At 44.1% G+C, this 288,358-nt stretch overlaps 3 protein-coding genes, 1 long non-coding RNA gene, 1 other non-coding gene and 2 pseudogenes across 8 annotated transcripts; 3 read left to right on the plus strand and 4 right to left on the minus strand.

The window, feature by feature from the left end:
* Nucleotides 1–665: 665 nt before the first annotated feature.
* On the minus strand, nt 666–8,011 carry LOC119088153. 2 transcript variants are annotated; one of them, XR_005091745.1, is made up of 2 exons: nt 7,646–8,011; nt 666–3,665 (listed from the first exon to the last, which is right to left on the minus strand). It is a non-coding gene; the product is annotated as an uncharacterized LOC119088153 (long non-coding RNA). The 2 variants fall into 2 exon arrangements; XR_005091744.1 differs by having other exon boundaries at nt 7,630–8,011.
* Nucleotides 8,012–9,356: 1,345 nt separating this feature from the next.
* On the minus strand, nt 9,357–9,705 carry LOC114702425 (annotated as a pseudogene).
* A 9,921-nt stretch (nt 9,706–19,626) lies between these two features.
* On the minus strand, nt 19,627–116,924 carry Ide (insulin degrading enzyme). 3 transcript variants are annotated; one of them, XM_028882892.2, is made up of 25 exons: nt 116,735–116,924; nt 86,320–86,504; nt 85,096–85,303; nt 81,605–81,774; nt 73,106–73,228; nt 69,919–70,031; nt 69,324–69,486; nt 66,793–66,885; nt 66,348–66,439; nt 64,809–64,889; nt 63,692–63,795; nt 56,157–56,259; nt 53,605–53,727; nt 50,964–51,046; nt 46,701–46,845; nt 44,646–44,756; nt 43,749–43,869; nt 41,833–41,924; nt 40,850–40,961; nt 32,586–32,753; nt 29,755–30,027; nt 28,330–28,391; nt 22,975–23,047; nt 22,454–22,521; nt 19,627–21,802 (listed from the first exon to the last, which is right to left on the minus strand). In XM_028882892.2, exons 1-25 carry the CDS (start codon nt 116,830–116,832, stop codon nt 21,707–21,709), a joined length of 3,060 nt encoding a protein of 1,019 aa, XP_028738725.1. In that variant the 5' UTR covers nt 116,833–116,924; the 3' UTR covers nt 19,627–21,706. The 3 variants fall into 3 exon arrangements, with proteins under 3 accessions (XP_028738725.1, XP_028738724.1, XP_037062447.1); XM_028882891.2 differs by lacking the exon at nt 46,701–46,845 and adding an exon at nt 47,327–47,471; XM_037206552.1 differs by lacking the exons at nt 46,701–46,845; nt 116,735–116,924 and adding exons at nt 47,327–47,471; nt 92,060–92,250.
* On the minus strand, nt 94,927–95,030 carry LOC114702479. The gene has a single exon (XR_003735997.1). It is a non-coding gene; the product is annotated as a U6 spliceosomal RNA (small nuclear RNA).
* Nucleotides 116,925–150,873: 33,949 nt separating the features above from the next.
* Kif11 (kinesin family member 11) lies at nt 150,874–199,047 on the plus strand. The gene is made up of 22 exons (XM_028882893.2): nt 150,874–151,188; nt 159,632–159,764; nt 159,933–160,030; nt 160,121–160,199; nt 162,774–162,959; nt 163,068–163,192; nt 165,788–165,878; nt 166,123–166,365; nt 168,209–168,304; nt 172,123–172,211; nt 178,785–178,872; nt 179,905–180,093; nt 180,523–180,730; nt 184,144–184,316; nt 188,574–188,699; nt 188,944–189,102; nt 190,133–190,239; nt 191,455–191,734; nt 193,203–193,425; nt 195,108–195,256; nt 196,369–196,485; nt 198,640–199,047. Exons 1-22 carry the CDS (start codon nt 151,112–151,114, stop codon nt 198,769–198,771), a joined length of 3,168 nt encoding a protein of 1,055 aa, XP_028738726.1. The 5' UTR covers nt 150,874–151,111; the 3' UTR covers nt 198,772–199,047.
* Nucleotides 199,048–215,004: 15,957 nt separating this feature from the next.
* Nucleotides 215,005–220,547, plus strand: Hhex (hematopoietically expressed homeobox). The gene is given in 5 exon segments (XM_028882894.2): nt 215,005–215,115; nt 215,118–215,439; nt 217,460–217,638; nt 217,829–217,879; nt 219,577–220,547. Coding segments are annotated over 5 exon segments (813 nt in total). The 5' UTR covers nt 215,005–215,076; the 3' UTR covers nt 219,799–220,547.
* A 17,873-nt stretch (nt 220,548–238,420) lies between these two features.
* LOC114702472 lies at nt 238,421–243,063 on the plus strand (annotated as a pseudogene).
* Nucleotides 243,064–288,358: the final 45,295 nt, after the last annotated feature.

The following is a 288,358-nucleotide window of genomic DNA, read 5'->3' on the forward strand; positions in this document are numbered from 1 at the left end:
CTGCCTGGGCTATAAAGAATTCTCATTTCATCCGAGAAGAATACGGCTAAACCGTACTAAACACTCCTTGGCTCATCTGAAGAGAAGAACTCAGGCTGCGGGTAGCCTTGTGTCTCCTGTCCATGATACAACCTATAGAAAGGATAAAGTAGAAATCAAGCTGAAAAAATGAAAGTCACGTGACTGAGGAATGAGTGCCAGATAAGAACTGGTGCTTCTCCAAAGAGGGAATGGCCGACCGAGTCGAGAAGCTCTTCTTCATGACCACTAGGCATCAGAGACATGCAAACCAGAGCAACACAGCACTCTGACACTAGAACAAAGGAAAGGCTCTAAATGCAGGCGACACTCACCATCAGAGCGGACCCAAGATGCAGGCGGCCTTGACAATCAGCAGGAACCACTTTCGTGTGGATTGAAACTAAAGTATCCATACCTCACACACACACCAGCAATTTCTTCCTAAATTTACACATTCAAGCAGGACGCATTTGTAGGTTTGCACCCCCACCCCCCAAATCTGCATAAGAATGTTTAACATTCACACACTGAGAAAGACTCAAATGGCCAAGAAATAGACTGACTTAGGGTCACACAGTTGGTGCTTAGAATACTAAACAATCTGTAGACCTCACAAAATATTGAACAAATGAAAAGACACAAGATTCAATTTGTGATTCTACATGTCTAATGATGAAAACAAGCTAAACTAACCAATGTTGTGAGAAGAGAGAACCCACTGACTGGAAAAGGAGATCTCGGGACGCCATATTGTAGTGTCACACTTGACCCAAACGCTGGTTAAATAGGTGTGTCCCATTTATGAATAGTCATAGAACTTTGTACTGACAGTTGGCACTTATCTGTGTCAGTATTATGCTTCAATAAAAATGTTTGTGAAAGTAGCCAAGGTGATGAGTCCAGTGCTTGGATGCACCATCCCACGCTGAGCTGGGTGAGAGACTCTTGGAACAAAACACATTGTTGAGTCAAAAAAAGAAAAAGGCGATGTGTTTTCTCAATTCACAGATGCAGTTTCTACTGACTGTTTTCTCAGACACAGAGTCTTACGATGTTGCCCAGACTAGCCATGGGCTCCGGGGCTCAAGGGATCCTCCTGCCTCAGCCTCTGAGTAGCTGGGGCTGCGGGCCTTCTCCTTTGTACCTAGCTTCATTTCAAGATGCTGAGACTGAACGAGGAGCTTCTAAAGTTCTGGGAAAGAAAGAGTCTACTCTAAAGGAACCGGGCAGACTGCGATCACCCCCTCAGTGCTTAGTCTGATACTAAAGTAACTTCACTGTGTCACTTTGTCGCAGGGCTAGTTAAACCATGGGGTGGCTTTGAAACCCAGTGTTTTAAGTGCGGCTGCTCTGAGGTTGTTACTTCTAATAAGATAAACATTGGTAGTCAGAACCCACATAAAAAACAAAAGCTCTTTGGGACCCTGACAATTTTCTTAGGAGAAAGGGGCTATTTGAGAACTCCACTATTGATTAGGGTCCCTCTTCCTGTGACCTTGGATGAAGCTATCATTTTACAGTCCCAAGCACTTGTGAGTCTCTGGCTGGGACTAGTTTATTGGCTCTCTTAGTGCTCTTCCTAGTTTTATTCTTTTAAATTTTTCTCTTAATCAATTTTTCCTTTGAAAACTATTTTGTAATTTATGTTTCATCCAGCATTGTATTTTATTCCCACTGTAAAGGTAAATTCACCGGGTGAAATTTGGGTTTTCCCCTGAGGTGACTTGAAACAAATGCATACTTTTCTCAAATTTAAGCTGATGCTGGGGGGCCTTGACTCTGAGCCTCGCAGGAAGTCTGACAAGCTGCAAGGCCCCTCAGCCATATCTGCTGAAGAGAGATCCACACAGGCAGCCATGCTTCTGAAGATCCTTGACAAAGATAACCCAGCTGAGGTAAAGTCAACACGGCGCCTCCTCATGGCCAGGAACACGTCCAGAGAACACTCTGTGGTGTAAGGCTGCACGAAGGCTCCAATAATCCCAACAGAATGGAATATTTGAAGTGACAGACACTAGAAAGGCCTTGTTATGAAGCCTGCTGATGGGTGAGCGGTATTTGGTTACCTAGTGCCTCGTGGCAGTGGGAGAGAAAACAGAAGCCGGTTGAAAATTCCAACACTAGTGTCTAGTGTGCATGCTGCGGCCACCAGAGGCTCATTGTCCTTACAGACAAACCCTCGGATGCTGGCGTGAACATCAAGATTGCAAACTGTGGCTTCAACAGCAAACGTGGCTTCTACAACAAGCTGGATGCTTTCTGAGATGGCCTGGCATTCTCCTAAAGCAGCTGTGCAGAGCCTGTGACTTGCATGCACTGGTAAGTGGGGTTCCCACCTTCTGACCTCCAGAGGTTCAGGGAGTTGCCAGAGAGGTGCTACGCAGGAGACATGGCATCCGTCCTATGTAGCTCTGGTGAGAAGAATACATTCAAAGACCAACTCATTCATTCTCAGTCTCAGTGAGAACACTGCGATGGACCCATTGATAAATGTGGGTCACCAAGGTGAGGAACTGAAGCAGTATGTCAGGGGCATACCCTGTCTTCAAGGTTACACACAGGACTTCGTAATGGGCTGGAAATTCGATGAGATAATGGCTTCCTATGTCTTCTCCTGAGCTGGACAGCTACCCTGGCACCTGAAGACGCAGCCCAGGTGATGGGACCAACAACAGCGCACCTCCCCCAGCCCATCAGGTACAACTCCGACTGCCTGCTAACCTCATGGGGTATGGTTTTAGCAGCCAGCCAGCCATCTCTTATTGCTCCTCTTAGAATCTTCAGAGGAACAACACAGATCCCGAGGACGAGGAGATGGAGTGGAGGACAGCAGCCTGACTCTGCCCACCAGCTCCAAGCCAGTCTGACAGAAATAAGACATCCCTGCCCTCCCATCCATCATCTCCCACCATCTCCTCTAGGAACAGTGGCCTTTCCACCAGCACACGTTACAACAGGAATCCCCCACTTGTGGGACAGCCAGCCTTGATGAAACATCCATTCAGGTTAGCAGGGCCTAGGATGCTCCATGGTCAACAGCTGTGAGTTCTCCCTGCCCGGCACAGCTACAGCCCTCCCTGTGGTCTCTCCCTCCACCCAGATGGTAGCACAAGTGTCAGCGCTCCAGACAAACCAGCTTCCATGAGGTATGTCCAAAAGGAAATCCATCCCCACTGGGCAGCGCAGACCTGTGCTGGCTAGTGATTCTGCCCAAAGGACCTGGCTACAGCCTGATCGTCTAAGAACTGGCCAGGACCACCAGGGGCCCAATCTTAGCTTCTTTAGGAAGTTCAGGTTCAACTGCACAGGAAGAAATCGCTGCTTCAAGGTTTCCAAAAGCAATCTGCACGACTTTGAAGACAAACACGAGGCGGCGATTCACACTCCTGGAGAAGTCAAGCACTCACTGTATTTTAGGTAGAGAGGACATAGAGCTCCAGGGTCCAGGTGGGTTCTTTGTTGGCAATGGCAGCTGGCTAGTTCTTGCAGCCCCCTGCATGGCAAGCTCTACGTGGCCTAATTTAGGGGTCTCTGGAATCTTTCCTTCCGAATCTCCATAGCCGGGAGGAGTGAACATCTCCTGGCCACGCCCCCTGCCATGCTGGAGCCTTCCCTTGCCTGCCGGGCTCAGTTTCCATCCGCCTCTGTGGGAAAGAAAGGAGATGCTGTAAACGAAGATCCTAGCAGGAGAGAGCAAGGCAGGAGCAAGATGGGGACTTGGGTCTTGCCAGGAGCCCCAGCACCATCTGCCTGGCAGGGGCTGAGGTGGGCAGGGAGCAGGAAGAGAACCCTTCTGGGTGCTCTGAGCAGCTGAAAGCCAATGCCATCTTTCTTCCCATGTGCTCTTTTGGGGAGTGGAGACAGCATGTCTCTCTCTTGGGCCAGGGTTGCTCACTTTCTGTATTCTAGGAGAGCCAGCATCTGAAGCACTGGCTGCCTGTCCCTTTTCTGTACTGGTTATCATTTAGCCAGGCCCTAGCAAGTCCACAGAATGTCTTGTCCCCACACTCCTGCCCCCATCTCAGCATCCCTTCTCTTCCTGTCACTCTCAAGCCTCCAGGGCCTGGGGGACCAGTGGGCAAAGCCAGCCCAGTCTGCTAATCTCAAAGCTGGCGTGGGAATTGGTCAACGTATTTCTTTGCTCTGGATGTTACCTTGAAACCTTAGCGGTCAGGCCAAGGGCTCCTCCGGTCAGTGACCTCTCAGAGGAGTCTGGGAGGAAAAGGCTGAGTTCCTGAAGCTGCTAAGGATGGCCTAGCATCCATCCAGCAGGCAGATTCTTTTGGGGATCAAATGCATAATATTTGGGAGGGTAGCAAACACATGGATTTCTCCCTTTGAAAATGAGGCCAGTGAATTCCTATGATTATAAAATTATCGAATAGATTTACTTCTGTAGCTCTCATTTACACTATCAGAGAGACATTCCAAGTAAAAGAATGATCTTCCTGAGAGAATTACCTTAAATAACATTAATTTGGATTTTTGGCTAAATATTATTGTCAACTAATGTTTTGTTGTTGCCGTTTTTTGAGACAGAATCTTTTATAGTCTTGGCTGTCCTGGAACTCACTGTGAAGACTAGGCTGGCTTTGAATTCATGGAAATCTACCTGCCTCTGCCTCTGAGTGCTGGGATTAATGGTGAGACCCAGCCAAATCATTTATTTCTTGAGACAGGGTCTTGTGTAATCTAGTCTGGCCCGACACTCACTATGTACTGGAAGCCAACCTTGAACTCCTGACCCTCCTCCTTCTACTTTTCAAGTATGCATGTGGCTGTAATTTTTGTGAGTCAATGTTTGCAATAGAGAGAGGTGAGTAGGTAGGTGTGGGAGGGGTGTGAAGAAGAGAAGAGCATTCAAATCATAACAACATATTCAGGTAACCTTTTTGACCTAGCGATAACCAGAGCATTGGCGTTGAGTGAACATGGACATTTCCAGGGAGTCAAACATACAAACCACCATCAGGTGTCTAAGCTTGACAAGAGTTTCTGTCGCTGGCACCTAAGCGAGTCTGGAATAAGCAATAATTTGGACTTTATAGAGTTTTTATTTGTTGCATTAAGGTACTGAGGAGCAAACCAATATTTGAATATAACTACACCAAGCAGGACACCACAGCACACACCTCTAATGCCAGCTAGTCCCAGCTACTCCAGATGATCACTTGAGCCTAGTAGTCCAAGGCCTACCTGACCATAGCATCTCACAATGCTGACTGAAGAAAATAAATTTAAGAGATGGGCATGGTACTCCACACCTTTAATCCCAATACTCTGGAGGCAGAGGCAGGAAGAGCTCTGAGTTCAAGGTCTACAGGGTGAGTTTTAGGACAGCCAGGGCTACACAGAGAAACCCTGTCTCAAACAAAACAAAACAAAACAAAAAAATTTAATTGAAAAAATTTAATTGAAAAAAAAAAGGGAGACTAAAGCTATCACTTAAAGAGGCAGGAGAATCATAACATTAAGGGCCGTCTTTATGGCTACATACTGAGGAGTCACAGGCCAACCTGGGCTACATACCAAGACCTTGTCTCAGAAACAAATTCAAAGGCTGGGTACGAGGAGAGCTGGAGATGGCTATCAGTAAAATGCTTGTTTCAGTAGCATGAGGACCTGAGTTTGGATCCCTGACACCCATGAAAAAAGCCAGGTGTGTCTGTAATTCCAGCACTGAGGAGGCTGAGGCAGGAGGATCCCAGTCTAGCCAGATTGCTAACTCCAGTGAGATAGCCCAGTCTTCAAAGTTAAGGTGGAAGGGAGTTAGAGAAGATACCATTTACGAGCTTCAGACCTTCCCATACATGCACATGCCCACATGAACCACATACAGCAGGATATTGGGGTGGGACTTTTGTTGACTGTACATGTTGGGGCTAGAAATAGAAACTATATGAGAATGATATGTGGAACGAGAGTAGAAAAGGCTGTCTGTAGATTTATCTTCATAAGCCTTCATTTGTGAGTACTCCAATAAGTTACACATTTTCTGCTTTCTTCTTAGCTTTTAAGGTTTGGTTTTCCATAATATGTGTAAAATACAAATATATCTAACAGAAACATGAGAGAGAGAGAGAGAGAGAGAGAGAGAGAGAGAGAGAGAGAGAGAGAGAGAGAGAAAGGTCCTACTCAAGTTGACACAGATTTAATGCTATTGTGTGAAAGATCAGACTTGACTTAACCTACTTATAAAATGTAAGAGAGAGGTTGAATTTGTGATACATGGGGCTGGAGAGATGGCTCAACTCAGAGGTTAAGAGCACTGGCTGTTCTTCCAGAGGTCCTGAGTTCAATTCCCAGCAACCACATGGTTGCTCACAACCATCAATAATGAGATCTGGTGCCTTTTTCTGGCCCACAGGCAGAACATTGTATACATAATAAATAAATATTAAAAAGAAAGAATTTGGGATACACATAGTAGCAGCATACAATTACGGACTACCTGAGCATGTGAGCCCAGGGCTGGGGCCCTCTTCCCTTCAGTCACAAGCAACAGAACTGAACTGAATGTTGACCTAAGGGCATCAGGACAGCAGACCAAGCAGTGAATTAGATGTGCATGAGAGGTTTGAGGATGTTTCCCCATCAGCCCTCAAAGAATGAATGTGGACATTTACTTCCGCTCCCCAACTAAAACCTCCCTGACATAACAGTACAGAGATGGAGTCTAAAGGTCAGACTCTGAATCAGTGGGCCCTGCAAGGAGAAATCGCCGTGCAATTTTGGAAGCAAGAGCCTGATGTGTTAGCTTTCCAGCAAACATGAGAAAACCCAAATAAGTGAGCAGGCTTGGTGCCTCATCCTGTAACCCTACCACTGGGGAGGCTGAGGCAGGAGGATCCCCTTGAGTTCAAGATCAGTCTGGACTACATAGCAAGACCCTGCAGAGAAGGGCAGTGACATGACTCAGGCTTAAGAAAGCGTGTTGCTTTTCTAGAACACAGTCTGATTCCTAGCAGCCACATTGAGAAGCCCATAACTGCCTTAACTACAGCTCCAGGGAATCTTAACATCCTCTTCTAGCCTCCAAGGGCACTGAAGCACATACACTCACATACACACTCCCACACACATTCATACACAGACACTCACTCATACACACATTCACGCATACACATACTTACATCTACATTATACATACTCACTCATATACTCACACTCACTCATAGACACACAATTATTTATGAACTTGAAAGAGAGAGAGACAGAGACAGAGAGTGACTAAGTCAGCAAGATGTAAGGGCATCTTGTTCTTCTGCTGAGTTCTTAAAAACTCTGAACAGCAGGATGGGGAGAGAGTTCAGTCAGCAAATTGAGGACTCAAGTGACCCCCAGAATGCACATAAAAAGTTAGGCTTGGTGGCACACACTTGTAACCCAGTGCTGGGGAGGAGGCAGGACAGTTCCCAGCGTTTGGTGACCTGCCTGCCTATCTTTATTGGTGAGTTCCAGGTCCTTATGGAAGACCGTCTCAAGAACAAGATAGACAGCTCCCGAGAAACAACACCCGAGAATGACCCCTGGCCTCCACACACGTGTGCACAGGCACACGCAAGGACACACAAACCTTGGGGTGAACGCTTCAGGGGAAGGACTTACTGCAAGTGTGACTCACAGTGCACGGGTAGACCATTGGAGGTTTACTCTCCGTGGCGACTCAGCAAAGCTCTGGACTTCAGTCACCCCTGCAGGCAGGGAGGCCAGCCTGAAAATAAGGGTGAGTTCTAGGTGGGAGGAGCCAGACTCTGACTCTTGTCAGCTTGGCATCCTGGATGGTAGCAGGTAATTTGAGTATGGCTTTCAGGCTGCCTTTACCTTTTTGTGATTTCTGGTAGGAGTTCAAATTGCAATTCCTTTCTGGGTGGCGGTTTGGTAACGTATCAGAATCCTTAACCGTGGTGGTTGGGGCGCGAGGACCCTGGCTTCGTGGCTGTCCCGGGCTTCTCTGACCTCAGCTCCAGCTCCGGGGAGGAGGATGGGAGGACCCAGAGTTGGCCAGAGCTGCAGGAGGTGTTGGATCAGAGAAAATGTTTGTACAAAGAAAAAGTCTACTGAAAATAGGAAAAAAGATATTAGACGCTAGGGCCAAAGTGCAAAGGGTGTTGCCAAGTTTGAAGTTTAGCGGAACAGCAAACGACGGTTTTGCGAGGTTCATGACTAAACTGTGAAGAAGAGCTAAAGTGGTGGAGGGCACGGTTTCTGACTGGACACGTGACCCTTCGTTGCTAGTTCCCGACTGCTGTTCTGTGGATCCAGCACCTCTTGTAAACCAGCCTCAGAGGCCGAAGATATCCATCAGCCTCCCAGAGGACCGGAGACTTCAGGGATAGATAGGGCTTGAAGGGAGCAAGCTCCCAGCTTCCAGCGGCAGAGTCAGTTGGTGTGAGGAAAACCATCAGCGGCAAAGAGGAGCATGCCACAAAACAACTGTAGTCGATTAACCGAAAAGACCTAATAGTCATTAATATGATCAAGCTGAACAGCAGGGAGTCAAAATATCTGAGAGAACAGAAAATCCACTTAACCCAAACACGGAAAGGATGAGTCCATTAGAGCTGGATAGATATTCTAGTGCCGCCTAACAGTGATTGACTGATCAAACAGAAAATGCACAATGCCGAGTGCAACCCAGCCGGCATCATTACTCATCCGGATCTGCTGACATTTGCAGAGCATCCGTCAAGTGCGGGGGGGGGGGGGGGGGCACGATATTATTCTCAAACTCAGAACCTTCACTAAAGTCACATTTTAGACCGAAAAACACCCTTTAGCAGGTTTAAAAACAAAAATCCTACAAAATAGGCCTCAGCACCTGGCGGTGGCGTAGACCTCTCATCCCAGCACTCAGGAGGCAGAGATACCGGAACTGTGAGCTGGAAGCCAGCTTGGGCTATTAGCAAGACCCTGTCTGAAAGCAAACAGACATAGCCTCTCAGACTATAGCGAACTTAAACCAGAAACAACAGAAACAGAGCGGGGAAACCTCCAAATAGTTGACAATCACACACTATACTTCTAAGCTGGTGGTACACGCCTTTGGATCCAGCTTCTTGCAAGCTTAGAGACAGGAGGATTTGTTTGAGTCCACAAAGTCCAAGATCATCTTAGGCTTACCACTGCAAAAAAAAAAAAAACCCGCAAAAACAAAAACAAACAAACAAACACACAAAAAAAAAACCAAAGAAACAACAACAACAAAAATCCCAATATATTTCTAAATAGCACATGGGTCAAAGAAGTCTCAAGAGAAAACTGAATGATGTGGCATTGAATTCTAATTTTTTTAAGAGCCCTGGCAAAGTTTTATTAAAGGAAAATTTCCTGGTTTACTTTTTACCAGTTTGTTCTGGCATGCTTCTGATATATCAGAATCACCTGGGTCAATGCTAGCCAGTGTGCATACTCTGTAGTATTTTCCACATGCTGTGCCCAATTCAATATTATTGCCACTGAAGTGATGGACATCAGTTCTGGCCAACATGGCATAGTGTCCTATTTCAGATTTCCTCAAAGCTGGGCAGTTGTTGGTGAGGATAGTCAACTTCGCTCGGCCCTGTCTGTTCATCTTCAAAGTCTGTTTCTATCCCAGCGCCTACTCTCTACTAGTTGATCTACTAGTTGGAGCCTAGAGTTGATCGTCTCCTGGGACTCTTTTGTTATCTTTGCGGCCACCATCTTCCTGGCTTAGGTGCAGGACAGCCCCCAACCAAGACCAGCCACCAAGATGGCCGGGGATCGAGAAAGGGTCTAATTGGTCTTGATAATTAAAAACCCGGAGTCAGATATCAGGGTGAAAGCTGAAAGAGCAGCAAAGCAGAGCAGCCGGCCCCTAGAGTTCTTGTCTCTCCTGAGAATCCTCAGCCTGAAAGAGCCAGCTCCTGTCTCCACCCTGCCTTTGTTATGCCCAGATCGTGACTCCCAGAGGGACCACCAAAGACGAGCATGCCAGAATGCAAAGGCAAGGTTTAATTCTGGATACCCAAAAGCAATACAAGCCTAGGCAGGGACTTTGTCCAATACATCCAACGCAGTGGAGGCTGGAGGAAGCGCCCGACTGTCTGCAAGCTCAGCTTTTAAAGGGAAAAATCACAAGATTACATCATTTGGGGGTTCTAGTATGGGTACAATTCTGATTGGCTCGCTTCTAGAAATCATGGCTTAATCTTACTTCTAAGGGAGTGGTTGCCCGCCACCATTGCTCATTTGCTGCTCTCAGGTGGGGGCATTTCTGTGGTCAGTTACCCTGGAAACCAGGGAGAGGACATTCCATAGTCCAGCAGGCATTACCTCGTGACTACCTTGTGACTCTGTACTTTTACACTTCCTGGTTTCTGGAATCTGAACTGACTGGTTTCAGTAACTAATGGCCTATTCCCAGAAGGAGAAATCTTAGGCCTTAATTTTAGGGTGGAAGCATTTTGGTCTTATTTCTAAGATGGCTCATTTTGGTCTCACACCTGATCATTTCCACTCTCTGCCCCACCATGTCACTTCCTGTTTCCTCCTCCCAAGTGCTGAGATTAAAGGTGTGTGCCACCACTGCCTGGCCTCTCGTGGCTAGTTCCGTACTCTGATCTTAAAGCAAGATTTATTTGTTAAAGCGCAAACAAAACATTACCACAGACTATTTTAAACTGAATGAAAATACGGTTTATTGCAATTTGTTTGGTATACCAGAAACAGAGGCAGGGAGGAATCTGCACCACTGAACAGCACATGCGAGGAAACAGAAGCCTGACCATACAGGGGCCTGCAGTCCCAGCATGCACTTGGGAAGGGGGGAGGAGAGGGGGAGGAGTATAGGGGAGAAGGCTAAGGATGTAAGCCTTGCTTAGTATGCCCAGAGCCACCAGGGGTTCGATCCCCACTGTGACACTGACTGGACATGGGAGCATTATCTCAGCATTCGGGAGTTCATACCTCGTCTACACAGCAAGTTTGAGACCCGCCAGGGCTCCATAAAACCCTGTCTACAAACGAGCAAAAACAGCCAAACCAACCAATCGGAATGTAAGCCAGTCCAAAGCCAGCAAAAGAAGAAAAAAAAAAAGTGAAAGGCGATGATACGGGAAACGGGAAAGTGATAGAGAAATCCAGGCTCTCTGAAAAGACAAAGCAGCCCTCTCTTCCTGGTTAACCAAGAAAAAAAGATGCAAGTCATTAATACCAGAAAGGGAAGAGAGTTCATCAGTTCTGACCACAGTAGGATGTTCTTGTGTGTGTGTGTGTGTGTGTGTGTGTGTGTGTGTGTGTGTTATATGCGTACCATGGCCTACATATGTAGGAACCAATTCTTTCCTTCTACCATGCGGGTCCTGGGGATCAAACTCAGGTCACCGGGTGCTGAGATATATATGAGGAATGTCACAAACAGTTCTACACTTTCAACCTCAGTGTAGAAGAAATGGGCCTTGGCCACGAGTGGTACCTCACATCAGTCACCCCAGCTCTCGAGAGAGCGAGGAAGGATTATAGTGAGTTCAGAGTCAGCCTGGGACAAAGAATGAGTTCCAGGCCAGCCTAGGCTATAGAGTAGGACCCTATCACAGACAAAGAAAACAAGAAAAGGAGAGGATGAAGGGAGCAACCAGTTCCTTGGAAGATACCATCTACCAAACCTCATTGAAAGACAAATCAATGGGTAGTCACATGACTATTTTGAAAATTGCAGGACCAATAGCCATCCAAAAAAGAAGACATCAAACGCAAGTAGTTTTATTGGTAAAGTCTAACAAATAGGCCAGGACGAAATAGTTCCATTTCTCTTCTCAAAAGCTGGAGGAATCTACTTCATCTGTGAGCTGGCATTGTTGGTGAAGTCTAACGCTGGGATGTTCGTGTTAATCCCCAATCTTAACGCTATCGCAGAGTTGGTTAGGATGTAAGGGATCCTCCCTTTTGGCTGGAATTGGGCCTTTAAAAATGGGCTGGGAACGTGGCTGCATTGGTAGAGTGCTTGCCTAGCATGCATGAAGCCATGTGTTCAACCCCCAGCACCACGTAAACCAGACAAGATAGCAAGTACTTGAAACTCCACCAGGAAGGTCAGAAGCTCAAGGTCATCTCCTTGACTACAAAGTGAGTTCTAGGTCAGCTACTCTGCAGGCAACCCTGCCTCAAAAAGGGATTTCACACCATTGTGGAAATTAATATGGAAGTTTTTTCAAAAACTAGAATGACCCAGATATGTATAGTTCCTGGGCATATACATGATGAAGGAGTCTCTATTCTGCCACAGAGACACTTGGACACTCGTGGTCATTGCTGCTCTACTCACAACAGCAAGTAAATGGAATCAGCCTCGATGTCCATCAACAGACTAGTGGATAATGAAAATTTGGCAGGTACACACAAGGGAATTTTATTCAACTATAAAGAAAAACGAAGCTATGAAATTTGCAAGGAAATAGATGGAACTGGAAAATATTTATTTATATTTATTTACTCATTCCGGGAGGTGAATGTGTGGAGGTCGGAGGACAACTTTTGAGGGTCAGTTCTCTCCTTCCACCATGTGGGTCTTGGACATCAAACTCGGGGATCAAACTTGGCTGTCAGGCTTGTCACCCAGGCCTGAAAACTACACTAAGGGAGGTAACCCGGGGCAGACCGACAAATAGTACATGTCTCTTTCACACGTGTATCCTTTTTTTTAGTTTTTAGAGACAGGGTTTCTATGTGACCCTGGCTCTCCTGGAACTCACTCTGTAGACCTGGCTGGCCTCAAACTCAGAGATCCTCCTGGCTCTGCCTCTGAGTGCTGGGATTAAGGGCATGCGCCGCCGCCGCAGCCGCAGCCGCCGCCGCCACCACCACCACCGCCCAGCTCATACGAGTATCCTAACTTCTAATTTGTGTGTTTGTGTATTTATATGGAAGTGAGTGTGAGTAGAAACTAGAAAGAGGCCCATGAAAGGAGAACAAAGGCTTTAAAGGGGGGAGTGAGAAGGGTAATAGAATACATGTGATATGAAAGTAAAGGTGGGAATACAAGGGATGGAAGAAGAAAAAAAGGAGAACGCCAGTGCTGGAGGCGGGCTGTAGCTCAGCGGAAAGTGAAGTGTTTACCACACGAGTCCTTGTGTTCAATGCCAAGCACCAAATGAATAATGGAGGGAGCACGCCAATACAGAGAGCGGAGAACTTTGGAGCTGTCCTTCACAATGCAGGGGGATGGAGTCTTTGGGGCTCTCCTTCACAATGGAGGGGGATGGAGTCTTTGGGGCTCTCCTTCACAATGCAGGGGGATGGAGTCTTTGGGGCTCTCCTTCACAATGGAGGGGGATGGAGAACTTTGGGGCTGTCCTTCACAATGGAGGGGAATGGAGAACTTTGGAGAATTTCTCCTTGTGGCTCAGTTTTGCCCTAAACCTAAAGTTGTCCTCTCCAAATGCAATTTATTAGTTTTTTTTTTTTTTTTTTTTTTTTTTTTTTTTTTTTTTTTTTTTTTTTTGTTTTTCGAGACAGGGTTTCTCTGTGTAGCTTTGCACCTTTCCTGGAACTCGCTTGGTAGCTCAGGCTGGCCTCGAACTCACAACAATTTATTAGTTTTTTTAAAAATGGGGTTAAACCTGGAGAGACGGCTCAACTGTTAGGAGTACCTACTGCTCTTGCAGAGGACCTGGGTTTGGTTTCCAGCATCTAAATGGTGTCTCACAACCATCTATAATTCCAGTCCCAGGGATCTGCCACCACAACATGCATGGGCACACATACATTCATGCAGGCAAATGCTTGCACACATAAATCTTTAAAAATTTTAAATAGGGTTGACTCATTAACATAAAATGAAAAACCTCTAGAAAATCTCTAGGCAAAAAAGCCACATGGTGAGTCAGGCATGGTGTCGAAGTGGGTGAGAGGCGGACGCAGGAGGATCAATAGTTAAGACTAGCCTCAGCCGCAGGGTGGATTCCAGGTAGCTTCAGCTACATGAGACCGTAGTGGTGTGGGGGGCCTCACGGTCAGGTGGAGGTTTTAGATAAAGTTGTCTGGTGGCTGCATGGAGCGGGCAGAGTCAGGGATATGTACAAAGCTTGGCATCAGAGAGTCATGCAGGGCCAAGCAGAAGATGCTGGCAGCCTGCAGGAGAGGAAGGAGGAGGAGAAGGAGGAGGAGGAGGAGGAGAAGGAGGAGGAGGAGGAGGAGGAGGAGGAGGAGGAGGAGGAAAGGTTGAAAGACCCTGAGGGTACCAAGTAGGTAAGATGGGAAATCGTGGCCTGATGAGCCTCAGTTTTGCAGCGTTAGTGTCTGGGAGGACACTGTGTGCTGGGCTGACATGCGTCTCACTGCCCCCAGTGTAGGCTGCTCTTGAGGAAGATGCCTCCCCGTCCTCAGCGGTCTGCATTTGGTCACAGCAACTGTCAGTGGAACTTGACCTGCTTCCTACCTGGAAGAAATCACAGGCTGTGATAAGGTAGAATAAGGGAACGGCTTAGGGTTACTTGTTTTCTTTGAATAGTTCTGCTTGAAAGAAATTCACTCTATAATCAATGGGATTCATCAAACTATGTTTCTGCCCTGGGACCCACATGGTAGGAGAACCAATTCCCACAAGCTGCCCTCCGAACTCCACTCACGATTGTTCCCTCCCCAAATATAGTTTAAAAAATAAATAGTCAAAAAATAATAATAAAAAATAGCCAGATGTGGAGGCGCACACCTTTAATCCCAGCACCTGGGCGGCAAAGGCAGGCAGATTTCTGTGTGTTCAAGGCCAGCCTGGTCTACATACAGAGTCCCGGGCCAGCCAGGGCTTCACAACGAGACCCTATCTCAAAATAGTTAAGATATTCTTGCAACACAAATTTCTATTTTAAAGCTCATCCGCCAGTTGTGGCGTTAATATCTGACAACACACTTAATTGGAAATCAAAGTCCAAAGGTCAGAAACTCAGCTTTCACCCCCAGAGAGAACAAAAGCAGCCACCTGAGGGCGGCAGCAGCTGTTTAGGTGCAGAGTTCCCGGACATTTGCTGCGCTGGTGGAGGTCGACACAGTGTAGTTGGCGTCACAAAAACCTGCGCACGTGCCTGGAGACACCAGAGTCCTCAGCGGCAGACACAGGATCAAAAAGAGCCAGGTGAGAAGGCCATCTGTCATCCCAGGTTTTGAAGTTCCATGTGGTTCACGGTTGGGCAATACTGGGTGGCTGTGTGTGTGTATAATTATGTGTGTGGTGTATATGATGTGTGTGTGTCCCACCCTCTGGGCCACACCTCCCCAGTCCTGGTCACCTCCTGTTGGCTTACCATAAACTTAAAGGTTTCCACCAGGGGTTGAAATATGTAGTTTCTTTCCATCTGTTAGCTTGGGGGGGTGGGCGTCGGGGAGATGGACCATGCAGGACTGGCTGCTTCTGGAAGGCACGCCCCGAGGGCGCCACCTGTGCTGACGCATGAGCAGCCTAGACCCTCGATGGCTCTGCCTCCTGTTTGCTGTGATCCCAGGCAGGCGCTCTGCAACACATTCCTCACTCGGCACGCGCGCCCGCCCTGCACGGAGGCAACCCAACGTGTTAACATCAGTGATGGATTGCGTAGGAATAATTTTATCCGCCAACGGAAGCCTGCCCAGCAGTGGCTCTCCTACCTCAAAACCAAGTCCACACCTCCATAATCCCCACAGAAACAGTCACTGCTCAGAGCGGTGACCGAGAAGGGACCCCTGAGCCTCTCTGCCTTCCTTGGTGGTCTTCGTCCTTACACTTGTCATCTCAGGGACAGCGACAGCTGCTGCACCTCGGGAGGATGGGGCAGAGGACAGGAGGGAGGGGTACGGGAGCAAAAGTTCTTTTTTTTTTTTTTTTTTTTTTTTTTTTTTTTTTCGAGACAGGGTTTCTCTGTGTAGCTTTGCGCCTTTCTGGAACTCACTTGGTAGCCAGGCTGGCTCGAATCACAGAGATCCGCTGGCTCTGCCTCCCGAGTGCTGGGATTAAAGGCGTGCGCCACCACCGGCCGGCGAGCAAAAGTTCTTGAGCAGAGGCTTTGGAGTGGCTTTCACCTACATCTCTTTGGCCATCTCCACTTACCTACAAGGGGACAAAGGGACAGAAAGATCAAGTTACCAAAGAGCCTGGAGAGGGAGTGGGGATGGGCACCTTAAAAAAGCATGGAGGTTAAAACGTGAGCACGTGCTTAGCCTACATGAGCAAGACCGTGGGTTCAGGAGAAAGAGGGCGGCGGGGGGTGGGGGGCGAGGAAGCCACACATAGGGTCCCGTTTGTTTTTTATTCATTTTACACACAGGGTCCCATTTTAAAGTGGGTTTTTCTGGTCTGTTTTTTGACAGCCTAACAAGAAAAATGATACCTGTAGACAAAACTTCACCTAAGTAGATGAATTAAGATACAACTGTAGCCACGAGTTATTTTTTTTTTTTAAGATTTGTTTATTTATTATGTATACAGAAGAGGGTGTTAGATCTCATTACAGATGGTTGTGAGCCATCACGTGGTTGCTGGGAATTGAACTCAGGACCTCTTGAAAAGCAGTAGGTGCTCTTAACCTCTGAGCCATCTCTCCAGCCCGCCACGAGTTATTTTTAAGCCAGTTCCCGGCTTGATGATAAGAATTTCTAATGGAGGGCAAGCAACAGGGTCAAGAATAATTTCACCTACTTTTTCTTTTCCTTTTTTTTTTTTTTTTTTTTTTTTTTGGACAGAGTCTTGCTGTGTAGTCCCGGCTAGACTAAAACTTGCAATCCTTCTGCCTCAACCTCCTAAATTCTGGGATTACAGGTGTGCATGCCTGGCTCTTGCTACATTTTTGTGCTGATTGGTCTATTACATAAGTTGGGAGTTGGCGTTGAAATCAGGGTTTGTGTGGAGTACTTTTCACTGAAGTGTTTTGTCTCCATCTGGTGGACAGTGCTGGCTTTGCAAGTCAGCAGCGCTCTTCCCCAGAGCAGTTCAATCAGAAGGGCGACGACAACAGGATCCAAGATCTAAGAAACAAAAAAGGCAGGCACGGTGGCACACGCCTTCAATCCCAGCACTTGGGAGGAGGTAGAGACAGGCAAATCTCTGGGAGTTCGAGGCCAGCCTGGTATAAACAGTAAGACCTTGTCTCAAAAAAAAAAAAAAAAAAAAAGAGAAAAAGCAAGGCGGCAAGATGGCTCCACCAGTAATGTGCTTGCTGACAAGCCCAAGGACCTGGGTTCATTCCCCGGGACCCACATGGGGGGGGGTATCTCTGACCTCCACATTGGTGGTGTAGCCCCTCGTACACACAATTCAAAAAAAAAAATTCTTTTTTAAAGCTATGGGGCTTGCTGGCCAGACAGCATGACCTAACCTGGGAACCCCAGGTCAATAAAAAATGCTTTTAAAAACGAGGTGGAAAGCACTGGAATGACAGACACACGTGCACTCACATGAACACACCCCATTACTTTAGAATATTAAAAATAATTAACATTTCATAATTGATCTCAGAGTCCCAAGAGATGAACAAGAGAGGAAGACAGATGAATTCCCTAGTGGGAAAGACGCCCAAGTCGTCCTCCAGCCTCCCTGAGTGAAGCGGTGTGTACATGTCCATATGCGCCACAAAACTACAGGGGAGATTCCTTGAGGTTTTGTTTGCTTTCTTAAACACGGATTCTTCCTCCATAGCCATCGCTGCCCTTGGCTCTCATGACTCACATCCCAGTTGCCAGGATGACAAGCATGCACGGCCAGACCCAGTCGGGGACAAACTCCAGGGTTTGTGTTTCTCACCTCAAACGTGTACCAATATCTCAAGACACATCCATGTGAACTTTAGAGAAACTGATGATGCTCGTCTTTGTATATGCCAACCATTAAAGAACCCTAAATAAACGAACCCTCAACTGCTCTTTTAGAATATACTTCTTAGCCACATGGTAGCACAGGCCTGTAACCTGAGCACTCGGAAGGTGGAGGCAGGAGGTCAAGGGATTGAGGCCAGCCTGAATTCCGGGTCAGCCCTCATAGAAAAGTATCTCAGTTTGGCCACACCTCCACCCTCTTAGAAACAGGATCTCAATGTTATGGTCCGGGCTAGTTGGGAATTCACTACATAGACCAGGCTGGCCTCAAACTCAGAGACTTGCCTGCCTCTACTTCTGCTGGGCACAAGCCACCACACCAACTCCATTTGCCTTTATTATTTTTGAGACAGGGTCTTGCTGTGAGGTCTAAGAATAAAATCTCCACGATCCCCTTGTTTGAAGGCTTCTCATAACGTCCACACTCTCCCTGCCTGAGAGTCATGACCTGGTTGGGAACTCGCTGCATCTGGTTACAATCGTAGTATGTCAGTTTCCACGTTCTTAGAACTTTACCCTTAGAGTCTTCAGACTTGGAGTTACCGAAACATGGAGATCCCGTTGCCTGGACGCGCACAGTTGGTTTGTTGATGTTGCCCTGTCTTTACCATCTTTTCTTCTTATCCCGTTATCTTGTTCATAGAACTCAAGATTCCTAATGATTTTCTGTGTTTGTGACTGTGTTGCCCGAGAATCAGTTTGACATTTTCCAGTGCCTTGCTGCACTGCCCAGGCCCTCAGACACAAGTCTGACTAGAGGTGTGCAGTCGGAAGAGTTCCTGTGTCTTGGCCTGCTGGCTGTCGGGACAAATCTCTCCCACTCGCGTCCCCCAAGTAAACACAGAGGCTTGTCTTCATTATAACTGCAAGGCCATGGCTCAAGCCTTTAGCTAGCTAGCTCTTACATCTTAAATTAGCCCATAACTATTCATCTATGTATCGCCACATGTTCCGTGGCTTTACCTGAGTCCCATTGCATGTTGCTCCTTCAGCGGCTAGCTGGCGTCTCTCCCTGCCTTCTTCCTGTCTCTCTTTGAATTTCCTGCCTGCCTCTAAGCTGCCTTGCCATAGGCCAAACAGCTTTATTATCAATCAATCAGAGCAACACATATTTGCAGCATCCAGAAAGACATTCCCTCATCAGAGGTGTTCTCATGAGGGCCTTAGGAGAAGTGTCTGAACTCCTTCATTAAATGCTGGCTGTATCTATTTCATATTATCCCTTAGTGGGGCGAAGGTGGGCTCTTCGCTTGCTGATACTTTCGTCATAAGCTCCCTAAAATGCTCTTATTAATCTACTGGAATGATCACATGCTGTTTGACTCTGCATTTTGTTACTATGATAAATAATAATACTAATTGAACAGAGAAGGTTCCCTTCTGTATCTCCTAGAATATTCATGTAAAATTGCTATAGTTTCCTGCTCTAATGAGTGTGTCCACTGGAAAGAAGAGTTTTAACTATGAACTCACCCTGTGATAACAGATAATCAAACCTTCAATTTCTTTTCATTGGTCTGGGTGACTTGGTTTTGTGTCAACGACACTGCTCAACAAGAGTTTGGTCTCCAACACTGAGCTCCCATTTTACAGAAGCTATGGATTTGTAAGGGTTTGAAACTGAGCTGCTGTAGCAAACAAGATACCCACATATGCACATGTATGTGTATGGACACAAACATACATGAATCCACTGCTTTCTGCAACAATAGCAGAAGCGAGAGATCCTGTCAGACCCGAACCCTGAGGGGAGGCTGAGGGTGGGCACCATTGCACACAAACTACAAAATCATCCAGCACACAGAGTTTGGGTTCAGGAGATTTATTGTAAACAGGACAACCCTGGGACCCCACCATCCTGGCAGTATCACATGCTCTTACACATCAACTGTAAAAAGACTCTTCTAAGTCTCTGGTAACATGACTTTTTCACAAATCTCACTTGCTAAGCGTGAGTAGATGGCAGTCTCTGGGCAGTCTGTTCTAGTTCATGGACCACAACCTGGACCCGCTGCGATGAGCCTGTCAGGATGCCAAGTGACATACAGGAACTCTGGAGCACACTCAACACCACGTGCAGGTTCATGGAGGATGACATGGGATTGTTTTCCAATCGCTTCAAGGGCCTTTTCTTATATCAAAGGCATGCTTTTAACTGTACCCATCTTTTTAAAAAGAGCTAAGTTACTCGACGGCATGTAATCATTTACAGAAAAGGTAGCAGACTGTTATTTGCTTTTACAATGATGGATTCAAACACTCAGGACTAGTGTTGGATTTGTCTTGTACATGTTCTGCAGTTCGATGAAAAGCTGCATAGTCAAGTTGGGCGGGGTGGCGCACGCCTAATCCCGGCCCTTGAGAGGTGGAGGCAGGAGGATCAGCAGTTCAAAGTCAGCCTTGGCTACTTGGCCAATTGCTCAGACGAGAAGGAAATGGTGACTCAGACCTTCTGATGGGACGGACAAGGACGGGATTTTCACCGGGAGACTCTGAAGACGCAGGGACAAGAGACGTCGCAGCACCACGGGGAGAGCGGCCTCCACAGCCGCCCAAGTCCACAAGTTACGTGGAAAATGGCAAATAGGAAAACTTAAGCTGTGAACAGCCAAGACTCTAGAGCAGAAAATCCTGGCAAATCAAGTCATAGGGGGCAGTAAAACGTCACTTGGAAACGCCATTCCGTACCTTGCCTGAGTCAGCGGACAAACAGGAGTACTTTCTATCACTATTGCCGGGGTGTGGAAACAGCCGCGCCTGCTCATTGAAGCAAGTCTTAATAATAGCAAATATTTTAAAACAGCTGTCAAATCTACAGTAACATTTTCACTTAAAATAGTATCTTGTGAAAAAAATATGTTTTAAAAGTCCACTCCAGTCATCATCTGTATGTTTATATTCATATATTCAAAAAAATAACACTTAAGGCAAGATGAGACCGGAAGCAGCAAGGGCGTTTAGAGTCTGAAGGAGACTGGCTATTTAAGGACGTAACCGTTTTGTATCTCCAAAGAGGTGGCTTTGTATTTGCTGCCTTTTGAGACCCTAAGGGGCAAATGATTTAGTTCACACACTGATCGCAATTTCACCCTAGCAATTACGGGGAGTTACAAGAGCTGATGTTAGCCCAGCATGTCTCACACGCTATACAGCAGCAAGCATCTGCTGACGGAACACCGCAAACCAACTACAGAAAAACAGAGATGTCAACAGAATTCAATGAGAGAGAACCCACAGGAATCCTGAGAAATTCCCAACTTGATGTAAGGTTAATCTGTGTTTCTAGCATTGTAAATCGGGTGTTCTAGGGCTTTCCAGCATTTGGCTAAGAAGATTAAAAAACATACCCAAATTTTATAAAAACATTAAAACCATGCCTTAGATAATCAGCACGTTCACTAATAAAAGAAAATGGCATTGCTTTGTGCGTTATCTGCCAAATGTAATGTTTTCGGTTGATTTATAGGAAACTATCAAATAGAAAGCAGATTTGAAGATCGGTTCTTTAAAAGGTAACCCTTTCTAAATGTTTTTGAAACCTTTTAGAAAAAAAACTCTTATTATCTTCGGACAAGTGACTATTTTACAGAATAAGGAAGAAAGATTCTATTGGGATATCTTTCTTCAGGTTAAACAGTTAATATAAGGGAATTTCTCTGAGGACTAAAAAGGAAAAAAAATTAGGATATTTAAGAGGCATGTGTTTTAAAAATATTCTACATCTATAAGATTTTATAATTTTATTACTTTGGGTTTTTAACATTTCTACATAATAACGTCTGGTAACTCTTTTCTGTTTGTCTGTCTAATAGCAAGCCAGGAACTACTCAAGTGGTTAAGATTGCTTTCCCAGGCCTAGGAAGACACAGGAACGTATCCATTCTCTTCAGAGTTTTGCAGCCATGAAGTTAATATGTGGTTTCACAAGGGGAAACAGTGGCAGGCCACGCTTGAACTCTGTCATGTTATGAACCACTTCGGGCTGAAAAGAAAAAGAAAAGTTTTCTTTAGTGTGTTTAATTTAAAAATTAGACTGAATAGCCTATCAGCTGTTGGGGGAGGAGGCTAAGGTGGCGGGTAGGGGGTGGTGTTTATAATAATGAAATACCCATCTACCGCAATCGCGCCAGAGGGTCATGGATGAGTGGGCCAGAAGATTCCTGGCTTTCACAGGGCATACGTGTGCTGACTCGACCACCCAGCAAAGGCCTGATGACATCGCCCATTTTCTCACCCTTTAAGTAAATGCTGGTATGGAAAGGGGCATGCACACACTGTCACTCCAGAAGTCAACTCTGGGAAAGGGGTGGCGCAGAGTGACGCAGTCCAGGCCAGAGACACAGACAGGAGAGCAAGAGCACTGAGCACCCCTGCATTCCTAGTACTTGTGAGACTGGGGCGGGAGGTTAGGAGTTCAAGGCAGCTTCGGCTACACAGTGAGTTCCAGGCCAGCCTGAGCTGCATGACCCCAAAAAACAAACAGAGGCCAAGGCAGACCAGGGCTGAGGCCGAGAGATGGGACCTTCGAGAAGACCTGAAGTAGTTCCGACACTAGTGACTGGACCTCCAGGTTTTCATGCGTTCTGGTGAACAAGCGCCTTCAAGTCCTCAGACAATGCCTAAAGTTTCTTACTTGCGGCAAGGCTGGTGCTTCTGACAAGTTTATATCATTCTGAGAGGGGAATTCTCCAACAACAGGGCCTGTAAGGAGACCAAAGCGTTACTATCTACTCACACTGGCAACAAGAGCAATTGAAAAAAAAACTAAGCTAGACTTTGTTCATTTAAAAAACAAACCACACCAGGCCTGTCCCAGCACCCGCCCATGATGATGTCACTGAGGCCGTCAGCCTTGGCCTCGGCAGCTCTAGTGCTCAGGTCTGACGTAGACGACCTCCTGAGGAAGCGAGAGGAGACTGTGCAGATGCCCCACCTGCAGGCCTTCCCTACAGCCACTTTGGAACGGTGCCCAGATTGCACCGTCACCTGGTACGGGCTTTCTCCTCCACCACTCCACACACTCCCACCCCCCCCACCCCCCCCACCCCCCACTCCCCACCCCGCCAAGGCGAGTGACTCGGTGAGGGACAGCCATCACACAGTTCAATAGCAGACTAAAAATGGAATTTTTAAAGGTCAGTATCCAATACTTACAAGAATCCATTTCCCTGGCAAGAACATGGACGGACACTTTATGTCTTCTCGGTGCATCCACGGCCAACATTTCCTAAGCACAAAGAAAACCAAGGTCACCCTCATACCCTATTAAGAAACTCAGAACAAAGTTCTCTCTGGGGCTCTGAAGAATCAGCCACCATGTTCAATACAAAAAGAGGCTTTCTCTTTCTTTTCTTTCACATGATTTTCCTGTAAAAGATTCAAGGAGGCAAGCAAGCACTACTTTTCTCTTTTTGTGGTGCTTGGAATCGAACCCAGAAACTCATATATTCCAGGCAGATGTTCTACCACTGGGCTATACCCACTCCTAGCACTGCCAAGAGTTATTCCCATTTTACAGACGAAGAAACCAAGCCCAAGGGAATTAAGTGATTTGCTCAAACTCCTAGTTAATAGACGTCTGGGCTTTACACAGCTACTTCAGTATTTACTAGTGGTCTTTTGTTCAGATAGAGTCTCACTATGTAGTCCTGACTGGCCTCAAACTCACTATGTGGATCAGCGTGGCCTGGAGAACTCACAGGAATCTGCCTACTTATGCTTCCCAATTCTGGAATTAAAGGCATGTGCCACCATGCCTGGCTGACCTCCTTCCTCACATTTATTATTTGTGGGGGATGGGCACACTTGTGGAACTAAGAGGACAGCTATACAAAGTCCATCCTCTCCGTCTACCGCATGGGGCCAGGCTGAGCCACCTAGTGATCACAATTCTTTTTCTGTAGCCCAGGGTGGCCTTGAACTTACAGTCCTCCTGCCTCAGCCTACCCAGTACTAAGATCACATGCCTGTGCCATGATGCTGGCTCCTCTGGTGATTCAGGAGTCTGTGGTAAGCTGTGGCTTCTCCTCGATCTCAGGGATAGGAAACTAATACTTGGTGAGTCTTGCCATGTGCATGGCCGTCTCCTGCACACGCTCCCATCATCCTCTGTAAGCTGTCATGACGCTGCTCAGCTTAGTGACGTGGACTCGTGGACAGAATGCTGTGCTTGAGCCAACAGCTTGTAAGCAAGCGCTCTTAGTGTTCAGGTTCTTCTGAGGGATTCCCTTTGCTTGCAACCCCAATGCCAGCAGAGCTGGGAGAAAGTTCCTCCTGCCCCTTCCCTAACGCTGGACCTTTATTGCTACTGCCAAAGAGATAATCACTGTGACGAAGCTTCCTTCCACTGATGCCTTAGCTCATGGAACGTACCATCTTCTCAGAGGGCACAGATTACAGGACAAACCAAATCCACTCACCAGTTGTGAGTGGACAATTATCATAAAGCTGGCTCTGGGTATCTAACAGGAAACCTTGCTGCTGAAGTGTAGCAAGTCGGACCCCCGGCTCCCCCAGTTCCTGACAGAGCCTGGACTAGACTCCCAAGGCTGCTCTAATCTTTCTTTTTAGATGCTTACAGGCCTGCATCCAGTACCAGGGAATACCTCCTCTGAGAACTTCTTACTCTAGTAAAAAGTTTGCTTCCAAAGATCATTTAAAAAAAATAAAACAAACAAACAAAACATCAGCAACCACAACCATAGGGTCTCAACCCTGTGTAGTGGCGCACACCTTTAATCCCAGCACTCAGGAGGCAGAGGCAGGAGGATCTCTGTGAGTTAGAGGCCAGCCTGGTCTACATAGTAGTTCCAGAACTACACAGTGAGACCTTCCTTCTAAGCTCCTCCTTCATCCCCAACCAAAAAAAAAAGATAGGGTCTCACTGTGTAGCCTTGGCTGGTCTAGAACTTGCTATGTAGACAAGGCTAGCCTTGAACTCAGATTCATTCATATGCCCCCCCCCCTTTTAAAGACTCATTTATTTTGTATACAGTATTCTGTCTGCATATTTGCCTGCAGGCCAGAAGAGGGCGCCAGATCTCACTATAGATGGTTGGGAGCCACCATGTGGTTGCTGGGAATTGAACTCAGGACCTCTGGAAGAGCAGTCAGTGCTCTTAACCTCTGAGCCATCTCTCCAGCCCATCCATATGCCCCTTTTACTAAAGGCATCTGCCACCACACCTGACATCAACAATCTATTCTTGATGGATCCTTCTTCACTGTGTATTGTCCCCTGAGACAGCAGATAGAACACTCCTTAGTTTCACAGTTTTCCATTTCCTTACTAAGCCCCCCCCCACTTTTTAAAGAAACAAACTGCTCCAACTTTTTGTAAACCAGAACTCCAGAGACACACTTTACAAATTCCTTGCAAAAAAAGGCTCCATAGTGAGAAGTGTTTAGGAATCCTTTATTAATTGTGATAAAGCAAACACCGGCTACTTTAAATGCTAATGCACATGAAGCCTTTTCTCCCAGATGTGGCTTATTAGTACCTTGCAGAATGCCCGCTGGGGGGCAGTTAGAGGAAGACTCTTCTGCGTTTAGTCAAGCTGGTATACTCTCTTAAATCCAAGAGTGAGTCAGAGCTATAATCACTGTTTTCAAACTCAATAAGCATGTATTGTAATTTTAAATAAGCAACAGCATATTGTAGAGAAAAGCAATACTCCATTCCTCCTGGAGGCATGATAGGTTATACTGGGATGCCGCCTTTTGTGAACAAGTGTGATTAGTAATACTTTAGGATGATGATCTCAGAACCCAGACAGAACTGAACGTGATTGTCCACATCTGTAAGCGACTGAGAACAAATACTTGTCCTCACAAAGTGAAACAGCCAGAACTTAATCCATAACATTGAGAAGGAAAACACACTGATTTAAAGTATCAAAAGCCCAAGACAATTTAATAAATGTCGCCAAGTGGCAATCACACACCTCATCCAAATGAAACTCTATATTGTGGATCAGGAAACCGAGGCTTCAAAGCTTAGGTGACTTGGTTGAACAGATCCACCAGTTTGGGGTGGGGGTGGGCATCTGAGTCCTGGTCTGCAAAGACCCTAGAAGCTCCTGCTGCTGCCCTGTGGATACTGAACTAACGACTGAGTGCGCAGCCTCAGTGAACACACACCCTACACCCAACTCTGCACTCACCCCACAAAGGCCACTTGGGGTTACTGTCAGGCCAGAATTTTGCTTTTCTACATGCACTATTCGAGGCTGTTATTGAAAAGGAACAAGAGTAGTTTAGGGGTAATGAGAGACTTTCCTCCACACAAGGCAACAGAAGTGACTAGCCATCCATTTCTACCCCCCAAATGGCTCAAATATCATCACTCAAAAACACAGATTCAAAACAGGTATGGTACACACAGCTATTATCCCACAGCACTGAAGAGGCAGAGGCAGAAGAATTATGAGTTCAAGGCCAGCCTGGGCTATAGAATGAGTCCTACCTTAAAAAACAAAACAAGGGCTTGAGTGATGGCTCAGTGCTTCAAATGAAGTCAGAGGATCTGAGTCCTGTTCTCAGTACCAACATCAGGCTGCTCACAACTGCCTGTAGCCCCAGTTCCAGAGGATTCAATGATCCCTTCTGGCCTCCATGAGCAACTTCATTCACAAGCAAATACTCCCTCAACATAATAAAGAATAACCCTTTTTGTTTTGGGACAGTTTCCTTGTGTGTGTGTGTGTGTGTGTGGTGGCGGGGGGTTAAGGCACGCACTGCCACACCCAGCTTACTACACAGGTGCTGAGGCCTGAGTTCAGGCCCTCTTGCTTGTACAGTAATCATTTAACCGGTAAGTTCCCTTCCCAGCTCCAACGGCCCCCTTCTGTATTGTAAAGGTGATGTGAACTCACTAATACCTTTTGCACACAGGAAACAGCAGCTTGTTGATTTTACAGATGAGGGTGACAGTGACTGTGGACAGTATAAACTAATTCGTTTCCTCTGTGAAACTTCCAAGTCAGGGCTGTCTTCCTCTCTTGACTCTCCTCCTGCACAGTGCCACTGTGATGGACTAAAGGGGTGAGGACAGACTGTAATTAGGATGTCCTCACTGTCCACACCCCATTCTAAAGAGAATGGCAAGAGCTGACTTCTGTGCCGGCCTCCACAACAAAGCACGGGAAAACGGCACCGTAGACAGTACGTCTCCCATAAAAGACCGAGCGTGGGAAGAGCATAGTTCCTGATCGGACAGCTCATAATCACAAACACGGTCCAGGCTCTGTGGCTAGATCATGGACGGCAGTTCCATGGTGCTGAGGTAATCACAGAGTATCACTTTTTCTTTATCCTAAATCAAGCACAAAGTGCTTTTAAATTAGAGGTCCCAACAAATTGCAAAGAATATGTAACACTTCAAATAAGTACAACTCTATTGTGGCATAAATTTGAAATTTTTGAAATTTTTAGTTGACATGTTGTGCTGACTTGTTTGATGTCAACTTGACACAAGCTATAGCCATCTTGAGAGGAGGAAACCTCGACTGAGAAAATGCCTCATAAGATCAAACAGTAGGCAAGCCTGTAGAGCATCTTCTCAATTAGTGATTGATGGGTGAAGGCCAAGCCCACTGTGGGTGGTGCCATCCCTGGGTTGGTGGTCCTGGGTTCTATAAGAAAGCAGGCTGAGCACACCATGGGGAGCAAGCCAGTAAGCAACACCCTTCCATGGCCTCTGCATCAGCTCCTGCCTCCAGGTTCCTGCCCTGCTTGAGTTCCTGTCCTGACTTCTTTCAATGATGAACTGTGATATGGAAGTGTAAGCTGAAAAAACCCTGTCCTCCTCAGGTTGCTTTGCTCATGGTGTTTCATCACAGCAATGACAACCCTAAGTAGGACATGTACTTGTTTTATACACTACTCTATGTCACTACGGAGGGAGAGACTTGGATGCAGCAAGGATTCTCTTAAAGCTGTGCTGGAAGACCCTAATTGCGGTGCCTCTCCTTCCTCTGGAGCCTTCGTAGGAAGCACAGACACTGGAACCCCTGAAGCACACTGGTCACAGTCGGTCTGGAAAACAAACTGACCAGCGTGTTGTTTCCTTGGCTCTCTCCTGCCCACTGGAAAGCTCGGCAATGTTGTTTAAACAGCATGGCAGAAGCAGAGACAGAAAAGGAGCCTGGGAAGGGGGACTGGACACCAGAAGAACCACGGCGGCCTCCAAGGTGCAGAGGGGACTGTATCTAATAGTAACAGGTCAAAGCGTCAAATCCTTAACTCTACAAAAGCACCTTCAGCCTGAACGAGTTCGAATACACAGTACAGCAAGTAGTTCACTACGAACCAAAACTCAGGAGCCAATGAGACGGCCCGACTGGGAAAAGGTGCTTGCTGCCAAGCCTGGCAACCTGGGACCCACACGGTAGAAGAGAACCTACTTCTGCACGCTGCTTGACCTCACTCGACATGCATGCACCCACACACATTAAACACAAAAATACTAATTAGAAAATCAAATCAAATCTAGATAACAAGTCCACTGACCTTATAGAATTTGATGATATCATCCTTGGTAAGTGTCTTTAAATATGCAACTTCTATGTTATCTGAAAGGGTAACCAAGCAATAATTTATTAATATCTTACATTAAACAGTCTAAAACATTGCATGGAAAGACAATGCATTTAACTCTAAGCCTGCTGAGTACCCACGATCTGAAAGACTTTTCCTTTCATTTGTGTCTGTGTAAAGGTCACAGCACAGCTTCTGGCTGGGTCTCTCCTTCCACCTGTGGCTTGCAGAGATCAAGCTCAGGCTAAGACACCTGCCGCTCTTCCCTCCAGCCCAGGTATCCACATTCGAAAGCCACCATCTAAGTAGGCAGGGGATAGATTCCAAGTAAAGTAATTGCTTGTGCTATAGTAGTTAAGACTTGGCTTGGGAACCAGGTTCGATTCACCCACAGTGGGATGCTGGATCTGAGACCAGTCACTTTGAGTTTTCTAAACCTGTTTCCTTATCTGGAGATTGAAGGAAACAACCACTTAGTAAAGTTACAATGATACCCAAGAGGATGCCATATGACAAATGATGTCAGGCATATGGTAAATGTTCAAACACCACAGCCACCATCGCTATCCTTAGGAGTAGATCGAACTGCTAGAAAAACCACAGGTAAAGGTCAGGCAAGATGGTGCATGCCCTTTAATCCCAGCACTTGAAATGCCAAGGCAGGCAGAATTCAGATCTCTGTGAGTCTGAGGCCAGCCCCGTCTTCATAGCCAGCTCCAGACCAGCCAGGGCTATGCGGCGAGACCTTGTCTCCGTAAGACAAAACCAAGACAAAAACCCCAGGTAAGGAAAGCGAGGCAGCAGCCGAGACTGGTGGGGACCGGCAGCTTGGTGGTGCCAAGAATAAAACAGCTGAGACTGGTGGGACCGGCAGCTTGGTGGTGCCAGGAATAAAACCTGCCTCCTGACGTCCAGTGTGCTTCGGCGTCATTGCTCGACCTCTTCTGTATGAACCGGGGACGGAATGGGACACAGGACACTAACTCATCGCTCTTTTACATCTGGAGAGTGGAGGTCTTTGGAGATTCCTCAACTGTGCAGCCGCAGCATGCCTTATGAATGTTTAATTTGCGTTTTTACCCCCAGTCACAGACAGGAAAGAGATACTCATGTATCAGTGCTCAGAGTCTCAGGCTACACTCAGAGTAGTCTCAGAAACAGTGAAATTAATGTGAAACATAGAGACCAGCTTTGGTGTTGGAGAAGATAGTCTCTAGCAGGAAATGGTTGTTACATTAAATAAATAATAATTTTAAAAAAGAACACTTTTTTTAAGAAGCACTGTTCTACCCTGCTGCCAAATGAAAACTGAAACACTTACAAAATGAACACTGCCCAAAGGGGCTGTGATGATCTCAATGCACACCCCCACACCACAGTGGAGCTCCTTTACGTTACCTCTGTCATAATTGTACTGCTGCGAGATGATCTCCCCCCAGTATTTAGCACACTCTGCAGAGAGCTTCTTTGGTTTGTCGAGTCGACGGATCGCTAACGCTTGAATGTGTTTCTGGAAGGCCTCCTCTGTCATGTCCTCTATGGCCTTTTCCATGGTGAGTAAGAAGGCTTCTACCCTGCTCTCCAGGTAATGAGGTGGTTTTTCTGACTGGATGATGAAGCGTAAGCCCTGGATGCCATTGGCTCGGCGAGGTCCACTGAAGACAATATAGCCTGAAGGACACACACACAGCCAGTCAGGACCTTGGCACTGGACCGCTTTCAGTCTTTCAAAGCAAATAAAATCTATTTTAGCTCACTCACATCTGAGGAAACATGGCCATTTACGACACTGTCCTCTTCCTCAGGATGGAGCTGAACCTCTGACTAAAGAATAGAAACTGGAGGCTGACCATGTTCATCCTTCAAATTCGCCTTCTGTGACTTTGCCGGTGTCTGCCGTCTAAGCTTGTTACCCCCTTCCTACAAACTGCTGAGCCCATTTTCACGCCCTAGCCAAGCCCTAACTCCTGTGCTTTACCAAGTGCCTCACATGACCCTGGCTCTACAATGCATTTACTTGATAATCTATTCCTGGACCAGCTCTGGGTAACCCGACTCTCTAGGACAGGGCTAACTGAAGGTCACAGCTCTATCAACATCTTGTGTGCTTACAGACGCCCCTCCCCCGACACAGTTTCTACCTCTCATCCCCCATCTTTTGCACCCACATTTTTATTTTGTTTTGTTTTGTTTTTCTAGTCCAAAGCCACTCTAGCTACGTCTTCCTACTCAAATAGTGAAGCCTACAACACCAAAATCACTATGGGAAAGTTTTAGATGTAGACAAGGCTCTGATAGCCAGAAGAAGGAAAGTCCATGTGGATGGGCGCTGTCTTAAGGGGAACCACACTGGGGTCCCGAACACCTGTAGATGGCAGGGTCTGGAGGGGCTGCCCACCTGAAGCAAGCCGTGTTATCACTCACTCTCGGAGCAAGGCGGGGGTCACGATCTGGGCACAAACCTTCAGTTACAGTGGCTGGTGTCCCAGGCACCTGTGACTTTGTGGCAGCCAACAGCACCGTATTTGTAATGGAACACAAAGACGGGACGGGACTACCGCTCAGGTTTGTGGGGAAGAGGACTCCATCTCTAAGAGGGACAGTCAGCCGCCCAGTCACCTCGGCAGTCACAGACCTCCCACTGGACAGTCATCACATGCTGCCAAAGCAGCATCAGGCCTCCTTGGTGCCTAGCAAACTGCACACCCCTGGTGGCTTTCAGCATCCAACACTTGCCACTGTGCATGCAGAAGGCGCACTGAAAGTGTCTTGGTCAGTCTCAGTCTCTTCATTATGAGTAGTCAACTGTTCCATGTTCTGGCACAGGGATATGCTCCTCTAGCTGGGTACAGCTGTTTCCAGACACAGATCTTGTCCCTGGCCAGCCTGGAGGTCTTTCCTGTCTCATGTACGTCACTGGGTCTAGATGACGCCAGATAATAGCCTTTGCAGTCACAGAAAGCTGCCTTGTCAGAATGGAATCCAGTGTCTAACCAGTGGCAGGTTCACCATGTGCCATGAGGCACCCACCGGCCCCGGAGCAACAAACACAGTCCGTGGCTGTGACACCAGGCCAGGAGGAAGTGAGTCAGCGCTTCAGAGCGTGCCCAGGTCTCAGGCGTTCTCATCTGTCAACCATGTGGGCACAGCGCTCTGAGGAAGCAGCAGTCATCCCAGGGTGCCAGACACCTTGCCCTCACAGTTAACACCCCCAAGCCTCTTCTCCATTCAGCTTCGGGCTTTGTCCTTCAGCAGCTCTGCACGGATCTACCACTAAGGACAGCCCGGGACCTGGGGCCTCTGGGGAAGTTGCTATCTTCAGGAGCTCTGCTGTCTGAACGCTGTTACAGGAACAATTACCACACCAAAACATACATAATTACCCCTTTATAGGTCAGCCATTGTGAGCCACTTAAAGGAAAGGACTATCCATAACATGTCCATTTCCATGTTCAGCACCTAGCATGGGGTTACTCTAAATGACAGGATATGTGGAGAGACACATCCATATCCTTTCAAAATGTTTATTCCAAACTGTTATGGGGGTTCCTTTGAACTTCTTTTTGTTCTTGTTGTGTGGTTTTCTGAGATGGGTCTCACGTTGCCCAGAATGGCCTAGAATAGTCTAAGCAATGAAGAATGACGCTTCACCTTCTAGGTGTGAACTTTCCTCATCCATCAAACCTGCCAGCATCTCCAAGACTTTTAACCAAGTCTAAAACTGCAAGCACTTAGCTCCTCCTGTGCCTGGGACACAGGATGAGTAAGAGATAATATTTCCTCTGTACGACTTGCTTCCCGCCTCCCTACCTATAAGCCCATTCTTTGCATTCTTTCTTCCCTCCCTAAAACGTAAGGTGTCCTCTGCACAGCATCCAGTGGAAACCCAGCGTCATCTCATCAAAATCACTTCAACACTAGGGCTAAGGATACAGTTCAGCGGCAGAGGACTTGCCTAACACCTACAAAGAGGAGACTGGGTTCAATCTCCTCACCACACAAAAAAAGGAGGAACTAGAGGAGGAAGGGGAGGAGGAAAAAGAACAGCCAAGATACTAGCTGTGCATCTTTTAGAAGCAGTCCCTGTAAACAAGGTTTCCACAAGTCCCTCTAAATATAGCAGGCTTGACCCACAACGCCATGTGACTGTACGAGTGGGAAATGCTTGCTGGGAATAAAAGCTGTTCATTTCGGTCTCCAGGACTCCGCAATCCCCATGGCCTTCTCACCCAGCTGCTCCTTGGTGCGCAGGGTGTTGAAGCAAGGCTCAGAGATAATCTGACAGAAAAGCTCCAAGAACATGTTCTCCGAAGTGCTCTGCATGTCTGTCTGATAGTAGATCTCGATGCCACAGTTGTTGTGAACTTCATTCCTCTGCTGATAAACAAACCATCCTCCTAAGAAGATTCAAAAAGAAAAAAAAAAAATCTGTGATTTAATAAAGTCAATGGTTTATCTGCTTACTTTATTTCTCTATCTATCTATCTATCTACCTACCTATCTATCTATCTATCTATCTATCTATCTATCTATCTATCTATCTACCTACCTACCTACCTACCTACCTACCTACCTACCTATTTATGTCTTAGTGTTTTTTGAGACAAAGGATCACCATGTAGCTGAGTCTGGCCTTGAACTTTCTATTATCATGCTGGCTAGTTTTCATCAATTTAATGCAAATCTAAACATATCTGGGAAGAGGGGATCTCAATTAAGGAAAGGCCTCCATCAGACTGTCCTGTGGACATGTCTGTGGGGCATTTTCTTAATAGGTACTTTGTACAGAAGGGTAGAGCCTATCCTGGCCCACTGTAGCCCACTGTGGGTAGTGCCATGCCTGGGTAGGTAAGCCTCGGCTATATAAGAAAAGTAGCCAAGCTGGGTGTGGTGGCCTAAATCTGAGGCCAGTTTGGTTTACTTAGTGAGACCAGCCAAGGCTCATTGTGAGACCTTGCCTTAAAAAACAAAACAAAACAAAACAAACCAGCCAGGCAGTGGTGGCGCTCACCTTTAATCCCAGCACTCGGGAGGCAGAGGCAGGTGGATTTCTGTGAGTTCAAGGCCAGCCTGGTCTACAGAGTGAGATCCAGGACAGGCACCAAATCTACACAGAGAAACCCTGTCTCAAAAAACCAAACCAAACCAAAAAACAAAAACAAAACAAAAAACTCCTAGAAAGTAGCCAAGTAAGCCACAAGAAGTAAGCCAGGAAGCAGTATCCTTCCCCCACGGTTTCTGCTTCAAGCACCTGCACTGAGCTCCTGCCCTGGCTTCCCTGGATGATGGATTGTAACCTGTAAGCAGAAATAAACCCTTTCCTCCCCAGGTTGGTTTTGGTCAGTGTTTATTACAGAGACAGAAAGCAAATAAATTAACACAGCCAGGCTGGCCTTGGAATCCTTCTGCTCACAGTGCTGAGATTCTATGTGTGCTCCACCACACCCTCTTTAGGTTTGCCCACTGGACAATTTTCCTTTCCTTTAAATAATATTGTTTTTTATTTTTTGAGACAGGGTTTCACGCAGCCCAGCCTGGTCTTGAAGCTGCTTTGGCCTCCTGCTTCTTGTGTCTCTGCCCACCGGGTGCTAGGAGTCCAGGCATGTGCCAGGTGCCTGCTTTATAAACCACTTCCTGATGTACACTGCCAACGCTATTTCTCCTCAGAAGAGAGACATGTTCGTGGGCTCTGAGACTCATTTATCCCTCTTTCAGTTTCTCACACATATCTCAAAATATTTCCGTTCTCACAGTGCATAAGATTCTGCTTTCCAGCTGCTGACGCCTCCCAATACAGCATCAGGTGAAAGGTTACTTAAGGTCTTCACATCTGACCAGTCAGCTACATCGGAGTAGTTTTCTAACACCTTCATTTTGAGAATGGGATGTAAACTGTGCTATTTCTGAGCTTGAGGGAATTTGATGGAGCAATCTGGGGGCAAAAGACAGGGTCCTAAGAGAGGAAAGTTAGGAAGAGGCATGAAACACTCCACTTTGAAATTCTGTTTCTAGACTGATCACTTTGAATGAAGGTAAACGCTACAGTTTCTTCTTCCTTCTTGTTTGAACCTGGAACCACCCCGCTATTAAATATGTGCTCAACCTCAGAGCGCCATGCTCAGCCCAATGGGACGGCTCCTGCTCAGCAGATGCCAATCCTTCCTCTCTGCCATCCATGCCCTGACTGAGGAACACACTAGCAGCAGCACATGAGGACTGGCCACGCACAGCAGAAGAACTAGCTGAGTTCAACAGAAGTGCATGAAGGAACGACATATTTGAGTTGCTTTAGTAGCTACTCAAAGCAGAAACCCTGGCTTTACAGGAATGTGTAATCTCATAAAATGGTGGTGTCCTTTAATTAACATGAAAGAGTAAAAGTGCTGAGAGCTTCAAGTATTCAGAAAAACTCACAGGTAGTTATTCCAGCTGAGTAAGTCAGAGAAAGTCTAGTGGATGTTAGAGTTTGGGCCAAGTCTCGGGGATTAAAGCAGGGCCATGCACATGCTGGGCAAATGCTCTACCACTGAGTTGCATCCCTAGCCCAGAGTGTGGTCCCCAGCCTTAGACACTATTGGGGGGATGTGATGATATATTGTGTACCCTAATAAAATTCGCCTGAAAATCAGAGAACAGAACAGGGCCAGGCAGTAGTGGCACACACCTTTAATCAAAGCACTGGGAGGCAGAGAGCTACATTTTACACTGATGCAAACCAAAAAGGAAAGGCAGGTTACAAACCAGAAAATTTAAGTAAAGTGGTTCAAAGTCCTTACAATTCTGCCCCCAAATAGGAATTATATGCCATTCTGATGATATTGCTCGATTTTTTGGAAACTCTCAACAGTTACTGACTCTCAGTACTCAGAAAGAGTGGTCTTATACATTGAAACTACTGAATTTATCCATGATGAGTCAGAATTAACTTTGTTATTTATTCAGTTACAAGATATAATCAGGAATAGGAAGCATCCTTTATACATAACTCACATTTGATCCTATACTGGTCTGCCAGGCCTTCTAGCACAAGGTAATGATGAGATCGATAAACTATTGATAGGAAATGTGCTGGAGACCTCAGAATTTCATAAAAAACATCATGTCAATAGTAAAGGTTTCAAAAAGGATTTTTCCATAACCTGGCAACAAGCCAAGGAAATTATAGAGAAATGTCCTACTTGTTCTTTTTACAATCAGATTCCACTACCAGCAGGATGTAACCCAAAGGGTACTCAGAGGAATGAAATCTGGCAGATGGATGTGCTTCATTTTATAGAATTTGAAAAATTGAAACACGTACACCATACCATTGATACTTATTCAGGATTTCAATGGGCAACTGCTGAGTTCTGAAAAGGCAGATTCTGTAATCATACATTTGCTAGAAGTTACGGCCATCATGGGTATACTTGTATAAATTAAAAATGACAATGCTCCAGCATATGTCTCTGGTAAAATGAAACAGTTTTTTGCTTATTACAATATAAAGCATATTACAGGTATACCACATAATCCTACAGGCCAAGCAGTCATAGAAAGATCAAATTGAATTCTAAAGGATATGCTAAATAAACAGAAAGGGGTAACAAAAAAAAATCAGAAATAGACTGCATAATGCTCTATTAACTTTGTATTTTCTCAGTGATAATGAGAAAGGAACAACAGCTGCAGAGACACTGGATAATAGAAAAAAACTACAGAATTAAATCAGCCTGTATAATTTACAGATATGCTGACCTCAGAATGAAAGCCAGGATATGTATGTATAACATTGGGGATGAGGTTTTGCTTTTGTTTCCACAGGAGAAGATAAGCTATGGGTACCATCAAAATTGATAAAGGTTCGATTTGAACAAGAGACCTCTTAATTAGAAGAGATTCAACAACCAGCAAGACCATTCAATTTAAACTAACTTATACCACTAACAAATCCTTCTCATTTAATCAGCTATAACTTGCTAAAAGGGAACCTCCCCAAAGTCAGGGTTGGGGAAGGGTTTTATTTTTGTCTTTCAGGAGAATGAAGGCATCCAGCTAAGGAATCTGAAGAACACTGGACAAATGAGACATCTGAAGAAAAAGGACAAATCATCCAGAAAAAATGTCCCAAGAAAAAGAGTATATTGGCCTATTGGTATATCACATATAAAATTTCATTAAGTCTTCCTAAATGTTTGTTTCTGCTCTTCTCTACAGACACTTATCACAAATGGTCTTTTGTAGTCCCAATTCAATTAAAAATTAAAGCTGGCTTTGGAGTTGGAGCATGGCTCTCTCCTTCTCTAAACCCAAGCATGCTTGTTAAAGGAAAATCCAAAATCTCTGTATCATGTCAGAAGAGCCACCGGATATGGAACAGAAGAAAAACCAAAATTAAGAGACTATTCTATTGCTATTAATCTCATGACCCTTTGGTTTTATTTTGACTCTTTAAAACATTTTTTAAGGTATGAATTTTATATCAAAATTTATAAGATTAATATATATATTTTAAACTTTCTGTCATGATATTAATGGTCATATAGAGTACTAACTAACTCTAGAAAAAAGGCTTCCTATACATGATTTTGGGTTTGAGGCTCTATTAGTTTTCTGCAGTGAACCATGACCACACCTAACAGTGACTTTGAAGTCTCCAAAAAGACGATGGGACCCCACAATGATGATTCCTAATAACACCACCAAGCTGACAACATCACCCAAAGATCAGCTTTGGGGCTCAGAACAATATCAAGATGGCTAGCTGAGATGATCCAGCCTCACAGACTACTCAAACAAGGACTTGACACAAGCCCGATTATTTTGCATTATACAGAGACTGGACAACAAATAATACAGCTATCTTTCCCAGGACTTGACAATAACCCAAAAAATTTCTTTTCAGAATCCCCTAAAAATGCCTTCACCCCCAGACAGCAGGAAGTAATTTGAAGACCATGATGCCCACATTCCCAAGAGGTGGGGTGGGTGCCTTTTGGCCTTTCAGTGGGTTGTGGATAATTGTCATTGTTTAGGATCGTTGGTTACAAGTTATTAATTGATAATGGTCAGGAAAAAAAACTAAACAAAGGAGATTAGATTCAGGGTTCTTGTTTGAAAAAAAAAAGTATACAGATATGATAAGATAAAAGGGAAGATTATTGAATTTATTCTGAAAAGAAAAAAGGGAGGATATGCATATGATAAGATAAAAAAGGTAGATTATTGAATCTACATTTAAAAAGCAACTACTAGTTTTAAATATTGTATGTTGGATTGAATTTTTGTATATTATATACAAATTATGTATATTGATACAGATTTGAGATTGATTTTGTTAGAAAATACTGTACATATATTTCTCATCCTGTTCAAGGTATTGTACCTACACAGTTCACTTAACAATATAATGTAAATTTCTAGTCCTTGAAAGTTATTACCAACTAATATAAATAGAACATAAAGAAATGCAAGCTAATAGTCACCTATTACATTTGAACTTGTAGTCATGTTAGGTATGTTTTCAAGGTCAAACAGAAATACATTTTAGATAGACAGGTCATCTTCAAACACTTCAGAGATCTACAGGATATAGCACTTAAGATGTTTTAATAATATAGATTCTATTTTTATGACAATGAGACGCTCCTGGCACCACCAATCTACTTCAGAGAAGATGATGGGCATCAAAGAAAACTCCTTATGGAGTTTATTTTCTTTGTGGCAAAAGTTAGCCACTGGGCAAGAAAGTACCCTTGCCTCAACTGCTGACAGTATGCTATCCAAAATAGACAAGCAGGACACAAAATGACTGCAGAACTTTGCCAAAACAAAGGAGGACAGCCCTTCAGGAAATCCTGCTTCACAGGTGAGTGTGTCAGGTACGCTAGGCCTGTAGGCCGAAGATGGATGCCCCAATGTTGCAGAGGAACCTTGGGTGACTATACAGGCAGCCAGCTGTTTCTGTCATTTCCCACATTTTTTGGAAGTCCTTTGTTTGCACCTCATGCTTACTTAGTTAATATTATTTCCTTCTTGGGTCTCTGAGGCAGATGAAGATTAGATAACTATAGTTATAGTTTTCCTTGTTAAGAAATTCAGAAAAGAAACTCACTAAAGAGGTGTAAAATGTGTAAGTTTGAAAGACATCAAAAGATAGTTTTGGGTTGGTAATACAAGTTAGGATAGAAAGTGAATTAGGTACAACATTTTGGACTGACCAAAATAAGATAGATAATGGAATATATTCTCTGAATTTGTCAAATGTTTATGGCCTGGACATTGTTAATGTAACTCTTAACTGTATACATTGTATATACTTATTGTATATAGTTTTTCTTAAATTAGTTATAACCTTTTATTATTTTAGACAAAAAAGGGGAAATGTGGTGATATACTGTGTACCCTAATAAAATTTGCCACTAGATTAAACATAGAGGCCAGGCAGCAGTGGCACACACCTTTAATCCTAGCACTCTCGAGGCAGAGATCCATCTGGATCTCTGTGAGTTCAAAACCATCCTGGACTACATGAGAGTGACTCAGTCTAGGAGAGAATCAAAGCCAGGCAGTGGTGGCGCACACCTTTAATCCCAGTACTGGGAAGCACACATGCCTTTAATCCCAGAAAGTGATGGCTGGGCGGAGAAAGGTCTATAAGGTGTGAGGAGACAGGAACGAAAGGCTTTTCAGCAGAAGTGTCTCTTTCAGCTAGAGGCTTTTTCAGGCTGAGGAGTTGTGAGGTAAGAAGCGGTGGCTGTGGCTTGTTCTTTTTTTTTTTCTCTGATCTTTCAGCATTTACCCCAATATTCCGGGTTTTTATTAAAAGACCTATTAGAAACTCGAGCAACAGGGGGACCTAGTGGAAGGAAGTCACATCTTTGAAAACGTGCTTAAAAGTGAAACTGGGACCCTGGCCTTCCCCTTCTCTTCATCTTCTGGCAGCCATGAGGTGAGGACTCCTTCACCATGTGCTCCTACCACGATATTCTGCTTTGTTGTAAGTACAAAAGCAAATGGCCAACTACCCATTACCTGAAACTTTTGAAAATGTGAGTCAAAATGAACTATTCTCCATATTTTATATTGGGTATTTTGTCAGTTATGCAAAACTGACTAAAATAGAGGAGTATGATAGGCCATGGGAGAGGAACAGAATACAGACAAAGGTCCCTGAGAACTGGGGAAAGGGAACACCATTTCAGGAGGTAAAAGAGCTGTGAGCAGGGCACACAGATAATGTATGCCCAGGGAACACAACAATGAAGCATGGCCAAAACGTATCAGTGCCCTCATTCTTGGTCTAGTATGCTCTCTATTATAGTTTTCCACACTGAAACGATGTTCATCAGGTTTTTGTATCAAAAGAAGCCACTGTTAATGTAACTATAATCAGATACTGTAAAGCCTAGCATATAAGTAAAAGTGTTTCCCAATGTTATCCCCTTAGAAAAATATACATGTAAGGAATATGTTGTTATCTGCACTTGTGACTATTCTAAAACTATTCCTGCCAATGATTCCAATGCTTGCAATGAGTGCCATGATCTCAGCTGCTGCTTAGCAGAGTCTCATTTATCCCAGGCTGGTCTCTAACTTACAGTCTTGACTTCTCATTCTCCTGCTTTCACTTCCCAAGATTACAGACGCACTACCACGCCCACTTTTATTCTATGCTAGAATCAAATCAAAGGCTTTGTGCATACTGGGCAAGCACTCTAAACCACATCCAGCCCAGCTTTCTTTTTTTCTTTTAGACAAGATTCTCACTATGTAGCCCTGGCTAGCCTGAATGTCACTAAGTTGTTCACCCTGGTCTTGAACTCACAGACCCAATTGCCTCTGTTTCCCAAGTCACCACCAGACCCGGCAAGGTGTGTGTGTGTGTGTGTGTGTGTGTGTGTGTGTGTGTGTGTGTACCTGTGGAGGCCAGAGGCATCAGATGCCCTGGATCTGGAGTTACAGATAGTTTTAAGCCCTCAACTTGAGTGCTGGGAACCAAAGTCAGGTCCTTTGTAGGAGCAGCACATGACCTTACCTGATCAGCCACTTCTTCAGCCCTCAGTTCATATCTCATTAGCTGTGTGATAGGTCTTTTTGTTTTTCCTTTTCTTTTCTTCTTTCTTTTTCTTTTTTTCTTTTTTGAGGCAGGGTTTCTCCGTGTAACAGTCCTAGCTGTCTTGGAACTCTCTCTGAGTGCTGGGATTAAAGGTGTGTGCCACCACTGCCCAGCAGATAGTTAGTTTTATTCTCTAACTCTTCTATATTCAAGTACTAGTGAATTACAATATCAATCTCCTCAAAATTACTGCCTACCTTCAATTTCATGAACATGGCTCACCAACCAGAGAATCCTTGGGCAAAATTACCTACTTGTAATCATAAATAACAGAGGCTTCCTGTAGATCTTTGACATGAAACCATATATTATTTCCCATGTGTCTTCAACTCATTGTAACAAACCACATTACTCTGTAAGGGCAGTCCAGTTTCAAAGTTATAACATCTCACTTACTGTCAGGGAGCTGGACTTCTCTGTACCGAACTAGCTGACTTGGAAGGAGAGGCTTGGTGTGAGCATGCTCAATAAGGGTGTCCTCAACCATCTGCATAATTCCTAATGCAGCCTGAAAGAGACAAAATATCACAGCATATTATAAAAAAATACAAGTATATCTTGTCTGTAAAAATCAAAACAGCATAATGGATAGCCCATTACAATGATGAAAACATACTTAAATAGCTTAATGATTATAAAAATAGATTTTTAAGTATTAATTTAATTCTACGCAATGGATAAAAACTGTTTGTCAATCAATATGGTAGTAGTGAAAAGAAACAGAAATCCAAGCAATTACCTACATAGTACTGACATAGAGAATAAAGGCATTTCTGAAGATGGAGGGACTGGTCAGGAAAAGTTAGTTCCAGTCAGTCATCTTCAGCACAGAAGTCAAACAGCAGAGATAAACCTAGGAGTGGACTGTGAGCTAACCAAGGCTGAGCAGGCGATCTGGTCTGGCTTGCATGCTGTTCTGGAGGCCATATAGAGTGTTAGGCAGGAAGGGCTCTTGAAGACAACTGCCACAGGGATTTTGCAGTGTTTCCCTTGTGCTGCTTAATCCTGTAACCCATGGTGCAGGTGTTGCCACCACTCTGGCTTGCAGAGCAGAGGTGAGACATTTTCCTAAGACTACAGATCTAGTGCGTGGCAGTGTCGGGGCTTGAATGCAGGCTGCCTATTTCTGCATTATGCGAGTCTGCACAGAGTAGGGATAATTGGTCCCATTCCTTCATGACTGCATGGGCCCGGCAACAGCAGCAGACACTTATGAGCCTCAGCTAACTATCACAATTCGATTTCTTGCATGTCCTTTCTACTCTTCCAGAGAAAACTGGTTAATCCTAATGTGCTCAGCATTGTGCTGCTTAAGTCTTGAGACGGAATAGAGGAAATAACCTCTTACAGTGATCCACAAAAGCCTGCTAAAGCTTCACCTGCTTTGTTATGTTGCCATGGAGAAGGGCTTCGATGTGCAGCCGAGACAGTAGCTGAGGTATGAAGGCCTTGAGTCGGGGGAGGGTAACATCTGCAAATGAGTAAGAAATAGTAAGATCTGCACATAAATTTTAAAACAAACAAAACTTTTGTATTTGAAATAATTCCAGATTTATATAAGACTTGCAAACATACTAGAATTCCTTGAGACCCTTCATCCAGTTTTGTCTAATGTCATCTTTCATTAACTATAACATGATTATCAAAACCTAAGCAATCAATACTGATATGTTCTATGTTTTTTTTCAAGGTCCTATAGATCAAACCCAAGGCTTTGTATGCTAGGCAAGCACTCTACCACCCAGCTAATACAATACTGTTCACCTAAGTACAGGCTTTATTTGGATTTCAGTCTTAGTTTTTGTTGTTGTTTGAGACATGGTCTTGCTGTGTAGCACTGGCTGATCTAGAACTTGCTATGTAGACCAGGGTGGCCTTGAACTCATCAGGATCTACTTGTCCCTGCACCAGAGTGCTGGGGTTAAGGTATGTCCCATCAATCCTGGTCTTGGATTTCAGTTTTCACACTTATGTCCTTTCTCTCTCCAGGATCTAATCTATAATCTTACTTTACAATTAGCTGCCACGCATCCTCACTGTCCTCTCACTGGGGACAGTTCCCCAGAACTCCTTTATTCATCCCGTGTCTTCTCAAGACCAAACCTCGTCTATGCACCAGCAGGAAGAAGCACTACAGAGGCAGAGTGCATAAAGTGCATGAGGTGGGTGTGCCACGGCACCAGATATGACATCACAAATCACTGATTAAAGTGGTGTCTGCCAGGCGTTTTCACTGTAAATGTACTATTTTACTCCTTAGGTAATAAAATGTACCATTTTACTCTTTAGGGAGTGAGTGACTTGGGTACGTTCAACAAGCGATTTGGAAGTGCCCACTACCAAAGCCTAATAAAGCCAAAGTTTCCCATTAGAATGAATCTGTTTGGGGGAACTTTGAGACTGTATAAATATAGCTTTCCCTCAAATTTTTAAATTAAAATTTTATTACTTTACCTATCTGTTTACCTGTCTGTCTGTCTATCTATCTATCTATCTATCTATCTATCTATCTATCTATCTATCTATCTATGATGTATGTGGTAGTGGTGAAGTGGGGTCCGTTCTCTCCTCCCACCACATGGGTACTGGGGATCCACGTCAGGTCATCAGGCACAGTGGCAAGCACCTTTACCATTGAGCAATCTCACTAGCTGGATTTCCCTCAAATGTTTACTAATTTTAGCATCTGTAAGTGGACACTGCCTGTGGCAATTGTTATACAGTGTCCCAGTAGTAGTTTTCCTACTTCTCACATTCCTTTATACGTTCTGGTCCTTCTTTAGGAACTAATTTACATTAATTAAATACCTATGATGGGTCAGACATTTTTATAGATGTTATCTTAAAAAGATGTTATCATACAAAAGCATGAGCTACTATCTTAATTTTCAAGGTTTTTACACACACACACACACACACACACACACACACACACACACAGGCACATGGGGAAACTGTTTCTTTTCTAAAGTCACTGAGCTATAAGTCGCTGCAGAACTGGAACATGGTCCACCTCCCACTGCACTGCCTAGGGAACCCCTTCTCTAGCTTCCTGGCATAACACTCACCCATCCCATCTTTATTAAAATGATCTTTCTATTTATGCTTCCCAACTCTAGTCCCTCATCCAGAAACCCTTCTAGTCGATCCCTGTTTAGCCTTCAGGCAGGGCTGGGTGTGGAGGCAGTTGGTAAATGTCACTTGACCGTACTGAGTTCTGAGGTTCTTGCTACCCAGCCTGTAAAAAGCAGAATGACTAGAATCAGGGAGGAAAATTAAGCAGAAGGAGTCTCACCGTCCAGGGCTTCTTTCAACTCATCTTTAGTCCAGGCCACTTCGGTCATCAGCAAGCGGAGGTAGTACATGGCATGCTGGTGGGGCTGCTCGGCCCGGAAATTGTTAAGCGATCGCATATACTAGGGAAGGGAAGCATGGGTTCGTTAATTTTCAAAGTCAATTTAAAAAATCAGCCACAACCCAATTTCTTTTACATGAATTGTGTGTAACTGGAACGAAAGGACATTTACTTCCTTCACTTCTATATCATTAGGCACAGTAGCTACCCTTCTCAGACTCTTAAACTAAAGGACATGCATTTCCATCATCCAGCCGCAGCTTTACCTCTGGCATCTCATGTGTATCTAAACGCCTTCCCTATGGGACATCTTGCAGGCCTCAGAAAGTAATTCCCAGGGATCCCTGGATACCGCACAGCTCCAAGGTCTCCATAAGCAAGTAACCTGGTAGTAGCTAGCTATCCGATGCTCAACTGAAAACTGACAGTTTATTACGGCATATAAATGAAGGTCTTCGTTGGAAGTAGCTATCCATTCTGCACTTCCATTATTGGGCCAAACATGACATGGATTTCAGAGGAAGACACGTCAACCGGAAAGGGTGCACTATACAGTAAGAACGCTCTCTGGCAGGCAGCCCCCGTCTACCCAAGCATGCATTTGCCTGAAATGAAGCCACTGGAGCCCCCCAGGGTTAGGCCAGCAACTCTCGTAGGACTGAGCTGACAGTCGGGGCACACGAGTGGGCTCAGCTTTCTAAGCAGAATGCAGCAAAGGCGATGACTCGGGACTACAGACGCCTTTCCCACCAATCCTCTCTCCATTAATAGCAACTTTTAGAATATGACAAAACAACTGTATTAATAAAAGTTACGGAAACATGTTGTAAGACTTACCGCCTCTTTGATAATTTCAAATCTTTTTTTATCAATCTCAAAAGTAGCCATTTTTTCGGTAATCTTCTTTAGCAAAATTGGCTGTTTGTCATTATAACCTTTCACTGAGAGCTACGGAGAGAGTTGAAGGTATTAATATGAGAAGCTTAATGTAACACTAGTCATCTTCACATTAAACAATGCCCTTCCCCAAACGTCAACAGAAGGTAAACTCACCTGATGCCAAACTACAGCGGCACCTACCACACCATAACATTCATGTTCTCACTGCATCAAATTTAATTACAGAATGTGTTTTAAATTTTATCTTCTTTTTGGTGTTGGAGACTGAACTCCAGGTCCATGCTAAATTTACACTCCACCATGGAGCCACACCCAAAGCTCCTAAATTTTATCTAAGAAAGACTCTCTGATGAACAGTAGAATTAATACTTAAAAAAAAAAAAAAGATTTATTTGTTTTGTATACAGTGTTCTGCCTGCATGTATGCCTGCAAACCAGAAGAGGGCACCAGATTTCACTATACAGATGGTTGTGAGCCACCATGTGGTTGCTAGGAACTCAGGACCTCTGGAAGAACAGCCAGTGCTCTTAACCTCTGAGCTATTTCTCCAGCCCCAGAATTAATACTTTTGTGAATGTAGTAAGAAGGCAAAAATCACAGGGGACTGTTACCTAGGTCTTGGACACATTCCAAACCTGTTTAGAAATAGTTAAATAATCAGGTCTGGCTGGGTGTAATTAGGAGGCCAGGGAGTCCCATGCCCCAGTTTGGTTTCCTCAGCCCGTTCCAGGCCTGTCAGGAACACACAGCAAGACCTTGACTCAACTACCTGCCTCTTCTAAGGAAAAAAAAACACCTTTGGAAAAATCAAGCAATCCTAAGTTTCTATTTCATAGCCTGACACTGCTCATTCAGTGTTATTCAATAAGGAACCACAATCTTAATTAGCTGCTTATTTTATAAGTTCTGCTGATGTTCTAAATGCCAATGGCAAACTAACTTTAGGGAAAATGTAGTATACATACTATGAGGATTTCGCCTTAAAATCATTTACTTTCCCAGCCTCTGAAAGCCTCACATTCAGAAAGCACGGCACAGGGAGGCTGTGATTACATTTCTGTGTGCAGGGCCTGGAGGGACACAGGGTACCCGGCAGGAGGAATGTCGGGCAAGAGCCACGGCTGGAGCTACAGAAAGCACGTTGTGCACCCCATGAACTACAACTATCAGGAAGTCTCCTTTATCACAAATAAATGCTAATACGCTGCTGAAAGCCACTAGTGAGAAGCAAAGTAGACTATTATTTTTTACTTGTGGTTAATTTTAACCTTTGAGTCTCAATCTGTAGAACTGAAAATGGTTAGACGATATGTATTCTTATACATTAAACAACAGCTACCCGAAAAAATAATGTTGGTAAAAAGAAAAAGAACACTACTGCAAAATACATGAAATTTTAAAACCTTTTGTTTAAGATTTGGAACATGTGCTCATCTCAGTTTTTACCAAAGATGTACTTTCAAGATCAGTGAGAATGAATGTGCACCATTAAATGGATGTTAGTTCGAACCTGAGATATCATCAAGGGGAGGATGCAGGAATAACACATGTAAAACAGTTAATAAGACGTGCCACACAATAAACTGCCAGGTAGATCTGAACACAGGAACTTTCTACTGCTGTCTATAGAAATAAAAGACGCTTATGTAACTCAAGCACCACAACAATAACAAACAGCTTTTGCTTATAAGTAGAAAAGGACTCAAATACACTGGGAGAAAAACATGCTTTTAGGATTAATATGTTAAACATCTCAAACAGAACATGCACAGACATGTAGCACACATACATGTTCACAAGATGCACTGAGTTTTCCCAGTTGTTTATTAGTAGGCTAATACTAGTTCGAATCTTTCAGTTATTTGAGAAGTGCACGAAGAAAACCATCAACCTTCCTGTTTAAAGGTGCAGACGTTAATAGTTTTCCCAAGCTCAACAGAAAGCTTTCCCGGTGTGGCTGGCGCCTTTTCTTCGGTTTGCATTTTACTTACAAGTATTGCATTCATCCCTGATGCAATGGCATAGCTCAAACCTGACAGGCGTGCTGCATATGTATACTCTTTTAAATCATCCTTCAATAACCTGATAAACAGGTATGTCATGTTGCAATGGAGAGGATCAGCATAAATGTAGCGACTAACAAAAAGAAAAACAAAAGAGATGCTTTGATACCTCAAGTGGTGGCATGGTAATGAAGAAACATGACCGAAGAGTATGGATATGCAGCCTCATGGTCTGGCTCTTAAGGAAACAGGATAGGCCAACCTCACATTTTACAGACAGATGATTTCATTCTGCTTTTCTGAAGCTCAAGATTTCAGATACAGAATGGGTGAGAGCTAAACCTAGATTTGGGCACAATTTTGTTTGAGGAGGAAAAATGATATTCTGATGAAAGATGTTAAAAAAAAAATCAAGGAGACTCTGCATACTATGAATGGTACACAGTGGAATGTTAGAATAAAAGCTAACTTAAAAATTAAATGAAGAGAAAATATGGTTAAGCCATAAAGATTTTTTAAAAGAAATTAAACTCATACCCACAATTCAAAATGCTTCCATCAAATCAATATAAAAACCGTTGATGAGTGGAAGGCTCTGAGACATGGGTACTTACATACATCCCATAGATGGTATTTTGGAGGTCATAGCTCAGGCCTGCTAGCTCTGCTGCATATGCATACTCGTTGAGAGAGTCTTTGAGGAGCTCAAGGTACAAATAGGCCATGTTACAGTGCAAGGGGTCCACATAAGCAAATGGGCTGGAAGAAAATGTTGACAGTAAAAGAGCTGGTTTATTACTTCCCAACGTGCTGTGGCCTTTTGAGACAGGTGAGGAAATTGAGTATTAGTTCATATACTTTCCTGAGGACACGGCTGAATTCTTGAATCTGTTTCTCTTTGTCATGAGGAAGAAAAGGTCTGAGAAAGATGTCAGAAATACGCTACCTGTGTGCCCGGATGGCAATGAAGAACTGCTTATCCCAGATGGTGTAGGACAACGGTCCTCAACCTTCCCAACACTGTGGCCCTTTAATACAGTCCCCAGGTTGTGGTGACCCCCAACCATAAAATTATACTTGTTGCTACTTCATAACTGTGCTTTTGCTACTGTCATGAATCGTGATGTCAATATGTGATATGCAGGCGATCTGATATGTGACCCCTGTGATGGGTCACGACCCACACATTGAGAACCGCTGGCACAGGAGACCTATCCAACTAGAAAGGAAAGGCAGGTGAGAAAATGAAAAGGTCAAAGGGCACGGCTGTCCTTCAGCTGCTGGGAGGCATGACCGGGTGAGCTGATCCAGTGCCGGCGTGTCTTCTCTCTCCACAAGCTACACTCTTAAAGTACAGAAATGCGAGACTGGGAAACCTGTGTGCTCTAACTGGCCTTAAAGAGAAAGACTGAAAAGAACTGAGAAGATGTGAGCTTATCCCCAATCAACAGAACTAGAGCACTATCAGAACATTAATAAAGTTTGACACGTAACTAACTGCAGCTAGGACTAGAAAAGAATTACAGGATAAAAATATTTATGTGGGAGTGTGAAAGGAGAAGAAACAATGGTTAAATAGACCAGACGTCGACTTTCACCTCTCAGACAGGAAGCTATTTTCCCCAGGGCACCTGGGTTGGCGGCACTGGAGTCTGGGATTCAACCAAAGTTAGACAACCTGCTTAGTTGACTATACACCACTGCTTACCTTTATCAGCACAAGGAAAGAGCCCTGCATTCAACAGCGTGTGCCACCACACACTTACTACAGTGCTCTCTTGGCACTGAGAGCAGATAAGGAGCAATCGGGCAAAACTTCCTGAGTGCTCAGAGCTCAGAGGAAGAGACAAGCGATGTGCTCAAGCCTGATATACCAGGCGGTGTGCGGGTTAAGGGAAATGGGGAAGGAAAACTACTCCATGAGGTGAGACAGTTCATTAGGCCAGGGCGATCACGGGGCCCCCTGGGCCTGCACCCAAAGCAGGCAGGGGAGCAAGCCTTGGGGAGATATGGCAGGGGACAGGAGAACTTTCCTGACCACTGCTCCAGACCCAAGGAATGTGTTTCTGCCTCAGCTGGGAGCAGAGGAAAGGTTCTCTTCTACTTGTAGCACAGTAACCACACTGCACCGCACTACACTGCACTACACTGCACCACACTGTACCTCACTGCACTGTACCACACTACACCTCACCACACCACACTACACCACACTTGGATGCACTGAGAGCAATGCCAACTATTTTATCCAAGTTAATGATAAGGCAAAAACAGAAAAAATGCTTAGGCACTTGGGAAATTAAAATCAAAGAGAAAAATCTAAATGGGCGTTGCCATTTAATTCTCTCTTTTAAAAAACATATTCGTCTATCTGTGTGCACATCTATTATCTATTATATGGCACTTATAAAATTCAGAAGTCAACTTGTGGTACCTGGTTCTCTCCTGCCATATGAGTTCCAGGACTGAATTGAGTTGTCAGGTTTGGTGGGAACACCTTTACCTGTCGAGTTAATTTTCTTACAGTATTGCATATATAAATGTTCTTTAGACAGTGAGCAGCTTTGAACTTAAGGACACACACACGCACGCACGCACGCACGCACGCACGCACACACACACGCACCACAGGAGGTTGTTGGGTGAGTGACAGTGCCAGCCCATCAAAACCCAAGTAATGCCATGACAAAGTCACAGCAATATCTTTGGCAACTGGAGTGCCATCAGGTGGGGCTGAAAGTCAGTAGTGCCAAGATTGGTGGTTCAGTGCCATCTGACTCAAGCTTAGAAAAGAATTACAATGTCCTAAAATACCGAGTCACACAACTATGTGTGCAGGGCAGTGAGTAGACAACAGGATCCCACTGGAATATGTGAATTCTGGCAATCAGATACTACACATGTACATATGGGTCACTAGGTATACATAATTTCATCTTATTTCTCAAAAGGTGAAAGGACACACACAACATACACATACAATTTCTTTCTTTTCTTGTCTTTTTTTAGTTATTCAAGACAAGGTTTCTCTTGTCTTGCCCTGGCTGCCCTGGAACTTGCTCTGTATGTAGATCAGGCTGGCCTCAAACTCACAGAGATCCACCTGCGTCTGCCTCCCAAGTGCTGGGATTAAAGGTGTCTGCCACTACCACCACTAGCCAGTGATAAATTTGTTTTTAAGAGAACAATTATTTTAGAAATATAAAATTGTAGTATGATTCAGGTGTGGTAGTATACAACTGTAATCCCAACACTAAGGCTAATAAGACAGGTGAATAGCTAGTCTGTGTATTAGTTTACATTATTCTGAAGCATTCTAGGATTCGTCAGTTTAAAGCCAGTAAAACTTAACTATGAAATGCACACATCTGAGGATCAGGAAGGTGAAAACTGCAGTTTGCTGACCCCGGTTCAATGTCTGTAATGAGTTAGGTGTTCTGTGGGCTTTGCCCCTCTGAAGGATAAACTAGAGCCTGAAGAGCAACTCTGTATTTGTTAGAAAGCTTCATGCACAGACCTGTCTAAAAGGCAAACATCGTTACATGAAGTGTGTTTTTGAGTGTTATTTCAAAAAACCAAAAACCCACCTCTCTCCTCTTTGTGTGTGTATATATAAACACATTCATGTGTACATTTACACACACAAACGTGTATTTGTTTATTCACACCTGTACACATCCCTCGGTGAACACACACACACACACAATGCACAAACACACACACATGCATACATCCCCGAACAAGTTTTAGAAATTGAAAAAAAAGAAGAACCAAGAAAAACATTCTAATTATTAATTCTTTCCTCAATGAACCTTCGGATAAATTTATAACTTCTCCAGATTCCCCAAATCGTGAAGGCTAAGACGCCCCTCCTAATAAGAGCTACCATAAATCAATTCAGCTAAAGGGAATACTCATTGATGCAAGGAAGAATTAACTCTGGTTCTCAGCACTTCTTTTTTTTTTTTCCTTCGAGACAGGGTTTCTCTGTGTAGCTTTGCGCCTTTCCTGGATCTCGCTCTGTAGACCAGGCTGGCCTCAAACTCACAAAGATCCACCTGCTTCTGCCTCCTGAATGCTGGGATTAAAGGCATGCGCCACCACCACCTGGCCGTTTCTCAACACTTCTTAGCAACCTTTTCTTGTCTAGGAAAAAATCTAATCCTTATTATGTCAAGACTGGATGCTCAAGAAGAGAAAACTCAACAAAAACATAATTGTTGATTTCCTAAGTCAGATTCAACTACATACCTGAAAAACTCAAAGTTGAGACAAGCTTTCGGCAAGAAAAATTTATCATCTTGCTTGAACCACAGCTTACTCATGGCTGTATCCTGTGACAGAGAAACAGCTTGGTTAGGGAAACAGAGGCACACTCCATAAAAGTATCTGCTCAAAGCACTCTTCAAGTTGAGGGGCAACGGACACTATTCTGAAGCACCCAAGTTAGCAAGCAGAACAGACAGACTGCCAGCCCCTGTGGCAGACAGAAGCCACCCCTCTATGTCCCTTGGATGGGGAGATGTGAACATGGTGGAGGAGACAGATGGCAGACATTGGTACCAACTGTTCTGGCACCTTCTTTCTGGACACTGGGAGCCCGAGAGACACAGGACGCCTGTAGGACAGGTGTGTCAGCCAGCCTCTAGGGTGATCCATAACCCCGTTGGCTAGGATTCACACCCCTGTATAGTCCTGCTCTACTTAGAATTCACCTGCCTAAATGACAGAAAATGCCAGACTCAATGGTACTCCACCCCCAAGACTCAACTGTGAGACTGGCGGTCACCTTGCTCACTGACATGTCCCTTTCAGTCAGTCATCTGGGGAAAGCTGGGTGTCATGTCAAATAACTCTACAGAGCTGGCAAGTTCGAATGCTGAAGACCTAAGGCCTGTTAACAACCACAAAACTGAACCCGGGAGAGAATTCTCCAGCCCTGGCTTAGTCTTCCAGGAGTAAAGCTGCAGGCAAGACTTCAACCATAACCTCATTACAGAACTTGAAACGGAACTACTGACTCATGTCATTTCCAGATCCCTGGCCCTCAGAAAGTGGATCTTGTGGTTTTATCTGGCTTTTAAAAAGATGCTTGTGGGTTTTTTGTTTTGTTTTGTTTTGTTTTGTTTTTCGAGACAGGGTTTCTCTGTGTAGCTTTGCGCCTTTCCTGGAACTCACTTTGGAGACCAGGCTGGCCTCGAACTCACAGAGATCCGCCTGCCTCTGCCTCCCGGGTGCTGGGATTAAAAAAGCGTGTGCCACCACCGCCCGGCTGCTTGTGGTTTTTAAGCTGATAAGTTTTAGAATAATTTATTGCAGTAAAATGCTGCAGTAAACACACACACACAGAGATGAACACTCTAATAATAACTTATTTCACTTATTCTATACCAAGCATGCTCTCAAATGTTCATTTTAAACCTTGAAATCCTCTTAAGAGATATAAACAATTTCGTGTGCTCACTGCTTTACCCTGAGAAAACATGGGGGCAGGACTGCAATGCCAGAATTCGGAAGGCTAGAGAGGACTGATGAGGCCAGTTAGCTACGTCAGGTGCAAGGGGAGCCTGAGCTACTGACAGAGGCCCTGTCTAAAAACACAAGGCCTAAGGACATAGCTGAGTGGTAGAGTTTTTACCTAGCATGTGCAATGCCCTGGGCTCAAGCCCCAGAGCTGTACAAACAAATAAATCGATGAAGAGTGAGAGGAACATAGTGCAACAGCAAATGTGTGCTTAGCACAGCGCAGCCCTGTGTCCAGTCACTAACACCTCCACCCCAAAGCGAAAATTAATAAAAACAGTTCTCCTTTGCTTAACCATAATTCATTAAAGTCATCTTCAAAGAAAACCAGATGTCTCATTAATAACCTATTAAGATAAATAAATTTCATATTCTAAACAATGATTCTTGTCTTATCAACTTCATCTATTAGGTCATTTAAAGATTTTAAAAAAAAAAAAGGAAGGTAGTGTCTACAGTCCTGAGTTTTTTAAGTTTAGAAACAAGAATATGCTGCAACTTTTTTACACACATTATCCAAGGTGTGAAATAATGACTCGAAAAGAACATTCTGGAAAAGGAGGGGAGGCCTGTCAGTCACCCTTCCCCAACTTGCAACTCCAGGAGCTCCATGCAGCAACTATCCTACTCAGAACCTTTGTATTTGGGGCAGCAAACCTAACAGCTTCCCTCAGGCAGACTCTTCCAAGCGCCTGACCTGACCTTTCGAGAAGTGGCTCACACCCACTTCTTCATCAGATCTTCAGTGGGCATGAGGTGGCTCACACCCACTTCTTCATCAGATCTTCAGTGGGCATGAGGTGGCTCACACCCACTTCTTTCATCAGCTCTTCAGTGGGCATGAGGTGGCTCACACCCACTTCTTCATCAGATCTTCAGTGGGCATGAGGTGGCTCACACCCACTTCTTCATCAGATCTTCAGTGGGCATGAGGTGGCTCACACCCACTTCTTCATCAGATCTTCAGTGGGCATGAGGTGGCTCACACCCACTTCTTCATCAGATCTTCAGTGGGCATGAGGAAGAGGGACTGTTCAACAGACTTACAACCAACTAGAGCTGCTGCATCTTTAACTTCATAGTATTTCTTTGTTCTTTTATAGCATTTCTGTTACCGCATAGGATGTGATAAATCCTAAACTGACAAAGTACCAGATGTAAGAGACTGCCTCTTTCTATTTCTCCATGTAGTAGGTCTGACCTTTAAACTTAAAACCACTGATCTGTGGTATGGTAGCATATGCCTACAGCACAAGAAATTCAGGGGCTAAGGCAAGAGCATCACTTGACCCCCCCCCCAAGAGTTGGGTAACATAAGAAGAAACACCCATCACAAACAAACAAACAAACTACAGAGTCAACATATTACCTTAATAAGAGCAGGGTATGGTGTTGCATCTTTTTCTAATGACAAAATCTCAAAATTTGTAGGAATAAATTCATTCTTTGTTGGAAGTTTAAATTTCCCATTCAGTTCAGCATTTTGCCATTTCTAGATGAATAATAAAACACATACACACAAAAGCAATTATGAATATAACTCGAGTTAAAAATACTGTCTTTGGGCTGAGGCTGTGCCCTGGTTTGATTTTCAGCATCACACTGCAAAGCTGTAAGTGCTATCTGAGCCCACGGTTCATTCACTCTGCTATCCTAGTACTCAGGAAGCAGAAGCAGCCAGCCAGGGCTAGATAATGAGACCCCAACTACAAACAACGAAAAAAGGTGTCTTCGCTCAATGTAAACAAACAGGAAGGAGCCCTGTCATATATGAAGGGGCTACAAGCAGAATCAGTAGATGCTGAGGGATTTTCATGCAACTTGAGTGTATCTTTCTGGTACTAAGAGAGATTTTACATTCATCTATACTTTTTTTTTCCTTTCTGCAGCTTCTAATCAGCTGGTTAAAGAAAAATCTGAGTCTGTGGAACATTGAGAAGCTGATGGGATCATATTTGCTCTAGCTCTTTAAAAAATAATCATCTACACAGGGATATTTAAATCCACACTTTCAATTTGTTGTTGCCTCCATTTATGGCCTGAAGGCCAGGCTAACTGGGGGCTTCTTCCACTTTGGTACTTCTTATTTTTTCCACTGATTTATTTTGTATGCAGCCGCAGGCACACCACAGCACCATTGTGGAGGTCAGAGGACAACCTGTAGGAATCAGTTATCTCCTCCTTCCACGCACCAGGCGGATTCTGGGACTGAAGTTGGCAGCAAGTGCCTTTACCCACTGAGCACCCCCACAACTCATCACTTCAGTCTCAAGGCCTGGCCGGTATTTTTTCCAGAAAACATGCAAACTATCAGGTAAGCCAATAATTCGAGACAAGGTTAAAACAAAGACAAGATTTAAGTTGAGATTGACACGTGATCTGCTTCCAACAGCTAAGCAGGACAGACCACAGGTCAATGACTGTCGAACCCTAATTTACACACTGTATTGGCTGGGGAGATGGCTCACTGTTAAAGGCTCAGGCTCACAACTAAAAGGCTTTTTATGATTGAAAACCTAGAGGGGCAAACAAGATGCAGTCACTTGTCACCAACTGCTACAGTTCAAATTTGGGGTCCACACACATGGTATCTGGCACAGGCAAAGTAGAGATGTTGACCAGAGTTTTGAAGCTGCAACCTGTCTCCAGAAAGGCTGAGCTGAGGCTAATAAACACACAACAGGCCATCTCACTGCTGAACTGCCAGATGAACTTAAAAAAATTCTCCAGGGCCAGATTGCTCACACACCTTTAATCCCAGCATTTGGGATCTCATGCCTTTGATCCCAGTACTTGGGAGGCACACCAGGGAAAAGAAAACAGGAAGTGATATGGCTGGGTGGAGACAGGAGCTCAGTCCCTTTTTGGCTGAGGAATTGGCGAGGTTAAGAGGTGGCTGTGGCTTGCTCCTTTGTTTCTCTGATCTTTCAGCATTTACCCAGATATTTGGCTCCAGGTTTTTATATTAAGACCAATTAGAATTCATGCTACACAGCATTGACTGAAAAAAGCTGAGTTTTCTTCAGTTTAGGAACATGGACTTAATTGCATGTCAGAGCTCCATAAAGCATCAGTGATAATTTTTTTTCTTACATTCTTGCTTTTTTTTTAGACCAGAGAGATGGCTCATCAGGTACAGGCGCTGGCCACACCAGCCAGGACACCTGAGCTCCATCCCTGGAACCCATGTGGAGCTAGAAGGAGAGAACTGACCATACTAAGCTGTCCTGACCTCCACACACATATCATGCACACACAATAAATAAAAATTTAAATATTTCTTTTCCTGGATTGTTGCTAAAAAAAAAAAAAGTTCATTACTTATAAGGTTTTCTGGTACTTTTGAGTAATAGACCCAAATTCAACGGTCCACAGCCAACAAGGCAAGAAAGAAAAAGATTCTACATGGCTAAGTAAAGCCTCGGAAAAACTGATAAATGTGGAAGAACACAGTCTAAGCACACTGGAAATAAATCACAGTTCTCTTATATTGACAAAAACGAGTAATCAGACAATGAGGGTAAAACATGACGCTACCAAAAAGTCAAGACTGTGAGTCCCAGGCAGGACCACAGCACCAGCTCTCCCCAGCTGACGCCTGTCTTCCAGGTCTCCTACTCCCTCGCCTCTTCTTGCCTTCCTGGTACTGTGCAACTGTGGTCGCCACACTTCAGTGCTTAGAAGCATGAAGCTGGGAGTCTGTTTCACAGCCCTGCGGTTTGATAAACACATGGGAAGGTGCCAGAGCACATTACTTCATGTAAAACCCCACCCTCCAGCTCTCGGTTCCCCTTCCACTCTTCCCAGGACAGTAAGGACAGCGCTGGGCCACCACTCTCCGTACTCTGTTGAAGGTTTGAGGGAATCCGTGTTCTCCTGGTTCCCCACACCTCAGGCTCATTCACAGGTGACTTAGCCTACCTGAATGACTTCCTCTGGGATAGCTTCTTGCTTGTACTGGGTTCCATACCATTGCTCCGTGCGGTCAGTTTTCCCTTCAAATGATTTGGAAACTATTGCCACCCTTGAGACAGAGGGAAGACAAACAAAAGCATGTAAACTTATGACACGTATATGGAGAGACTCTGACTCATGAAAATGTAAATGATGTCCAAGGACGTGCTGGGCCTTAGCCTGCTGCTGTGGTAAATACCAGGCCCCAAAGCATGCTGGGAAGAAAGGGTTGATGTCATCTTGCAGGTCACAGTCCTCCACTGAGGGATGTCAGGGCAGGAACCTGGCAGGCAGGAACGGAAACAGAACCACTGCTCCTCGTGGCTATCTCAGCTTGCTTTTGAAACAGAATTCAGAACCACTGCCCAGGGCTGGACACTCCCTCACCCACATCAGCATTAGTCAGGAAAATGGCCGATCAACTCGACTATAAGCCAATCTGACGGAGGCATTTTCTCAACTGAGGTTCTTTTCTCACACGACCCTAGCTTGTGTCAACTTAACAAAAAATAACCACCTCTTAAAAACCCAATAAATAGGCAACACATGCACAGGCTTCTGATACAGTCCACTATCCTGTGGTTACAGCTCATTGTTTTTTGTGTGGAAGGGTGCTACAGGAGAGATTCTTCTAGGCATGCTATTGACTAATTTAAAAAAGAACAAAGGGGGGGGGGCACCTCTTTGTAATCCCAGCTGAGCTGGGAGCATCATGAGTTGGAGGCCAGCCTGAGCTACACAGTTAGACTCTGTCTCAAGAGGGTCCATCTAGTGATCACACAGGCTTCAAATGTGGGCTGGAGGTGCGGAACACGTGGACCAGGTGTGAGGCCGTGGACTCAATCCTTAGCACAGAAGTAAAACATCAAGACCCTCCCTTTCCCCACAAACCCAAAGAAACCTTTACTAACTTGTTATTTTCTGCTCTGTGTTCTTTCCCTAGCAGAAACTAATACCAAATTTCTCTACTCCATGCACACTGGTCTGCCTGCCACTAGAGGAGAGAACAAGAAGAAACACCCACCACCTGGACTTTTAAAAAAATCTATCTTTACTGGGCGGTGGTGGCACACGACTATAATCCTAGCACTCGGGAGGCAGAGCCAGGCAGATCTCTGTGAGTTCAAGGCCAGCCTGGTCTACAGAGCCAGATCCAGGACAGGCCCAAAACTACACAGAGAAACCCTGTCTCAAAAAACCAAAAACCAAAACAAACAAACAAACAAATCTATCTTTGATGAGACACCAGAAACTAGCTAAAAGATAACTCAAATGGGAATGGTCAAGAAATGTAATGTTTTGAATGAGAAATGTCCACTATAGTTGGAGCATTTGGATGCTTGGTCCCTAGTTGGTAGCCCTGTTGGGTAGATGTAGGAAGCGTGGCCTTCCTGGAGGAAGCATTTCACTGGGGACAGTTTTGGAATACTCAAAGATTCCTGCCATTCCTGGTTCGCCCCCTCTGCTCCACAGTTGCAGCTCAAGAGGCGAATCCTCAGCTTCCTGCCTCCGGTGCCATGCCTGCTGGATGTCGCCAGTCCCCTGCCATGCTGCTCTCTCACGCTTCTGGAACCAAAAGCCAAATCAAATCTTCTTCTGTAAACTGCCTTGGCCATGGCGTTTTAGCACAGCCACAGAAAAGTAACTAATACACGGAGGGAAGGTAGAGGTGAAATGTCCAAAGGCAAAGACTATTCTAAGAACCACTGGGCTGCGGATGTACGTCAACGGCAGAGCACTAGCATATCATATCATATCATATCATATCATATCATATCATATCATATCATACCACACCATGAGATATACTGTAAGCTTGACCTCAAGCACCATGAGGAACAGGGACAGGAAAATGGAAGCTTTTTATCAGCAAAATCCATAAGCTTTTCCTGGGGAGCAACATCAGAGACGCTTCTGTCTTACCCATCTATGCTGAAATCCACCAGCACAACTCTCCTGGGACAAAGCCTGTTTTGAACCTTTTGGATCGAGGAACTCTAGTCAATTAGCTTGTCTGGGGTGGCATGCAGTCAGCTGGTTCTGCTTCTCCCTTATGGTCCAACTCAAATAACCAGGTCTATGTCAGCACTTATTTGCTTCCATCTGTCCTGAGGCATTTGGTTGCAGCCTCTGCATGCTGCCCTCACAGCTGAAAGCCTATCAAAACACCCTCTGCTCAAACCATTCACTTTCAGAATCTCCTTTCTTTTCCCATTTTCATGTATCATGAATGTGTTGTGCGTATGGGGTGTGTGCTGGTAATTGGTTTTACTCTAGGTCTTAAAATAATGATGATGATGATGATGATGATGATGATGATGATGATGATGATACGCTGCTATACCCATAGATCTATGCCTTATTCAGCCATCATCAGAGAGGCCTCCTCCTGCAGCAGATGGGAACAAATACAGAGAACAAATACAGAGAACCATAGCTAGACTCCTAAACGTGGAAATGAGTGGGTCTCTGATTCTAGTGCCTTCTCATTGGGGCTCTTTTATTTTCTGTTGACTTGTCTTATACAACGTCAATACAATGGTTTTCATTTTATCTTATTATATTTTATTTTGTTATGTGTTGTCTAGAAGCCTGTTCTTCTCTAATGAGAGACAGAAAGGGAGTGCATCTGGATGGGAGAGGAGGTGGGGAGGAACTAGGAGGAGTAGACGGAGGGGAAACTGTATTTAAATCATATTGTATGAGAAAGAATCTATGTTTCATAAAAGGGGGGAGAAGAAAAGAAAAAGCAGTTAGAATGCAGGCTGACTTCAAGTTGGCAAAAACATGTTCAGGAATGCAGGCACTGGATAGGATCCATCTGGAAACAGGTTTCCTGAGTACAGATATTAAAAGACAGTATGGTTTCCAGGGAATGACTTCTCATGAGACTTTTGCAAACAATGTCTGAAAGAAAAAGAAGACAACAGCTGGAGAATGGGAAGAGGTCTCCCAGGATTCAGTTACTGGAAAAGCACAGGCTGACAAGTAGAAACCTGGATGAGGTAGATACTCTGACTCAAGTTCTTTGAGATCTTGCCAAAATCTCAGTGAAGATCTAAATTAGCCAGTCTCTTGGCCTTTCCAGGCATCCGTTTCATCAGTTTTTTTCCCAAAGGAGATTCAAACTAGATTAGCTTTATTCTTTCACTAGTAGAATCCTACAATTTCAGAACAAATTAGATTTCTGTTTGTTTCTGATGCTAGGATTAAACCCAGCACCTTGCACATGGGAAGTACAAGTACTACCACTAAGTTACACCCTCAACCCTTCAAATTAGATTTTTAAAAGATATACACAGAAGAAAAAAGTGCAAAACAAACAAACCAAAGTTCAATTGATAAAACAAAATCAAAGAATAACAGCAAAAGACAAGTGCTGAGGAAATTCAGACTTGTGAAAAAACGCTGAATCGTGCGTGCGTGGGGGGGTGGGTGTGTGTGCACGTGCGTGCGTGCGTGCGTGTGTGTGTGTGTGTGTGTGTGTGTATGTATGTGTGTGTATGTGTGTGTGTGTGTGTGTCTTCTTAACCACTGAGGCCCCACTCCAGCCCTTATATGTGCTTCTGAAACTAAAGAAGATTTACTTAAACTAAGTAAGGAAGAGGACAAATGAGGCTAGAAGTGTGAGGAACATTCAGTCAACTCTTCTTGACCCCCACACCAGTTTGGATTCTGAAAAGAAACACAGTTCTTACCTAGAGGAAACTCATACTCAAGAGAACACATGGCTTAAAGCATTCATATCCATAAAATAGAAATAAAATTTTTTAAAAAAGGAAATTGTGTCAAGCTAATCTCATGTTAAAAGAGATGATGCTTGTCTTACTACATTATCTTTGTTTTTTGTTGTGTTTTGGGTTTTTTTTTTTTTTTTTTTTTTTTTTTTTGGTTTTTCGAGACAGGGCTTCTCTGCGTAGCTTTGCACCTTTCCTGGAGCTCACTTGGTAGCCCAGGCTGGCCTCGAACTCACAGAGATCCGCCTGCCTCTGCCTCCCGAGTGCTGGGATTAAAGGCGTGTACCACCACCACCCGGCTTCTACATTATCTTTGGAAAAATACCATGGATCTTTAAACTGTGTCAGTGAACCCAAAAAAAAAAAAAAAGTGGCGGCTCAGGATAGGTGATCCAAGTGAGTCAGATGAAATCCCAGCTCCAAGCCCAGATGCTCACGTTCTGTGACATACAAGGAAGTAACAAACTCTAACGGGACCACTGCTCATCTTCCTTTGGAAAGGCTGGAGGATATGAAAAGAGGCAGAACAGTAGAGATGGGCAAACACTTGTGTTCTTAAAAAGAGAAAGGAGTAGAACCTGAGCTCCATAAGCCAAGCACAGAATACTGACAGAATTCTACAGCCAATCGTTAAGACTGAAACAGACCAGAAGCCAGGCCCTGAGTGGATTCACCCTGAATAACAACTCCCAAATGAATAGAATCACTCTGACTTAAGTGAGGCACATAGAAAAGATAGTCTTGCTGCACCGAGGTGGAATATGATAAACACACCAAAGGCATACAGAGGAGAGTTATGATACTGAAGTAGAAACAGGTAATATCCATGGACCAGTGAACAGTACCAACACTGAAGAGAAATTTCTCTACCTCTGCACTAAACGAGTTCCCATCATTAGAGGAATTCAGACCGAGGACGGTCATTGCTTAAGTGATACAGCATAAGCAGAGCAGACTGGTGGGCTGCTTCCAATAACCCCTCACATTCTTTTCATTCTGAGGACTCCTTTCCTGGTTGCAATGGTAAACTTGTCTCGGTGGGATTTAAAAAGTAATTGTACATTAGAGCAATACAGTTCTCGCCTGGCAGCGGGCAAGATGTCCCAGGCTGTTCTGCACATCCTTAGTGACCGACCTGTCGCAGTAACGATGACAGCAACCACAGAGTCTAATCTAAGCCTCTACAGAAAAACACTGCTCTTTAAGGCGATGGTGAGAGGAAAAGGAGATTCTTAAAGTCTAATTGCACAAGATATCAAATTGAGAAACATGTAATTTAATCAAAAGTAAAGCACAGGCTCAAGCAGGTTCACTTCTAAAAATGTTGGTACTGACAAGCAAATATTACTTTTTAAATCACGATTTTTCAAGTGTGTGTGTGTTTGCAGGCACCCGTGAGCGCATGTCGTGTATGTGGGTACACATGCTACGTTGTGCATGCATGGTCAGAAAACAACTTTGTGGAGTCAGTTTTTTCTTTCACCTTGGGATCAAATTCAGGTCGTCGGGCTTGCATGCTAAGCATGTTCACTTGATAATACATTTTGGGATCCTGTATACCCTTTGTGTGTGTGTGTGTGTGTGTGTGTGTGTGTGTGTGTGTGTGACAGGGTCTTGCTATATAGCCTAGGCTGGCCTCAAACTCAAACTTGCCACACCCACAGATGTTTTGTACTTTCTTTCTTTTCTTTTCTTTTTTTTTAAAAAGATTTATTTATTTATTTATTTATTTATTTATTTATTTATTTATTTATTATGTATACAGCATGTATGACTGTGGTTGCAGGGAATTGAACTCAGGACCTCTGGAAGAGCAGTCAGTGCTCTTAACCTCTGAGCCATCTCTCCAGCCCGTTTTGTAGTTTCTGTGTGAAGGCCTTGTTTACTTCTGGTTGAACTCCCAAGTATTTTACAGGTTGGTTTGTTTGGGATTTTTTGTTTTGTTTTGTTTTCCAGTTTCTCTGTGCAGTCCTGTCTGTCCTGGAACTTGCTCTGTAGCTCTGCCTGCCTTTGGGATTAACATGTTGGGATTAAGGCATGCACCACCACTGCCCAGCTGGCTTTATTGTTTTTATAACTATTTTAACTTCTTCATTTTCTGTCTAAACATAGGAATGAGTTCAGGAGACAGGCTTACAGCCTCACTTGTGCTGGGTCACTTTCTAGCATCTGAATCATGCAGACTCTACCACATCCCCACCTAGGGATGAGCAACTCTCTTTACATTAGAATCGACTGTCAACTTTCTCTATTATTACTCACTGACAAAAAGGACCGGTCTGGACTTTTCCATTCTTCAGTATTTAAGTAAATTATCTTACGCTGAAGGCGCTGCTGTCAGAGGGCAGTGACAGCCCGCAGATCTTAGCTTCTGTTAGCATCTCGTTTTTGAGTAAGACTGTCCATATTATGATCAGATATGGAGTAAAAGGGATTAGACAAGTACGGCAATAAGACTGACTGGGCGCCAGGCGTGGTGGGGCACACCTGTGATCTCACACCCGGGAGCTGACGGCAGGAGGCTTAGGAGGAGTTCAGGCTTACCCACAGCCACACAGTGAGCGGGAGGCCAGCCTGGACCACGGGAGACGGTGTGGCTGTGCACGCCTGGAATCCCAGCTCCGAAGAAGAGGGGGAGAACTGAGGCAGCTTTGAAGCCAGCCAGGGCTAAAACGTGAGGCCTCCTCTTTAGAAAAACAAAACCTGGTCTGGAGAGATGGTCCAGCGGTCTTCCAGCACCTAAATTCAGTTCCTGACACACACACTGGGTGACTCACAACTGCCTGTAACTCCAGCTCCAGAGGATCCAATGCCCTGACTTCTAAGGGCACCCTTACACATGTGGTACACACTACACAAAAGACATGTAGAAATTAAATCAAAATAAATCTTAAAAACAAACAAAAACTGAACATAAGACATACTGTAATTTGTTATGATTGGATACATGAAAACAGAGATTTAATCTCTCAGTGATCGCATAACTTATTTTCAATGGGACAGATTTCTAAACTTTGACTCTTAATGTATTTTTTTTTAACTAAAAACTAAGGCATTGTATTAGCCTTTAACAAAGTTTGATAATAATCTGTACTAATCCAAACACTTTCTCCATTTCTTCACTAAATAAGATACTCGGCTAAATCCAAGCTCCAGATGGACAGGTCAGAGCTGTGCTGCTGGTGAGAGGCCACCTGCTGGGAAGACCCTTCCATCCCCCGGTATGAGAAGTTAGAGTACAGGAAAAACTGAGTTTGAATTTGTTTTCCTTTTATATCAGTTCTATCACTGGACTTGGAGAACAAATGAAGAGAGACGGGTTGGCATTGGCTCATTAGACTGTCATCTACTTTTGCAGTCAATTTTAGGTTGTATGTTGAGACAAGGTTTCATGTAACACAAATTGGTCTCAAACTCACTATATAACTAGGGCTGGTCTTAAATGCTTCCTTCCCAAGTGCTGGAATTATGGGTGAGCACCATCGTGACAGGCTGGTAATCAGACCTGACTGAAAAAGTTCAAAGGCTCGGCGGGGCACACCACCATCAGACCGCAGCACTCTGAAAACAGGCAGGCATATTTCTGTGAGTGTGAGGCCAGCCTGATCTTCATAGTAGGCTCCAGGTCACCCAAGGCTACATAATGAGAGTTTGTCTCAAAAGTAAATAAGTAAAAATAAAAGCGTTTTGTTCACATCATGAATTTTTAGATTCTAATCATGAGAAAAGTTTAGTATGTAAGAGTAAAATCTGTAGATAACTCACCGGACATTTTCTGGTCTGAGCTTATCAAGAACCATGTCTATCAAGTCGGGTCTAAATTCTTCCAGTAAATATTCAGCTGTGAGCACTCCATTTAGGGGATAATACTTTGAAAAAAGGAAAATATAAATAGTTAATATTTGAAGGCTACCCCAGTTTATTAATGTAAGCAGATTTCTAATAAATTAAGTTTGTTATTTTATATGTCCCTTTCCCTCAATTCATTTTATTCTATTAGCAAACACTCTGTGACCCAGCATGTTACTTGGCTCTCTCTACCACATCTTTATCTTCTACAGTGCCAGAGACTAAACCAGGACCTGTGCAAACACAGCAGATCCGTCCTCAGCCATTCCTGGCCCGACCTGCCACAACCTCAAGTCTCATAATAATGTTATCATTCTGCCAAGTACACTGTCAATCTTATATAGACTTGAATTACTCAGACTAAAAATCTTTTTGGTGGTGGGGGGAGGGAGAGTAGGATCTTATTCTGTAGCCCAGGCTAGCCTGGAACTCAACATCCTACCTCAGCCTTCTAAAAGCATGAGCCACCACACCTGGCTCTCATGTTTCTTTTGAGGAAAAGTACAGTATTTCTGGTTAAAAATTGGTGTTTGCGAATGAAGAAAATTTGAGAATGAAATACTGGCACCTACAGGATTGTTAATATACAGTGCACATGTATCTTTATAAATAATTTTCTCTCAAATGTCTATGAATGAAATCAAACAGTTACAAAATGGTCTTACTAGAAAAGTAAGTTATCGTGGAGAACCTAGGTCGAGAGCATGCGGTGATAAACCACGGTGGTTCAGACTGAAGTGGTGACGGAATGGGGAAAGCTGACGATATGAAATGTTCAGAGGCAGCGCTCAACAGACGCTGTAGAACTGAAAGATGCCGCCAATCAGCCAAACGCCCGTGTAATGAAAATAGCAGAGAGGGTATTTTTTAGGATAAGGAGCTGTAATATTCCAAACATTCCTGTCCTCAGAGGTTGCCCAGTGCTAAAAGGTCCGGCTGTCTGAGTCCCAACTGTATCATTTGTGTAGCACTGTAGTAGCACACAAAGACCTAAAAGATCCACACATCGCTGCAGACAGGAAAACCAACTTACATGCAATTTTCCTGCAAGCTTGGATGTGTAGCCTCGTGGTCTCTCTTTGTCTTTAAACCTAAAGGCAACAGCATTCAAGTCCTAAAACAGAAATTAGACGTAAGCCAATTATTCAGAAATACATTTTCAGTGTTTTGTTTGAACTCTTTGTACTCTAATTTTATCACCATTACACTTAAGAAAAACTGGCAGTACTTGATTTAGGAATGTATAAGACATGGAAAAAAGTAACTTAAAACTTATCAACATAGGCTTAAAATAAAAATAAGTAAACAATTCTAAATGAAGGTAAACTAAGAGGAGCCACACCCAGGCATGACAGCACAGATTTGGAATCCTAACATGTTTAGGAGGCTGAGACAGGAGGATCAGAAGTTCAAGGCTGGCCAGAAGGGCACAGCAGTAAGATTATGCTTAAGGAAAAAAAAAAAAGGTTCCACTGCCTAAATCACTGCAAGATCTAGTCCAGGCATCAGAGAACTGTGGACAACCTGCAGAATACAAATAGTCCACAGATGATGATCTGGAGACTTGTCCAAAGAAATGCTGCACATTAGAAATTGTCATCATGATTTATTTCCACAAGCAATAATCACAAGTTTAACAGGATGTTCTTCAGGCTGGGGATATAACTCAGTGATGGAGTGCTTGACTAACACGCACAAGGTATAACATTTGATCCCCAGCTCCAGTGGGAAAAGTTACCCAATCCAAAATATGTGTCAGAATTTTAATAGGTCTTTATATATAAGTATGTTTTTAATCCCCTTTCAAAGAAGCCTTTGAAAATCTAAAAAACAGCTGGGCGGTAGCAGCGCACACCCTTAGTCCCTGCACTTAGTAGGCAGAGGCAGGTGGATCTCTGAGTTCAAGGCTAGCCTGGTCTAATGAGCGAGTTCCAGGACAGCCAGGGCTATGCAGAGAAACGCAGTCTCAGATAAATAAATGAATGAATGAATGAATAAATAATAGATAAGTAAAAATTGAAAGACAAACACTTTCTCTTTTATATATTTAAAAAAAAAAAGAGGCCAGATATGATAGTGCACTCCCAGCACTCGGGAGGAAGAGGCATGGGTAGAGAGCTCTGTGGGTTCAAGGCCAGCCTGGTTTACACAGTGAGATACTGTCTCAGAAGAGGGGTAGAAGGAAAATGGAGCCTTTTCTAACCCATATAACACAATTATTATACGTGAAACAATTTATTGTTTCTTTTAGAGTTCATGGAAGAGTTTTATCACCAGATCTAAGACCAAGAGACTTTATGCAGCTTCGGGTAAGAAATAACACAAATCCTGAAAAATGCTAGCTCTCCTCCTAAAGAGGCTACGTGATACTTCAACCCCTAGATAGTGCCCCATCTAACAAATCAGACTGCTACACCTACGCCTTAACTAACACAACTATGCACTGCAACATCTTAGACTTTAATTAGGGAAAAAACAAAAGTTTAACTGGGCCTTAAAGTTAAATTAGTTCACATATATTTGTTTTTGAAAAATAGATTCCTTAAGGAAAATTTTGGTGAAACAAAAGTACCTTGCACTCTTGGAAAACCCATTCTTGAGGTCCTTCTGCACGTAGCTTCTGAATGTATTGAAACATGTGCAAAATTATATCTTCAACATGTACTGGAAAAAAGGGGCACACTTAAAAACCATTCAGTCCTTGAATCCTTCAAGCATGGATCACTCCTAAGGGAAGTCAGGCAAGTGGAGGTGGTCCCTTTCAGAAAATGGAGTCCTCAGCTCCGAGTCTGGGTTTAGATGTCCCCCACACAGCCCTCTGGACTCACGGGTATGTGACAGCACAGACAAGTACACACTTTACCAACATAACATAAAGTCAATTGTCAGGGGGTAAGGATTATCACAAGGTGAAGTAATACAACGGAGAAAGCATATGAACTAAAGTGTTTACAGCTATTCAACATGAAACAGACCTACGGCCTGAGAAATGAACACATAAATCAATCAATACTTACATAGCCCTTCTTCAGTTAAGTCCACATTAATGATGAAAAACATAAAACCCCGGGCTCCTTCCTTCTGTCCACCAACCAGGGTATTTACCCAGCCTGCAACATTCAAGGAAAAAGACAGTAAAGTTAAGTGTGTGGCTTTTCTTTTTAAAAAATCCTATTTATCATTATGTGTGAAGGAGTGTGTGTGTGTGTGTGTGTGTGTGTGTGTGTATGTGTGTGTGTGTGTGTGACACACGTGCCAGAATGTAACGTGGAGGACAGGACCCAACCTTGTAGAGGCAGTTCTCTGCTTCCACCTCCACATGGGATGCAGGGTCAAACTCAGCTCATCTGGCTTGTGCAGCAAGTGCCTCCCTCCCGTGATGGGACACTATGCCAATCCTGGCTTCTTCCATGACAAGGGATTTCTGAAATGTTCGTACTAGAGCTAGGGATATAGCTCAGTGGCAGACTGCTTACTTCACCTATATGGAACCTTGGTTTCAACCCTGAACATCATACACGCACACACAGACTTCCTTTTTTTTTTTTTTCTGGAGCTGAGGACCGAACCCAGGGCCTTGCACTTGGTAGACAAGCACTCTACCACTGAGTTAAATCCCCAGCCCCGACTTCCTATTTTTTTTTATTTAACATTTAAAAAATATTTTTTATTTACACATGTGCATGTGCACACGTGTGAAGTGAGCTGGTGCTCTGATAAAGCCATAAGCACTCTTAACCTCTAAGGTTCTCACCCTTCCTAATGCTGCAGGCCACCCTTTAATACAGCCCCTCGTGCTGTGGTGACCCCAAACCATGAAACTATCTTTGTTGCTACATCACAACTGTAACTTTGCTACTGCTATGAATTATAATATAAATATCTGTGTTTTCTGATGGTCTTAGGCTGCCCCTGAGAAAGGGTTATTCGACTCCCGGAGGGTCGTGACCCACGGGTGGAGAATCACTGCTCTAAGCCATCTGTTCAGCCCCAACATTAAAAGAATTTAATTTTATTTGTGTATATGTGGGCACACACATGTGCCACAGTGTATAAGCAGAGGTCAGAGGACAACTTTTGTAAGCTGATTCTCTCATCCCACCACGTGGGTTCCGAGGTGTGGCGTTAGGTCATCAGGCTTGGTAGCAAACACCTTTACTGGCTGAACCATCTTACTGGGCCTGGAGACGGATAGACAGGCGTGTTGGTTTTCCCGTCATTACTTTTTCTTTCCTTTTTCTATTTTCATGTGTGCATGTACATGTAGGGGCCAAGGTAGAAGTGCAATCGCTCTAGATCACTCTTGCACCGTATTTATTGAGGTAGCGTGTTGCAATCAAACCTAGGGCTCACGGGTAGAACTAGTCTCCCTAGCAGTTGTTCTGGGGATCCCCGACTCCGTCTTCTGAAGCTGGAATTACAAACTGACGTGTAGGTTCTTGGGAATCTGAAGCCCACTCCTCAGGCTTGCATGGCAAGAGCTTTAACCACTGAGTGACACTCCCCCGCCCCCAGTTTTTTAACTGCATCTTATTTTTCTCTCTCTGTATACGTGTGTGTGTGTGTGTGTGTGTGTGTGTGTGTGTGTGTGTGTGTGTGATGCTATTTGATCTCAGTGTGCTTGTGGAGACCAAAAGGGGGCCTGAGAGAATCGGTTTTCTCCTCCTACCTTGTGGGTCTTGGGGACTGAACTTACATTGTCAGGCTTGGCAGCAAGCCATCTCACCAGCCCTGTTTTTTGATATTTCTGAGACAGAGTCGAGGTATGTAGTTTAGACTATTCTAGAACTCTCTGTGTAGCTTAGAATGGCCTTGGACTTGCTGGAATTCAGGTGTACACCACTACTACATCCAAGGAATAGCCATACTATATAGTTGAAGAAATAAAAAGAACCCTGCAGGGAAAAAAATTAGCTCAGAAAACAAATCAACCCCCAATAGCAATTAGACATGTGCTTAAATGTATACAGTAGTAAGGACTTTGGAAACCATTTCCTTTCTAGGTCCTACACCTTTCTGATCTGATGGATCAAAGCAGGTAAATAAGCAATATGTACAGATACTGTTGTGGGGGAAAATCCATCACAGGCTTTTCTTTTGTTTTGAGACAGACTGGTCAGGAACTATGTGGCCCAAGCTGGCCTTGAACCGGTGATCTTCCTGCCTTGTCCTCCTGACAGGTGGGATTACAGGGATGTGCCACTACACTCAGCTGGGCTTGGACTTTCTTAATCTCTCCATCATTTAAAGCAGAGCCGATTACATGGCTCAGGGATAGACCGTTTGCCTAGCAGGTACAAAGGTCCGGGTTCAACTCCAACGTGCATGATGGTACCTTTCAAATAGCTCACCTTCACTGATCAACACATACTCAAGGGTAAAACAGCTTTGTGAAAAGGAGCTCCAAACAAAAAGCAAGAGCACACTAACAATGACCACTTTACTGAAAACCACAAACAGTGTCATCTAAACCCCTTCCTAGGTGACAATGAGGGACCGAGTAAAGATGGGGGGTGCTACCTTCACAGCGCTGCCCACAGACACTTACCCTTTGACTTGAGTTCTGACAGCAGGCTTCCAGGACCTTCATGCCCAATTAGATGACCAAGATAATGGCCAGGATTAGATTTGTAGTACTGCTGAAGGTCTGGTATGGGAAATGTCACATACAGATTCCTAATATCCTTAATGGGTACTATTTTATAAAGTTGCTGGAGAGGAAGAAAAAAAAAAAAGGACAAATCACAAAATATTTGCTACATACAACTTCTACAGAGTGAAATACTTACTAATAACGAAGAATACTGATTTTGGTTAATTAGCTGCCTGACTGCAAAGAGGTGACCACAAAGAAATAAATGAATAGGGTGGTTCTCTTTCAGTGCAATTTTATTATATGGGCTAAGTGATCCGGGCTTGGTGCCCTAGATCCTGAGACAGCTCTGGATACTTGCCTTCTGGCACTGACAATATTTTTAATAGCCTGCCAAGGTCACAGCTACACAAAATACTCTTAGCGTACAAAGATCAAAACATATTGGTGCATTTTTTATTGATACATGTTCCTAACACACATAAAATTGATTTGATTGCCATGACAATTACACTCACAAATGAACAATAACGGAATTGTGAGCACATACTTTAAGATGTTCTTCTTGGAAAGGGTGCTCAGGAAATTCAGGCAAAGGGACGTTTTTATTCTCGACTTCAGAAAATAGTTTCACCACCAGATTAGTTAGGTCATCTAAAGATTCTACAAGAAACAGAGAGAAAACAGAATTTAATCAATCAGAACTTGAAGCACAGACAGGATTTCAGGCCTTAGCACCTCTGAAATGTCTCCTAGTTTAAAAGAAAATCCTGGAAAAATAAAATAGAAAGCCCTGTATCTCATAAAGACGAAGCAGTCAGAGCCTCCACTGCATCGAAAGTTTCTGTATAACACGGAGAGCTATGACTCACTCACAGCCACTTCCGCTGTGTAGACTGCAAATATCCAGACATTCTTCGCAATAATTATCTTGCACATATATTATTCATATATATTACCTTGCAACAAATTCAAAACAAATATCAAAGACAACAGAACACTTAGTTGTGTTCCTGGCTGGCTTGGAATTTACTTTGTAGTCCAGGCTGGCCTGGAATTCACAGAGATCCACCTGCCTATGCCTCCCAAGTATGGGGACTAAAGGTATACACCACTACAACCAACTACTTAGCTGTATTTAGGAAAATGTGCCCAGGCAGACAAAAGTCAGACAAGGGATTGATCGAGAATGGATGGAATCTATTTAATGCAAGAGCTGTCAGATGGTCAGGCATGGAGGCACACACCTATCACCCCGAATGGAGACCAACTTTGGAGGTTTCTGAGTTCTAGACCAGTCTGGGCTACTTATTTTAAGTGCTGGAAGGAAAAAAAAAGTCAGAGGACATTTTTATGCACTGATGGAACATAAAATTTGAGGCATGATGCTGCCAAGGGTTTTGTCAACATCAAGTAATAATGTCAGTGAAGTTCTTCAAACAAGGTTCTAGCAGATACGCTACAACTCTCTCTCTGTATTTCTACCCTTAAAGCACAAAACCACAATGTTTTTTAAACATTTACTTATTTTATGAGTGTTTTGCCTTCATGTATGTATGTGCACCATATGCAGGCCTGAGGCCTGTAGAAGTCAGTGGAGTGTGTCAAGACCCCTGGAACTGGAGCTTTAGATGACTGTGAGCCATCTACGTGATTGCTAGGAACTGAACTCAGGTTCCCTGCAAGAGAAGCCAGTACCCAGCCATCTCCCCAGCACCACAATGCAACTTTTGAAAGGTAAGGCATCTGAATAATACTGAACGGTCTGGCTTTCTCACTAAGCTGAGAGCACAGAGCCCAGGGAACCGAGCCTCCTAAGTCTGTGACATCAGGGCTTGGTAACTTGAGCATCTATCCTTGATCAGCACATATTTGCCAAATGTTTGGACAGTTGGTGTTGCTACGATTAGAACAATGTTTTTGTCCTCTTGTAACAGAGACCCTTCCACATGGCTAATCTTCCTCTCATCCCCAAAGAAAAAGTGAATCATCTAATAATCCAGTAAAAGATGGTATGTCTTCCTCACGCCTCCCTCAGAACCCTCAGCTCTATAGAGATCAGGCTGGAAGTGACGTGTACTGACCAAGAAGATGAAACATCTGATTTTTTTTTTTTTTTTAGATCCTTACTCTATCACTTCCGTTATATCAAAAACACTGAGGGCAGAGTTCAAGTTTAATCAACTAGTGCCATTAGCTGTTGGGGGATATTCAATCACACTATGAACCCAGAGTTTGCATTTACATTAATAAAATAAAATTAATCTTGGGTCAGGAGGCTGAGTTAGCAACTAGTTGACAAAAAATAATCATAGAGCCTCAGAGGGCATCCAGGAGAGACAGACACAGGAAGTAGCAGGGTGGGGTTTGGAGTGGTGCAGCTTTTTCTGGTTTAGCTAGGAAACATGGGCCTTTCGGAGATGCCAGTGAGGAGAGAAGGTTAGCTAATTGTGTCCCAGCCTCTCTGCGCTAGCAGGTTTTCACCCCAGCCTTTGAATCTTGAGTCTTATTCATAAATAGAATGATAGAGATTTTTAAAGCTCCCTTTAGAGGCAGCGGCAGAGCCAGTGCCTGCGGGAATAGAATTCCCATCAGGCTTCAGCTAGAGAAGCAGGCAGGTAAGTGCAGAGTCCAAATTGCTGGCTGAGATAACAGCAGATTAAGGCGCAGCCACTGTGCTGCTGAAGTTAAAACAATGATTAGTATTTATCCAACAAATACTGACAGAAATCATACATTTTTACCTGCGATACAACATAGTTTTTAGGTACTCATTTTCCAGGCCTGGGTTCTACATATCCAGTAATACTGAATATTCTAGGCCTATATCTTTAGTTATGTATGATAAAAGTTTTTTTTTTTTTTTTTTTTTTATTTTATTTAAAGTTACATTTATTTACCTGTGTGCACACACACAGAGGTCTGAAGACAACCTCTCAGGCCCTATTTCACAAATGTGAAGTCAGATGTTTAGAAAAGTTTTCACAGCCACAGAGCTAAGTCGGCAGTGGTATATTTGGCCTTCAAAGTCAGGCTATTGAACTCTACAGAGTGTGCATTCTAACTGCTACACCACATTCATACATTTTTAGTATTCTGTTTTTCCATTTTTGTCTGATATCCAACCCAGATGTAACTATTTCAGCTCTGGGCCAGGATTATAATCCCAATGCTTGGGAGGCAGGAATAGGAGGACTACCACAAGTTCAAAGCCAGCCTGGTCTATACAGTGAGACCCTGTCTCAAAGAACCATAAAAGTAAATTGCCCTTCAGAAAGACTAGGGTGGCTGAAAGTCCCATTTACCACCAGCAATTCAGAACAGCAGCCACATCCAAATCCAGCACTACTTAAAGCAAAGCAAAAACAGAACACAACAGTCTGACAGAGAAACAACATATTATCACTAATTTCCACTTTAAAAATAAACTTTTGCTTACAGATACTTCCTCCCATCTACTGTCCTCTACATTTACCTTTCATTTGCAGATTTTTTAACTACTGTAAGTTCAAATCCGTCACTCTTCCACCATGTATCCCTTCCTTGTTATAGTTAGAGAACCTACCAGTAATCCACATGTTCTTCAGGTCTTCATTCTCTTCGGAAGACAGTGAGCTTAAGTAAACTTCTCCTATACCTCACACCCTTCTAATACTTTGTAAAGTCAAAATGGACAAAAAAAACAAAAAAACAAAAACCACTCCACTAATTGTCTGAATTTTGTTAAGAGTTCTTACCTCGACCTAAAACACAAATAGCCATCAAATTGGACGAATAATACGTAGAATGGAATTTCAGGAGTTCTTGCCTTACATCGATGCCTTCTTGGTTGGGTCGAGTCTCTAGAGTGTATTTGTTTCCTAAAAATAGATGAAAGGTATTTCTTAGAAAGGACAAAATTTGGGCACGTTATAGTTTCATTATTACTGACACTTGAGAAACTATAAGATGAATGTAAGAAACTAACACACACTATGTTTGAACATATAGTGAATAAACAGGGCAGAGCAATACAATAAAAATAGAGCATTAATTTTATTGGCTTGTTTGTTTGAGGCAGGGTCTCTTATATCCCAGGCTCAATTGATACATATAGACCAAGCTGGCTTTGCACTCAGAGGTCTGCCTACCTTTGCCTGAGTGCTGGGGTCAAAACCACATCTGGCTAACTAGTCATATTTTCAACTGGAGTTTTCCATAAGGAACTGGAAATGCTTATGAAAGCTGTGCTTCTTTGGCTCAGCAGAAGGACTGCAGCCCCAGGTCAGCCTGAGTTAAACATTTGTCTCAAACGACAGCAAACAAATGAAAAACTTGTTCAAACCTTCAGGAGACAGGCACTGTGACATTTTTAGATAAAACGAGACCCATTGGCTTCCACTCTCACTTGCTTTGGTTTTTCAATTCCCCATGCATCCTACAATTAATTGGACAGACTCACTGGGGGATCTTTTCGGAACTTACCAAGTTACTTGTGGAAAGAAAAGAACAAGTTTACTATTTTGGGAAGAAGCATTAAATTTGTGGTGTGGATTCTCATGGGTTTCATCTAAATTGGGAAAAATAGGATGCAGTGTTGTTTTTACAGCTCTCAAGTGATGGACATGGCATGCTGGTGTGAGCTCTCTTACGAGAATTAGGGTGAAAGTGCATGTCAAAATCAGTGGTGTTCTGTGATAAAGACCTTGTATATTAGGGACCTGTGTGTAGTGAAGTGTGGGAAGGAATCCTGGCTTATGCATATATCACACAAAAAGATGCATGTATTCCAAATGGGAAAACATAAACACTATAGCTAGAAAAGTAGAGAAGAAAGCTCAATAAATGTCCTGATGACCGTTTACTACCCAAAACCCCACAGGTAGAGAACAATGTGAATATAGCTGAGATAACAATCAACAGTTCACTCTGCAGACACACACTGCCCTAAATTAGTGCTAATTCAGCTGGGTCATTTGTACCAAATTAAAATGCTGCTACTCGGATCATGAATCCGACCTGGCTCTGTCAATATTAAAGCAAGCCCTAGCTCTGGACCAAGGACGTCAGGATGCTGACTGTGACCCTTTCACCCTAGGTCTGCTGGACGAAATCCTGCCTTGGCTAGCATTTGGGACATTCAGGAATTCTTGTCCTGACGCCATCAAGTGAAAATTAAGTAACTTTGAAAAGGCCTCCAAACATCTCAAAGGGGTCATGGATTTTATCTGTAAACTGGGTGACATGGAGACAAGCCCGGTGGTCAAGGGCGGGACCCCTTCACTCCCCGCTGTGAGACAGGCAGCTTAAGAAACAGGATAAGGAGGCTGGGGAGGCAGCTCAGCAGTGAAAATGCTTGTCTAGCATGTGCACGGCACATCCTCAACACCACAAGGAAAAGACTGTGCGATATGTATGTGAAGAGGGTTGTGAAAATTATAAAGTCCATTAAATGCACTTGTATTTTCATTATAACAACCATTTTAAGTTTTATTTAATACAAAAAAGTGTACAAACTTAGTGCTAATGTACTGTATATTTTCATTGTAACAACTATTTGAAATTGTATTTAAGACAAAAAAGCTTATAAACAGTATTAGTAATCCAAATTCTAATTTTTCAAGAAACTAAAATTGACTTCCCCATATATTTTGAGGCCAGTGATGCATTTCTTCTACTGTGAGAAGGAGTCAGTATGATGTTTTAGATATCTCTTAGAAGCTATAGGTATCTCGGGGCTGGAGAGATGGCTTAGCGGTTAAGAGCACTGACTGCTCTTCCAGAGGACCTGGGTTCAATCCCCAGCACCCACATGGCAGCTCACAACTGTCTGTAACTCCAGTCCTAGAAAATGTGACACTGGCCTCTGTGGGCACCAACCATACATGTGGTGCACAGATATACATGCAAGTAAAATACCTATACACATAAAGATAAGTAAATAAAAATCAATAATTAAAAAAAACTATAGGTATCTCCACCTATGTGTGTAATAGTAAAGGTGCTCAGGCAAAGACCAAACCGACCGACAGCACAGCCATGTCCTCCGTGCTCTGAAGACCCAGGGTTTAGAACATTATGCTCATGCTAACATCAGCTGCAGTTAGCTGGAACAGTATATACTTTTTTTTTTCGAACAGTTTCTTGTGTTTTTTTGAACTCACTTGTACCAGCTGCCTCGAACTCACAAAGATCCGCCTGCCTCTGCCTCCCGAGTGCTGGGATTAAAGGCGTGCGCCACCGCCGCCCGGCTTCAGTATATACTTTTTTTAAAGCCCTTTCTTGGGGGCTGGAGAGATGGTTCAGAGGACCTGGGTTCAGTTCCAGACCCAAACTCCAGTTTCATGGGATCTCACACCCTTTTCTGATCTCTGCGTCTGGCACACATGTGGTGTACGTACACACATGCAGATAAAACACTTATACACATTAAATAATAAAGGGAAAAAATTTATAAATCTTTTCTTCTTGGTATTCTAAAAATCCTGGAAGATACTACAGTTGTTTTTTTTTTATGCATATGAATTTTTCTAGAAAATATAACCAAGTATAAGATATGTGTTCTAAAAAGCAGACCTCAGGAGACCCTCCTAAGCACTATCACAAAATACCTCTACACTTGATTGATTTGGTTCTTGTTTTAGCAAACTTTCTAGCTTTCCATAGCTATACAGCCCCAAAAGAAACGTGGGAGTAAAGAGTGTAACTCAATGGTGGATGACTCATTGAGCAGGCATGGGCTGAGTTCTATACCAGCATCGCAAAAACAAAGGAATAATAAATAAATAAGAATGCTTTTCTAAAGCCGGGCGGTGGTGGCACACACCTTTAATCCCAGCACTCAGGAGGCAAAGGCAGGGGATCTCTGAGTTCAAGGCCAACCTAGTCTATACAGCAAGTTCCAGGACAGCCAGGACTACATACAGAAACGCTTTCTCGAAGGGCCCCCACCCCTACCCCTACCCACTCCCACCCCCCCACCCCCCCACTCCCTGCAAAAGAAGGAAGAATGATTTTTTTTTTTTACAGAAATAAATGCCCTTGAGTAGTTTAGGTCTGATGGCCCCACTGTTCCCTCCCAGTGTAGCAAACCGTAATTTTACTTTGCTTCTGAATAAAATGTTCAACTACTTTGGGGGAAAAAAAGGAAGGAGGCAAAGGGGCCCAAGAACACAAGGCCCATGGAAAAGCTCAGAGAGTAGAAACAATTAAGTCAGTTAAAATATAGCCAGTATTTCTACATCCACAAATGGACTGTGATACTCAAAAATAAATGAGTCATCTCCGAAGGACGGCAGGGAACCGACACGCCATTTTGAAAACTGGTAAATGGACAGAATGAATGGAGCAGTGACCCTGCTTTTTGTGCAATCACTGTGCCACTGGCCCACCAAACAGTAGAAAGGGTTTTCTACTCACTGTCTCTACACGATAATGAACAGAGAATGAGTAATAGAATTAAGGGCATCAGAATCAGGCAGGGAAGGCATTGAGGATCATTACCTACTATTTCACAGAGAGACAAACACCGCATGCCCAACGGAAGAACATCACATCTATTACAAAGGTGTCATGTCAGAAAGTCAAGGGCAAGAAGCCACCACTAGCCCAGAGTGAGCTCTGCTTGCCTCTGATTGGCCCAGGTGGCAGGAGCTGATGCTGTGCCTGCTTTAGGCTGCAGATCATGGCTGGTATAGCACTGATTATGTCCACTGAACTTTGTGAAGAATTCAGATAAAGCACTGAGTGACCACTGAAGCAAAGATCTAATCCTATGCATTACACATATTCCATCCTCCACATCAGCAGTACCCTACCTTTGTTTGTGATAGGGTACCATATGACCCAGGCTGGCCTTAGACTCACTATGTAGTTGAGGATAACCTTGAACTCCTGATCCTCTAGCCTCCATCTCCCAAATACAGCAATTACAGGGTACACCATCACACACCACCATGTTTTTATAAATGATTCTCAGGATACTGTTTCCTTGTTACCAGCCTGCATTGATAGGATACTTTATTCTCAGCGGCTTTTGGAAGGTGGCTTTGACCCAGATATCTGTGACAGCAGGGACTGGACAGACCTTCAGCTCACAGCAGCCCGAGGGAATGTGGGCATCGGCCAGCCAGTGTAGAAATCTGGTACTGGTGTATCTGCTGGCCACAGCTCCTCACTCTGTGGACACTGGTGGACTCAGAACTGATAGCTGCAGTCATGAAGGTGCCGCCCCTTTAGTTCTGCCAAAACGCAGAATAAAAATGTCATTTAACTGCTGGGCTATCCCCATGGACAGAAGGTACAGGACCTATCAGGAAGCCTCTCATTGGAGGCCCTGTAGCCTGCTCAGGATCAAAGTGCATGGAGAGCCTTTCTCCTCCATGCCAGCCTACAGCGAGTGAAGAAGGATCATCAGCGGGCCTGGGCTCCTGGGGAGTCTTGCTCTCTCTGTCACTGTTTTGCTGCTTCTAGGCATGACCTACTATGCGAATAAAAGACAGCCTGAACTCGTACATTAACGGAACACAGGGGAAATGAGACAAATACTTGTTCCTGGCTACTCATAATTTTTCTCAGCATGGAGTGGTAAGAGCTGTACACTTTCTTTTTTTTTTTTTTTTTTTTTTTTTGGTTTTTCAAGACAGGGTTTCTCTGTGTAGCTTTGCGCCTGTCCTGGAACTCACTTGGTAGCCCAGGCTGGCCTCGAACTCACAGAAATCCGCCTGCCTCTGCCTCCCGAGTGCTGGGATTAAAAGCGTGCGCCACCACCGCCCAGCACACTTTCTTTTTGTATGTTTACTAGCTTTGGCCCTTTCAGAAGAACATTCTGTTCATTTCAACTTTCTGCTACAGTCAAGTATACTACATTCGAGGGTCACCTCTGACTGGACTGGACTTCTACAGAAAATCCACACTCAGCTTTAGTCAACCAAACAGGGTAAGGAGGCTGGATGTGGTAGCACACACCCTTAATCCCAGCACTCAGGAGCAGAGGCAGGGCGATCTCTTCATTTCAGGCCAGCCTGGTCTATGGAGCAACAGAGTGAGGTTTCAGAAGTAAACTAAAGTAGGAAAGACTAGAACAGAAGTTAAGGCAAAGGCTTAGGAAGGCCTTGTATAGATGCCTCACCCTGACATAGGACCAGGAATTAACATCTGTGCAGTACACACTGGCGTCATAACCTTTATGAATGGTCACATTACAGAAGTAGAAATCTGATCCTCAGACTATATCGCAGCTTTCAGCAGTGTAACTGAAGGCCTCCTCTGTTAATGATTCTGCAATGTATAAACCACATTCTTGGATTATTACAAAAGACCACAATGATTAAGCTGTTCATTGACTGAAACCCAAAAATCCTAGTGGTAGAGCGACTGGTTTTGATTTGTAGCACAAAGGCATTTAAGCCGCTGCTAACTGGACTGCTGCTGGAACTAGAGATCGCAGAGTATAACTAGCATGCCCATGACTAGGAATCAGAGGAGAAGCGGCATCTGTGACTGATACTCTCCACTCTGTATGTACCTGCCATTGAAGCTTTTCTCTCTCACTGGTTTTATCCTATATAAAGAGCTGTTACAAAAATCCTACCTATTGGCCAGGCTATGGTAGCATACACCTTTAATCCCAGCACTTGGGAGGCAGAGGCAGGCGGATCTCTGTGAGTTCGAGGCCAGCCTGGTTTACAGAGTGAGTTCCAGGGCAGCTAGGGCTGTTAAAGAAAATCCATGTCTCAAAAACAAACAAAAAGATCCCACCTATTTGTGTAGTTAATAAAAACAAAATTGACTATGCTTGGTCTAAGTACAGCAAAGTGACAGCTAGTTTTATTTATGTATTATGTATTTATGTATTTATTTATGTATTTATTGGGTATCCACTGTGTGGGTGTGCATGTGGTCAGAGGACAACCTGCAGGAGCTACCTCTCTTCTTCTACCGTGTGGTCCCAGGGATCAAGCTCAGGTCAGGCTTGGCAGGAAGTGCCTTGACAGGCTAAACCATCTTGCTGGTCCAACGGTTGGTTTGAGAATGGAATACACTAGAACTCCAGTTCAAACTATATTCAGAATGAAAACTCTAGAACTAGTTTTACATTTCTTTGTGAATCTAATTAGATTTGGGGGCTTGAAGAAATGGCTCAGCAGTTAAGAATGTATACAGCTCTTGCAGAGAACCCAAGTTCTGTTTCTAACACCCACACCAGGTGACTCACAACCGCCTAATAATTCTAGCTCCACAGACCTGACACCCTCTTCTGGCTTCCACAAACACTCATACAAACATAGCATACACAGAACACACAGATATACACAAAAATGATGATCAAAATGATCCATTTACATAAATATGTTATATTTAAAATCAATTATTCCACCGGGCATTGTGGCGCACACCTTTAATCCCAACTTTTTGGGAGGCAGAGGCAAGTGGATCTCTGTGAGTTCAAGGCCAGCCTGGTCTACATTGTGAGTTCTAGGACAGCGAGGACTATGTAGAGAAACTCTGTGTCAAAAAACAAATAGCTCGATCCAACTGTGGGCAAAGGAGGCCAGATGTAGTGGTGCATACCTGTAACAGAGCTCAGCCTGGACTGCATGAATGGGATCACAACAGTGGGTCTGAGGCCAGTGTGGGCCACATGAATAACACACACAACCGTCACCACAGCCCTCAGGGGACTGAGGAAGAAAATGGAGACTTTAATTTAAATGGACTACACAGGAGACCTTGTCTCAAAACACCAAACAAAAAAATAAGCCATTAACTAAGTAAAATGCTCTACTTAAAGAAAAATGCTTGTTAACACAGCATTCAATAAAAACCAGCAAGGCGGAAAGAGATGATGACCTTGGGAAATCATGCCTGATCTGACTCCTGGGAAATCTCGGGTTTGCCTTGCCTCCATCCCCACCTGTTGGCCCTGCTAGTGTAGAACCTTTACGTTCTGAGAAATAAAAAAATAACTTGACAAGTGACCAACAAAGTAAACATGGCCCCATTTATAACCTTGGAACTTGTTACACAAAATTACCTAACAATTTAGCATACAGACAATTAAAGTGTCACCCACAGCAGAAACACGGCCCCACCCAAGGGTCCTCCCACTTGCTTCTGGTCCACCGATGTGTCAAGCAGGGCCACCCACCCCTTCCTTTCCTCCTTTATTTCCTTCCCGAGTGACTACACCCAGTTGCTCTTGGTGTCTCTGGGGTTTTACAACAGGACGAGCAGGTCACGGAGAACAAGCACAGCTGCATCTTCTCCTTTCCCGTTCCAAGACTGCTTGTGAAAACACTCAACTGCTCCCACTTCAATCAAATCCCAAAACCAAACATGGAAGGACAAAGGCTTCCAATTTATTGAAACCTATAGAACTAAAACCAAAGGTATGTATAGAAAAAAGAAAAAGGAAAAGCCACGTAGACACCAAGCAGGGATTCAGATTTAAAAAGAAATAATGTGGTGGTCAGGTCTGTAATCCTAGCACTGGAAAATCAAGAGTTCAAGATCACTCATCCTCCACAGAATGTGATAAAGCCAGCCTGAGATACAAACGACTCTGTCTGAAGGAAGGAGAGAGAAAAAGAGAAGGAAAGAACAGAAGGAGAGAGGGAGGGAAAGGGAGAGGGAGAGGGGAACGGAGAGGAGAGGAGGGAGAGAGGGAGGGGGGAGGGAGGGAGGGAGGGAAGGGAAGGAGGAAGATTTATATAAGAGTACAATTAGGAAGCCACTGTTATTAACTTCTACAAACACCTAATTCTATAGTTATGTCAATTTCTCTATTATATGCTATTATATGTCTATGAAATAGTATCTAAACTTAAAGAAGTTAATTTAGAAAATAAACAAATTTATAAGTATACTAAATAATATATTATCATCGGTTCATAGTTTAAGTAAAGCACTTTTAAAAGCAGTCACCTCGCTGGGTAATTGCTTGTAATTCTGGCAGCAGGAGAGCTAAAGCAGGATTTTAAGTTTGAGGCTAGCTTGGGATACAAAGCAAGACTCAGTTTCAAAGACACAAAAGAGGTGTAGCTTCATTTAGAATGTTTGCCTAGCATGCTCGAAGCCCTGGCTGGTAACCACACACAGCTCTTAACTGTTCCACTCCTGAAATACGTGGACTCCTACTTGAATGGGACTTGAAATGAAATGAGAAGTTATGCAAACTTGTGCAAAACTATGTGCAGGGACCCAGGAGATTCAGTGAGACCCAGGCGCACAGCAGCTGACGCATCGCACTGACAAACCTGTTCCAAATTTGCTGAAGGGGTGCTTGGGATTCCCAGTAGCTTTTTCCAGCTGGAAGAGTCTCCAGGCATCGTTCATCACGTTCTTCTCGTGCTCCGAATCGACTGCATTCACCTCTCTGTCTTTACAGCTCGCATCGAACAGAGGGCACAGGAAAAACTGGGCAAACCTAAGAACATCAGGCAGAATTCCCAACTTGAGAGCTATGATTTTAAAAGAACAGCTTTTAAAATATTTTTGAAACTGTTAGTTAATATGAATTACATAAGACCAGAAGAAATTGGGGTTGAGGACACAGCTCAGTAACAGAATGCTTGCTTAGAAATGCACAAGACACAGGAAAAAAATATAGGGCCAAGCTTGGTGGCGCACGCCTTTAACCCCAGCACTTAGGAGGCAGAGGCAGGTGGATCTCTGAGTCCCAGGCCAGCCTGGTCTACAGAGTGAGTTCCAGGACAGCCAGGGACGTAGTGAGACCTTGTCTCATTTTTTAAAAGAGACAGAGAGAAAGAAAGAAAAGAAAAAAGTACTATTGCTCTAAGAAAAAGGAATATAAAGAAGTTCTAAGTAATAGAAGAAAAATACAATATTGGACATATGTAAATTCAGAGGTGTTGATCTTTCCAGAGATGCTAAACTTAGTGAAAATATAAGAATATTAACATTAAAAGGTCAAAACTGACGTAAGAGACAGCTGTGGTCTACTTAACACTTGCAGTTTGACATGTCTGTGAGACTTAAAGTTTCCTCAAAAGAGGGGAAAGCAGTTGATAACTGTCAAATCTTAATGATTTATTAAGACGCCAATGAACCATCTCAGCCAATAACGGTGCTTGCCACATAAGCCTGAGAACCTGTTTGATCTCAGGAATCCACAGGAGAAAGACAATCAAATCCCCTCTGACCTCTGCATATGCATCAAGGCATGTGCACACACACACTCTACCTCAACAAACACACCACACACACTCACACAGACACAGACACATTACACAAGTCACAAACACACATCACACACTTTATTACACACTTGTACATACATGCACACTCATACACACATTAAACAGTCACAAACATATATCACATGCACACACATCACACAAATTATCACATACATGTACACACATGCATATACACACACATACTCATACATTACAGTCACAAACACATCACATGCACACACATATATACACACATACACACATCACATATCTCACATGCACACAACTCACATACACATATACTAATAATTTTTTTAAAATGTTTTAAAAATCTTAAATGTACAGCCCACAGTATGCAATCTCATTAAAACTCAGGCACCTCAGGACAAACAAATTAAGTGACTGAATTTTAAAAGGTATAATTTGAATTTTAGAAAAAAACTTTAATTAGCAGGAAAAAACAGTGCAATGAAAAAACCTCAAGTATGTCACAATAGTCTAAGTCATGATTACAAGCTTTTATAAAATAGTAAATAGCCTATGAATTTTTAATAAGCATCAATTCAACAAATAACATGGTTTGTAACTCCAACATAAGCAATCACTATAACCTTTCTTGAGTCCACAGAACTACTCTTCTAGAAGTCCCAAGTTCAATGCCCAGCACCCACATGGTGGCTCACAACTATCTGTAACTGTAGTCTCTTGGGATCTAATGCCCTCTGCTGGTGTACACACAGAAGAAAAAAAAAAAACACCCATTAACATAAGTACATAAATAAATCAATCTAAAAAAGAATGTATTAAATTAGGGGCCAGCAAGATGGAGATGGCTGGACAAGCAAAGGTGTCTCCACAAAGCCTGACGACCTGAGTTCAGTCCCCGGGACCCACACAGTGGAAGGAGACAGGGGACTCTCACAAGCTGTCCACCTCTGACCTCTACATGCATCCCGTGACATGTGACATTACTCCCACATACACATAAAGTAAATAAAAGTAATTCTATTTGATTTATTTGTTTGTTTGTTTATTGTTTTTTAAAGACAAGAGTTTATCTGTTTAACAGCCCTGTCTATCCTGGAACTCACTCTGTAGACCAGGCTGGCCTTGAACTCACAGAGATTCACCTGCCTCTGCCTCCTGAGTGCTGGGATTAAAGGTGTGCATCACCACACCTGGCTAATTTACAATTTTTTAAATAAAAGAAATACACTGTCCTAACGGAGCCTGCTCCATAAAACGCTTTCAATCCTCAAAGTTGGAATAGTCTGTGTCTGAGCTGTGGACATGGCTCAGTGAGGAAGGCCCTTTCCAGCGCAAAGGCTGAAGACTTGAATTAGGACCCAGCCGCAGTACCACGGACCTGTTTCCCAGCACTCCTCAGGGGAGCTGGTAGGCAGAGTTAGCCTGCTGTTGTCTGTGGTAGCAAACGACAGTGCAAGGCAAGGACACGCAAGGCTGCTGTCTAGCCTCCACATGCACTCTGTGGCATCTGCATGCCTGCTCACGAACACATAGCACCAACCATGGCATGCACACTCATGCAGGGGATTTTGCTTTGTTTGTAATTCTATATCCACCAAGTAAGCATCAGTGACAAGTATGAAACTAGAGAAAGATTACCTAAGACATAACATTCCGGAACACTAAGTGGGTCTAAAAGAGATCTGTGACACTGTCACAAATTATTCTTTTACTCAAGGTTTTTTAAAACGTTTTTTAGTGTTTTGCCTGCATGTATGTATGTGTACCATTTGTGTGTCTGGACCAGAGGAGGGGAGCAGAGGGCGCCAGATCCCCTGGAACTGGAGTTATAGATGGCGATGAGCCACCACGTGGGTGCTGGGACAAACCCAGAGGCTCTGGCGGAGCATCAAGTGTTCTTACCGCTGAGCCATCCTCCAGGCCCTGTCATAGGTTACTCTTTACCATCTGTTAAAGTTACAATGAGAAGGGCTAGTAACAATTTTATAAGTCCATATAATATTTTATAGTCCTAAAGGCCAGTTCACGGCTGTGACATTATTACCCTTCTACCACGAAGTGAAAATGTGACATCTCTCATTAATTTTTCTGCTTTATAAACACAGTTTTTTGTTTTGTTTTGTTTTGTCTAAAGACGGGGTTTCACTATATAGCCCTGGCTGGCCTGGAACTCACTTTGTAGACCAGGATGGCCTGGAACTCAGAGCTCCACCTATCTCTGCCTCCATAGTACCATTAGAGGCATTTGCCACCGTACCTGGTTACAGAGTATCTTCTTTAAAAAAAATACTGTATTTCATTATCTTGGGCAGGGAGGAGGAGGGAAACGCACAGGGAGGTCAGAGGATGACTTGTGTCTCCTGCCATCATGTGGCTCCTAGAGCAAACTCAGGTCAGCAAGCTTGGTGGCAAGGGCCACCCACTGACCGCCTGACCAGCCCTACAACATCTTTGTTAAACTATAAAATGGTGACGTCATCTTGGTAAAAATAGTAATTACTACTTTTATTAATGTGAGTAACTGTACAAAATTCTATATTTTGCAAGGCATTCAGTGTTACCTGTCCAGGGCTCCTTCTAAGTGTTCATGGGAAACATCAAAATAGTAATTGGTATGTTCTCCACTAGTAAAGGCATTTGAACTTCCAGCATGCTCACTGAGAAACTGGCTGTATTCATTTTCTTTAGGATATTTCTTTGTTCCCAAAAACAGCATATGTTCACAAAAATGACTTAAGCCAGCAATATTTGGAGGGTCTGACAATGAACCTGGAAGAGAAAGCACATAGGTAATTAGTGAAAGCACATGTGTAACTGTCCACTTTTTAATGGTAGTGGCTAGTAGATGGAAATGAGCTCTAAGTGGTCTGCACTTCTCAGCATCACACACACCGAGAGAGGTGAGCGAGGCTGCTCTGAACTGGCACTGCTTAGAAAGTAAACAAGAAGACCAGACTGCAGTCCCTGCCTGGACATCACTCGGGACAACATTGGCCGACTGTGACGCCCCTGCTCAGCAGTTTGAGGAGCAGCTCTACTATTACAAAACTTTCTTATTTCTAATGTTCTGTCTGCTGCTGCTTTGAAATGAAGTCTCTCTATGTACCCCACGTTGGTCTCAAACTTGGAGTAACCCTCCTGCCTCCAGCTCCCAACTGCTAGTGTTAAAAGTGTGAGCCATGCCGGGAGGTGGTGGCGCACGCCTTTAATCCTAGCCCTCGGGAGGCAGAGCCAGGCGGATCTCTGTGAGTTCGAGGCCAGCCTGGTCTACAGAGCGAGATCCAGGACAGGCATCAAAACTACACAGAGAAACCCTGTTTCGAAAAACGGGAAGAAAAAAAAAAAGAATCTATAAAATAAGGAGCTCAATACACCAGAGGAAAAAACTGGCTTAAAGGATGCAATGCATTTCTTTGCGGCTACATCACCTAAGCTGGAAACATAACGGGATTCTATTAGATGTGTCCAGGCCAGCCTGGGCTAGTAGTGAGACCTATCTCACTACCACAGACAGGCATGGTGGCTTATGTCTGTAACTCCAGCACTTGAGAGGCAGGAGGAGCATAACAAATTAAAGGTCAACAGGGGCAACACAGTGAATTTTAGGTTGCCTAGGCTACAGAGTGAGATCCTATCTCAAAAACAAAACCAAAACAAACACCAAAAATTATACAAAGACAGAATAAGAAAAAACATAAATGTGGTAACTATTGGGTCCTTATGCACATGGCACCTTCTATCAAATGCTGCTGCCACTGGATCATCACCCAGGAGACTAACTGTACCTATGTGCACGTCGAGTGCCGCCGATGACTTGTCCGTGGTGGGGTCACTGATGAGAAGCACTTTGATGCCATTGGCCAGCTCCAGCCCACGATACTCTCGCTTGTCTTCAGGAGACTTGACGATTTGGTCTTCTATTCTCTGGATAGCCGGATTGCTCATCTTGCTGTAAGTCTTTCTTTGGAAACTGGAAAGAAAAGGATAGTTGTTGTACAGTGACTGCTCTTGAAAGAAAGAACATCAAGCAAATTCCTATAACACCATCCAAAACCACAGAAAACCACCAGAACACCTGGGGCAGTGTCTGCCGGTGCAGCGTCTGCTGCTGAGGGCCGAACGGACTCACACACAGCTAAGCTTGCTTTCCCAATGAGCCCTGAAGAAAATGGTTTACAGGCTACTTACAGGATGTAGCCTCCTCCTCTCCACCTCACCCCTCACTCTCCAGACAAGCACTAACAATGTTGTTCTGTGCTGCCACTTTTTTATCTAGATAAGCACTTCAATGGGGACTTGACAGGATGGCTGGACCATGAGCTGGTCAGTAATGGGTTTTCCATCACCAATAACTACGTCCATATATATACACTGCAAAGGTATCTGCTAGAGAGTAAGGTGAGAGATTGTGTAAAAATCCATACTGAATCAGCCAAATTGCTCAGCCTGATGGATTCCAAGATACGGCTGAACAGGATCGTCTGAGTCTAACATATGTGTGCTCCGAGCATGCAGAATAACCTCCATTTCATGCTGTGAAATATTTGAAAACAAGACAAACAAGCTGCCTTATGAAAGCAACAAAAGCCAGGGTGTGAAACAAATGAAAAGTCAGGAAGACCCCAAGAGATTTTTGTAATCTGCTAAAGTGCTGACCGCCACGGCATGAACAGTCTAGACACCTTATCTTCCAAAGGGTTTCCTCGGGCTGGGGCTATAGCTCAATGGCAGAATGCTTGCCTAGCATATGTGAAGCCGTAGGTTCAATCCCCAAGCACTTTCCAAAGAAGCAAAGGGCTTCCTCTGGCAGGTCTTTCCTTTCTTCTCCAGGAAGGCCAGAGACAGTGATAGAAAAAGAACCATCAGCAAATGGGATCCCATAGGGTGTTTGTTGGGGTTGGTACAATGAAGGGCTTCCAGAGCTTTGTTTTGTTTTGTTTTGTTTTGTTTTGTTTTAGAGCAGGATAGATGGTACTTTTGTCTAACTAGGAACTGCTTAACAGACAAAATATTAAACCTCAAATATTGGCCAGTTCATATAGGAATCAGGTAAAGCTGAAAACACATCTGAAACTACAGAGAAGAATGAACCTACGCTGGTAGCCTGGCTTCTTAGAAGACAAAGGTAGATCTTTGAAGACTGATGACAGCCAGGGCTGCTGATGTAGCTCAGAGGTAGAACACTGGCCTAGTATGCCTAAGGCGCTGAGCTAGACCATCCATATTATGACAATAAAAAACAATTAAATGACCAATAGCCAGACCTAAAGGCAAACCACAGGGAGCATAAACATTGTGACAAAATATCGTAATAAAAACCTCAAGACATGGTTTTGGGAGATGACTCGATGGCTACGCACTTGCTACATAACTCATTCATGAGGACATGAGTTCAGAGCCTCAGAACCCACGTAAATGTCAGGAGGGTGAGGTGGCTCACCTGTAATTCCAGCTCTCTGAAGGTGGAGACCGGAGATCCCCAGATCAAACTGGTTAGCAAGACTAGTCACATGGGAAATCTGGGTTTGATGGAGAGACCTCCTCACTCCAATTAAAATGGAAGAATAATCAAGGAAGATTGCTGACATCAAACTTGGGCTCCCATACAACACACATGTGCCCACCCATATGCAAAGCATGCATACACACTAAAATGGGAAGGGAGCCTCAAAGCATTAGGAGAAAAGTCTAGCCTGATTTTTAACAGAATGCCTTCCTCTCTGAAATTATATATAATTATGTAGGTAATCAGAATTAAAAGTTGGTAAACCAAAGAGATTTGCTATTAACACAGTCATATATATATATATATATATATTTTTTTTTTTTCAGAAATAATATTTAGATTTTGTTTGGCTGGGTTTTCTCTTTATACAGCCCAAGATATCCTCAAATTCACTATTCTCTTGCCTCAGTCTCCCAAGAATTAAGATTACAGGTGTGCACCACCATGCTCGACTGATATTTGGAATTTTAAAGATCAATACTATATTATAATACTGGTTTTAAAAATCACACGATGCAGGCCTAGAGAGATGGCTCAGTGGTTAAGAGAACTTGGTCTTGCAGAGGACCCAGGTTGGGTTCCCAGGACCCGTGTGGTGGCTCACATCCATCTGTAACTCTAGTTTCAGAAGATAAGCCCTCGTCTAGTCTTCAGAGGCACTGGGCACACCGCGGTGCACAAAAACGTGCGGCAAAGCACACATATAAGACAAATAAAAAATTTAAGCCATATCATGCTTTATACAGGCAGTGCTAATGATTTTGCCCTGTTTAGAGTACAAATACTTTCTTTAAAAAACAAAGTAGGGGCTGGAGAGATGGCTCAGAGGTTAAGAGCCCTGGTTGCTCTTCCAGAAGAGCTGGGGGTTCCATTCCCAGCACCCACATGGCATCTCACAACAGGCTATTAGAACTCTAGTCCACCCAATGACCTCTTCCGGACTCTGCAGGAACCAGGTACAGATGTGGTGCATGGATGTGCATATGGACAACAGAGACAGAAGACAGACAGACAGACAGACTGAAATCATTACAACAACAACAACAACAAAATACAAAGCTGGGACCAGGGCGATGTCGTAAGTCTATAAAATGCCTGCTGCATGAGCATGAGGAACCTAATTCATATCCCGGCTCCAATGCAGAGGCTGGATGCTGCCGCTCACTCTGAGCCAGCACTGCAGATGCAGAGATAGGAGGACACCCAGAACCCCATGACCAGCAGCCATCATTCGGGATAAAATACTGTGTTAGCACCTCAAGACAAGGGTTTGGGAGGGGGCTGTGATCAAACACCTGCCACATCAGTATGGGGACCAGATCCTCAGAACCCACGTAAACGCAGGAGGGTGAGGTAATGCTCCTATAATCCCGGGCTCTACAGGAGAGCCAGAGGATCTCCAGAGCAAGCTGGCTAGCAAGACTAGTCATAGTAGGAACTCTGGGTCTGACCAGGAGACCTTGCCTCAGTGAGCAAGCTTGGGTGGGAGCTGGACAGACGGCTCAGCAGAGAAGGGTGCTTGCCACCAAACCAACCGAAGTTCAATCCCTGGAGCCCAGGGCACACCAACCTCTGCAAGTTGTTGTCCTGACTCTACGTGTGTGCCATGGCACACACTTACCCTCACACATCTACACAAATGGATAAAATAAGGTGGAAGTGACTAAAGAACACACTCGACATCAACCTCTAGCTTCTACACACACACACACACCCCGACATTTTGGGACATTTGGCGGGGAAATCAAGGGCAGTAATTTGAAAGTGAGATGCCTGCTTTGGTAATGGGTTATATGTGTGTTTTTAACAGTGTTTCCTGTAGCCCAGGCTGGCCTCAAACTAGAAAATGTAGCTGATGATGACAGTGAATTCCTGATCTGTTGGTCTTTACTCTCAAGTGATGGGATTTCAAGCAGGCACCAGCATGTTCCACCATGTCCCAGTGAAATGCCATTACTAACAACTATTTCCTATCAGTAGCCACAAGGCAATTTTATTGTTAAAGAAAGATGAAAATCTGAATGCAAAAATCTAAAAACCAATGTTTGTGACAAAAACATACACCTCAGGGTAACAGAAAACTCTAAGACTTCAAATAAGGGCACAAAGAAGCTTAGGTACCAGTGGGGAATTCTCAAATGACAAATTTGTTTAGAAGTAGCAAATGCCTTCAGTACATTGTTTCAAAAACTTTGAGTTCAATATGGAATCACCATTTCAAACTGTTACTTTCCAGGAAGGCGTGGTGGCATGCGCCTATGAAGACATCACACTGAGGCTGGAGATTCAGAAGAGCAGCAGAGGTTAGATACCAAGACACCTCCCCCCACACACTATACCCCCAACCCCCTCCCACTCACCACCCAATCTCAGAAACGCCTAAACAAGCAAAAAGAACTCAAGGGTTAGGAGTGTGGCTAGGTGGTAGGTGCCTTCCCCGTCATGCAATGCCCGGCATTAGGGGCTCCCCAGCCCAGTGAGGGGAAACTGAGTTCCAACCTAGTGGCAGCATAATGTTAAATCAGTCACATGGCAGGTAGTCTTGCTCTCTCAGTACTTGAGAGGGCGAGGCAGGAGGATACTGAGTTTGAGGCTATCCTTGGTTACATAGCAAGTCCCAGGTCAGCCTGGGCTACACAGCAAGACTGTGTATCCGAAAAAGAGAGAAAGACATATAATAGTGGAGATAATACGCTAATTAGACATCCTATGCTACCAAACCACCACCCTAAAGAAAAAGGAAGGGGGAGAGGGAAGGAGGATGGGAGACATGCACGCTCGTGCATCCCTTTCACCCTAGCACTTGGGAAACACAGGCATGCAGATCTCTGTGACTTTGAAGCTAGCCTGGTCTACATATAGTTCCAGGCCAGGCAGGGCTACACAGTAAGACACTGTCACCCAACAAAACAAATAAATAAATGTGGTAATAAGCAGCTCGGCGCGCACAATGTGCCTCAGCCTGCCCAGCAAGGCTCCACTTCGGGGAGAGCCCACGCTTCTGGTGAAGCTTTTCACTAAGTGGGAGCTAACCTTACAGGATTTTTACTTACACTACCATCATTTACACGAGCATCTGCCACTAAGCTTGGCCCAGGTGGTTCACTTTAGGAGGCCCAAGGATTACAAACGACTTGAAATACGATGACGACGACTCGCAGACTTCCCTCAGTGCACACCAGTTGTAGAAGGCGAGATTCAGCCCCCTTTGATTATATAAACTGTAATCCTCTGGAGGGTCAACTGTTAGAAGCCAGGGGAGGAAGCATGTAAGCCTGTAAACCCAGCTTCCCGGAGGCGGCCACAGGAGGATCAGGAGTAGGAGGTCATTCTCAGACACATAAGAAGCTGTTTGGAATCTGAGGCCAACCTGCTTGGTATCTTGTCTCAAAATAAATAAATAAATAAAAAACAAAACCTACCTCATTATATAAAAATGGCCAATTCAGCTATGAGCAATATATACTACACTTCTTGCAGGTTTTCAACTTCCCCTGTCCAGATTTTATAGAAAAAAAAAAATGTTTAAGCTGTGCCAGGCACTTGGAATCCTAATAACCAGGAGGCCAAAGCAGATGAACAAGGGTTAGAGGCCAGCTGGGTTGTGTATCAAGATCCTATTTCAAGCTGCACACACAGTAAAACAGAAGGTAGAAGCAGGGATGCCCAGGGACTGGTAGCAGAGGACTGCAAACACTAGTTCTCAACGACTGGAGTCCATCACAGACATGGCTGTAAGCATCTGGACACTGAAGCTGGGCCTGATTCATACCCCTTGTGTAGCCGAGAAGAGAGAGACAAACTTATCCTCTAAGTTACACACAAAAACCAATGCAACTACTTTTAGACATTTTACACAGAATCGAGAAGAGTAAAAGTTCCCAACTAACAGTGCTGCATGTCAAATACCAAGGCTTTCCGGGGAAGTAAAAAAGAAAAAAGGAAACATAAGCAACGTTTCAGAAGGACTCATTTACAGACAGCGTATTACCAGCCCTCTCTCCAGAGTTGATGCTTACCTTCTGGAGAACTGGGGAACGACTGGGAACGCCTCCTCTGATGATGGAGTCATCAACAGCTTGCCTGTCTGTCTGTGCACTTATATTTATACACGGGAGATCACATGACTCTCTATCTCGGCTTCCTCATTAGCATAAGCCTCGTCTTCAACAAGCAAGCATCCCCGTGTTTTAGATGAGGAGCAAATGCTAACTCACATGCTTTCCCAGACGTTTATTTGGTATTTTTAACTTGTCAAAGTCAAAATTGTAGGAGCAATAAAATTGCTGTCAACTTTAGGGATATTACCATATGTTGGAAACTTCCTAAGGTACAGACTGTCATCACCCAGCATTCTGTAAACTGAGGCATGTTTAGAAATGTTTGCGATTTTCTTCAGAATTTTAAACTACTCACAAAAGCCAACCTTACTCTTTAGTCTTTTGTAACTGGAGAATTGGGAGTGCTGGCTCCTCCTGGGAGCTTGAATAGATGGAAAATATCCGAGTTCACCACAGAACTACTCTGCATTTTCACAAGATCCCCAGAAGTGGAGGCTCAGGGAGAGTCAGTCAATACCCAAAATCATTTCACCAAAACTTACCATCACAACTCACACCCTGCTGGGGTGGGCCTCGGCCTACCCCCACATCCAACAAACATCTCAGGAGGCCCATGAAGGCCCGGGCCCGGGCACCACATGGATGTACATCCATCCACCACAAAGATAAGGACACCAGAGCCCTTGCTGTGCAGGACGCAGGCGGGTACCAGGCAGACAGAAAAGTAGTTTCTCTTTGAAGTTGGTGACGGCTTGTCTGGCGGCACAATGAAGTAAGGAAAGGCAGTACCTGCCCCAGTTTAGGAGAAGAGAGATGGGGACAATCAGAGTCCAAGGGAAGAAGGAAGCCAGGCCTCTTGACGGAAAAAAGCGGGACACCCCTGAAGCGTGGTGTCCTTCAAACTGCATGTAACCAGACCCTCCACCCGAAAGTCACCGGCCGGCATGGAGCTCGGTGACCAACCAGGAGCTCGGCACGTGCCAGGCTCTGCTTCTATCCCTAGCGCTGCAAACCAAAACCAACCACAAGCAAGACTATGGCTGGGTGGTGGCGGCAGTGCACGCCTGTAATCCCAGCACTTGGGAGGTAGAGGCAGGTGGATCTCTGTGAGTTCAAGGCCAGCCTGGCCTACAGAGTAAGTTCCAGGAAAAGGCGCAAAGCTACACAGAGAAACCCTGTCTTGAAAAACCAAAAAAAAAAAAAAAAAAAAAAAAAAAAGTAAGTTATGAAGTGAAACGTGTGAAGGCCTGGATTTCATATTTTTTCCAAAGTAAATGTGCATACTAGAAAGTCATTTCCAAATCCCTGTACCAAGTTTTTTAGAATTTAAATTTTTTTAATTTTAAGAATTTTAATTTTATATAACATTTTTATCGATTTTTGTGTGTGGAAGTCAAAGGATAGTTTGAGGGAGTCGGCTCAGGTCCTTGGGATGGGTGGTAAGTCCCTTTACCTGCTGCGTCCATCTTGCTGGCCCCCAGGAGTATGCATGCGGTTTGGGGAGTGGATCGGTGTGGTCCACAGAAGGCAGGCTGTGATTTATAAGACTAGAAACAGACAGATTTATGCTTTATGAAGTTTCTAATATCTCTTAAATTGAATGTGATTTTACTGCTCCTAAAATCTTACTATGTAAATAGTCTTTTATTCAGATGACCTTTTACAGTCTTTCTCATGTGTCGTTAAGTTTAATAGATTGGGAAAGTTTACTTTGCTTCTGGCTTTCTTCCCACCCTGTTGCACTGCACAAGATTTGAGTTAAAACCGGTTTAGGAATAATGAGCTGTAAACCTGAACAGGTAAGTGATCATACTAATAGTTATGTTTATAAATCTAAACCTCCCTCTGTGGAGTCCACCCATCCACTCCCAAAACCGTAAATGGAATTCGGATCTTACAACACTCCTGAACACAGAGGAAGGGCACAGGGGTGAGCACTCAGAGACACAGCCCAAAACACCCCTGCTCCCCGCTGGAAGCAGAGCAGAGCGTTCCTGGTAGTGTGGGGAGTCTACGAGGCCTCCCTCAACACACTAACTTATGTTAGGACCACAGTTATCAAGTAAGTGCTACTTGATCTAAAAAACAGCAGGGTGTCTCAGGACACCATCAGGGCCCTTCTGTCTTAGGGGCAGGTTCTCTTCGGTTCATAAAGAAGCTAGCTCAAGAAAGCAGGGTTAGACTAAGACCCTGTGGGGTGCGTCACATCGCCCACAGTTGGAAACTGTGCCCTTGTTCTAGGCAGAAGCCTAACTGTTCTCACTCTGTGCCTGGCCCTCTGGAAAAAGAGTTTATGATCAACAACTGAACCCTTAAATGAATTAGGGTGGCTGCAATTTAAAGGGACCCTATGGCAACAGCCCTTTAAAGATCAGTTCTCTACCAGTTCAGGTGCCGCTTATCAAGAGCTGTTAATTCCCAATGTGAGATGGTTAACAGGGAACACCTTCAGGGACTTTATAAAGTTTAAGCAAATGACCCAAAGTGCCTCTTTATGCCTCTTGCAGTTACAGCTCTTAGCATAGAGGGGTTTTTTGGTTGTTGTTGTTTGGTTTTGTTTTGTTTTGGCTTTTCGAGACAGGGTTTCTCTGTGTAGTTTTGGCTCCTGTCCTGGATCTAGCTCTATAGACCAGGCTGGCCTTGAACTCACAGAGATCCGCCTGGCTCTGCCTCCCGAGTGTTGGGATTAAAGGCATGTGCCACCACTGCCCGGCTTAGTACAGGATTTTTTGTTTCTGTTTTTGCTTTTGTTTTCCAGAGCTGAGGACAGAACTCAGGGTCTTGCACTTGCTAGGCAAGCACTCTACCACTGAGCTAAATCCAAAAAAAATATGGAACGCTTCACGAATTTGCATGTCATCCTTGCGCAGGGGCCATGCTAATCTCTTTATCGTTCCAATTTTAGTATCTGTGCTGCCAAAGTGAGTACTTAGCACAGGGTTTTTAAGAGGTGTAGTTACAGGAGGGACAAGCATCTTCATCACAAGTACCCCTCTGCACAGTCTTCTTCACAAACACCCTCTGCACAGTCTTCAGGTTATTACAAAATGTGAGATACCATTGTACAAACCTAGTCCTAACAATCACTCCCATTTTTGTTAACACTGTTTTGTAAACTGCTCATTTAATCTTCTCATTTTCCTCACACAGTGGTTCATGGCTACTGGGACAGTTGCCTTCCTGTCCCCAAGAAGAAACAAAACCAGTGATTAAGTAACTTGCCCAACTGCAGTAGGTCAGGTAGCTGACTTGTGGCAAAGCAGGAACTACAGAGAAAGAGGAAGCGTGGGAAGGGGAGGGACGGTAGGTGGTTCCTAGAGACATCATGCTGGCTTGCCTTGTCATAGCTACCACCTCACAGTCCTTCCTTGACCCCCATTCTCCTTTCTAATGATGCCAAATAATAAAATAATGTGAGTCAAAACAACAGCTCCAAGGAAAGCTTTAGGATTCTTCTCCTCTCTATAAAGCAAAGGCAGGCAGTGGAAGGATCCTAGAAGAACATTCTGAGTCTGCCAACAGAGTCCCTGAGATGAAAACCTTCTCATAATACACTCCCCATAAAAAAGGAAAATACGGGCTGAGGGTGTAGCCCAGTTGGTAGAATGCTTGCCTACCAGGCAGGAAGCCCTGGGTTCAGTCCCCAGCACCAATAAACAGGTATGCTGCCAGCATTCAGGAGGATCAGAAGTTCAAGTCATTGTCTGATACACAGTGGGTGCCAAGCAAACCTGGGATACACAAGACCATCTCATAAAAGAAAAAAGCAAAGAACACACGAGTCACAGAGTACATAAAGCTATTTTTCTCCTAGTTCCAACTCCAACATAGTTTTCTTTTATTTCCATGGTGGATCTGTGAATTCAGCTTTGGTAACTGAAGGAGTGAGAATCATTTTTACATTCCAAAAGAATCCAACATGTGGTGTTGCATTCAGGCAGTGATTTCGAAAGCTGGGCTCTCTTTCTAATTCCACTGAGCATTAGTGCAACAGGAATTAGGTATGACTAGTCACTGAATACATTTATTACACTGACCCATATAGGAAAAGAATTATTAATTTTAAATTCACTTTTGGGAGAAGGTTTTTTTTTTAACCCTGAAAGTTTTCCTTTTTCTTTGTTAGTTTTTAAAACTACTTAAGCTGGGCAGTGGTAGCGCACGCCTTTAATGCCAGGACTTGGGAGGCAGAGCCAGGTGGATCTCTGTGAGTTCGAGGCCAGCCTGGTCTACAGAGCAAGATCCAGGACAGGCATCAAAACTACATGGAGAAATCTTGTCTCAAAAAATAAAAACCAAAAACAAAAACCTACTTAAAATCATTCTATTATAGTTATTTAATATGTAAATTGTATTGCTATAAAGTATGGTTTTTTTTAAAGGAAATATACAACAGAGAAATTGCAAAGAACATCTTGTATGAAAACAATTATACAATTGGTTTGTGTGTGACATGTTTTCAAAAGTATGCATGAAACCACACAAACAGAAAAAAAAGAAGAATCACAATCACCTTGGTAAATAAGAATAAGTACTTAACTATATGAAACCAATAATGACCTTTTTTTTTTTTTTTTTTTTTTGGCTTTTCAAGACAGAGTTTCTCTGTGAAGAGCTGGCTCAGCAGTTAAGAGGACATACTGCTCTTACAGAGGACATGTGTTTGGGTCCCAGGATTGATGTCGGGTGGCTCCTAACCACCTGTAACTCCAGCTCCAAGGGATTGCACACCTTCTTCTGGCCTCCATACTGTACTCAGGTGTACAAATCCACACTCAGATACACACATATACATAATACAAGTTTTTTTTTATAAACATTCCTTCATCTAAAAAAGAACATTTACTAAAAACTAGAGCAATGATCTCACATAATGCTGCGGGCCACAGGAATATATCATAAGAACTCAGCTGGTTATGGCAAAGTCACTACCTGGAGGAATCAGGGAATTCCTCCAGAGGAAGCCAAATCCCAAGGAGTTTTTGGTGTTACTTGGCTTGTTATATATCAGCTGTCTTCTGTTATGAAAATCATGTGTGCCTTCATAGTTTTTCCAATTGACTTTCCCCTAAGAAGGACTAACAAACAGTGTAGACTGATCACTCTCTGGACATACACATTCCAGGTATTTGGAGAACAGCCTCAGGAAAGGCTTTCTCTGGAATCAGATTATCTATCTCCCTTGGCCACTTTCAAGGACTACAGGAAACACCACCCAGGTGGGCGCCCATTGTTAGTCCCAGATGGACTAACAATGGTAACAGCCCACATACAAGTCTCCTGACTTACGGTAAATTCCACAAGAGGACACCACCTAGGAGAGGTGGACGTCAATAGCTTTACACAATTTAGCTCGGACCCTCCCTTTTATATACCAGGACTTCCAGGGCACAAGAGGAAAAGAGAAAAGAGAATGGAAGAACTAAATGGGTAAGAACTTGAGAGGAATGAACTGAGATGGGGAAGAACTAGATTGAAGAGCTAAAAGAGAGGACTAGAGGAACGAGATGGAAGATGAGGAAGAGCCAGATGGGGAAGAACAAGATGAGGAAGAGCCAGATGAGAAAGAAGGAGACGGGAGAGGAGCTGATAGGGGAAAGAACTAGATAGATGAGAACCTAGAAGGGACAGAACTAGATGAAGGAATTAAGATAGAACTTAGAGGGGATCGCAGACAAGTGTAGAGAGATGTCAGGCTAAAAAGATGACCTAAATATGAGAGCAGAACATAAGCTTATAACTGTCACAGAATAATAAAATATATTATGGACTAAGGAGTTTCGTGTACATAGATTCATTTCATTTCATCAAAGATTAATTATCAGCTGGTTGTAGATTCTTCCCGGACCCTGGGAGGAGACTATCGAGGGGCTGGACCCCCATAGTCCCCGATAACATAATGCTGAAATAATGTAGTACCCTCAGCCCCAGAACAAGATGTCATTTCTGTTCAACCCTATCCTGGTAGTGCTAAACAGTCCAAGAAAGCAAGAAAAAGAAACAGAACACATAGCAGGGGAGAAAAATGACCAGCTAACAGGACTGTGCTCATGGGAAACCACCAGGAATCTAGTGAAAACTCCACCCCCGCGGAGGGCATAACGGGCCATGGCAAACTGGCATAGCCTTCAACCAGGAACAGACACACGAAATCACAGAGTCGCACTTGTACGTATGGCGAAGGGCCGTGGGGGAGACCAGAACCGGAACTGCAGAGGCACGAGCACCCTGGGCTGAGCATCTCCAGGCATCGTCCATCGCCAGGAGTGCTTGCTGATCCTGAGTGCAGATTATGCCTGTCCAAGAGTGCGCTGCTGCATACAGGGTGACATTAAGGCTCTGGTGACAGCAGGGGTTGATGTGGCAGCTACAAGGAGCTCCAAACTTTTAGTTAGTTTTCCCCACAGACCCTCTAAAATTCTACTGCATAGCCACCAGAATGGACAGCAGAAGATGACGGCAAATATCAAGTATCAGTGAAGCCACACGGGCACCCGAACTCATACACTGATACGGGAACACAAATCCATACAGTCATCTTCAAAAACCATTACTACAAACACAGCGATTCGCCCTATTATCCCAGCCCTCCAGAGTATGGGGCAGAAGGATTACAAGTTCAAGACTGGCCTGGACTACAGAGTGAGACCCTGGCTAAAAAAGATAAAGTAAGGGGGCTGGAGAGATGGCTCAGAGGTTAAGAACACTGGCTGCTCTTCCAGAGGTCCTGAGTTCAATTCCCAGCAACTACATGGTGGCTCACAACCACCTGTAATAAGATCTGGTGCCCTCTTCTGGCCTGCAGTTATACATGCTGTATACATAATAAATAAATAAATCTAAAAAAAAAAAGATAAAGAAAAACAACCAATCACTATATAATAATGTTGACACTGTGAACTAACAATTCCACTATTAGATATATATTCAAAATAAATGCATCTTATCTCCACAGCATTAGCATAGTAGCACTATTTATAATAGTGCAAACTATATATATGATAATGCTCAGTGGCTATAAAGAGATATATTGTGGCCAAGAGTGGTGGCACTTAGGAGGCAGAGGCAAGTAGATTTCTGTGAGTGCAAGGCCAGCCTGGTCTGCAAATCGAGCTCCAGAACAGCTAGGACTGTTACACAAAGAAACCCTGTCTCGGGGGAAAAAAAAAGAGAGAGAGAGAGATACTGTGGTTCAATCACACAAGTGAGTTAACATATAACAATAAGAAAACAAAACACAACAGTTGGGATGACCTCACTAATACAAGGTCGAGTGAAAAAGGCTGGACACTGCTGGGCAGTGGTGGCGCACGCCTTTAATCCCAGCACTAAGGAGGCAGAGGCAGGCGGATCTCTGTGAGTTCGAGGCCAGCCTAGGCTACAGAGTGAGTTCCAGGAAAGGCACAAAGCTACACAGAGAAACCCTGTCTTGAAACCCCCCCTCCAAAAAAAACAAAGAAAAGAAAAAGGCTGGATACAGGAATAAATGCTATATACTTGCATGTATATCAAGCATGAAAACAAATCAAGCTATATGTTCATCTGGAAGGCTATTACCTTGGGGAGGCACAGTAATTAAAGGATCACAAGGAAGTCCTTCTGGTCATGTGCTGGTTATACAGGTATGTTCAGTTTGTAAAACCACATCATGCAAAACATGTATTATATTACAATCAAAAGTCCTTTTGTAAAATAAAATTAATTACTAACATTATAAATAGCAATCATCAAAAGTCATCCTGAAAACCTTAACAATATTCTAATTTGAAAAGACTAAGAAATAATAGCCTAATTACTGTGACAATAATCATTCTAACCTTTTCTGCTTTTGTCCTGTGACAACTACTTCTGTTGATGCTATCTTGAACACAAGAAACAGGAAACCCAACTGAGCTTGGTGCCTGGAACCCCAGCACTTGGAAGGCTGATACAGGAGGACCATGAGTTTAAGGCCACCCAGGGTACAGAGCAAGATCTTGAGCGGGAGGGGGGGGGCTGGGAGGAGACACGGCACGGGACTAGACATAGTGGTGCATTACTTTTAATCCCAGCACTCACTCAGGAGGCAGAGGCAGGTGGATCTCTTTGCATTTGAGGCCAGCCTGGTCTACACAGAAAGTTCCAGAACAGCCAGGTACACACAGTGAGACTCTATTTCAAACAATAAGTGACAATAACAATCTTAAAAAGACAAAGAGGCCTATATAAGGACAGCATGGCACCACAGGACAGCAGGGACACCACAGGACAGCATGGACAGCACAGGACAGCAGGGACAGCACAGGACAGCAGGGACACCACAGGACAGCACAGGACAGCAGGGACACCACAGGACAGCATGGACACCACAGGACAGCATGGACAGCACAGGACAGCAGGGACACCACAGGACACCATGGACACCACAGGACAGCAGGGACACCACAGGACAGCACAGGACAGCATGGACACCACAGGACACCACAGGACAGCATGGACACCACAGTACAGCACAGGACAGCATGGACACCACAGGACACCACAGGACAGCATGGACACCACAGGACACCACAGGACAGCATGGACACCACAGGACACCACAGGACAGCATGGACACCACAGGACAGCAGGGACACCACAGGACACCACAGGACAGTACAGGACATCACAGGACAGCATGGACAGCAGGGACACCACAAGAAAGTAAAGAATACTAAATATTTTTACTCATTGTTACTCCTGGTTCAAAAACTAGCTTCTAGTAATTACTTACTTTAAACTCCAACTAAAGATTTAAAAATAAGGGTAAGATATAGCTCAGGCTGTAGAGGATTTGTCTAGTATGTGCAAAGCTCTAGTTTAACTACTAGTACCACAAAAAGCAAACAAACAAAGCAAAAGCAAAAGCCTTGATATTCTCCAAAAACAACTGAATGACAAGCACTAAATGTAATAAGAATGAAAAGCCAAACTACTCCCCCTCCTATTATTATTACTATTACTTAATGGCGTGGTCTTTCACTGCACCTGGTGATCATCGAAGCAGCTAGGATGGCTGGCCAGTGAGCCCCGGTGATCTGCCTGTCTCCACAGTCCTGTCAGTGCTGGGTCCCAGTTACGGGGTCGCCAGGGATCAGCACTCAGGTCCTCCCTCAGGCCAACAGAGCAGGCACTTCACTGAATGAACCAACTCTCCAGCCTCCCAAAGGATAAAACGTTGGATAAACTCCCACCTCAAATTTTTCAACCTGTAGATGCCAGAGAGATGGTCCAACAGTTAAGAGCACTTGCTGCTCTTCCAGGGGACTGGGGTTCAGTTGCCAGAACCCACATGGTCGCTTACAACTGTCTGTAATTCCAGTTCCAAGGTATCTGACAGCCTCTCCTGGCCTCTGTAGGCATCAGGCATGCATGCAGTGCACATACATACACTCAAACAAAATACTCATACACATAAAATAAATATTTTCCAACCTTTATATCAGACCATCAGAATTTTAATGATACAGATTCAGCTGGGCAGTGGTGGCACATACCATTAATCCCAGCACTAGGGAGGCAGAGGCAGGTAGATCTCTGAATTCGAGGCCAGCCTGCCCTACACAGAAGTTCCAAGACAGCTAGGTCAACACAGAGAAACCCTATCTCAAAAAACAAAAACAAAAAAAAATTACACAGCTCCTTTATTTTTAAAAGAATATCATATAAAGTTATATTTCTTTAAATTCGCACTTAACATGCACACATGAATTATCTTTCTTTACAGATGTTCCATGAACCCAAAACAACAAGGCAGCTTAAAGACTGATGTCTCAGTTTCTAAAGATTAATCCAAATCAGTTATTGGCCTGTAACAAATTCTCTCAAAACAGACCACCACAGAGAGCAAATCATAAATCCTCACATTCTGTGCAGAGGATTTATCTCTTGAGGCTCATTTGAACACTACGTACACCCTGGTTGTCACGCACCTCTGCCCACCTCAGATAATGCTGGTTAAGAAAAATCCACTGACCACTCTTAGCATAGTTTAGTAGTCATATTTATATTTCATCGTTAACAGATGGGATCTCTTTGTTCCTCAGATCTGGGATACTACTGGACTCCTTTGTAATTGGACTTTCTCATCTCAAAAGTCAAATAAAATGTTCACTTGGGTTATTAAATTGACAGGCACATGCTGCACCAGACTTGGGCAGATTTCACAGGTTTTCTCCAGTAAACACACTGAACTAAACTTCCCTGGGGCACTGCCGGCACACACAAGCCATCAACAAATGGCAGCCTTATTATTCGAATCATCTTTGTTATTGTGGTCCTGTAAGGGTGAGATGCAAGCAGGCTGCCTCAGTAACCACTGTGTCATTACTGGCATCTTAGGACAGGCTCGTGCAAATTCCAATCGTATACTATCATCTCCAGAGGTCAAAACATCACCGGGCAGACTATCAAGAAGGCAGGTAACTAATTATTCCTGTATAATTGCTATGAGGGAGGCAACATTTAGAGTCGGTAGTTTTCATCAGTTGACAATTTCACCCCCTCCCCCAGAGGACATCTGACAGTGTTTGGAGACATTTTCGACTGTCACAAATGAAGGGTACTGAGGCCAGGGGTGCTGCTAAGCATCTGCAGTGCTCATGACAGCTCCACAGCACAGGATTATCTCGCCCAAAATGTCAGCAATGCTGAGGATGAAAGGTTCTCCTTTACAGTTCCAATTACTGCCCCAAAATAATGAATGAGAATCATTACAACCAATTCTATACACTTAAGACCAGGAGAGAGCCTCATCAAAATGCATTCGCTATCATAAACTCCAATCTACCTACCAACCTACATCTAAACCAGAAAAGGCTTAGAAGAAAAGGAAGAAAACTGAGCATGAAGGAAAGAGAAAAAAAAGAAGATGTATAGGAACTTGTCCTGGAATGAGCCATCTAGGGCACAAATACAGGGTGACCTTAAAAAGGCACAGTGACCCCTTAGAAGCATGTTATGGACTGGCCCTTCCTGATGCTGTTCAGTCAGGATCTTGCACAGCACATATGCTTTTGTAAGGACACACATTCAATGAACCAGTTAGATAGATCCTGGGAAATGAGACCTCAGGGAAGTTACTTGGCTAAATCTATAGGCTTTAGACAGGAGGACTGGGAATCAAACCCAAATCTTTAGACATCAAGCACCATGTCTTAACCACATCGCTAATCTAACTTACCAATAGACTATACAGTTCTGGAAGGATGGGTATCTACGGGTAATGGGACAGCAGGCCCTCTTTGCTCTTTGTACTGCTCTTTACAGGACATAATCTTTGAAAAGCCAAGCTTACTGGACTGGAAGGCACTGTTCTCTGCTCACTGAATTTATATGCCCCAAACTGAACTTGTTTTTGCTAACTAGGACTGTCCATATCACAACAAGGCTAATTCACAGAGAAAAAAAAGCAAGATAGTAATGTTTCAAGGATACCCATCCCCGTCTTCAGTCTGCACCCTGAATTATGATGACAGCATGCAGAGGTAGGACTTGAAGCTCTATTTTCAACTTCTCTCTCTTTTTTTTTCTCTTTGGTTTTTCAAGACAGGGTTTCTCTGTGTAGCCCAGGCTATCCTGGAACTCACTCTGTAGCCCACCCAGGCTATCCTTGAACTCACAAAGATCTGCCTGCCTCTGCCTACTGAGTGCTAGGATTAAAGGTATGTACCATCACTGCCTGGCAAGGGTATTTAAAATAAGGAACTTGAGCCTTGTAATAGCTGCATCCCTCAGTGGAACAAGGACAGCACCTCATCCTTCGCAGCCCAACAGGAGAGACAAAGCTTGAGTCAGGTGCAGAGTTGTACCCAAGGAGAACCTTCAAGAACAACTGCAAATGTCGGCCAAAGCTCCTAACAAAGGTTAGGAATAAACAGGGCAATCATTCATTCATCTGCGGTGTGGAGTGCCAAGAGCCGGAGGAACAACTTCCCAGGCAAGGATGTGCCAGCAGTGATGAGACAGGCGTTGGCCAGAGGCGGGGCACAGTACATGAGGGTATGTAGGACAGTGAGAACCAGGGTCCTCACATCAGGAAAAAGAGTTACAAATATGCAAAGAATAAAAGCCAAAATTAACCTTGTGATTCACTGGAGCTGTCTGTGTGGTCTTGTAGTTTTCAGTATACAGGTAGATACAGAAATAAATACAGATGTAAACATGTCTGTATGTATATGTGTTTCTATTTACACACCTGAATACATATGCATGTACATGAATAAACATATGCAGCAACATTTATTGATCCACATACAGGATATGTATTTGTATACATAAACTTCCTACCTTCATCCTGTCCACTGAAGACCCAGGGCCCTGGCTCTTCCCTCCCTAAGTAGCAAAGAGTACATATAGCACCACAAACTTGCTTTCTAACTTTGGCTTCTCTACTAAAATCAGTCATGGCTCCTTGGAGAAATGGTTGATGACTAGAATAGGAAAGTATCAAATAAACCTAAAACATCTTGGGGACAAAAAAATAATAAAGTGCTAACAAAATGATGAGATATTCAATGGATATCCCAATGTCCATATTTAAAACAGTAAGTATTACATTAAATAATAACAATAATGATTAAAACTAGCCAAGCATGGTGACACATGCTATAATCTCAGCACTCAGGAGACAGGTACAAGAGGGCCAGGAGCTCAAGGTCACCCTCTAATACATAGCAAGTGTGGCACTAGCTAGGGCTACATAAGCCCCTGTTTCAGAAAATGCCTAGACAGAAACCTCTGCGGGGACCTGGAGAAATGTCTCATGTGATAAAGTGTTTGCTATGCAGGCATGAGGGGCTGAGTTCAGATCCCCAGCATCCACAGGAAAGACGGGGCCTGGTGGCGTGCCCCTGTAACCCTAGTACTGCAGAGGCAGCAGAGGCTCCCTGGAGCTTGCTGCCCAGCTAGTCTTGGGAAGCGTGTGCTCCTCCGATTCAGTGAGACATCCCATCTCAGAAAGTAAGGTGAAGAGCAATGGAGGAAGACTCCACACTATACATGCAAACCAAGGCACACACGTGAATATGTACACACATACATACACACACACACACACACACACACACACACTCACACACACACACACACACACACACACACACACACACACACACACACACACACAAGAAAACCACTGTGTAAAACAGCATATCATAAATGTATACTGAAGATAAATAAAGGAACAAAGTAGAGCGGGGTGCCACACTGCTACAGTAGTAGCTCCCAGGAGGCTGAGACAGGAGGATGATAAATCAAGACCAGGGGCTGAGGAGTCGGTTTAGTAGGTAAAGTGCCTGCAGTGTGAGCACAAAGACTTGAGTCTGAACCTCGACACCCACATAAAGGCCAGGCACGGTGGCACTCATGTATAACCCTATGCTGGGGTGAAGGGGTAAGGAGCAAGGGGCAAAAACAGATGGATTCCCAGAGTCAGCTGGCCAGCCAGTCTAGCCGAATCAGTAAGCTCCACATTAAGAGAGACCCTGTCTCAAAAAAAAAAAAAAAAAAAGGGGGGTGGAGAACAATTCAGGACGATGTTCAGCATCAACCTTTGGCCTCCACACAGTTACTCAGCAGACGGACACACACACACAGCCAGCATAGACCACATATTGAGACTACCTCAAAAACAAGCAAACAAATAAATAATTTAATTTTTCTTAATGTATTTAAATCGTTTTAAAGTATTTCCCCAAAAGATAACAAAGGGAAAAATAAGTTTATAACAAACTGTTAAATTGATAAAAGTAAGCCAGGCAGTAGTGGCACACACCTTTAATCCCAGCACTCGGGAGGGAGAGGCAGGCAGATCTTTGTGAGTTTGAGGCCAGCCTGGTCTACAGAGCGAGATCCAGGAAAGGCGCAAAGCTACACAGAGAAACCGTCTTGAAAAAAAACCAAAAAAAAGCATTTGAATTTTACTTTCTGAGCAATTTTGAAACATACAGTATGTTGTTGTTATTATTAACTACAGTCACCATTCTGAAAAACAGAACTCAGCTGGTGACATAGCCCAGTGACACACAGCACTTGACCCTGGGTTCATTCGTAAGCAATGCCGTGGTGAAAACTAGACTTTAAAACTTGGCCTTTCCTACGGTCCGCCTCTTATTTCTCCTTTTTCCTACTCAACAACAGGAATAGAGGTCCAGCTTTTTCCCCAAGCCTGTGTGCCCTGAAGCATCATGTTCTAAGGACTGTCACTGAGCCCAAACTTTACAGGCCCACACAAATTACTCAACCTTGTAAATGTCACCTGGTGCCTCTCTTCCTCCTTCCTCCATGGAACACGCTTATTCAGAACAGCACGAATTCTTCCACCAGTCCAAAGAGCAACTACCCGCCTCTGCACAGGAGCGCTGTGACGAAGACAACGGCCAGCTCAAGGGCCAAGAGCCCTCAGGCCCACACTGTGTGCTCAGCGACTTCAGAGACTAAATACCATAGCATCCACAGCCTCAGGAGCTTTCCAACATCCACAGACAAGTCAGGCTGAGGCTCTAGAGCCAGATAAAATCAAGAGGTAGCAGAAAGGCGGCTGGCCAAGGAGAGACAACTGTGTGGCTGAGGTGCCAGCACCAACAGGTAACTACGCCTCAACTCTTCCTGTGACCAAGAACCTGGTGAACACTCATGGAAATGTTCTAATACAAGCCACGTGTGGTGGCTTACACTTATGATCCCAGTACTGGAAAGGCTGAGGCAGGAAGGTCTCAGGTTCGAAAGTCAGCCTGGGCTACATAGTAAGTACAAGGCCAGGCACAGCTACATAGGAAGACTCTGACTTATTAAAACTAACTAACTAACTAAATAAATAAATAAATAAAATAAACTCTTCTAATTCAGAGCACCCAGAACTCGAGACAGACACATTACAATACTTAGTGGAGTCCTACACGTGCTAATAAGCGCTGTGCTAGGTACTGGGGATAGACTAGAGGTGGCCCTTGCTCCTTCCGAGCTCCTGCCCCAAACAGAACTCATGTCCCAAAACCAGGTTTCCTACAAAGCTGAGCTGACGTGCTCACTGCAGGACCCTGGACTGGTAGCATTCCTTAAAAACTCCCGGCTGCCGGAATACGCAACAACACGAGGAAAATGGCAGAACTGAGAAACAGAAACACCTCCATCCATCCCTCCCTCCTCCCTCCCTCCCCGTCTCGCTAGCTTGTTTTGAGACACAGTCTCAGGTAGGCCAGGCTGGTCTGCCTTCCAACTCCTGCTCCTTCTTCCTCCACCTCCTAACTGCTGGGATTACAGGCCTGAGTCACCACACCCAGCAACCTCTTCTCGTTATTAACATATAACGCTAACGTTTTTACTTCTAACATCTCCACGTCTCCTTTTCCCCTTCTTTTTCCTGGGCTTTTATCCCCCACTAGCTTCTTCCTTCATGCCACTTACAGACACCTTTATTCTCCTTGTCTTTGCTTAGGCCTGCTCTTTCCCAGATGTGATTTTTCCAAACTTAATACCTCGATTTTTGCTTTTCAGAATAATTGTGTCTGACCCCACAACACTTGGCTTCCGTCCCTTACTGTTTGCCAATGACCAACAAAATGGTCTTTTTTTTCCCTCAATATTCTATTTCTCCTCAAACCTTTTTGACTGAGCACATCTAACCATTCAACTTCTGACATCATCTTCTGTTCTGTGAATTCCCACCTCTCCAAATTTGTTTCCTCTGTATTTCTAAAGGCCAGTGTTCCACAAGGTCATCTACCATCTATATCTCTACATAAACATTTTCTGTGTAACCATGCATGTTCATACTCTCAACTCTACATCCATTCTAAGAAATCAGCTTAGACACTCTAACTAAAGTCCAGTCATACAAATGGTTCTAGCACCCACTAGAGATGCCAAGCTACCTTCAGGGAAGTGATGTAATAACAGCTAATCCCTGAGATTCCTGAATGAGCCCAGCTGAATTCATATCCGGCTGAACCACTTACTGTGTGCCATTGAACAACTGAGCGTCAATCTCCTTATATAGAAAGGAAGATTAACAACACTACTCTGTTGCAGGATTCCTGTGGCCACTAAACTACACACTGTGGTGATACTTTATTTGTATGTTAATAAATAGAGTTTGCCTGGAGATCGGAGGACATAGTCATCCATAAACAAAAGTCAGGTGGTGGTAGCACACACCCTTAAAATCCCGATCACATGGCAGGCAGAGTCTCGGTGTGGTCAAGGACACAGCCAAGGGTGGTGACACATGCCTTTAATCCCAGTACCAACCATAGAGACCGGAAGGTCTGTATAGACAGGCAGTGATGAGGAAATGTGGTGGCTGGGCTAAGAGCCAAAGAGAAGGCAGAACAGCAAGGCAATAAAGGCGCAGGTTAGACGGGAACAAGCGTTTGGTTCTCTTGGGAAGCTACAGCAGCGGCATGGCGAGTAAGGTTAGCTGGTGGCTCTCACTATTTCCTGATCTCTATGGCCTTCACCCCTATATCTGGCTCTGTGTTTCTCATTTAATAAGACTGTTAAGAAATTCATCTAAAACATGGAAATGCATAACGTGTAAAACGCACTCAACAAATATTAACCACTAAATCTTCATGGTTAATATTACCAAGAACAGCTGGGCAGTGGTGCACACCTTTAATCCCAGCACTTGGGAGGCAGAGGCAGGTGGATCTCTTGAATTCGAGATAGCCTGGTCTACAGAGTGTGTTCCAGGACAGCCAGGGCTACACAGAGAAGTCCTGCCTGGGGATAGGAGGGGCAAACGGGAACAAAAACATTACCAAGAACAGCAAGAGCCTTACAGCTGGATCTCTTTCGCTTACATCTGAGGTCAGTCTAAGAGGGTCTTCTACATCCATTTCTGATCCTTAAGCAGAGCGAATTTAAGAATCTCAGCAGTAGCTCAGAACTCACTAACCTAACTTTGATCCCTTCCCCTACTACATAGGAATGAACTAGACCTTCATTTTATTTCCCTTGCTACGTGATTAAAGGCTGCCCAGTCCTGTCCACTCTCCTGAGAAGCCCTGTGCCATCCAACTTCCTGAAGGCAAAAGCCAGCTCTGATGTGCCTCCAAGACTGTGCCACTGTGTCCCACTGCCATACCTGACCAACCTGTTCTCTTGGCATGCCTTGGGAAAACCAGCCACCTGCCAGACAGGACCAACGTCTCACCTGAATGGCCTTCTTCCCACAGTCTGCAGCTCAGTCTCTGGTGTCTTCTCTACCCTGATTGTCCCTCCTAGTCTAGGCTCAGGCAGCACTCATCTTAAAGTCATTAATTCCAAGACCTTCGGCTCCACCCCTACACGCCCAATCGGTCATTATAGGCTGCTGGATCTTCTTTCCCACGTCATCGAATGAGTCTCCTTATCCTTGTCATTTACACTTCCGAGTGTATGCGTATCAAGTATCTATGTAGCCCACCCCAGTCTAGAATTCCTGGACTCAAGTTATCCTCACACCTCATCCATCAAAGTAGCTGGGACTACAGGTGTGGGCCACTGCACCTAGCTCCATTCATATTCATCCATCCCTGACCCCATCCTGCCCAGTACCAGGAATCAAACCCACAGCCTCATTCATGATAGGCAAGCCCTCCACCAACTAAGGTACATCCTTAGCCCCTATTTGCATTACTTTGATGTCTATTTGAATTTCAAATTGTGTTTCTAAGAACAAAGAGATCATCTAAAAAGCTAGCTTCCACATTGTCATCATTGTCACATCATCACTGAAAGTCATGTATATTTGCTTCCTATGGGGTAAAAAATCTTCGGTCTCTCAATGATGTTATGGGTTTTCCTACTTCCTTCAGCCTTTGCTAATCCCGTGTCTTCTATGTGTAAGTCTACCAACTATACCCATTCATCCAAAGTTTATAGTTGGTTTGACTCTTATGTTCTCAGTGCACATACACACATACATATATATACAATTAAAAATTAAAATATGGAGCATGGTGGCAGCACTCAGGAACCAGGGGCAGGAGGATCTTTGTGAGTTCAAAGCCAGCCTGGTCTACATAGTGAGTTCCAGGACAGCCAGAGCTACACAGAGAGAATAATAATAAAATAATTTTTTAATAAAGAATTTTGTGGGGCTGGAGAGATGGCTCAGAAGTTAAGAGCACTGACTGCTCTTCCAAAGGACCTGAGTTCAATTCCCAGCACCCACATGGTGGCTTACAACCATCTGTAATGAGATCTGGCACCCTCTTCTGTATACATAATAAATAAATAAATCTTTTAAAAAAAAAAAAAAAGAATTTTGTGGCGTCAGTTAAATAGCTCAGAGCCTGAGGACCTGAGTTCAATTTCTGGAAACCCCATATAAAGGTGGAAAGACAGAATCAATTCCACATATTTGTCCTCTGACTTCCACACATACACACAGCCACATATACACAAAAATTTAAAGAGAATTTTGTGAGTTCTACTTTGAAAGAAAGGAAACAGATAGGATCTTTTTTAAATGATTTATTTCTATTTTATGTGCATTGGTGTTTGTCATACATGTATGTCTGTGAGGGTATTAGATAACCCAGAACTAGAGTTACTAGAGTTACAGACAGTTGTAAGCTGCCATGTGGTTGCTGAGAATTGAACCCGGGTCCTCTGGAAGAGCAGTCAGTGCTCTTAACCGCTGAGCCGTCTTTCCAACCCCCAGAGATGTGATTTTAAGAAAAAAAAAAAAAAAAAAAAAACTTAAATACTTTTAAAAATAAATTGGAAGAAGCAACAAAGCATAAAAATGGAGATGTTTAATAAAGTAACAGAAGCAAAGGAATATAATTATCCATTATTTATAACTGAAAGCTCCTTGGGGACAGGATTTATGACCGATTATCTCTGCAACCCTCACAATGCTGAGCAATTGTGGACAATCAAAACAATATGGATACTCAATTAATGAGCACAAATAATGGCCCAACAAGCAGAAAACAGTAATGGCAGACTGAAGGCCTCGTCAAGGTTCCAGAGCCCAGCACACCTAGACCTACCACTATGGAAAGAAAGTGTCCTGGCCTTGGCAGCCTGGCTGGAAAACAGGCCGATTCTCTGGGTGTGCGTCTAGGAGACTTAAAATACAATCAGTGGAATGGAAAGAGAAGTAAATGAAGCTCCTACCAAACTCCTGCCACACTCCGGTGAGACTGCTATGACCCTTACTATTGTGCCGGCTGATGCTGAAGATACTCAAGGATACACACACACACACACACACACACACACACACACACACACACCAACCCAACCCCCACCACCACCACCACCCCCCCCCCACCACCACCACCACCACCCCACCCCAACCCCTACCCCCACCCACCCCCACCCCCGTCTTCTTAAACTACTAAAAAGCATTTGCTTGGTTAAAAGTGGTTTAAAAGCCTGAATCGTTTCCCAAGGCTTTGGGTGTTACAGGCAAGCACTTGACCACTGACTGAGCTATACCCCACCCCCAAGCCCTAAAAGGTCTGAACAACTTACTAGTCAATCAATCCAGAGTGGTACACTATTGTTTCCTAAGCATGTGGAATACAGAAACACAGATCAGAGCCAACAGCCAGGCCATCTGATGTCTGTCCCCAGTGGTTGCCGAGGATAAATATTGTCCCCAATAGTTAAGGTAATTCTATAGCCCCAATATCCACTACAGCTGTTCAGAGAACTGCTTTTTATTCACTCGTTTTTTATTTGTTTAAAAATGTGAAGAAGTTTACAGTATTTACTTTGTGTGCAGATATATACACACATGTGTGTACCATGCACTTGTGTGGTGGTCAGGGCACAACTCATAGGAGTTAGCTCTCTCCTTCTACCATGTAGGTTCTGGAGATCAAACTCAGGTTGCCAGGCTTCTTTGCCGGGAGGTTAAACGGTTAGACCAGGAAACATGCTCAAACACTGGCACAGGCATTATAACCTGACAGGTCGTATCAGGCTCTCACCTGTTCTTCCCGGTGACTAACTCTGGTAAAGCATTCTTCTGGCTCTGGACAGCAAAACTAATTCCCTTAAGATCTGAATGTGGCTGGGCGGTGGTGGCACATGCCTTTAATCCCAGCACTTGGGAGGCAGAGGCAGGTGGATCTCTGTGAGTTCAAGGACACACAGAGAAACCCTGTCTCGGGGAAAACAAACAAACAAAAAGATCTGAATGTGAGCTAAAAAGATGGCTCAGTGGTTAAGAGCATCGCTGCTCTTCCAGAGGACCCAATTCTCAGCACCCAAATGGCAGCTCACAATCATTTGTAACTCCAATTCCAGGGGATCTGACACCCTCTTCTGACCCCAGTACCAGGCATACATGTTCTACACATACATATTATGTAGGCAAAATACTCATACACACAGTAACATTTTTAAATAAAATAAAATGAAGATTGGAATATATGGTAGCTCAGACATTAATACTTCCCTTCCTAAAACTATGCTCTGATCCCTTTGATTAGATATGACTCTTTCATAGCTTCAGTCACTAATTTTTATGTATAGCTTTTCTGGATAGTTGGCTTCATTAAGTTTTGAGCCTTCTGAATTTTCATTCTCTGAGATCCTTATCTTGAAGCTCTGATTCATCAATACCCTGGACTTCATCAATGAAAGACAGTAGCAGAAGGAGAGAGTCTAACTACAAGTAATAATACACAAAGGCTGGAAGAAGAGGCAGGAAAAACACTGCGTAGGCTACAAGAGGCCCTGTCTCAAAAATAAATAAATCGAAGGCTGGAGAGATGGCTCTGAGGTTAAGAACACCAACTGTTCTTCCAAAGGTCCTGAGTTCAATTCCCAGCACCATATGGTGGCTCACAACCATCTGTAATGAGATCTGTCACCTGCTTCTGCATACATAATAAATAAACAAATAAACAAATGAATAAATAAATAAATCGAGGGCTGGCAAGATGGCTAATTAGTTAAGAACACTTGCTGCTCTTCCAAAGGACCTGAGTTCAGTATTGCAGTCAAAACACTGCTATAATCTAGCTCTAGGATCGACTTCTCTGCTCCACAGCACTAATCACACCACATCATATATTGCACGCGCGCGGGCACACACACACAAGATGTCTCTGACACACACACACACACACACACACACACACACACACACACACACACACACACACGGAATGAAAAGATGTCTTGGTCTGCAGCTAAAGAGTACTTGCTGCTCTTGCAGAGGACCTGAGTCTGGTTCTCAGCACCATCTGGCAGCTTACAATCATCCATAACTCCAGTTCCAAGGTGCACACTATATTAATATTTAATTTTCACTTGATTTATTCATTTTATTGTCTGTGTGCTTTGTCTGCATGTATGTGTACCTTCTGTGTGCTTGGTTCTCTAGAAGGCCCAAAGAGAGCATCAGAATCCTGGAAAAGGAGTTACGGATGATTGTGAACCATTATGTGGTAATTTGAATGTAATTGGCCCCCATAAGCTCATTGGGAGTAGCACTATGAGGAGGTGTGGTTTTGTTGGAGTAGGTATAGTCTTATTGGAGGAAGTGTGTCACTGTGGGGGTAAGCTTTGAGGTCTCATATATGCCCAAGCCACGCCCAGTACCTCAGTCCACTTCCTGTTGCCTTCTGATCAAGACAGACAGACAGCACCATGTCTGCCTGTGAACTGCCACACTGCCATGTTCCTCACCATGATAACGGACTGAACCTCTGAACTGTAAGCCGCCACCTCAATTAAATGTTTTCTAATTCGAGAAACCCACAAGTGTGCTTAAGGAGTATTAGGGATAAACTGAGGAAATACACTCATGAATACAGAACCACGTAGACAGCTGACGTCGTCCTCTGATCAGACCCTGAGCAAACACAAGTTTGATCACAGCAGGCAGCAGGGAGAAGGGGCTGTGACCTCTCTCCCTTTCCTGCCTCCTTCAGGCCAGATAGCCCACGGTCCTGGGCGGAGCAAATACCACTACAGCTTTCCTTTGCTGGGGTCATGGTGTCTCTTCTCAGCAATAGAAACCCTAACTAAGACACAATGTGGGCGCTGAGAACCAACCCTGGACCCTCTGCAGGAGCAACAAGTGCTCTTCATCTCTGAGCCATCTCTCCAGCCTCAGGGAAGATCTCTGTGCTTTCAAGGCCAGCCTGGTCTACATAATGAGGTACTGTCTTGAAACAACAACAAAATAATAATTAACTAGTTAATTGCAGGAGGAGTAGGTAGAATATACAAACCATCTAGCTCTATAAAACTTAAAATAAGCCGGGCAGTGGTGGCACATGCCTTTAATCCCAGCACTCTGGAGGCAGAGGCAGGTGGATCTCTGAGTTTGAGGCCAGCCTGGTCTACACAGCGAGTTCCAGGACAGCCAGGGCTACACAGAGAAACCCTGTCTTGAAAAACTATAAATAAATAAATAAATAAATCTTAAAATAGATGCTTCCTTTAAAACTACAAATTTTAGCTCAGCATGGGTGAGCATGCCTGCAACCCCAGAAGTAAAAAGATCACCACAAATTCGAGGCAAACTCTGTTTATGTAAAAGTTCCAAGCTCCACACCAGTCAGGGCTACGTAGTAAGAACTTGTCTCACAAGCACAAATAAAGCCAGGAAGGAACTCATTTGGTAAAACCCAACCAGTCCTGGTTCCTTCATTCCCTAGCACTGCATAAACCAGGTATGGTGGTACACCTCAGTAATTCCAGAACCTGGAGATGGAGGTAAGAAGATCACCCTTGGCTAGGTAGGGAGTTTGAGGCTCCCTTGGAATACATTATTTAAAAAAAAAAAAAAAAAAAAAAAAAAAAAAAAAAAATCTGAAAGTTGTCTGTAATCCCAGCACTGAAGAGGTTGAGACAAGAGGACTCCAAAACACCAAATCTGAACTAATAACAATTTGTCCTAAAAAAATGTTAATTCTAGAAGCCAAGTACACGTTCATAATTGCAGAACTGGGAAGCCAAGGAGGAGGTACCATAACTATGCTTACCACACCCACTTCTCTCTCTCGGGGATTTTTTTTTCCACACTGTAATGGATTTTATGGTGTAGTGGGAAATAAAGGGAGGGAAAACAAGTCCCATAAATTCCTCGTTGCCACTAGTCCCTAATAACCCTGCTACCTTCATAGTTCATGAAGTAAAGACTGGGCCTGGCAGGCACGTTTCTCTGCCTCCAGTATCTACTGCCTTACATACTACAAGATCTTTACACCCATCCAATGTCCTCAATTCCCAGTTCCATTAGATCACCCCCCCAGTCAACTTTTGGGGGGACAAGAGAGGGGGAATGGGGGGTTGAATCAGGGCCACACACAGTAAGACAAGCAAGAGCTCTGTCGCTGAGCTATATCCCCAGCCCTGTTTTATTTTTCAGGGTTGCTCAGGCTGACCTAGAACTCCCTCTGCAGGCCTTGAATTGCAATCCTCTTGCCTTAGCCTCACAAGTGACTGGGATTACATGCCTGTGCAACAACCGTGTAATTCGAAACTCTTAATGAGACCCTAATATTCACTATTATTCAAAGATTCCGGGGGCGGGGGGGGGGGATCCCAACTACAGTTCAAGGCCCAGGGTAGCATTATACAGCATTTGTGCCTTCTTAATTCCCCCAGGGAAATTCCCCAAAGCTTCAGCTAATCTGTTCGCTATCCTCCCAACAAACGTCCAGTACACCTGGCCTGGATTACATCCACACATGACCTCTGCCACTGCTGCAGATCAGCCCAGATCACTGTGCTCCTGGCTGTCCATTGTCGAGCTCATCGCTTGTCAAATGGTTCCAGCCAAATCAAAGTTGCTTGGAAGGCAGATCACATATGAACACAAAGCCCATCACAGTGCGCTGCATTCAGCAGGTCCTAAATATTAGTAAAATCGGGAGAGCTTCAAATAATGATCTAAGTAGAGCAAGATAATACTGCCTATCTCTCTTGACTCACAGTAAAAAACACCTTACGCCTTTATTACGAGACAGAAAATCTGTAGTATACACAGAGCGGGGTAAAGTGGAGGGAGCAAGCCACTAGCTGAAAAACAGCAGCAACAACAACCGTGCATCCTAAGCCTGGTTTTGCCATAATCTCTGCAACTGTAAGAGAAACCACTAAACCTGTGTTGTTTTAGGTGTGAAACAAGGCAGATGCTGTGTGGGATCCCAAATCCCCGTCTGCTCACTCCCGACCAGGCAGGCAAACTTTTACGGTACCCAATGCTCACTGCCCTAGTGCAGGAAACTCGGTCCCCGCGGGGGACAGCGCTGCAGGGTGAGAAGCGATCTCCCACGATTCCCCGGATCCCCCTCACCTCATGGCACCGGGGCCCGCCTCAGGTGGCCGGCCGCTCACAGAGGACAGCCGGAGTGCGCGGCTCGCGGAGCGGCCGGGCTGCCTCGGACGGCCCCGAGCCCCCCTACACTTGTGGCGTCCGCCCAGCAATCCCCGGGCACCGTTCCCGTCCGCCCTCCCCGCCAGGCCCGACCCTTCGCGGTCCCCGGGGCGGCCTCGGCGCGGACGTCCACGCACCCGGCGGGCCGGACTGGCAGCGTGAGGGGCGGCGGCGGCGGCGGCGGCGCTAAGTGCTGAATCACCACTTTGCAGCAGCACACAGCACAGCCACGGTGACCCGCGGGCCGCGTGGGCCCGGGCGCTCGGGACGCTTACCCACACTGTCGCTTCGCGAGCGGCCGGCGGGCGCCGAGGATGGAGCGCAAGGTGCTGGACAGCGCGGGGTGCAGCAGCCACGCGAGCCCGTTCCGCATACCCCGGCGCAGCCGCTGCGATCTCTGAGAACGCTTCCTTTTGGCGCTGGGAGCCGGCCTTGCGCATTGCGCATGCCCAGTCCGCCGCGCCGCGCCGCGCCGCCTCGAGGGAGCCGGGAGCGGCCTCCGCTCCGGGTTTTACGCGGAGCCAGGCGGGAGGGGACGGCCGCTGCCTGGGCCCCGACTCGCTGGCAGGTGGGATGTGGTTCTGGCCCCAGGCGTCGGAGGCCCAGCAGGGTCCCGGCCGGGCTCCACCCCGGCGCGCCGCTGAGGCCGAGGGTTGCCTGGCTTGGGCGTGGTGAGCGTGCACACGGCGGGATGTCCCCAGGCAGGATCGCGGCCCAGCAGGTGTTGGAAAGAAGTCCTCCCGGGCAGCTGCCCCACCGAAACGGATCCGCTGCGGAAGCTGGGCCCGCGGGCTCCCTCTAGAGCGCGGAAGGAACGTGGACTGCAGAAGCACGCGTGGGGGACCTGTCGGGTGAGGGAGTAAGGACAATCCAGACCTCTGGGGATTCACGAGCCAGGGCAGGCCTCAGCAAAACAAGGCGTCTGTAGACTTCCAAATCCAGGACAAGAAACTAGGCAGGCCTCTAGTTTACTGTGTGACTGAGGATGACCTTCAGCCGCCGTCCTCCCAAGAGCTGAGATTGTACCAATGTGCTTCACGCACCAGCCCAGAGCCGGGAACCACTGCTACCTAGTACTACTACTTATACTGCAAGTGGACTTAGGTTATTACTTTTTTTTTCTCCTGAGACCAGCTCTCACTATGCAGCTCTGGCTGGTCTGGAACTCGCTATGTAAACCAGTCAGGCCTCAAAAGGTCATTACTTTTTAAAGACATGGCTTTTCTCCCTGGTGACTTCTTGGTGCTTTGCATCCAAAGATAGCCTAATAGTGGTTATGAATAGGAATTGCTGTTACATTTAACACAGATCGCCGTGTAGGGGAGGTGGTATCTCCCCAGCTTAACTACTTTTAGGTGTCTTCTGATGTAGCAGATCAAACACTGTAGCCAAATACAGGGTTCTGACTCCTATTATTGCTACACATGAAAATACAGAAGTGCGTGCTCTCTGAGATTTCCTGTGCATTGGAAGACGCTGTGTGGAGGGTTGGAGATACAGATGAGCAAAAAGATTTTACCAAGACCAGAGTGAGCAACCAGAACATTTATTGAAATACATTACAGAGGCTGGGGACATAGTTTAGTCAGTATAGTGCTTCGCCAGCATGTGCAAAACCCTGGGTTGGATCCCTAATACTGCAATAAAGCCTTGTATGGTGGTACATGCCTATAATCCAAACACTGGGGAGGCAGAGACGAGATGATCAGAAGTTCAGGATAATCTTCAACAATTTACTGAGTTTGAGCCCAGTATACGTGAGATCCTGTCACCAAAAAGAAGAGAAGGAGAGAGGGCGTACTACAAGGGCCAGCAAGATGGCTCTGTGGATAAAAGGTGTTTGCTGTGCCGGCCTGCTGTCCTGAGTTCAGTCCCTGGGACCCATGTAAAAGGAAAAGGAGATAACTGATTCCACAGAGTTGTCCTCTTACCTCCATACACATTCTGTGGCATAATGGACACACACAATATTTTTTATAAAGGAAAGAAAATACACGGGAAAGACCCAGATCTTCCAGAGACATTATGGATCTCAAGTAGTCAGCCTCCTAATAGTCTGAGCATGCTCCTTAATGAGTAGCATGTGATACAATAGTGCCAAGACATCCTAAGACAAACTGCAACCAGGTCTTACCATGGTTAGTTCTTGTAACAGTCCTGCTAGGAAGCCAGCGGCCTTGCTCTGAACCCATTCTATCCTGGGGCATTAAGAGCCTTGTTCTGAGGCTAGAACAGCTCTGGGCAGTCATCTGTCCCAGAATAGTGTCCACATCTCTCTCTCCCACATCTCCAAAGTTATATAGATCACAGACAAGACATAATGAAGATTCGTCTTCTGCAGTTTCTTCATGACTGAACAGGGGCATTACAAACCCTGACATTGCTCATCATGAAAGGATCGTGGAGTCCCGAGTATCTCAAGCAGCATTTGGAGAAAGGAGGAAGTAGCTGTCTAAGAAACGGAAGTTTGGATGATGACATCTGATCAAAAGATACTCAGTGGTGGCAGCAGGCATTAATGTCCTTGATAATGGTTGATGTCACTGAAAAAGCATCAGGACCGTATAGGCCTATAATGAGGACAATGTCAATACTACCAGAAGGTAAAGACATAAAGCAAAAGTTAAACAAGAAAGGCCTGGGGTTAGCTCAATTGGTAAAATGCTTCCCTAGTATGTATAAGGCCCTGGATTTGAGTCCTACCACTGCAGAAAACTGGGTATGGTGGCAATTGCACGTAATCCTAAAACTCAGAATGTAGAAGCAGGAAGATCAAAAGTTCAAGGTCATCCTTGTCTACTACACATCAGTCTGAGGCCAGCCTGGGATACCAGAGACACTGTCTCAAAAAATTGAATGAATGAGTGAATAAAATGAATGAATGGATTGATGGACAGTGGAAGAAGGAAGGAAATAAAGAGGCTGTGATTACTAAAAGAGTCCAGCCTATCTGGAGAAGCTACTTAGGTGTCTAGACCTTCCAAGCAGGGGGTCTAGAGTATATTTTTTAAAGACCCCAATATTTTTTAGATTTTATTTTTATGTTTAATTATGTATATGGAGGAGAGGGTATGTGTAATGAGTGCAGGTGCCTTTGGAGGTCAGAGGTATCAGAGTTATAGACAGCTGTGAGCCACCCCACATGAATCCTGGGAGCCAAACTCAGATCCTCTGCAAGAGCAGTATATACTCATAATCACTGAGTCATCTCTCCAGCTCTCGAGGCTTGGGCTTGAGTGTTGTAATTTAGTGGTTGGTTGGTTGGTTTCTTTTGAGAGTTTTTCTCTACTTTTCCTGAAGAGTCAACCCAGAAGTAACAAGTTTTATAAAGGGGAGCTCAAGTACCTCCTGTTTTTGAAATGAGTGTGTCTTGGACCAAATGGATTTGGAGTCCATTCCTGCTAGGAAGCTGAGGTTTCATTGTGCCTCTAGAATGGCTATTGAGACCTTCTAGATAGTCAGATAAGAGATATATATTTTTTTTTGATTTTTTGAGACAGGGTTTCTCTGTGTAGCTTTGCGCCTTTCCTGGGACTCACTTGTAGCCCCTCCTCACAGAGATTCGCCTGCCTCTGCCTCCCGAGTGATGGGATTAAAGGCGTGCGCCACCACCGCCCGGCAAGAAGATTTTTAATATTCATCACTACAGTTGAAATTCTCATTTCCCAAAAAGTCTTCTAAGAATGGAGCAGGAAAATCTGAGTATTGGCCAGAGTTATCAATTAGTTGTCTGTTCTAACACTCCATTGATTGTGGCTAGTGATCCAAATTTTGGAACATCCGGCATTTAGGACTTGGGTTTTGGTACATTTAGAGCAAGGGTGTGAAGGGAAGTATGCCTTTTCCAGAAAGGAGCCTAGGTTGTAAAAAGCATCAGCAGATGAAGAATCTGAGGCTGGCAAGCTGGGCATGAGTGACGGCAGCCAGCATTTGTACAGACAGGCCCCCCACTCGGGAGGAAGAGCACAAACTGGTCCCATGGAGAGAGTAATAGTCCAACTTCTTCCCCCCCCCCAAGACAGAGTTTCTCTGTGTAGCTTTGGTGCCTGTCCTGGAACTCACGGTATAGACCAGGCTGGCCTCTAACTCACAGAGATCCACCTGGCTCTGCCTCCCGAATGCTGGGATTAAAGGCGTGATCCACCAACGCCCGGCATAGTCCAACTTCTTAAGGCTTACTCCAGTGGCTGACCACAGGATCTAGCTATGTCCACAGCTGGTGAGGCTGGAAGGATCCCAAAGTCCCCACTGAAATTTTTTGACCTGGCACCAGGGAAGTACTCATCAATACAGATTTCTGGGTAGTGCATCAATTGTGAGGTGCCTGACAGTCCAGGTCCCCAAAAATCAAGAGAAAAGTTAGTCACACTTGGTTGTAGATGGAACTACAGTTACTTAGGTTTTTTTTAACCTCTCGCACGCACACATGTATGTCTGTGTGTGTGTGTGTGTGTGTGTGTGTGTGTGTGTGTGTGTGTACATGCTCCCTATGGTAAACACAGGAAGGTCAGAAGATAACTCCAGGGAGTCAGCTCTCCCTCCACCCTTCAGGTCCTGGGAATCAAATCCAGGTCATCAGTTTTGGCCACAAACAACCTCACCTGGAGAACCATGGGCCCACATGTTATGTTTATCAGGATGTCAATGATCTCTCTTATTGTTAGGTATTTACCTTTGGTATTATTAAAAAGCCAAAAAGAGCGGGGCGGTGGTGGCGCACGCCTTTAATCCCAGCACTCGGGAGGCAGAGGCAGGCGGATTTCTGTGAGTTCGAGGCCAGCCTGGGCTACCAAGTGAGTTCCAGGACAGGCACAAAGCTACACAGAGAAACCCTGTCTCGAAAAACCAAAAAAAAAAAAAAAAAAAAAAAAAAAAAAAAGCCAAAAAGAATCATTAAGAAGTTTAGTTGTGTCGAAAAACCAAAACAAACAAAAAAACGATGTTTGGTTATGTTTTGACATTGTTGTTTCAGTGTAAGTTGACAGAAGCGGTACAGGAAGTCTCAGCATACTGTTTGTCGTATGGCTTCCATCCAGAAACACCAGTACTGGAGTCCCGTAAAAAGAAAATTCGATTGCATAAAGTGGTGTATAGCACTGAAAATAACAGTCCATCCCATTCCATATGGTGGGAACAGAAGGCAGCCTTTCTGACCAAGGACTGAGCCCTACATATATTTTTTGTCAGATTTAGCTACCTATGGGCTGAGGGTTTCATCCTTCCTGTTCAATTGTGTTTGACTGTAGGGTAGGTGGTACTGGGAAATCCTGAATTATCAGATTCCCCACAGGTGCCTGCCCGGAGGAGATGTCTACCAGGGTCCAGAACAGATGCTACAAGCAGCTGAGATACTGATCTGAGGGATAGCCAATGAATCTAGGCACACTGAGTTCTTTAGTCCATTCACTTTATCCTTCTAATTCAATTCTATCTACACAGCTTCTTTTCTGTTCTCGTACTTAGCTCCTCTCAGTCCTTCTCTGTTCTCATTATTCTATCTAGTTCTTTCCACCTTCCTCTGCTCTTTGTTCCCCCAGATATAGATATATATGTATGTATATGTATGTATATATATACATATATATATATCCATTCATTAACAACTTGTTAGTACAAACTATAAAGCAAACTCTCAGGGACAAGCATTCTGATAAGAGTCACACTTGGCCAAGACTTGGTCAGCTTAATTGGTGATTGACAACAGCTGTAGGTCGGAAAAAGTTCTGGCTATCTCTTAAGGGGATAGCTACAAGGGTTACAAGGGAAGAAATTAAACCAGTGAGAGATTTAAGGAAAAGGCAAAGAATACGTGTACTATTTTATGTGATTAATAATATCCAGACATGGTTAGTCAGTTAACAGCCTTTTTTTTGTTAGTCACCTGAATGTCAGACCTATACATAGTTAGTCTACTGAGCCTAAAATCTTGCATTAAAAACTGGCGTAGAAATAAATACAAAGTTTTAATTGTTATTTGAAGCAGAGTGGGGAGGTGCTAGTGGAGGAAGCTTAGGGCAACATAGGTGCTGTTGATCTCTTGAAGGACTAAGATATACCAAGGCCAGACACTGCACTGTCACTTCTAGTTCACTATAATTATTCTGAAGGGTTTTGATCTAACAAGGCCAGGCACCTGCAATTCCACTCTGTGAAGTTCTACAAAGACACTTTGACCAATATTTACCTTGTCAGTGGCTAAGGATGGAGAACAAGACCTCTAAGTGTCTACAGTCCACATGGAACAATAGATTTAGTTATGAGGCATATTTTAGTATGTTTCTATTCATAAGAATTGTACAGTTAAGAAAAATAAAAAAACATCAGCTGGGCGGTGGTGGCACACACCTTTAATCCCAGCTTTCAGGAGGCAGAGCCAGGTGGATCTCTATGAGTTCGAGGCTAGCCTGGTCTACAGATCCAGATCCAGGACAGGCACCAAAACTACATGGAGAAACCCTGACTCAAAGAAACAAAAAAAAAAAAAAAAAAATCTTGACTATCCACAATTATGTGTGCCAATAAGATTGAGATACAATCATGATATTACCTGTACACATAACATGGAAATGCATGGTAAATGGGGAGAATCATGGATGTTATTGCACAAGAAGTTTACAACAAGAAGCAGCCAGTTCATTCAAAAGACAGTAATTGCATAACATCTTGCGTGATGGTTTCCTCCAGAATCCTTAGTTCTGATAGGTTGACCTTCTGAACACTAGTTGTCACCTGCTGTATACTCCCATGGTCTTTTGCTATCAGCAGCGCTCAATACTGAATATTGGCCAGAGTTACTTGACCTTCTGTGACCTAGGTCTTCTGCAACCAGGGCCTAGGCTTGGAGAGCTGTTCTGGAATAGTATTTTAACAAAGCAAAGATGTGTTATGTTTATGCTGCGTTTGTTTAACAACATAAGGGTGTGTGTTTAATTATGTAAAGATGTGTTGGGTCTGTTTCACCTTGCCTGCCTAAGGCACCTGACTGGTCTCATTTAAAGCTGACCAGCCAGGAGAAGGAGAGGCAGGGCTGCCAGACAGAGAGAATAAATAAGAGGAGAAATCTAGGCTCGAGAGAAGAGAAGAATGAGAGAAGGAAAAGAGAAGAAGGGACATGCACGAGGCAAGAAGCCAGGCACTCAGACACAAAAAGCAGTGAAAGCCAGTTATACAGAAGAAAAGGTAAAAAGGCCCAGAGGCAAAATTATCGATAAAGGTCAACAGGTAAATTTAAGTTAAAGGAGCTAGCCAGAAAACGAGCCTAAGCTAAGCTGAACGTTCCTAACTAATAAGTTTCCGTGTCCTGATTTGGGAGCTGCCTAGTGGCCTGAAAGAAAAAGCCTGGGACAGAGGGCCACCTCTACAGTATCGAGTCTCTCCACTGGTCAGACCAGACAGCCAGCTAGCCCTGTGTAAGGCTGGGGGCAGGGGATCGAGACACATCAGGGGTGGGGTGGGTGGGGGAAACAGACACCACAGCAACAGGTCACGACTGTCCAAAGATTGGAAGTCTTAGCCAAGAAAGCTGAGAACCAGGAGAAAAGTTACCTTAAGACAGGTTCCATGTGTTGTGGGAAGGTCTCTCGCCTTTAGGAGATTTTGAAGGTTTTTGCCCAACAAGGGCAAAGGAGACACACTTCGGAGGGAGGAGTTGGTCCTTAGAGGAGGGAGAGCCAGTAACAATGAGTAGGCCTCCAGTATAATACCGTCACCACAGGAGTTCTCCTGTGGGCAGGGTGAAGAATGTCAAGGTAGGGAAATAAGGACAGATGGTATCCCAGAGTGATTCTAGGAGGAGAGCAAAGAGTTTAACAGTGACTGTTAGGATGAGGGAACGCTAGAGCTAGCACAGGACACCAGTCATGCTGGGGTAAAGGAGTAAGATGAGGGTCACAAGTCAAGGTGGTCACCTAAGTCTGCAAGCGTAAGAGTTCTCCCTAAGCATGGTGGCGCACACCTTTAATCCCAGCACTCAGAGAGGGCCAGGCGGATCTCTGAGTTCAAGGCCAGCCTGGTCTACATACATAGTTATACAAGTCAGACAAGGCTACATTGTGAGAACCTGTCTCAAAATTAATTAATTAGCTAATTAATTAGCCTGAGGAGATGGCTTAGTAGCTAAAGCACTTGCTGAACAAATGTAAGGAGCTCTGAGTTCGGATCCCCAGCACCCATGTGAAAAGCCAGGCAGGCGAGGTGGTGCAGGTCTGTAACCGAGTGCTGCCAGAGGGCAAGGCTGGGAGAGGGGAAAGTTACATACCTGGAGCCCACTGGCCAGCCAGTCTGGCCACATCGGGCTAAGGAAGAGCTCTGGAACTGGCTTGCCAGCTAATGTAGCCAAAGCAGCAAGTTCCACATTCAGTGAGTAATCTTGTTTCAAAACAAACAGAAGCATAGCAGAGGAAGATACCCACTGTGACCTCTGGTCTTCACATGCATGCATTTCCCTGGAGGAACAGATATCCCATAAGTTCCTTCCACCCACCCACCCCACCCCACCCACCCCACCCCACCCCCACCCCGGCTAGGATAAATTCTTGAACTGAGTTGAGTCGAGTATAGTCCTGAGGGAATAGGAAGAGAGAGCTTGTAAGATTACATCATAGAATTCAGAAAGGCAAGTGAAAAAAAAAAAAAACCTTGACTATTTCATTAGAGAGGTCTGAAGGTGTATGATTGACCTAGGTCTAATCCAAAGAAGAAACAGAGATTTGTAAGTGACTCATAGTAACAGGCAGTTTAGGCTTCTGTGGGTAGGACAATTTTAACCCTGGGCAGAGGAACCCGTGGTGACAGGACCTGTAACTTGATCACAGCTGGAGATATGAATAGATCTGCATAGAGGAAGGGCCTACTGTGAAGAACTTCAAAAGGGCTGAGATGGAGCAGGGCATGTTAACACATGCCTGTAGTTCCAACACTTGAGAGGTAGAGGCAGGAAGATCAAGGGTTTGAGGTCCTTGGTTGCAAAAGCAAGTTCAAGACCAGTCGGGTCTACATAGACTCCCCCCCCCCCCCAAAAAAAAAAAAAAAAAGCCTGGAGACATGGCCCAGCAGTCAAGAATGCTTACTTACTACTCTGGCAGAGGACCTTGATTCCCAACTCCTACATCAGGCAGCATAACATTCCCTTCCACCTTTAGTGTGTTGTGTGTGTGTGTGTGTGTGTGTGTGTGTGTGTGTGTGTGTTTGTGTGTGTGTGTGTGTGTGTGTGTGTGTGTGTGTGTGTGTGTGTGTTTATTGATTTGAGTCCAGCCTCTGGGGTCTTTATGGTCTCTTCAGTCAAAAAGGAAGGGTGACTTCTGAAGTTGAAAGCCCTTTAGAGAAGCCTTGTTGTTCCTGGGTCCTGGCTGGCGTTGGAGATCAAAATAACTGATGGTCCATTTAACCTTTTTTTTTTTTTTTTTTTTTTTTAAGATTTATTTATTTATTATGTATACAGTGTTCTGTCTGCATGTATGCATGCAGGCCAGAAGAGGGCACCAGATCTCATTACAGATGGTTGTGAGCCACCATGTAGTTGCTGGGAATTGAACTCAGGACCTCTGAAGAACAGCCAGTGCTCTTAACCATTGAGCCATCTTTCCAGCCCCCCATTTAACCCTTTTATCGTCCTCTGCTTAAGCATGCAAGGTTTTCAGCAACAGCTCATAAAATGATGTTTAAATGGGCTATATTCCTCGAAAAGGCACTGGAGAGAACTATAAGGGAAGGTCACAGGCCATGCAGGTTGTCCAAAAACAAGAGAGGCCAGGAATTGGCTCTCCAAATTTGGAATAAGGGCCACTGCTGGAAACCTGACAGCTGTCTGTAAAATGATTAACTAATAAACCAGTATGGAAGGAACAACGTGCCTTAACTAAAGAAAAATTTCAGGTGCTTGGGCAACTAGTACAGGAACAAATAGATGCTCAACACATTGAGGAAACTACAAGTACTTGGAATTCTCCTATATTTGTAGTTAAAAAAAAGAAATCTGGAAAATGGCAAATGTTAACTGATTTGAGAGCTGTAAACAGAGTAATTCAATCCATGGGTTCTTGACAGCCTGGAGTTCCTTTACCTTCATTACCTAAGGCACTCTTAATGATTTTCAGAAATTAATAGTTGTTGATTTAAAAGATTGCTTCTTTACTATTCCTTTACAAGGATAGGATAGAGAAAAAATTATTTTTGCAGTTTCTACTTATAATAATGCTCAGCCAATAAAACAATCATTGGAACGTTCTTCCCCAAGGAATGTTAAATAATCCAATTTTATGTCAATATTTTGTAAATCAACCACTGGACATGGTATGTAAACAGTTTCCTCAATCTATTATTTGCAATTATATGGATGATATCTTAATAGCTGCCTCTGATATTGATAACCCTGAAAAGGTGTTTGCTGAGGTACAATGAATCTTACCTCAATGGGGATTGTAAATTGCTCCTAAAAGAATTCTAAGAGGAGATTCTCTTAGTAATTTAGGATTTAAATTGAGTAAACAAAAAATTCACGCTGGGCGGTAGTGGCACACGCCTTTAATCCCAGCACTCAGGAGGCAGAGCCAGGCAGATCTCTGTGAGTTCGAGGCCAGCCTGGTCTCCAAAGCGAGTTCCAGGAAAGGCGCAAAGCTACACAGAGAAACCCTGTCTCGAAAAACCAAAAAAAAAAAAATTCAGCCACAAAAGGTACAGATTAGAAGAGATCAACTGCACACTCTTAATGATTTTCAGAAATTATTGGGAGATATTAATTGATTGCAGCCAACCATTGGATTGTCTACTCAAAACTTAAGTAATTTGTTTCCAACCTTGCAAGGTGACTCGGATTTAAACAGTCCAAGGTGTTTAACAGTTGAAGCAGAAAAGGAGATGACCCAAGTAGAACAGGAAACACAGAATGCCTGTATAAATCAATTAGATTTCAAAACTGAGTGTATTTTGGTAATTTTACCTTCTACCCACTCCCCTACTGGACTTATTATGCAAAGGGAAGATAATATTTTAGAATGGATATTTTTAGCTCATAAACAGAGTAAAAAGTTAAAAACCTATTTAGAAAAGGTTTTTTAATTAATTAGGAATTAATTAAAAAGGAAGAACAAGCCAGGCGGCGGTGGCACATGCCTTTAATCCCAGCACTTGGGAGGCAGAGCCAGGCAGATCTCTGTGAGTTCAAGGCCAGCCTGGTCTACAGAGCAAAATCCAGGACAGGCACCAAAACTACACAGAAAAACCCTGTCTTAAAAAAACAAAACAAAACAAAAAAAAGGAGTTAGGGATTTAGTTCAGTGGTAGAGCGCTTGCCTAGCAAGCACAAGGTCCTGGGTTCGTTCCTCAGCTCCAGAAAACAAAGAAACCAAAAAAAAAAAAAAAAAAAAAAAAAATACTTCATCAATTATCAGGAATGGATCCAGCTGAGATTGCAGTACCTTATAATAATGTTAAAATTATGCAATTATGGGTAATTAATGATGGATGGCAAAGAGCCTGTAGTAATTATTTAGGCAAAATCAATAATAAATACGCCAAAAGTAAAAGACCAGTTCATAAAAAGAACTGAATGGATTCTTCCCACCAGAGTGAAAAGAACACCTATTTCTTTCTTTTTTTTTTTTTAAGATTTATTTATTTATTATGTATACAGTGTTCTGTTTGCATGTATCCCTGCAGGCCAGAAGAGGGAGCCAGATCTCATTACAGATGGTTGTGAGCCACCATATGGGTGCTGGGAATTGAATTCAGGACCTCTGGAAGAACAGCCAATGTTTTTAAGCTCTGAGCCATCTCTCCAGCCCCCCAAGAACACCTATTTCTGGGGCTCTTACATTCTATACTGATGCAAATAAATTAGGAATGGCTGGTTGTAAAGCAGGAAACATAAGTAATTTAAAATCCATATGCTTCAGTTAAAAAATCAGAGTTGTATGTCATTGTAATGTTTTTATTAGACTTTAATGAATTTCTTAATACAATTATTGATTCTCAATATGCAGAATGGGTTGCATTACATGTTAAAACTGTGGAACTTATTCCTGATAATTCAGAATTAACTTTATTATTTATACAACCACAACAAGCAATACAAGAAAGGAACTGCCTGGTTTATATTACCCTTATTCGGTCTCATATTGGATTGCCTGGGCCATTAGCAAAAGGAAATGAAAAAATTGATCAACTGTTATAGGAAATGTACTAGAAGCTTCAGAATTTCATAAAAATATGTTAATAGTAAAGGCTTGAAAAATATATTTTCCATAACCTGGCTACAAGCTGAAGGGATTATAAGAAATTGTCCTAATTGTTCTTGGTATAATCAAACTCCTTTACCTGCAGGAAGTAATCCTAAGGGCACTCAAAGAAATGAAATTTGGCAAGTGGATGTATTTCATTTGGCAGAATTTGGAAAATTAAAATATGTTCATCATACTATTGATACATACTCTGGATTTCAATGGGCATCTGCCTTAAGTTTTGAAAAGGTTGATTCTGTAATTACACATTTATTAGATCCAATGGCTGCATTGGACATACTGATACAAATTAAAACTGATAATGCTCCTGCTTATGTTTCCAATAAAATAAAAGAATTGTTTAGACATTATAACATAAAACATATTACAGAAATACCATAGAATCCTACAGGACAAACAGTTGTTAAAAGATCTAATCACACTCTCAAAGAGATGCTTATAAAACAAAAGGGGGATATGAGGATTCCCAGAGATAGATTAGATAATGCTTTACTAATTTTAAATTTTTTAAATGCCAATGAAACAGGGACAACAGCTGTTAGAAGGCATTGGATCACAAAAAAAAAAATGCTAAATTGAGTCAGCCTGTGTACTAAAAGGATGCATTGACATCAATATGAAATATGGGGAAGGTGTTATGATGGTGCTGAGGTTATGCTTATGTTTTTCCAGGAGATGAGAAGTTATTTTTTTTTTGAGACAAGGTTTCTCTGTGTAGTTTTGATGCCTGTCCTGAATCTCGCTGTGTAGACCAGGCTGGCATCAAACTCACAGAGATCCACCTGCATCTGCCTCCTGAGTGCTAGGATCAAAGGCGTGCGCCACCGACACCACTGTCCAGCAAGAAGTTATTAACACCATCAAAATTGACAAAAATTCTAAAAAAAATCTTTGAATGCTACAACACTGTTCTTTGCTGTGTTGTCTGTGATAGCCATACAGGTAATGAAGACTGATCATACTTACTGGGCTTATAGTCTCAATAGTTCAACTAACAAAGGGGTAAGTTGAGGAGATATGGATATTCCTGTTGTGGTCTATGAATCCTCTTGGATACCTGGTCCTTATGACCACAGAGGACCTACTAGGCCTGAGGAAGAGGGTAAGGAGAGTATAAACTACACTGTGGGAGTGCAAAGAATTCTTATTTGTATGAGTAATGGAACTCACTATCTAAATATTACTTTTCAATTTTGGCTATCTCTAGCTAATCATAGTTCTGCCCAGAATTTTTGTGATAAATTTTATATGCTTCATGCATTTGGTTTTAGAGGACAGGAAATTAATGCTACTAGTTCCATAATAAATCTACCATCTTGTGAGATGTGGGTTACCAACAAGAAATCTGACTGGGTACATTGACAATGATATAAAGGTGAAAACCTCAAATGCTTATTAATATCTCCCATAGAGACATCATTGACTGGGAGCCCTTACGGCTTCCCTCAAGGAAAATCATTTCACTCAGAGTTAAGAAGGCAATGGTATAGTTTGAATGGAGCTTTAGAAATTAGCTCTACTGTTGCTGAACCTATCCGATGGCATGGAGTTTGAAAGTCAGGTCCTATCTTACAATTTGGCAATTCAGTTCAGACTAATTTATAGAAATTGACAAGTGCCTTACAACCTCTTAAACTTTGGAAAGGAAAGTTAAATGTTTGTGATGGTAAATATACTTTGTCCTTTAGAGTGAATCAAAGCACACCTTTGTAGCATATGTCCCATTACCTTATGTATTATTGAAAGGGCCTATACGATGGCACCCTAATATCTATAGTGTCACTTATGAACATTGTACTCTTCACACTTGCATTAATGCTAGTGTGTTATTGGATATCACTTCTGAAAGTTTATATAATCTAAGGGCAAGGCCGGCAGTCTGGATACCAGGGAACTTGTTGAGGCCATGGCAAGACTCACCTGTGCTGATTCTAGTCCAGAAACTTGCTAAAAAAAAAATATTAAAAAGAACACATTAGATGACTGGACTGGTTATTGCTATAGTTATGGGAATTATTTCATTGACTGCTACTGCTACAACAGCCAGAATGGCCCTTCATAAAGAAATTCAAACTGCCGAATTTATTAGAGACTGGCATTAGCATTCTGCACAACTTTGAGCTCAACAGAATAAAAAGATAGTGAGATAGTTAATGAAATAGCTGCTTTGAGGAAAGTTGTGTTACTTTTGGGAGATCAATTAGAGACTTTAAAGGAATAAATTAAATTAAAATATGATTGGAATGTTACAACTTATTGTATTACACCTTTAAAGGTTAATGAAAGTAAGTATGATTGGGAAAAGGTTAAAATGCATTTGTTGAGTCACCCTAATGCTTCTCAAATGATTTATTATTTACAACAAGAAACTAAGGAAACATTTTCTTTTTTATAATTTATTAATTCTTTTTTTTTTTTTTTTTTTTTTTTTTTTTGGTATTTTTGAGACAGGGTTTCTCTGTGTAGCTTTGAGCCTTTCCTGGAACTCACTTAGTAGCCCAAGCTGGCCTCAAACTCACAGAGATCCGCCTGCCTCTGCCTCCCAAGTGCTGGGATTAAAGGTGTGTGCACTACTGCCCGGCTAGTTCTTATTTTTATGTGCATTGGTTTTTTGCCTGCATGTATGTCAGTGTGAGGATGTCAGATCTTGGAATCACAGACAGTTGTGAGCTGCCACGTGGGTGCTGGGAATTGAACCCGGGTCTTCTGGAAGAGCAGTCAGTGCTCTTAACCACTGAACCATCTCTCCAGCCCAAGGAAACCCTTCCAATTAAGTTGGCTGATGTATCTGAAATGGATGTTATGGAAAACCTTGCAGATACCATAGCTTCATTTAATCCTATGAATCATTTTGGTAAGTTTCTTATTCTAGCGATGGTTATATTTGTTTTTGCTATAATTATTTTACTGGCTTTCAAGTGTATTCTGATTTATGTACATAAGACTATGAGACAGCATGAAAGGGAAAAGACTGTCTTCACTGTGTGGCTGCATAATCTTCAATGTAATTAACATAGCTTAAAGAAAAGGGGGAAATGTTGTAGGAATTTAGCAGAGTCACTGTAGCTGGGGTAAACATTAGATTGCACAGCTATTTTCTAGAAGTACTTTGACCTTAAAGAATACTTGTGGACCGCCAGACGGTGGTGGTGCACACCTGTAATCCCAGCACTCAGGAGGCAGGGGCAGGTGGAGCTCTGTGATTTCGAGGCCAACCTGGTCTACAGAGTCCAGGACAGGTTCCAAAGCTACAGAGAGAAACCCTGTCTCGAAAAACCAAAAAAAAAAAAAAAAAAAAAAAAAAAAGGATCCTTGTGGAAAACAGTGATTGTTTTCCGTGATTTGTAGAATTGTTTTACTGAAGGGGCATTGCAGCCATCCCATGACTTTAGTCACAGGAAGCCTCAGACACACCAGAGGTGCTTGTATTATTGTGTATTGCAAACAATACCTAATAAAGGACTATGGTCATGAGGGCATGGGATGCTCTCCTTTAGTAAGATATGTAAATTAGATTAGGGACCATGGTGCCTATGTATGAGGAAATACTTTGCGTAACAATCAATAAATACGCCTTTGCATAGTGGTTCCAGGTTCAGTCCTGGTAGTGTGAGTTACTTCTTGGGACTGGCTGTGTTCAATGACATAGCTCACCAGGGGTCAGACTCCAGATTGTCTGGGCCTACTTATTAACTTGTGGGATTTTCTACACTAGGATGAGGACACACTGCTGCTGGGGCTTGTGTGCTCAACTCTTTCCAACAAGATCAGTGCACTTTCTCATGACTAAAGGTTAACTTTGGCTGCTAACAGATAAAAATATCTGCTAACTTCTTGGTAGTAACTAAAAGGCATGGTTTTAAAAACCTTTAAAATTTGTGATTATTTTTGTATGTGTATGATATGTGCATGCCATGGTGCATGTGTGGACACATGGTGGAGTCAGTTCTCTTGTCTTCCCCATTTATGTGATTTCTGGTTACCGCACTCAGGTTGTCAAGAGCTTTTACCCATCTCACTGGCCCCAAGGACCTTCAAGTCACCAGTTCTAATGCAGATAGGTGGTCATCTTAGAGTGTCTCTGTTGAGAGCATCAGTTGAAAGGGTTGGATGCAGCTCACCAGGAGAGTTCTGCCTTCTCAGGGGGACCTGGGTTTGATTCCCTGCAGAGTTTCTGGCTATTACTTTATCACTTCCAGCCTGGGGGCCTGTGCAAACGAGGGGTCCTGAAGTCTAAACCTCATTACCACAGTGATAAACTCTATATCTGGTGGAAATGGATGCACTATATAAGAAAGCACAATATTATTAGGTTCAATCAAAGTTGTGGATAGAAAGAAACAAACACATTTTGCAGCCGTGCTGTAGATCTGGCATTATACATACATCTTTCATCAAACTTTGCTGTCTCCCCCTCCAAAAGGGTACTCCTCACTGAGATGGGGATCTGGGTCAAGGAGATTCAATAACTTGCCAACACTTGGTCAAAGGAGCTGTAATTTTAGCCAGGGGTGGGGCTGGGGCACACTTGTAATTCTAATTCTCGGGAGGTAGAGGGAGCAGAATGAGGTGTTCAAAGTCACCCTCAGCTACATAGTGAGTTTGAGGCCAGCCTGAACTACATGAGACCCTGTTATGATGGGACCTTTTGTGGTTCAGCTGTAAATTTAACCCAGGGTCCTAAGGTGCCATACACCAACAGTCACTAAAGGGAACCGGAGACAGTGGCTTCAAGTTCCTTATCTCACACCAGTGAAGATTCAAGACATGGACTATTCAGGGAACACGCAAAGAAGTGGGCTTTTTAAAGAGATACAGAAAAGCAAGAAATGTGAGAGCAATTTCTGAGGGTATGTAGAGAGGGGTCGAAGAGAAGAAAAGGCCATGACATTCCTTAGTCTAGGGTTTTCATAGGGCCATGGCAGAATCTAGGCGAAGACTGAGGTCATTGCTATGAGATTGGCTGGTTCTCTTGGCTATCGTGGGCCAAACTGATGGAGGGCCTGCACACTCTATGCATGCCCCGCCCTGGCCCAACCAGGGAGATGATCATGTGCTGGTCGTGTGCTGCCCACCAGGAAGTGGTGTCTGAGTTGACCTCTGTGCACAGTATGACTTCAGTTTTGTTAGTCATTGACTGTCTGCTCCCTGGTAGCCACTTACCCTGTGTTACCACCTCTGACCCACAGGATCTGACTTGCTATTCGATATATTAGGCTCTTTGTTTCTTGTGGCTACGAAAAAATCAGCTGCAGTTGCTCTTCACTAACTCCTTATCAATAGGATGCTCTGGGGTCCCTTTGCTGAGATAGGTAGGACTTTCTTAGAGGCTACCTTTACTTAATCTGTTGCAATTAGCTGCACTAGAAAGGAAAAATATGAAAGGGCAATGATGCTGTACATAGGTTTTTCAAAGGCATGGAAGCAGGCTCACAGCCAGCCTGCTATCACTGGCCCAGAGCCCTGTCCCACCACTTCTCTGTTTGGCTTGGTTATCTTCTATTCACTAGTAGCCCTCTTTGTGGGGGCCCAAATTACTCAAGGTCATAGAATCTGAGCTTGCTTTACCCAGCAGGGCTACATAATGGGATGATTTGGTCACAGGCGTGTTTGCCAGGTGTTTTGAAGGGTCTACATTTGGCTGTACCTTGTGCTTTGATCTTGATACGGGGAGGTCTTTTGCCTCACCCCTTGGCATTGTACAAAAAGCCCTTTGTAATAAACCTTGAGGTGACAGAGTATTGACCCAAGCCCTCCTGAAGCTGTCCTGTGTCTCTTTTTTCTTTCTTTCTTTTTTATTTATTTGTTTGTTTATATTTTATGTGTACTGGTGTTTTGCCGCATGCATATTTGTGTGAGGATGCCAGATCTTCTGGAACTGGAATTACAGACAGTTCTAAGATGCCATGTGGGTGCTGGGAATTGAACCCAGCTCCTCTGGAAGAGCAGTCAGTGTCTTAAACCGTGAGCCATCTCTCCATTCGGTCTCTGTTTTTCTTATCGTCTCTATCGTTCTATCATTTCCTCATTCCTCTTTCCTCCCCCCAAGAATCCTTTGACTGGTCGGAACTGGACTCGACAGACTGGTACATATGGTGTCCAGATGAGGGACTTGGGTATGGAGGATAAAAGAGAAGGAACACCACAGTTTAAGTGGACATGCTCAGAATTAATTAAGTGAGGCAGTGAAATTCTTTTCTCTGGGAGTAAAATTGTAAATATAGAACAGGGTAATAGTAGGCTGCAGCAAGTATCTCTATCTGTGTATCTATGCATGCATGTATGTATGTATGTATCTATCTATCTATCTATCTAAAGCTGTATATGAGTAAGTCTTCAAAGTTTTGGTGAGGTCTGAGAAATACAGGCTTTAGGTATAGGGATATGGTGAAGACTTAGGCTTAGTAGAAAGTAATTTAGGATAGAATAGATTTTCCCCAGTGCCGGACCTGGGACACAGAACGCAGCATCTGGCGACCGAGCAGCTACTGGAGACTTGGCAGTCTGACAGAAGCCCCCACCGCAAGAGGCTAACCTAGCGTCTGCATCGCTGAGACCCACAGGGCATCATCGAGTGGCAGGGAGCAGATGCCGAGAAAGCCAGCACAAGCAGCAGGCAGGGGTCCACCAAGAAGAAGCCACCACGGTGAGGAGAGAGCCAGACTGACATGACTAGAGGCTACATTCTGCAACCTTCACAAGTAGAGCAGAGAATAAAACAAAAAAAAGAAAAGTTTCTCTCTTTCTCTCGTTTACTTTCTAGCTATATGGGAGAGAGACAATAACCAAATAAATGAATACATTATCAAAAGAATAAAGCATGTGACAATGCCGGGCAGTGATGGCGCACGCCTTTAATCCCAGCACTTCAGTAGGCAGAGGCAGATGGATCTCTGAGTTCGAGGCCAGCCTGGTATACCGAATGAGTTCCAGGATAAGCTAAAGAAAACCAAACAGGTGACAAGAGAAAACAGTAGGAAGCTAATTTAAAATGGAATGATTAGGAAAGACCTTTCTGAAAAGGAAAAATATGAGCAGAGCTCTGAAGAGGGATATTTTTAAAAGTGAGTATCAGGCCTAGCAGTGGTGACCCATGCCTTTAATCCTATCACTCTGGAGGCAGAGGCAAGGCGGATCTCTGTGAGTTCCAGGTCAGTCTAGTCTACAGTGAGTTCCAGAACAGCCACGGCTGTTACACAGAGAAACCCTGTCTCGCCAGGTGGTGGTGGCACATGCCTTTGATCCCAGCACTCTGGAGGTAGAGGTAGGCAGATCTCAGTGAGTTCAAGGCCAGCCTGGTCTCTAGAGCAAGATTCAGGACAGGCACCAAAACTACGCAGAGAAACCCTGTCTCAAAACAAACAAACAAACAAACAAACAAAAGGCTTCGTTCTATGCACCTGTTAACTCTATACTCAGTCAGGAGGCTGAAGCAAGGGGATCTAAACTTTCAAGGCCAGCCTAAGAAACTAGGCAATATTCTGTATCAAAAATGAAACAAAATTGGAACCTGGGATAGATGTAGCACAGTTGGCCAGTCCTAGTCTAACATGCCCTGGGGTTGATCCCTAGCACTGAATAATACTGAGTGTGGTGACACATGTCCTCAATCCTAGCTCATGGCAGTAGAAGTCAGAGAATCCAGAATCTGAAGTCATCTTCAGCTAACTAGTTGGAGGCCATCCTGTGCAACATGAGACCTTGCCTAAGGACAAATAAACCAAACCAAAAACAGAACAGCCAATGTTAAGGTCAATAATAACAAAATGGACAAAGAGATCTGTGGTGGACTGTTTCCTACGTTTCCACAAACACCTACACACACGGCTCAGAAACAAGAGAGCAATGCCCTGAAAGTGTTCTTGGCCCCAAATGGAAACAGTACATGTTCATTATAAGTATCCTTTTGTATTTATGTAAATTGTCCACCATCTCAATTATTCTCAATGTTTTTTTTCAGTTTGTGCTAAAAGTCCTGTCCACTAGCCCATTCTGAATAGAGTTCACCATGGACCTGAGCCATGAGTTCATGAATTGGTTAGACCAAAGAGGAAGGCAGACAGGCAGGCAGGCTAGTAAACAAAGAAGACTAGCAGTAGGGATTGTATAGCATTTATCTCCTAGTTGATAACCTTCAGAAGAAGAATGTCTTTAGAGTCTGGGAGATGTAGCTCAGTTGTAGCATACCCATCCAGTATGCTCAAGACCCTGGGTGTAATCTAGACCACTACCACCTAAAAAAGTTTTAATTAATCTAGTGTATATGTAGAGAGACAATATATTCACGCCCATCACACACACACACACACACACACACACACACACACACACACACGGCGGTGGGGAGGGGGAATTGGAGTTACAGTGGCACAGTGTTTCACTAGCATGTGAAAGACATTGGCTCCAATACCTATAAACAAAACAAAACAAAACAAAATCTCCCTAATTTTAAATATACTGAGTCAAAATGTTCTGCTGATTAACTAAAGACAATGTGAACTGACTCCCACCCTCTTTTTAAGATAAGATCTTGCTAAGTAACCCAGGCTCACCTGGGACTCACCATTGTGTGTTTCAAACTCATTAATTCTCCTTTGGCTTCTGAGTGCTGGATTACAGGTCCTAGAACACCCAGCCAGAGTTAGTTTTAATGATTCAACCAATTTTTACTGACCAGAAGTGACTAGCACTGTAAAGTCACAAAGACCAGAGTGAAAGGGCTCTCTGCCTTCTAGGTTTCGCTGGAATGGAAAGGCATAATTCCCAAGAGAAGGAACACCCGATGTCCTAGTATTTTTTGAGACAAGATCTAATGAAGGCCAGACTGGCCTCAAACTCACTTCATAACTGAGGATGAGCTTGAACTTATGGCCCTCCTGCCTTCACCTCTGAGTGCTGGAATTACATGTATGTGTTGCCATACCTGGTTTATACAGTGCTGGAGATGGAACCCAGGGCTTCGTGCATGCAGGCAAGCACTCTACCAACAGAATTACATCTCCAGCCATTTATATGCCATATATATATATATATATATATATATATATATATATATATATATGTATATATATGCAGTAAAAGAGACAATTTCATCATAAAGCATTCTAGCCCTAACTTGCTAAGGTAGTTCCCTATGGCTATTAGAATAAATAACCATAAAATTGGTGGCTTAAAACAGCATAAATGTATCCTTTCCTACTCAGAGTTCAAAATGAAGGTTTGGCAGAGTTGGGAAGAATCCATTCCTTGGTTCTGCCAGTCCCTGCTGGCCTATATGCTCGGCTCACTGCTGTTATCACTCCGGTACACACCTGTCTTCACATTGCCATCTCCTCTGTGGGTCTTTTCCTCTTCTGTCTCTTATAAGAACATTTGCCATTGGACTTAGAGTCCCCCCGATTATTCCAAAATCATGTTATCTCCTCTCCTTGCAGTTAAGCACACCTACTAAGACATATTTTCAAATTTAACATTCACAGGCTTCTAGAATTTGAATGTGACTATTATTTGTGTGTGTGTGTGGTATGCATGTTCACATATGTGACACATGTGTGCAGATGTACATTTGGAGGCCAGAAGTTAACCTTGGGTATCTTGGGTATAGGTACTCGAGATCCCACCCTCATCTTGCAGGGCAGAGGTTTTACCCAGGGCCATCGTCCCAACCTCTAGAATGTAACGTGTTCGTAGGCACCAACACCCAATCTACTACAGCACATGACCAGCCTCGACTCTCCCTGGGGCTAACTCCAGTTCTCACGGCCAGCTGATTAAAATTCTGTCAGTGCTCTTACAACGTCCAACTCCAGTTAGATGCCATTGTCTTCAGACTCTCCCTCGTTCTCATTCCTGGCTTAGCGCACTAGAGATAGTCTCACTCTGATTTGAGCTGCTGGAGTCGTTAGCCACTGACTGAAGGTTCTTGTTCAAATCTTAACTTCCTTTGCTTGGAACAAGTATTATGACTGATACCTGAAGTCACTATTGTATCACACCTGGCAATAAGCACAGTGCTTAGTAAAGACACAGCTGCTAGATGGGATCAAGCCTATTGATCCAATTCCATTTACAGGAGATCACAGGGCAGTGGCACGGGAGGGCAACATGTTAAATCATCATCATAATTAATACAATTAGCAAATTTAGAATGTTTGATACACTCTGGGAAAAATTACCTAATCTTTAAATAATTAACTAATTAATCAATTTTTTGTTGAGGCAGGTTCTAGGTAATCCTAGGCTGGCCTCAAAACAGTGATCTTAAGTGCTAATTTTACGCTTGGCTGAGACCTGATTTCTTTGACAAGTTACAATATGAAGAAGAGAGGAAGGAGGAGCCTGTGGGTTAAAAAAGTCATGACCAATGTTTTATAAACAATTATATGAAAATGTAGAAGACAAAAAGATCCATGCCAATATTTTTTGTTTTATTTTGTTTCTTTGGAGACAGGGTCTCCATGTGTAGTCCTGGCTGACCTAGATCTTCCTATGTAGATCAGGCTGTCCTGGAATTCACAAAAATATGCTTGCCTTTGCCTCCCCCTTTTGGCCAGGGGTGGGGAGGGAGGTTTGAGACAGGGGTTCTCTCTTAACTGCTCTGGCAGTTCTGGAACTCGCTCTGCAGACCAGGCTGGCCTCAAATTCACAGAGATCCACCTGCCTCTGCCTCCTGAGTGCTGGGATTAAAGGTGTGCGTCACCACCATCTGTCTGCCTCATTTTTTTTTTTTTTTAAGAAATGGGGTTGCACTATGTTGCCTTTAACTTGTGATCCTTTTGCCTTGGCCTCTTGAGCTCTAGGAATATATCATGCGCCCTCACCCCAAATATTTTTTTTCCTATTTTGCTTTCTTGAGCTAGGGCCTCCTGTAGCCTAGGCTGGTTTTGAGTACACTGTATAGTTGAAAATGATGTGTCTAACTTTCTAAGCCACTCTTTGTTTTCATTTTTTGAGACGGGGTTTCTCTGTGTAACAGTTCTAGCTGTCCTGGAACTCACTCTGTAGGCCAGGCTGGCCTCGAACTCACTCATAGAGATCTACCTGCCTCTGCCTCACGAATGCTGGGACTAAAGGTGTGCGCCACCACCGCCACCTGTCTCTAAACCACTCTTGAAGAAGAATTTGGGTTTTTCTTTCATATGATTTTGAGATTGCATTTTAGTTAAATCTCTCCCTTTCACTTCTTCCTTCAAAACCTTTCTATATTTCCCTCCCAACTCTCCTTCAAATTCATGGCCTCCTTTTTCATCTATTGTTATTGCATACATATATATATTTGTATATACATATATATTCCTAAATATAACCTATTGAGTCCATACAATGTTACTTGTGTATATGTTTTCAGGGCTGATCATTTGGCATTGAACAATTAATTAGTATGCTCTTCCCTGGGGAGGACCACCTCTCCTGCTCCCAGCTTTATTCAGTTGTCTGTAGTTGTTTGTGTAGGTTGAGACCTCGTGGGCTTTTCCCCATGAAGTTTTGGGCCGTCCTGTTGGTGAGATTTACAAGTATAGCTTCTGTTGTTACTAGCAGGCACAATCTCTCAGCAAAGTCCATGACCCTCTGGCTCTTACAATCTTTCCACCCCCTCTTCCACAGTGTTACCTGAGCCTTTGGTGCAGGAGTTGTATTGTAGATGTAGCCACTGGGAATGGGCTCTACAGCTCTACATTTTGACTGGTTGTGGTTTTCTGTAATGATCTCTATCTGTTGCAAAAAGAAGTTTCCTTCATGAGTGAGGACTACACTTACCAGGCTAGACACTGGAGGAGGACATGTAGAGTCTAGGTATAGAGCTGGGTAGTGGAGGCTGCAGCTTCTAGGGTCTTGTTTGTGTGTTATTCTGGGTGGCCAGAAGATACTAGGAAGCCCTATGGTGATATTTTATTTATATTAAAATGTTATTAGTATGTTAATAAATAAAGTTTCCCGGGGGTCAGAGCTATTAGCAAGCCATAGGAAAGCAGGGCAGTGGTGGCGTACACTTGTAATCCCAGCATTTGGTAGGCAGTCAAAGTGTAGAGCTGTAGAGCCCATTCCCAGTGGCTACATCTACAATACAACTCCTGCACCAAAGGCTCAGGTAACACTGTGGAAGAGGGGGTGGAAAGATTGTAAGAGCCAGAGGGTCATGGACTTTGCTGAGAGATTGTGCCTGCTAGTAACATCAGGTAAGTCTCTGTGTGTTCAGGGATACAGCCAGCATTGGATACACATGCCTTTAATCTCAATACCAACCATAGAAGACCTGGAGGTCTAAACAGACAGGCCGTGATGAGGCGGTCATGTGGTTGGGTTTACAACCAATGAGAAGGCAGAACAGAAACTCTATATAAAAACTTTAACACAGGAAGTAGCTCTAGTTTGGAGAGGTAGGACCACTGCAGAGGAAGGGTAAGGTTTTAGCTCTTAGCTCTGACCTCTTGGCTTTCTTCTTTGCATTGGTTCTGTGTTTCTTATTTAATAAGATGGTTGGTTACATCTACAAAGCCCAGGTTGACCTTGAACTCAAGGATTCTCTTGCTTCAGCTGTGGAATAATTCTTTTGTACACTGTGAAGATTGTCGCTGTGATTGGTTTAATAAACAAACTGACTGACCAATAGCTGAACAGAATAAAGTTAGGTGGGAAAACCAAATTGAAAATGCTGGAAAGGAGAAGGGCAGAGTCAGGAGTCACCAGCCAGATGCAGAGGGAGCCAGAAATGAATGTGCCATGCTAATAAACCTACTGCCACATGGCAGAGCATAAATAAGGAATATGGGTTAACTTAAAATGTAAGAGCTAGTTCATAATAAGCCAGAGCTATTGGCCAAGCATTTATAATTCATATAAGCCTCTGTGTGTTTATTTGGGACCAGGTGGCCCAGACAAGCAAGAAACATCCATTTACACACTTCAGCTTCCCAAGTGCTAGGATTATAGGTATGAGCCATTATGCAAGGTGTTTTGAAAAAGAAAACAAAGCATTTATACCAAGCATTACTAATAGCATTATTAAGCTATAGTGGTTAAGAAAATATGATATGAGCTGGAGAGATTGCTCAGTGGTTGAGAGCACTGGCTGCTCTTCCAGAGGTCCTGGGTTTGGTTCCCAGGAACCATATGGTGGCTCACAACCATCTGTGATGGGATCTGGTGTCCTCTTCTGGCCTGTGGGCAGGCATGTAGGCAGAACACTGTATACATAATAAATGAATGGATCTTTAAAGGAAAAAAGAAGACAATCTGATATTAGCATGAAAACAGACAAAAGGCCATGAAAAACTGTTGAGTAGTACCCACTAAAACTGTGTTTTAATATAGCTATCCATATGTTAGTCCATAATTTCAATTTTAGTTATAAATAAGCCCAACAAAAAATGAACAAATGTGCATGAAAATACACGTACTATAATGCTCATAACAGTAACATTACCTATAATCCCAAACTGGAAAGTCGAAATGCCCACTAACAGTAAAATACACAAAAAGTAAACTCTATAGTATGCATAGAATATTGCACAGTAACAAAATGAACAAACATGAATGGAAGAGGCATGAGGCTCAGCAGTTCAAGGCCATCTTTGGCTACATAGCAAGTTCTAGGCCAGCCTGAGCTGCATGAGACCCTGTCTAAAAACAAACAGAAAGAATGGAGAGTGAAAATTAAACATAGTCTTTTGCTGTGTAGGAAAGGAATAAATGGGGTCCTGGAGAGTTTGGGGGAGCTATTTTAGAAAAAGTGTTGGGAGGGTCCCTATGAGGAAATATCGTTAACATTGTCATGCCAATTTAAACACGGTTTGAGATCAGTTGAGGGAAAACATGTGGGAAACACCGATAGAACGTGTTTTGGTCAGGAGGAAGTCTGGTATGTTCTGGGCCTGACAGGAAGCCAGGGAATTGAACAGGCAACCTCTTCTTTCCTTTTCCCCATTAACTTTTACTACTGAGATTGTACTATTTGAAAACACAAAACAATAATCAAAATCTGGATTTGGGAAACTCTATACTCTTTTTTTTTTTTTTTTTTTTTTTTTTTTTTTCCGAGACAGGGTTTCTCTGTGTAGTTTTGCGCCTTTCCTGGGACTCACTTGGTAGCCCACACTGGCCTCAAACTCACAGAGATCCGCCTGCCTCTGCCTCCCGAGTGCTAGGATTAAAGGTGTGCGCCACCACCGGAGGGATAGCTTAGCTGTTAAAGGCTAAGCTCACAACCAAAAATATACTCTTATTTTTTAAGACAGGGTCTCATGTAGCTTTGAACCTTGAACTTACTATGTAGTCAAGAATAACCTGAACTTCTAATCATCCTGCTTCTACCTCCCCAGTGGGATTATGGGTATATGCAGTGAGAGCCTCAGTGGTCTATAAATATATCAATTTATTAAGGAATTCTACGGGGAAAACAGACTCACTGATACAGGATAAGGTAAATCCAGTTGCAGAGTACTTGGAAAGCTGGGGACCGATTATATCTACTTTGTGCCACCAGATCTGGTCTTCACCATCCAAAAAACCATGAACCCCCTTCTCCTCCCTTTTAAGCTGTCACATAGGCAGATAAGAAGCACCGCCTCTATCAGGCCAGATAGCCCAAGGTCACGGGCAGAGCGAATTCCCACTACACTTCCCCTTTTTGTCTAAATAAGAAGGTTCTAAACCTAATACAAGACTGTGTAATAAGAATGATTATCAAGTATTGTCCAGGAGAAAGAAAGGGTAATAGCATAAACAAAAATGGAACTACAACCAACAAGAACAACATCAAGCAAGAAACACATACTAGATGTCCAGACCATGGGTAAATGGCAAAACTACAGAGATTACTCCAATAGCTGTCCTATCCTGAAGAATCTAAATCTAGTACCTGATATGCTCTTAACTAAGATACCAGAGGATTGTAACTGTAACCATCTAGTCTTCAACCCCATCAAAGACCTGAGAAGGAAAATAATATTACCAAGGTGTAATATTCCGACTACAGCTATACACCACCATGCCTGGTTTTGTGTGGTGCTGGGGTTTAAACCCAGGACTTTGCATAAACTTGAACAACTGAACTACATTCCTACCCTATATAAGCATTTTAAACTGTTATTTACAAGTTCATAAGCAGTTCATGAACTGTGTTTTACAAGTTTATGCATACTTGTATAAACTTTATACAATATACTATATCCATAGTTTACAGATTCACGCAGACATACTTACTGATGTTCTCTTCAGTATTCATACCCACAGACATAACAGAACCTAACATGATTCCATCAGCTAAAAATACATGCTTGTTCATTGAAGAGTAGGATAGACTTTACTCAAGAGCCTTAAAAGATCATACAAATAGGAACGAGGCTTAGGAGCAATTTTTAAGGTCTTAGAAGAATGCTTAAGTTATGTTAATCCAGGATGCAAAACTACTTAATTGTGAGCATACTGATTTTAAATATACATATAGACAACTTGAAAAAATAGATCAAGATATAATAGTGGTGCATGCTGGGAAGTGGAAATCTAATACATAAGAGTTCCAGAAGCAAGAACAAAGCAAATGCGTAGAGTGTTTGATGAATTATTCAAACACATTTCCGAGAACTGAAGGAAATGAGTTGCCAGGCTGAAAGGACTCTCTGAATGCTTGGTCCAATGGATGAAAGTAGATTTGCATATAAACACAATTGTAAAATCTCTAAGCCACCAGAATGAAATGCTCAGCCATGAATAGGCAAAATAACCCAAACACTAAATACCGATTTAAGAAAAATAGTAGCCATGAGCTGGTGGTACAAACCTTTAATCCCAGTACTTGGGAGGCAGAGGCAGGTGGATCTCTGAGTTCAAGGCCAGCCTGGTCTACAGAGTGAGTTCCAGGGCTGGAGAGATGGCTCAGAGGTTAAGAGCACCGACTGCTCTTCCAGAGGCCCTGAATTCAATTCCCAGCAACCACATGGTGGCTCACAGCCATCTGTAATGAGATCTGGCACACTCTTCTGTATACATAATAAATAAATAAATCTTTAATAAATAAATAAATAAGTAAATAAATAAAAACAGAATGAGTTCCAGGATAGCTAGAGCTACACAGAGAAATCTATGTCTCAAAAAAGAAAAAACAAAACAACAACATAGTAATATTGAATATGCTGGGCAGAGAGAGTAAAGGATGGCAAACTCAAGAACCAAATCCTCATATCTATAAGTCAAGAAATAACATTTAAAACTGATGAAACAAAGTGTATGTAACAGTGTGCATAAATTTCTTGCAAAGCTGGGAATATATCAATATTAAATTTTCCCCCCAAATAGGTAACAATTGCTTCTGGGTGTTTGGAGACATTGAGGCAGGAAAAGCTGTTGTTATAAGCTTTTTAGACTATACAAGTTGTTCTTGACTTGTCCACATTTTACTCTAAAAAAAACCCCAAAAATCTTGGGCTTACTGGGTAAAATAATTTGTTGTTTTAGTATGAAGACCTGAGTTCAGAACACCAGCACCCACCACAAAGTGTGGTGTGGCGCCCCTGGAACCTTAGCCCTGGGGGTACAGAAACTAGATACTGCCTGGCGTGCAATGGCTAGCCAGTCTAGCTGAAAAGGCATGTCAGTGTTCAATAAGAAAGGCTGCTGGGACTGGAGAGATGGCTCTTCCAGAGATCCCGAGTCAATTCCCAGCAACCACATGGTGGCTCACAATCTTCTGTAATGAGATCTGCCGCCCTCTTCTGGCCTGCAGGCATATATGCGGGCAGAACACTATCAAATAAATCTAAAACAAACAAACAAACAAAAAAAAAAAACCAAAAAAAAACAACACAAAAACTGCTGATAAGATGGATAAAATTTTATTCAATTGTAAAGAAAAATGAGATTATGAAACTGCAGAAAAATGGATGGATCTGGAAAGTATAACATTCGATGAAGTGACCCAAACTCAGAAACATAAAAATTGCATGTGTCTCTCTCATATGTGAAATCGTAGCCTGTAGTGTGTGTATGTATGTATGCATGCATGTATGTAAAACCTAAAAAACTGGAAAGGACACCATGAGAGTGGCCATCTCCATTAGCGTTTATGTTGAGGTCCAGCCAATAATCCAACCTGTTTCCATTGTCTGGTCCACACTAAGCAACAAATAAAGAGACTGTGAAAGTCAATACATATTCACTAAGCAAACAAAAAATTAGGTGGGGCAAACAGTAGTTAACAGTCTGGAATTTGAGGTCATAAATAACTCTTAACTTTCCCCTTGATGGCTAACAGCTGGATGGCCACAGATACTATACTCAATTGGTTAATTACATGAAACAATAGCTCCATTTCAGAGAGTTGTTCTGAATATTGATGTGACATGCACAAAGATAACCGGTAGCTATATTCATTGTCGGAGGCTCTTGGCGGGCATGGAGGTACACACTTGGAGTCTCAGCCGAGTCGGGTGGGGTGAGGAATGGGCATTGCTAGGAGTTTGAGGCTGGTTTGTCTCCATAGCAAGACCTGGCCTCAGAAAACACAGTAATTGAGACATTTGAATTTTTTGTTCTTTTACTGATTTTCCGCTTGTTTTATAACAGGTTTCAACTAGCAATTCTACTGCCTCCACCTCTCAAGTGCTGGGATGATAGCTGTGTGCCAGTATACCCAGCCTTGAAAAATTCTTTGCAGTGCTGGGGATCAAAAGCAGGGTCTCACGCATACTAACCAAATGCTGTACTACTGAGCCCCTAGCCTGGATTTTAAACATTTTAGTTATTTTCTTGAACTCCTTGTAACAATCTAAAAGATTTTATGTAGATACTGTTTTGATATTTACAAAGAAGAAAATTTTCTTTTCTTTTTCAAAAATTATTTGCTAGGTACTTTACACATGTTATCTTAATTCTATAATAATTGTAACAGTGGAACAGAAGTCCTGAAAAAGTGAAAATTTCACATACATATACACACACACAAAATCATGTTTAAGAGCTGCGAATGAAGCCGGGCCGGTGGTGGTGCACACCTTTAATCCCAGCACTTGGGAGGCAGAGGCAGGTGGATTTCTATGAGTTCAAGGCCAGCAAGTGAGTTCCAGGAAAAGGCGCAAAGCTACACAGAGAAACCCTGTCTCGAAAAACCAAAAAAAAAAAAAAAAAAAAAAAAAAAAAAAAAAGAGCTGGGAATGTTGCGTGGTAGAATACTTGCCTAGCATATACAAAGCCTTAGGTTCAATCCTCAGTGCCTCTTAAATGCTTTCCCAGGAGACGATGGTACAGGAACAGGTTGAAGTCCTGCTGTTGAGAGCTGTCTTCCCAGAAAAGGCATCATTTTACAGTTGTGATAACTTATGGTATGGCTCTACCTATAGAATCTGTTTCCTGGCTTTGCTTTCAAGGCAGAGAGGTGAGAACTTGTACTCTTCGAAGTTCTGGCTCAAACTGTAATAAACCCATTTCTTTGCACCAACTCGTTTCTGGAGTTTGTGTGTGTGTGTGTGTGTGTGTGTGTGTGTGTGTGTGTGTGTGTGTGTGTGTACAGCATCTAGCAAGAAACAGACCCGAGATTCAGTAACAGTAATCTTTATTATCTCCATTTAACAACAAGGAAACCCAGATGGAGAGATGTTAAATATTTTCCTTAAGGCACCAAGGATATATTTACTTTCTGTAAATATCTGTTCAAGATACTACAAAACTTCCCTCTGAATAGGTGAGACAGTTGATTGGCTTGATCTGTTTGGGAGGCATCTAGGCAGTGGTACCAGGTCCTGGGCTCGCTGCATGAGATAGCTGTTTGAAACCTGGGACTTATACAGGGAAGCTTGGCTCAATCTGGGAGGAGGGGACTGGACCTGCTTGGACTGAGTCTATCAGGTCGATCTCAGTCCTCGGGGGTGGCCTTGATCTGGAGGTGGTGGGAATGGGGGGTGGGCTGGGGGGAAGGGGAGGGGGGCAGGGAGGGGAAAACAAGGAAATCTGTGGCTGTTATGTAGAACTGAATAGTATTGTAAAATAAAATAAATTAAAAAAAAAGAAATCATTAAAAAAAAAAAGATACTACAAAACTAGCTAGGGTACAGCTGGTAGAGTGCTGGTCTAACTCAAGGAAGCCTGTTGTGGAATATTAATTTAAGATTGTTACATTCGTTTATGGTTTATGCTCTGGAGTATTTGTTTAATGATGCAAAGACATGCTACATTTGTTTGATTAAATAAAATTAACCTGGGGTCAGGAGGCTGAGTCAGCAACTAGCTGACAGGAAGTGGTAGGGAGGAACAATGTGTAGCTAGGGTTCTTAAGCAGGGGCTGAGCAGAAGGACGCCCTATTTTTGGGAGACACGCGTTAGCAAAGGTTAGCTACTTGCTATTCAGCCTCTCTGAGCAAGCAGAATTCCATCTCAACCTTTGAATCCTGAGTTCTATAGAGGGACAGAGATCGAGATAAGTTCCCTTTATCGGCTGTGACAGAGCCAGTGCCTGAGGGAACAGAATTCCGCCTGGCTAAGGCCAGGGTGGCCAAACCACTGCTGGTGGCTGAGGAGTTGTAACTGCCAGTTAGGACAGCAGTTGCTTCAGGGGCAGCTCCAGGGGCAGCTCCAGGGGCAGCTACCAAAGCTCTTGGTTTGATCCCCAGTCCAGTAGAAATGGGCATGGTGGTGAATGCCTGAAATCCCAGCACGGGGGAGGTGGAGGCAGGGTGATCAAAGCCATCCCTAGCTATACAGTGACTTCGAGGCTATCTTGAGCTACATGAAACCCGGTCTCAAAAAATCCAAAACAGCTGGGTGATGGTGGCACAGCACCCGGGAGGCAGAGGCAAGCAAATCGCTGTGAGTTCGAGGCCAGCCTGGTTCTCAGAGCGAGTTCTAGGACAGCCAAATATACACAGAGAGATCTTGTCTGGAAAAACCAAAACCAAAATGATGTGAAGAAGGTCCCAGATGAAATTTACATTCTATCAGGTAGACAGAAAACATGACAACTTAATTATAAACTGTAGTGTTAAGAAGAAAATAGGAGGTTCCTTTAAAGTGGATGGTCAGGAAAGTTTTTTGTTTTTTGTTTTTTTCTTTTTTTTTTCTTTCAGGGTCTCTTGTAGCCTAGTCTGGCTTTAACTTGCTAGGTAACTAGACTGACTCAAACCTTGAGACTGGGATTACAGGCTTGCCCTACTAACCTGATATTAAATATTTTTTTTTCGATTTATTTATTTATTATGTATACAGGAGAGGGCGCCAGATCTCATTACAGATGGTTGTGAGCCACCATGTGGTTGCTGGGAATTGAACTCAGGACCTTTGGAAGAGCAGTCGGTGCTCTTAACCTCTGAGCCATCTCTTCAGCCCCCTGATATTAAATATTTCTGATATTAAAAGTCTTTTAATATCAGAAATTGGCGTAAGTGTGAAAAATGAGAATGAGTGAGATATCCAAAGACTCAGAGGGAAAGACTTCCACAAAGGCAGATGGTGAATGAGTACAACAGGAAACGGGCACACAGCGTAAACACCACCTGAGAAACGTTGGAAGCATTGCTAGTGGAGAGAGGAACTTGCTGGGGTTGACTGTAGTAGCAAAACAAGATCATGAGGCCTTAAAGGGATGATAAGGAATTTTGTATTTAATTCCAATAACATTAAAATCACGGGCTGGAGAGATAGTTAAGGGCAGTTAGGAGTACTTCCTGCTTTTCCAGAGGACCTGAGTTCAGTTCCCAGCCACACCTCAGGAGGTTCACAACTGCCTTTAGTTCCAGCTCCAGGGGATTCAAAGCCATATTTTGTCCTCCAAGGGTACCACCACATACTTGGAAGACACACACAAACACAAATAATTTTTTTTTGTTTTTGTTTTTTTTTTGAGGTGTAGCTTTGGCTCTCCTGGAATTCATTCACTCTGTAGACCAGGCTGGCCTGGAACTCAGAGATCTACCTGCTTCTGCCTCCACCACCCACCTCATAAATACAAATCTTAAGCCCCACCCCACCCCAAACAAACAAAACAGCCAAGAGTGATAGGTCACTCTTGTCATACTAGTACCCAGGAGGCCGAGGCAGTAAAGTCACTGAGGATTCACACAGGGCTAGCCTTAGGTTCAGAATGGCATGTCTAAAAAACAAGATTAAAACTGAGTGACGGACATAACATGATTGATACAGAACCTCGTGTAACCCAGAGCAGCCTCAAACTAAATGTACGAGAACCATCTGATCCTTCTGCCTCCGCCCTCAACTGTCTGTAGTTTGCTTTTAAAAGGATACTTCCTGAGTGAATGCAGTTGCAAAGAAGAGAAAAAGAGAAGTAGGGACGTTGAAGGAAGTCATTCAGGGGAGAGATTCAAAGCGTTGGAGGAGGGTGGTTGTTGCGGAGACAGCTTGCAACAGACTTGGAAGAGTCAAAGGTTCTGGTTAACAAGTGTCAAAGTGAGAAAAAATACGGTGGAGGCAAGGGTATAAAGAGTTCCTGTGCCTGGTGGTGGCACAGGTATTCAATCCCAGCATTCAGGAGGCAGAGGCAGGTTGATCTGAGTTCGAGGCCAGCCTGATTTACATTGTGAGTTCCAGGACAGCCAGGGCTACACAGAGAAACCCTGTCTCGAGGGCGTGTGTGTGTGTGTGGGGGATTCTGGTATGTCCACTTTGTGGGACAGTTTGAGATGTCAGTGAGTCTCCGGGATCCTGCAGCTTATCCGCAGACAGTTGACTATCAGCAACTGAGAGGACCGGGGATCTGGACTGTGGGAGCGGGTATTTGGAAGATCCACGGGCGCTTTCCCTTGCAACCGGCGAGTGACATGAGGCTAAACGGCATTTAAGATCCCGAGAAACAGAAAGACAGCGCCGAGCACCCACCGCGGCGGGGGAGTCGTCCTAACCGCAACGCAGCTCGGGGCGGTACCCACCGCGGCGGGGGAACCGTTCTTACAGTTTCCCCGGCCGCCACCTACACCTTAACCCGCCCAGGCCTCGGAGGGCGGGCAGGACCCGGCGCGCACGGCGGCGTAGGCGTCCCAGGCCCCAGGAACCCACCAGCAGCGGCACGATCCTCACGGGACGCTCCGCACAGCGTCCGCGGAGCCACGGCTCCCTCGCCCGCCCCATTTTCTTTTCCCTTCGGCCACGCCCTAGCGTGACCGCGGTGACGACGCGGCGTCCCATGATGCCTTGCGCGCCACGCCGCGCTGCCATTGGCTCCGTAGCTGGGAGGCTTTTTCAAATTGAGGCGCCGAATCGTTCGCTGGTTCCTGGGCAGAGAGCAGCTCGGGGGTTCTTCTGTCTTTCTGGCTATTGCGGGACGGTGGCTACGACCAGACGCTTGCGTGCACCGCGGAGTCGCTGAGCCGCGAGTCTCGGGCCTCCAGGCCGCGGCAGCCCCGGACGAGAGGAAGCGGGCGCCCGGCCCCCCACAGCGTCGGAGTCACCACCGCGGCGGCAGGTTTTGGCACCGCCGTCATGGCGTCCCAGCCGAGTTCTTCTTCGAAGAAGAAAGAGGAGAAGGGCAAGAACATCCAGGTGGTGGTGAGATGCAGGTAGGCAGGGGCTGGCTGGTACGAGCCCAGACGCGGAGGCTTCGCCCTTGGGCTCCCTCCGGCGCCGTTCGCGAGAGCGCTTTGTTGGCATTTTCCGGAGGAATCGAAATTACCCGTCCGATAAAAATGGTACCGGGTTAAGATCTAAATTAGGGTTTGTTTCTGAGGGGAAAGAATGTTCGTGTTGGTTAGAGTTAAGCTGCATTCACGAAGAATTGGATGGTTGCTCTTCACTGAAAAGTGCGTTCCCTTTTAAAAACCCAATATCGCCGATGATTTAGGTGACATTGTCTATGCTATTCCATGAAGGGTGCCAGTTTGGGAATAAAGCTTCATATCTACTTTGCGGGTAGTTTGGCTCTTGCCTTGGGGTTATTTCCACTTCGGAAAGAGTAATCACTCATTTTCTTTATTCTAGATGTAATAGCTTATTCACCTCTAATTAACCAAGTAGACATCACTGAATTTAAGCATTGAAATGCTGTAAAGTGGGTTTATGAAGCTCACAAGCATTTAGGTACATGTCTGTGGTGCAACATATTGCTCTTTAAAATTTTTTTTTTTTTTAGTTTTTTGGGACAGGTTTTCTTAGTGTAGCAAGCCCTGACTGTCCTGGAACTGGCCTAGAACTCACATAGATCCACCTGCCACTGCCTCCTGAGTGCCACCACCGCCCAGCCATTTTTTTTTTTTTTTTTTTTTTGAGACAGTCTTACTATGTTGCCCAGACTGGCCTCAAACTCTGGCTGTCTACCTGCTTTACCTCTTGAGTCCTGGAGTTACAAGCAATTAGATCTTGAGCTGTCATACCTCACTGGCCAAGTTTTTAAACTAGGTGTCAGAGAGGAAGTGTGGCAGTGAATTCCAGTCTACCCAGAGTCACTTAACTGTTGCATGCTAGAGCTTTACTTTAGTTACTTAATTTGGGGATTTATTTTTAATCAACAGGAAAGCAAATATATATATATATGTTTATTTTTAATTATGTATCTATGTGTGGGTATGTACATGCATATGCAAGTGCCCATGAAGATCAGAAGAAAGCATCATCTCTAGGAGCTGGAATTACAGGTGGTTGTGAGCCATCAGGTGTGGGGGCTAGAAATAGAACTCCAGTCCTGGAAGAGCAAGAAGTGCTCTTAACCTGAGCTATCTTGCTACCCAACAAATGCACTTTTTTTTTTACAGTTATTTTGCACTTGTTTATTATTATTATTGGACTATTACTTTTTCCGTGTGCTATTATTTCCTTTGTTACTTGCAAAATATTTGAGTTATAAAAAGTTATAAAGAACACTAATGGTGTGGTGTGGTGGCACAGGCCTTTAATCCCAGCACTCGGGAGGCAGAGGCAGGCAGATCTCTGTCAGTTTGAGGCTAGCCTGGGCTACAGAGTGAGTTCCAGGACAGCCAGGGCTACATAGAGAAACCCTGTCTTGAACAACAAAAACAAACAAAAAACCACTGTAACAAACATGCTTTTATTTATCACTCCAATTAATAAATAAAGCATCTAATATGTCCTTATTGTCCTTCTACACATCAAGCCTTGCCTTAAGAGATTTCTTTTACATTTTTTCACCAGTGAAAAAAATGTTTACGTTGTTCAGTCGTGTACGGTAATTTTGGCATAGGTTTTTCTTTTTCCTGTCTGGTTACCTTTTTCTCTATCAAGTAGTGTTTCTGGTGCAAATTTGCCATTGATTTTAATAAGCAACATAGAAGGCTTTCTCAGGCTGTCGGGTGTTAAATCCAATTTGTCTTGTATCCACGTTTGGTTGTAGGGTCTCACTACATAGCTTTCTGGCTAGCCTTAAACTCAATTGGCTGTCCGGGCTGAGTTTGAACTCAGTGCAGTCCTCCTGCCTCAGCCTCCTGAGTTACTGTGTGAGCCACCATGCCTGTCTTTGATGCTGTTGCCTATGTGTTTGGTGTCTTATCCCAGGAATCATTGCTAAAGCCACTGTTGTCAGGCTTTCTGTTCCTTGTTTCTCTAAGTTTCACAGTATTGGGTCTTAGGTGCAAGTCTTTGGTCCACTTTGAGTTGATTTTTTTGTATGTGGTGTTAGGTGAGCATTTGGCTTCGTTATTTTGTGTGTGGGTACCCAGTTTCCCCAGCACCATTTGTTAAAAAGGCTGTCCTTTTCCTACGAAATGGTTTTGGCACACTTGTCTAAAATCATCTGCCCTTATATGAGAGCATTCTATATGTATCATTATGTATGTGGGCATTCTGTTCTACTGCTCTATGTCTGTCTGTCTGTCTGTCTATGTCCCTCCCATATAGTTTTGATTACTTAGAGCTTCAGAATGAATATGTTTTAAAATCAAGAAATGTGAGTCTTGCAGCTTTGTTGGGTTTTTGTTTTTAGTCTTTTGTTTTTGGTATCTTTGAAACAGGCTCATAAATTCTAGGTTACCCTCCAGCATGTTGCTCTTCCCGCCTTAGCTTCCCAAGTGTTGAGATTTGCTATAACAGGTTTTGGTAATGTTTTGTAATTTCCATTTTAAAAATCTTTTAACTACCTGACTAAATTAATTTATTCTTGATGTTATTCAAATTGAATTAATTTTGTGATTTTCTTTTAGACTGTTTACTGCTAGTATATAAAAGTGCAATTGATTTACATGCTAATTTTAAATATTATTATTATGTGTGTGTGTGTGATGTGTATGTCACTGTCAGCATTCACATGCCTGTGTGTGTGTGTGTGTGTGTGTGTGTGTGTGTGTGTGTGTTTCTAAAGTTACATACAAAGTGGTTTCACTTGGGTAGTCTCATATAGTGTCCTTATGCTTGTTCACCTCTCTCCCACCCCTCACCTCTCTTGACCCCTTTTTGCTGGTTCACCTTTCTCTAAACGCCCCCTTCTGCTTTCAGGTCTCTTATAGTTCCCTCTCCCACCTCTCGTGTGCTCTGTTTTCATTTCCATTGATTTCCAACTATTTTCTGATTTTCCTTGTGCTTTCTTTGTTGACTCTTGGTCCTAAAGCACGTTTTATTTACTTATTTATGTGTGGTACTAGCAGATTGAATTTGAAACTACATTTTAAGAATGCATCTATTGTGCATATCAGGGTCCTGCAGTTTCTGTTGTCTCCCTGGAAACCTTCCCTATCAAAAACTCTACATGTCTGACTTCTTCACAATTAATTCTGCTTAAATGTCACCTCATCAGATGCATTTCATGATCACCCCAAAATAGTACTCACCTATCTCCTTTTATCACTTCCTACACCCCCTTTGCTTAGTTTTACTTCTAATTTATAAGTACCTAATATATTTATTTGGTAATGTCTCTTCCAGTTATGTTAAAAGTTTCCCGTGGCCTCATTCTTAAACACCTTCTCTTTCTGCCTTCACTTCCTGAGTGGGATCACTGGTGTGCAGGACATGTCTGCTGTCTGTGGTGCTGGGGATCAAATCTAGGGCTCTGTGCAAGCAAGCATTCTTTTTTTTTTTTTTTTTTTTTTGGTTTTTCGAGACAGGGTTTCTCTGTGTAGCTTTGCGCCTTTCCTGGAACTCACTTGGTAGCCCAGGCTGGCTTCGAACTCACAGAGATCCGCCTGCCTCTGCCTCCCGAGTGCTGGGATTAAAGGCGTTGCGCCACCACCGCCCGGCACAAGCAAGCATTCTTAACAACTAGCTACATCCACAGCACCTTTTTTAAAAAACGATTTTTTATTTTTAATTATGTGCATACGTGTGTGTGTGTGTGTATAGATATGTGCATGGAAATTCAGTGTCCCTGGAGTTTAGAAGAGGCTGCTGGATACCCTGGAGCTGAAACTTTAGGGGTTGCATGCAGTATGGGCTCTTAACTGCTGAGCTAGCTCTCTCGATCCCAATTTGTTTTCTGAATTTTGTTTTGTTCACTAGTTTATCCCTACTATCTATCATATAATAAGTATATGATGAATGTTTGTGTAATGACACGAGACTTAAATTTTTTTTAATTAATTATTTTTCTGTTATCAGCTTGATACAATATAAATTCTTATCCTAATAGTGAAATGTTTCATTGAGGCTTGCCCAGTAATTGAGTAAAACCAAAAGTTATTATAAGCCACAGTCATCCTAGGGTCCCCCCTGCTATGTAGCCTCCCTGGTTCTATGGGTTGTGGTCTGATTGTTCGTTGCTTTATATCTAGAATCCTCTTATGAGTGAGTACATACCATGTTTGTCCTTTTGGGTTTGGGTTACCTCACTCAGGATGATTTTTTTCTAGTTCTATCCATTTGCCTGCAAATTTCATGCTGTCATTGTTTTTCTCTGCTGAGTAGTACTCCATTGTGTATATGTATCACATTTTCTTTATCCATTCTTCTGTTGACGGGCATCTAGGTTGTTTCCAGGTTCTGGCTATTACAAATAGTGCTGCTATGAACATAGCTGATCATATATCTTTATGGTATGAATCAGCATTCCTTGGGTATATGCCCAAGAGTGGTATGGCTGGGTCTTGAGGTAGATCGATTCCTAATTTTCTGAGAAACCACCATACCAATTTCCACAGTGGTTGTACAAGTTTGCATTCCCACCAACAGTGGAGGAGTGTTCCCTTTGCTCCGCATCCTCTCCAAAGTTGATTGTCACTAGTGTTTTTGATCTTAGCCATTCTGACAGGTGTAAGGTGGTATCTCAGAGTCGTTTTGATTTGCATTTCTGTGATGATTAAGGATGTTGAGCATTTCTTTAAATGTCTTTCAGCCATTTGTGATTCTTCTTTTGAGCATTCTCTGTTTAGCTCTTTAGCCCATTTTTTAATTGGATTGTTCAGTATTTTGATGTCTAGTTTCTTGAGTTCTTTATATACTTTTGAGATCAGTCCTCTGTCAGACACAGGACTTAAAAAAAATTTTTTTTTAAATCTTTAGTATCCCTCCCTTACCATTTTGGCTTGGTTGAAGTTTTATATATCTGTATTGAGGCCCCAAATTTGTTAGGATAATCAGCAGGACCCTTGCAATTTTTAGTTAGAAAAATCTGGGTAAGGAAATAGTTAGCTTGGAAGTACTTTTTTCTGGTAGCACTGACAGTCTCTAAAGTACATCTTGAGAGTTTTATCAGTCTATCCCCCCCCCCCACCTCCACGGCTGGCTTGTACCTTGCTATAGACAGGCTGGCCTGTAATTTATCGACTCTTCCTGCCTCTGCCTTCTGAGTTCTGGGATTAATGGCATATGCCACCATGCCTAGCACGAATTTTCATAATTTTTAGTTATGTGTGATCTGTATAAATTTCCTATTATTCTGTCCTGACAATTTGAATGACATTCTGTGTCTTAATTTCATGTTCATGCAAGAAAGTAACGTAGAGATGCTGGGAATAGTAGGCAAATTGGAAAAGCTTTAGTTACATGAAAGCAAATCCATTATACTTGATACTTTTAGCTTACTTCAATATACGTTGATTTTTTTTTTTTTAAAAAACTGGCCAGGGGGATGAGCTCTGGCCAGGTCCATGCCCAGATTCCTGGGAAATGGCGTCGTTGATTTTTAAATTAGTTTTTAGTGAACTCTTAATAATGTATATTCCTGTTGGTAATATGCATTGTGTGGGCTTCAGTATAGTGGCAAAATGACAGCATTACTATTACCCAGGAGTTAAATTTCCCCAGATCATCACAAATTTGTTCTTCTGACCATTCAATAATATGCTAGTGAATTAGGTATGGGAAAAGAAGTTGAGGTATGTGTCGTAAATAAATAACAACTTGGTTGTCTAGCTATGAGGGGAAGAGATTTTCTATTTAGATCTTCCTTACATAATGTGCATACTCAGTGGGATAAATAACTCAAGTTTCCTTTGGCTCAATTATGTATTAAGTATATAAATATGTTATGGATGCTACTCTGGACTGTGGTGTTTGACAGAGATTACATGGGGGATAAATTGACAGAGCTGTAGCAAAACTGTTGACTTATAAAGGTAACAGTCCTCAGAAATAAAGTATATTGTTTTAATTTTCAGTTTACTTAGTTTTTTTCATCATTCCTCTTGGGATGAAATTTATTAAGTAATATAGCTTGACATAGTGCCAAGTATAGTACTGGGTACAGGGGATATGTAAACTAACAAATATTCTAGTCTGAATTCTGTTAGACACTAACAGCTGATTATGAGAGATGATGTTTAAAAAGGAAGGTGGTAGGAATACAACAAATGGGACCTTTTTTATGGGGAGAAGAATACATGAGAAGGAACCCCTGGGTTTCATTTTGAGACAGGTACACTCCTCAGCTGAAGAAATAACCTTTTTCTTTCTAAAAACCATTTATTCGTGTATTTGTTTGTTTATTGGTTGGGGGCATGTGTAGAGGACAGAAGACAGCTTGTTGGGAGTCGGTTCCTTCCTTTCACCGTGTGGGTTCTGGGGGTTGAGCTCAACTGGTCAGGCTTGTGGCAAGCACCTCTACCCACTGAGCCATCTCACTCTCCCACCCAAACCACCCTCCCCCCTGTAAAAATGTATCTTTGTGTGTGCATGCATGTGCAGGCCTGGAGCTGACCTTGGATATCTTGCTAGATGGCCTAGGATCTCATGGAACCCATTGCTTACAGTTCTGGGTGTTCTGGCTAGCCAGCTTGCCCCAGAGATCTCCTTTCCAATTACAGATGGCTTGCACATACTTGGCTTTTTTTTTTTTTTTTTTTTTTTTTTTTTTTGAGAAAGCCAAACTATTTCTATAGAAGTAGAGAACAATTTGGATATCTCCAAGTGACAGATAACATTGGCTTGGATGGAAGAGAAACAAAATAACCAGCCAAATAAACAATCAAAATAAGCTGGAGGCGAGTATCCCCATAAACTCAGAGAACAACACTACAGAATAGTGGAAGAAAGAGGAGCTGTTTACACATATTTAGAAGAGATTAAGTTATCATTGTATCTTCTCAGACCTCTCATGCAGCTTGGCTTTTAAGTGAGTTTTGGGGATCCAAACTCTGCTCTTCACTCTTGGCCTACAAGTACTTTACTCACTGAGCCCTCTGTAGCCCTGAGGAAACAGTGCTTTAGGCCTAGGCATGTCATTAGAATGGAGATCACCGATCTCTTCTGCCTGTAGCACTTCTGTGCTTGTTTCAGCATTTGAAAAGTGAAGAGAATGTTGCTCTTAACTTCCGGTTGAGAAACTAACACAGTGAGGTAGCATAATACTCTTGGAACAGTGGTGCAGGGCATTGGACTGATGGCCTCACATGTGCCAAGTAAACACTCTGCTACTTAACTAAATCTGCAGTCTTTGTTTGTTTGTTTGCTTGTTTTGAGACCAGCACTTCCTAAATTTCCACAGTTGCCCTTAAATTCAGTCTGTAGCTCAGGCAAGTCTTGAACTTGAGATTCTTTTGCCTCAACTTCCTCAGTAGCTGGGATTCCCAGCCTTTGACAACCATTCTTGAGTTATTAATTTTGTGTACTTTTTATTTTGTGCCAGATAGCCTCTGGAAGGCTTACAGTTTGCATACAAATTTGATGTTCTATGATATCATAACCTAACAATCTCATTTTAAGAATATGGAGATATGAGTTGGGTATAGTAGTACATGCTTTTAATCCCAGCATTCAGGAGGCAGAGGCAGAGGCAGGAGGATCTCTGTGAGTTCCAGAACAGTCAGGGCTACTAAGAGCTCTACTCTGCCTCAAAATAAATAAATAAATAAATAAATAAATAAATAAATAAAATAGAGGACAGAATTCTGAAAAAGATATTTTTACATATTAAATTATGTTGGCCTCTGTTCTAAAAAACTGTTAGAATTGGAGCTGATGATGTAGCTCGTTTGGAAGAGTGCTTGCCTAACATGCACAAAGCCCTAGGTTTGATATCTTACCTCATAAACCCAGCATGGTGGCACACACTTACAAATGTAGAACTTTGTGGGTAAAGGCAGGAAGATTAGGAGTTCAAGGCCAGTCACTGCTCCATAGTGAGTTTGAAGCCTGCCTGGGCTACATGAGACCTGCCTCAAAAAGAAAAAGAAGAGGGTGGAGGGAGAAAGAAGGAACTGCTAGAATTATAATGTTTTACCTATCTTTGAAAATGAGTTTTATTTCTGGGGAACTGAGGCCTTTATGATTCTACTATCTGCTTTATAGTGTCATTTTCTCTTTATTCCCTATGAACAACTTCATGTTACTCTTTCTCTCTCCTTCTCCTCCCCCTTCCTCTCCCTTGCTCTTCCCTACCCCTCCTTGATTTTGATCTTTTGGTTTTTCAACATAAGGTTTCTCTGTGTAGGCTGGACTTGTCCTGGAACTTGCTTTGTAGACCAGGAAGGCCTTAAACTCTGAGATCTGCCTCCCAAGTGCTGGGATTAAAGGTATGAGCCACCACTGTCCAGCTACACATACTTCCTTGATTAATGTAGTTAAGGAAAGAGTCGTTATTGAACTGGTTAACTCAAAGTTCCTAACTGTGTGTATTTCTCCTTACAGACCATTTAATTTGGCAGAACGGAAAGCGAGCGCCCACTCGGTAGTGGAATGTGATCATGTGCGGAAAGAAGTTAGCGTGCGAACTGCAGGGTTGACTGACAAGACCTCTAAGAAAACATACACTTTTGATATGGTACTTATTTTCTCCTGCCTTCTTCCATTAGTCACTAGTGTGAAGTAATCCCTGGAAAATGGTACACTGCGAACTTTGTCTTCAAATTTGTTGAGCAAGTTCTAGTGGGCACAATTATTACCATGAATGGTGTGTTTTCAGAGCTTTTCTCTCTCATTTTTTAAATAGGTGTTTGGAGCATCCACGAAACAAATTGATGTCTACCGCAGTGTTGTTTGTCCAATTCTAGATGAAGTTATTATGGGCTATAACTGCACCATCTTTGCGTAAGCGAAACAACTCATTTTCAAGTTGATTAAGAATGTTTAGATATGTGTATTTGTTTTTAATTTAATGCTTTTTTGAAATCTTAACAGATATGGCCAGACTGGCACTGGAAAAACTTTTACAATGGAAGGTGAAAGGTCACCTAATGAAGTATATACCTGGGAGGAGGTATTTATTGTTTATAATATCCTTTTATCTTGAGTGTGACAAAAAATTGGCCAATTAAAACCTGGTTATGGATCTCTGTTGAGATGTAGAAGATCAGAGAATCAAGTCAAACCATAAACCTAAGTTATACTAAAGTACAATAAATAGTACTTTAGTAAAATTACTGATGTATCAGAAGTATATGGTCTCAATAGGAGAGATGAGACCAACATATACAATACAGTTAAGTGATAAAAAGAGGGGTCAGCTGGGCGGTGGTGGCGCACGCCTTTAATCCCAGCACTTGGGAGGCAAAGCCAGGCAGATCTCTGAGTTTGAGGCCAGCCTGGTCTACAGAGTGAGTTCCAGGACAGGCACCAAAGCTACACAAAGAAACCCTGTCTCGAAAAAACAAAAACAAAAACAAAAAAAAACAAAAAAAAGAGGGGGTCTATTTGCTGGGTAGTAGTGGTACATGCTTTTGATCTCAGCACTCAGGAGGCAGAAGCAGGAGCATTTCTTGCATTCCAGCCTGGTCTACAGCGTTCCAGAACAGTCAGAGCTGTTTTTTTTTTTTTTTGGTTTTTCGAGACAGGGTTTCTCTGCGTAGCTTTGCGCCTTTCCTGGAGCTCACTTGGTAGCCCAGGCTGGCCTCGAACTCACAGAGATCCGCCTGGCTCTGCCTCCCGAGTGCTGGGATTAAAGGCGTGCGCCACCACCGCCCGGCGAGTCAGAGCTGTTATACAGAGAAACCTTGTCTCAAAAAACAATAAGTGTGTGTGTGTGTGGGGGGGGGCTGTCATAGACTCCAGAATAGCAGGAGCAGAATGCTGTCTCTCTCCCTACCACTCTGTTTTATCTGTACGGAAAGAGTTTAATGTTTCAACACCCGTAGTGGGTACCTAAAATAGTAAAAGTATGTATGCTTTTTTCTTTTTCTTACCTATGTACCTATAATAATATCTAATTCATAAATTTGGCATAATAAAATTTTATCAATAATAACTAACAATATAACATAAGAAATGTAATAATATTCTGTAATGTTATTCAGATATAGTTTCTGTCTCAAATTTTTATACTGTTCTTTGTCACTTAAATGGAGGACTTTACATGTTTCTCTTTCATATATTCAGATTTCTAGAATCACTGCTATTGTGCTTTAGGTGATAGTTTAAAATTATTATTATTTTTACTACTATTACTACCATTATTTTGACTTTGAGCCAAGGTGTTATACCAGCCAAGGTTACCCAGGCTGGCTTGGAATTCACTATATATTACCTTTGGACTTGTAATAGTTGTTGTATCTCAGCCTCCATAGTGCTGGGATTATATGAAATCAGAGTTACTCAAATATTTAACACTGTCCTGTCAGATCAGTGGATCTGATAACCATGGTGCTACCAACTGGCTAACAAGTAGGAAGCAGCGGCGGTGTAGACACATATAGTCAAGGGAGTGATCCGTGTCCCTGGCAGGATGGTGCATTATTTCATCGTGCTACTCAGTATTACGCCCAATTTTTAAATGGCACAGCTGTTTATTTCTGGATTTTTCGATTTTTCATTTAATATTTTTAGATTGTGGTTGACTATAACTCAGACTGAAGTGACTTGGCTTCTCTGACATGACATTAGTTAGGTTTTAGTTTTTTACTTGCTTTGGCATAGTTACCCCTCAGTATTAACAGAAAGAGGTTGATTCCAGTACATACACATATAAACACACCAAAGTCTGAGGATGTGTAAGTCTTCTTTTATCAGATGGTACAGTATTTGTAGATAGGTTAAATGTATCCTTTCAAATAGCTTAAATAATCTGTAAGTTACTTGCAATACTCAATATAATGCAAGTACTTGTAAATAATTGTTGCACTATGTTTTGGGGAGTGAGTATTTGTTTTGAGACAGGTTCTTATGCAACATAGGCTGAACTTAAAATTGCTATATAATTGAGGCTGGCCTTGAACTGATCCTCTTCTTTCTGTATCCTAAGTGCTGTAGTTACTGGCATGCACTACCACACTCAGTTTATACTGCACGTTTTAAGGGAATAGTGACAAAGGAAACTGTCTGTACTTGTTCAGTACAGATAAAATTTTCCAGTTTTTTTTGGTGATTGGTGGAATGCAGAACAAGTGGATAAGATAAGAAGGGCTGACTGGCTCATATTGAAATACACTGTAAGTCAGATGTGGTGACTTGTGACTGGAATGCTAGTCCTTGGGAGGCTGGGTTAGGAGAATTGCAGATTCAGGGCCAGTCTAGGCTATATAGTAAACCCTAAATAAACTAGAGTTGAGTATGACAGTGTGTATCCATAATTCCAAATACCCTGGAGACTGAGGCAGAGGGATCTCAAGTGTGGGGTCAACCTAGGCAATTTAAGGAGGACTCCTGTCTCTAAAAAAAGAAACAGGGATGGGGTATAACTCAGTGGAAGAATACTTGCCTAGTATGTGTAAGACCTTAGGAATTAATCCTCAGTGTTGCAAATGTAGTAATAAACTCTGAAGGAGGGCTTGGTCATGTTTTAACTGTTGTAGTAAATGGCATTTTGAGTTTATTTTAATTCTTATTAATATAATTTCAGGATCCTTTGGCTGGTATAATTCCACGCACTCTTCATCAAATATTTGAGAAACTAACTGATAATGGCACTGAATTTTCAGTGAAAGTGTCTCTGTTGGAAATCTATAATGAAGAGCTTTTTGATCTTCTTAGTTCATCCACCGATGTCTCTGAGAGGCTGCAGATGTTTGATGATCCCCGGAACAAGGTAACTCAGTTTGAGAATAAAGTTTCTGAATTTTAATGTGTGAGTCTTTTAAAAGTCAGTGTACTTTTTCTTCACAAGATAATAGATATTCTTTTGATATTTGGTTAGAGAGGAGTGATAATCAAAGGTTTAGAGGAAATCACAGTACACAACAAAGATGAAGTGTACCAAATTCTGGAGAAGGGGGCAGCGAAGCGGACGACTGCAGCGACCCTGATGAACGCTTACTCTAGGTAAGGGAGCTGTTTCCTTTGCTCCATCTCCCCTGTGAAAGATCTGGAGGCATCAAGTCGACGAGGTAGGGAACTGCGTCTCAGTGTAGATTTGGTGCTACAAGGGGAGTTCTTGGTTCTTCTCATCAGGTTCATAAAAAGGGCAGCAATACTGGAAGATTGTTGAAAGGAAAACAAAGATAAGTTAAATTATTGCAGAAGTAGTAACAATTCTTTTTCAGGTGAGTTCATGGAATGCTGGCTGTGGCGTGATGGTTCACATCTGTAATTCCAGCATTTGGGAGGCTGAGGACAGAGGTCCCGGGGCTGGAGTTCAGATGGGCACATAGGCCAGCTTGGCTACATACTGAGACCTTGCTTCCGAACAAAAGAACGTTAAAGCACAAATAATCTTATCTGTAACCCTTCTGTTGATTCAAAAACCAAAGATAGGTGTGATGGCACACGCCTTCATCCCAGCACGTATACTGCAGAGGCAGGTGGAATTCCAGGCCATCCAAGGCTACATAGTGAGACTGTCTCAAAACCAACCAACCAACCATCCAACCAACAAAACAAATAACTTAAGTGAAACCATATCTGGTCTCAATGAAAATACCTGGTTTAAATGAAACTGTATCTGCTGGGGCCCCAGATTAAATTTTAAGATGAAATACTCAGAGGCTAAACTACTTTTTTAAAGTGGCCTCTTAGGCCCTGTTATAGAACTCTTACTGAAAAAAATCTCATGGTCTCAATAAAAGGAAAATAATATGTTAATTTTCATTATTTTATGGATTTTGTTTTTGTTTGGTTGTATTGGAAATTCAATCCAGGGCACATGTAACAAGCACTTGCTCACTTGAGCTATAGAAATTGAGATCAAATCTTTGTTTTAAAATGATTTTACTTTAGTATAGATACACAGATGGTCACTAACTCATTAAAAAGTGAGGAAAGAACTCTGTAAATACTGTTTACCACCATGCCTGGTTATACATTTTTTCTTTTATATTAAATATCACTTTTTTTTTTGGTTTTTCGAGACAAGGTTTCTCTGTGTAGCTTTGCGCCTTTCCTGGGACTCACTTGGTAGCCCAGGCTGGCCTCGAACTCACAGAGATCCGCCTGCCTCTGCCTCCCGAGTGCTGGGTAAATATCACTTTTTATGAATAAAAAAATTAACTCAGTATTCCCAAGACAGTTGATATTTATGCTTAATTGCATTAATTCCACAATCTTGAACTAGAAACCGGTGAGTAGGGCTGGTGCAATGGGTTAAGCTGCTTGTCATGCAAACCTAGCTACCTGAGTTTGATCCTGAAACCCACCCACCTAAAGACAGAGGGAAAGAACCAAATCCACGTGGCATGTGCCCTATCCCTTACTGTATATAAGTCCAAATCTATCCATAATAAATACAATTGTTTAAAAAGTTAAATCAGGCCAGGTGGTGGTGCTGCACGCCTTTAATCCCAGCACTCGGGAGGCAGAGCCAGGCAGATCTCTGAGTTCGAGGTCAGCCTGGGCTACAGAGTGAGTTCCAGGAAAGGCACCAAAACTACAGAGAAACCCTGTCTCAAAAAAAAAAAAAAAAAAGTTAAATCAGTTAATAATAATGGGAAAACATAAGATAAAAAGAACTCAGATGTATAGTTTGTTTTTTCTTGCACCCTTCCCTCTTCTATAATTTAAATAACTTTTACAAAATAAGAATTTTTAAAAGTACAAAGAAGAAAATTAAAAGTTAGTATATTCTCCACTGCTAATGATATTAATAAATGCAACCATGTTTTAGATGGGAGCCATCTGCTCTGAGACACACTCTTCCTTTTCAGAGGTGCCTGAACATTCTTTGTGTGTGTGTTGCTGGGAATGGAACCCAGGAACTGAAGTGTACTAGATATAGGTTCTACAACTCCAGCCCTAAAAGTTCTAGGGTAGTTTTGATAGCTTCTTCTTAGGATCAGTATTATAGTTTGAAGTGTGACCCAAATTAGTCTTATCAAATAAAAATCCGGAGTCAGATATCAGGGTAAAGGCTGAAAGATCAGAGAGTTCTTACCTCAAGGAAATCTCAGACTGAATGGGGCATCCTGTCTCTATGAATCCTCAGACTGAATGGGGCTGAGCTCCTGTCACCCCCCCACCCCCATATTACTATTTCCACTTTCCTGCTGCTGAGATTAAAGGCATGAGCCTCCCAGGTACTGGGATCAAAGGTGTGAGCCACCACTGCCTGGCACTGTTTCTCTTCTTTTAGACTGGTTCAATCTTGTGTAGCAGCCCAGGGTGACCTTAAACTCCTGATCTTCCTGCTTCCTCCAAGTGCTGGGATTAATGGTGTGTGCCACCCGGCCTGACCTCTATGGTTAACTAGTGGCTATCTCTACGCTCTGATCTCCAGGCCAGCTTTATTTGTCAGAACACAAACAAAATATCATTCAACAGTAGGTAGTGGGTAGAAATTTTGTCATCCCACGTTTTATTTTCTGACTGATGATATCTTTGTCTTCCCTTCTGCGTTTAGATCTTCCTTGCCTGTTTTCAGTATTTTGTAGGGAACAGATAATGTTTTACATTGTAATGAGTGGACAACCTGATCTTGTCTTCTAGCCGTTCCCATTCAGTTTTTTCTGTGACAATACATATGAAGGAAACTACAATTGATGGAGAAGAACTTGTTAAAATTGGAAAATTGAATTTGGTAAGCATCCTGCCTGAATGCCACTGTGCTATTCTTGGTTACTTCTAGAGAAGCCTGGGATTTCACTTACATACAGTACGTTTATAGTTAACTTCATTAATTGCTTTGGCATAGAGGAAGAAATTTGTTGTGGAAAATTTATTTTGCTAGCCATTTAGTATATTACATATAGTAAAAGATATAAAAGAATACAAATCTTTGAATCCAGATATAATAGATTGACATTTTCTGTTTAAAATTAAAGGTTGACCTTGCAGGAAGTGAAAATATTGGGCGTTCTGGAGCTGTTGACAAGAGGGCCCGGGAAGCTGGAAATATCAACCAGTCCTTGTTGACTTTGGGAAGAGTTATCACTGCTCTTGTGGAAAGAACGCCTCACATTCCTTATCGCGAATCTAAACTGACTAGAATTCTGCAAGACTCTCTCGGGGGACGAACAAGAACGTCTATAATTGCAACCATTTCCCCTGCGTCTCTCAACCTCGAGGTAAGCCCTTTGAGAGAAGCAGCCACTGGGGGATGGTCAGTCTTTCCTAGCTGTCATAGTTTTAAAGCTCATTTACTTGCTTCATTCTATACTGTAATATATAAGAATCTGGACATTGTGTATGAACATATCCTAGAGGATGCCACTGTGATAAAAAGCCAGTTATGACTTCCAAAGTGGTTCTTTGTTCCCCTTCTCTCTGTTTCTCTGTCTCTCTGCTAGTTTTCTTTGAGATAGGATTTTGCTGTGTCTTTCAGGCTGGCCAAGACTTGATCTCCCTGCCTCAGCTTCTAAAGTGCTGTGACGATAGGCACATGCTATTAAACTGGCTTTGTAATGTTAAAAAAAAAAAAGTTGTTTTTTGTTTCTGTTTTGGTTTTTCCTTTCTTTCTTTTTTTTTTTTTTGTTTTGTTTTGTTTTGTTTTTCAAGACAGGGTTTCTCTCTGTGTAGCTTTGTGCCTTCGCCTGCCTCTGCCTCCCGAGTGCTGGGATTAAAGGAATGTGCCATCACCCCAGCTAAAATATTTTTTTGTAGGCCGTTCTCTTCCGCCCCCCACTTTCCAAATAAGCACTCACAGGCTTAATATTACTTATAAATGCTTGCTGGTAGTTCAGGCTTAATACTGACTAGCTCTTACACTTAAATTAGCCCGTAATTCTTACCGTGTGGCATGGTACCTGTTCTCAGCACATCTCATCTTGCTTCCTCTGCATCTGGCTGGCGACTCCTGGCTCCGCCCCTCCTCCCGGCATTCTCAGTTTGGTTTTCTGGTCTAACTGCCGGCCCAGCTACTGGCCTGTCAGCTTTTTATTAACAATGAACATAACCCACAGCATTTTTATATTCATTTGTTTACTTACGTGTGTGGGCATACAGATAGGAGTCAGAAAGGTTGTCAGTCCACCACTTCTAACGTGGGCTCCAGAAGTCAAGTTCAGGTCATTTGGCTTGGTGACAAGTACCTTTGCTCACTGAGTCATCTTGCAACCCTTCATACATTTAAAAAAAAAAAAAGCTGTGGCTGGAAAAATGACTCGATGGTTAAGAGCCTTGGCTGCTCTTTCTTCCAGGGGCCAGTGTTGGATTTCCAGCACCCACATGGTGACTCACAACTATTTGTAACTCCATTTGTTACTGATGCCCTCTTCTGGCTGCCTCAGGCACTAGCCCCACACAGAGTGCACAGTCAATCACACATGCAGGCAAAACACACACACACACATTAAAGAAAAAGATTGCTGAAGGTCAGTAGTGATGGGTGGTGTGTATGGGTTCATTGAGAACTTAGACCCAGTCAAGTCTTTTTTGGGGTACTGACTTCTTATACTTAGTATTACTATTTTTTTTTTTTTTTTTGACAGGTTTCTGTGTAGTTTGCGCCTCTCTGAACTCATCGTAGCCAGCTGGCTCGAACTCAGAGATTCACCTGCTCTGCTCCGAGTGCTGATTAAGCATGCGCCACGCGTAGTATTACTATTTTTATTATGATATATTAGCATACTATGCTAAAATTGTGCTATACATCAACACTGTATCTTTTTTATGGATGCATAATATTTAATTATATAAATATAGGTGTTGTGTGACACTGTTGCTGGAATCTCATGGACAAATGTCTACTCACCTCAGATAGAATGCGTGTCAGACCAAAGTAAACACATTACCAGAGCTCACCTTAGTGAACTGATGGGTTTTATTAGGGTTACTTATAGTAATATGAGTGAAAGATTGCTTATAAAAGCAGAAATGACTCAAAGACAGCTGCATCCTTTCCCCTCCCCCAGGTACATTTTAAATAACATCCTCATGCCTTCAGTAATTAACTTTTCCTTTTCATGACAGGAAACTCTGAGTACGTTGGAATATGCTCACAGAGCAAAGAACATAATGAATAAGCCTGAAGTCAATCAGAAACTAACTAAAAAAGCTCTTATTAAGGTAATTATGAATTTGTATGGAATAATGTAATCATGTTTGGCATATCTGAAATACGGAATAGCAAGAAATCACTATTTTTGTTTTTGTTTTTTTATTCCCGAGACAGGGTTTCTCTGTGTCGGCCTGGCTGTCCTAGAATTCACTCTGTAGACCAGGCTGGCCTTGAACTCACAGCGACTGCCTGCCTCTTTCTCCCAAGTGCTGGGATTAAAGAAGGCATGTCCCACCTGACCTGGCTAAGGATAGCAACAGCTCAAAGTTAATCAAGATTTGTTAAATTACTTGTTGTAGACATTTGTTATTGAGTGAGGGTCTCACTGACTCACTGTCCGTGTGGTTCTGGAGACCTGCTGCCACTAAGCTGCATCAGCAGCCCCTGTGGCCGGCAGTTTCTGTAATGACTTAAAACAAGTGCCTGCATGTTACAGTGTTCTTCTCACAGCTATATGTGGACATTCCAGCTTTATTGTTGTCCTGGTTGACACTCTGGACAGCATTCGTGTCAACAAGTATGAACTTTGTTTACATCCTTGAGGTGAAATTTACTCACTGACATTTACCTCTTGTCAGCACTTATTTCAATGATTTTAATACATTGATGTAGTTATCCAACAGCTATGCAATTCACTTTTAGAAAAAAATTAACATTGTGGTTTCCTTTTTTTGTAATCAAGTGACCACTGATATCCTTTCCGTCTGTCTGTCTGTCTGTCTGTCTGTCTCTTTGTCTTGTTCATGAGCAGACTCTTAGTTTATATTCTGCTATTTGTTTCCTGACCCTCCTGCTCTGCCTCTTTAGTGCTGGGACTGCAGCTATGAACCACCCTGCCTGGCTTATCAATACACTTTCTGTAGACAGTTTGCTCTTCCTATACATTTCCTAGGAAGATCATATACTACATGGCCTTTGCCTCTATCTTTTACTTGATTTTATTTATGCTGTTGTGGATATGTGCCAGTAGTTTATCCTTTATTTTGCTGAATAATATTTCAATATATGGATAATACTAAACTTTATTTAAACATCCACCAGCCAATAGATTATTTCCCAAGATGCTATGACACTCATCCCTCCTCTCTTCTTAGCTTTAATTCCTGTACTCACTACTCTGTTCTGTACAATTCTGTAGTTTCAGAAGTATTATCGAAGGGAATGGTCTATAGCACATAGACTTTTGGAGTTGTCTTTTTAAATTTTATATTATTCTTTGAGGTCTCACCCAAATTGTCACATATCTCAACAGGTCTTTAGTGATGAGTGCTTTATGGTGTCTGAACTATTTGTATAATTTGTGTGACCATCTTAATTGATTTATTGAATAACTTTAGTTTTTTTCTGTTTCAAATGAAACTGCTATTTATATTAACTCATTGGCATCTGTGTAAACATACATGTCTTATTTACTGTTCTGATTGCTGTGAGGAGACACCATGACCAAGGCAACCTATAAAATAAAACATTTGATTGTGGATTTGGTGACCGTTTCAAGAGGTTAGGCCGTGGTCATCGTGGTGGCGAGCATGGTTGGTAGGCAGGCATGGTACAGGAGTGCTAACTGAGAGAGAGCTCACATCTGATCTGAAAGATGGAGGCGCAGAGAGACCAAGACTGAGCCTGGCACCCCACTGACATTCTTCCTCCAACAAGGCCACAGCTCTTACTCCTCCTTTCTAACAGTCCAACTGGAAACCAAAGGTTCAAATATGTGAGCCTGTGGGGGCTATTGTCCTCTGAACCACCACAACACATTTTCACTGACATTTTTATTACTAACTATTAACTGTGTCTGTCCATGTGCGTGCCATGGCGGACATGTGAAAGTCGGGTGACAGCTTTCAAAAGGTCTCTTCCTTCTAACCCTAGCCCTAACCCTGACCCTGACCCTGACCCTAACCATAACTGTGAGTTCCAGGGATCGAACTCAGGTTGTCAGGATTTTGTGGCCAATGCTTTTAGCAGTCGAGACATCTCTTCTGGAATTACACTTTCATTTCTTTGTGGTAATTGTCAGGGAGTGAATTTGCTGTGATACGTGGTAACTGTGTACTTCAGTTTTTAAGGAATGATTAAAGAACTTTCTTGTGGTGGGGTGGAGTTGAGTCTCACTCAGTAGCTCAGGCTGGCATGGAACTCTTACTCCTTCTGCCTCTGCTTCCTGAGTGCTGGATTTACAGGCATGCACCATATGCCCAGCTCTATCTACTAAACGATTCTTTAGAGTGGCTATATAATTTTGCCTTCCCACTAGCAACGTGATGAGTTTCTCTACATCCTCAGCAGCATTTGGTGAGCGTTAGTTATTATATCACTTGGTTTTAACTTACATTTCCCTAATGACCAATGATGTGAACATCTTCTCTTGTATTATATTACATTGTATTCATATGTCCTTTTTGTTTGTTTTGCTTTTCAAGGCAGGGTGTCTCTGTGGAGCCCTGACTGTCCTAGAACTCACTCTGTAGACCAGGTTGGTCTCAAACTCAGAGATCTGCCTGCCTCTGCCTCCTGAGTGCTGGGTTAAAGGTGTGTGCCACCACCATCCAGCTCAGATGTACTTTTTGGTGATATGTTTGTTTATGGCTTTAGCACTATTTCCTAATGGATTGTTTGTTCTTTTATTGGAGTTTCAGAGTTTTGTTTTTTTAATGTACAGGGGTGTTTCCCCTACGTGTGTTTACCTCATGTATGCAGCACCAGTGGAAGCAAGAAGAGGGTGTTAGCTCCCCTGGAGCTAGGGTTGTGGATGTCTGTGAGCCACAGTGTGTGCTGGGAATTGAACTCTGGTCCTCTGGAGGAACAACCAGTGCTCGTAACTGCTGAGCCATCTCTCCAGCCCTTAGAGTTCTTAATAGAATATAGTTTAGTTACTTTGTTGCATAGGAAGTTTTCTGGATTTGATTGAGGTTTGCAAACATGTTTTCCTCCTTTGTGTACGGCTCCCCATCTTTGGTGTTGTGTAGTATATCAAGTTTTCCAGATTTCTGTGAGCCTGTTTCTGGACTCTCTGTTCTCTCCCATGTATGTATTCATGTCTTCTTCCACCAGTACTCCTATTGCAGTTGTGTAATGATTCTCTGATTGTCCTGGGTTCTTATCATCTTGACACAAACTAGAGTCATTTAGACAAAGGGAACCTCTATTGATAAAACGCCCCAACCAAACTGGAGGCAAACTTGTGGGGTATAGTTTTAGTTAGTGATTGATGTAGGAGGGCCCAGCTCACTGTGGATTGTACTACCTCTGGCTAGATGGTCCTTGAGTATGTAAGAAAGAGGGCCGAGCAAACCATGAGGAGGAGCAAAGCCAGTAAGTGGCATTCCTCCATAGCCTCTGCTTGAGTTCCTGCCTCCAGGTTCCTGCCCTGACTTCCCTCAGTGATGGACTACAACCTGAGAGTCGTAAGCTTAAGTAAACACCCCCCCTCCCACTCACCCCCACCCCCACCCCCGCCAAGTTTCTTTTGGTCATGATATTTTATTACAGCAGTAGAGATCAAAGGTGGATAAGATATTTATGATGAACACATTTAAAGACTCATTAAGGCTATTGAAAGAATATTTCTAGACAAATTAGCATAGATTTAAAACTAGTTATAGCTGGGGGTAGGGGTGATCTCAGTATTTCAAAGGCTGAGACTGAAGATTGCCATAAGTTCAAGGTCAGCCTGAATTTTGGAGTGAAATCCTTTTTTTTAAAAGTATGATTATAACTTTTTATGTTTGAAAAACATAAAGAGCTAACATGATTTATTTCCTGCACACTGAATGATAGAACAAAAACAACTAACTTGATATCTATATAACCTGCTCTTGTGTAGGAGTATACAGAAGAGATAGAGCGATTGAAGAGAGATCTTGCTGCAGCCCGTGAGAAAAATGGAGTGTACATCTCTGAAGAAAATTTTAGGTAAGCCTTTGGCTGTGGAGTTGGTGTATGTATATATATTTAAGTTTACTTATTTTAAACATATGCATAGTTTGCCTGCATTTATGTCTGTGTAACCAACTCAGGATGTGCTCTAGGGACCAGAAGAGGGAGGGCACCAGGTCTCCTGGAAATGGAGTTATAAACAGCTATGAGCTGCCAGGTGGTGCTGGGAACCGAACTCAGTTTCCCAGACAGCAGACAGAGCTCTTAACTGATGACCCATCTCTCAGCCCCTTATTTTTGATTTTGGAGATGGTTTCACTATTTATATAGCCCAGGCCAGTCTGGAGCTCTCTGAATCCTGCTTCAGCCTCATACACAGTTACTGGAATTACAAAAGTGTGCTAATATACCCATCTCTGAAAGCCATACTTTCAGATAACAAGGAGTTTGGAGTAAAATTTACTTATACAGCAATAAGGAAATGGTATCTACTGCCAATAAGTACTTCTTTTGGTTTGACGGTAAAAAGTAGTTACTGGGCCAGTGAGGTGGCAGTGTGTAAAGGTACCCGCTGCAGGTCTGATGACTTCAGTTTGATGTCTGCAACCCACATGGTGGGCGGAATGAGCTGGCTTCCACACATTGACCTTTGACCTCCACATGTGTGCCGTGATACTGTGCACACGTGTGTGCATGCACACACACACACACACACACACACACACACACACACAAATAAATAAATAAATAAATAAATAAATAAATAAATAAAGTGTCGTTGTTGTTGTTTTCAAGTGGCATGCCCCAGGAGGCAGAGATGGAATTTGATGTTAGTTGGGCCACATAGCAAGACTGGTCTCAAAAGTAAAGCTCTGATCTATGAGATGGGTCACTGGGTAAAGGTGATTGCTGCCAAGCCTGAGGACCAGAGTCCTCAGACCCATATGGGAGGAGGAGGGAACCAGTCCTCCAGAAGTTGTCACCTGACTCCATATGTATTCTGTAGCACACACACCATCTCCCTCACCAAGTAAATGGTTACACACACACACACACACACACACACACACACACACACACAAAATGTTATGAAACACTTTTTAAAAAGTCTTTTAGCTTTTTATTTTGAAATAATTATTTGTTTATGTGAAAAGTTCTAAGAGTACAGAGAAGCCACATGCATGATGATTATTTATCCAGGCAGGGTCTTGTGTAGTCTAGACTGGTCTCAAGCTCATTGTGTAGTCAAGGATGTCCTTTAACTTTTGATCCCCCTGCCTCCACTTCCAAAGTGCTGGGTACAGGCATGCGCCACCATGCTTAGTTTTATGTAGTCCTGGAGATCAAACCCAGGGCTTTGGGCACTAACCAGATCCTTCACTATTTGAGTCACACCCTCAGCCGTTTCATTACTGGTTAAGACACGCTTCTGCTCTGTGGTACTAGCTGGCCTTGAACTAGATCGGGCTGGTCTTGGATTTATACCAATCCTACTTCCTCTTTCTGAGTACTAAAATTACAGTTATGGGTCCTAACACCTGGCTCCCCATGTATTATTTACCCAGTTTCCACCAATATTCATTTATGTAACCGTGATTCAATAGTAAACATAGGAGATTGACACTGGTACCTTTTGTATGTATGACTCTGTACCATTGTGACACACTTGTGTAACCATCACTACAGTGAAGATACATAAACCTCTTTTTGCCTCTTCTTTAAGGTCACGTTCATCTTCTCTTTTCATTGTGAATCCTATCCTCTGACAGTTCTAGACTAGAGCTAAACCACCTACCTTGTCATTTCTGAAATTTCCTAACCCTCAGGAATCAGTGTAAACCCATTCCAGTGGGTCTGAAAGGCCTGTGAGTTTTGTGTTTAAAGCTTACTTCAGCCAGGTATGGTGTTGCATGCCTTCAGTCCAAGCACGCAGGAGGCAAAGACAGATCTCTGAGTTTGAAGCCAGCCTATCTTTTTTTAAAATTTATTTATTAAATTTAATTTTACATATCAGCCATGGATTCTCTTGTTTTCCCCCCTCCCGCCCCCAGCCTATCTTTAAGAAGAATTGTTCATCATACTTTATTTTTACCTTTTGTCTTGTTTTAGTTTTTTGAGACAGGGTTTCTCTGTGTAGTTTTTGGAGCCTGTCCTGGATCTCGCTCTGTAGACCAGGTTGGCCTCGAACTCAGAGATCCACCTGCCTCTGCCTCTGAGTGCTGGGACTAAAGGTGGGTGCCACCGCTGCTCGGCTTGTTTTGTTTTTTTGAGACAAGTTTCTCTGTGTAGCCCTGGCAGTCCTGGAACTTGCTCTACGGACCAGGCTGGCCTTGAACTCAGAGATGCACCTGCTTCTGCCTCCAGAGTGCTGGGATTAAAGGCGTGTGCCACCACCACCTGGCTATTTTACCTTTTAGACTTTGATTTAATGTTCAGATATTTTGCTGAGTTTTATTTCTGTTGTCCCATTTTTAGCTTGTAAGAGCTCTACCACATCTTTCCTGACCTTTAGAGAATATGGTGTCCTATTGTGTAGATAGATTGCACTCCTCAGAAAATTACTAGTATTATTAAAGTTTACTCTTCAGGATCTTTTCCTTTTGGGGGGGGGTATTTTGTTTTGTTTTGTATTTTCAAGACAGGGTTTCTCTGTGTAGCCCTGGCTGCCCTGGGACTCTCTCTGTCGACCAGGCTGGCTTTAAACCTAAAGAGATCCTCTTGCCTCTGTCTCCTGAGTGCTGGAATTAAAGGCCTAGGCTATCACCGCCAATGTTTCATGATCCTTTTTACTTTCTGTGGTGGTTTCTGTTACTTTTGTTTGTTTCCTTAACTGTCTCGTGACTTTTAGCTGGCATTAAAATATGGATTATTAGTTTTGTCAGGGGTGAGGTTTATAGTCCTGTACGTTGGCTGGAGTGTAATAAAGAGTGGTACCTGGAATTATGTCTGGGCTTCCTTCACAAGTTTTCCTAGATTGAATTTTTTGTAGGGCAAAGCCCTTCAATCCTTCTGAGAATACACTCCCCCAGTTCTCTGGTTACTCTGGCCACTGTGAACAATTAGAATGGGTTCAAGTGCTGAGGAGCTCCCATTCACTGTGTGGATTTTCGTTCAAATGCCTGGCTCTTCATTGAGAGGCAAGCTGAAGTTCACATGCAGTGAGTGCAGACTCCTGGCTCTCAGGAAGGCGCTTCATTGCCCCCTAGAGGATACTCAGCAATATCCAGGCCTCTTACTTGTTTTAATCAAAGACTTTATTGGCTGAGCTTTACACAACATTCTTTAACATTTAACTTGAGCAGATGGAAGGTGAGAAACAGTGTGTCATTCAGGTCTATGAAACGAAATAGGCCTGTGAAGATTTGAAATACAGATGAAAAGTAGCATGAAGCAAAACTTAAATACTGAAGTTGCAACATGGCTTTTTTTTTTTTAATAATGAAGATCTAGTTTGTAATAAAATGCCATTGAGAAATTTATCATGAGGAAAAAAATAAATATTCTTAAAATCTGACCTTTCTCAATGCATTTTGCTTTTTTAGTATTATTTTTGGTTAATTCCATCATTCTACAAATAAAGATTTCTAAAACTTAAAAGTCTTCCTGATATTCCATGTGGCTTGGGAGACACCTGGTTCCTGAGTGAGCCTAAAAGGTTCTGCTGGTGTCTGGGTCTGAGAACAAGATTGTCCCCCGGAGCCCAGGTTTGTGATTCAAGTGTTCTCAACACACAGCTCTCTGATGCTACAGTTCCTGAGCCCATGTAATAAGATGGCATGATATGGAAGTTCCCAGAGAAATCACTTTAAAATACAGCCAGGACTTGCGGTGTATTAGGATCTGAATTCAGCTCACCAGACTCTAGGCCAGCTGGCTTTTCTTCTTGAGTTATAAATCAAATCACAGTCTAGGTATATTAAATGTTCTAAAAACCTCACCCACAACCTTTTGTTAATCCTGAGCATGGGGTACTGGGTATTCTCACACACACAGAAAGTCTGAGCTCTTGAGCCAAGTGCTCACTCATCCACTGTATTTCTTAAGGTGAATTTTGTGGGTTGATTTCTTTTTCGGCATTTGTTTTTCTTCCTATAGTAAGTAATCAATATGGTGTTATCTTTCTGGTTTAAAAAATAAATCAGTATTGCCCCTAAAAAACTTCAGTTTTATTGTTATAGCTATAACACCGTCAAATACATTTTTAAAATGTAGTATTAACAGGTCCAAATGATTTTTCTCATATTTTCTCCATTCATTAAAACAGAAACATTAGCTGGGCAGTGGTGGCACACACCTTTAATCCTAGCACTCATGAGGCACAGCCAGGTGGATCTCTGTGAGTTCGAGGCCAGCCTGGGCTACAGAGTGAGTTCCAAGAAAGGCGCAAAGCTACACAGAGAAACCTGTCTAAAAAAAAATAGAAACATTAAAGGTTCTCATAGTATGTATTTAACAAAGATTACAAATATTCAAGAATTCATCTTCCATGCAGCAAAAGTTTAGGATGTTTTCATGATTTGGTTCTGTCACTTGTTCCCCACGGCCAAGTCCAACCTGACGGCTCTTATGATTTCCTACACTTAGAAGTAGAGGCTTCTAGTCAGGCAGTGGTGGCACATACCTTCAATCCCAGCACTTGGGAGGCAGAGGCAGGCGGATCTCTGAGTTTGAGGCCAGCCTGGAACTATAGAACTGGATCTAGGACAGCCAGGACTACACATAGAAACCCTATCTCAAAAAACAAAACAACAAACTAACAGACCAACCAAGTAAGGACTTCTTCTGGTGGAGAGAGATCCAGATGAGCACTGACACTGTCACCTTTTCTGGACAGCCCTGCTCAGTGAGGGGAGAGGCGGTAATACAAGTCTGTCCAGCTCAGTAGAATTCAGACCTAGCTCTTGAGAGTACATTTTCATCTCAGTATCAATACTAGCTTACCCACTTGGAGTAAAAATATGAAGATAAGGATGTAGTTATAAAAATGCATAAAATGTTCTATGCTAGTAGCAAATAAATACATCTTAATATGTTCTAACAAGCAAACACCTTTAAGGTAATACACTCCTGTTTTTATTTTAAGAAAAAATCCATTACTTTGCTTCTGGAATAGGGTGGGGCACTTATCCATCCTTTTAGCAGGTCATCTTCCTGTTGTTTTTACTGGCACCCTGAAGGAAACATTGTGATTGTTGTTTCATAGCAGCACCATTTAAACACACCTTTGCTCAGATCTGAACTGACTAACATGTACATTAGAGAAAGCACAAAGGCTAAGTATACAAAACGGATCTACATTTCTGCACCATGCCAGATCTCATCCAGGCCTTTTTGATGGTCTCATTGGTGTGGGTGGAGAATACTGCGGTCTTCTAGTAGATAGGAATCAGTGGTGTTAACTGACTATCCTGAAATGTGCATGATAGCCCACAACAAAGAACTATCTTGCACAAAGCACCTGTACTGCTGAAGCTGAGAAATTCTGCCCTAGTGAATCTCATACTAGAATATTAGTGGTGTTTACAGTATACCTAGTGTTAGTGTAACTGTGTGCGGCATCCCCTGTGACACTGAGGATTGATAGTGTTCTGTATACATAGTTTGATTTGGTCTTCTAGGTGGTTTTCGTCATTTATCTCGCCCATTTCTTGTGATGTTTCATGTCTTCAAGTCTTAAACACTTACAGCATAGGGAGGCATCTCTATATTACATATCACTGCTTCACTGATTGCAGCCACTTATATACTCCCACCCCGACTTTTTGTTACCTTCCCCTCTGTCAGGTTTTTTCTTTTTTAAATTGTTTTGTTTTTGAGACAGAGTTTCTCTCTATAACCCTGGCTATTCTGGAACTCTCTCTGTAGAGCAGGCTGGCCTCAGATCTGCCTGCCTCTGCCTCCTGAGTGCTGGGATTAAAGGCATGTGCCACCACCGCCTGGCCTCTCTATTAGTTTTCTATCTTCTCAACACAGTTTTCATTTTATATGTATTTTATAGTGCTAGATACCAAATCCAGAGTCTCTCTTGTGCTTGCCAACAAGCACCCTGTCACTGAGTTACTCCCCAGCTCCTCTGCATCTCAGATTGGATTTGCATACACATGCCTTTCCTTCATGGATAAAGGTTCTCAGGTTCAGGGTAGAGGTCAAATGAGACATGTTCCATTTATAAAAAGCAGTGAGGGGCTGGAGGGATGGTTTAATTGTTGAGAGCCCTGGATCTTCTAGAGGATCCAGGTTTAATTTTCATCATTGACATGGTGGCTTACAACTGACTGTAATTCAGTTGCGGGGGCATCTGATGCCCTCTTCTAGTCCCCATGGGCATTAGGCATGAAAGTGGTACACAGACATACATGCAGACAAAAACACTCATCCATAAACTAAAAATAAGTAAATCTTCAAAAAAAGGGATGCATTTGTTGCGTTTTGCATTTAGTATTTATCACCACTTAAGTAACACATGAGGGTAAGAAGTGTGGAGATGAATTTATGTAGCTGCTATAATTTTCTTATAATATGGTGTATTTTGTTATACAATTAGATTAAAATTTTGTAGGGTTTAGAACAAAACATTAACTGTTAAATTTCTATTACACCCTGTTTTAGAGCCATGAATGGAAAATTAACTGTTCAGGAGGAACAAATTGTTGAGTTGGCTGGAAAAATCGATGTTCTTGAGGAGGATCTCAGTAAGGTAGGCATTCTGGATGATGTGCAAAGTCACTTGAAAAGGAAATGCTTTGAAAGAAATTTAGAATGTGTAGGGACATTTTTTTCTCTTTTGAAAGAATTTTTTTCTTTTTGATTCTTAAGCTGAAGTTGTATTATATTTTTACCTTTGTTAGTAATGAAAAAGCTCCGATTTTGACACTTTATTAATACAACTTTAGAAGAAATCAGACATTTGCTTAATGACTAGGTTATGTTTTTGAGAAGTGTATTTTAAATTATTTCATTATTGTGTAAACACTATAGAGTATACTTGTACAAACCTCCAAAGCATACTATAGGCCTAGGATTTATGGTATATAAGTCTCGTGTAGTCTAGGCTAGACTCAAACACATGCCTTTAATTACTTAGGAGGCAGAGGCAGGTGGATCTCTGAGTTAGAGGCCAGCCTAGTCCATGTAGTGAGTTTTAGGCTATCCAGGGCTGCATGAAAAGACTCTTCTACAAAAGAGCAGCAAAACTGTGTCGCCAAGGATGACTTTGAACTTCTGATTCTCCTATCTCTACCTTGGATTATAGCTGTGCATCACCAGGCCTTGTTTTTTGCAGAGCTGGGGATGGAACCTGGGGCTTTGTTTATGCTAGGTAAACGTTACACCAGTTGAGCTTTCTCCCCTGCTCCTTTTCAAACTAAGGATTTCAGAAATTGGGAGACATTGGACAGTTAGAAAAGCAACTGGACGCTTTCTGTGCCACCCTCATGTTGCACCTTTATTAATGACAATTCACTGAAGTCCTGGAGGGAACCTGGAGAATCAACACCACTATGTTAGACCTGTTAAGTTTTAAATGAGCTTTCTAGGAAGAAAGATACTTCTTCCTAGAAAAATATTCAGATACTACCATTAAAGTGTCGTAGTCAGTCTGGCACACTATTACGATTTTTATATTTGAATAATTTGTTTTGTTTTCCCAATATTATTAACTAGCCAACTGTTCCACTAACCACCAGCATTTTTCTGCTTCTTAAAGAATTGTTGATTGTATTATGTGTAGGTTACAGAGTTATTTGTGGAGAGTAAAAATGAACTTGACCAGTGTAAATCTAACCTGCAAACTAAGACACAGGAACTTGAAACCACTCAGAAACATTTGCAAGAAACAAAATTACAGCTTGTTAAAGAGGAATATGTCTCTTCAGCCTTGGAAAAAACGGAGGAAAAGCTTCATGATACCGCCAGCAAGGTTTGTCCTTTGATTTGAAAACATTGAAGGGTAGGTAGAAGTATCCTTGTTTGCTTAATGAGATTTTAATTTATTCATTCCCAATGTTATTTGTGTTCATTTATGAAACACTATTTCACTATTTGACCTATGTTTCTTTTTTTAAACTGGAATGAAAGTATTAGGTATGCTTTTGAGGAGACAATAAAGCAAAGGGAAAAACATTTGTGCCGAACATAATTACTGGAATAAATTTGCCAAGTCAGTTTTCTGTGCATGATGGCTGGCTGGGAGAGAGAGCAGGGTTGGCGGGGACTAACCCTAACTCGAGCACCGGGATCATTAGAGTGTCTTGTTCTCACCTAGGAACGAGCTTTATGGAACACAAGCACTTTGATTAGACTGTTTTTATGTTATCTTTTTTGTTTTGTTTGTTTTTTAAACATACAGTTGCTTCACACGGTTAAAGAAACCACCAAGGATGTATCTGGTCTCCATTCTAAACTGGACCGTAAGAGAGCAATTGATAAACACAATGCTGAAGCTCAAGATAGTTTTGGCAAAAACCTCAACAGTCTGTTTAATGATATGGAAGAATTAATTAAGGATGGCAGCGCAAAACAAAAGGCCATGCTAGAAGTTCATAAGACACTGTTTAGTAAGTTCAAGCATTTCTGTGTGTGTGTCCTGTGGATGTGTGTGTATATGAATATAGAAATTATTCCTTAGGAACCATTCACTTTTTAAAAGAGTTTCTTTTTACTCTTTTAGTGGGCCTGCCACCCAGCTCCCAAATAAATCACATATGGAGGCTTTTTTTTTTCTTCTTTTTGGTTTTTCAAGACAGGGTTCCTCTGTGTAGTTTTGGTGCCTGTCCTGGATCTCACTCTGTAGACCAGGCTGGCCTCGAACTCACAGAGATCTCCTGGCTCTGCTTCCTGAATGCTGGGATTAAAGGCATACACCACCACCGCCTGACTTGGAGGCTTATTCTTAATTATAAATGTTTGGCCTTAGCTTGGCTTGTTGTTAGCCAGCTTTTCTTAACTTTAAATTATCCCTTCTACCTTTTGCCTCTGGGCTTTTTCTTTTTCTTATTTCTATAATCTTACTTTCATTCTTACTCTGTGGCTGGCTGTGTAGCTGGGTGGCTGGTCCCTTCTCTAGCTACTCCTTTTTCCTTTTCCAGATTTCTCCTATATATTCTTTCTGCCTCCCAGCCCCACCTATCCTTTCTCCTGCTTTGCTATTGCCCATTCAGTTCTTTATTAGACTACCAAGTGTTTAGACAGGCAAAGTAATACAGCTTCACAGATGGTTAAACAAATGCAACATAAACAGAAGTAACACACCTTAAAATATTATTCTACAACAAGTTATTTTATTTTTAATTACATGTATGTCTCTGTGCGTGAGTGCATATATCCATGGAGGCTAGAGCGGTCGATTCCCTCCATTGGAATGTAAGCTGCCTGATATGGGTGTTGGGAATCAAACTCCACCTCTGGCAGAGCAGTATATGCTCTTAACTATTGGGCCATCTCTCTAGGCATCCACCTTCTTTCTTTTGAGACAAAAATCTTTCATTGGCCAAGTGGACTAGCTTGGCTGACTGGCTTAGTTGAACCCCAGGCTAGCTCACTCACTCACTTTCATACTCTCTTCTTTCTCTTTCTACCTTCACTCCTCGCCCCTCCCACTGCTTCTCCCCCCCCCAATATCTCCCTCCCCTTCCTACCTTCCCTCACCAATAGACCAGCTGGTTTCTAACTAATAATCGTTCTGTCTCTGCTTCGTAAGCACTAAGATTAAAGAAAGAGTATCACTAAACTCAGCTTTTCTGGTCTTTGTTTGTTTCTGAGGCAGGGTCACAGGTATCCTAGGCTGGTCTTGGTATATACCAGAGGATGATTTTGAACATGTAATCCTCCTGTCTCCCACTTGAGTATGGGGATGACAGGCCTGTGCCATTACACCTTGTTCTATACGATGGTAGAGATGGAACCCAGGACTTTGTGCATATTAAGCAAAGTACTCTGGCAACTGAGCTAAATCCCCAGCCCATTATAAATAAGTCTTTCTTTATATGTTTCATGTGTTAATTTCATAATTTTCATTTTTTGTGTGTGTGTCTGTCTATCTTGAGACAGGGTCTGACTAATTAGACCAAGTTGAACTTAAAACTCATTTTGTAGCACAAGCTAGTTTTGAATTTGTGATCCTCCTGCCTCAGCTTGAGTGCTGGGGTTACAAGTATGAGCCATCACATCTCAAAATAAACAATTCGATACTATTTTAAACAAACAAACAAAACAACTCAGGTGACAGTGTTACAGTACCTGGCCCAGTGAACATGTTAGCTGTTGAGGTTAATGTTTTTGTTTCTTTATAACAAATTTTAGAGGCTTGTTGTTGATTTTAGATTGTTTTATAGAAAATAAGTTAAAAATTTATCAAATTAGCATATTATCATTAGAAATAAAATTTGTCTTTATCACTGAACTTGACTCATTTCTTTGAGGTATTACTATTTAATTTCTTGATTCTCTTCCTAAAAATGTTCTTATTTAAAAAATTTTGTAAATTGTGGCTGGGGAGAGTAGTTTAATTCCCAGCACCCACATGACAGTTCACAACTGTCTGTACCTCCAGTTCCAAGGAATCTGATACTCTCTTCTTGCATCTTTGAGTGCACAGACATAAATACATAATAAAAAATAATTTAAAAAATTTGGTAATTATGCATGCATGTATGTGTGTATGTGTGTGCGTGCGTGCGTGCGTGCGTGCATGTGTGAATGTGAATAAATGCGTTTTTGTCATGACATGCACTTGGAGGTCAGAGGACGATTCCCTTTCTCTCCTCCGATGTAGATCCCAGGGACTGAACTCTGGCCCTTAGGCTTGGTGGCGGGTACCTTGGTGGCAGGTGTTTACCCAGTCCCCTTCCTAGATATTTCCTTTGAATAAATTATCTTGCAAGTTTTTTTTTCTTGTGGGAAGGTGTGTCGTAAAGATTTACTGTATTGTCAGAACATGTATATATGTTTTGTGTTTTACACTTTCTTTTGAGATAGTCTCATGTAACCCAGTTTAACTTCTAGCTTACCATGTAGCTGAGGGTCACCTTGAACTATGTAGCTGAACCTGATCCTTTTGTCCCTACCTCTAAAGTACTGGGAATATAAGTGAGTTTCACCATAATAAGGTGTAGTTTTCTCTTTTTAATAAGTTCCTGTTTGCTATAAAACTGTATTTGCCAGGCGGTGGTGGCGCACGCCTTTAATCCCAGCACTCAGGAGGCAGAGGCAGGCGGATCTCTGTGAGTTTGAGGCCAGCCTGGGCTACCAAGTGAGTTCCAGGAAAGGCACAAAACTATACAGAGAAACCCTGTCTTGAAAAACCAAAAAAATAAAACCCCAAAAACCAAAAAACCAACCTGTCTATTTTAGATACTAATTTTAGAGTATTCTAATCCCCACCCCACCCATTTAATTTTTATGTTTCTTTGTGTAGCCCTGGCTGTCCTGGATCTCGCTCTGTAGACCAGGCTGACCTCAAACTCACAGAGATCCTCCTGCCCCTGCTCCTGAGTGCTGGTATCAAAGGTGTAAGCCACCACTGTGTGGCTGCATGTTCTAATTCTTAAATCTGGTGATTCGTGCCTTCAATCCTAGCACTTGGGAAGCTGAAGTATGATTGACTGGAATTAAGATCATCTTAAACTTTGAGGCCAGCCTGGGCTACAAAGATCCAGGACAGGCACCAAAGCTACACAGAGAAACCCTGTCTCACAAAACAAGCAAACAAACAAACAAAAAAATCATCTCAAAGAAAAAATATTCTAATTTTAAAACTATCCTAAGGTGTACTTGAGTATGATATGTTTTCAATATGCCAGGGCTTATAGAATATTCATACCTAAATCTTTTTTTATTTTGTAGTAAGACAATTCTTTAGTTATTGGAAATTCCATGATAAAGATTGATTTTTGACTTACTGAAAGTGGTCTTAACTGCATTTAAATATATTTATGCCGAAGTTCACACCTCTCTCTCTCTCTTTTTGTAGGTAATCTCATGTCTTCTAGTGTCTCTGCATTAGACACCATTACCACAACAGCACTTGGATCTCTCTTGTCTATTCCACAAAATGTGTCGGCTCGTGTCTCCCAGATCTCTGATGTGATGTTGGAGGAGCAGTCGTTGGCAGCACAGAGCAAAACTGTGCTGCAAGGCTTGATTGTTAGTACATCTCTTCATGATTTCCAAGGGTGGCTGGTGCAAGGCTTGACTGTTAGTACATCTCTTCATGATTTCCAAGGGTGACTGGCCCTCAGCAACAGCGTCAACTCTCTCAGATTAAGCTTAGCCAGACACAGTTGCTTGTGTTTTCCCCTCACAGAAAGACTGGTTTCCAAGAGGATATGACTAAAGTTTGAAGTGTTTTCACTCATTTGGTGTAGTTGAGAAGAGGAATAATTAAGCCATTGTTTTGTACATGTTTGTAATTTTAGCATTTGAAAGATGGAGGCAGAAGGATTAGGAGTTCAGAGCCATCCTTGGTTTTTAGTGACTTCGAAGGTACTCGAGACTCTGCATAAACAAGAGAGTAGTAGTTATTAATAAGCCTTCTAGTCCCAAAGAGCAGCTCAGGTGGATTCAGGAGACCTGCGATCTCTTATTTGGTCCAGAAACTGGTAAATCACCCTTTTCACCAGAGCTAGAGTCAGGTTAACCCAACAGGAGATAGCAGGTAGCTGGTTTCTTATTTAGTACAAATGACCAACTATAGTAGCCCATTTTCTTTTTATTTTATTAACATGGATTTGTGGGCTTGATTGAGGGTGCATGCTGCAATGTGTGTGAGCTCAAGAGACCACATTTCAGAGTCCATCCACTGTAGGTTCTGGGGACCAAACAGGTGATCAGGCTTACATAGTAAGTGCTTTACCCTTTGAGCCATATTGCTGGTTCATGGGCCGCTAATTTTAAAACTTAAATAGTATGTGGTGGTAATAAATAGCAGTATGAGATAAAATGCAATAGTAATTCAGGAAAAAACCAGTAGACTCTAGGAACATATAATAATAATAATAATTCTTTGCATTAGCTCTATGTGACTACGCCCCACTAGACCTTACTCTAAAAGCTTTTCTCTGTAGTTCTATAGTTACTCTTTCCGACAGGCATGATAGCACAAACAGTAATTCTAGCACTTGGGAGGTTGAGGCAGGAGGATCATGAATTTGAGGCCAGTGTAGACTGTATAGACATTGCCAGTCCAGTCTGAATTACGAGATCCTGTCTTAATCATAAACAAAGTCACCCTTAGCAGAGCGAGGTGGCACACGCCTGTAATCCCAGCACTCAGGAGACAGGGGCAGGCAGATTGCTGAGTTTGAGGCCAGCCTGGTCTACACAGACAGTTCCAGGACAGCCAAGGTTACAACAGTGGAAACCCTGTCTCAAAAAAAAAAAAAAAAAAAAAAAAATCAGTTCAATCTAATTATATCTAATTTATCTTTGTTCTAAAATTTGTGTGTGTGCCATGGCTTGTGTGTAGAGTTTAGAGGGCAGTTTATGAGAGTGAATTCCAGGGATCTTTCGTCAGGCTTGGTAGCGGACAATTCTGACTGTGACATCTTACCAGCCCCAATTTCTCTTTAGTCTGTAATTGTACTGTTTATCTAAGAAGTGCTTGGTCAGCTGGGTAATGGTGCTGCCGCCTCTGATCCCAGCACTCGAGAGGCAAAGGCATGTTCATCTCTGTCAGTTTGAGCCCAGCCTGGTCTACAGAGTGAGTTCCAGGACAGCTACCAAAGCTGTTACACAGAGAAACCCTGTCTTTAAAAACAAAAACAAACAAGCAAAAAAGAAGTGCTTGGTCATTACTTCCTTTGTATAGAATCTTTGCTTCTTTTTTGAGATTATTAATCTTTAAGAATTTTTATTTTATTTTTGTTTGTATGAGCACTTTGCCTGCATACAATGCCCCCAGCGGCTAGAAGGCGGCATCAGATCCCCTAGTGGAGTTGCAGACGGTTGTGAGTTGCCATCTCAGTGCTGGGAATCAAACTTGGGTCCTCGGGAAGAGCAGCAGCTGTGTGTCCTTAACCACTGAGCCTTCTCTGGGCCCCAACAGTATACCTCTCACAGCTTGTAAATAAATACTACAAATATCTCCATTCTGTTTGTTTGTTTGTTTTTCGAGACAGGGTTTCTCTGTGTAGACCAGGCTTGTGCTAGAACTCACAGAAATCCACCTGCCTCTGCCTCTGCCTCCCGAGTGCTGGGATTAAAGGTGTGTGCCACCACTGTCCAAATACTACAAATATTAACTGACCCTTTGCCAGATTCAGTGCTTATGTGACAGATTTCTTCAGTCATCTAAATTTGACAAAGTTATAAAACATTGTTATTGATAACTTCAGGAGTTGATTCATTTATTTGTTGGTCTCTATTTATTGATATCTTTATACATAGTAAGTTGAAAACACTGAAGTCAGGTGTGGCACTTTAATCACAGCACTTGGGAGGCAGAGGCTGTTGGATCTCTGCGTTCCAGGTCAGCCAGGACTACAGAGTAAGACTGTCTCAGACAAATGGGGAGGGGAAACTCAATCAAAGGAAGAGACAACTGAATTCCTTGACCTTAGTATGCTTTCAAAACCCATTAGCTTTTTTCCTTTTTTTTTTTTTTTTTTTTTTTTTTTTGCTACTTTACTCATTTCTCTCTTCTTTGTTTCCCCCTTTACCTTTTTTTCTCGCGCGTGTGTACATGTATACACAGATGGATAAGGAGTCCAGAAAACAACCTTAGGGACCTCTCTCTTAAGGTGCTATCTTTTTTTTTTTTTTTTTTTTTTGGAAGCTGAGGACCGAACCCAGGGCCTTGTGCTTGCTAGGCAAGCGCTCTACCACTGAGCTAAATCCCCAATCCAAGGTGCTATTCTTTTAGAGATTTGATTTTACCGTATGTATGGTGTGCATGCTGCCATCATGTGCTTTGTGGAGTCTGTCCTCTCCCTCAACCTTTACATGGGTTCTGGAGATGGAATTTGGTGTCAGGCTGGAAGTCAGCTCTTTCACCTGCTTAGCCCCAGGGATCTGCCTGTCTGCTCTCCCCGTGCTACACTCAGCTTGTTGTTTGTTTGTTTGTTTGTTTGTTTTTGAGACAGGGTTTCTCTGTGTGGCTTTGCGCCTTTCCTGGAACCCACTCTGTAGCCCAGGCTGGCCTCGAACTCACAGAGATCCGCCTGCCTCTGCCTCCTGAGTGCTGGGATTAAAGGCGTGCGCCAGTTTGCTTTGGTAACGTGGATTCTGGGGGTTAAACTCGGGTACTGATGCTTACATCACAAGCACTTCACTGCGGCTCTGCTAACTTATTTCTTCTTAGAGTTTGTATTTATTCATTGCCCTTTCCCTAGTGAAAGGGTCTTTCATATTTTCAATTTCACATTTCTCTACAAGAACACACAAGTTCTGATACAATAGTTTCTAAGTCATGGGATCTTTACAATTAAATATTTCTAGCCTAAAATTTGCTCTCCTTCCTGCCCCGCAAATGTTTTGAGGCAGGGTCATACTCTGTATCTCAGGTTGACCTAGAACTCACTATTTAGTCCAGGCTGCTTTAGGTCTCATAATTAATTATCCTGCTTTTGCCTCTTGAGTGTCAGGGTTTCAGGCATGAGCTACAGTTACAGTGCCTTGCTCCAAAGCCTGCTTTTTTTGGTTGATTTGTTTATATGGGGGTGGGAGGGTATATGCAAGTGAGTGTGGGTACTTGTGGAGTCCAGAAGAGGGCGTTGGATCCCCTGGAGCCATAGTTAACAGACTGTTGTGAGCCACCTAAAGTGGGTGCTAGTCCTGTGGAAAAGCACACACTCCAAACCACTGAGCCATCTTTCCCCCTAAGGGGCTGACTTTTGGCTCTTAATGACTTTTTGGCTTAGCTTTTTTGATCAATAACCTAAAGCTATTTACAATTCATTATGTTAAAATGTAACTATAGATTTTGTTGTTTTCCTGTGCTGGGGATCAAACTGGAATGCTCGAATCTTAACACTTTACTGTCATTTTCTCCTCTTCTGATCTCCCCATTAGGCTGTTAAAAATTGACTATAGAAGGCAGGCAGCGTGGTACATACCTGTGATCCTGATAGTGTGGAGACAGGAGGAACAGGAATTCAGGAGCATCCTTGGCTACACAATGAGTTTGAGGTTAGCCTGTGCTACAAGAGACCCAACAAACACAAAAGAGCAAATTAACCCAGCATTTACTATTGTACTTAGTGAACATTGCTTTAATTAGTGGAGCAAGACTAAAAGATTTAGGCAGAATGTAAATTCTGGATATGCAGTTATGTCTCTTTAGGTTATAAAGAATGTCAATTAAGAATTTTGAATGTCGGTGTTTGGTGATAAGTATCTGAGATATATCAGCCAAGTTAATGGAAATGAAAACATTCTTAAAGATGTGTTTGTTTTAAAACCCAGAATGAACTTGCGACTGACCTTCTCGCTTCCCTGAAGACCATCTTAGCCCCTGGTTTGGTTTCCATTTTGAACATCAATAGGCAACTGCAGCATATTTTCAGGACTTCATTGACAATGACTGAAAAGGTACAGATATTATCTTTTTTTTTTTCCCTCCGAGACAGAGTTTCTCTGTGTAGCTTTGGAGCCTGTCTTGGATCTCGCTCTGTAGACCAGGCTGGCCTCGAACTCACAGAGATTTGCCTGCCTCTGCCTCTGCAGTGCTGGGATTAAAGGCGTGCGCCACCACTGCCTGGCAGATGTTATCTTCTTAATACCTCAAATTTGATAGGTTGCTTAAAAAAGAAATTAATATTTTTTTTCTTCAAAGATAGAAGATCAGAAAAGAGAATTAGACGGTTTTCTCAGTGTATTGTGCAACAATCTACGTGAACTCCAAGAAAACACAGTTTCTTCTGTGGCTGAATCGCAGAAGCTTTGTGCAAACCTTAATGAAGACCTGAAGACAATAAAGGAAACCCACTCACAGGTATCTCTTAATTGACATTTTTAGTGGCTTGATGGACTTAATAATATATGTCACCTGGTTTGAAGACTATGGAAACCTGAGGTCACCACAGCTACTGTTGTTTCTGATGGTGATTTGTGTAAAATAATTGAGAATAATTCTTTAGGTCAGTTAATATTGGAGAATTTGTTTCATATGGAACTCTGCTGAACAATATCCTGACAAACAAAATGGTGGCTTCCCCAGGAAGATGAAGGGATAGAAAACACGCCTGTGGAGGAAGGTTGCTGTAGCATTTTAAGTGAAAGAAATTGCAAGACTCTTCTTTCTTGGGTGGCATGGATAGTTGCTATCTTTGATAAGCTGAGTCCTGTCTTCTCTCACTGCTGTATCACTGGGCGTGTTCAACCACACCAAGCTCCAGCATGTTGTTCTTATGGCCTGAGTGGTAATGAATAATAATGACGCTTGGGTACATGAGCCTGTTGCAGCAAGATCACACTTGTTGGTTATTCCAGCTTAGTGAGACCCTTTCTCCAAATAACAAAGGAAAAAATCGTTAATTCTTTACTCTTTTTTAAAAGAGTCCTAAAATGTTCCGTTTCAAGGCTCTCCTCTATATTTGAAAGGTGAAATTAAAAATGTTTTATCAAGAATTTATATAGTTCACCAGGTGGTGGTGGAGCATGCCTTTAATCCTAGCACCCGAGAGGCAGAGGCAGGAGTATCTTTGAGGTTAAAGACAGCCTGGTCTATAGAGTGAGCTCCAGGACAGCCAGAGCTACATAGAGAAACCTTGTCTCAGAAAAACAACAACAAAATGAATTTATATAGTTCAGCTGAGTGTGGTGTTATGCACATGTAATCCCAGCACTCAGTGGCTGAGGCAGGATGACCAAGCAAGTTGGAGGCCAACCTGAGTTATGAGACACTATCTCAAAAAACAAGTTCTAAATCCTCACCTGTGTGATCATGTTACCACTCATATTGAGAAAATAAACATTTAAGTATCACCATTTCACGTCTTTCCCTTCCTCAATCTTTCATACAGGAACTTTTACAGTTAATCAGTAGTTGGACAGAGAGATTCTATGCTTTGGAGGAAAAGTGCGAAAACATCCAGAGACCGCTGAACAGTATTCAAGAAAATACAGAGCAGTAAGATATTTTTAACTTCTTCTGACATTTCTGTAAGCTTGGAATGATTTTCAAAAGGAAGAAAACCTTCCAATAGTACCAACAGTTCTGGTTTGCTTACAAGTGAATGTATGACTTGTTGACATCTTATCTGTGTGTATATGTACAGAAAGAAGTGTATTGCTTCCTCCCTCCCTCCTGTTCTCGAGACAGAACCTCACTGTAGCTCAGGACGGCTTGGACTACAGAGCAGTCCTGCCTCAGCTTCCCAAGGGCTGAAATCCAGGCTCAAGGCTTTTCATGGCTTTCCAGACTTTTTTTTTTTTTTTTCATTTTTCTTTATTAAGAAATTTTCTACTCACTCCACATACTATCCACAGATTCTCCCTTCTCCCACCCCCCAGCCCTTTTTCCCAAGCCACCCCGCATCCCCACATCCCCCAAATCGAGGTCTCCCATGGGGAGTCAGCACAGCCCAGCACACTGAGCCTAGGAAGGTCCAAGCCCCTTCCCACTGCACAAAGGCTGTGCAAGGTGTCACACCACAGGCGCCGGGTTCCAGAAGCCTGCCCATAGACCAGGGACAGATCCTGATCCCCCTGTCTGGGTGCCCCCAAACAGTTGGAGCCAAACAACCGTCTTCCATATCCAGAGGGCCTAGTCCAGTCCCATGGGGGCTCCACAGCCACTAGTCCACAGTTCATGGGCTTCCACTAGTGTGGCCGGTCATCTGCACATCCTCCCATCATGATCTCGACATCCCTCTCCTGCAGTATCTCTCCTCTCTCTCATCAATCGGATTCCTGGAGCTCAGCCTGGTGCCTGGAGGTGGATCTCTGTATCTGCCACCATCAGTCACTGGACAAAGGCTCTATGATGACAGCTAGGTTATTTCCTAGGCTGGTCACTAGAGTAGATCAGTCCAGGCACCCTCTTTCCCACACATTTTTATGATGACTCCTGTAAGTGTTTGCCAGATGATGCTAAGACAGGGCTCTTGCTGTTGGCCTGCTGATTGCCTTGCTCATCCTCTTGTGAGTGATGATTGATTTCAGATAGCCAAGGGGCTTGTTTTGTTTTGATGGTTTTGTTTGTTTGTTTGTTTTTTGTTTTTTTGAGAGTCTTACTCTGTAGCTCACATTGCTCTGGACCGAGATTTGTAATCCAGGCTGGCCTTGTTCTTATAGTCATTCTGGGTTTTTTGTTGTTGTTGTTTTGTTTTGTTTTTTCCTATAGGACGTCTACAGATATAATCAGCAAAACCACAGTTCACAGTAAAAAACTTCTTGCTGATTCTGATGGATTATTACAAGAACTCAGACACTTTAGCCAAGAAGGTGCACAGTTGGTGGAAGAGTCTGTAAAGCACTGTGATTCACTCAACAGCAACCTAGAAACTGTATCTCAGGAGACCACACAAAGGTGTGAAGCTTTGAACACAAGCACAGTTCAATTTTCTGAACAGTGGGCATCATGCTTAAGCAAGAGGAAGGAGGAACTTCAGAACTTAATGGAGGTAATGTGTCTGTACCTGGAACTAACTTGGAGAGAATAGCTATAATCAGAAATGAAAATATTCTTGACCACCACCCCCAACCCCCCCAGCATGACTTAAGCCTTTAAGTGTAGTACTTACTATGCTTACCTATGACCTTGTTTTATGTTGTAGCATAGATAGGTCTTTTAAGTCTTAAGCTAATTTACTATTTGTTCTGTACTCTTTATTTTTGATGGGTCAGTTTGTTTAGGAATGGGTAGCTGCCTCTTACCTTTAAAAGTTTTATTTTGCCAGGTGCAATCTTTTGCCAGGTAGATCTCTGTGACAGGTCTGCCTGGTCTACAAATCGAGTTCCAGGACAGCTGGGGCTGTTACACAGAGAAATCCTGTCGGGGGGGACGGACGGACTTAAACAAAAAGTTTTATTTTATTTGATATGTGTTTAAGTTTTATTTGAGGTGTGTGTGTGTGTGTGTGTGTGTGCATACGCGCATGAGAGAACACCTTTGGAGGACAAAAGAAAGCATCTGACCCCCTGGAGTTGGAGTCACGGGCAGTGAGCTGCCTGCCTGACCCAGGTGCTGGAACCCTAAGGCGTCCTGAGGATAAGCACCAAGTGCTCTTAACTGCTAAGCCATCTCTCCACCCTTAAAATGATTACTATTACGTTTGTGTTTATGATGTGTAGTGTGGGCGTACATGCCATGGCACAGATGTGGAGATTGGAGACACAACTCCTTCCACTTTTACATAGGTTTCTGGAATCAAATTGAGGCTGCATAGAAACTGGACATGGTGGGATGCACCTGTGATACCATCACTTGGGAGCCAGAGGCCAAGGGGATTCTGAGTTTGATTGAGACCAGTCTGTACCACATAGTCTTAAGACTCCGTCTCAAAAAGAATACAAACAAAAGAAAACCTGGTGTAGAGATAAGTGACCAAATCTAGGGAAAGACCTATTTTCCCACCCCAGCCCCTTCCCTCTCTTTCCCTCTTCTCCCCTCCTCTCCTAGCTTTGAACTCATTATTTAGCCCAGGATGACTTCAAAGTCATCCCTTTGCCTCCTCCTCTCTGTGCTATGATTAAAGGTGTGTATCACCTTGCCCAGCTTAAGACCTAATTTCTTTAAAAATAAAAGTTTTTCAAGTTAAAAAAAATCAAAGAATATATTACAGAGCAAAAACAGACCTAGGACTTAGACAGCCTTCAGTCTACTTTTCTTAAATCAGGTCTTCCTTACATCTGTATATTGGAACAATGTTAAGAATGGGTAGCAGGAGAGATGGCCTAGCAGGTCAGAGTGCCTCGGCGGGCCCTAGCACCCACGTTGGCAGTGAATACAGGGGCTAATTGTCCTGTTCTCTCTACTTTTGTATGTGTTTTTAAAACTTGTGTTATGAAACGATTCAAGGTAATAAAAATGATCCAATGACTAAAGTGCTTTGAACTTTAGTAATGAAAGCTTGTTTGTATCCTTTACAGTTCGTAAATGGATGTTGTGAGGCTTCGAGTTCAGAGATGAGTGAGAAACTCAGTGGACACACAGCTGCCATCGAGGACCAGCACAGCTCCTTCGTCCTGCAGATAACTTCCGACGACGAGAAATTAAAAGCAGGAAGTCTGGAGCTTCATGAGACTATAAAAGCTGGTTTGACAAAGCTAAATTGCTTTCTGCACCAGGATCTGAAACTAGATATCCCAACAGGTAGTTTATTTTTACTTTTTAAGATTTATTTTACTTATGTGGGGCAGGGGTGACTAGATATGCACTTGAGTACAATGCCCTTGGAGGCTGGGTGAAGGGATGGGATCCCTCTGGAGCTGGAATCAGGGGTGGGTATGAGCTACCCAGTGTGGTGCTAGGAGTTGACTCTGGTCCTCTGGAAGAGTAATGCATGCTCTTAATCACTGGGCTACCTCTCTTTTACCCCCAGTGGGTATTGTAAAACAAACAGAATTGTTAAGAGCTTTTGAAATTGAATTCAGCTGTGTGCAGTGTTAGACACTCCAGTTTGCACACTGCCCCCTTATGCTGTCATTGACTGGCATCATTTAGAAATCACCATTTTTACGGCTAGGTGGTGGCGGCGGCACATACCTTTAATTCCAACACTTGGTAGTACTGTGGAGCTCTGGGTTCGGGACCAGCCTGGACTACCTAGTGAGTTGCAGGACAGCCAGAGCTATACAGAGAAACCCTGTTTCAAAAAAACAACTCCCCACCCCCACCAAAAAAAAAAAAATCACCATTTTTAGAGATCAGAAATGGCAAAGATTGGTAAACTACCATGATTAGTAAGCTGATTTACATAGATTAATAGTTGATTCTTCATTGTATTGTAAAGCCATTGAATTGTACACTTTTTTGAATGACTTTTGTGGCATATAAATTACATCTCAAAGCTTCTTTTGAAGAAGTAATTATAAAGAGTTTGTACTAAAGAATATTGGTTTATTTAGTTTCTTCAACCTTTCAGATTTATTGTTAACTATGGATGAAAATGGAATGTTAAGGGAAAAGGCACCTCTCTTATAAAGAAATGTAACTGCCTTAAGAGCCAGGCACTACACCAAATTTATAAAGAAATGATTACTCCTTTCGAAGTATTTACATTGGTAAAACTAAATTCCAATAATGCCACCATTTCTCAGAATACCTACAAATTCATTTCTAAGCCTAATAACATTTTTTTGTACATTCTTAGAACTGGAAACTTCACATTTTTGGAGGTAAGATGACTTTTTCAAATTGTCAGATCATTAAAGATCCATTACAGAGCTGGAGAGATGGCTCAGCATTTAAGAGCCCTGCTCTTCCAGAGGAACCCGAGTTCAATTCTCAGCAACCACATGGTGACTCACAACCATCTATAATAGGATCTGATGCCCTCTTCTGGCACACAGGTGTACATGCAGAATACTCATACATAAAATATAAACAAATAAGCCGGGCGTTGGTGGCGCACGCCTTTAATCCCAGCACTCGGGAGGCAGAGGCAGGTGGATCTCTGTGAGTTCGAGGCCAGCCTGGGCTACCAAGTGAGCTCCAGGAAAGGCACAAAGCTACACAGTGAAACCCTGTCTCGAAAAACCAAAAAAAAATATATATATATATATAAACAAATAAAATCAAGAGAGAAAGAGAAAAAAGGAGATGGCTTTCCAGCAGACTCGGCTTGAATGAAGCCCTGGAAGTAGGAAAAAGCCAATCTTATTTTTTTAAAAAATTACTATGTGAAAAAAATATGACTAGCTGCAACCAGTTTGTGCCTGGAAATCACTTTCGTTTTTGGAAGACAACTCGCTTGAACGTATACATTTTAACATAATTTTAAAAATTATATTTCATCTTCAATGTTCCCCACTTTTCTAACGTCTGCTATAAAGGTCTGACACCAGAGAGGAAAACTTACTTATATCCATCAGCGCTGGTGAGAACTGAGCCCCGGGCACAGCTCCTTGAGCAGCTGCAAAAGAAGCAGCCCAACCGACTAATGATGTCGAGCTGCTCAGAAAATGACCAAGAGACCAGCCAGGTAAAATTTAACATCGTTTTAGAACTTTCCCATAAACTCTACTTAGTTTTGCACATGTGGGTGTGCATACAGCATGTGTGCATCTGTATGGAGGCGGGAGGGTGACTTTGGGCGCCTTCCTTAGTTGCTCTCCACTCAGTATACTGAGGTAGGATCTCTCACGTGAACCCAGAGCTACTAGTTGTTACCAGTTCTCCTGAGCGCTGGGAGTACAGGCCGGCTGCCACACCCACAGGACATTAGGTGGGGGCTGGGGATCCAGAATCTGACCCTGACATTTGAACAGCAACTGCCTCACCCTCGGAGTCATCACCCCAGCCCCTGGGAACTCTTGATGGGGTTGATCTCATGGCGTACTATTTCCTATGAGAATTGCTGGCTTTTAAGCCTTCCTGTTAATCTTATTAATTTGGACTTTTAGCTGCGATTGCATACCACACACTGTGGTAAGTTCTTTACATGTATGCTAACTCAGCCCTCTCAGTAGCCCTGTTGGATGGGCACCTCTGTAGTACATCTTAGGAATGAACCGACAGAATCTTATTTCTCAGGTTACAGAGATGACGCTGCAGTGAGAAGCAAGGCAAGCAACCTACAGTCTGTGCTCTGTAGTCAATAGCAAGGATAGGAAAGTTAAGGAAGCAGAGAATAAGTACAAGCCAATGCATTCTATTTTGTAAATTTCTACTAATTATTAAAGTTTAAACTTTCATATAATGCATATGAAATCATTCAAAGAAGAAAATTTACTTTATGATGGTTTTTGTTTTGTTTTGTTTTTTGAGACAGGGTTTCTCTGTGTAGCCCTGGCTGTCCTGGAACTCACTCTGTAGACCAGGTTGGCCTTGAACTCAGAGAATCACCTGCCTCTGCCTCCCAAGTGCTAGGAGGCGTGCACCACCACCGCCTGGCTTTTATGATGATTTTTGTTCCCCACCCCCCGCCCGGCTGTCCTGTCCTGGAGCTTGCAGACCAGGCTGCCTCAAACTTGCAGCAATTCTCCTGTCTCCGCCTCCCGAGTGCTGGGGTTGTAAAGCATGTCCCACCATGTCCAGCCCTGTGTGACGATCCAGCACCATGGACTTACCTACTCAACCAGCTTCTTATTTTAGGACATGGATGAAGAGAAGGAGGTTCTGGAACCATGTACTGAAGAACTTTTAAGTCAGGAGACATTGGTACACACCAGTGTGGATTGCTCTTCAAGTGGCGGTGTTCCCTTTTTCCAGGTACTTGATGATGTATTTCACTCCCCGCCTTCCTCACCTGCTGTCACTCTCACGGTTTTACTATTTAGTATAAAGGATCATGACTAACCTAGCCCTAAGTCCCCACACTTGTGAGGCTAAGGACGAGCTAGCCTAGGCTAACAAAGCAAGACTCGTCTTTAAAACAAAACATAAAGCAGTAACAAAAAACAGTATTCTTGGTGTAGAACAACAGCACAATTCAGTCGTCCCTTTCAAATGACTTGTTAATCTTTATTTAAACTGTGTACAGTTTAAATAGTCTGATACTGATGAAGGAATCTTCTATGGACTACAGAAAGGTAACATCTGACCTCATCGATAACTTTAGCAAATAATCTTCAGCTATTATTTTTGTCTCACTTCTGCCTCTTACTGTAGGAGCAGTTATTTCTCTTACTTGTACCTTTACCAGTTGGTCCTGGTATCCATCTCTGTCCATCACACTTGGAAGGTTAAAGGATTTGAATGTTCGGGTCTATAAATTGTAAAATGATGTAATCCTGCCCACAGGAGGCTTTTCTCTTGTTAACTATTCCCCAGTGTCCTAAGTTCTCTGCCTCCCCGATGCTGGACAGTTAAACCCTGTGACAGATCTTATGCCCACCACCTTGTTTGCTTTTGAAACAGTCTCTCACTCTGTAGAACAGGCTAGCCTAGAATGTAGCAATCCTCTGCCGCAGTCTTCCACATGCCGTGGTTACAGGTGTATGGCATCATGGCCTTCTAACACAGCTGGGAACAAGCCATTCAGAACTACCTGGTGCAGGTGAGGTGTCACATGCCTTTGATCGTAGCACTTGGGAAGCAGTTACATCTCTAGAGTCTAAAACTTTATAAAAAGTTGGTTTGTGATTTGTCTCAGCATTCAAAATTGAGTATACAATATTTTAAATTTCCTCCTGAAGCAGTGGGCTTCCAGAGGTATAGAGTACCTAAATGCATAATGTGGAGCACATTTCCCTTTTTCTTTTTTTTTTCTCTTTTTTTTTCTTTTCTTTTCTTTTCTTTTCTTTTCTTTTTTCTTTTTGAGACAGGGTTTTTCTGTGTAGCCTTGGCTGTCCTGGAACTCTCTGTAGAACAGGCTGGCCTCAAACTCAAGAGATCCGCCTGTCTCTGCCTCCCAAGTGCTGGGATTTAAAGGTGTGCGCTGCCATCACTATCCAGCATGAAACACATTTTCAGTAGAAGATAAATGGAAGAATGGAAGTGTTCCAAAGTTGCCCATGTCAGCTTTCCTGCTTAGAGTAGAATGGTCTTTTGTTTTTTTTGTTTTGTTGTGTTTTTTTGTTTGTTTGGTTTGGTTTGGTTTTTCGAGACAGGGTTTCTCTGTGTAGTTTTGGTGCCTGTCCTGGACCTCACTCTGTAGTCCAGGTTGGCCTCAAACTCACAGGGATCAGCCTGCCTCTGCCTCCCGAGTGCTGGGATTAAAGGCGTGCGCCGCCGCCGCCGCCGCCGCCGCCGCCGCCGCCGCCGCGCCGCCGCCGCCACCACCACCTGGAGAATGGTCTTTTCTTCATGGTGACAATCTTTCTCTAAGCAGCCCCATTGACATTTTAACCTGGGTAACTCTCTGTTATGACCAGCTGTCCTGCAGCCTGCAGTTTGAACACTTCATCCATGGCTGTCCTCACCAGAGCTAGGCGCTCTCAATCTCTCTCTCTCTGTACTATCTAAAATGTCTCAGGACATTGGCGTATGTCCACTAGGGGGCAGAATCACTTGCTGTTGAGAATCACTGTCTTAAAGGAAATTTATAATTATGTTTTAGAAAGTAATGCCGAAAAGAAGTATTCCTTGCCAGTGGTGGTAGCACATGCCTTTATCCCAGCACTGGCTAGGCAGAGGCCAGCCTGGTCTACAGAGTGAGTTTTACGACAGCCAGGGCTACCCACAGAAGCTCTGTCTCAGAAAAACAAAGAAAGAAATTCATTCTACCTCCATTCCTGCTAAAATAAAGAAGGCTATACTTGATTTTTTTTTTTAAAGTTGGCTCAAATTTGTGCTGAACCTTTGTCTTTTGTGGTTTTCTAATTGAAAGTTTTGCCTGTAATGTATAGAACTTTGAAATAAAATGTTACAATGTCTAGCAAATGTTATATTATTGTGACTTCATTTTTCCTCTTAAACCCACAGCATAAAAAGCCACATGGAAAGGACAAAGAAAACAGAGGCATTAACCCAGTCGAGAAGTCTAAAGTGGAAGAGACCTCAGAGAACTCTGTCACGAAAAGCAGATTGCCACTTCGAGCCGCAATAAATCTCTAGTTAATCTGAGGGTTAAGGCCATCTTTTTTAAAAAATAAAACCTGAAACTCCACAATTTGAACTTGTGTACAGATTACAATGGGATAGACTATGTCAAGACATCATAGTAAATGTAGTTGAATTGAAAATCCTTTTTATCAGCCTTATAGTTCAAGTATGTTGTAGGTTGGGTTTCATTTGGAATTTATATTGAGTATGTGTGTAGCTTATTATATAAAGTAGCTCTTCTGTAACGAGAATTTTCTTGTATATTATTAAATACCAAATATATGGAAATCGTTTTTCCAGGCTTGGACTTAAATAAGTGAACGCTGTCTCCCGTCCTGTCTTGCCAGGCCTGAGTTCTGTGTGTTTCCCACCTCTAACCTGCCTTTTCCTTTTCGTCTTCTCAGCTCACCTCTCCCTTTTCCTGTCACTAAACCATTTGTAGACCGACCAAAAGGTGTCCTTATCACGAGATACCTAGGGCGTTACCTAGAAATCTTACATCTCAGTGATTACTTCTCTATCATTGCCAATAATAAGCCTGATCCTGGAAGTACTCTTCCTTCAGTACCTTCCTTTGTTCCTCCTTCGGTATATAAGCATCTCCTTCCTTCACGGGGTCTAACAAACACAATGGCTTCCACAGTTCCCCAGTGGCCTCTGAGAGGGTCAGCTGTTGTTAAAGGAACCCGACGAGAGCTCGGATTCATCCTTTGAGGCCCCACTCTAAGGCTTATGTCTCTTAGAAATGACAAGACGTTTTTTAGACTACCAATTATGACGATAAGTTCTATTTTGTTTATTTTTTAAAACTTTATTCTTTGTATATAATAAAATGTGTACATACATGCACTGTTGAAATCTTAACCCTTGCACTTTTGATCTGACAACTATTTCTGGAAGTTGGGCCACTTCGAGATGAAGAACCAGAGCATCTATCTAGAAGGAATGTATGCAGGAAGGAAATGTGGTCACATCAAGTTCAGTGTGTAAAGTGATGTAACTCTTTATATTTGGGGGACAGTCTCACTTTGTAGCTCGGGCTAGCTTTGGACTCACTATGCAGCCCAAGCTATCCTAAAACTCAGGACAATCCTATATCCTTTCGAGGGCTGAGGTTACAGGCATGTATCACTGTACCTGGCTTTAGAGATTTGACTTTGTAACTAAGAACTAAACAAACTTAATAGGAAATTAGAAAATACGCTACTTCAAGATTAAATTTCCGGGCTGGAGGGATGGCTCAGCAGTTAAGAGCACTGGCTGTTCTTCCAGAGGTTCTGAGTTCAATTCCCAGCAACCACATGGTGGCTCACACCATCTGTATGAGATCTGGTGCCCTCTTCTGGCCTGCAGGCATAAATGCAGGCAGAGCACTGAACACATAATAAATAAGTCTTTTAAAAAAAGATTAAATCTCCTTGTGCCATCTCTCCAGCCCATTGTAGAGATAGAAATGTTATTTTAATAAAAATAATGGATAAATTTATCTGCAAACAAATGTCAACCTAATCTGTGGATATTATCTAATATGCTCTTTGGTAAATCTATAATTGGTAAATTTGGAGTTTTAAAAATATTAAATTTTTTTTCATTTTTTTTGTGTATGGATGTTCTGCCTATCTGTATGTCTGTGCTCCACTTTCCTGTTTGGTTTGCTTGGAGGCCAAAGAGGCCATGAGATCCCCTGGAACTGGAGTCACAAGTGTGGGCGGCCACCATGTGGGCAGCCAGAGCTCTTAACCTCTGAGCCATCTCTCCAGCCCTGAAATTTGTTTCCTTTACTTGCTTGCCCATAATTTCTTATTTGGCAATGATATTTATAGAGGTAGGCAAGTGTCATTAAAACTCCTTACACAAGCTTCTACATAGGTACCACCATGAAGAAAGTGGTCTTCCAGTGTACTCCAAGGACAGACATCTTCTGTATGTGATTGACAAGAAAAAGACCCACCTACACAACCTGAAGTACAGCTTACGTCATTGTTCTTAGTCTTTATGAAGTTCTCTGGGCATGGTAGTACAACTACTTTAACTGCCCAACAAGCAAATAAATATCAAAATTAATACCCAGAGCCATAAATTAGCTCTACAAATCTTCATGTGCAGTGCCAGGCATTCAAATAACCAAGAGTGTTATCAGCAAAAATAGGAAGAGTGCATGGCACTGTGGCAAGGGTTCATAATTCTGGGACCCAGGAGGCTGAGGCAGAAGGATCATAACGTCCAAGTTAGCTGGGCTACATAGTAAAACCCTGTCAAAACCAAGCAAACAATGCCTTGGGAGATAACTTCAGGACTGAAAAACCAAGCGTGGGATTTAGCACTTTGCCCAAACTCTGGAAACAGTCAAAGGTGTCCAGCCACCAATCACGTGCTGAGTCAGGGTTTACTTGGCTTCTCCCCTTCCATCTGGAAGACCGAAGAGTCTACAGCAGTTGTGAGGTTGCAGCCGCAGTTGCTAGGGAGATGGTTCCTCTGGTAAAGTGGATGCTGTACAGGCCTGAGGATTTGCTTTTGGATTTCCAGCACCCACCCCAAAGCCAAGCAGGGCCCAGCCACAGGCAGAGTAGCCCCGGAGCTGGGTAAAGTAGGGGCGGATGGAGACAGGTGAGTCCCTGGAACTCACTAGCCAGTCCGCCTAGCCAGTGGATAAAGTCCAGGTCCATATGCCCACAGCACACACGTATATACAAGAAGATGGTCCCAGTGGTTTTTAGTTCCTTAGGAGTGGAGAGGCTTCATTCTCAAAACCTGCCTGGGACGACCTGAAGAACAGACACAAGATGTTTGTTTCATGAACTCACAAATGGAAAGTGGGGAACAGTTCTCACACAGGACAATGCAGATGAACCTGGTCGACACCTAGGGCAGACAGCTACAGTAGATAAAGACAGCCTGAGGGGAAGCAGTGGAGAGCACTTGACCGGGAGTTTACTTCCCACTGATCTGTAGGCTCCATGCAAGGAGGGAGTGACAGACAGCAAAGGTAGATTTTCTCTGCTGAGTAGTACTCCATTGTGCATGTGTACCACATTTTCTTCATCCATTCTCCAGTTGACGGGCATCTAGGTTGTTTCCAGGTTCTGGCTATTACAAATAGTGCTGCTTTGAACATAGTTGGGCATGTTGTATCTTTGTGGTATGAATCAGCATTCCTTGGGTGGTATGGCTAGGTCTTGAGGTAGATCGATTCCTAATTTTCTGAGAAACCGCCATACTGATTTGCACAGTGGTTGTACAAGTTTACATTCCCACCAACAGTGGAGGAGTGTTCCCTTTGCTCCACACAAAGGTAGATTTGAAGTGGCTCCGTGAAGCATTGAAAGTGTAATCCAACACAGCTAGTCTGCCAAGAAGGTTTCTTGACTTTACTCTTTAGGTGTCAGGTCTTCAGGGAAACTTCGTTTTCCTTAAAGCTTTGTTTTTCTTTTATGTGTATGTGTGTGGGCATGTGCATATACATGCAGGTGCCCTTGGAGGCCAGAAGAGGGCGTTAGATCCCCTGGAGCTGGAGTTATAGGTGGTTCTGAGCTGCCCAACGTGGGTGTTGGGACCTGAACCCAGGTCCTCATGTAAGCAGCAAGTGCTCTTAACAGCTAAGCCAGCTCTCCAGCCCCCTCAAGGAGACTTCTGTTGCCAGTTTAGAAAAGTCACTAAGTCCCTACAGCCATAGCAAGCCACATAAAGCCTGAGTGGAGAACTGGTTAGTACATTACGATATATTGAAACCATCCAGCTTACCTCCCCCTAAACAAAAAAACAAAAAACAAAACCAAAAAACAGCCTGACACATGGGAAGAAATAAACGGCACCCATTCATGGAGAAGTACAAACTGAGGAAGCACAGGTTGGACTTACGTTCTTTTTTCCTGAAGATCTCTCTCTCTCTCTCTCTCTCTCTCTCTCCTCTCTCTCTCTCTTTTTTTTTTTTTTTTTTTTTTTTTTTTTTTTTTTTTTCTCTCTTTTCTCTCTCTCTCTCTCTCTCTCTCTCTCTCTCTCTCTCTCTCTCTCTCTCTCTCTCGGGTTTTTTGAGACAGGATGTTTCTAGACAGCCTTGGCTGTCCTTGCACTTGCTTTGTAGACCAGGCTGGCCTCAAACTCAGAAATCCACCTACCTCTGCTTCCTGAGTGCTGGGATTAAAGGTGTGTGCCACCACTGATCAGCTGTTTTCAAATTTTAAAAAAACAGTATATATTAATGTTTTGGGTTTGTGTATACAAACCATTGTATAATGTTTAAGCCAGGCTAGGCATACCTATCTCCAGGCATACAGTGTAATAATTCCCCCCCCTTTTTGTTTTTTTTTTTTGTTGTTTGTTTGTTTTGTTTTTTGTTTCTCTGTGTAATTTTGGTGCCTGTCCTGGATCTCACTCTATAGACCAGGCTGGCCTCGAACTCAGAGATCCACTTGGCTCTGCCTCCCGAGTGCTGGGATTAAAGGCGTGCACCACCACCGCCCCCCTTTTTGTTTTATAAGAAAAAATTCCCCTAAGATTCTTCCTGAATTTATTGTGTGGTGTGTGTGTGTGTGTGTGTAGGGGGTGCAAGTGCTACAGTGTGCACATGGAGGTCAGGGGACCACTGTGTAGTTGGTTTCCTCCTTCCAGCTTCATGCGGGCTCCCAGAAGTCCTCAGGTTAGCCCTGGTGGGTGGCATTACCCACCCAAGTGTCCTTGCCCTCCTTTTAAAGAGACAGTCTTAGGTATCCCAGGCTGGCTTTGAACTGGCCATGTAGCCAAAGATGAGCTTCAATGTCTTGTCATCCTGCCCTAACTACCAGGATTACAGGCAGGTGTCACCACATGTGTCTCAGAGTGCATTAATTGTAATATTGTTATAGTCATCCTATTCTTGAATATCCAAAACTCAGGGCAGCCTGGAGTTTATTTCTAGAAACAACATGTAAAATCAACTCTCAGGTATTCTCAGTGAGCCAAAGTAATACAGGGAACTATCCACAAGTTGAGAATATAAATAAGAAAATATGAAAAGAAGCTATAAAAGTAGTCAAAAACATCACTCAGCGCTCCAGGGGTCGATGTGAACAAGCAGTGGAATATTGAGTTCAGACTGTGTTCCGGGTTATCCCATGAGAAATCTGTGGTGCATCATCAAGCACAGACATTTGCAAAACTGTAGCCCAGGAGAGCAGGGAGAGAGAGGTGCAGAAGGGACCGTTGAAGCAATAATGCTCAAAACCATCTCAAATTTGCTAGGACTTTTGAATCTATACAGCCAAGAAGTTTATTGAACTCCAAACATAAACACGGAAGACATTCAGATCAACATACAATATAAAGAAACTGTCCGGAGCTGAAGACAGAAGCTTCTTGCAAGTTCATTGAGAGAGAAAAGCTGCTGGTGTCTGCATGCTGATTTTGAATGTATACTATATATGAGACTATCATAAAGCAGAACAGAGCTGTCTGTAAGAGGAGCAAGATTTTGTAGGCTACTGCTATTACATTGGTATTAATCTGGGAGAACAAGTAAGTGTTTTTTAACTGCTGGGCCGTGCGCGCGCGCACACACATGCGCACACGCACACAGATGCCATGAAACATGCAGAGGTCAAAGGACAACTTGCATTCATTGTCCCCTTTCCCTCTACCAGGAGGTTTCTAGTAATTTAACCAACATCATTTACCATAAGCCATCTTGTTGGCCACACCCTTCTTTTTCTAATGGAACCACCTTCCAAATGCCTTCACTTCTCTGAATTTTCCATTGATTGTATCTTCTGGTTCCTTGCTAGCCCAAAGTGTTTCCCAAAGTGCCTTCCAGGTACACTTCTCAGTGAAAAGATCCAAGAAGGTAAGTATTCAGTTTGATATGATATCCTGTTAGGTCTAGCCTAATCTTATTTGGAATTTTTTGCTTGGAAGGGAATTTAAAATCTGCTCCTAATGCCTTGGCTTGGCAAACCGGCTAAGAGGCCAATGTTTGTTTGAGATGGTCTTGTGTAGTCCAGGATGGCTTCCATGTAGCCAAGGATTACCTTGAACTTTTAACTCTCTTCCTTGACCTCTCGAGTGCTGGGATTACAGCAAGTGCTACAACGCTTGGTTTATTTGGGGACTGAATCAGGGTGTCATACATGCTAGGCAAGCATTCTGCCAGCTGAACTACATCCCCAGCCTCTGAGGCAAGAGTTTTTGCTCAGCTGGTGCATCAGTACTGGACCACATCTGGGACACTCTCCCCTTAATTCCTCATTGAATTACAGACAAGGTGATTGATAAATCAGAATTAAAACAGTAAAAAAAAGCTACTTTAATTTTTAAAAAATTTTATGTGTGTTTTGCCTACATATATATATATATATATATATATGTGTGTGTGTGTGTGTGTGTGTGTGTGTGTGTGAACCATGTATGTATAGTGTTCTGGGAAGCTAGAAGACATTATTGGGTTCCCTGGAACTGATGTTACAGGTGTTTGTGAGCTGACGTGTGGGTGCTGAGAATCAAACCCAGGTCTTCTTCAAGAGCAGCCAGTGTTCCTAACCACTGAGCCATCACTCCAGTCCCCTTAAGCTTTCTTTTTAAGAATCACTTCGATTTTTAAAAAAATCAACATTAGTACTATATGAGCTGATAAGTGTAACAACCTTTTCCTCAATTTTCTATAAAGACAAACAATGGGGCTATCTCATAGTCTTTGCACAAAAAATACAACCTTAAAAAACTCAGTGATAGAGGTCTTGGGTTTGGTTCTCAGCTCCAATATATAGATATAGGAGATAGTTATCTGCTCTCCAGAGGTTCCAGGTTTGACTCCCAGCATCCACATGGTATCTAACACCCACCTATAACTCCAGTTCCAGGGAATATGACTCCTCTACAGGTAATGTACACACATGGTACACAGACATACATGCCTGCAAAACACCTATTCATGTAAAATAAAAATAAATAAATCTTAAAAATACATATTAGATAATATATTGGGCATGGTGGTGCAAGACTTTAATCACAACATTTAGGGGGCAGAGACAGATGGATCTCTTTGAGTTTGAACCCAGGCCAGCCAGGGCTACATAGTGAGATTCTGTTTCAAAAAGTGGGGGTGGGGGGCTGGAGAGATGGCTCAGTGGTTAAGAACACTTGTTGCTTGCTGTCTTTCTGTATGCTGTTGCTATGATTGGTTAATAAAGAAGCTCCTCTGAGCCAGGCGGTGGGCTGAGCGCCTACACACTCTTTAATCCACAAGTACACAGAGACTTATATGCCAACTGTATGCCGTGGCAGCTTCTTTGCTGAAGTTCAATAGCCATCCATAATCTATACTGACGTGGCTGAGATCCAGGAAATGGGCACACAAGCTACACTTAGAGAAACCCTGTACTCAATCAAAAAACAACAACAGAGAAACAGACCAACAACAGAGACCATACTGGAGCAAGCAGCTGACTATAGACGAGACAGAAGCAAAAGCTAACAGAGAAAGTACAAAAAAAAAAAAGAAGAAGAGAGGAGAGAAGAGAGAAGAAGAAGAAGAAGAAGAAGAAGAAGAAGAAGAAGAAGAAGAAGAAGCTGCTGCTCTGGCCTATGGCGAGTCAGGTTATAGCCAGGCAGGAAACCCAGGAGAGACAGGAAGAGGAAAGGAGAGGCGGAGGACATGCCAGCAAACCAGTAACACCATGGCCACGTGGCAATTACATAGATGAATAGAAATGGGTTAATTTAAGATGAAAGAGCTAGCTAGCAAGAATTCCTAGCCATAGGCCATATAGTTTGCAATTCATATTAAGCCTCTGAGTGATTATTTTATAAGCAGCTGCGGGACTGCGGGTGAGAGAGAATTGTCCCAACCACGGGCCAGCAGGACACAGGAAATCTTACAGCTACAGCTGCTCTTGCAGAGGACCTGGGTTCAGTCGCCAGAACCCATGTGGTAGCTCAGAACTGTGTGTAACTCCAGTTCCCGAGGGTCCGATGCCTCTTCTGGCCCCGAAGCCTGGGAGAGCCTGGGGTTAACTACTCCATTACAGCTGTGGTTGTCCTTAGCAGTGGCTGATGCTGTATAATCTCCGTGAGAATTGCCACTTATTGACTGCTTAACATATGCCAGAAAATGTACATGTGACAATGTATCTAACTTTCAGAACAACATCGTATCATAAAAAAGACATCGTTCCAATCCCATTGCTACATTTAAGGAAACAGGAGCCTAAGCATGCTAAGAACTAATCAGAGCTGGGGGTGTCACTCAGTGGTAGAGTGCAGGAATATGGGAGATGTTATCACAACACAAACAACATCAAAACTCACAATTAGGGCCAGCAAGATGAGCAGTGAGTTAAGGCACTCTGCTTAAAAGCCTGATGACCTTAGTTGGATCCCCAACCCACTAAAGGCTCAAAAATACCTATTAGTCCCCTACTGTATGCAGACTGTTTAGGAACTGGATTCAAAATTCAGAAAGTAGAAAATGGGAGCTTCATAAAGCCACTTTATTTCATTGTCTCCTGGGTTCGCACCATTATCCAGTTTTCATCTTCTACAACCTTTCGAGTTTCTTGTGAGATCTATAATCTCAGCTAGGAATGTCCCTTTTAGGGCCAACCTGAGTGTGAGTAACGTTTTCCCACCTCTCCTAATAATCCCATAATCTGTTAATGAGCCAGTTTAAAATAATTTCATATTTCAAGTTTATTTCCCAGCTGGGAGAAACGTGGTCTCAAACAGTCAGACATTGCTTGACTGACCCAGTGGGTGGGCAGTGGGTGGGCAGTGGATGAGCAGTGGGTGAGCAGTGGGTGGGCAGTGGGTGGGCAGTGGGTGAGCAGTGGGTGAGCATTGGATGAGCAGTGGGTGGGCAGTGAGTGGGCAGTGGGTGGGCAGTGGGTAGGCAGTGGATGAGCAGTGGGTGAGCAGTGAGTGGGCAGTGGGTGGGCAGTGGGTGAGCAGTGGATGAGCTGTGGGTGAGCAGTGAGTGGGCAGTGGGTGAGCAGTGGGTGGGCAGTGGGTGAGCAGTGAGTGGGCAGTGGGTGAGCAGTGGGTGAGCAGTGGGTGGGCAGTGGGTGGGCAGTGGGTGAGCAGTGGGTGGGCAGTGGGTGAGCAGTGGGTGGGCAGTGGGTGAGCAGTGGGTGAGCAGTGGGTGGGCAGTGGGTGAGCAGTGGGTGGCAGTGGGTGGGGGGGGGGTGGGTGAGCAGTGGGTGGCAGTGGGTGGCAGTGGGTGAGCAGTGGGGGGGGGGCAGTGGTGGGCAGTGGGGGGGGGTGGGCAGTGGGTGAGCAGTGGGTGGGCAGTGGGTGAGCAGTGGGTGAGCAGTGGGTGAGCAGTGGGTGGGCAGTGGGTGAGCAGTGGGTGGGCAGTGGGTGAGCAGGGTGGGTGGGGGCAGTGGGTGAGCAGTGGGTGGGCAGTGGGTGAGCAGTGGGTGGCAGTGGATGAGCAGTGAGTGGGCAGTGGGTGAGCAGTGGGTGAGCAGTGGGTGAGCAGTGAGTGGGCAGTGGGTGAGCAGTGGGTGGGCAGTGGGTGAGCAGTGGGTGGGCAGTGGGTGAGCAGTGGGTGGGCAGTGGGTGAGCAGTGGGTGGACAGTGGTAGCAGTGGAGCAGTGGGTGGGCAGTGGGTGAGCAGTGGGTGGACAGTGGGTAAGCTCACTGCAGCTGCACCCGGAAGCTCTGGATTTCAGATGGCCACCCCAGCTCTCCCAGATCCCCATCCTTCAGAAGCCCACAGCTTTTCTTCCACCTCCTCGAATTGATGTCCCTCTCTGTCTCTGTCTCTCTGTCTCTCTGTCTCTCTCTCTCTCTCACACACACACACACACACACACATACACCCACATCTGTCTCTGTCTCTCACACATACACATACACACATCTGTCTCTGTCTCTCTCACACACATACACATCTCTCTCTCTCTCTCTCTCTCTCTCTCTCTCTCTCTCTCTCTCTCTCTCTCTCTCACACACACACACACACACACACACACACACACACACACCAGCAACCCTAAGGGACACAGTCCTGACTTCCTTATGGTCTGGCCTCTTGACATTGGTTGACTTTTTATTTTCTCAGAACAGAGTCCTTGGATGGGGGGATTCAGTTCCTATAGTCTCTCAAATGACATCGTGAAATCTTAAAAATCAAGACCAGGATCTAGACTGTTTTGTTCCCTTCAGACACTTTGGTCTTTGGCAGTGAAGTCCATCTTTCTCTGAAAAGAAGAAAAAGGAAAAGAAAACAAAGAGACCATGGATCCAGTGCAGTAGGTTGGTGTGCTGAGTAGAAGAGCCCATGATTCAGACAGCAAGGGTCCTGGCTCATCATTTCGGCTACCTTCTCCAGTGCTGTTGCCTAGGTGTCTGGCTGCACACCCTCAGACTCAGATTATCTGTTAAGATAGCACTTCTGATGTTGTGACACTTGCTGAAACTCTAGGTTACACACATAAGACTTCCAGATGACATCATTTCATTTCCTCGTTACAGGAACTACAAATGTGAGAACATTAGTGAAATAATTTACATATTATACAGTTCACATCCTTACTCCCCCCCTTGGTCTGGGAAGATGGCTCAGTGGTTAGAGCGCTTGTGGAGCTAGCATGTGAATTCAGATTCACTGAGCCTGCATAAACGCTGGGTGGACATGACAGCCTACCTGTAATTCCAGTAGAGACAAGGGATCCTCATAGCAAGTTGGCTAGCAAGACTAGCCATCTTGGTGAGATCTGGGTTTGATTGAGAGACCCTGTATACACATACACACACACACACACACACACACACACACACACACACGTACATATTTTTGGTTTTCTCTGTGTAGCTTTAGCTGTCCTGGAACTCCTTCTGTAGACCAGGCTGGCCTGGAACTCAGAGATCCACCTGCCTCTACCTCCTGAATTTAATCTCCTGGGATTAAGGGCATATACTACCACGCCTGGCTAAATAATATTATATTGTACAGATATACCACATTTTTACTTATCCCCTTGATGGACATTTAGATTATTCTCTTTGGCTATTGCATTTCCATTGTTTGGCCATTATGAATAATTCTGTGGTGAACATTGTGAACAAGCTTTTCTGTTAACACACACTATCGTTTCTGGAGTCTAAACCTCCAGAAACTGCAGCAGCCCACGGGAACCAGTATTCTCCTGGTATTACGGCAATGGTAACTGTATTTAGCCACCCTGAGAAGAATGAGAGTGCTTTTCCATTTCATTTTACATGGCTGCCACCCAAGTATGAGGATTCCAAACACTACGTCCCCACCAACACTTTTGTTTTTAAAATCTTCTCATAGCTATCCTGTGCAAAGTGGTGTCTCATCGTGGTTTTGATTTGCATTTCCCTGGTGATTAATGATGTTGAACATCTCTTCACTGCTTACTGGCTACCTGTATCTAGTTTTTCTGGGGAACTGCAACTTCAGATCTTGTACCCATTTGAAAAACTTGGTGTTCTGATTATTCAGTTCATCACTTTTTAAACTGTACAAATAAATACCATAAATTATATAGTCCGGGTGCAGTAAAATTCACCCACGGCAGAGTATTGTAAAGTGCATGTGGTAGTTTAGAAAGTGTGAAATGGGAACGTGGGTGAAGATGCCACAGTGATGTCGCCTCCATTATTTCAGTGCCTTGAAACCATTCATGATATGGACTATTTTTATTTGATATATTAGTTAAAATAAAACTCTTAGCTTTTGTCATATGCTAAATAAGATAAAATAATTTGATATATGGTTTAATAAATTACTCATCCCAACAATTGACCATAACTTTCAGTGCAAATGCAGACAGAACCAAGTCGTGACAGCAAAAATCCACCGATTCGTTCAAGCACAGCTAGTTCGAAATTTTAACTCTACACGCACTTAGTTATTGAAAGCAAGTTGCGAAAGTTTACCCAAGCTCCCCTTTGACAAATGAGAGGCCAGAACTACTTTTTCCTTCTGCAAGGTTTGTTCTCTTGCACAGTAACAATGACTAAAATAAATGGCACCAAATTTTTGGCGAGTCTTGTTTAATTCGGCATATAATTAAAATCTCATGTAGCCTTATTGGTTTTAGTATCCAGCAGAGAGAAAATATTGAAACTCCAAGAGATTTTGAATTAAATAGCTACAGCAGTTTTGTTTTATTAGTTCTGACTGTGTGAAAAAAAAATCATAAGGACAACTTTGGAAAAATTGAGTTCTTTTAGAGCCCCCGATGACTTTTAAAACAATAAAACAAACTATAAACCCTACACAAGTGATATTAAAATTATGTAGTTCAAGAAATGTGACATTCACAAATGTGGTTGTAATTTTTTTTAACTACAGCAAAGTGGACATGGATCTATTGGGTTTTGAAAAGGCAGTGTTATATAGTTTAGCAGAATTAAGGGCTTCAATTTGCTGGTGAGGATTATGTAGCTGGGTTGGAATGTCAGAAGCAATGCCTCTGAGGTCTCCACCCACTTCCCAGGTCTGTGGCTGCAGTAGAGAAGGACGGATGCGCCTTTAACTGGCAATTACTTAACAACCCCGCACTAGCGGTTAATATTTACTTTCAGAAGGTTTACGGATTCAGATCTTTCTGCCTGGCGGCTGCATCACTAAACTAGTACCGTAAACGCATACATTCCTGAAGAGGCGAGTGAACGAAATGTTGGGAAATATTTCACGAGGAAGGATAGTTCCCTGCTAGTTCACTGAGGCCCCAGTTTTGGGGGTATTCTTGAAGACACATTGAACTTCAAATAATACTGGTCCTTACTTGGTCCCCAGAGTCTGTGTCATTCTGGGATCTAAAACACACTGACTTCTCCATCAGGCCAGGTGATGAGAATGGTAGGTGGTTGTGGAGTCACCCGAGGAGACAAAGATTCTGTAAGGAGCCTCCCCCAAATGTTTCCAGAGACAAGACACTAGTGAAATTTTATATAGGCCCAACAAACAACTAAAAACCAAACCTAACAAACAAACAAAAAACTTTACAAGTGAGTGGTACCAGGTGTGATGACTCAGGCCTGTCATCCTAATGATCTGAGACACTGAGGCAGGAGACTCTCAAGTTCACATTTCATCCTGGACAACTCAGGAAGACCCCGCCTCAGAATAAAAGAGGGGAGGCTGGGGTTGTGGCTCGGCTGATAGAGTGTTTTCCTAATGTGCATGAAGCCCTGGGTTTGATTCTTAGCACTGCATAAACCGGGAGCAGCACATGCCCGTGACCATGGCACACTGGGGTGTGTAGGCAGAGGGATGGAAGTTCAAGATCATCCTTGGCTACATATCAAGTTGGAGGCCAGCCTGGGCTACATGAGAGCCTGCTTGAATTTATGAGCACCATGTGCATGCACGTGCCCTCAGAGGCCAGAAGAGCGAACGTGGGATTGAACCTGAGTCCTCTGCAAGTAATGCTTAACTACTACGCCATTTCCCTAGTCACTGTGCACGTGTGTGGGTGCTTAAGTGCCACAGCCAATGCATGTGTGGTCAGAGAGACACCTTGTTGGTCAGTCCTCTCTCTTCACAATGTCCCAGTGGTCCAACTCTGGTCCTCAGGCTTGGAGGCAAGTGTCTTTACTCACTGAAATATCTCTATGACACAGTGCTTAAGTTTTTTAATATACAAAACTATACTTATTCTCTTCCAGTTTTTATACTGAAAACTTTCAAAGCCACAGTGAAGTTAAAACTATAGTACAGCAAAAACCTGTATTTTATACCTAAACTCACCAATTAGTATTTTTTAAATATTTGGTTTATCTTCTTCCTTATGTATACATATATATTTATAGTTGTATACATATGTGAAAGTATAATGTGTATAATGAACTACTTGAAGGTTGCAGATATCATGACCCTCATCCTTAAATACTGCAGCTTGTATCTCTTAGTAGTGGGTTTTCCAATATTTAACTCACAAGACCAAAATCACACCTAACACAGTACCAGCAAAATACTGACATCTATGTACAATCCATTTTTATTTCTTTTACCCCATGTCCAAAGAATTCGGTTAATTCTGTAAGACCTTTTCAGAATCTCATCCTCAATATTTCACTCAAGAGTTGTGTGTCTAATGAGTCTTTCTTGAATGAATGGTTTCATTTCCTGAATCAATAAAATTCTCTACATTAAAAGCTATCTCGTTATTATTGTGTATGGTGTGTGTTGTGAACACTCACACCATGGTGCTCCATTGGAGGTCTCTCTTTCCACCTCTCTCTCTCTTTTTTAATGTGGGGTCTGGAGCTTGAGGTCAGAACCTCAGGTTTGGAGCACAGGGAGGCAATCTCCAATAGGCTGAGCCATCTCACCAGCCTCAGATGTTTTATATTTGTCCTGGCATTCCTCCAGTTTTCCCATCCACCTTTATTTCATTTCAATTCAATGGACTTAGACATTGTCATACTTTAGTATGTACTTTCTAAACTTCATTATTATTGTGTATAACGTGTCGCGGCAAGCATATGGAGGGCAGAGGACAACCATGGGATTCGTTCTTCCTCCCACTGTGGGTTCTGTGGATCAAAACTCAGGTTACCAGGACTAGCACCCTGACGACGTAGTTTTGAAGCTTAAATCGCCCCCAAGTTGCCCAACGGAAGCCACTTCAAGCAGTCTGTTGTCCTCCCACGGCGTCTGGCACAAGATGTCTTTGAGATCACCAGAAGTGTCACATGGTTCAGTTCTCCAGGTACTCACAAGTGTTCCTCTCTTCCTGGGTGGTCAGCGTTAGCCCTGTTGCCATCCTGTCGCTCTTGAGTGAACCCACGGAGGAGATGTATCCTTAGTAGCACCCAGGGTTTTAACCCAAATAACGGTGCTTCACACGCACTGGTTTGTCTGCCATTATTCTCAAAGGTGTCGGTGTCTCCATCCCCAAGCAGTTAGGAAGCTTTATGACAAGACCCAAACGTTTCAGAAAAGAAAAACCCACGGCAATAAACTGACCGAGGCTGCGTTAGGTGACCCACTCACGTGCTGTTCTAACTGGGACTCAGTCACACCCTGGGCTTGTTGACACCTACTTATCTTTCAGACATCGTTTCCTTTGGGAAGCCTTTCCTTTCCCTTTCTCAAAGTAACTCTCTCCTTTCCCAAATTAGGGGCTGTCCCTAAGGTGTCGCACCATTATGCACGCTTTCTCCCTAGTATATATGTTACTGGGTTCAATTTGTTTCCTGCTCCCATGAGGACAGAGCAGTTAGTTGCTCAAGAAAAATGTGTGAAGTGAAAACTCGAACCCAGGTCCTCCAGCTACCCAGTTTTCTCGTTTGCCCCATCAGTCCTCTAGCAGCTGAAGATGGAATTCCAAAGCATAAAATGTAAAGTCTCAATAGGAAAAAAAAGCCAGGGAGTTTTTCTATCAGTAGAAAACCCTTAGCAGAAACCTCCCAACTCAAGGTGTGGTCACGGCCGGCGGGCGTCAATCAAGAAAATGCCCCTTTGCCCCAGAGGCGAGTGAAGCCGCACAGGGCCGAGGCCACACTGAGCAGCGCGCTCCGACTTTCAATCGAAAACACGTGTAAAACCTCAGAGCCCGGCTGCGCGCAGCTGTGTCCTTCAGGGCCCCCGAGACAGAGATCCAGGAGTAGCAGCCCCCTCCCGACCCCCATTGGATCGAAGAACACTGCATAGCCTCTGCCGGGCGTCGTACGATCCAGGTCTCGCCTTGATTCCTGTCTGGAGCAGATTCTGCCAGCATCGAGGGAGGTGGCCGAGTTCGTGGGTTCCCAGGTAAGACAGTCGGGAGCACCTGCAGACTTGCTGTAAGTACCCGTCTGGGACGTCAGCCAAAGGCTAGCGTCTTCTCCTTGGATCTCTGAGCTGCAGAGAGGGCCCCCTCGCTCTAGGCAGTGCACGGTTACCCCCAAGGAGCGCAGCCTCCCGGGAGGTTGCTCCGGCGCCGGGAGGTGCCTTCCTGTCGGCGACCTCCTGGCCCGCAGAGTCCCATCGCTCCTCCAGGGGCCAGATGCTGCCTGAGTTTCGGCAGTGGCGCCTTCCCGTTGGGATCCGCGTTCCTGGCACATGCCTTGTGCTCACCTCTTCGACGGTCGCAGTCGCATTCTCGTGCCTGGAGCGCCGGGCGGCGGCGGGACACCCGGGAGCAGGGTCCCTAGAGCTCGGCAGCCCGAACGTCTCGGGGGCGGGAGCTGGGCCGGCGGGGGCGGGTCGGGGCAGGGGCGGAGGCGAGTCCGGGGCCCGCGCCATTGGCCGCAGGGCCTGGCGGCAGGAAGGGACCCGAGCGCGGCCCCACCCCGAGGCTGCCGGAACCTATCGCCGGGAGCGCAGAGCGCAAATAAATGTAGCGCGGTGGCGCGGGCGGGCAGCTCTCTCCGAGGGGCTGCGGCACAGCCATGCAGTTCCCGCACCCGGGGCCCGCGGCTGCGCCCGCCGGGGAGTACCGCTGTACGCGCCCACGCCGCTGCTGCAGCCCGCTCACCCGACGCCCTTCTACATCGACGACATCCTGGGTCGCGGGCCCGCCGCGCCCACGCCTACCCCCACGCTGCCATCCCCCAACTCCTCCTTCACCAGCCTCGTGTCCTCCTACCGGACCCCGGTGTACGAGCCCACGCCGGTCCACCCCGCCTTCTCGCACCACCCCGCCGCCGCGCTGGCCGCCGCCTACGGCTCCGGTGGCTTCGGAGGCCCTCTGTACTCCTTCCCGCGGACGGTGAACGACTACACGCACGCCCTGCTCCGCCACGACCCCCTGGGTAAGGCGGCCGGGGTCTGCGGGGGGCCGAGCGCGGGCGTCCGTGGGGAAGGCGCCCCCGGCGGGTGGCAGCGCGCGGGAGGGGGCGGGGGCGGACGGGAGACGCAGGAGAAAGTTGCGGCGACCGCTCTGAGCGAGCGACTCGCGGGTGCGCGCGGGAACCGGAGGCGCGGGCCCCCCCGGCGGCGGCGCTGCCGGACGGAGCTGGGACGCTCGGCGGCGGCGGCGGCGGCGGCGACTCTGATTGCTTTCCCTTGCACCTTGCAGACACCGGGGCGAGCGCAGTGGGGAGAGGCCTGGGACGCCCGGGGTAGTAGTGGAGGGCAGTCCTGGCCACGCGTGTCGCCTCGGGTGGGGCTCCCTTAGCGAGCGACACCGGGCAGAGGACGTCGGGGCGTCCCGAGCCTGGCCCCTGCAGCGCAGGGATAGCTGCCCGGCCGGGCGGTTCCTGGGCTGGGCTTGGTTCAACAAGCTTGTGCAGTGAAGGAGCCTGACCCTTTCCGTTCATACAGGAAATCTTGAGTTCTCGATAGGAGTAAATCTGGTTTCTGAAGCTGTTAAGTGTTTTCCTGGCTGCATGAAGCAGACCCTTCCCCCGGAGTAGTGCACGCTGCTGATTATTTTATCGACATCCTCAATACAGACAAATTCAGGAAACACTCGACGTCTGATAGCCAGGATCCGTTTTTCTGATATTGTTCATTTCCTCTGTGTGGGATGTGACTTTATGGCAGCTAAAATAACCAGTTGCTTCCTCTCTGCCTTACCCCCCCCCCCTTTGGAGGCTGTTTTGCACTAGTCTGAAGCCTGACGCAAGCAAAATCTCGAAAAAACAATGCCAGCTTTCAAAATGTTTAGGCATAGGCCTGAAGACAGAGGGACGGACATACGGACGCACCGCCACCACTTTGGAGTAGGAAGGTGCAGACCCCGAACAGTTAGGAAGGGCGATGGAGACACATTGACTGTATGGGATTTTCGGGGCTGGTCCGCACAGTGTTCCTAAGAAATAAATAAGCAACGGTGACGGGGTTCCGGGCCTGAATCTCTCATCGCCTGCGCGGTCTGAAATCCCAGAGTGAATAAGGAAGGGCTCCCCAGGGTTTAAAGTCAACACTTGGGCAGTTTCACTGGGGACCTTGGTGACAATTAACGTTTTAATGAATTAGCATTTTAATGTCACCATTATTATGACCAAGCCTCTAGCGCTCCCCTCTTGTCACCGCTACCGGGATTTGGGGTGTGGGTGTTATAATTTTGTACTTAAAAGGTTATCATATTTGTATTTTTAAATTTCAGCCTGTAGGGTGTGTGACCGGCCCCTGCTTTCTCCCCCTGTGGGGCAGGAATGGTCCTGGGGCAAACGTTTTCACAGAGCTCGCCATGGTTTCCTCGGGTTTCTGCTGGGCCTGAGCAGAAGGAAGCAAAGGTTTTTTTTTTTTTTTTTGAGACAGACCAACAGGAAACACATTGACGGAAATGTTGCCATAGCCCACGGGGTGGCTTTAACTGGCCGCCCCCGCAGGCCGAGTGTGAAATCAGAGGAGGCCGAGGTGTGCTCCAGCCACGATTGGAGGCCCCACTCGAGGCCTAACGCGAGCGCCCTGCGAGCGCTTCTGTGCAGCCAGGCCTTGGCAAGTGTAACGACCCCGCTTCTCCCCTAAAGGCGCACACTGGAGCCTTTGCAAAGAGTTGTGTACACTGAAGATCGCGTTTTTTTTAAAAGCTCGGCAGGGGTTCGTTCGGGGTTGAGAAGATTTGTTTGCCTTGAGCCACAGGTGTGACGGTCGGGTCGTGCGGCGGCCTGAGTGTCCAGAGGTGGTCTGTGTGCTAAAACCTTTTAGCTGACTCTGTGGGCCTTGGGAGGGACTGTTGAATCCGTCCGTATACCGGAGAATGTATGTGATGGGAACATGTTTGCTTTTGGGCCTCCCCCATTGTGTTACCTGGGACCAGGTAGGTCTGGGCACTGCCCAGAGGGCCCCGGGACCGTGGTTACCCGCCGTTCTTCTGGCCCACAGGCAAGCCCTTGCTCTGGAGCCCATTCCTGCAACGGCCCCTGCACAAAAGGAAAGGCGGCCAAGTGAGGTTCTCCAACGACCAGACCATCGAGCTGGAGAAGAAGTTCGAGACTCAGAAATACCTCTCCCCACCTGAGAGGAAGCGTCTGGCTAAGATGTTGCAGCTGAGTGAGAGACAGGTCAGCTCACTGGGTCCCACCGCCCCAGCAGGTTTCTAGGGCTGAAGAAACCACTGCGCGCCCTGGGCATGTTCAGTCCCGACCCAACTGCAGGGCTGGTCCTCCTCATAGCCCCAGCGCCTTCTCCCCTTCTCCTCCTCAGGTCCCTCGGGATTTGGGACTTTCTGTAAACTTGTTTTCTTTTCTGTAGGTCAAAACCTGGTTTCAGAATCGACGAGCTAAATGGAGGCGACTGAAACAGGTATTGACATGGCTCTGTTTCTATGGAAATAAATGTTTGTATCATGTTATCTAAATGCGGAGACCTGTTATGGGTTGTATGCAAAAGTCATTTGAAGAGACTGTTTAACCTCTTCACCTTGATTAAAAAGGCAAATAGTCCTGCTGAACTTCAGGATGGGTTGCTCAGGTGGCACTAATGTTAAAAGCACCTAATGCAGTTCCTATATCAATTATGCTAGGGTTTCACACACTGGCCGGTAAACCGCCCGGCTAATTGTTTTATAAACCCCATATGTTGTTTATCTCATTAACGCAGGAAAGATAAAGTAATTGACAGTAAGTGACTTAAGTAGTTATCTTCGGGAGAAAATTGTTTCTTTTATTTACACAGCCATAATAAAACCAGGCAGGACTCGAGGGTAAACATAAAGACACAAACACCTTTAAGTCTTATTTGCACTTTTTTGAAAAGGAAGAATTAAATATCAAAGAGTTTAAAAATTATTATCCATCTTTTGCCAGCCCTTAAAGTGAATATAGAACCATAAAGAAATCACCGCGCCTATTTAAGCTTCCTAAGAAGTCTTTCGATTACCCTTGTTAAGAAATGTGATATAAAGTAAAAAAGTGAAGGCTAACTCATCCTCCAAAGCAGCCCTGCGGACAGAGCTGCAGATTTATTTCCAGTTATCTGACAAGCGCTGAATGACTCATCTGGCAGTGCTTTAAATAACAGAGAGGGTAGCTTGAAACAAGTTTGCCAAGTGGGAAAATGTAGATTTTAAATTGTGTCGACCATACTTTATATTTAAAAAAAAAAAAAGATGCTATCCCAAAGAACATTTTGAAACAACAAAAAACTTTCTGTAGTTTTCTTATTCATAAGTATTTGAGGATTACCTCTAAAGGTTAGCGATGAGAGGTAATCCTCAAATACTTACGAATAATAAGCATCGCTAACCTTGTACACCTTTTGCAAACTTGGTCACTAGAGAATTACAGTGTTTCTATATAATGTTTATATCCATATTAGACACCCACAGACTTAAACACGCACTGTCTGGACTTGATTCTTATTCAAAGGCTTGGAGCTAGTTTCCCAAGAACTTTTAAAATAGTACTTTCTATGAAATATGGAATTTTTCCCCAGAAAAATTTGCCCAGATTTTAAGTAAATTGCAGTCTTTTCATCAGTATTACTTGGTTCTGTGATTTTCCTTTGCCATGATTTAGTAACTTGGTACATAGTTATATGTGTATGTGTTCATAAATTTACTTCAGGAGACAAATGGAAAAGGATTTTCATAGCTTCTTAATTTAGTATGTTTCTTATTTTCTTTTCTTGGGTGGGGATGGGGAGGCGCTTGGTATAACAAACCAGCCATTAACATTTCTTCTTTTAAAATGCTACTGAAAACTCTGGGGTAATATTTAAAGAACGAGGACTGTGCAGCCTGGACTGAGCTGAGTTTTGTTTTCTTTCTCCTTAACTGAAAATCTTGAGGTCATAGGTCTGTGTCATGTATAATATCTCTCTGATGTGATTTTTTTTTTTCCCCTCTTCTTTCTAATGGGGAAAAGAATCTCCCGGGTGTCTTTTTAGGAGTGAAAACAGTTGATAAACTAAACTTTGTAAGCATGCTAAAGGCTGGGGGAAACCATTTTGGTTTTTATGGCTTTGAGCTCACTGTCTGCATTTTCATCTTCTTCATCCAGGAGAATCCTCAAAGCAATAAAAAGGATGAGTTGGACAATTTGGACACTTCCTGTGACCGGAGCCAAGACTCGCCCAGTGAACAGAGTAAAGGTGCCTCTTTGGATAGTTCTCAGTGTTCACCTTCTCCAGCCTCTCGGGAAGACCCTGACTCCGAGATCTCAGAGGATTCTGACCAGGAAGTGGACATTGAGGGTGACAAAAGCTATTTTAATGCCGGATGATGGTCACGGCGGAGATGCATTCAGAGACCGGACTTTCGAATAGTGTTTTGCTACAGACAAATTGGAAAACTCTTTGGGAGAGAAAAAGAATATCATTCTTCTAGTGTCCTGAAAATATTTGGTGTCCTAGCTAATTAACAAATATGAATTGAAGCCTTAATTTTGACCTAACAGATGGTATATATACCAGTTTTAAGTTGTTTTGATAGTGACTAAATGTATCCCCATTTTTAAAAAAGTGAATTATTTCTATTTATGAGAAGTAATTTGAATTTTTGTTTAAAACTTAAATTATAACTTTAAAGGTTTTAATAGGCTGTTCTTGAAGGACTTAACCTAAAACTGTGGCTATACCCTCAACTTCAGAGGTGCACTTAGAAAGGGGGGGCCCACATTTGCGGCTCCTTGGAGCAGTTTAAAAGGGCACACTGACTCTTACATGACACCTTCCATTGCTGCCTTAACTCCAAAGCCATTCCAGAGCGCCTGGCTCCAGGCGTGTGTTCTTAGAAGCAAGATAGTTGATAAGATTCTCAAAATCTTGTTTTGCTCCGTCAGTGCCTCTGTTAAGGTATGGCACAGTCCCTAGAGGCAGGGAGACCGATTCATTTGTGACTGAAGGTAATCCCATGTGAACTAGAAATAACAGGACAATTAAATGTAAGTAGATTGTAGATAGTGTGTTTTATAGAAACAATGTCTATAACATGTATATAGAATTATTCTCTGTAAAAACCCTGCCAAAATGATGTTTGATTTTTTTTTTTTTTTAATTCAATGAGTTAACTTGAGTGACCCTGTTGGAATTCTTTCTTTGGTTAAAAAAAATCTAAACACACCACTTGAATCGCTTTGGCGTGTGTGTGTGTGTGTGTGTGTGTGTGTGTGTGTGTGTGTGTGTGTGAGAGAGAGAGAGAGAGAGAGAGAGAGAGAGAGAGAGAGAGAGAGAGCGCTCGTGGGTAGGGGTAGGGGGTTGAGGCCCCATGGGCAGTGGGGTGCCCATCTCCTGGAGTTAGCTGGGACAGGTATGTGTGTTGGGGACTGAGCAGGGCAGGTTGGGGTTGCCACTGAGCACCATCGATTGGTGTGTGCAGCCACCGTCCTTGACCAGCAAGAGTCAACAGTGAGTCATCCTCACCGCCCCCCCCCCCCAGCGGGAGCCCAGCTGCGCTCCGTGCAGTGCGGTGCAAGGCCGGCTTTGGAGGAGCAGAAGATTTAGGAGATCCGGGAACGTTAAAGTCAGAGGCCTAGGGAGAGAATTTGAGAGCCACTGGCTGGGATGCTGGCGGGTGTGAGAGAGACTCGTGGGACCAGCACTCCGCCTCATCCCCTGCACACAGGTTTCCCTTTGGTAACTCTTGCCGTGTTGGGTTGGGGACAGCAAGCAGAAGCAGGAAGCATCAGGAGTGTCAGGAATCTGAAGGCTTAGAAAAAGGGGTCCAGGACGGGTAATCCACGAAGGAGGAAGAGTGCCCGCCCAACAGGTGGATGTGGCTCTGGGTATTAACCTGCATCCAGCCACCTGTCTGCCAGAGTCCAGCTCTGACAGCCCTCCCACAGAGACCTCCTGTTGAGGAGAGGCCCAGAAATTTCTTTTAGCCTTGGCCTCCCTGGAGTCTTAGCTGTATGGTAAAGAGCCTATGATGGAATCGGTCCAAGGGACATCCAGGAGAAGACAGGCCCTCACACCCTGCCTCCTTAGAGTGCAGGAAGGCCATGGAACTGCAGATGAATTAGGTTTCCAGAAAATACTGAGCCCTGCTCCTTAGGCAGAGGGAGGGCAAGGGTAGGTCTGGAAGTTTAAAAGCCTACGTTGGAATTTTAGTTCTTGGTCTCAGAACTCTGAGAGAATGGCCCAACTGAGCTGCATGACTCAGTCCAGGTCCCCAGTCCCAGCTCAGTTCATGCTGTGCACTGCCCCTCCTCACATCTCCTTGGTGTTGGAGCCCAAAGGAGCAGTCCAGTGGGAGAGTTTTGTTTCCAATCAGCTGCAGACTCTAAGCTCCAGACCTGCCTAACAGGTTACATCAAAGTTCAAAGGCCACAAGTCAGTCTGGTCTGAAAGTGGGACTGTCTGAATCCAAGTTCTGGAGAATGAGACATTTGTACAGAATTAAAATGATCCTGAAATCTCTGTGTTTCATTCCTGGCGATAACCTCTGGGTAATGTTTACTCTCGGGAGCAACAGTATCATGAGTACTAGGCAGAGGGACAGCGGCTTCTGTATTGATTGACACTAGAAAAAAGCTAAGGGGTGAAATCTTGTTTTAAAGTGGACAATTCGCTGAAAGCATGCTGTTTTCCAATTGGAAGCTAGCCCAGGTTCCCTTCAAGTTGTTCATGTTCCGACTGTAAACATGTCCTCAAGCATTGAGAGTGTTGGGTGAAGGAGGTACAGCATTCCCAGGACGTGGTTAGCATTAACTTTTTATAAAGTGCTCTGTTACAAGCTGCCAGTGGATATTTACAAATTCTTCCTACAATCTAGACATTTTTCATTTGTTTACCCTTTGGCTATTCCATGTTGAAGCCGCATGTATGACCTTCATGGCACAGCTCCTGTCTTGTTTTTTAACTCTTTTTATCAGGAGATTCAACTTGAAAAAACGGTTATCATTTAGCAGAAAGACAAACAGAAACGCACATTTTTGTAAGCAAAACGTTAATGATTGGAAGAATTGTCCTAATTTCACCGTGACAGTGTGTGATTAATCCCCTGGGTCGTGTACTTATACTTTCAGTTATTCAGTTCATTGCTCTTTGATATCCGGAATCCTACCTAACTTAATAGGGTATTGATTCTGCTGGATGATGTACTTTGACTCTTTACACAACATCACTTTTAAGGATGACTAGCCTGTTGCGTACTATTTTATTTAGAGAACTATTGCGTAAGCTTTCTTTTTTCTTTTTATGGTTTTTCTCAGGGTGAAAGCTGATAAGACATCTTGTGGGAAAAGAGGAAACCATCACTGATAGTGAAAGTACCTATTCTCTTTCAACATTTCTGACAAGCGCTCTCGTTTGTGGTTTTATCACTGTGAATATTCAGCTTGGTTAAGATGTGGACAGGACAAGGATTCAAGAAAACAACTACTTGGGTTTGGGGGAAGTGCCCTGAATTAGGGATGGAAGACACCAGAATTTCCATGCTAGCCACACTGCCTTGTGGAAATGATTTCTCTTTGAAATCCAGTAATCTGTGATGCAGCGAATCTGTGACTGGAGGTTTTACACACACACACACACACACACACACACACACACACACACACACACACACACACTGGAACACCAATCAGCACCAGTCACCCTGAATGCCATCATATGGATAGGAGCTTGTTACCTTGTGGTCAAAATAATCACACACTGTATTAACATTCACTTTTCATCTATTGGGTTTTTTGGAAACCCCAGGTGGACTCTGTAAGTGCTCAGTATACATTTGTTTCTTTTTTCTTTTCTTTTCTTTTCTTTCTTTCTTTCTTTCTTTCTTTCTTTCTTTCTTTCTTTCTTTCTTTCTTTCTTTCTTTCTTTCTTTCTTTCCTTATTACTTACTTACTTACTTACTTACTTACTTACTTATTTGTGTTGTTAATCAAAACACAAAGCACTTGGCAGATTCCTTATCACAACTTCAAGGTCTACAGAGCAGCAGCGTCAGAGACCGCCATGGAGGCAGGAGTGTCCTTCCTTGTTGCCTGGGACCTGTATTCTAGCCTCCAGCCCTTTGAATGCCACACTCGGGAGGAGGCATGGGTACCTGGAGCCCAGTGACGGCCATGGCCGGCAAGCCCAGGAGTCCAGGCTGCAGCCCGAGCCTTCAGAAGTTGGACACACACAAATCTGTTCAGACTGAGCCGTTGTAGGAAGGAGAACTTGGAGCTGGCGTTTCCTGTCTGCAGAGGATCATGACTTTGGAGCATCCGGCGGCCACCGCGGGCTTTTCGAGGCTGCCGACAGTTTTCCTGCACAGCTCTTATCTTTCTTTTTTCTTTTCTAGGAAGAGGAGGTCATTGTTAATTTAGGGTGATTTTTCCACATGAAAACCAGTGAGGGTTGCTTTCCAGAAAGTTTAGTCAATGTGTTTTTTCTAATCCTTCTTTAGGACCCCTTTTAATTTGAAAGAGGAGATTGCCATTACAAAAACAACGGAACAATGACAGAAAGGACAGCCCTTAAGATATGCAGATGAACAAGCACAGAAGAGTTAACAGTAAAGGGTCCCCTCCCAGTGTGTAGGGAGAGAGGCCTGTCGGGCCTGTCTCAACCTTTATATTTTTATGTATTTTATAGCTTCATCATGTCCTTCCATCTTTCCTCACACTTTCTTTTCTGTCCTTATTCATTCTCCCACACCCAGGATGCTTTGTACCTATTTAGTTTATTTTCCCATTAAGAACAGAAAATGAGGGTTGGGGAATTAGCTCAGTGGTAGAGCGCTTGCCTAGCAAGCACAAGGCCCTGGGTTAGAGCTGGGGGGGTGGGACACGGGACGGGACAGACGGACAGAAAATGAATAATCTCAACTGTTTAGAGGTTAGTGTAAGGGACAATGTTTTCTTGAAATTCGTAAGAGTGTTCTGCTTTCAGCTGAGGTGAGAATCCAGCTTCCAGCCCTGTGGCTACAGGACTTTAGCTGTGAGGAATCAAGGTAAGCAGCATCAGAACCTCACCGGAAGATCAAGAGCAGAACTGAGAGGGAGTCTAGGCCCTTGGCACCCCTGGGGCACATAGATGGGTGCTTTGGAGAGGATCGGGGCAGAGTCAACCTGGGCTTTCTAATTTGAAGGAAGGAAATAGGATGCTGGCCCCTGAAGAGGCTTGACCCAAGGATTCAGGCCTGGAGGTGAAAGAGGGTGGGAAATACACATGACTTTATCATCAAAGGTGTTTGGATTTCAGGGTTTTGGATAAGGGATTGTAGACCCCTATTCTCCTCTGCTGTTTGCTTTGGCATCCACAGTTCCTCTACCTGGGGCTCCCTTCTCCTGGGTGACCTCATGGCTGTCTCCTTACATGCACCCCTAACCCAGCCACCCGCTGTATAGCCACAAAATCCTCTTCCTTATCCCTTCCCAAAATTCCCTTTTCTCTATTTCACTTATTACCATAGGACACATTTTCAGGAGATTGAGGGAGGTAGGTTGCAAGTTTATGGCCTTTCTGGCCTACAGAATGAGTCCCAGGCCACTCTGGGTGGCTTAGTGAGACCTTGCCTCAAAAATAATAAGTAGAAGCCTAGCGGTGGTGCATGCCTTTAATCCCAGCTCTTGGGAGGCAAAGGCAGGCAGATCTCAGTGAGTTCAAGGCTAGCCTTGAACTATAAAGTGAGTTCCAGGACAGCAGGACTGTTACACAGAGAAACCCTGTCTCGAAAAACCAATCAATCAATCAATCAATAAGTAAGTAAATAAGTAAATAAATAAATAAATAAATAAATAAATAAATAGTAGAAAGAGGGCTAGAGGTGTACCCCAGTGGCACACTGAAGCCCTAGATCCATTCCTCATCACCAGCAAATAAGTAGTGTGTGTGTGTGTGTGTGTGTGTGTGTGTGTGAGAGAGAGAGAGAGAGAGAGAGAGAGAGAGAGAGAGAGAGAGAGAGAGAGAGAGAGAGAGACTTTAGAAGGCCATGTAGATGAGGCTGGGCTTCAACTCCTGATCTCCTGGCTGGGGTTATAAGCAGGAGTCGCCGGGCCTGGCTCAGGGTATATTTTACACTGAGTCATTGCTTCTGTTTCTCTTCACTGATACTAACCCAGAGTCAGGATTTTTATCTGTTGTATTCAGCGCTGTACTTTTCTACCCTGAAACATAACTGCAGGTTCAACAAATAGATGAACGTACATTAGGTATGCTTTAGAGATGAGTACTGGTAGTATTGTTATTGTTACTATTATTGACAGAGTCTCACTGTGTAGCCCTGGCTGCCCTGGAACTCACTCTGTAGACCAGGCTGGCTCAAACTCACAGAGAGCCACCTGCCTCCGCCTCCCGAGGGCTGGGATGAAAGGCACGCGCCACCAAAAGCTGGCCTAACTATCATGGGCCGTCTTGAAGTGTTTCGATCCTCAGACAGCTCTATGAGGTCCTTCCTTCTATAGAGAGCTTCATTGTTCTCCAGGTAGAGAAACTGTCACAGAGAAGTGAAGTTACAGGTCCTATGTCCTCAGTCACTGCTGCAGTGGAAACCTCACAACCGGCTGACCTTCCTTTGCTCGAGTCTTTCTCTTCTTTCTTTTTTTTGCGACATGATTACATGTAACTCAGGATGACCCTGAACTGCTGGTCTTCCTGCCTTCACCTGCCACATGCTGGGATTACAAGTATGAGCCACCACACCTGCCTCTATTTATCAGACTATGTAGTGGAGTGGGGTTTTTTGTTTGTTTGTTTTTTTAAGACATGGTTTCTCTGTGTAGCTTTGGAGCCTGTCCTGGAACTCACTCTGTGGATGAGGCTGGCCTGCGAACTCACAGAGATCCACCTGCCTCTGCCTCCTGAGTACTGGGATTAAAGGCGTGCACCACCACCGCCTGGCCATTGCTTTAAACTTTTTAGAATGGATGTTTTAAGTTAGTATACAATGTAACATGTTTTATCTTGGGAACCTAACTACGTTTGCTCTCATCCATGTCCCTTTGCACTCTGCTTCCCCGTGTCCCCTCCTGGACAGCAGCGTTCTTCCTTCCCCGAGTTAGTCTCCCCCCACCCTTTCTTTTCTTTTTTTTTTTTAAATCACATTTACACCCTTTCTCTATTCCCTACCCCTTTACGATTCCTTCCTCTCTTTGTACTACCCACCATCTAGTTTCTCTCTCCCTCCTCCTCTCCTCCTCTCCCCCCCCCCCCCTCTCTCTCTCTCTCTCTCTCACACACACACACACACACACACACACACACACACACTTTCACACTTTTCCCCCTCTCTAAAACAGGATCTCTTTATTACATAGCCTGGCTGTTCTGGAACTCTATGTAGCCCAGGCTGTCCTTGAACTCACAGAGATCGGCCTGCCTCTGCTTCCCGGGTGCTACACACAATATAGATTCTCTGTATACGAAAACAAACAAACAAATAAAAAAAATTGGTAGTTTTTCTGAAGCTGGCTCGTTTTGCTTAGCATAACAATTTCCAATTGTATCCATCTTCTTGCAAATTAATGATTTTTATCTTCCTTTACAGCTGTGTGAAATTCCACTGATACATGATATACCTTTCACAGCATTCAAGACATGTCTGCCTCTAGGCCATGCTCTTTCATGTTCCAAACTGCTTAGTATATTTCTTTTGTGTCGTCCATCGATACGTGTTTTGCAGAGAACTCTAAACATTACAGTACAGTGGCTTCCTTCTGTCATCAACATCTAGCACTGTACTTGGCATGTAGTAGGCTTTTAATAAATACGGCAGAATGAAAGTGAAAGCTCTGTGTCTTCCCCAAAAGAGAGGCATTTTCTCCCTTCCCAAGGCCTGCATCATCATTCCATTTCCCATTCTTGGGCCACAGGAAACACACTTCTCCTAGACGGCTCCAGAAACACAGCAGTTACTCGTGGGTCCTGATGCTGGAGAGAGTCCCAGGCTTTTGAATGGGTGAGGGGAGGACACAGAAGTCTGTAGAAGCCTAAATAAGCATCCAGAGAGCCTTCCCCATTTTTACAGCATACATTTTAAGAGGAAGTGCTTCTGTGGTTTTTATTGGCTGTCTTTCCTTTCCAACGTGGCCATTCCATTCAAGGTCCGATTCACACTTCTCAATTTCAATCAAGAGTTTGAAAATATATCAGTTTAAAAAAACCAGACACCCTTTGGGGCAGCCTGTTACTACTGTTTACCAGCATCACCATTTAGCAAGTGGAAGCAGGAAACCCAAATGTTTTTCAACAGTTTCCAAAAGTATTTCACAAACTGCAGGGAACAGAAGAGTGTGTTTGTGTAAAGTTTCTGTTTTCCTTAGCTTCGAGTGGAAATCCACATTATGACACACTTTCCATTAATTGTAAATTAGACCAGGCTAATTTAATTAATGTTTAAAAAATGTCCCCTGAGTATAGGTTCAGCTGTCCAGAGGAAGTGGTTTCTTAGACACCCGCCTCCCATTATGACTTGATGTTACGTAGGTGGAGGGAAAGCGGCAGCATGATGATGTCTGGTGGTGTTTAGCTAAAGGAAGGTAAATTTATTAGCTTCGTCAAGCAATTACTTGATCTCATTAAGGTCTTTAAAGTCACTGAACACCATTTCACCAGAAGCAGCTGCCTGTTGTTTAGATGTTATTTCAAGCATTAAGAAATACACAGTGGCTGGTTGGTGGTGGTGGCGGTGGCGCACATCTTTAATCTAAGCACTTGGGAGGCAGAGGCAGGTGATTTCTGTGAGTTCGAGGCCAACCTGGTCTACAAAGTTAGTTCCAGGCTCCAAAGCTACACAGATAAACTCTGTCTTGAAAAAAACAAAAAACAAAAAGAAATACACAGTGCTAACGGTGACCAGGGAATTTAAGCCTACAATTCTTGGAATATATTATTCATTATTAACCATTCTGTCTGAACATGAAGTACTAAAATACATTTTTATCTGCATAGTGTTTTATTTTTGAAGAAAAATTTTATTTGAAGTACACGTCTACAAGTTATATATTTTCTAATAATAAGTAAATTTTTAGTTAGATGTTTTTACCTGATTTTGGTCAAGGTCATTAGCCTAGGCTGCTCACTAACTTCTTACCTAGCTCAGGATGGTTTTCTTTCCTCTACCTCCCCAGTGCTTGGGCCTACACTGGGTTTATGTGGTATTGGGGACTGAGCCCAGAGTGTCATGCATGCTGGGAAGATGTCTACCACCAAACTACAGCCCACCCCTCACAATACTTGAAATAGTTTATCTCAGCATAAAAACTGTGCCACAAAATTCATAAATAACACTTTTCACACTTCCCAACAAGACTAATATTTTAATGGTTTCATTAGCATGTATTAATTATACATAGTAATTGTTTCATGTTGACATATATGTACATAGTGTCTTGGATCATACTGAACCCCCATTACCCTCTCTTGATCCCTCTTCACTCCCGCTGATGCCCTTCCTTTGCCTAGCTAGCCTCTTCTACCTTCATGGCTTTTCCCCCATGACCAGTGAGTTTCATTTGGGTTACTCACAGAAGCATGGGTGAAAGGTTATTTATAAAAGAACGGGTACCTTGCTAGTGTCTACACTAGTAAGAAAGAGAGTCTCTCCCTCTCCCATTAATAACTGGTAATAGTCTCAGAAGAGGGTGCAGCTCCCTCACCCTACCCTTCCATGACAGGATGTTGATGGATTCCACTTGTAGAGACCTTGGGCATGTAATCACAGCTGCAAAATAAGCGCACCAAGCAGTCACTTTCCATCCTGTGTTCCTTTCAGCCCCCGGTAAATGCCCCCACTCCTGCTTTCTCTGGCCTTGAACTTTCAAGGTTCATCATATTGTAGCATGTAAGTTGATGGTAAGTACTTCATTGACGGACCTTTTTAGTTGTTTCTTGCTGTTAGCCATTGTGAATAGTGATGATATGAACAAGCATTTATTTTGGTTTTTCGGGACAGGGTTTCTTTGTGTAGCCTTGGCTGTCCTGGAACTAGTTCTGTAGACCACGTTGGCCTCGAACTCACAGAGACCCATCTGCTTCTGCCCCGAGTGCTGGGATTAAAGGCGTGCGCCACCACCTGGCCCAATTAATCTACTTTTATTTCGTTGCTTGTACTTCTCATTTTACATCTAATGATCTGTTGTCAAAACTCTGTCTACAACAAAGACACAGATATTTTCTCTTGAAGTGGTTTTGAAACAATAAAGATAGAATCGTGTCAAATAACAAGTTGGTTTGGAAGAAAAATCTTATGTGTATTCACTGTTGTAAAGAAATGTATTGAGTTAAATTATTTGGTGGTCCAGGTATTAACCAGTGCTCCAGGGAATTCATCATCACCACCCAGCTCCTCCTTCCAAAGAGAGGGCATCTCCCTTCATGGTTGTGACTTGTATGCCTAGAGACTTCAGGAGAGAGAAGTTTCTCCAAAGACATTTGGACCACCTTGATGAACATGCTCATTCATCCCTGGCCTGATTAGTAGCTCAGAAATGAACTATGGTGGCTGTCAAGGTGTTGGTCACATTCCCAGTCCCAATGGAAGGCATGAGTGAAGGTCATCCCCCACGAAGAAGAGTCCTGTGAATTGACAGTTAACACTCAGCTCCCTAGAAGAAAATTAGGGAGGTTTCAACAGAAAACAAGAAAGTAAATGTTCATTAGGTGTCCTAGTTAGGGTTGACTACTGCTGTGATGAAACACCATGACCAAAAGCAACTTGGGGAGGAGAGAGTTTATTCGGCTTATGCTTCTGCATCCATAGTCCAGTCACTGGAGGAAGTCAGGACAGGAACTCAAGCAGGGCAGGAACCTGAAGGCAGGAGCTGATGCGGAGGCCATGGAGGGGTGCTGCTTCCTGGCTTACTGCCCCTGGCTAACTCAGCCTGCTTTCTTATAGAACCCAGGCCCGACAGCCCAGGGGTGGAACCACCCACATCGACATTTTTTTCATCTGGGATTCCCTCCTCTCAGATGACTTTACCCTGTGTCAAGTTGACATAAAATGAGGCAGCTGACTAGCGAAAATGACTACTTTTTAACCTCAAATGGGAAAGTGCTTTCTGCACCGCTGCTGAGTTTCCATTAACCACTGGAGTCACAGCGGCAGCTGCCTTTGATGGACAGCTTTCCATGAGAACTAGGTCAAGCGTTTTTTGGTGGCAGGTGTCTGGAAAAGATGCTGCTCTCTCATCCTTCATGTGGGGAACCAAAGCCTGGACCCTGGAGCCAGGTCTTCTGGCTTCAGCGCCGACCCTGCCACCGCTCTGCTGTTCTGCTGTTTCCCGTTCTTCCTAGCAGCCAGTCTCTTCTACTGGACTTGACCCTTTCGTTGAGATGCAAAGTTTATGTCCAGGGAGGATGGTACAGTATTTTAACCCTCCCTGACACCCCGCGGCAGATAACGTCTATCTCTTGTAAAATTCTGGGTCCAGAGGTCCGGCCCCCTTTCCCACTTCAACTGAACAATCTTTTGATTGGTGGGGGATCTTCAGCCCCTCACTCAGCAGCAGATGATCGAAGTCTGTCCCTGGGCCCAGCCCCCCACCTCTTTGTCAAGCCGGACAAGCGCTATCTCGTCTTCATACGTGAGGATGAATCAGCTATGTCTTCTCCGTTTTCACACCTTGGCAGATGCTGCACATCGGTTCTGCCTTGGGGAGGAATGTCTCAGGTGTACCTTCCACTTTCAGTCCTTTCTTGGTCACCAAGTAGAGCCTATGGTACTTTGAAAAAGATGTCCCCCATAAGTCTCTGGCATTTACATAGTGGGCCTCCTGTTGGCGGCTATTTGGAAAGAATTAGCTTTGGCCTTGTTCGAGGAGATGTGTCACTAGGGATGGGCTTTGAGGTCTCAAAAGCCCCAGGCAGCCCCAGCGTGCTCTGTCTGCCTCTCCGTAGAGTGAGAGTTGGGCTCTCCGCTGTTCCTTCTGCCAGGCCTTTGCGCCTTCATTTTGGAAGCTAATCTTGTGAAAGTTTTTTTTTTTGTTTTGTTTTAAGACAGGGTCTCACTAGGTAGCTCTGGCTATCCTGGAACTATGTAGACCAAGCTGGCCTGGAACTCATCACAGAGATCCACCAAGTCTGCCTCTGGCACTAAAGGCACATGCCACCACACCCGGCTACACTGTGAAGTCGTAAACTCAATTAAATGCTTTCTTTTACAAGTTGCCAGTGGCTAGGGTGTTTTATCATAGGAATAGAGAAGTAACTAAGAAGTAGGGTGTGAGGGCACAGGCCTTTAATCCCAGCACGTAGGAGGCAGAGGCAGGCAGATCTCTGAGTTCAAGGTCAGCCTGGCCTACAAAGTGAGTTCCAGGACAGCCAGAGCTACCAAAAGACAAAAAATAAAACAAAGCAACATCTCCACCCACAAAGAAAAGCAGCGAAGACAGAAGCCGACAGAAAGGCATGGCAAACAGATGGGATTTCCTCTTCAGTCTTGATGCCTGGAAATCTGTGTATTTCTAACCTAGTTTTAATTTATTGATTATTTACTTATGTGTGGTATATGCATGTATACATTTTCACATGTGTGTGTGTGTGTGTGTGTGTGTGTGTGTGTGTGTAGGCTGAGGTCCAGGTCAGTTATCTCCCCCTTGACTCTTTTGTTCGTTTGTTTTTCAAAACAGGGTTTCTCTCTGTAACAGCCCTGGCCGGCCTCCAACTCAGAGATCCACGTGCATCTGCCTCCCGAGTGCTGGGATTTGAGGTGTGTGTCACCACCGCCTGGCTGACATTATTACTTTTAGGGACAGGGTTTACTACTGAACTTGGGGCTCACTAACTAGGCAAGACTAGCTGCTCAGCAAGCTCCCGGGACCCTCTTATCTCTGCCACCCCAGTGCCAGGATCACAGGAGTGTGCCACTGTGCCTGACTTTTTACGTGGGTGCTGGGGATTCAAACTCAGGTCCTCAAGCTCTCAGAGCAAGCTCTTTACAGACTGAGAAGGTTTCCTCAGCCCCCTTACCCAGGTGTATGGTGAGTATCTGTTCTCAGTCTCTGCCCAAAGACAGTTGATGTGACTGGGTATCCTCGGAAGGGCTTGCTATGGTGTGGAGTTCGGCTCCTTCGGTTCCTTCGCAGCTCAAGTCTGACAGGCTCACAAAACATGGCTTTGTAAGCTATCCACCTTTTCCTAGCTGTTAACGTGGAAGTTACATCCTTGTATGGCTTTCAAAAGTCTGAATGGAAGATGAGCCCTAAGTCTCAAGCTTAGAAAAGTTTCCACAGAAACTGTGAAAAATACACTAGCCTAAGCCAAGTGCAGTAGTACATGCCTATAGTCTTAGATTCTAAGGCTGAGGCAGGGGGTTGTTGGAAGCTAGTTCAGGCAATGAAGTATGTAATCTCTTTCTTTGTATGTGTCTTCTTTAGAAAATCTGTGTGTGTGTGTGTGTGTGTGTGTGTGTGTGTGTGTGTGTGTATGTGTGTATGAGTGCGTGCAGGTTAGTGGAGGACTTGTAGGAGTTCAGTTCTCACCTTTTACCATGTGGGTTCCAGGAATCAGTTGACTTAACCACATCAACAAAAACAGATCAGGTTAAGGTAGAGGAAGCTGCCTGGTCGGGAGACTGGGGGAAAACAGCCCAGGTTTCCCAGTCTGAGTCATTTCACTAGTCCCAAGACTCTGTCACTTAAAACAATAAAGAAAGACAAGATTCAAAGAGTGTGGGATGGGACATAAAGGATTTGGGGGTGAAATAATCATGAGAAATTTGGCATATTTTCTCTTTTGGCTAGCTATACAGCATATTAACACCTTAAAGGCTTTGACAGCTCCATTAGAATAGAGAAATACATTTAATTTCATCTAACGCAGTGTTTCTAAAAATTTGCTTATGTAGGGCCCTTTATTTCTTTTAGAATTAATCTCCTGTGAAAATGGTTTTGGAAATAGAGGTCTAGAACCATGGTATTTTGTTTGCCCCGAGACTCTCCCAAGTCTTTGGGGCCATAAGGAATTGCTCTAGAAAAACATATTTCTTTGGGATAATACCAGAATCCCTGGGAATATTCCTAGAGCCCAAGGTCACTCTGAAGTCTGGCTGCTGGGTGGCACTTCGGAATGACTCATCCTACTGCTGTGAATGCAAGGTGCAGTCGCAAGCCCAGCCTGGAAGTGTGAGCCTAACATGCCAAATGCTTGGAGGGTAGAGTCAAGAGCTCAGAAAGCTGGAGGCCTGTCTAGACTGCAGGATGAGTTCAAGGTCACCAGGAGTAACTTGGTAAAAGTGCAGATGGTGTCTTTGGATGTCCATCAATGGCCCTGCAAATATGGAGCTGCAGGGAACTTTGAACAGTTGGTGACAGTCTGACCCTCATGACCTCAACATCTTTGGTCCCCAGGAAAGACACCGGAGCCTGTGTGCAGCTGCTGAGGCCTTAGGGCTAGCCCAGGGAGGAGTGGTGGACACCTAGTTTCCTTTTACTTCCTCCTGGGCATAAGCATAGGACATGGCCTCTGCAGAAGTAAGGTTGCTGTATGACAGAAAAAAATGGCTGGGGCTTAGCTGGGCTTGGGAGAGGGGAGAGGATGCTTAGGTGAGTAGAATGCAAATTAGAAACCGTATGTCAAAATAAAACGTCTATTGGTCTCTGGAACACCCCACAGCTCTCCACTCCGACATGCCCTCCTAACCTGTCTAAAAATTGGTACCAAATCTCTTCTTGGTCTCTGTAGTTACAAATGACTTTGATGCTGTGGGTAGGGCCAACCCTATAGGTGATATTGTATCCCACAGTGGGGCTGGATGGGAACTTTTTTTTTTTTATAGCCCTCCTTGTGGTTGGAAAATATTCCTATGCCTCTTATTAAAAGCCCAGGCCCCAGTCTGCCCTATAGGGTTTAAGAGTGGACTTTGGATGCCGGCCCTCCAGGCCCCAGAGGCATCCTCAGCTCTTCAAACAGCTTTTATATCTGTTGTTCCTGTTAGTTGTCCATAACAATGACCAGAACAGCCCCCTGGGACTTGCATGCTAGCTCCCTGGGACTTGCATGCTAGCTCTTTGTTACCCATTGATTGAGCCCGTGTGGGAAACATGACTCTGTGCTAGGTGAGTATGTGGGCTTTTGAAAAGTCGTTTTCAGAAAGCGGGATTCCTGGGCGAGGGTGTAGCTCGGCTGGCGGAATGCTGGCCTCACACCATTGGAAGCCGAGTTCAGTCCCCAGCCCATGTACAACCAGACCTGTAATTCTAGCACTTCGAAAGAAGAGCAAGAGGGGAAGAAGAAAAATCGAGATTTGTATTACCTAATAGTCCCACAAAATTGTCCGGTTAAGTACACAGGCCCAGGACTGAGGACTATGGACTCCAGCCATGTGGTAGGTCCAGAGCTTGCCAATATCTGGTCCTGGGTTGTCTTAAGTCATTTCTCTTCCAGTGATCTTATGTAACAGGTCATCAGGAAAAGGTCCTTGAACTTTGTCAGCTCGGCTGTTACTCAGTTGAACTAAATGCCCCACTTTTTCTTTTTAACTTTGAAAAGAATCTGATTTTACTTTCTTAATCAAGAAGAATATTTGTGTTAAATTTAGAATATTTAGCTTCCCATTGGTCTCTTAAACCACTTTTCTTTTTCAATTTTTAGAACGTAGACAATCAGTCAGGGATGCTTAGTACATGCTTGTACGTGGAAGGTGGAGGCAGGAGGATCAGGAATTCAGGGCATTCTTGGCTATATAAATGAGTTGAAGGCCAGCCTGGTCTGTAGGAAACTCTATCTCAAAAGCAAAAAAGCAAGCAAATAAACCAAAAAAAGAGAAAAAAAGGTGTCATTATGTTGCCTCTACTGTGATATCACAAACTTTTCGGGAAAGTGATAGCCAATGTTCCTCAGGCATTGTTTGTACACCAGGCGCTGGTCCAAACCTCTGTGCACCTCTGCTATTGGACTTTTAAAACATTCTATTTTATTCTATATGTGTGAGTGTTTCGTCTGTATGTGTTATCTGTGTACCACCTGAGTGCAGTGCCAGTGGAGGCCAGAATGGATCACCTGGAACCAGAGTTACAGATGGTTGTGAGCTGACGTATGGGTGCTGGGAATGGAACTCAGGTCCTCTGGAAGAGCAGCCACTGCTCTTAACCCATGTCTCCAGCCCCTCCGATATTGGACTTCGCAACAATCTTTTAAAGTAGTGTCCTTTGTGCTTCAGAGAGTAAGAAATCGGAATCCCAGAGCAGCTTCACCGCTCTCCTGCGGTCATGCACCTGCCTCAACCCAGGCAGGCTCACGGCAAGACTTGCTGCCTTGACTGTTGTATGCATGACCCTTTTGTCAGCAGGTTGGAGGTACTGAAAATCATCTGCTTTAAAAAGATACCATGTCAGGCGGTGGTGGCGCACGCCTTTAATCCCAGCACTCGGGAGGCAGAGGCAGGAGGATCTCTGTGAGTTCGAGGCCAGCCTGGACTACAGAGTGAGTTCCAGGAAAGGCACCAAAACTACACAGAGAAACCCTGTCTCGAAAAACCAAAATAAATAAATAAATAAATAATAAAAAGGTACTAACCTATACTTCTTGAGTGCCTCAGACAGAAGAATCCTGCTGTGTATTAAGGATGTTTAAGGGGCAGCTCTTCCTCTTGAAGACTTAGATATTAACCAATGAGTACATTAAAGATGTCCCAAGGCATACACACTGGAGGCATACACTGCCATACAAACACAGGACAGTCAATGGCAGGCAAGAAGCAGTGACTTCCTGGAAGAGGTGGCATTTATAATCCCCTGAAATGACAAATGATGTGCATCTGTGGAGAGAAGAGAAGGGCAGTTCCCAGACGCCAGTGAGGACAGGAGTGTGGTCTGCAACCCTACCATCCTGAACTTACCTGATCTCGGAAGCTAATGAGATCTATCCCCTACAGGCTGTAAAGCTTCATCTGTGGGCCTCAGTTCTCAAACTGTTGTTATTTTATTTTTTGGGGGAGACAATGTTCTGTTACGTAGCTGGCCCAGACCTCTTTATGTAGTCCAGGCTGACCTCCAGCTCCCAGTGGTTAATGCATCTGAAGAGCATACAGGAGGGGCTGGCTGGGACACCCTCACTCTTGGGCTTCCTGAGGCGTTTCTGGGGCCGCCATCCAGCACTTGTCTGGGACACAGGAAAAAGCAGCCTTACCAGGGCTGCTCTTCAGTCAAATGATTAAAACGGGTTGAACCACTTCAGCTCCCAAGACAGTTTGTAAAGGAAATGAGCTCTGAGGATGAACTCCAGCGGCGTGGCAGCGAGGGGCTACTGTAATTGAGCAAATGGATTGTTTATCAGCTTTCTATCTGCCCCTAGCAAAACCATGTGAAATGAGGCATTAAACCCCCGGTGTTTTAAAAAAAGATGACAAACACTAGCTAATTTACTGGAGTAGAACATATTGAGCCAAATGTTTAGTTTTGCATTAAATCTATATCTGGCATTTTCATTAAAAGGGCCAAAATGTAGACTTTATTGATGTTTCAGTGCCCATTTCCAGATTAATGCTTAACGTTGAGAACTGGGCATGAAATCGCAAATGTATCTGCAAACACATCCGAAGGGGCGCTAAGTGCTGTGTGCGCACTCCCAGCCAGCCTTGCTGAGGCTGCGGCTGTGGCGGCCCGAGTGTTATTGCAGGGCTTATTTGGCCGCCCTTGCATCAGCTGGGCTGGGTAATATCCCTGATTGCTTAGTTAAATATCCTTCCAGATAGAGGGAAAGCACGCAGCAGATGAGGGGCCGTATCATTTTTGTGTAACGAACAATTAAGTCATAATATAATTCTTGATTCATAATTGATACTCCCAGGACAGTTAGGTCAGTATCCTCTTGAAAAATGGAACTAAAACTAAAATGAGGCTCGTCCCACTATGAGGTAAGAACTTTTGTTTTTCATAACCTTGAAGCTGAACTAACACCCATGTTCTTTATATGTGTGCATTCAAACGGCTGAGGAGTCCTACTGTGTATCTCCTCCCTGTTTAGAACAATAAACCTGAAATGGTGTGCAAACAGAAAAAAAAAAAAAAAAAAAAAAAAAAAAACAAAAAAAAAAAAACAAAAAACGCTGCATCTGGGCATCAGGAAGCAGGCTAGGGCCATTTCTACAGAGATGAGTCCTGGAGTCAGAGTCCTTGGGTTCAAATCCCAGCTCTGGTGCTGACTGGCAATTTCTGATCAGCAGATCTACATGAAATGGGAGCAGAAGAGGGCCAGCTCCTCAAAAGAAGGGGGATGGGTCGCAAGAGAAAAGGAACTAATACAATTGTAAGTCAACTCTGACTCAGGCTAAGCCCCTCAAACCTAAATCTTCTGTGGATAAATACAGGTCAAACTATGGATACTGGTCCCTCCTCTCCAAAGTGTCAGCATTAATCCCACACGTGGCCCTCAGTTCCCCACTGATCAGGTGAGCTAGTTGCCCCTCAGTGCCCTCTTTGGCCAGTCTGCTGTGCTTTGCCCTTCCAGGGGTACAGTGACATCTGCTCAGGAATGCTGTTCAAGTCGTTACTGACTTCCTGACACGGTCCCACTCCATACCAGTGAGTGAGGAGACTTGACGGGCACGCAGAGAACTGTCTGTCCTCGGGGTTAAGGGGGAAGTGAGCTGGCTGGCAGTGGCTGTTTCCCAGGCTGCTGGCCACCTGGCTTCTGCTCGTGTCCATCTCTCCCTCTGAACAAGAAGCAAGCGGGTACCAAAGCCTGGGTGTTCTTTCTCTCTCTCCCTCCCCGTTCCTTCCTTCCTTCTATCCCTCCCTACACTAGGGACCAAACTCAAGGCCTTTTGCATTCTAGCCAAGCCAAGGGCTCTAGCACTGAGCTCTATCACCAGCTCCTCAAAGTCTGGCTTTCCTTAAACAGTCTGGCATTTTGTTGTTGTTGTTGTTAGTTTTGAGCCATGTAGCCGAAGCTGGCTTTGAACGTTCTACACAGCCCAGGATGACCTTGAAGTCTGGCCCTCTTACCTCTACCTCCCAAGTGCTGGGATTAAAGGGGTGCAACATGGCCTTTGGTACCAACAATCAGGAGCGTTTGCTGTCACATTACCTCATCGAAAGATGTGACCACATAGGTGTAAGAGAAGCGAGCTGAGCCACCCTCTGTGGAGGGAGGGAAGAGAGCGGCAGGAGACCTGGACACTTGCTGCAGCCATCTGGGGAAGTCAACAGTTTCCAGGGAAGGTCCCCAGGAAGCACGTTTTTGTGGGGCGTGGTTTGGGACACACAGATTCAGTTAAGCGTTCGTGTGTGTGTGTGTGTGTGTGTGTGTGTGTGTGTGTGTGTGTGTGTGTGTAGGTTATGTGTAGCTGTCTATTCTGTGCCAGTTACTCAGAAATTGGGGAAATAAGCACAGGTTGTTTACAGCACATTTGGAAATTGAGAAGCGTCTTTTGTTTTCATCTTGTCAATATTTTGAGTGGGCCCGTTCACTGTCTTTTCACATAAGAACAGGTGGTGGGCTGGGGTCCAGGGTATAAGTCTGAGGGGCCACCTCTGGTGAAGACTTTCTTGATGGTGACATAGTCACATGGCAAGAGACAGGGGCCGTCTATACTAACAACAGTTTGGTTTGGTTTGTTTTTGCTTTTTTGTTGTTGTTGTTCTGACAGAAGCTCTTGTAGTCCAGGCTGACTGTAAGTCACTATAGCTAGAGTTTTCCTGCCTGACCACAGTCAGGACAAATCTTTGTCACCCGCCAGTCCCACAGCCACTCAGACCCAACCAAGTAAACACAGAGACTTATATTGCTTACAAACTGTATGGCCGTGGCAGGCTTCTTGCTAACTGTTCTTATAGCTTAAATTAATCCATTTCTATAAATTTATACCTTGCCACGTGGCTTGTGGCTTACTGGCGTCTTCACATGCTGCTTGTCATGGCGGCGGCTGGCAGTGACTCCTTCCGCCTTCCTATTCTTTCTTTTCTCCTCTCTGTTAGTCCCGCTTATACTTCCTGCCTAGCAACTGACCAATCAGTGTTTTATTTATTGACCAATCAGAGTAGTTTGACATACAGATCTAACCACAGCAAGTCACTATGTAGCTGAGGCTAACTCTGACTCCTCTGCCTCTACTCCCTGAGTGCTAGGATTCAGGAGTATGCCACCATGCCCAGTTTATGCAGTACTGGGATAAAACTCTATATCCCCAACTCAGCCTCTTACTATTTTTATCCTTTAAGAATATTATTTATTTATTTATGGTGTGTGTGTTGGGTGTGGGGGTGGGGTCAGAGAACAACTTGCAGGAGTCAGGTCTCGTCTGCAAGCCTGCTGATGTAGCTCAAGTTGTCAGGGTTTACCTGTTGAGTCATATTTTTACCTCCCTCTCACGAAGCTCTTAAGATCTGGGGATCCCCTTGGGTGATGGGGAGACAGAAGAGAGACAAGGAGACTAGCTCGTGAGATCATCTCCATCCATGATCCAGGGGTCAGATCGTTGTAGCTTTGTCCAAGACCTCACTAGCATGATCAAGTCTTCACATTTCGACACCTCCGTCATCTCATCTCTAAAATGGTTCTTGTTTTAGGGTTTCTATTGCTGTGAAGAGACATGATGACCACGTCAACTCTTACAAAGGAAAACATTTAATTAGGGTGGCTTACCATTCAGAGGTTTAGAGTTTAGCATGGTGGCATGTAGACAGACATGGTGCTGGAGAAGTAGCTGAGAATTCTACATCTGGATTGGCAGGCAACAGGAAGAGAGAGAGAGAGAGAGAGAGAGAGAGAGAGAGAGAGAGAGAGAGAGAGAGAGAGCCACTGGGCCTGACTTGAGCACTTGAAACCTCAAGGCCCACCTCCAGTGACACACTTCCTCCAGCAAGGCCACACCTACTCCAGCAAGGCCACACCTACTCCAGCAAGGCCACACCTACTCCACCAAGGCCACACCTCCTAATAGTGCCTCTCCCTATGGGCCTATGGGGGCCATTTTCATTCAAACCACCACTGTACTCATAGCAATAGCCCTGCACTATTGCTGTGGGTGCTAAAGGGACCAGTGACTATGAAGCCTCTAATAGAGGGCCTCACATAAAATAAGCACTGAGCAAATGTGAGCTATTGCCATCACTGTTATAAGTAACATCATGATGAATTCTAAAGGACCTATGAAGGCCCTTTGGTCAATGGGTTGGAAAGAGCCCTATTTCAAAGAGTCTTTTTTTTTTTTTTAAGATTTGTTTTAAAATTTTATTTATGTGTGTGTGTGTGTGTGTGTATGTGTGTGTACGTGTGTGCGCATTTGCCTGTGGAGGCAGGAAGAGGGTATCAGATCCTCTGGAGCTGGAGTGACAGGTGGTTGTGAGCTACCTAATGTGGGTGCTGGGAACCAAATTCAGGTCCTTTGGAAGGGCAGGAAGTGCTGCTGACCCTGGAACCATTTCTCTGGCCTTCAGAGAGTCTTCATGTGAGGAGGCCAGTCAGTCCTACTCTGGCTTTAGAAAAGAAAATCAGAAATCAAAGAGAAAAGGAAGAGAGACAACCTTTGGGAGGGCCTGAGGCTTCTGCGAGGCAGAGTGTGGTGCAGGCCAGCAGCAGGCTGGGGGAGGGGGGAGCTGCCACTGAGCAGAACCCCAAGTGACAATCGGCAGAGCTGGTGTAGGCGTGGCTCCGTGTGGATGCCACATTTTGGATTTGTTTTAGTAGGCTTGGTCTGGTCTAATATATGTAGACTGAGTATGTTACTCTCCATTCTGAAAGTGGAAACTCCAAGGTCAAGGAGCTAATGTATCCAGTGCTGCTGACTGAGGTCCCCTCTCTGATAAATACACGACTATTTTTATATTATGCTCTCAAGTGCAGAGAACAGAGAGAAAGAAAGAACGGTATATATATATACAGAATCATTACTTCCACGTCTTAAACACCACCTTCAAGACCTGATCACCTTCAACACCTTCCAATAACACATTACCATCAAGATCTCACTCAGCATGTAAATAATGTTCAGTGAGGCAGACCTGAGCAAGATCTAAGATCTTGCTCACTCCATGCCCCACAACCTCCCAAGTGTAGATGTCGGTCTTATTAAATAAAAAACACAGAGCCAAATGCAGAGTTAAAAGCCCAAGAGGTCAGAGCAGTAACTAAGAGCTACCTAAAACCCTTTTTCTTACCCTTCGCTGCCGCTGCCGACTTTCCCCTGAGAAAGAGACCTACTTCCTGTATGTCTATCATTTTATTGACTTTCTGTTCTGCTTTCTTATTGGTTGTAAACCCAACCACATGACCTCCTCATCACTGCCTGTCTATACAGACCTCTAAGTCTCTATGGTTGGTATTGAGATTAAAGGTGTGTGTCTCCATGCTGGCTGTATCCTTGAACACACAGAGATCTGCCTGTCATGTGATCTGGATTAAAGGTGTGTGCTACCACCGCCTGGCTTCTGCTATGGCTTGCTATTAGCTCTGACCCCCAGGCAACTTTATTTATTAACATACAAATAAAATCACATTTCAGCACAAATAAAATATCACCATACCCAAGGGCCACACTGTTTTCAAAGATGGCTTGTGGTTGGGGTAAGGTGCCTGCTATATAGGCATATATACCTAGGTTCAACCCTCAGCACCTATGTCTGTGGTTTGAGTGAGAATGTCCCCATAATATTGGGTATTTGAAAACTTGCTCCCTAGTTGGTGGTGCTGATTGGGAGATTCAGGAGGTGTGACTTTGCTGGAGGAATTGTGTCACTGAGGGTGGGCTTTGAGAGCTTAAAAGCCTTGTGCCATTTCCTGTGTGCTCTCTGCTGTTCCTCTTGTGGTTTAAACTATGCGCTCTCATCTCGCTGTTCCAGCCATCATGTCTGCCTGCATGCTTCCCTGCCATAGTGGGGATGGACTCTCATCCTTCTGGGACTGTAGGCTAAATTAACCTTTCTTTTTTTTGCCTTGGGCATGGTGTCTTATGATCACAATAGAAAAGTAACTAATAGACCATGTAAAAAAAACTGGCCATGTTGGTGCACATCTGGGAGAAGACAGGAGGATCCTGGGGTTTCCTGGGCATCCAGTCTAGTCAATTAGTGAAAGGGCCTGTCTGTGTCATCAGAAAGGAGGGAATCTCAATTGAGAAAATGCCTCTCTAAGATCGGGCTGTAGGCCGGGCAGTGGTGGCGCACGCCTTTAATCCCAGCACTTGGGAGGCAGAGACAGCCGGGGAGGCAAGGTGGTTTTGGACCAGACAGGCATGTCTAAGGGCTATGGTTTTGTGAAATTCACAGATGAATTGGAACAGAAGCGAGCCTTGACGGAGTGCCAGGGAGCTGTGGGACTGGGGTCTAAACCTGTGCGGCTGAGTGTGGCCATCCTAAAGCGAGCCGTGTAGCTAGCTGAGTACAGCCAGATGTGCAGTGACAGCTACAACCAGCATTACCAGCAGTACCAAAACTACTGTGCCCAGTGGGGCTACGACCAGAACACGGGCAGCTACAGCTACAGCTACCTCCAGTATGGCTACACACGGAGCACCATGCAGACACATGAAGAGGTTGGGGATGATGCAAGACCCAGCACCACAGCTGGATGTGACTGAGGCCAACAGGGAGTTCATGGAGCAGAGTGAGGAACTGTATGATGCACTGATAGACTGTCACTGGCAGCCCCTGGACACCGTGTCTTCAGAGATCCCTGCCATGTTGTAGCCAGGACATAGGATGGAGATGGACTGTTATCAGGGCAGGATTCTTGTGAGTTCGAGGCCAGCCTGGTCTCCAAAGTGAGTTCCAGGAAAGGCGCAAAGCTACACAGAGAAACTCTGTTTCAAAAAACAAAACAAAAACAAACAAACAAACAAACAAAAAAGATCAGGCTGTAGGCAAGCCTGTAGAACATTTTCTTAATTAGTGAGTGATGGGGGCAGGCCCCGCCCATTGTGGGTGGTGCCACCCCTGGGCTGATGGTTGGTCCTGGGTTCTATAAGAAAGCAGGCTGAGAAAGCCATGGGAGCAAGCCAGTAAGCAGCCCCCCTCCATGGCCTCTGCATCAGCTCCTGCCTCCAGGTTCCTGCCCTGTGGGAGTTCCTGTCCTGACTTCCTCCAGTGATGAACAGTGTAAGTCCAATAAACCCTTCCCTCCCCAAGTTGCATTTGGTCATGGTGTTTCATCGAAGCAGTAGTAACCCTGATAAGGACTGTCTTTAGAAAAGCTAGGGTAGTACCAGAGGGAGACACCTAACATTCACCCCTGGCTTCCATGGGCAGGCATGCCTGCATATACACAGGTTAATCACACACACACACACACACACACACACACACACACTCACCCCAAAACAAAACAAAGAAAATCTCAGTCCCCACCCTCCCCCTCAAACAAGAGTTGGATCATGAAATTAAGTTCAAAAATGTTAATAGTAGTCAGTCTGGACTGAAGAGACGGCTCAGTTAATAAAGTGTTTGCTTTACCATTCAGGTTTTTGAATTTGATCCCCAACACTCAGATAAAAGAGTGAGTGTGGAGGCTGGCTTTGTAGTCCCACCGCTGGGGAGGTGGAGACCACAGGTCTCTGGGGTCTCTGGCCAGCCAGCCTAGCCGAACTGGTGAGCTCCAGGTTAAGGAGAGCCTTGGTCTCCAAGGAGGTGAATGGTGTTTCTGAAGACGATGCTCGAAGCTGTTCTTGGGTCTCCACACATGTGCACATGCAGCCATTTACACATATGAACATGACACACGTAAGGAAATAGTCAGTCTGGGTGATGAGCATATATCACTTGCAGTTAGAAAATCCTTTGACACCCCGTGTGCTTGAAACAAGTTTGACAGCAAAACTAGATGTTATTTACAAATGCCGGTTAATTGCTTTGTGCTAATCCCACCAGGCACGATCTGGATCAAAATGGGAAAGTGGCAGGTGCTCTTTCAGGGCCCTCCTCTCCTCCCTTTGAGATCCATTCTGAGTTCTTCAGCCCTCTAGGACCTCCCTTCCTCAAAGGCCCAATTTTCCAAGGCTCCCAAACTGTTGTTGACCTGTAATATTAACAGCTCATGGTAGCTTAATTTGAATTCTTGGTTCTAAGCACAGACTCAGTGGCACACATCTCAGACCCATGACTGTGAGTGAGGAGGCTGTAGGAAGACAAAGGTCATATACCACCTTTCAAACTACCCCGGCATCTTAGGGTTTTATTGCTGTGATGAGACGTCATGGCTATGGCAAGCCTTAATGAAGGAAAACATTTTAACTGGGACTGGCGTACAGCTCAGAGGTTTAGTCCATTATTGTTATGGTGGGAAGCATAGTGGCATGCAGACAGACATGGTGCTGGAGAGGTAGCTGAGAGTTCGACAGTTGGATCTGAGGGCACCAGGAAGAGACAGTGAGCCACCAGGCTTGGCTTGAGCTTCAGAAACCTCAAAGCCCCTCTCCCCCGAAGCCCAGTGACACACTTCCTCCAACACTACCACACAGACTCCAGTGAGGCCACCCCTCCAATAATGACACTCCCTATGAGTCTATGGGGGCCATTTTCATGCAAATCACCACACCATATAATGGTTAGTTTTCATTGTCAACTTCAGACAACCTAGAATCACCAGGGAAGGGAGTCTCAATGGGGGATTGTCTACATTGTGTTGGCCTGTGGGCATGTCTGTGGGAGGTTATCTTATTTAATTGATGTGGGAACACCAAGCCCAGTGTGGGTGGTACCACTCACTAGGCAGGGGGTTCCCAAGCCATGCGCATGCAGAGTGGAGAAGTCAAGCTGAGAACAAGCAGGCAAAGTGCATTTCTTTCTCTCCCTTTGTTCTTGACTGTGGATGGGGTGTGGCCAGCTGTTTGAAGTTCCTGCCTTGACTTCCCCCCAATGATGGACTGTAACCTGGAACTGTAAGGTGAAGTAAATAAACCCTTTCTCCCTGAGGTGGCTTTTTATCTCCCCAACTCCAGGATTCTTTACATCATATAACTTACAAAATATGTTCATCGTCAGAGAGAACTTTACATGATTACTGTAAGTGAGAAACCAGTATGACTCATCATAAACAGAAAGTAATCATAAAAAAAAAAAACAATGAAAATGAAACATCATTCCTGCTCTCTAGCTGATTCCCTGTGAAGAATCGGGGTAGGCTGGGGGCAACGTGTCTGACTGGGGTCCTGCCTGCCAGGGAGGCTGAGGTGGGAGAATCACTTTGTTTCTAGGAGTTGGAGATCAATTCATGGGTGGGTCTCAAGGGGTGAACCATTGAGACAGAGAAATACTTCCTCTTTGTTGTAAAATAATGGGGTGCTGGATTCAGCAGCACATATACAAACATCAGAAGATGACCACGGCCCCTGTGCAAGACGACGTGAACATTTATGAAGAGTTCTCTCTTTCTGTTTTTGATACAGGGTCTGGCCTTGAACTCCATATGCAACTAGAGAGGACCTTGAATTCCTGATCCTCGTGTTTCTAACATGTTGGATGATGGGTGTGATCCATCACAACATCAACACTTTAGACTTAAATACTCATAAGCACCAAACTCGGGCATTTCTCCATTGACTTAATACAAAGGGACCAGAGCCCCAAGAGGTAGTGACCCTTTGATCTGCCGTTAGTAAATGCTCACAGAGATCCATTATTCCACAAGTAGCTGCATTTCACATGTCCAAGCGCTAGACCCCTGAGCATGGTCCTTCAGTGAGTACTGCTCAAATCTCTCCGGCCTTACTCCAGAGTCCAAGCCAATCCCTCCCTTACTGATATTTGGTTTCTTGGATTCTCTCCTGGAGCTTTTCTTCAAGTCTCACAGGCCTGTGGAGTCCACCTTGCCTGCCGTTCATTCAGATCTACATAGAGGCAAATTTTGCTGGCATTCTTCCTAATTCCTGTCTCCAAAGACTCCCCTCATCTTCTCTTCAGGGATGGATAAGCGAACTGGCCTCACAGGCTGTTGCAAGGATTCAATGATCCGAAGAGAGATAGCGTCTTACATGATGGTCGAAAGTGCTCAGTAAGAAGTGTGGGGAACCATTGAGACACTAAGTCTGACCTCAGTGCCAACTCCTTTCAAAAGCTCAGTTCCTTTAACACATTTTTTTATTACATTAGTCATGTGTGTGTGCATGAACATGCGTGCATATGTGTGAGCATGTGCGTGCCACAGTACAGTGTGGAGGTCAGAGGATAATCTTTGCAAGTGGGTTTTCCCGCTTCCACCATCCCATGGGTTCCCAGGATTGAACTCAGAATTGGTTTGGTGTCAGTTGCTTTTTTACCAGCGGAACCATCTCACTGGCCTAAAATTCCTATCAACTATACAGCTTTGGCTGGCCTGAACCCGCTATGTGAGGTCTGCTTGCCTCGGCCTTACAAAGCACTGGGTTCACAGGTGTGCGCCCCCCCATATGTTCTGTTATTAACCCACCCCTTTCACCCCAGCTACACATCCTCAACGGATCTTACAAATGCTGCCAGGCTATGGTTTTTCGGAAACTCCTGGTTAGTGACAGCTGATTTTCTGGAATGCCATTTGTGTTTGCACAGGGCCATCTCAGCCCTGCATTAGCCACCAAAGTCAAGTGGTTCTGAGAGGAAGTGTATTTGGAGAACACATCCTACTGCCTCCCCGCCCCCACCCCATGCTCGTGGCTTCATGGAAAGACCTTTCGATTTCCTCTCCTATCTGACATGTGTAGGGAGGCACCTTCTAAAAAGAGACATGGTCTTACGTCCTCAAGGGGCCTGAGTCTGGGGCTATACACACACATGGGAGATTCAGTTCCTCCATGCCGGCCTTTCTTGCCTTGCACCCTAGATTCTTGGAAGCCAGCCTCCTCCTCTTAGAAAAAGACACCCAAAAAGAGTCATACAGTAAACGGAGGCAAACATTCTTTTAAACAAATTTATCAATTTAACACGGCATAGTGGTGTCGAGTTACCAGGGTCAACACGCAGCAGCCACATTCCTTTCTTGTTTGATTAGTGAGCTGCGTTAAGAGCCAAGAAAACCCTTTCTGATTAATATCTCCATACATTTTTTGTTGTTGTTTTGGTGGTTTTTTTGGGGGGTGGGGTGGGGGCACTGCTGAAGATCTTCTCCTTGAATCTTCTCGGATGACTGTCCATTTGAGTGGAAAGTGAAAATAATAAATAATAATACATAAATAAATAATAAAAAAATAATAAATAATAGCGGCGGCTTCTGGGCCTGAAATTTTGTTGTGCCCCACAGTCGTCAGCTTATGTAACCACTGCTGTCCTGCGTCATGCCTCCTTTTACCTACTGAAAGACGTGAGGACGTTAGGTGAGTGAGCGGGAGTCCTGCACACAACAGCAGCAAGAGGAGAGGCCGTTAGGAGTTGAGCCTGAGAGCATGGCTTATGTCAGGAACCAAAGTGTCCGAAAACACTGAACAGCACTTCAGTGGGCCGTCATCACTTCCCACACCAGGGCCGGACAACTCTGTTGTAGGTAGGATGTTGATTCTCCGCCTAGTGATGCCTGGAGCCTCTTTCTCCGTCTCCCAGTGTGATAAAGAGACAACCTTTAGATGAACAAAACCACCTCTGGTTGAGAACCGTATTCTAGATGTACAATTATGAATCCCAAATTACCAAGCACAGCTTTGTTTCCTAGCTTTGTCTATGACATCATTGAAAACAACTGAACGTTGACCTCCCTAGGGGCCCTTCCTCTTGGATGGCTCAGTCACCTGTCCTCTGCAACAAGATCTTTTGTCTGCATGGTCCCTTTCCTCAGTTTCCCTTTCTTTCCCTTCTCCTCCTCCTTATTCTACACACAGAACACTGTTCTGAGCCACCATCCAAGGACAGCTTAACAATTAACCAGGGAATTCTTTTTTCCTGATGTCTGTGACACTTTGGACAATATCCAAACAAAACTCTCTTAGTCACCCCCAAATAAAATGAATGCTTTGTTTGTTATCTGGGGTCTACTGTAATGCCTAGGCTGGCCTTGAACTCCTGGGTTCAAGTCATCCTCTTGACTCAAACTTCTGAGTACGGGAACTAAAAACGTGTGCCACCACACCCACAGATGTAGGTACTTTTAGTTGAAACAGAAATCTAAGTGTGAGAAACGTATGTGAGTGTTGAGAGCCCTCACGAAGGAAAGACAGTCACTGATGTGAAAGATGGCTCGGGGGCATGGTACACTCGGTCAGTGCCATGGGTACAAACATCTCATTCCATTCACATTGTCACCGCTTTGTAGATGAGGGCCCAGAGATTTAGCAAAGTGGTTTATTCAAGTCTCCAGAGCTGAAGAGGCTGCGTGAAGATTTGAACCAAGGCAGCATGACTCTTGGGTATACTTAGCCCCGGTTCATTTAGCAACAGTCCTTAAGGGGTGGAGGCGGGTCACTGAATGAGACCTGAGACCAAGGGGAGGGGCGGCTTTTCAGGAGTTGTAAGAACGCACTGGCTGAGTTCTGACGCTCCGCTCTGGCTTTCATAGTCACTGACCCTATGCAAATCACCAAGTGAATGTGGTCCCATTTCTGTTTCCATCTGTCTTAGCGAAACTGCCTTTGCTTAGCGGTGTGGAGTATTGCTTTCCCAGTTTAGAAAGTTAATTTACTGAGGGCAGCTGAAGTGAAGAATATGGTTCAAGAGGGTGACCCAGCTAGCAGGTGTTGGGGACAGAAGATAGGGGTAGGGAATGGAGGGCGACAGAATTGAGAACAAGTGGAGTCTTTGAGTCTTTAGGAACATGGGGTGAGGGGAGGAACAATCCAAAGCCTTGATAGTACCTACTTCTTAACCTTTTTAAATTTTGTTTGAGGTTCATTTTGTATTTTCAATATAAAACCAGAAAATCATAGTTTCTAATTTTTTGGTGGCATAAAAAAAAAAAAAAAAAAAAAAACAAGCCAAACCAAACCAAACAAAAACCCCCACACGAACTTGAAAAGGACCACCATATCCTCCACCACTGCGACAGTAAGTGTGTGTCAGAAAAAGAGAGAAATGAGGAAGGACCAAAATATAACCCACAGTCCTGCCACCAGCAAATTGGTGAGGTTATTGTTAGCCTTATTCTTGTAGGCCACAAAGACAATCTTTACCTAAGTTGCCATCAGATAATTGTGTTGAACAAGATGAGAAAGAGGAAGGAGAAAAGCCCTAGAATAAGTCACAAAGGACAGATGAACCTCGATGCCAGCTGCTCTCTAGGGTGTTCACGAAGCAAATGTTACTTCCTAAAGATGGGGCTCCCATAAGGGCCCCTCTTCACCACTGACCAGAGGCTGTAGCTACCTCCAAGCCTGGAGCAACTCCTCTGTCAGCCCTTGGGAAGCCCTACATCCATCCACCTTAGAGCTCCCTCCAGGAAGCAGTCACCCGTGCAGGCCTGAACACATTCCTGGACATTTGGTCATGGGCAGAGTCTCAAGAGTCGTGGTCTTTATACAGACTTTCCAAACTCCAGCATTGCCTGGAATCCATCCTTCTTGGACCTCCTGGAAGGCCGTGCTTCTAAAGGCAGAAGTGGGGGATGAAGTCCAGTGATCACCAGAGAACACTGGTTTAGGATGAAATATGTCATGTGTCCATTTGACCGCTGTATAACTAACTCTGTGTGTGTGTGTGTGTGTGTGTGTGCGTGCGTGCGCGCACGCACATTTGTGCACACATACACGTGGCATATACTTTTGACATGTGGCTTAAATATTTTTTGGCTTTGAGAGAGGGAATTTTTTTCCTCATACAATGATATAAAAATTTTGATTTCAATAGAAAGATCCATTAACAGAACACCCAAAATGCCTAAGGAAGAGAAGGCCTTGGGGTGGGTGGAGGTGGCCCTGGCTCCTCCATGGTGAAGAACAAGTGGCCAGAGGAAGTAGATTCCCCGACTGAGAAAAAAAGCCTAAGAATTTGGCCTTGGACAAGACATCTGTCCCCAAAGGACCTTACCTGCTGTGTCAAATGGTTCGCTACCTCTGGCTCTCCTCCTGGCTGGCTGAGAGAGCCTCCTTGAGATTCAGCAGTTATACCTGGCCTGGGGCCATCGGGCAGCTAAAGCCTCCCAAGCTGGCCCGAGAACTCAGGCCGGAATACAAGAGACTGTTGAGTCCACTAACAAGTCCCCACACTGCCAGCTGGGTGTAGTACCTAGCCTGGAGAATCGGAGGCTGGCACCTGCATGAATTGTGCATGCCATCTGGCTGGTGGGGGCAGTCTTCCTGCCTCCTGAGTCTGAAGCTGGGTTCCCTGCTGCAGAGGGGACTACATACCCACTGGAAGCCAAGTACCACTGCTGCCTTCCCAGAGTTGACTCTGAGCATGAAGGTACTCTAGCTGAGCTGATGGAAGCGCTCTGAACCAATACAGTAAGTGTGGTGTGGAGGGAGGCTCATGCCTGCAACCCCAGCGTTTGAGAAGCTGAATCAGGAGAATTGTCACGAGTCCAAGGCCAGAGCTTCATGATAGAGTGAGACCCTAGGAAACTAACCAACAGACACCAAAGAACAAATATAATGACAGATACAATAAAGTCAGCTGCCCCTAGGGAGGTGGACGCATGTCAAAAGCTAGGCCTTGAACTGCCAGAGGGGACGGGGGAAGAGCAAGCCATTGCTTGAGTTAAGTGTAGATGGCTGAATTATGTGTGCACAAAAATAATCAAAACTACCCTTCCCGACAAAGCCACACCATGAAAATTCAGTCTCTCTCCAGCCTTATCTGGTTTTCCAGTTCCCACACCCAGAGGCAGCTACTATATTGATTTCTTGTGAATCCTTGTAAAGAAATCCATTCATATACAAACATGTGGCCTTCAGTTTGTTCTCTGGGATCAAAGAGAGCACTCTGATAGACACCTGGGCCTGCCATTCCCCTTCGAGGCTTCTTAGCAGACTGAGAACAAATGGGGTTCCCGAAGAGCTCCCCTCCTCTCTTTTTGGGGAAGGGTTGTGCTGGGGAGCAGGGTGGGGGGCAGGTCTCATGTAGCTGAGGTCTCAGATCACTGAGGATAACCTTGAACTTCTGATCTCCTTGTCTGCACTTCCCCAAATGTTTGGGATGACAGACCCCGGCCTGCAGTGCTGAGGACTGAACCCGGGGCTTCATGGGGGTGCCAGGCAAATACCGCCTGCTGGGCTACATCCCGGCCCCACTAGCCAGCTACCCCTCTAGTCCCCAACCACACAGGGGGCTCTCGATCTTTCTGTAACTGAGCTCTGTTCAGGCCTTAGATTTCAGTCCTTCAAATGAGCTATCGTCCCTAAATGTCCTTCATTACCAACACCATCAGAGCCTTCCTTTGGAGTATTCTATGCAAATTCTTAAAATGTTGTATTAAGTGTTAATAAACATCTGTATGATTATGTATTTAATCTGGTTGGACTAGAAGCCCCTGAGGGTAGAGACTCTAGCATCCCATGCACTGATAACACACGGAGTCCTGGCCCACAGGATTTCAGCAATATTTCTTTTTTCACAGTATTTTCTTTTTAAAATTACAGTTATTTATTTTGTGTATAGGGTAGCTGAGGAGCGTTGTTCAGGGTGCATGTGAAGATCAGAGGACAGTTTTGGGGAGTCAGTTCTCTCCTTCCACTGTGTGGAATCGAACTCAGATGGTCAGGCTTGATGGCAAGTGCCTTACCCTGCTGAGTCATCTCACCAGCCTAGACAAATATTTCATGAGGAAACAGATCAAGTCTTGGGTGGTAGAGTTGAAAAGAATTACGGGTCCCTTGCTTTTGAACTTAAAAAATTTACAAAGTGTTTTAGATGTATACAAATTAGAAAAAACACAATAAACTTCTCTACATACATCACTTGGTATTATTAGTTGTCATGGTTTTAACATATTCACATGATTTTTCCTTCTTTCACTGAACAATTTCCTAGCCTTCTGAAAGCACAGAAGCATTAGTCACCATTTGTTGAATGTTTACTATGTGCTGGACATTGCGCTAAATGCTTTGCCCATATATTGTCACTTTATTTTCTCAATGACTCTGCCCAGTGGCATTCTTAGCCCCGTATTAGAGACAAGGAAATTGACCCAGGAGAAATCAGTGTATGCTGTGTCCCTGGCTCAGGTACATACCTGTGCATCAGGCTCATGCTTTTAAAAAAATATTAATTATTTAGATATGTGTGTGTGTGTCTGCATGAGTTTACGTGCACGTTGTACACGCAGATACTCTTGGAGACCAGAGGGAGTCAGATCTCCTGGAACAGGAGTCACAGGCATTTGAGAGTACTGGGAACTGAAGCCTGGTCCTCTGCAAGACACTGTGTTCTCTTAACCACTGAGGCATCCCCGAAAGCCCATGTTCTTAAGTATAAAACATTGCTTGTTGTAGTTTTAAACAAATGTAATTCTTTTCTACTGCCTTTCCTCCTGCATATCTCTATGGATTTCACAGAAAAATTGAAGCTTTTTTTTTTTCTAAGCTGTAGAGGAAAGGGTATTATGGTTGTCTTTTTTGTTTTGTTTTTTGAGACAAGGTTTCTTTGTGTAGAGCGTTTCCTGGAACTCACTATGTAGCCCAGGCAGGCCTCGAACTCACAGAGATCCACCTGCTTCTGCCTCTCGAGTGCTGGGATTAAAGGCATGTGCCACCACCACCCGGCTAGGATATTACGGTTGTAAGAGACTATGGAACAAATAATGTAGAGAACTTATCTGAGCTGAAATCCAGCATAAGCCTTACTCATTAGATTGTGGCCCCTGTCTGGACTCCAGAGCCCTGAGGAAAGGGCTTCTTCCTCCTTCCCAGCTTCCACTGCTAACCCACCAAGCCCTCAGTGGGTGGGCTACCAAGGCAGAGCTCCTGGTGCCTTGAGGTTTTGATGAGACTGAAAATGGAAAGATTGGCCCAACATAGGAAACATGCCTGATGGTTCAAGTCACAAGCTCTCCAATGGTGCGTAGCGAGAGCTGAGAGGCTTCCTGAGGGTACCTAACTGAAAGGAATGGGAATTGGTGACAATTTCCAGATGGCTTACTTCTTCGACTTCATTTCTAGAGTTAAGTTCAGTCAACTTACAGTGGCAAAGAAAACACTACCACCTGTGTAGCCCTCAAAGAATAAAGCCAGAAGATTTCCGTACGAAACGCACTCTGTTTTCATTTTTGCATACAGAGTATTAATAGCTTCCCCTTGGTGAGTACACATTTGTGCAGGCGTTGTCTTGGCCCTTTGTCACACACTGCTTTGTTCTGTTCTCTTCACAGTCTATAAAGCAGGCATATTTATCTTGCTTTTATGCAGAGGGACACTAGCCGTCGGGCTACCCAAGGCCATACATATAACACGTGGTAAAAGTGGGCCTTGAACACTTGCCCGTACATATAACCATCATCTCACGCATGTCTGTTTTGGATGGAAAGATGTGTTCAGCCAGGTATGTCTCCTGACTCACAGCATAAGTGTCAGGCTATTATTAAAATATTTCCAAGCCTAGTGTGGTAGAACATACTTGTAATGTTCAACACTAGAGGCAGAGTCCAGAGACTCATGAGTCTGAATTCAAGGTCAGCCTGTGCCAGATAGTGAGACCCTGTCTCAAGGGAAACAAAGGGGTGAGGGTCGGGCGGGGCTGGCAGTGGGGTTCACTGGTAGAGTGCTTGTCTAGCTTGGACTAGGTCCTGAGTTTGATCCTAGCACTGAGAAAAAACTTCTTCTGTCTCCTCTAGGTTGGAATTGTCCTAAATTAGAGTTCGTTTCTCTTTTTAAATGCCAGCCTCTCTAATCATGTGTGACTGAGAGCCAGGAATCTTCCTTTCTTCTTGCTAAGTAACCCATGATTCACTCTCATGTCACAGGCCCACACCGGCTCTGCTCTCTTACCTGCCAACCTCACTGAGGGGCAGAAATGCTGTCAGAAGGATGGAGCTTAAACATCTCATCATGATTTTCCACCTGATAATTTCCTCTCTGTACCAAAGAAAGACGGAGACCAGAAAGGACCGAGATGGGGAGGAGATGGGGCGTGGCAGAGTTGTGGAGAATCAGAGATACTCTAACGAGACAGAAAATATCACTTTCCATAATCAGAAAGCATGATCAGCGTACCAGTAGAAAGCAAAGCTAACAGAGAAAGGAAAAAAAAAAAAAAAAAAAAAAAAAGAAAATATCACTCCATAGAAAGCTGAAGCGGGGGGGGTGGGGGGTGGCTTTGGGCTATGATTTGGATCTCATATGTCCCCCAAAGGCCCACACACTAATGACTTGACTGTTTGTGGCACCACTGAGAATGGGGGGCCTTTAGGAGGTGGGGTGTCACTGTAGGAAGTTAGGTTAGGGGCACGGCCCTTGGGGCAGTTGTTGGAGCCCCGGCCCCCTCTTCTTCTCTCCGTCACGGGCAATATGAAGTGAACCAATTTCTCCTGCCACATGCCTCTGGCCTCAGCATAACACTGAAATCTCTGAAACTCTTAGTCAAAATAATCCTTTTCTCCTTATAATTTCTCGACCTCTGGTCTCATGTTATAGTGACAGGAAACCAACAGAACACACTCTGACAGGCTACATCCACGGCCCGAAGATGACAAGCATAACCAGGACTTATTTTTAAGCTTGGGTTCAAGTAAAATCACGGATTTGTAACTCTTAGCTAAGCACTGTGTTTTATTTCACCTTTTAATCTGTGGAGCCTACATATTTCCTCCCACCCCCCATATATTGTTTTTTTATAGGACAAAGTCACCGAACGCATAGCAATAAAACTCATATTTGTTTTGGACTTACCGTTTACTATTTTAAGCACTTTATAGATGTTCTTTCATTTAATTTCACAACCAGCCTGTGAGGGAGGTCCTGTCATTACTGGCATTTTACAAGTGACAAGTTAGAGGCTTGCAAAGGATACAAAGTTACAGTTCCGGTCTAGAAAGCTAAGGTGCAAGGTGAGAACTGGAGTTAGAAATGTCCTATTGCATGCTGGTATATTCTCAAAGGGTAGATTTTGGTTTTTCTTTTTTAACACGCACGCACGCACGCACGCGCACAGCAACTGTGAAACCATAGGTACGGTGATTTGTTCGGCTATAGTCATCATCTCATTATGTACATGAAGAGACATATATTAACAGAAGGAGCAAAGGGGGAGCTGGGAGGCTAACTGTAGATCTTCACCTCTCCTCCGCACCTCCCAACCCAGTCCCCCAGTTTTATCCCCCGCTCTACAGCAGAACACCCACTGCCGTCTCCACTTCTTCACTGATCCTCATTTCCGGCAGATCTTGCAAACCTCGGTCAACCTTTCCCCACTCATCAAGTTATCCCAGCCTCCAGCCCCAGCAGGTGTTCCCTGGGAACTCACCGACCACTTGACCACTCGGGCCAGGGAAGCAGGCAGGATAGCAGCAGGTCATCTCTTCTCCAAATTCAATCCCCCTTTGTACCCCCAGCTCTGCAGCAGACCACTTGCTTCAGCTTGGCCTGCCTCCCTGCCTCCATCTCCAGTGAAAGCAGGGTTCTTCCCCCCAGTCATTGCTTTATTCCAGTCCCCACCTCCAGCAGGCACTCCCGGGAACCCGAAGGCCACGCCAGCCAGGCAAGCAGGGAGCCTTGCTGCAGGTCTCTACCTCTCTCCTCCAAATCTGATTCATAGTTTCACCCCATCTCTGTTCAGACCTGCTTCTGTGCACCAACCCCCCAACCCCGTTCTGTGCCCCCATCTCCAGCTGATCACACGGATCTCCTCCAACCTACCTCCTCTATCATCCTGTTATCCCAGCCACCAGCTCCAGCGGGCATTCCCTGGGAGCCCACCGGCCAAGCCTGTCGGAGAAGCATCCAGGTCAGCTAAGCAGGTAGGTAAGCTTCAGATCTTCACTCCCCCTCCTCTCCTTCATGTCCAATCCCTCGGTCCCAACCCCAGCTCTGTAGCAGACTACCTGTTGTGACCTCTCCTCACTCTCTGTCTCCATTCCCAGGGAACTAAGCAAGTCCTGGTAGAACACCCTGCTTCCTTCCTTCCTGTGGACCTTATCCCACCCCCCTCCCCAGCCCATCCCTAGTCATAAGTGTCAGCTCCCAATACCTAGAAAATGGTTTACCTGGAATCCCCAATGGCCACACTGGTCAGGATCCCAGAGGAATTTCTTACCAGGCAACACATAGCCACCACACTCTTCTAAGAACCAGACAGGGCAACAGAAACCAAGCACCCACCCAACAAAGACAAGACTAGATGTCAGCACTTAGAATTACAATCTTCCCAAACCCAGATGCCTATACACCAGTGTGAAAACACAAAGAATAGCAGCTAGGACATGTCTCCACCAGAACCCAACAACCCCACCACAGCAGGCCCCGAGAACTGCAACACAGCTGAAGTCAAGACAGAGACCTTAAAATAGTCTTCACGAACACGATAGAGGTCCTTAAAGAGGAAATGAATAACTCCCTCAAAGAAATCGATGAAAACACAAACAGTGGGAGGGAACGAATAAAATAGTTCAAGATCTGAAAGTGGAAACAGTAAAGAAAACCCAAACCGAGGGAAATCTGGAAATGAAAAATGTAGGAACATGAACAGGAGCCTCAGAGGTAAGCCTCACCAACAGAGTACAAGAAGAGATGGAAGAGAGAATGTCAGGCCTCGAAGATGTGATAGAAGAAATGGACACCTCGGTCAAAGAAAATGTTAAATCTAAAAAAATCCTGTCACAAAATACCCAGGAAATATGGGATACTACGAAAAGACTAAATCTAAGAATAATGGGAATATGGGAAGGAGAAGAAACCCAAGTCAAAGTCACAGAAAATATTTTCAACAAAGTTACAGATGAAAGTTTTCCTAACCTAAAGAAGGAGATGCCTATCAAGGTACAAGAAGTACACAGAACATCAAATAAACTGGACCAGAAAAGAAATTCCCCTCAGCACACAATAATCAAAACACTGGACATATAGAATGAAGAAAATATTAAAATATGCAAGGGAAAAAGACCAATAACATATAAAGGCAGACCTATCAGAATTACACCCGTCTTCTCAATGGAGACTCTACAAGCCAGAAGGACCTAGACAGATGTTCTACAGACTCTAAGAGACCACAGATGTCAGCTCAGACTACTATACTCAGCAAAACTTTCAATCACAATAAATGGAGAAAATAAGATATTCCATGATAAACCCAAATTTAAGCAACATCTATCTACAAACCCAATCCTATAGAAGGTGCTAGAAGGAAAACTCCAACCTAAAGAGGTTAATAGCACTCGAGAAAATATGAAGAACAAATAATCCCAGACCAGCAATTCAAAAGAGGAGAAACACACACACACACACACACACACACACACACACACACACACACACACTCACACACCCCAACACTGCCAACAAAATAATAGAAATGAACCAACAATGTTCACTGATATCTCTCAACATCAATAGTCTCAATTCCTCAATAAAAAGACACAGACTAACAGAATGGACACAAAAATAGGACACATCTTCCCTGAATACAAGAAACAAACCTTAACATCAAGTACAGATGTCATACTATAGCATGATATTTAGTATAATATAATATAGTGCAGTATAGATGTTTTACCTCAAGGTAAAAGGATGGAAAAAATATTCCAAACAAATGGACCTAAGGAACAAGCTCATGTGGCCATTTTACTATTAGACAAAATAGACTTCAAACCAAAGCCAATCAGAAGAGATAGGGAAGGACACTACACATTCATCAAAGGAAAACTCCACCAAGATGACACACCGATTCTTAATTCCATGCACCAGACACAAGGCACCCAAGTTTGTAAGAGAAACACTATTACAGCTTAAGTCACATATTGACCCTTACATGCCAATAGTGGGAGAACCCACTCTTAACCGATAGACTGATCATCCAAACAAAAACTAAACAGAGAAATGCTGGAGCTAACCGACATTGACAATCAAATGGATCTAACAGATATTCACACAACATTTCATCCAAATGCAAAAGAATATACCTTCTTCTCTGCATGGAACTTTCTCCAGAATTGACCGTATACTCGGACACAAAGCAAGTCTCAACAGATACAAGAACAAGAACTAACCCTGGATCCTATCTGACCACCACAGGTTAAAAACAGTTATCGACAACAACAGAAACCTTACAAACTCATGCAAGTGAACAATTCTTTACTGACTGGAAAAAGTCAAGACAGACGTTAAGGAAGAAATGAAAGACTTTCTATAATTGAATGGAAATGAGTAGAGCCCACAGCATGTGGTCTTTCTACGGTGGAGACTCTTCCAGTTATGCCCAGGTGACTTTTATGGGGCATTCCTGTTGAGCAGCACCAGTTCCCTTGATGTGTATAATAGCATCTTTCCTGTGGACTCACATCCAGGTGGCTGAAGAACTCTGTTTTCTAAAGGCCCAGAGAACACGTACGTATCAGATTCCTTTCTTCTTTCCAGTAGAGAGAAAGCCATAGGCACACATTGAGACCTGACCACACCAGTGTGGGTCTTCCTATCACTTAGGGCCTTGTGACAAAGTTGACCTCACACCGAGAGAGTGGGTAGTTGTCCTTATCACACATGCAGTGAACGTGAGCCTCAAGGTTGTGAGATCATTTTACAAAGGACACACAGTAAATGGTAGAGGAGCAAACAGACACTCGTCCAGACCTTTTCATGCCAAACAGTGAAACCATGAACATCACTACTCACTTTCTGTACCTTAGAGGCATTTGTGAGACATAACCTCTGATGTGCCAGCAGGGTGTCTCAGAACCACTCGTTATCAAGCAGAGATGAACGCGGTGTGTGTGTGTGTGTGTGTGTGTGTGTGTGTGTGTGTGTGTGTGTGTGTGTGTGTGTAGGGAAGTCACAGGGAGGCATGTGTGGGAGCAGAGTAGAGTGATCATCATTTGGAAGATCCATCAGACATCACGGAGAGGGAGTTCCAGGAGGCAGCTTTCAGCTGACATATGCTTGGTGACATTGAAGCTAACACACCCATCTTAGGGTCAGAGATGATTTCTGCACAGTTTGACTTTGTAAAATCAGTTTCAAAAAACAAACAAAACAATGGCAACAATGCAGTGGACGAACTGCCCTGGTAGGTGATGGACTCTTTCCTGGGCAATGTTTTTGTCTAGTTCCGGTGAGCAATGCATTCAAGGCTGTGAAGACCCAGGCTTTTGTCTGTTACTTAACTGAGGTCTTAATTACATTTGCACTGTTGTGATTAATGGAAACAATGCAAAGAAATACTTACTTTGGCTCATGGTTTAAGAGGATTTTAGTCCATTGGTCTGGGGAGAGGGAGGTAAGTGGGACAGTTCATTTCATGGCAGTGGGAGTGTGGAGGAGGCGATTCACATCACGGTGGACCAGGAAGTAGGAAGTGCAACAGGAAATAGGGGCTAGCTGTGGCCTTCAAAGGCCCAGCTCTAGCAGTCTACTTCCACCAGCTGGGCCCCATCTCCTAAAAGCTCCATATGGTTCCACGGTTGCTCTATCAGCTAGGGAACAAGAGTCCAAAGCATGAAGCCGTGTGGGACATTTCATAGTCAGCCAGATCAATCAGTAACAATAGAGAGGGCTTTAGTTTTTCCAGACCGTAATATCTTTCTTTATAAAATGTTTATGTATTCTACTAAGTTTTGTCTTCCAAAATACGGCCCCCCCCCGTGCTCCCCCCACACACGGCAGAGGAGGACACTGGCCTGGAATTCCTGGCACATAGGGGTTGGTTGGCAAATGTTTGATGAACAGAGCTAATCAAGGCAGTGAGACCAGCTGAAAACAAATTCCTCCCATGAAGGCATGTCCTGTTTCCTATCATCTTTGCTTCATCCTTCATCGGCCCTTATGTATGCTAGCAAATGTATCATTTCCTTGTTGAGAAAACCTTTCCCCTCATAAATTATTGCCCCCCCCCTTTTTGAGGGGGGTATACTAGGAACTCAACCAAGGACTTTTCCTGTACTCCAGGGAAGGATTCTGCCACTGGGCTGTACCCACCAGTCCATTCCTCATACTCTTAATTAAAAATAGTAATTGTTATGCTTATTATAGGGGAGATAGTGTGTGTGTTTCTCTCTCTCTCTCTCTCTCTCTCTCTCTCTCTCTCTCTCTCTCTCTGTGTGTGTGTGTGTGTGTGTGTGTGTGTGTGTGTATCAGAGGATACATTTGTGAAGTCAGTTCTCTGTTTGCACCTTTATGTGAATTCCAGGCATGGAACTCAGGTTATCAGGTTCTCACGGCAAGGCTTACTGAACATCTTGCTGGACCTATTCTTTTGGATTCTGAATTCTTGTTATATTTATTGCTCTGTGACTTCCTGACTCAACGTATAGTTGGCTGATGGGTGAATGGAGAGTTTCATCTGATCTCTTCCTACCTGAGCGAATATCTGCATGAAGAGTGGGAAGGAGGCTACACAATCGAAGAAAAACACATCCCGACAGCACATCCTAAACACACTCACAAGCTTCCCAGTGCATTACCTTCCTGAAAGGGATCCTTAAGACAAACTGAATGGTAACAGAAACAATATTTCAAGGAAGAAGGGCTCTTTCATGCTTTGTTTAAATAGATAGGAATAAGTTACAGATACATCAAGCGTTTATTTGATGGAATACTTCCACTTTTGCCTGGCTTAGTGACACACACACACAGACACACACACACACATACACACACACACACACACACCCAGAGAGAGAGAGAGAGAGAGAGAGAGAGAGAGAGAGAGAGAGAGAGAGAGAGAACCTGCATCTTTGTACTCAGAAAATCCAAGTTTGAGAAATGATCATTTCCTTGCAGGCTTCAGAGCTTTGGAATCCAGTTGATGCGTTTGTCTGAGGCAGCGGTGTGGTAGACACTGGCAGCTGCCTTCCCTTGCTCACTGACAGGGCTCCAATTGTACTCAGGGATGCACACACCCTTTTAAGAACAAGTATCTCTCCGAACCCCTTCAATCTGGAATGTTCACAGTCCAGGTCTGGTCAGCGAGAGATAAGTGGAGGTTTCCTGCGTGAGGCGCTTCCAGGAAAGCTATTGTTTTCTTAACAAAACAGATGAGTGCAATTGGCACATGTGTTCTGTCCTTTACACTTCCGCTTCTTCCTGCCTGGAAATGTGGACCTCACGGGGGCGGGGCAGCACCCAGTGGTGGAGGAAGACAGTCAGGTACAAGAGAGACAGATGAAGAAGCTGAAGGGGAGTGTGAGGCCTCTTTCTTAGACAGCTGCTAAGAAAGCTCTTTCTCCAGCTGGGTCGCAAGACTCCAGTCACCGGAGAAAAACTAAAGCCCCACTCAGTGAAGCCCTTGGGTCAGTCATTTGGGACTCTGTGTAATCCTAACCCACACAAGTAGGAAAGACAGGAGGCTATGGAAATTGTAGGCTTCGAGAAAAGCTTAGCATACCTTGAAGACAGTAGGAAGCAAATGTGCCATGTCACAAATACCATTAGGCTTTGGAGTGTCCAGATTTTGTCAGACGTTATTATTTTCCTCTTCCCCTTCCTTTTCTCTTTCCTCCTTCTTTCCAAAATTTGTTAAGCATCTCCTGTGCTGTGCACACCATAGCCACACAGCCAGCCTTTCCGCACTCAGTGATTACATATTCCTTATCGCCCTAGATAGCCTTATGTCAACTTGACATAAGCTAGAGTCATCCGAAAGGAGGGAGCCTCAGTTAAGAAAATGCCTTCTTAAGATCAGGCTGTAGGCGAGCCTGTAGGGCATTTTCCTAATTAGTGATTGATGGGAGAGGGCTCAGCCCACCATGGGTGGGGCCACCCTTGGGTTAGTGGTCCTGGGTTCTGCAAGAAAGCAGACTGAGAAAGCCATGTGGAGCAATCCAGGAAGCAGCCCCCCCTCCATGGCCTCTGCATCAGCTCCTGCTTCCAGGTTCCTGCCCTGTTTGATTTCTTGTCCTGATATCCTTCAATAATGGACAGTGATATGGAAGTGTAAGCTAAATAGACCCTTTCCTCCCCAAGTTGCTTTGGTCATGGTGTTTCATTGAAGCAATAGTAATACTAAGACCCTTATGTACCTTCTGAAATCAGGTCAATGGAAGGAAGTGTGGCGGCCAGGAGAACGTGTGGAGAGTGAGAACATGAACACTGCTGACAGAGTAGCCTGGTCTGGTGAGGTGGTTTTATTTTTGGACCTGAGGTTTGATCTGACTCTAGATGGATGCACAGGAGTTTATTTGGCAAAGACAGTGGATTGAGTGAGAGGCAGAAACAGCCAGTGTGGGGGCCTCAAGGCTGTAGAGCACTGCACTTTTAAGGAACCGAAAGTGCTCCCTGTGACTGAAACATAGAGAGCAAAGAAGTAGCAGAGCTGGTCTGGCCAGGCAAGCGGGCTTGGTTTGTAGTAACTCTTTGTGCCTGTATCCTGAAAACAATGGAGAGAACCTCAAGAGTCTAAACCTCTAGGGGTGAATATCTGAGTCAAAGACCCGAATGCCACTCTAACCATACAGTCTACATCATTGAAGGATCCGTAAGTGACGGATGGAAACACACTTAGAATCATCTCGTGGTGAAGCAAGAGTAACACAAGTTGGATGGGTGGAGGGATGGGCTTCCAAGAGGAAAGAATGACGTAGACAAATTGTTCTGAAGGCTGAGAAGGCGAGTTATGTGAGGGGACTTCAGGATTTTGAGTTTATGCAAACGGGCCTAAGGAGGGCAGTGATGAAAGGTGAGCATGGTCCGGTTGAGGAGGGTTGCCCCAGAAACGGGCAAAGGCAGGGAAGAGGTGAGCTGGCCCCAGAGAAGACCCCTCAGGCTTCACTAGTGGGGTGCGCAGGACAGGGCAGATGCTGCAGGTAGGAGACCAGGCAGGAGGCTGTGGTGGTTTGTTGGAGATTGGTTGAACACAGTGACTGGAGCCTCTCAGCTAATCAGCGTTAAGTGAAAAGGAGGCGTATTCAGCCTCTTGGTATGCAACCCTCAAGTCCATTTGGCCCATATGATGTACAGCATTCAAGCTGCCTCCGTGCCTCTCTCTTCCTGGCGACCCACACACAATTTCTTGCTTTTGTTTTTCCCGGTGCACCAGCTCACTCCATGAGGCCCTTGGTTTCTGCTTGCCATTCACCAAGGCTGCCATGTGTGGTAGGTAGTTTGAATGAGAACGGCCCTCACAGGCTCATATGTTTGAATACTTGTCCCCAGTTGGTGGAACTGTTTGGGAAGGATTAGGGGGTGTGGCCTTGCTGGAGGAGGTGTGTCCCTGGGGGTGGACTTGTGCTATTCCTGGACTCTGCCTCCTATTTGTGGATCAAGATGTGAGCTCTCAGCTGTTCCTGCAACCATGCCTTTGCTCTCCATCATGGAACTCTAATCCTTTGAAACTAGAATCCCAAAATTCAACTCTTTCTTTTATAAGTCGCCTTGGTCATGATGTTTAATCACAGCAACAGAAAAATAACTAAGACATCACAGAACCCACTGACCTGAATACCTTGGATCTTAGAGCTCCAGATCCCACCACCTTGGGCCAGTCTCTTTGTTGATCAAAACAAAAAGCCGTACCACTTTTTGGGTGACAAAGTGAGTCCATATTAATTTTCTAGTCATAACCAATAGAGTAACACAATAAATCCCACCCCATTTGTGTTGATGGAAAGCCCGAATGTTTTCCATTGATCCCAAAATAAACTTAGAATCAGATACAGCAGGTCATAAGTGCTGCTAAGCTTCAGACTGTGTAGATTTGGCCAGTGTTTGTTTAATTGTGTAGATTGTGTCAGTGCTTATTTAATTGTTGTCATTTTCCTACCATTTCCCTTTCCTGTCCTTCCTCCTCATCCATTTTCTTCTTCCTTCTGTTAAAAAACTGTTGAGTAGTGTGATTTCACTCACGTTATTTCTACATTTGTTCAGTAACCAGTTATTGTCTGCTGCCAGAATGAGGACAAGGGCTGTGTTAATCTCATCTCTCACTGTGTCTAGTCCTGTATATTAAATTACCTCAAAATTCAGTGGCTTAAAACATCAGACGACTCCCGCCAAAAGAAGCAGATCACGCCTCACTCAGCCATCACCAGGGAAGCTTCTTTCTGCAGCAGATGGGAACAAACATGGAACCCACAGCCAGACATACAGAGTGAGAGACCTTGTAACACTCAGTCCTAAATGGATATCTCTATCAAATCCCTCCCCTTGGGGCTCAGGGAACTCCCTGCAGAGGAGGTAGAAAGAGTGTAAGAGCCCAAGGTCATCAAGAAAACAAGGTCCTCTAAATCAACGTGATAAAGCTCAGATGAACTCTCAGAGACCGAAGCAGCATGCACTAGGACCGCCCGGTCTTCTGTGTGTATATTATGGTTTCCAGCTTAGTGTTTTCATCGGATTCCTGAGTGTGAGAATGAGTGGGTCTCTGACTCTTGTGCCTTCTCTTGGGCTCTTTTCCTTCTGTTTTTGTTCAATTCCAGTGTTAATTTTTGTTTTATCTTATTATATTATATTGTATTTCATTTTATTTATTTTTTTAAAAACCCAGACATTTAATAACCTTTGTGGGTTAGGAACTTAGAAGTTGGCCTGGGTGGCTGTGGCTTTGGGATCTGTCATGAAGCCAGTCAAGAGGTTGGCTGAGGCATCAGTCATCTGAAGGGCTTCCAAGATGGCACACTCTCATGTTGTTGGATTATCACATGGGCATGACCACAGGCCTGTTTGAGTAGCCTTCACAATATGGTAAGTGGTTTCGTTTCCTTAGAGCAAGTGGCCCATCACCGACTCAGGAAGAAGATGGACGCCTTGCCTTTTATGACCTGTTCTCAGAAGTCAAACACGGTCCTTGCTTTATCTACTTGTTAGGAGTGAGTCATTAAGTCTGGCCAACATTGAAAGGAAGGGGAATTTAGGCTCTATTGTTTGAAGAAATGATTGTAAAATAATTTGTAGATGTTTTCAGAAACTACTACAACGGTTCTAACCTCAGGACCTGGTACAGTGCCTGGCAGCTATTGGTTGTTTAATACTAGTTTGTAAAATAGTATTATTCTCTCTTCCAGGTTTGGACACTAGCAACAAGACAATGGGCCAAAGGCGGACAGTCACAGTAAGGAATGGACATTTGAGCTTTGGTGTCTTTCTCCTATGTCCCATCAGGAAATGGCTGGGCCAGGCACACTGGTGTGAGCTGATGTTTTCTTCAGTTCTTGATGTAAACCTGGTAGAAGAGCTCAGAGGGCCCACAGGGCCTTGAGAATCAACCCAGCTTGTGAGTTAGAATTCTCACTCCGTATTTACAATATGTATCTCTATTATTTTGAGGCACAGATAACTTACGTATCTACTTTACATATCTCTGAAGGCTTGGCATCTCTTGATCAAGCAGGTTCAGGATAGAGCTGGTGTCATGGCACACATGCCGTAGCAGGGGAAAGGAAGAAAAGATGTTCAAGACAACCATCTCTTTTCTCCTTCTTTTTTCTTCCCTTTAATATCATCTCCTTCAGCTTTTCCTCAGCTGGTCATGGCGGTCCACATCTGTAATCCGAGAACTTGGGGGAAGAGGCAGAAGTATCAGCAGTTCAAGGTCAGCCTCAGCTACACAGGGTATTCTGGGCTACCCTAAGCTACCTGAAACCCTTTCTCAAAAACCAATCAACCTTTCCTCTTCCACTAGCCATCTGCCTTCATGCAGCTGTAAGAGCCAAGCATGGTGACATGCACCCATAGCCCTGACTACTCAGGAAGCTGAAGTGGGAGGATGACTGGAGATCTGGAGTTCGAGGTCAGCCTGGGCAACACAGTGAGACCATGCCATAGGAAGAAGGAAGTACATGACACAGTAATCCCATGTAACTTATTTTAACTCCCCTTACCGTCCTCAAAGTTTTGTAAGATTTGTCTTTCTTCCTCTTGGCCACCTGGCTTCCACTTCTTTCCCTGGATTACAGCGTGCTCTTCTCAAGGCCACCAACGCCCGCTCTTCTCAAGGCCACCAACGCCCGCTCTTCTCAGGGCCACCAACGCCCGCTCTTCTCAAGGCCACCAATGTCCGCTCTTCTCAAGGCCACCAACGCCCGCTCTTCTCAAGGCCACCAATGCCCGCTCTTCTCAGGGCCACCAACGCCCGCTCTTCTCAGGGCCACCAACGCCCGCTCTTCTCAGGGCCACCAATGCCCCTGTTGCCTGACCAGAGCCATTCTTTCTTGGTCTCGGAGCATCTGAATTGTCAGCCAGGACCTTGGAAACTCTCTGTTTCTGACTTGGTGCCATCACACCATCTGGCTTTCTCCAGCTGCCGTAACCGGAGGTCAGAAGAGAGGGGTGGATGGGACAGTGAGGTTGGTTCCTTGACTTATAAAAGCGTCACCTGAGTCCTGCCTTCAGCTTCCGGTGCTGCCCTCCCCGAGTGCACGCCTCTGTACCAATTTTCTCTTTTTATGGGGACTCCAGGAAGAGTGGAGTGCCGATTACCCAACAGCTTCATCCTCGTTGATTGACATCTGTGTTATCCCTATTTCCAAATACGTCCATGTGTGACGTTCTGAAGGGTCATCGACCAACCTTCAAGACTTAGCTTTCCCTCAGTTGTGTCCTTGGCCTCTGATGAGAAGATCTGCTGGGCGGTGGTGGCGCACGTCTTTAATCCCAGCACTAGGGAGGCAGAGGCAGGCGGATCTCTGTGAGTTCGAGGCCAGCTTGGACTACAGAGCAAGATCCAGGAAAGGCGCAAAGCTACACAGAGAAACCCTGTCTCAAAAAAAACCAAACCAGCCGGGCGGTGGTGGCGCACGCCTTTAATCCTAGCACTCGGGAGGCAGAGGCAGGTGGATCTCTGTGAGTTCGAGGCCAGCCTGGGCTACCAAGTGAGTTCCAGGAAAGGCACAAAGCTACACAGAGAAACCCTGTATCGAAAAACCAAAAAAAAAAAAAAAAAAAAAAAAAAAAAAAAAACCAAACCAGACCAAAACAAAAATCCATCCTTTATATCACCCTACAACTGAGGATACCCTAAGGCTTTTGCTTTGGATTTTGGGGGGGCACTGGTCCAGTAACCCAGTTGATAATATTCAGATGTTTTTAGGTCCCTTTAAACTTATAATGTCCAAATTGGATTTATCTTTCCTCAGAGTTGTTGTTTCTCATGAGTTTTCCAGTCTTGAACTGGCTCCAAGGTCCATTTGGCTAATAGGGGGTCTAGCTCACCTCCTCCTCCTCCTCCTCCTCCTCCTCCTCCTCCTCCTCCTCCTCCTCCTCTTCCTTCTCCTCCCTCTCCCCTTCCTCCTCACCAAATGCTGTTAATTACATTTCTTCATTGGTCACCACGTGTCTCTCTCTCTCATTTCCTCTGCTGTCCCTTTGTACATTTATTTTATGTCTCTTGTAGCTCAAACTTATTATTTTAGACAGCATCTCACAATGTAGCACAGGCTGGACTCAAACTCACAACCTTTCTGCCCTAGCCTCCTGTGCTTCACCATACCTGGGAAACTTGAATTATTAAGACAAATTGAAGTATAATTCTAATTAATCTTACCAATTAAAACCGGGAGCCAGATATCAGGGTAATAACCTGAAAGACCACAGAAACAGAGAAGCAGTCACTAGTGAGTTCCTACTTCTCTGGATCCTCTGACCAAAAGGTCCCAGATCCTGTCTCTACCTCCCAATTGCTGGGATTAAAGGTGTGAGCCACCACCTCAGGGCTCTATGGTTAACTAGTGGCTAGCTCCACCCTCTGATCTCCTGCTGTGGGATGGTCTGTATGTCAAATTGCTCTGATTGGTCAATAAATAAAACACTGATTGGCCAGTAGCCAGGCAGGAAGTATAGGCGGGATTAACAGAGAGGAGAATGGAGAAAACAGGAAGGTGGAGGGAGACACTGCCAGCCGCTGCCATGACAAGAAACATGTGAAGACGCCGGTACGCCACGAGCCACGTGGCAAGGTATAGATTTATGGAAATGGATTAATTTAAGATATAGGAACAGTTAGCAAGAAGCCTGCCACAGCCAAACAGTCTCTGTTTACTTGGTCAAGTCTGAGCGGCTGTGGGATTGGCGGGTGATAGAGATTTGTCCTGACTGTGGGCAAGGCAGGAAAACTCTAGCTACAATCTCCAGGCCAGCTTTATTTGTCAGAACACAAACAAAATATCACACAACAACTAGTAATGATAATAATAGCAAGCCTTTATTGGGAACTTTGTGAGGCTCTGTCCTTGCATGAGATTCTTTTCACTTTTGCCCTCTTTAATACATCTTGCTGGTATGAATGTGTAGGACTCTTGTCCTACTTTGACTGTGGTAGAACACTGACCAAAACTAACTTGGAGAGGAAAGGGTTCATTTGGCTTACAGGTTACAGTCCATCACGGAGGGAAGCCAAGAGCTCAAGGCAGTAACTGAAGCAGAGGCCATGGAGGAACACCGCTTACTGGCTTGCGTCACCTGCCTGTGTCCAGCCAGCTTTCTTATACTACTCAGGACCACCTGCTTGGGGTGACCCGGCCCATAGTCACCTGTCCATTTAATATGAATATCTTTTCATTCAGATACATACCCACTACTTTCAAGAATTTGGTTTCTAGTTAGAAATTGAGCCAGAATCATTTGGGTGGGGAGGTGGAGTGGAATTAAGAGTAAGATGTTTATTACTAAGAAATCATAGGTGATTTTTAACTTAGAATTACTGTCTAACAAGACAAGATTCTAAGATAGTGCTGCAGTAAAAATATGAGAATTTCAAATGCAACTCAATTATATATTTTAAATAAAATATTTGTAAAATAATATTATTTCATTATGTAACCACCATAAAATGTTAATGAGACCTCTTTTTTTTTCTACTTTTTTGTATGTTTGTGTGTGTGGTATATGTGTGTCTTAGTTAAGGTTTCTACTGCTGTGAAGAGACACCATGACCATGGTGTCTGTGTACACCCATGTGAGAGTATGCTGAGGCCAGAGAAAGATGTTGGATGCCTTCCTCTGTCAGTCTTCACCTTGCTGCTGTTATCAAAGTTTCTTGCTAAATCAGTTCAGAGTTTCCGATTTGTCCTGGATGGCCAGTGAGGCCCTGGGACCTGTCTGTCTTGGTCCTCCGGTGCTGGTCTTATAGGCACACCTGTAGCCACAACCCTCCCATGCTTTTTATGTGAGTACCGAGGATTCAAACTCTGGTCCTTTCGCTTTTACAGTGAGAGATTTTACCCACTGAGATCTCTCCAGCTCCTCCCTTTCTTCTCACCCACATCGCCTCTTAAGACCATTTTGAGACAGTGTCTGTGTTCTCTTCTAACTTGGATGACTTTGAACTTTCCATTCTCCTGAGTGCATGCCACCATGCTCACTTGTATGCTATACTGAAGATCAAACCCAGGGCTTCCTGCATCCTAGACAAGCGCTCTACCAACTGAACTGTAACCCCAGGCATTATTTCTTTTCTTCTAGGTCTTCTCGATCCAGTAAGCATTTCACACATCTCAAGTGTTCAGCAGCCACATGTGGCAAATGATAAGAAGTGGTAAAGACACTTGCCGTTGTTAAAACCCGGATAGATTAGCCTGGTGCATAACCACTTGCCCAATTTTTTGAGGTTAAGTTCAGTACCTTTTAGAGAGGAGGTACTTAACCAAGGTTTCTTTTTCTTTTTCTTTTCCACAGGATTTCTCTGTGTAGCTTTGAAGCCTGTCCTAGAACTCGCTCTGTAGACCAGGCTGGTCTTGAACTCTCAGAGATGGCCTTTAATCCCAGCATGCAGGAAGCAGAGGCAGGTGTCCACCACCGCCCAGCTCAAGGTTTGTTTTTCTAATGGAATTATTTTCATTTTTTTAGTTGAGTGTTTCAGTACTTGTTTTATGTAGATATGCCCAAAATGCCTCTCTGTAGCCATGAAACATTATGTTAGTCATGAAACAGAAAACAATTCATACATTTTACTTTGTTTCTCCAAAATGAGAGATGTTTTAAGAATGTGTTTTCGTAAGATTTGCCAAAATTTTGACATTACACAATAGCTTTTCCCCCCTCTTCCTTTTGGAGAATTGATGGGTGGATGAAGCTTGGAACAAAACGTTGACAGTAGTTAAGAGAGCAAAACAATGGGACTCAAAGAAAAGGTTTCTGGGAAGTGACACTCTCCAGGACGCTTGAACTCTCGTTGTAGGAAGTGTCTCATCTTCAGAGGATGTTGTGATTTATGGTGAGTGGGCAGAGTCTAGGGAGACTGACAGTCCTGCAGATGGTCAGAGGCCACATTAGAACTAGACTCCTCAAGGTACTATTTCTAGGATCTGCTGCTCAAAGGTTGCCCCCACAAATCATCTCTTAGGCAAATGTTAATCCTACTTACCTCTCTCTCTCTCTCTGTTTCTCCAACACAAAGTTATCTGTGTTGCCCTATCTTGTCTTGGAACTCACTCTGCAAACCAAGCTTGCCTTGAACTCACAGAGCTCCTCCTTCCCCAGCTTCCCAAGTGCTGATTTTAATGCTCCCAAACTCATTAATTTAGGAAAGGAAAAGGAAGTTCTCTGTAAAGTATGCCACTTATTTATTTATTCAGACTTTTTTTTTTTTTTTTTTAACAGAGTCTCACTATGTAGCCCTGGCTGTCCTGGAACTCACAATGGTCCTGGATCTCACTATGTAGACCAGGCTGGACTGGAACTCACAGAGACCTGCCTGCCTGCACCTCCTGAGTGCTGGGATTTAAGGTGTGTGTCACTGTGCCTGACTTCATCCAGGCTGTTTGAGGCAGTCTTGTTAGATAGCTGAGGCTGGCCTTAAACTTGTGCTTAGCCTCCCAAGGATGAGCTCCACACGCAGTCTGTAAGGGATTCATAACAAGATGTGTGTAGTCAGACTCCCCCCCTCCCCATCCACCAACCAGTTTGTTACTTACTAACTCTTACATTTTCAATTAACCCATATTTTTATCTATGCTTTGCTACATGATTGGGTACCTTTTCTCAATACAGCACATCCATCTTGCTTCTCTCTACATCTGCTCACTACTCCTCTGACTCTGCCCTTCTTCTTCCCAGCATTCTGTTTGGCTCTCCCCTTACCCTTATCCTGTCCAGCTATTGGCCAGTCAACTTCTTTATTAAACCAATCCCAGTGACATATATTCACACAGTGTAAAGGGATATTCCACAGATGTGAAAAGCTCTTTCCATAAAAATAATTCAGTTTGAACATGGAGGCACTAACAAATTAGAAGCATTTGCAGAATACCAACTGAGAAGGCCCTTTAGGCCATCTAGTTCTGTTGAGTTTGCTTATAAGAGTAGGCAGATGCAAGGCAGTGGTGGTGCACGCCTCTAATCCCAGAATTTGGGAGGCAGAGGCAGGTGGATCTCTGTGAGTTCGAGGCCAGCCTGGTCTACAGAGTGAGAGATCCAGGACAGACTCTAAAACCACACAGGGAAAGCCTGTCTCGAAAAACCAAAGAAAGAGAGAGAGAGAGAGAGAGAGAGAGAGAGAGAGAGAGAGAGAGAGAAGAAAAAAAATGAGAGGACAGAGAGCTTGCTTATTTTTTGAGCTTTCTTTGTGGATTGCTATTATCCACAGAGTGTAGATGTAACCAACCGTCTTATTAAATAAGAAACACAGAACCAATGTAAAAGAGAAAGCCAAGAGGTCAGAGCTCAGAGCTAAAATCTCACCCTTCCTCCTGCCGTGGTTCCAGCTTCCCGAAAGAGAGCTATTTCCCTGTGTGTAAGTCATTTCATAGTCATTCTGCTTCTCATTGGTTGTAAACCCAAACACGTGACTGCCTCGTCACTGTCTGAATGTACAGCCCCCTAGGTCTTAAAGGCATATGTCTCCAATGCTGGCTGTATCCCTGAACACACAGAGATCTATGGGGTTAAAGGCGTGTGCCACCACCGTCACACTCTGTCTATGGCTCTAATAGCTCTGACCCCCCGGGCAACTTTATTTATTAACATACAATCAAAATCACATTTCAGTACAATTAGATTACCACCACAACAGAGAGACCTAGAACTCAAACTTTCCAAGGCCTCTGTCGAGTTCTCTTTTGCTAGAAGCATTACCAGCATTTATCAAACACTTGCTGAATGTTAGGTTCTGGGTTAAACACTTTTCACAAATCTCAATAACTGAAAAATCTCCTCCAAAAAGAAAGTGTTTTAGGTCGAAAAGAAAAGGCACCATGCTAACCAATTTTCTGCTGGCGTTCCCTTCACTCTGTTAAACAGAAGCGGCTAACACACAAGCCGTTCTCCCATTTCAGGGGGCAAAGGCTCTAGGTGGTCTCTGCCGAGCTGTGTTTTCAAAGCTAAAGAAGCATCAATTCACACCCAGACCTCAACAGATTGTAGTTGTGGTTTGGAAGGCACACCTCCCCCCCTGCCCTCCTTAGCGTTTGCTCATTAACTACTTTTCTTTCTTTTTTTTTATTTCCCCCATCTCACTTCCTTCCTTCCTTCCCTCTCTCCCTCCCTCTCTCTCTTCCTTCTCTCTTTCCCTCTCTCCTTCCTCCCTCCATCTCACCCTCCCTCTCTCCCTTCCTTTTTTCTCTCTTTCTGTCTCTCCTCCCTCCCTCCCTCCTTCCCTCCTTCCCTTCCTTTTTTCCACTCTCCTCCTCCCTCTCCTTGTCTTTCTGTTTTAGAAAGTTTGGTATTAAAGGCAACTTCTGTTGAGATTCTAAATGTTTTGACTTGTGGACACCATAGTGTGAGCATGTGAGGGCCTGGGTATCATCTAAAGGGAAGCAGAGGCCCAGGTTGGGTAAAGGATTGTGCCACAGGTCAATGGAATAAGCTGCTGAGATCAGAACGCTGCTCCAGGGGTCTGCGGAGATGGCTGAGTTGGTCAAGTGTTTGCCACGCAAGCAAGAGGACCTCAGGTCAATGCCCAGAACCATGTCACAAAGCTGGGCATGGGAGTGTGTGCTGGGGAAGCAGAGAAAGAGTGTCCCTGGAACTCTGATAACTAGCCTAATCAGCATGTTCCAGGCCAAGTGAAAGACTGTCTCAAAAACCAGGGTGGACAGCACCTAAGGAATGATGACTGAGGCTGACCTCTGGCCTCCACATGTGCATGTACATGTGTGTGCGCACACACTCAGCACACATGTGGAATGCAATCTGAGTTGTAATGGTAGTCCTGAAGGGTTCTGTGGGTGCCAGGCCTTTGGTTATTTTGTTCAGTCTCAGATTCTTTTGCTTCCCTTGAAGGTATCCAGTGGCCCTTGGCAGGAGTCTCAGAATGAAAAGAAAACCTCTGTTCACACCCAGCACTTCAGAATCCCTTGAGGTGAGGCACAGATTGCCTAAGGGCCTCACACAGAGTATGTTCTCAGAGATACAGGGGTCTTGATTTTAGAATAATAGCAATCCACAAAGAAAGCTCAAGATGGCGGGCCTTGTAGAACGTGGACACCCAGATTCTCAGCCTCTGGGATAAGCCAGGGAGGCTTTCCACATTGGCACACTTTCCCACCACAATGCCTTCCACAAAGTATAATGTGGAGACTCAGTGAAGAAATGCTCAGTAGGAGACCCGGGGAGGCAGGATCAGACAGGGCCCCATCAAGGAAGTGTCAGTGAGAGAACCTGGGAGGCAGAGATGACCAAGGCCCCCTTAGCTCACAGATTCTGAACCCTGGCCTTAGAAGGAGCTCTGACGTTTGTTCTTCAGGGGCAGCTAATTTATGGAGGAGACCACTGAGAATTAGGAGATAAACCAGTTTCCTTCCAGGCCCTCCATCACTTCCCTTGTAAAATGGGAAAGAATGGGCTCACGTGACTACCAAAGTCCTATCTAGATACAAGAACCCTGTGAATCACATTAAAATAGTAAAATGACATGTGACCTAATTGCTTAACTTTTTACAGCCCTAATTTTATCCCCATCCTACTTAGAGGTTTAGCCACATAGACTGAACTTAGAGGAACTCTTTGATGTCCCGAATTCCTGTAGGAATTTGACTTCAGTCTCTCCTGAAGGATGTTAAAGCTGATGCATTATTTTGGAGATTCAACACCAGGGAGCCTAGAAAGCAGAACACGGTGAGAAGTTAGCACAATTAGTAGTATGTAGCTCTGGGAAGATGGCTCAGTGGTAAAGCATTCGCCATGCCATGTGAAGGCTGGAGTTTGGGTCCCCACACATGCAAATGCTGGCCATGTAACGGCCTGCCTATCATCCTAGCACCCAGGGGACAGGGACAGGGGAGCAAGCTGGCTAGCCAGATGAGCGGAACTGGCAAGCTCTGGGTTCAAATGAAAAACCAGACCTCAAGGTGGAGAGTGATCAAGGTGGACCCTCAGTGTCCATCTCTGATCTCTTCCTACATGTGCATGACTTTGTGTAAGTACATCAGAACACACACCCACCCAAACATACAGACACACACCACACACATTTAAAAAAAAAAAAAAAGGAATTAGTGGAGTATCCACCAGGTGCTAAGTCTACAAGCCTTGTGGGACCTGGCTTCTCCTTACTTCCAGCCTGGTGACTTTCCCTCTGTGTCTTCTTTCCTTTGATTCCCCCAAAGGCGTAGACTCTTTCCCAAATCAGAGCCTGCCTGTCAGAGTTGTTGTTGTTGTTGTTGTTGTTTTCCCCCCAGAGCTCTTTCCCTCTCTCTTAGTTTACCTAGATGACTCAGGTCTCAGCATTGCATCGGTTCGGTCTTTGCTGACTCCCTCATTGAAAGTCGACCACTCTGTCCCTTTCTCTTCAGAGCACTGAATGGTGTTTGGATTGTATACTTATCTGGTGAATTTACCCTAACGTTTGTTGCCCTAGGTATGCTGGAAAATTCTAAGTTGTGGTCCTTTTTTTTTTTCTCCCTTCTGTGTTTCCTGCTATTTCCTGGCACAGAGTAGGGATTCCGTGAAGACTTGCTGTGTAGTGATGGAGGAAGGGACTTAGTTGGTAGCCTGAATTTGATCCCCAGCAGCCAAATAAAAGAGCCTGTTTGTAAGACCAGAAATGGGGCGGGGGAGAGATCCCTGGGGGCTCACTGGCCAGCTGGCCTAGCCCACTTGGTGAGCCCCAGGCCACTGCAAGGACCTTGTTTCAAAAAACAAGGTAGGTGACTTCTAAAGGTCACCTGAAATTGACCTCTGGCATTCACACTCATGCAAAAACACGTGCATGCATACCTGTACACACACATGAAAAAAGGTACTAGCACCAAAATAAAATTAAATGAAAAAAAAAATTGTTGCGTTAGTGAGTGAGGGAGTGAATGGATGTGTTGGCAGGAAAGTCCCAACACCTTCCACACTTACTGGTTATCAATGATGTTTTTGAGACATGGCCTTGCAATGGGGCCCAGGATGGCCTTGAACTTGGATCCTCCTGTTTCAGCCTCCAGAGAACCAGCACTCTCGGTGTGAGCCTCCACACCTGGCTTTTACTGGTTGTTTATATATGACACAACCTACACAGCTCCTCAGTGAAATCGCCCCTTTGACCCTGCTTTGGCATTGTGGAAACAGCTATCAGTCTCTGGTCAAGCTGGCATTTATTCCGATGTGTGTTTATTTAGACTGAATGGCCCTCTTTAGTGGTTCAATTAAAAGCACCACCTTGCCAGTTGCTGCAGCTTCGGTTCTTCCCATCCGAATTACATCTCAGGGAAGTTTATGGGGCCAAGAAGTCACCCGAGACTCAAGGCTTTGCTATCAACAAGAGAAAAATCTCGAGTGGCTTTGCCTCAAAACAAGTCAGAATCAAGTCATAACGTGGAATTACCGCAGGGTCACCTGGCTGTCGTCGGTTTTGCTTAGATGTTGCTGGGACCACATTAAAAAAAGAAGTTATTTATTAAGGGCAGAATAGTTCCTTTTAAATTCTGTAGCAATCATGCCCTGCTCTCTCTCTCTCTCTTTCCCCCTCCCAGTCCATGGAAAGTGTTATCTCAGGCAGCTCTGTGCAGGAAGTTGTGTTTATCGCTTCCTCACAGTGGCAGTGTGTCTAGGACTTAACTGCATGCTATCAGATTACATCAAAATGTAGGCCTTTGTGTGTTTAACTCATCAAAGGAGCGGTGGACCCTCAGGAATGGCTATCACTTCTCTGCATACGCAGCCATGTAGCAAAACAAAGCCTATCTAAACAGGACAGGAGCACTTCTGGTGTGTGGAGGCTCTGCAGGCTCTCTCTCTCTCTCTCTCTCTCTCTCTCTCTCTCTCTCTCTCTCTCTCTCTCTCTCTCTCTCTCTCTGCCTGCAGCCTTGCTCGGGGTTCAGGTGTCTGCCGGGTTTCACTTCTTGATTTTATATTTATCTCCTTTTAGAATTGCTGTCATTTGCCTGGTTGTGTGCAAGGAAGGAAAACCCAAAATACTACTTACCAGGGAGGAGGCGAGATGACTACAATCCAGTGTCAGTTGGGCTGGCAGAGCCTCGACCTCATTGTCTTGATTTTCACTTGGGAGAGCCAGTGAGTGCAATGGAGGGTTGTGGAGCCTGCCGCCCTGGGTGGAATCCTGGCTCCCCGATTTCATTTTCCCAACTGAAAAATGGGGGTGATAATAACACCTGTGTCATAATGTGTGTGTGTGTGTGTGTGTGTGTGTGTGTGTGTGTGTGTGTGTGTTTAGCTAGGGTCTTATGTAGCTCAAGATGGCCCAGAAACCAGTATGTAACTGAGGATGACCTTGAATTTCTGATCTTCCAGCCTCTACCTTCTGAGTGCTAGGATTCTTCAGTTTTGGTTAACAGAAAGTCCCACTATGTAGCTCAGGCTAGCTTAAAACTCACTATGTATGTTCAAATAAATCCAGACTGGCCACGAACTCAGAATCTTTCTTCCCCAAATTTCCAAGTGTCAGGACTACACAGATGTGGCCAACACATCCATCTCTCTAATCCCTGATCACAAATGAGTCATATACGTCAAAGAAAATGTGAAAAGTGCTACATAAAATGCTCCCCCAGGGGGACTATGAGCATTTAAAGCCTGAGAGAATGCTGTGTGCCAAGTCCCACAGAATGGCAAGACTGGCAGACAGCTCTTATCCCAGACTGGTTACGTTTCCACATCTGAGGACCCATGGCTATTTTCTTCTTTTCTTTTTGATACAAGGTCTCACTTTTTAACCAGCTGCCCTGGAAGTTGTTCCGTAGGCCAAGCTGCTGGTATAGAACTTGCCACAATCCTCCTGCTTCAGCCTCCCCAGGGCTGGGATTAGAAGTTTGAGCCACCATATACCCGTGGCTTTTTTCTTCCCTTTGGTAGGCTGGCTGCCAGACACAGCCTCTATTGGCAGCCACAGGAAGCCAATGCAACTGTGAAGTAATACTTCTGCCCCAGGGCTGACTCCACCCTGTTGACCAAGGTTTTTTTTTTTAGATCTGCTCAGCCAACTCCTTTTAATGCTTTGCCTAAAAAGGAGTTCTCACCCAGCCTTGCTGCAGAGGGAAATGGCTGACTGCCCCAGAGGTTCCTGACACAGAGCTTTCGGGGGAAATGGTGGCATCAGCTTTACACTTCGGGAGCTTGAGGGTCCTGCCTGGCAGCAGCTGTTCAACACGAAGCTTCTTTCGCAAAAGCAGATGTCAAAGGAAGAGGTGGATTCTGTAAATGGTCCTCTAGCTGGTGTGCTATGATGAGGCAGTCCTAACAAATATTTGCATGGAGGAAGTATGACAATTTTCATAGGTCTATGACTGGAAAGACATGGAAGTTACACCTAAAATGTGCATATATATATGTGTGTGTGTGTGTATACTTTAGGAAGGTAATTTTTTTCTTTTTAAAAAATCTGAACCTATCTAAAATAGGATATTTAAATAAGCCTCATGCTTTATTGCTTCTTTCTTCCTTCCTTCCTTCCTTCCTTCCTTCCTTCCTTCCTTTCTTTCTTTCTTTCTTTCTGTTGTTTTGGTTTGTGTTTGCTTGTTTCCTAGAGGCAGGCAGGGTCATACACTATAGCCCAGGCTGGCTTAGAACTCACTATGTTGCCCAAGCTGGCTTTGAACTCTTGATAATCTTCCTTCCTCAGCCTCCTGAGGATTCAGGCATAAGCCACCTCATCTGGCTTCTACATTGTTTTTGTGAGTGTATGGGCACATCTATGTATACACGTTCAAATGCATGTGGGCATTCGTGTGTGGGATGTGTGTGCTTGTGCATGTGTGCACACGCATATACGTGCACATGTAGAGGCCGGCACTAAACCAAAGCCTACCTTTGTGCCTTATTTACTTATTTATTTATTTATTTATTTATTTACGTATTTTTCAACAGGATCTTCAATTTCCTTTTTAGAAAAGGATTTATTTATTTTACATGTCTGGGTATTTTGCCTGCACGTATGTATGAATAGATTTATGTATGTATGCGTGACAGATTTGTAGTGCCCTTGGGAGGCCAGAAGAGGGCACTGGATTCCCCGGAACTAGAGTTAAGAGATGGTTGTGAGCCGCCCTGTGTGTGCTGGGATCTGAACTCTGATCCTCACTTTCCAGCAGCAAGGACTTTACCAATGAGCCGTCTCCCCACCCAGTGATCTACTTTCACTGTTCTTTACGCTATGGTAACTCACTCACTGCTGACTTTCATTCTTCATGGCTTCTTCTCAGGATGTGGGGATATCTTCTCTGTTGAGAGAACCATCATCCATCACCCACTCAGTGATGGCTGGCTCTGTGTACCAGGCCCCTCCACTTGGCTTTGCATCTCTGCCTGGCTCCTTGCAGTGAACTCTTTGGCTTTTTTTTTCAGCTTTTGCCCCTGGATGCTGGTTCTCAGCTTCTCCATAATGGCTTCAGGGTGGATCTCGTCCTATATCTCAGACACTACAGAGACGAGATTCCCAGTGTCAGCGCAGAACTGAGTGTTCCCTTGTCTGGAAAAAGACTTGGGACATTGCCTGGAGCCCTCTTAAAGTAGTTGTAAATGCTGAGTGCAGAGATCAGCACTTCCTGTAGACTGATATTAAAAATCTTCTTTTCTAATGACAAAAGTAATAAATGTGTTTTATTAATACAGACACCTCCCTAAGTACAGAAATGTATAATTTAAAAATTTATGTTGCTGGAGTGACTCAGTGGTCAAGAGCTTGCCCAGCGCACAGGAGACCCTGGATGTGGTTCCTAGCACAAGGAAGGAAGGAAGGAAGGAAGGGGAGAGCGAGAAAAGGAAGGGAGAGAGGGATGTAAGGAAGGAGTAAGAAGGAGGGAGTAAGAAAAAAAATAAACTACAACAATTATTAAATACTGTTCTAATACACACAAAAAAAACTTACTGTTTTTACAAAGCTAAAATGAAGCCAGGGTGGCGGTGGCTCACGCCTTTAATCCTAGCACTTCCAGGCCAGCCAGGTCTACAGAGCAATTTCCAGGACAGCCAGGGCTACACAGAGAAACCCTGTCTCAAAAAACCAAAACAAACAAACAAACAACAACAACAAAGCTAAAAATGAGTTAGATACATGCTCTTCTGCAACTTGCATGTTTTCCTTACCAGTATGTCAGCATGGACATATTTGTCCCACTGTTTTGTGTTGCTCTAGCTTATAGATGTTTCAAGGTATAATGTGCTATAACTTATTTATTTAGTTTGCTGCACTAGACTTCGGACTATTTCAGTTTTAGGTTTTTTTTGAGGGAGGTTGTTTTTCTGCTTAACAAATAGTTCGGTATTGAACATCCCTGTGCAAATATCTTTTTGCTCATGTGTCAGTATTTCTGTGAAATGGCCAGGGCTGTATACACACACACACACACACAATTCTGACTCGGAGGCGGAAAAAAGTATGCACACTTTAAATTTTAGAACACGTTGCTAAATGGAGTGCCCGCGTACCCTTTTGCAATCTGCCCAGAAGTCCAAGAGGTCGTGTTTCCCCGAAACACCTAGTAGCACTGGTGTTATCCAATTTTATGGAGTTTCGTTTCATCTGTGTTTCTTTGGCTGTTAGTAGAGTTGAATGTCTTTAGAACCGTCTGGAGGGTCAGGGAGAGCTCAGAGGGCCAAAGAGCTACCTGTGAGAGCCTGAGGGCCTGAGTTCAATTCCCGGAACCCACATAAGACGCAGGATGCGGCGGCTGGATGCTGTGGCTCGCATCTGTAACCCCAGCACGCCCATGGTGAGGTGGGCAGTGGAGAACGGCCAGAAGCTCACTTAAGCGGTGCCCCCGCAGCAGAAGCAAGAGAGACTGTGCTCAACAACAGGGAGGGAGGAGAGACGTGGCTTGGGAAGAGGGTGGCACTCTGACCCCACGTGCGCACCAAGGCACACATGTGCTTGTGGCCGCCCCTGCCACCAAACAAACACATCAATCTCAGAAAAGTGTCTTTTGTTACACTCATCAAAGAAACTTCTCTTGGCAGGAAACAGGCCACCACAGAAAGCCAAGACTGGTTAAAGCACAGAAAATAAACAAACAAGCAAAAAAACAGTAACAACGACCGATCATGGGCTGCCCAGCCCCAGCGGATACATCTACAACACAACTCCTGCACCTCAAGTTCAGGGAACATGCCAGGAGAGGTAACCAAAACATCTTGAGGGCCAGGAATTCTGCTGTGAGATCACAGTCTCTTAGAAATGACAGGGATGTGTTACCCATGATAACGCAACAATATGGTTCCTTAAACCAGACCTGAACAAGGACAACACCAATAGACAAGTTAATGTGTGTGTGTGTGTGTGTGTGTGTTGTGTGTGTGTGTGTGTGAAATCTCACCAGACCCCACTTTTAGACAGAGAACTACAGGCAATTAATGACTGTTGAGGGTGGGAAAATTAGCTGGGCATGGTGATGCACACCTTTAATCCCAGCACTTGTGAGTTTGAAGCCAGCTTGGCCCACAAAGTGAGTTCTGGGACAGCTAGGGCTATTACACAGAGAAACCCTGTCTGAAAACAGAGAGTGAGAGAGAGAGAGAGAGAGAGAGAGAGAGGGAGGGAGGGAGGGAGGGAGGGAGGGAGGGGAGGGAGGGAGGGAGGGAGGGAGGGAGGGAGAATTAGTGTTTCCCAGGGATGAGCTCCTAACTGGTTATCCAATACCAAGTGGACAGTCCTGACCAGGACTCTTCTACACACTCTCTTTGAAAAGAGACACTTTATTATTATTTACCTTATGGAACGGCGGTGTTCCAAGAGGACACAGCCAGCTTGATCAGGGTTAGCTTTTAGAAGCTGCTCACCTCAGGACGGACTCCTCCGATGGTGAAAAGCCGATGTCGTCCCACAGCATCTTCTTGTCCTTTGTCTTCTGCACTTGCTGCTTGCTCTTGATCTCATCCTCATCGAGCTGGCCCTGGGGGCATAGGCCTGGATTCCAGCTGTTTGGATGCTGATGCAGGAGGACACACAAGCTTAAAGCCAGCCTGGGCAATTTCCTGAGATTCTGCCTCAAAATAAAAGGTAAAATGTGGGATGAGTGATGGAGCATTTGTTCAGGATGCATGGTGCCCTGTGCTAAAAAGAGGAAGGAAGTGAGGAAAAGAGGGGGAGAAGGGAGAAAAGGAAGGAAGGATGGAAGGAAGAAAGGAAGGGAGGAAGGAAAGAAGGAAGGAAGGAGGAAGCCGGCAAGCAGGTAAGCAGGCCAAGCCAAAGAAACCCATGATGTTCTCTGGTGACCAAGTGGTAGGAGTTGGTGCTCTCACCACTCACCACTGTAGCCTGGGTTCAATTCTTGGCCAGGGAAATCTTCTTTTTCTGACAGCTGGAGATGGAACTCAGTGGTAGAGAGTTTGTCTGTCATGGGCAAGATGCCGGGTTAAAATCCAGCACTGAGAGACAGATTAGGTAGATAGATAGATAGATAGATGATAGATAGATAGATAGATAGATAATTGATAGATGATGGATAGATGGATAGATAGATAGATAGATAGACAGATAGATAGTAGAGAGACAGAGAGCTTTCTTGACTCTGAGTTTAACTGAAAACTGGTTCTTTCAAAGAGTTTTCAGTGTCTCCCTAACTTCCAACGCATTTTTCTTTCAGGTGCAGGATGAATCTGTCCTTCTCTGGGCTCCAGCCACCTCACCTCTCCATGTTTCTTTGGTGACATGAAGTGCTGGTCGTTGTTCCCTTCAGACTCACATTCCGACTATCTGTGAGTTGGAGCCTGGTTTCTGCCGAGTGACTATGCATCAGCTGGTAATCTGGTGTCCTTTCCAACCCGCCCCACCCCAATTCCTACAACTTTCCATTTCCCGTATCAAGCAGCTTCTTCAGGGAGGATCTCACATGGTTTCAGCTCCTCTCCCTCAGCTAGTTGTCTGTGCTCACCCGATTCTTCCTCTCAGTCACTTGCACATTTGCTTTACTTAAATATTTCATCCACACCTCACTTATTCTTTGCAATTAATCTTTATTTCTCCTTTATTTTTAGCGTTACTTCCCCTTTTTTGGTCTAGCTCCTTTGCTACAGCAAAAAAGAACTAATATGCAACAACTCTACCATAACTTTTAGAATTCCTTTATGGAAATGTGTGTCTGAGGTCCTTTAAATGCAGTGGGACTGTGTGTATTGCATGATATGTTGAAAGAACCTAGTTTTCATAGCTACCAAGGAGGGAGACTTGAGGACCAGGATGGGAACCAGGCCAGGAGGACCACTCTCAAGGGCTGTGATTAGCTGGATATTTATCATTTCCTTTCTCTTTCTAGCTTGCTTTTGCATTTGTTCATATATTTTTAGACTGTTTTGAAGCAGGAACTTGCTATATAGCTCAGGCTGGCCTGGAATTTGCTGTGTAGCCCAGGCTGGCCTGGAAGCATGCTTTTGTTTTGTTGCTTATTCAGCCCCACCCCTGGGGTTCTGGGAATGTGTGTATGAACCACCAGTCCATTTTTGGTTTTGCTGTAGTATTTGGTTGTTTCTGCCTCTCAATCACTTTCCTTGAATCCTGTTTTGTTTTGTTTTCGGAAAGAGAATAGATAAATGGAAAGAACATGGACTTTGAACGATAAATAGACTCAAGTTTCAACACTATCTTTCCAGGTACTGGACCTGAGTTCTTGGGCAAGTTACACTTTCAATTTTTCCTCCTAACAACTGAGCTTTAAAATATAAATCATATTTATAAAGCACAGTGCTTTCTAGAGACACACCACAAGTTTCTCTATTATCATCTTACACCTCTGTTTTTCTCTCACATTCTTTCTCTAGTCACTTACAACTTGTGATTTTTTTTAAGTGTTTGAGACAGGGTTTTTCTGTGTAGTCCTGGCTGTCCTGGAACTCACCCTGTAGACCAGGCTGGCCTTGAACTCAGAGATCCGCCTCTGCCTCCAGAGTGCTGGAATCAAAGGTGTGCGCCACTACCGCCCAACTGTCCTTGGGTTTGGATGAGTCTATACACTTAGAATCCTTGAAAGCTGCAGTTTCTTCCTCCTGCCTTCTTGATGCAAGGTCCCCTACGTGCTGCATCTGCCCGAAACATTTAGTGTTCACAGTCTTAGAACAAGCATTAATTCATTGTAGGGAACAAATGCGTCCAGAATCACAGTGTTAGACCCTGAAGGTATAGTTGAGGCCAGCTGCACATGAACTAATGCTGTGAAGATAGGCAACTTGGTCAAACCCACAGCGGAGGATTTGTGACTCTTAAGGTTTCCACATTACAGGGCAATACTCTGTATCTCTCTCTCTCTCTCTCTCTCTCTCTATCTGTGTGTGTGGGGGGGGGCGTGCATATAGGCTTGCACATGCACATGGCAGAAGTTGACACTGGGTGCTTCCTTGACTGCTTCTCCATCTTACCTTCTGAGACAGTGTCTTCTGCTGAACTTGGAGCTCACCAATACAGCTAGACCTGGCTGGTCCCAGGGATCCTCTTATCTCTGTTTCTGAAGTGCTGGGTTTACAGGCACAAGTCTGTGTGCCAGGCTTTTTGTGTGGGCGCTAAGGTTCTGAATTCATGTGCTTGCGTTGTTTTAATTTGGCACTGTGGCTGCACCTTAATCTACTGCAGGTTCAGCCAGCAACTGTGACTCCGAAGTTACCAGCCTGCTTCTCTGGCAGGGGCCCAGCCGCTCAGGGCCTCAGCCTGGCGGGAATCCTGTTCCCCAGGCACCAGCTCTGCCACTGCTGCTAAAGGCAGCTTTAACTAAATCTCTGTCATTCTATTAATAAATAAGACTCGAGATTCAGAGGCTGGGGTGAAAACTTGCTAGCTCAGAGAGGTTGAATAGCAACTAGCTGACCTTCTCTCCTTGCTGAAGTCTCCCAAAAGGAGTGTCCTTCTGCTCCGCCAAACAAAAAAAAAGCTGTGCCACTCCAAACCCCTCTCTACTCCTCCGATGCATCTCTCTGTCTCTTCCAGATGCTCAATGAGTACTTCCTGTCAACTAGTTGCTAACTCAGCCTCCTGACCCAAGGTGAATTTTGGTTTTTTGGTTGTTTTTTTTTGAGACAAGGTTTCTCTGTGTAGTTTTGGTGCCTGTCCTGGATTTCGCTCTGTAGACCAGGCTGGCCTCGAACTCACAGAGATCCACCTGGCTCTGCCTCCTGAGTGCTGGGATTAAAGGCATATGCCACCACCGCCTGCCCAAGGTGAATTTTATTTAATTAATGTAAATGCAACCTTGGGGTTCAGTGTGATCAAATTTCCCCCCAACGTGCTCGTGCAGCAAGTATTTTATCGACAGAGCCATCTCCCCAGCCCCCAACACTTTTTGAATTGAGGCATAATTCATATAGCATAAAATGAACTATTCTTAACTATACAATATAGTGGTACTTAGTAAATTCATAGTACGAAATGTTCCTCTGTAGTCTTGATCCCTCCATGTGTGTGAAGCATTCCCTTCCCATCACCCCTCACACCAGCTCCTGCTAATCGCAGGTCTACTGTCTTGATGGGTTTAGTTTTCTGGATATTTCGTGTAGAAGGAATCATACGATGTGTGTTCCTTTGTGTTTGGCTCCTTCCACTTAGCATGATGTTTTTAGTAATCAATAAAAAGTATTAATAAAATTCAAGTACTACAGAAAAGTAAAATAAAGGAAATAAAGCATTCCGCCGTCCCAGTCAGCCCTGATGAGACCGCTTGCTGTGTGGCGGCGGCTGTTGCTAAGGCCACTGTCTCTCATAGAAACAGGCTTACACAATTTGTACCTATTTTCTTTCCAGCTCAACACTTGCATGTGGATCGCTTCCTTCTCTTTAGTGGAAACATGGGGTTTTAGTGTATGGTGGTAGTCTAGATGGTTTGAGAAGCCCAGAGCAGGCTATTCTTTTCTCCCCCACTTAACTGGCTAAGTAAAATAACTTGCCCATTCTAATCTGCCCAGTGTGAGTTATCCTGAAATCCTGCTGTTGGAGAAATAAATGGGAAAGGTTTGTATTTCTGTAGGGTCAGTGTTGTGTGACAAGACTTTTCCCAGGAAGACACAACACACACACACACACACACACACACACACACACACACACACACACACACACCTACTCACCTCAGATAGAGAGCCCACAACAAACGGAAGGCCAGACACCACCAAAGTCCATCTTCGTGAACCAGTGAGTTTTAGTGCTTTACAGGAATATTGTTGAGGAGTTACTTACAGGGTCAGGAACGACTCAAAGACAGCTGCACCACCAAAGCCCACCCTTCATGGGTGACAGCTCATAAAAGCTGAAAACCTGGAGCATATGTCACAGGCTGCAGGCAGCTGGACAGTTTGGGGAGTGTCCACTCCAGATGCCTCAGTTGCTGTGGGCCTCCTCCAGGCAGCTCAGCTCTTCTCTGCTTCTTTCAGGATGCTTGTCTGGTCTCAGTCTACTTTGCAGTTTGTCTCCTCTCAGAGTGATGTTCACTGGTCCTTACTGTTTCCTCTCAGGGAGGGAGGACCTAGTAAATCTGATGGGCTTCAGGAACTTCCTGAAGTGATTTTTGAGTTGTTTACTTCCTATCTTAAGTAGCTTCCCTGCAAGTTGGAGTATTTCAGTCTCAGAGGAAACTGCTATATAACAGTCAGCTTGGGTGTTGGGATTTTCACACATCAGTCTGCTGTTTAGCCCTTTCCTTCCTGCAGGGAAGCTGGTTAAATAACATGCAACATACAACTCAAAATAACTCCAGGAAGTCCCTGAAACTGACCAGATTCACTAGGCTCCTTCCTCCTTAAGAATTCATAAGCAGTAAAGCCTGCAGATAGTCACTGTCAGACAAGGTCAGGCTGGGAAAAGAAGCAGAGATCAGCTAAACTGAGTTGCCTGGAAAAGGCTTCAACCAACAAGCCACCTGGAAAGGAGACTCTCCAACAGAATGAGCTGCCTGCAGATTGTGCAGTGTGCTCCTGTGAACCCTCACTCATGCTGGGGGTGGGCTTTGGTGATGTAGCTGTCTTACTGTTCCTATAAGTAACCACAATAAAACTTATGGTGAAAGAGAAAGTATGGTGGGCTGGAAAGATGGCTCAGAGGTTCAGAGCACTGGTTGTTCTTCCAGGGGTCCTGAGTTCAATTCCCATCACCCACATGGTGGCTCACAGCCATCTGTAATGAGATCTGGTGCCCTCTTCTGATGTGCAGGCAGGACACTGTATACAAAATAAATAAATAAATCTTAAAAGAGAGAGAGAGAGAGAGAGAGAGAGAGAGAGAGAGAGAGAGAGAGAGAGAGAGAGAGAAAGTATGGGCCCAGAACACCCAAGACCAAGTTCTCAGCATAAAGGAGATTTATTTGCCCCAGAGGGAGTGAGGGCAGGGAATAAGAGACAAAGACAGGAAGCAGAGGATGAGGGAGAAGGAGAGGGAACAAAGGAAAGGAGGCAGAGATGTTTGTCCTGGGGAGACAAAGGACTGGCTCTTGATAGAGAGGAGAAAGATGTGGCCCACATGAAAATGGCGGTTTATAAAGGTAAGATGGAAACCCTATGTTAGGTGGAGGTGTTTAATTTTAATTAGGCATGGTTATTAGGCAAGACAAAGGGGGCTTTTGATTGCTGGACTTCAATACTTTGATAGCTGCATCTTGGCAGTCCACCTTAGGAAGAGGAAGAGGCCAAATAAAGGAATAGACCTTGGTGGCTAACTTTAAGAATGTAATCCTAAAAACCTTGTAATGTAATCAAGTAAACCTTGAGGCTGTTTCTAATTTGAGATTCATTTGATCTTGGAATCAAAACCAAAAATCAAGGCAGTGCTCAGGGGTACAGAGGAAAGTGCCTGAGTCGGTTGCTCAGGAAGCCTAGGCTCAATTTCTCTTTCACCAGAGGCTGGATCTGGGCCTTTGGAATGTGATTTATTTGTGAACTTGAGTTTCTTCATCTCTGATATAAGGTCAATGAACCAGGCGGTAGTGGTACACGCTTTTAATCCCAACTCTTGGGAGCAGAGGCAAGAGGATCTCTGTGAGTTCAAGGCCAGCCTGGTCTAGAGATTGATTTCCAGTATAGCCAGGGCTACACAGAGAAACTCTATCTTGAAAAACCAAAAAAAAAAAAAAAAAAAAAAAAAAAAAAAAAAAAGAAAAGAAAAGAAAGACAAGAAATGGGTAGATGAGCTGGGTGGTCACTATGATGGCAAATAAGCTCCAACTGATGTCACCACTTGTGTATTCGTGACTCTTCCTCTGCTCCACAAGGACGGGACCCCTGAGCCTGCTGTGGTGTGACCCCTTCTTCCCTCAGTGATCTCTGATTGATTCAGTGGTAGCCACTTGTGACAAGTCAAGTCTGTCAAAATCTTTCTCTAGGACTTTTGAATGTGAACCACAGAATGTATGAACAGTTCCTCTCTTGTGGTGGGAGCCTGTGAGAAGTGAAACTCCGTAGCCATTGGTAACCGTATTATCAGTGTGGTGAGGTACTGATGTGGACAGGACAGAGACTGGGTTCCTTGTCCCATGGGGAAGTCACATAAAAAGGAGCAACCTCTAAATATGATATTTGGACTGTATCCTGGAACAAAATCCAAAGTATTAGAAAAGAAAAAAAAAAAAGAAGCTTCCAGTCATTTCTTGTGTCAATTTGACCACACCCAATTCTGGTGTGTCTGTGAAAGTGTCTCTGGGTGAGATTAACATTTGAACAGATACATAAGCAAAGCAGATGGTCCTCCCCAGTGTGAATGGAAAGCCTGAAGTGACCCAGAGGGACAGTTTGCTCTGTTTGCCTGCCTTGGA

This window comes from Peromyscus leucopus, chromosome 1 (genome assembly GCF_004664715.2).
Source record: "Peromyscus leucopus breed LL Stock chromosome 1, UCI_PerLeu_2.1, whole genome shotgun sequence".
NCBI classification, from domain to species: domain Eukaryota; kingdom Metazoa; phylum Chordata; class Mammalia; order Rodentia; family Cricetidae; genus Peromyscus; species Peromyscus leucopus.

What these genes read in the sequence shown, in the direction of transcription:
- Ide (XM_028882892.2), bottom strand. Translation starts at nt 116,832, where the DNA reads ATGCGGAACGGGCTCGCGTGGCTGCTGCACCCCGCGCTGTCCAGCACC. An exon ending in CTTAACTGAAGAAGGGCTAT is followed by an intron (nt 66,440 to 66,792) that starts GTAAGTATTGAT and finishes CCTTTTTTCCAG; the next exon opens with TACATGTTGAAGATATAATT. An exon ending in AGAAGTCCAGCTCCCTGACA is followed by an intron (nt 32,754 to 40,849) that starts GTAAGTGAGATG and finishes GAATCTTCTTAG; the next exon opens with GAGGATGGTTTGTTTATCAG.
- Kif11 (XM_028882893.2), top strand. Translation starts at nt 151,112, where the DNA reads ATGGCGTCCCAGCCGAGTTCTTCTTCGAAGAAGAAAGAGGAGAAGGGC. An exon ending in AAACATACACTTTTGATATG is followed by an intron (nt 159,765 to 159,932) that starts GTACTTATTTTC and finishes TTTTTTAAATAG; the next exon opens with GTGTTTGGAGCATCCACGAA. An exon ending in ATTCAAGAAAATACAGAGCA is followed by an intron (nt 190,240 to 191,454) that starts GTAAGATATTTT and finishes TTTTTCCTATAG; the next exon opens with GACGTCTACAGATATAATCA.